Below are 288,358 nucleotides of genomic sequence, written 5' to 3' on the forward strand. Positions count from 1 at the left end.
TTGTTTCTCATTAACTGTTTAGAAAGGGATTATCCCAAGTTCTGCCTATTTAGTTGTTTTTGTTTTGTGGCTTAAAGTACCACACGTTACCTAATAAAAATCACACCACATTAAACAGGCTGTGTTGAGTATGCTGCCGTTAGTGTGACTTTACTGGTGTTATTTTAAGTGTCTGTTCTCTGAATTCCCTTGGAATTTATGCTGTTAACTCCCACGGATATGAACAGACCTCCCAAGCCTACAGTTACACACGCTGTATATCTATCAGGAGGCAACTTAACTTCTAGACGCGGCACAGACGGCTGCATTTTGTCCCTGAACACTTGAGTTCCTGAATACACTTGTTTGAAAATGTCTCTTAAAATATATGGTTTAGCTGGACAGACTAAAAATTTTGTGTAATCAGAGAGAATGTTTAGAAAACATTGTTTGGGGAGGAAAGTAATGCTTTAAAGCTACTTCCAAGAGAATAAATAATGCAATTCTCCTTCTCCAGGGCCATGGGTCTGCTGGCTTCAGTACTGCTAATAAAACAAAGGAGAGACACAATCCTCAGAAGGGGGTGATACAAAAACATCAAACATTTAACCATTTGGCCTGGATGCATGTACAGGGGCCAAAATCAGGCCATTCCACTAATACAACAAATACAAAATAGACACTTCAAAGGCTTTTGGAGGGGGGGAGATAAGGCTGAAAACAAAGAAAAAAACCTCTTGATGATGTCTGTGGCTATATATCTGAAGAGAAAGTATTCATTTTGTCAAGAAAGGTTTTCACCTAATTGTAAAACATTAGAATTTACTTTATACTTAGGCTGAGGGTATTAAAATCCTTCCCTCTTTATATTTATTTGGTACTGTTCTTATATTAGAACATGATTTTGTTCTGTATGCCACTCCATTTCCAATAAGAGGAAATTCATCCTAACTGTGATAGGTTTTTCATTTGTAAAAATTGATTCAGAGAAGTTCTAAACAGCTGCTGCTGCTGCTGCTAAGTCGCTTCAGTCGTGTCCGATTCTGTGCGACCCCATAGACGGCAGCCCACCAGGCTGCACCGTCCCTGGGATTCTCCAGGCAAGAATACTAAGCAGCTAGCTGAATGTTATAGAAAACGGGAATTTAATTGTGTTAAGTTCCCAACTTACCTTGATTTATATTACCTGATGAAATCTAGTCTTGAAAAATCATGAGTCCTGATAAAAACCATAGATTAGAAAATATGTGAATATTAAGGTTTCCTGAATTTTCTTCTCATCCAAACCCATCTAAAACGAATAGAAAAGGGTGTGGAATCACTGAGGGAGTAGCGCCACCATCTGGACATTTTCAGAATGACTGTCATAAATTCCTTTTCCTTTCAAAGGTGAACTCTCCAACTGCACATTTATCTTGGGAAAGAAATTGTTCAGTTTACCTAAGTGTCCTAAGACCCTTAATGCTTTTCCTGTACTGTTGTCCCTACAGAGAAAATAAAGATTCATTCCACAATGGAGAAGAAATTGTTCAGTTTACCTAAGTGTCCTAAGACCCTTAATGCTTTTCCTGTACTGTTGTCCCTACAGAGAAAATAAAGATTCATTCCACAATGGAGATGATGTTTTGCTAGACATCTGAAGAGTAAATGACCCATTGTAAAGTGCAGAGGGGTACAGCCTGAAGGGGAGCTGAACTGCATTTTCAACTTGCAACAGACATACAGATGGTTAGTGCACCTGTGTGTGTTCCAGAGCATTAAAGTTCCTCACCTGTAAGATGAGGGTGCAAACAGTATCGCTTACAGGGTGTGTTCATGTGCTTAGTCACTCAGCCATGTCTGACTCCTTGCGACCCCATAGACTGTAGCCCACCAGGCTCTTCTGTCCATGGGGATTCTTCAGACAAGAATACTAGTGTGGGTTGCCATGCTGTCTTCCAGAGGATCTTCCCAACCCAGGGATTGAACCCAGGTCTCAAGCATTGCAGTCAGATTTTTTACCATCTGAGTCACCAGGGTAGACACAGGATAACTGAGTAAAATGCCTGTTAGGTGCTTAGTATCTGGAACATAGTAGCAATCAATAATGGGAGGCAGTATTAAAAGTGATAGTTCTTAACATCTTTTCAAACATCTGAATGAACATCCATGGGGTTGGCAAGGACCCCAAGACATTGCCAGGTCCAGCTTCTGTCCCAGAAAGAAAGCTACTACACTTTTCAAAGAAAAGAAGGACCTTCTCACCGGTTTCACCTCTGACCATCTGGACTCAGTCTCCCCCTCCAACCTCAATGACCTTCATCTCCACCATCCACCCAAACGACGGAGTCTCCTTCCAGCCCCCCAAAAAGGCCCCCTGCCTCCCATCTCCAGGTATTTCCTCATCTCATTCCCTTCATCCACCCGTGCAGCCCACCTTTGCTTTTTCATGCCCACTTTACTTGGAAGCTCAGGTTCCAGCTTCTCTGAAAGTTTCTCTCCCTTTCTCTTCCCTACCACACTGGAAGGTATCAGTGTCGGTGGCTCTTCCCTTTCCCTTCGCTTACAACTTGGCTTTGCATAGCCATAAACTCCTGATGGGCAGGGGCAAGGTGCCAAATGTTGTTGTGCCCAGAAACTTGGCTGTGTGTTTGCTTTTATGACCCTGGAGAAGGGAATGGCTACCCACTCCAGTATTCTCACCCAAAGAATTCCATGGACAGAGGAGCCCGGCCAGCTACAGTCCATGCGGCAGCAAAGAGTTGGACATGACTGAGTGACTAACACTTTCATTCACTTGCTTTTATGACATTAATCATAAAACCTGAAAATATGGAAAATACATTTCCATACCCACAAGTTTGTAATTGCCAAACTTTTGAAGACTCAAATTGATCATGAAAATGAAAGCAAAATCCATGACCTAAATTAGGAGAACGGTCATTCACAAATTAGCAAACCTGGGGGCTAAGCTCCCACCACACTCAAAGGAAGAGAAGAGAAGACTTGCCATTTTCTTATGGAGACAGTAATGTCTCACTTCTACGTAGAAACTCTTTTCTACAAGCAGCCCAATGTAAGGACCTATTTGGGCATCCTTATTCACCATCCTACCATCTCTCTGGGGTAGCAAAGGAGCCTCCTGAAGTCAAACGGGGAAACCCCAGCACAGGGGAAGCCTAGACTATAGACCAGGTGACCCTGAGTTGGAATCTTACTTCTACTACTGACTTTAAGTTGTTTAACCTCCCTCACAGTCCCTTTCCAACTCTGTAAGATGTTCATGGGCAGGAGGAGAAGGGGGCAACAGAGGATGAGATGGTTGGATGGCATCACTGACTCAGTGGACATAGTTTGAGCAAACTCCGGGAGGCAGTGATGGATAGGGAAGCCTGGCGTGCTTCAGTCCATGGGGTCACAAAGAGTCAGACATGACTTAGCTACTGAACAACAAGATGTTCATAATAATTCTGCAGAGAGTTTAGTGAGGAGTAAATGATTTGCATGGTGCCTTAGTGTACACACTGAGGGCCAAATGAGTTTGCCTGGAGAGAATACAGGTGTTTGAGGATTCCTCCCACTGTGTCTTTGGCCATCATTTCAGAATTTCCTAGTTTCTTTCTTTAATCCAGCGTTTAAACATAATTTTATCCTGGAATCACCAGCAGAGGTCACTCAAGGACAAAATGAATTCTTACCAACCCCAAAGCTTACTTCTAAGTTGAAAACTGCATCATGATAGTTAAAACAGCATAATATTTTATAACACTTCATTTTAACATTGTTATTTGAAATTGCCTATTAAGAGCTACATCACAGCAATATGATCAATGTTCTGCTCACAGCATTTTCTTCACTGAAAGTCTGTGTAAGAGAGCCAGCTACACACCTTCTGGTAGAGAAGTAGAGGATACAGTGTGTAGAAGAGGGGTGGGAGAAGACCATCACATTCCAGTGACACAGAAGGAGTCTGAAATGATATCAGATCAGGCAGAAAGGACCCAGGCCTGCACCCGCATAAGCAGTGAAGGAGTGGCTAGTGGAAGAGATGTGACTGTCTCAGAGACTCGGATATGAGTTTAAATGCTCTGGATGGTCTGGTGATGATATTGGGAAAAGACCTGCTTGCAGTATATGTTATATAATAAATATGTGTGAGTAGACTTAAGGTCACTTAAAACGAAACAGAGACATTATGAATGTCACACTTCAAGATTTGGGGGGTTTTTTTAGTTACAAATACACAGTACTTCACAGTTTAAAAAATGCTTTCATATCTATTATGTTGTCTCACCTTCAAAATAATCTCAGGAGTGTGCGAGGTCACAAATGCTTCTTCTGGGCAGCTGCCATATCTTGTGGTGTTTTGAATCTATCTAATATCAGAGAAGGCAATGGCACCCCACTCCAGTACTCTTGCCTGGAAAATCCCATGGATGGTGGAGCCTGGTAGGCTACAGTCCATGGGGTCGCTGAGAGTCGGACACGGCTGAGCGACTTCACTTTCACTTTTCACTTTCACGCATTGGAGAAGGAAATGGCAACCCACTCCAGTGTTCTTGCCTGGAGAATCCCAGGGACGGAGGAGCCTGGTGGGCTGCCGTCTATGGGGTCGCATAGAGTCGGACACGACTGAAGCGACTTAGCAGCAGTAGCAGCAATGTCTATTAAGTCATTAGACATAAGAGACACTCAATAAATATTTGTTGAATGAATGATTAAAACCGATAAAACTAGAGCATGAATTACTTCTTTTCACACAATTGTATTATTTGCATAGTAAATTTAGTATACAGATTATCTGCTTTTTTGGCCAACATGCTAAATGGCAACAATATCTAAACAGGCTATACTTTCAGACACTCATCAAAACTGGTAAAATCCAGCACAGGGCCTCAGTGTTGCTACCTTCCTCTATGAAGTTTATGGAAGTTAAAAATCTTGCAATGGACTTGATGGCTAGAAGGCTGAAGATTCTATATCAGTACATGTCAGGGTTTTTGCAGAATTTACCCCAGGCCACTCTCATGGTCACATTTCATGAAGGCCCTCTCTGTTTAGTAGTGGGGTGGGGGGATGGGCTAGGCAGGAGATGTCACATTCATCATAGCACTCAACAGAATAAATAGAGCCAACCAGTAAAAACAATGATGTGGCAACTGGGTACATACAACGCTAAAGTGACTGGGTATGGAGGAGGCTCACGCATCCCTGGTGACGAGTAGAGGAATAAACAAACACAGAGAGCTGAGATAATCAAACTGCCTACATGGTATCCCAGCAAGTTTGTTTGAGGAGTAACGATGAAGGTGACTTGTTAAATAGGTGGTTAAGTTAAATATAACTATTGGGAGACTTCGATTTAGGGAAAGAAAATCATAGAATTATGAATCAGAGATCACCAAGGTTTTATTCGTCTATGTTTGGTTCATATTTGTTCCAACTGAATTGGACAATCAGGCAATTCTAATTGTTAGAAATTTTTTTTCAAATTTTGGCTCCTTTCAGCTTTTGTCAATCGAAGATTATGCAGAACAACTCTGATCTTTCTAAGTGGCAACCCTTCAAATGCTTAAAAACCGGTCCTTCCAGTTTTCTACAGAACAAGCACCCTCAGTTTTTTTAGTATTTCCATGTGTTATGCTGTCAACACTTAACCCTTCAGCTCTTGTCTTTTGGCCAATGGACTTCTTTAAAGAACTGTTCAACAAGAAAATTCAAAACTGTGGGCCTTAATGAAGCAAAACCTCACCTCATGAGCATCCATAACCAACACTAAGTTTATCACCTCTCAGCAGAGTTTACCTATCTCTCTGGTCTCCCTGTGATGAGATCTGAATTTGTAGTCCATTTCCTTCACAAAACTCGAAGTGAACCAGCCACATAATCTATCCTCATCGGGTTCTCATAAGAAAGTGTTTGCTGCCAGCATTTTTCAAGGGTGAGCAAAGGTGGACTAGAGTAGAAATCGGAGAAAATTTGAAATATAAAGGTGGAAAATAATTTACCTGGCTGACACTGTTAGCCAATGCCCAAGGAATGAATAACATCCCAACATCTCGCTCAGGAGGATTTAATTTTTTCCTTAGACGAGACCACACCACTTGTAGAGATGGTTTGGCAACTGGAGATCAGAGGGACAGCCTGCTCGTTTCCTGATCCTCTCGGGAGGACTTGGCCTTCCCTCTGTGCAGGGATCTCTCCACTTACCCAGCAACAATCAAGTGCCTGCCTCCCAGCTGGGTTAGAGAGCAAATACTCATCATGTCAAAGGGGGTCTGGCCACCAGGTGTTTGCCTTACTTGCCAACTCCCTTTCAACAGCAGCCAGGATGTGAGATATGCCCTTGATGGGCATAAATGGATACAGTACATGCTATCATTCATTACAGAAGGAGGAGGCAGCTTGTGCCTTGGAAAGCATGGGGTTTTGGCCAACAATGGGTAAGGATCAGAACTGTAAGCAATGAGAGGGGTCCTGAGACACAGGCCAGATGGAGGCCAAACACTTGGCAGGGTTAGTTCATCGCCAATAATTTGATTCCAGTATAGGTTATGCATTTTGTATCAAATGTAGGTGGTTGAGAAATGACTATGTTAAAAACTGCAGTAACCCACACCACAACTCGCTCTCTCCCCCCATCTCTCTCTCACTCTCCCTCTCTTTCCATCTCACACACACATACACACACACACCACAATGTACACAATGAAACCTTCCTTCTCAGAGGAAAATTGCAGTGATCCATCTCATAGTAGTCTCCCATCCCAGAGGAGCAGCATCACCCAGGAAGGGCAGATTTCTGCTGCCTCCATGGCAACTGACCACTGTCCTCACTGGCCTGAACCCTGGGTCCATCAGCTGCCCTTCATGGATGATAGAGTATGGGCTGGCAAAGCGGTGATTTTCCACTGGAGAAGCTAAGAAAGGAGCTCGGCTCTCAGGGTCACCCCACCCCACCCCCACTTCCCTAGTTACTCTGGCTCTCTCAGGACAGCTTGCATCTTAGCCGAACGTGACGAAAGAAAGTTGGCCCCAGAGGTGTCTCTGAGTGTCTCTGCCCAGAACTAGAGAGAAGTTTTTGGCAGGACTTCCAAGCTACAAGCAAATTCCTAACAGGGTTTGGCAGATCACAATTAGGTGACTGCACTCTATAATCAGCCCATGGGGACGGCGAGGCTGTGCGACAGCCAGATTTCTGGTAAAATGTTGCTTTGGTTGGAACCAGAGAGCTTTTCCTTCAGCGTCCCCAGGCCTCAAGGAGGCTGGAAGGAACACCAGAACTGCTTATTTGGGGCAACTCTGAATTGTCAACGATCACAGAGGGGCTTCAAAATGGCAACCACACTAAGTCTTCCAGGTCTCCTAAATCCACAGGGATTGTCTTGTTGGGAGAGAGGTACACTGCGTCCTTGAAGGCAAAGAGCCCCCTTTCCGTCTTGTTCCAAATCTATGGAAGCTGTGAGGCCTGGTGGCTAATCAGCTTTCCTAGCAGGGGGGAGATGTGAGCTGAATGCTCTGTGGGCCTGGTGCCTGCCTCCAAGTCACAGGTAATCAAGTCCAAAATGGAGAGACTTCTTCTGACTTGCAGCCACAGGGATGATCCACACCTTCCGAGAGGGTTCCTTCCCAGGTCAGGGGGTGGGAGGGAGGCTGTGAACCATCTGTGAGTAGTGGGCGTGCCTCAGCTGGGCTTCTCCGAGAGCAGCCCCACAGAGGGCCTCAGAGCCTGAGTACAGAGGCCCACCTGGGTACCCTGGCACGGGGCCTGTCCGCAGCCTTCGGAGCGCTGTGCACGCACCCAGGTCTGCTCCCCAGATGTGAAGGCAACTTGACCTGCCCAGCCATTGCTCGCCGCACTTCCCCAGAAGGGAGAGACCAGGGGCTCCAGCACGTCTTTGTCCACGGTCCCTTCAGGTCCAATCGCAGCTGGGCTGCCCCCTAGTGGAGCACAGGCTCTGACGAAGGTGGAAGTGATGATTCTGGCCCTTCCTAAATGGGCCGCAAGTCAGTTCACAAAAATGGAGACTGAAAAAAAGAAACCTATTAGGTTGCAATCTCTTTGGGGGAACTCCGTTCCTAAGGGGGGTTTACATGCCATGGAAACAAATCCCAGAAGCCCAGTTTCAGCTTATTAGCGCTAAATTGGCCACAGCAAATGAGCACTGCAATTGTCAGTGACCTGAGGTTTTATAAGCACACTGGGACTGTTTGCAGAGATTTTACATGCTCCCTGCAGAGCAGCTGTGGGGAGGCAATGAGACCCGCTATTCCATTTCCAAAGCCCAGAATAGCAATGAAGCCACTCCATGGTGCCCCTCCATGCAAGGGTCTCCTGGGGCCAGAGGCTTCCTTGCAATCTTTGCCCTACAGCTTAGCTTTATTGATAAGGCAAGAACCGGAAGTAAAAGGAGCCTTCATATCTGTTTAAAATGGATTTGGAAGAGCCCTAGTTTGGCAGGGTAATGGTGAGAGTGGCCCATGAAATTCAATGCTAAGGGGCAAGAGAGAGTGTCTAGTCTAGTTCCCAGCACTACGACAGGGTAGGGGATGGAAGTGAGCAGAAAATTATCCTCTTGCCAATAGTACACAGCTCTGGCAGGGAACAAGGTCCAAAGATGCCTTATTTTGTTATTATTTTCTGTCTTCTCTCATTAAGTGTTATCTTTTGTGGAGTTCACATCCTAAGGACAGATGAAAAATACATGCATGCATGTTTTCAGTAATTAAAAATCTGATCGGTTCTGGGAAGGAAATAAGCAAGAGGTTGAGGAGGAGAGTAAACATGAGCTCGTGGAGACTGGTGAGGAGGGTGTCTGGAGCGGGCATGACAATGAGGGTGGAGGTGAGGTCTCTGAGAGAAGCAGGAGTAGAGAGCGTTCCAGGCAGGGGGACAGTGAGTGGCGAGTTTGTGAGAGAGGAGAGAGCTCCAATGCTTCTGTAAGTGAAATAAAGCCTTAAGTGAGGAAGAGAGGCACAAGATTAAGTTACGGAGCTGGGCAGATGCTCAAACAGGCAGTGTGCTGTTGCAAGAGTTTTTTAATGTTCTTTCTTGAAATTGTTTCTTCACGGCTATAAAATAACAGTATTGTGGTTCATCGCCAAGCACTCTTTGTCAACTCATCTTTCTACACACACACATACACACACTATTGAGGGTTGTTGTGGTTGGATTCTTGACCATTTGTTCTCTCTCTCCTCCCTTGCTCTGAGCCACTCTGTGGCATAATAGTTCTATGTTAGTGACTTTCAATTCTTTCTTCTCTCCCAACTCCAGTATTTAATAAAATGAGCAATTAATTAATTCAGGAAATACAACATCTACTGTATGCCAAATATTCTGTTAACTTCTGGGACTATAAAAAATTTAATAAAGCCCTTGCTTTGCTCTCTTTGACCTCCACCTGGGGATTGGATAGTAAGGATGACTGTACGAGTACAAAGTGAAGAGGAACATGCCATCCATCATAGGGGTTTAATGAAACAACGTTTGAGTTGGATCCCTAAGGAAGAGGAGAAGATTTCCGTTGAGAAGAAAGGGCTGTAGACAAAACACCAAGACAAAGAACCAGCACACACAAGGCACAGAAGAGGAACTGGTCATTAATTGAACAGGAGTGGTTCTTTGCATCCTCCTTACTGGGTCCCAAGGCTGTTAGATGGATGTGTCACAATCTAAAGAGGAATCATGAAATACCATTCCCATAATGGTGAGCACCCTGTTTGTGAAGAACAGATTCAGACATCTGAAAAGCACCATCCACACATGAGAAGGATGTAGGTTTGACCCTGGGAGAGTATCAAGAAGATGTGGCCATGATCCTGTGATAGTTTATCAGCAAAGGTAAAGCACAAACGAACAAAATTGATAAACTGAAGTCACAAATCAGATAGTCTGCTCTCGGTAGTTACTAGCACTTTACTAGAATCTCTGGGTGTAGGTAAGAGACCCTCAATATGGGGAGTGAAATATGGGGACAGTCTACTAGTGGGAGTGATTAACAAGTGATTAGACACTTGGAAAATAGCACCTGTGGGAAACTATGAACAAAACTGGGATTGTAAAGCATGGGGAAGATGGAAGAGTGATTACATGACCACCATATATAAAAGGCTTTACTGGGGGGGAAAAGAGAAGGTTTTATCTTCTTTAGAATTTATTTTCTCTGGGGACAGAAGAGAAATGGTGTACATGTAACCAGAAAGGCTTTGAATGGATATAAGAGTTTTCCAGACAAAGAAGTGTTTTTAAACTATGGCCAATGCTTGCATCTCTGACATAATTTATGAGTGAATCTACCTAAAGCGTGTTGAAGTAGACGGTGACCCCTCTCAGAGTAGAGGCTTTATTCCTGGGCTGAAGAGGTCAAATTGTCTGTTAACAATCTAGAATGGGCCATTTCAGCCCACAATAAATACCTCAGGTTCTTCACAAATATTTTTATTTAAATCCTGTTTACTCTATATCTGTGTACATGCTCTCTCTTAATATGAATAGTTCATATTTTCATTTTTTGCCTCTGCTTGCATTATCAAAGGCTTTTTTCTGGTAGTGCCTAAGAAAAGCTCCATTTATTAATATTTATGCCTTGATCACCAAACCTTATTACCATGAGAGACAGAATTCTTATGCAAACTTCATTCTATAAACTTGTACAATAAATGAAATTCAAACTTCACCACACCTTTCTGATGGAGGTTTGAGGAGGTCCAAAGAAGACAGAGAAGATAGAGAGTGAGAAATGAACTGTTTGCCCCTAGGGTCGTTAAGAGTCCATTGCAGGATGGAAGACAGAACAAATCTATCCTTAGAACAAGAGATGCCTTGCAGCTCAAATTGGAAGCCCTATCAGAAGCAGCCCAAACAATAATGAGTGTCTGCAAACCATGAGGGATTCTTTGCACATCTTTTACTTCATATACCAACACCTCCTTTCTCCCCACCTCTCTCTAATCCCTAGGTGATGCCCCCCAACAGCTTGTGTATTGGTGGGCTGCTTGCCTCATTCACCCAGAGGGCAGCCCTGACCATGATCGTACCACATGTCTGGTGAGTCTGAACTGGGACTCTTGCCTGAGGGTTGCCAGACTGCCAAGCACTGCAGGAAACACCAGATTCTAAGCACCATCCTGTAGGACCTGCTAAATAGACCTGCCACCTCTACTATCAATCAAGCTGCAAAGCTGTCCGATGCTCTGTCGCTCTTTGTGGGAAATCTACGGTGTCTCAGAAGCTTCCTTGTTGCCAGCCTGAATAAAGCTACTAATTTGGACCTAACTTATTTTTCAAAACTCCTCCCAGCTCTCCAACTTTGATGTCAAACTATGTTAACAATGGCTGGCTTGGAAAGTCCCTGTAGAATTTGTAAGAAATTAATGTTAGCTTCCTCTCAACAGAAAGCTAGGGCTTTGCAAAACACACCATATGTTTGTCACTTTGCCAATGAATCAAGATGTTTTTGCAGTCTTCTGAGTCTAAATAATTAATGGTAATGTCTAAAGATTACCCCAAGGTTCAGAGAGTAAGGATCAGGCCTTTCCAGTGTCCGAAGTTACCCAACCTCAGCCCAGTCCAATATTTCATGTGATAAATGGTCAGGCTTCAGGACCACACACTCCCATCCATACCCCACACATTGCCATTGTTTATTCCCTTTTCCTTGTCCCTTCTCTTCTTTTTGCTGTAATTAGATTCTTTGAGTGGCTTCAAGTAAGTGCTGTCTCTTCCCAACCCTCAAATAATGTACTCCTACCCAGGTTTCTCCAGCTTCCCTTAATGGATAAGAGTGTGTATGTAATCGTTTATCCATTAACATTAGCACTGTTCTTATCAAGAGATTAATTTCCTTTCAATACACTCTCACCAACCAATTAATCCAAACCAAGAAATCAAGCTAAATAAATCAATGTGCTCAGTCGCTCAGTCGTATCTGACTCCTTTGTGACCCCATGAACTATAGCCCACCAAGCTCCTCTGTCCATGGAATTTTCTAGGCAGGAATACTGAAGTTGGTTGCCATTCTCTTCTCCAGAGGATCTTTCCCACCCAGGGATCGAAACTGCGTATCCTGCATTGGCAGGCAGATTCTTTACCACTCAGCCACCTGGGAAGCCCCCTAAATAAATCAATAGCCCCACTAATTTTGATGATTGTAGGGATGATAGCTTTTGCTAATTTTTTTTAAATAGTAGATACTGAATTTTTTCCTTATAAAATAAAAAGACATCTCCACGATCATTTTAAATATTTTCTCTTAATCAGCAGATCTCTTTTTCTATTTTATGATCCTATGGGAAAAAATGAACTTACATTGCTTAGTACTTATTTTTGATGCATCTCATCTCTCATCTTACCTTGTCAAAATGAAGTGCTGTTCAGCCCTCCCCTAATGGGCCATTTTGATACTGTCATTGAATAAGAAGAACCGACTCGTGCATTGTAGAAGATGATAAGAAGCAGAGTTCATGGAGTAATGGAGTGTTTCCTGTATGCCAGTGTACTGAAAGCTTTACAATCATTATTTCATTTGATTCTCTAAAAATTCATTTCTGGATTAGGAAATTAGGACTTGACAAAGTTTCAAAACTTTTGTCCCAAGTCATACAATCAGTGAAGAAACTAGACTTTGATCAGGAAGGCTCTCTAGTACCTCAGACACTCCTTAGATTTATTCCCCCACAGAAGGCTGAACCCAAACACAGCTCTTCCAGGACACAGGGTCTTAGATAGTATGGTAACGAAACTCCTACTACTACTAATAGCAGCCTTGATACAGCCTTCAGACTAGGACTCAGCTGAAGCTGCATTCCAAAGGACTTCTTTGTTAATTTACTTCACCTAATGAGCAAGAAGGGGTTTCCCTAGTGGATCAGTAGTAAAGAACCTGCCTGCCAATGCAGGAGATGTGAGTTCCATCTCTGGATCTGGAAGATCCCCTAGAGAAGGAAACAGCAACCCATTCCAGTATTCATGCCTGGGAAATCCCATGGACAGAGGAGCCTGGCAGGCTACAGTCCATGGGGTCACAGAAGAGTTGGACACAACTGAATGACTAAACAACAATTAGCAAGAAGTCTAATGTTTACTGACAAAGATTTTAATTTATAATCTTTTCCTATAAAAATGGGAAACACCCTTACTCTAAGTTCAGCTTACTATTAAATGATATTTATGTTAAATGATATTTATGTTACTTATATATAATGATATAAATGATATTTATATCATTAAATGATATTTATGTTACTTATATATATTTCCTGGTAGTTCATACTCCTTTCTCTCTCAGTTGGGTGAATCTTCAGAAATATTAACTGCTAAGGATGGAAGTGAGCATGTAGAATAACTGAGTTCATGGACAGTATTTTGAAATAATGATGAAAAGAGCGATGTATTGACCATAGCAAGAATCAGTCTTCCAATAATTCAGCAAACTTTCAGATACATTTTAGTATTAGTTCAGTATATCTGTGAATTGAACTCACAAGCCATGCTTAACATCTTAAGAATGAAATCAAAACTACAATGAGATATCACCTTACATGGTTCAGAATGGCCATCATCAAAACATCCACAAATAACAAATGCTGGAGAGGATGTGGAGAAAAGGGACCCCTCCTACACTGTTGATGAGGATGCAAATTGGTACAGCCACTATAGAGAAAAATATGGTAGTTTCTTAAAAAACTAAAAATAGCATTACCATATGATCCAGCAATCCACTCCTGGGACTATATCCAGAAAAGATGAAAACTCTAATTAGAAAAGATACATGCACTGCAAGGTTCTAGCAGCACTATTTACAATAGGTAAGACATGGAAGCAGTCTAAATGTCCATCAGTAGATAAATGGATAAATACATACATACAATGGAATATTACTCTGCCATAAAAAGAATGAAATAATGCCATCTGCAGCAACATGGATGGAGCTATAGATTATCATACTAAATGAAGTAATTCAAACAAATATTCAATATCACTTATTTGTGGAATCTAAAAAAAAAATGATACAAATGAATTTATAGAAAGGTCTTGGGCAAAATAAAGACAGAGTCATCCTGACCTCAGAAGCATTGACAGCCTTGGTCAAGTAAGGCTGCAACCAATGGATGAGTAGAGTAGAGTGGCCACTAGAATGGTCACAGGGTAATCAGAATGGGTAAGCAGGAGTCTAGGATTCTGGGCCCAATGCCGTTAGGCTGCTGAGTGATGCTAATGTGCAGTCATTGGCATCTCTGAGCCCACATTTATTCATCTGTAAAGCCTATGTGTTGGAATCCATCATAAGTCTAGGTTTACTGGATTCTGATGACAGTTACAAAACTCATTGCATAGTTGGTGAAAATAATGTTCGTTCTCCACTTGAAATGTAAGCAGAAAAATGATTAAAATTTTTATAAATGTAAAGCTATCAAGGTTGAGTTAAAATTCCCATTATTTCCTAGTAATGGGAAAATACACATTTCATTGTTGACTTATTCTTGTATTAAGTAGCACTACTAATCCCCAGAGGAATAAGGTGTATAGAATCTTTATTAATGGAAAAAAAAATGCCCTTTGACAATACTTGAGAGAAGTTTTCTCTTGTACTTTCATTTCATTTTTAAGGACAATGGCTAGATTTGGATATCTACATAACAAAAGTTGGCTTAAAGCTCAACATTCAGAAAACTAAGGTCATGGCATCTGGTCTCATCACTTCATGGCAAATAGATGGAGAAACAGTGGAAACAGTGGCAGACTTTATTTTGGAGGGGCTCCAAAATCACTGCAGATGGTGACTGCAGCCATGAAATAAAAAGACGCTTACTCCTTGGAAGAAAAGTTATGACCAACCTAGACAGCATATTAAAAAGCAGAGATATTACTTTGCCAACAAAGGTCCATCTAGTCAAGGTTTTTCCAGTAGTCATGTATGGATGTGAGAGTTGGATTATAAAGAAAGCTGAGCACCGAAGAATTGGTGCTTTTGAACTGTGGTGTTGGAGAAGACTCTTGAGAGTCCCTTGGACTGCAAGGAGATCCAACTAGTCTATCCTAAAGGAAATCAGTCCTGGGTGTTCATTGGAAGGACTGATGTTGAAGCTGAAACTCCAATACTTTGGCCACCTGATGCAAAGAGCTGACTCATTGGAAAAGACCCTGATGCTGGGAAAGATTGAGGGCAGGAGGAGAAGGGGACGACAGAGGATGAGATGGTTGGATGGCGTCACCGACTCGAAGGACATGAGTTTGAGTGGACTCCAGGAGTTGGTGATGGACAGGGAGGCCTGGTGTGCTGCAGTCCATGGGGTTGCAAAGAGTCAGACACGACTGAGCAATTGAACAGAACAAATGACTGTGTTTCTTGAACAAATATTGGCATTTACAAGAGGATAGGGGTTAACATAGATTAAAAGAAACCTGAGGCATATCAATTGCAGTATATAGATCTACACAGTACGGGAAACTTTGTAAGACAATCAAGTGTTATATTGCTATTCATTCTTGCTAATTATGTTTGGTGTTCTAATGGCTCTGAAGTTTTTTCTAAATACTGTACTCACTTATTGGATTAGAGATCCAATGGATCATACTAAAATACTTATGGGCAGGACTTCCCTGGTGGTCCAGTGGCTAAGACTCCTCACTGACCCAGGTTTGATCCCTGGTTGGGGAACTAGATCCCACATGCCACAACTAAGACCCAGTGCAGCCAAGTGAATTTTAAAATAATAATAAATAAATATTTACCATCACTGTCATATATTTTTCTAGGTAGTAGCTCCATTAGTGTTAGTGTGACTATGGTCATTCATAGATTATCTGAATGTGAACTATCCACTTGTGGATGATCTGGGACAAAACTTTCATCCAAAATGGCTTTCTTTTCTTTCACCAAGCAATTATGACCAAGTAATACAAGTATATTTTTTAAATCAGCCTAAGAAAAACAAAACTTACTGCATCTCAAAAATCAAACTTTAGAACCCCCCCAGTTTTGTTATTTCCCCACTGCTCTCAAATTTCGTATCATTGTTTATGTTCCTCAGAACATAGAGCATGTATGAGAGAATATTTGATTAATATAATCCTCAGTATTTATGCACATAAATATTGGGGGGGGGGGCGAGAGGGAGGGAGGGAGGAAGGAAGGAATGCCAATACAAGGACATATAATAGAAGCAACTAGTAACTTGAATCCCCAGGACCAAATAGCCAACGGCTGAGTTTCAGATGGAATTTATGCCTTGGCTTCCACCCCCGTAATGGTCAGAGGTTGTCCTATGGGGCACTAACTACTCTGCATTTGTAGGTTGCACATGTGTAGGCACTGAGCAGTTCCATGGCTTCTCCCAGATGTGCTGGGTAGGAGGAAAGGCAGGGACGGTCAAGATGCACCTGAATGAAATCAGTCGAAGCCCATGCAAGTGAGTTCTGGGAGGCTCTGAAGGAATGTGTACAGCAAGCTGATGTGCCTAAATATTGAGGATTGACTATTATACGCCCTACTATGATCTCTTGGGTGTGTCAATGCAGAAAAATGGAAATTGAGCCCTAAAAGAATAAAATAAAGGACAACTTTCACCTAAGATCTCTATATTTGGAGTTAAAGTTTTGGAAGCATAAATTATCTAATTGCCCAGTTTCCCAGTTATCTAATGTCTCAGTTCCCAGTTTCACCTTAGGTGTATAGTATCATTAATATACAATATTATTCTAATTACTATATTATTAAAAGTGGAGAAAGTGGGTTCTAGGGGCATTATAAAAATTGAGAAGTGATTCATTACTATTAATATCATTGTTTTTAAAATGAAAGATTAGATATTATCCAGTTAAATTTCTGGAAGTAGTTATTCTAAAATTCATTTTAATTTTGAAACTACATTCTTGGAAAAAAATTTCCATTTTTCATAATTTTTGACTATTAACTAGAAAAGTATTAATTTTAAAATATTATAAAATATTTCAAATACTATGAATTACATTTTCTGTATACTGAATGACTGGGGAAAGTATATAATTTAACAGAGTCAATAGTGATAGATCACCTCAATCATCACCCATCAAGTTGATATAAAGATTAAAAATATATTTTCCTACTCCTATGAGGTCTGTAATCTGGTTAGAGAGACAAACACATATATAAAGCTCAAAATAAGTGCTTTCACTGAACCACCTTGGATTTTTCCAAGGGAGAACGAAGTTTCGGGGGGACTCTGGGAGTTAGTAGCAGTACTGATGGCTTTGTGAAAACAATGGGTCTTGGAGTTTTACGATTTTGACAGGAGAGAATTGAGCCCTCTGTTGAAACCAAATAAGTATTTTTCTGAAACTGAATAAGTATTATTCAGATGCTTAGACAAAAAGCAAGATTATTTCTCCTGGAAATCCTACTTGTAATTCTGCTTCATCGCTTTTATGTCACTAAATTATCTATACACTAATGGCATATTGTTGAAGCATCCCCTTAGAATACAAAATAGTCCTCAGAAGACATGTGAGATGGCTTTCTTCCATACAAGCTCAATCCCAAACTAGAACCACTCCACATTGTCTTTAAAGAAATGCCAGCTCATTCACTGAAAGCAGATTCCACGTCTCTGGGGTTAATGGCAGGGGAGTATGCTTAAGGGATTCCATCATTAGTGGATCTTCTGGATCTTCTGGTGACTTCCCTGGTGGCTCAGATGGTAAAGCATCTGCCTACAATGTAGGAGACCTGGGTTCGATCCCTGGGTCAGGAAGATACTCTGGAGAAGGAAATGGCAACCCACTCCAGTATTCTGGCCTGGAGAATCCCCTGGACGGAGGAGGCTGTTTGGCTACAGTCCATGGGGTCTCAAAGAGTTGGACATAACTGAGTGACTTCACTTTCTGGATCCTGAGAGCTCAGTCTCTCCAGTAGGCTTTCTTTGACGTGGGTTTGTAATTCAACCACCTATATGTTAAAAAGTCAGACAACTGGGTTTTAACACAGACCCAGTGAATCAGACTTTTTACTGTTGAAGTCAGGAAATATATATATATATATATATATACATATATATGCGTATTTCAATTAAAATATATACGTATATATGTATATATTTCAATTTCCCCAGATCATTTTTGTGCATGCAGAAGGTTGCAAATCTTTACTTCACAAAGGATTTGATCCAAAAGGGTAGAGAGGCAGCTGTTTTACATTTACCTACTCTGGCTCTTCTGCTGATGTCATTCTCCCCAGATTTCCCTGGAAAGATAACCACAAAGGATACTTGGCTCCTCTCAGGGAGTAGGGTTGCCAAGGGAGCCAGGAGTCAGGACAGGCTCTAAGAACTTTGGGGACCAAAGAAGGAGCCTCCTGACACATGACTGGATTTGTATTTAAATTTGGTTTTTCCTGCTTTGTTCCATATCAGTGATTCAAGAACTAAAAGAGGAAAAATTATGACTAGTGACTCCAACAGTGAAACATGTTTAAATGGATGTAAAACCAACAACTCCAAATCCATGATCTTGTTTTCCTTTTCACCCCTGTGAACTTCTGTTTGGGATATGAAAATTTCTATCATCCTGGGGATTTCCCTTCACTGTCATCCTGGTAATTATCTTCGCCTCTCCTTTTTCTTAGATTGTGTATCTTCCTCTTTCTTGGTTTACTCTCTCAGTATGGTGGAGCATCATTCAGTAGTTTCCTCAGAAAGGGTGTATGTGGAGAAAATTATTTGAGAGGAAAAGTATAACTTGTTCAAGACCAATATCCTACAAACTGACCTACCAGCAAGTGTTGACTTCCTTCAAAGCTCAGCTTAAACAAGATGTGCCTGGCACTTCTGGCAACTAATTCCAACCATCAACATTTGGATCCCTGTTCCCCAGTCATTTCAGGAGAAGGGCTGGTGCTTTACTAACCATGAAAGTTGAAGATATAAGGTCCACCACCACTTGACTCTTCATACAGCTGCAACCTCAGGGCTTGGATTTCAGCACTCAGAATCCTCTAGGGGTGGGATTGGTCGCTATCTCCAATTAAAAATAGTGTCTTGGCAGAAGAAGACTGGAGATAAGTTTCAGCCAAGTACCATTACCCTTGTATCCTGGCCTCTGATTACACAGAGAATGTATTGATGCTTCCCTAAGTATGCAGTTAAAAAACCCTGAAGTCCAAACATCTGAGTACTTTCTCCAGAGTCTGACATTTAGGTCTGTCAGACTATGCTCTTCCCCAGAGTGTTGTAAGCAGTGGGAAAACTTCATACCTGCTACTGATGCTGTTACCATGAATATTCCTGGTGAACAGTGCTCCAGAAGTTCTGGTATATATGCTGTTTAGACATTTTCCATTGTACAGTATCTTGAATGTGTGAAAAAGCTGCTGTTCTCCTGTTCTTGTCCCATCCTCACTGTCCCCCCAACACCCATATCATTTCTACCATCTTTGGGTGGGTATAAGATTCTGAGTTGAAACAATTTTCCCTTTATAATAAGTAAACAAATTAATCCATTGTTTACTCAATTTTACTGTTCAAGAGCTCAATTCCACTCTAATTTATAGTCTGTTGTATCTAAACTATTTGTCTCATTTTTGTTTATGTTTTGTTTATGTCTCATTTTGTTTATGACCTGTTTGGATTTTGCATTTTGTTTTGTTTTTCTCTTTTTCTTTCTTTTTGGAAACTTAGAATCTTCTCCCTGAAACAGTATTCTGAAATGTTATACTTATATACCTTGGCATAGGTATTTGTTTAACCTGTTAAAAACAGGTTAAAGGACATAGTTGTTAGGCCCTTTCTACCTAGAAACTCATGCACTTTGGGGATGGAAATTTTCCCCTGAGTTATTTATTTGATGACATTCTCTATTTTTTCAAAGTCTTCCTTTTATTCAAATGTTGGATGTCCTGGACTAATTCTCATTTTTTTCTCCTGTTTTCCATTTCTTTATCCTCTCATCTTTTCTCAAAATGTTCTCAATTTTGTCTTTGAATTCTTGTGAATTTTTCATGTCTGCCATCATAATTTTAATTTCAAAGAGCTCCTTTTTGCTTCTATGTTCCTTTTATATAGTCCATAGCTCACTGTTTCATAAGGTATCTTCTTTGTTCTCTGGGTATAAACATGAGTTATTTTGTTGTTGTTGTTACTTTTTTCTCTTCTCCCTGCATTATTGTTACTATTTTCTTTGTTTATTTTGATTTCCATCTTTCATATTAGAAATTATCCTCAAATGTCTCTTGAACTTTATCATAACAATCACGTTTAAGGTGGAGACTTAAAAACTTATTTGGAATCTTTACATAGAGAGGTTAACTCTTTACAGGGAGAGCTAATTGATTGGTTTATCATATAAAAGAGGTTGTGATTAAAAAAACCAAACAAAGAAAAACATCTCCTCCAAAAATGTGCACCTAAAAATAATCCTACATTCATATATAGGGGTTCACGTATTAAGAACACCTTAATTAATGAAGTAAAAATGCTCATTGCTGTTTTTATACCTTAGAGGTAGTTAATGATCAAATATTTTTATAGCCTTTTCTTGAACACCTTGACTAATGGAAGCCCACTATAAACCCAGACAGTCCATTTTTGGGGAACAGGTCTATTATCAAAAAGATATTCTTTGTTTGATCCAAACACATCTCTCTGTTATGTTTATCCTTTTGTCTTATTTATGCTTACTGGATATATTAAAATCCAATCAAAGGACTTCTTTTCTACTTGGAGCTTTTAACATAGTTTATATTAATCCTATATCAGTAATTTAACTTTTCTGGGTTAGCACTATAAAACCAATACCTCTGTTTCCCTGAAAATAATGGTAAAATAAAACTTAATATATCCCCCACCCAGTCTCTCAAAGATAATCCTGGACTATTGGGTGCTTAGACTTGTATTCTGTTGAGATATAAAGATGCCAACTGACGTATTTAGAGAGCATAGATTCTGTTACTTTGGGAAGAGTTTATTGCTGTGAGTGGGTGGCAGGTGAAAGCTAGATTTGGTTAGGCTGGGAGCCAGAAAAGACCCTGTATTAGCTACACTTTGGGAGTCTTGAGACAGAGTTATCCAGATAGGTCATAACTTCAATGACACCAGGAAGCTCCTTAGTTTTTGACATTTTACAAGAGCACAGTACATGGCTTTATTCCATACCTACCCTACACTAACAGGGTTAAAGAGAGCAAGCCTGTTCTTTCACAGCCACTCCACACAAATCCTGGAGCATAGACATTATGCAACAGGGCGGCCAAGGAGCTTGGTAAATCTTTTGCAGACAACAAAAGCCATTTGTTCCTCCTGCTACTGCTAAGTCACTTCAGTCGTGTCCGACTCTGTGCGACCCCACAGACGGCAGCCCACCAGGATCCCCCGTCCCTGGGATTCTCCAGGCAAGAACACTGGAGTGGGTTGCCATTTCCTTTTCCAATGCATGGAAGTGAAAAGTGAAAGTGAAGTCGCTCAGTCGTGTCCGACCCTTAGCGAACCCATGGACTGCAGCCTACTACATACAGCCAAAAAGTCCTCAACTTAAAAACAACAAAAATTCTTAAGCTACCATCTGATTCCTCTAAAAGCCTTCACAGATCATCCTCAGAGAGGAATCAAGAGTGCTGTATAACACAGGGAGCCCAGCCTGGTGCTCTGTGATGACCTAGAGGAATGGAATGGGATGGGGGAGGGAGGCTCTAGAGGGAGGAGCTATATATAGAATTATGATTATAATTCACCTTGTTATATGGCAGAAACCAACACAACACTGTAAAGCAATTACCCTCCAATTAAAAAAATAAATTAAAAAAAAAAGTCCTGTAAGCTTTCTATCTCACATTTCCTCCCTTACCTTTAACATCACAAAGGTGAATGAACTTCCAGGCTCTAACTTGGCTCCACCCCAGCACCTGGCTCTCTTGCCTTTGAGGACCAGCCAAGAATGAGCTCAGCTGGAGAGAATGTGCAGGGAGTTTGGGAGCCAGGAAATCAGGAGCAGAACAAACCCTTCCTCCCGAGGTGATGGGCTCCACAGCTGTCCCAGCCTCAGAACCCTGCAGTGCCAGTCAGGAGCCTGGCTCTGCCCCACCTCCTCCTCTACACGCCTGGCAAGGGGTCTTTTTGTTGTTATTCTTTCTCCTCCTCCTCTCCTGATTCCAGGCCCAGTGTTTGCTTGTCTTGCAGCCAAAGATAAACTCCAGGCATTCAGAAGGCTACTCTAAATATCTGAATAGAGCACTGCCTGGGAAAAGGAACAATTTGTCTTAGGATGCTTTCCTGTTTGCTTTTTCCTTCTTAGCTCATTCTGAGTAGGCAACACAGGGCAAAGGGATTCAAAAAGTCTCAGCATTTCAAAGTATCATGAAATGTATCAAGGCTAACCCCATTTCATCCTTGAACCCCACATTCCCACCATTCTATATCCATCTTCCATCTTTCTTCTATTGACATCAAATGTACTGTTTCCCTAAGAAGTGCCCATATTTGCAGACAGTGCTATTAGAATTCTCTTCTATTCATTTGCTGAAGACATTCAAAAAAAAAAAAGTCAAATTTGTGAGTGTGTATGCTGTGGACAGGAACTTTCTCCATTCCTGATTTGCGTGCTTAGTCAGGTCTGACTCTTTGGGACTCCATGGACTGTAGCCCACCAGGATTCTGTCCATGGAATTCTCCAGGCAAGAATACCAGAGTGGGTTGCCATTTCCTCGTCTAGGAGATCTTCCTGACTCAGGGATCAAACCCGTGTCTCCCGTGGCTTCTGCATTGGCAAGTGGATTCTTTATCACTGAGCCACCTGGTGTTTGTGTTCAAACCCAGAAATTATACAGCTTGGGAAGTCTTTCTTCAACATATGGTATACTTAAAAATTAGAAAGACATAGGGATTTACCCCTTTAGAGGAGCAAGACTGAAAACAAAATTCTAAAGGACATTGTTGCGTTTAGAGTTGTGCTCATTTGAAAGAATCCAGCAGACACAGTGGGAGACAAGATTACTTATTGCCTTCTGGAGAGGATAGTTGATCTAGCAAATGCCATATTCCACTCCAGCTCAGTAAGAAGCCTTGTGTGTTCAGTGACTTATTAAATGCAAAACTTGTACAGTCTTCACTGAATAATAAATAGATGCAAACAACCCCTAAATATGACTAGGAAAAGAGAGTAGAGACAGTAAACATGAGACACACGGTAAAGACAAATGGTTCAAAGTCAGAAGGGGCTGCTGGTCGTCCAAAAATGGGGCTCCACACAAAGGTGACCTCTAGACAAGTCAAGCGAAAGGGCTCAGAGGGGCACACTGGGGGTGTACTTGGAAGTCAGATCACACTTGCAAGATAAGGATGAACATGACTTGTTATAGTCTGCAAATACTTGGATCTCTACTACACGAGAATGAAAATAGAATGGGGACAGTCTCTGCTGCCCAGGAATTCAGCATGCCAATTAGAAAGCCATGGGCAGGGGTAGCATCAGAAGGTGCCACACAGCATTATGAATGTTCCCCTGTCTCTGGGCAGACACTTGTGGGCCCTGGCGAGGACATAATGGATGGTGACTGAGTTTTGTGCCCTCCTCAGCACAGGAGGTGATGTCCACAAAGCCAAGGGCCAGAAGCACATGGGGGTTGGAGAAGAGACATTTTCCTTCTGTTCTTAAACCATTCAGTGAACAGCTGGGTACCGGGAAAATGAGCAGGTGATTTCAGATTTACGAAGCTGCATCCTGACCCCCTAGGCAGAGCCTTTGAGAACAGAAGGTAGGAGGCTGACAGAGATAGGTAGATGTGGGCATCTGAACCTAAAACGCTAACTCTGATTACATATGGACCCTTGAGCCAGTTGCTAGATAGGACTGCCATGGTGCCAGGAAGCTATCCCTCTCTCAGCATGGAGAAGCCAGATAAGGACCACTATTTGGTGAAGATTTCTGTTGAATAAGTTAATTCTTGAATTGAGAATGTAATTTAAAATTCCTGCTGGTGATAATTCTATGTTTTGGATTTACTTCTGTAAGCTTCTAGAATTTTCCTGTGCCTACTGTTGCCATTTACTGATAACAAATTCATTTCCACTGGTGGAAGGGTCTCCAACCCATCCCCCACCTTTCCTTCCTGTGTCAATGAGAACAAAGATGGGAGGAAACAAAGGTGGGAGATATGCAAAAACTGTCACATGGAGAAAGCAATATCACATTAATTTAATAACAATTCCAGTACTTGCAAGAGAGTGTGGAACATTAAACAAGCTAAGTGGCCTGAGCATTATTGTTCACAGATATTTGCTCCTCCTTCCTGAGAGGGTTTTATTTTCTTACCCACTTGGGCACATGATGTGCTTTCCAAAATGAAATGAAAGCAGAAATGATACGTGTTATGTGTCACTTTATGCACAGGCTTAAAGACCACTATAAGATATTCCTCTTTTTTCTCTGCCAGGAGATTGTTCCAAACAGGGGCTTCTCCTTCACTGTGGGTCCCTAGAATGGAGGTGATGTGGAGCACGGATGGATCTGATCTGGAACAGACATGTAGCATGAATGAGAAGTAAACTTTTAATATTATATGCCACTGAAATTTGAGGATCTTTTGCTCTAGCAGCATAATCTGGCCTATACCAATTAATACAAACATGGAACAACAGACTGGTTCCAAATAGGAAAAGGAGTACGTCAAGGCTGTATATTGTCACCCTGCTTATTTAACTTATATGCAGAGTACCATCATGAGAAATGCTGGGCTGGAGGAAGCACAAGCTGGAATCAAGATTGCTAGGAGAAATATCAATAACCTCAGATATGCAGATGACACCACCCTTATGGCAGAAAGTGAAGAAGAACTAAAGAGCCTCTTGATGAAAGTGAAAGAGGACAGTGAAAAAGTTGGCTTAAAGCTCAACATTCAGACTAAGATCATGGCATCCAGTCCCATCACTTCATGGCAGATAGATGGGTAAACAGTGGAAACAATGGCTGACTTTATTTTTCTGGGCTCCAAAATCACTGCTGATGGTGATTGCAGCCATGAAATTAAAAGACACTTACTCCTTGGAAGGAAAGTTATGACCAACTTAGACAGCATATTAAAAAGCAGAGACATTACTTTGCCAACAAAGGTCTGTCTAGTCAAGGCTATGGTTTTTCCAGTGGTCATGTATGGATGTGAGAGTTGGATTATAAAGACAGCTGAGTGCTGCAGAATTGATGCTTTTGAGCTGTGGTGTTGGAGAAGACTCTTGAGAGTCCCTTGGACTACAAGGAGATGCAACCAGCCCATCCTAAAGGAGATCAGTCCTGGGTGTTCATTGGAAGGACTGATGTTGAAGCTGAAACTCCCAATACTTTGGCCACCTGATGCGAAGAGCTGACTCATTGGAAAAGACCCTGATGCTGGGAAAAATTGAAGGCAGGAGGAGAAGGGGACGACAGAGGATGAGATGGTTGGATGGCATCATCAACTTAACGGACATGGGTTTGAGTGGACTCCATGAGTTGGTGATGGACAGGGAGGCCTGGCGTGCTGTAGTTCATGGGTTCACAAAGAGTCGGACATGACTGAACAACTGAACTGAACTGAACTGAACCTTTAAAGTATAAGTCAACTTTTGTTTTGAAATATATGTATATTAATTTAAAAGATTAATAAGTGCTACAGCAAAACAATAGTGATTATTTCCTGGGTTGGGAATTATGAATTTTTTCTACTTTATGCTTTTCTATAATTCCTAAATGTTCTTCAGTTAACAAATATTGCAATTACTATTAAGAAAAACATACATATTATGTTCTTTAATAGGCAAGGTAATCAATCTGTGCTTAGACTGAAAGTTCTATTGTGAGTCTCACCACTCATCCTAAAGTATGGGACTTGGGGTGACAAGTGTAGCATCTTTAAAAGTACCCCTAAGATCTGCACCATTAACCCCAGCTGACCTCCTGTACCCCTTCATCCTTGACTCCCCTCAGCCCACAATCCTCCAAGCCATACTTGACTGCAATGTGCTGAGGCCCCCGTCTGCAGTGTGGTGGTACAAAAGCTAACACTCACTTAGCACAGAAGAGCCTCCATCCTTCTTGGGAGCTGTGTGAACATGGCCTTCTCTCGTTTCTCATTTGTGATCATCAGAATCAAAGGACTTCTTTTTAAGGCCTATTCCTTCACTATCAAAGGCAAAAATGTCTATCTCTGGGTATGGGAATAGAGGAAATACCTCTTTCCTGCAGATTTATTGGGAAATTAATAATGTGTCCCAGAATTAAAACACCTTGGTACCCCTACTTGAAAAGACCAAGTAGGGATTTAAAAATCATATCAGGATGAATCAGAAAACCCACCGTAATTAGAAGGTCATGGCCTCACTCTTGGTCTTTTCAGGTAAGGGTACCAAGGTGTTTTATGCTAATTACATTATTAAATTCCTTTATGACTCAGTCAGGATAAGAAACACTACATGCTATAACAAACAACTAAAAACCTTGGTAACATCATTATCACAACAACCTTGGTAATTTTCTCACTTCTAGGCTAATGTGAGTCAAGAGGCTCTCCTGAGTGGATTTTCTAAAGCAGTGACCCCCAAACAAGATTCCTTTTATGTTGAAACTCTTTCAACAATTGCACTACGGTTGACATAAGAGGGGAAAGAGAAAGTGATCATACAGGGACTTTTATGCAATACCTGAAAGTGATAGACATCATTTTAGACCACATTCTGCCATTTAGAAAATCACTAGATGCACAAACCAAACAGAGAAGGAAACTGGGAAATGGAATCTTCTCTGTGCTCAAGAAAAAATAAATAAGATGGGTAAGTATACAGCAGGTTGCTAACTCATTTTTATGTTCTAGTAATGAAATATCCATTTTATTCTTTCTCCAGCACATGGAACTCACCCATTTCTTCCAAGAGGAGCAATTCAAAGTTCTATCCAATGGTCGAATCCAAAGCTTGAGTCTCGGATCTCTGGGAGAAGTGCAGACTTCCCCATCAGATCCAAATGAGACTCCTTTTGATCTGATAACCTGTGAACTAAAACAAAAAGCTTCCCACCCCATTACCCCACCACATAAACCCCAAAGATGGGAAATACATCAAGGACAGCATCAACAAACCCCTCCATTTGGAAGATGAAGAAGGGAAGTCCCATGTCAGTCACTGAACCAAAAGAATTCTGAAGTCCCGCTGAGCAAATGCTCCAAAGGACCTCAACCCTGGAGAGGGGACAGTACCTCACTAGGCCAGGTTCTGTTCTCTGGGTAGAACTCCTCTGCCCAGTTTTCTCTGGGGCCTCTGGCTCTGCCCACAGAGGCTCCTCTTTGTTGTTCTCCTTGCTTTGAGGGCAGCCTCATAGGAATTAACCAACATTTGAAGCTGTCTCCTTCCAGCTTCATGTATCAATATGCCTGCTACCCACCTATATCCCAGCTATGTCCTTCCCATGAAGAAATCAAACTTTGGAACTACCAGGTTTCAATCCAGAAAACAGAAAGTGCTCTTGATATTCTGAGCAAGAAGAAGTTGAACCCAGGGAGTTAGAGGGCATGCAGCAATTGGAAGGTCATGAGAGCATAGCTCAGGAAGAAATCCAAGAAACACAGAGTGGGAAGCCACCACCACCAGTTACAGCTTCTGCAGCACAAACATAGTTGATTCTTGGAAAGATTTTCAATGCAGTTGGAAGTCACTGCCAATGATCTCAGTTGCCTGTAGCACAGAGGTACATTATTCTTAGGAAAATATTGTAACGTAAGCCCCAGCAAATCCTACATCAGCTGTCTGCTCATGCTTCTACAAGGATAATAGCTCCTCCTTTCCTCCTGCCTTCCAGATTTCCAGAGGGTACCCTCTTTGGTTGAATCTGACAGAGACTCTCCTGACAAGGGGGTCTGGGAAATGTAGTTTCCCATGTTTTATCTCTCTGTGGTTCAGAGAAGATTTCTTAGAAGTGTGGCAGTGATATTGAAATTCAATAATAATATTCTGCACACTGAAGTTCACAGCAATTATTAAAAGTCATGACCATTTTGACTATTATTCTTTTCCTGCCTCATATTTGCATCTGTATCTTCCTTGTATGTTGACGGTGAATGTGAGCACAAAACACATCATTCTGTATCATGAAAAAAGTAAAGATTCCTTCAGGATCTAAATATTTGTCTCTGAACCAGGAACCTCAAATAAATCTGATCATTGGCAAACATTATTGCCAAGTGGGAAAACTATACAATGGGAAGTGAGCCTGGTAAGTCCAGCCAAGAGTTTGATACTAGCATCCTACCTGAAGGAAAGTTATATGCCTGCTCCAGATTTTGTTCTCATCTGGAATAAAAGGACTAGACTAGATATGTGGTTTCCAGACTTTCATATCACTTTGGAGCCCTTCTTCAAATGAAGTCTAATGAGGAGTTCCAATAACTGAAATAGATAATGAAGGGGCTCATGTGTGCATACTCAAGTTGCTTCAGTTGTATTAGACGCTTTGCGACCCTATGGGCTTAGCCCACCAGGCTCCTCTGTCCATGGGATTCTCCAGGCAAGAATACTGGAATGGGATGGTGTGCCCTCCTCCCAGGAGATTTTCCCAATCCAGGGATAGAACCCGCATCTCCTGCATTGCAGGCAGATTCTTTACTGCTGAGCCACCAGGGAAGCCCAGTGAAGGAGCTACTTGTTTGTAATAGAATAGACATCTGGAGCCCAATATTTCCTGTGGCAGCTCTAGATAATCCTTTAAGCTCCAGGGGGCACAGTTTTAAAACTCCTAGATGAGACAATCTGTAAAATATCATATCTACTTCTAAAGTAATATGACACAATCACTTTCCAAGTCTTGATTGTTGGAGATAATGCCAAATGCTTATTTAAAAAAATATATATATTCGGCAAGCTCTAAGGCTACTTTGTGTTCATATATATAGGGCATACTCAATATAAAATGGGTGGTTTTCTTATAGTCTTCTACCTGTTAAAGTGAGCAGGTTCAATACTTTGAAAGCATTCTGTTTGTGACCCAAAACTCAGATTCCAAATGCTATATGACTTACTTCGAGATTTAATGTGTCATTATTCAAACAATACTCTGATAGCTGGAATAATGCCACAGAAGAATGCCCATAAGCATTGTAAAATAAAAATGAACAGGTGCTGCTTAGGGGACAGCAATTAGACTTAACCAGAAACTGCTGACATTGTCATAAACCAAGATTATTTCCAAGAGAGGAGAAAGAATTCCACAGCATTCACCAGAACTTCTCAGCTATATTAAGTGGAAGACCAGTCATTGTTAGGGTCCACTTGGAGTAATTTAAAATATAGTAAATGCAAGAAAGCAGGAAATAGAAATGTAAGATCACAAGAGCTTTTTTTGACAGTTCTGTCTTTTTGCCCATTTTCCAATTGAGATTCCATGTCTTTCTTTTCACTATACAATATTTAATGGAGCCACTGCAAAGGCCAGATCATGAAGTCTGCCAAAGAGCTAAAGTAGAAGAAGCCCATCGCAGTAACATCAGGAGCCCAGGAATGTCTATAGTTTTATCATTATCTCAGTCTGTTTGGGATACTATTACAAAAATGCCACAAGCTGGATGGCTTATAAGCAACAGAAATATATTTCTCAGAGTTATAGAAGCTGGGAAGTCTAAGATCAAGTGCTAGAAGATTTGCTGTCTTGAGAACCTGCTTCCTAGATAGTCATCTTTTTGTTGTGTCCTCACATGGCAGAAGTGACAAGGAAGTTCTCTGGGGTCTCTTTTGTAAGGACACTAATTCCATTCATGAGAGCTCTACCATCTTGGAAGAAGGCAATGGCAACCCACTCCAGGACTCTTGCCTGGAAAATCCCATGGACAGAGGAGCCTAGTGGGCAGCAGTCCATGGGGTCGCTAAGAGTCAGACACGACTGAGAGACTTCACTTTCACTTTTCACTTTCATGTGTTGGAGAAGGAAATGGCAGCCCACTCCAGTGTTCTTGCCTGGAGAATCCCAGGGATGGCAGAGCCTGGTGGGCTGCCGTCTATGAGGTCGCACAGAGTCGGACACGACTGAAGCGACTTAGCAGCAGCAGCAGCTACCATCTTGACCTAAGCACTTTCCAAAAATTCCAGCTTCAAATACCAACATATTAGGGATTATGTTTCAACACAGGAATTGGGACAGAGCACAAACTTTCAATCTACAGCAGCCATACCCTAAGGATCATGAGTGCCTGCCAGCTATGACATAACCCCTTGAAACTTTGGAGCCTGGGACAACCCTGAACTTGGCCCTCAAGCCCTCTCATTTCTTTCTGATACCAGCATGTGGTCACAGATCTGCAAAGCATCAGAAGCAGTGTGGTTCTTTTGTTTAAGCATGATTCTAAATGTGCCTCTAGATCCCCTACTTCCTCAAACATCAACTCACACCCCGCATCTTGTTTGGTTCTGTCTCTGACCCCCAAAATCGTAATGCCTTCTCCTCTTACCTTACAGCCTCTGTGACTTAGTTAGAGCTGCTAGTTAAGGGCTGCTAGTGTTGACTCGTTCTAGGTCTGGATCCTCTCCTCTCTGCAGAATAAAATGTCATAACATACTAGGATTTTAATCTAGGCTATGCCCCTTTCTAGCTGATGATCCTCAAGTCACCACGAACCTCAGTTTTCTCATATGTAAAGGGGAAATGATGACACCCACACCTCCTAAGAAGCATTACCATAATGCATAGCAGGTAGTTGTTGTTGCTGTTCAGTCGCTAAGTCATGTCTGACTCTTTGCAACCTCATGGACTGTAACCCGCCAATGGCTCCTCTGTCCTCCACCATCTCTTTGAGTTTGGTCAGATTGATCCCCGTTGTGTAGTAGCTACTCAATAAATACAAGTTATCCCTTTCCCTGACAAATTCCATGTACTGTATCCAGAGCACTTTTTAACCCCGTAGGTGATTGTTAATTTTTTGTTGTTGATAATGAAGCTGGTAACATTACATCTGAAGCAGAGCTGAGGAAGGCTTGTGGTAAAAGAAGATAAATATACTACTCTTCCTTTTTTTGATCCTCCTTTGAGATCTTTAGGGAAGGTCCCATGGGCTCCCTCTGGTTGGATACCTGATTGACGAATCACAGAAGATGTTGTGGAAGTCATGTATTTTTCAAGACCTCTATCTGAGTCAGCACATATCAAGGGGAATTGGTGGCCTGACCATTATCAGTGAATTTAAGTGTAGTCAAACCACAAATGAGTACAGGTTTTTTACTTTTGGTTATCTATAATACTACCTCAAATTTCAAAATCTATGTTCTTTTTCTGTTATAGTGGTGAAATATACCAATGGGTGTTTTTTTTTAACACCTTGATAAAATAAGAGCATGATTCAGAATTACAATCACCTTGAACTTGTTTTCCTCTGGGGAAAAAAAACAAAAAACAAACTACTAATCCAGGTCACCAGTGCCCCATGAATGTCTAGAGATGTCTCTGAGCAAAGTGGTTCAGTTATCAAATAAGACTGTAAAAAAGCAATTTTTGCCCATAGGCTTCCTCTGACAGGATTCCTGATTGAAGAATCATGGAAACCATATATTTGTAAGACCTTTAAGATTCTGGCATTAAACTCCTGGCATTCTCAGTATTCATGTTTAATTTAGTTTTACACAGAATTGATTGTTCAGTTGATTTGGGGTTATTTCAGAAGAGCTATTAACACTTGCGGGCCTTGGTGTCCACTGAAACCAATTGAACATGATTTGAGAGAAGCTGATCTGATCCAGCCCCTCATGTTAGAGATTAAGTCATTGAGACCCAAAGATGTCATCTGTCAACTGCCAGAAAATCTGAGTTCCAGATCTTCAGTGCGCTGCCTCATCTACTGCAGTCTCCTTGTGGCAACACATGGCTCTCAGCAGAATCTCCTCCTTTCCTGTGTTACTTTTCAGTTGTATTATTCTCTTCGTGCATATCCATGCATACACATACCACAAATCAGAACAACATCCTCTTGTGGCCCTCTTCTCCTTCAGTGGGCAGTGCATTAATCCCACAGAACTAGAAACAGGCAGTAACATGTGGGGGTGTTGTAAAGGCTTATGTTTGATTTCATTCAAGAGCCAGGTTGTGATAATTCACTCCTTCATCATTCACTCCTTTATTCCACAGAGCTGTCCTGAATGCCTGCTGCAGCTGAAACTGTGCTAGGTGCTATGGATACAACGATCAGTAAGACACAGCCCTTGCCTTCAAGCTGCTTCCATTCTAGTGTGAGAAACAGGCCTGCAATAGATGAATGTAATGAAGCTATGAAGCTACTATGAGAGAAGCTAATTTCTACACAAGCCACAGAAAATCAGGGAAAAGTGATTCAGACAATAATATTTTAAGCACCTCCAAAGAGTCACATACTATTTCCCAAAGCACTTGGAGATCTTGCCTTAAATTAAGAGCTGGAAGTGTCTCATTTCAATTGCTCAAGTTAATCAGAGCAGTAGCACAGATAATACTAAACAGGAGTTAAGAAAAAGCCAGTTCTCTGCTTTAGCAAATATCATGTATCATGAATAACCATCCCCTCCTCCCAACCCACAACCCAGACGGCACCCGCATCCCCTGCCTCCCACCCTGCAATAGCAGCTTGCCTTGTTAATTGTGTTTTCTCAAAGCAAATGCTAACACTGGTTTATATCCCTTGAGCACACACCAGCTGGATAGTAGGAGGAAGCCTGTTCAGCATTAAAAATTGACCACAGATAATTTATAGGGCAGACAAGCCACAGGCAGATAGGAATATATCGTTATTTACAACCAGTAAAAAACTGTCCCGACCCACCCTGCAGCGCCATCTCCCGTCTCTGATGGGGTTGTAGTCTTGTTAAAAGTCTTAATAGACTCTTTTTATGAATGCATCAGTAGGAGCATAAACAAGGTCACATGAAATTTAGAGGACATTAATGAGACCTATGTAAATTTAGACAGCCTGGAATGCAGTTATTAGATCATTTTCAAGTGAATAAAACCTGAAATTTGCTTTTCAGTTTGCAAATCATCTCACCAGCAACTGCCCACCATAAGCGCTCTCCAAAACCCATAAAGCAACGGGTCTATAAAGGATGCTTCACGGAAGAGCTGAATCAAATTAAACTACCGTTTACTTTGGCCGTAGAAGCTCTGACAAATAAAATGAAAGATGCTGTTGCCATTTTCATCAACTAAAACAAATCTTTGCTGGGGAGAAAAAGAGGAGAAAGAAACTAAAATGTCAGTGGCCAACACTGTCATTCCCTGCCATTCAGTAAATAAACATAATGGTCTGTTGGTTGTCATGGAAACGTTCCGCCTGATTCCAAGCATCAAAGCTTAACAATAAAGACACCCTGATATTTGCGACTGGGCGCAAACAACTCTTCTGGCATTTCTCATGATCTCACCAACACAAGAGCCATTTTCCCTGTTTGTTTTCTTTCTTAGGCATGAATGCATTTGCTTTGGAAAAAGAGACATGTATCTTAGAAACCTATCAAAAATATTTGAATACAGTTACCTCACCAATCTCAGCTTCCCCTCCCCGCCTTTTAACATTTGCCTGAGAAGAATTTAAATGGCATATTTAGTCACTACATATTGTGCTTCCTGTACCTGATGGTGCGCAAAAGGGATTGATTTAAATCATTTACAGTAACCATGTGGGGGAAGTGGGTTCGGTTTTCAGCACCAAATGCTCCTGGATCCATAATAAGCAACCACAAATATAAACAACAAATGACTGTGCTTATCATTGTCTTTTTTGGGTAAAGAATTGTTCTTTAGTAAACACTTATTATACACTTGCAGCATTCAACAGGAAAGTGGCTCAGATATGTGAGCAGAGATAAAGGATACTTAACCCTCCATCTCCCAGGTAACCAGTCTCGGAACTGTTGGCTACAAAAATCCAAGAATGTTCCTAATTTTTTTTAAATCATGGAATTTATAACCCCTCACAAAGCAGGAATGTACCAAGTGTAAAGGTTACAGCTGAGAGCTACTAAAGCTTTAGGGGCAACCATTGTTAATAATGATCAGCTGAAAGAGGAATATAGCTCAACCTTCAGAGCATCACTCAAACATTTAGCATTTCTAAAGCCCTAGAGCCTCTGACAAGCTAGGCATAAATCAGGGAGGATTTAAATTCCTGATTTTTTGGCATTTTTCAAGCTATAAATCTCACACATTCTTAAAACCACATTGTCCCATAACCAGAGCTGAGGACCAGAGTGGGTTCCAACTGCACCTCAAATAGAACTGGAATGAGGATGCCTGCTTTTTTTTAAAGCATTCTAAAGTGAAGCCAAAGGGGGCTTTCATTTATCCCAACACTCTACCAGGCTTTTCTCATCTCTGGATGTAGTCATCTCTGGATTTTTCTATAAAGATCCTATTAATCCATGTCTGCATATGTGAAATGGTTTGGATAGTCAGAGATAAGGAAGCACTGAAAAGGGGAAACCAAATGGTCTATAAATGAATCAAGTCGATTCAGAGTTTCTCAAAGTGGGCTCCAGGACCACTTGTATCAGGAATTCAGACTCATCTGCCATGTTGAGATTCAGCTTCTCCAGCCTGATTGTTTTGTGTTAGTTTCTGCCGTACAGCAAAGTGAATCAGCTATTGTTGTTCAGTCGCTCAGCCATGTGCGACTCTCTGAGACCCCATGGGCCACAGCATGCCAGGTTTCCCTGTCCTTCACCATCTCCCGGACCTTGTTCAAACTCATGTCCATTGAGTCGATGATGCCATCCAACCGTCTTGTGCTCTATTGAATCAGCTATATGTATACATATAAGGAGCCTGAATTTTAAACTATGGGCCAGGTACAAGCGGTAACCCATAAGTGTTTGCTATGATAAACTGAAGGTAGCTATATGGGCTTCCCAGGTGGCTCAGCAGTAAAGAATCCACCTGTAATGCAGGAGATGCGGTTCAGTTCCTGGGTTGGGAAGATCCCCTGGAGAAGGAAATGTATTCTTGCTTGGGAAATCCCATGGACAGAGGAGCCTGGAGGGCTACAGTCCACGGGGTCACAGAGAGTCAGACATGACTTAGCGACTAAACAACAATAATCATTTGTTATATTTGTTTCTTCCAAGAAAAAGTCATTGTGCACTCTCATTCTTCTATTTATTGTTCATTGTTTTTCAAATAGGCTCTTCCCCCACGTTCTCTCCCTCCTGAAGGGCTGTTGGAAGAGGCTTTATCCCTTCACAGGTTTACCAAAGAGGCTTATGCTCATCCTGAAGGGAGTGATGTCCCAGGGACCCGGAAGACCTCTGTGAATTTGACTAAGCCCTACTTCTCTGAATACCAGTTTCCTCATAATTTGAGTTTTTCAAACTCCAAGTAGACTGCCATGTGGTAAACTCAAGATTCTCTAACCCTGGCTAGTAAAGAAGTAGGAAAAAGGGGAAATGGAAAAGAGAAAAGCCTGTAAAATATTTTTGGCCTCTTAATCTTTTCCAGCAGTTGGGAAAAGTGTAATTAAAAGACCTTCTTACTGTAGTACTTCGTATTTCATTGCATCTTCTTTCCCTAAAGCTGGAAAGAAACTTTACCAAAAATACCCCCAGTGGGCTTGCTGTGGGCAGTGTGATTCCCAGGGAACCTGTAATGTGAGAAAGGTCAGGAGAAGAGTCAATCCCAAGGGTAGTAAGGGTCACTGAACTGTTGAGGGACTTTTAGCCACTTCTTTTCTTTTGAATGTACTAGCCTAAACATATTTGTGTAGGTTCTTGCCTTTTTGTCCATTTTATGGACACCGTAAAAAGGAGGGAATTGAAAAGCTTACCATCCCATTCGTTTTCACTTTACAGTTCTAAATTCCATAAAGAATAGAAATAGGAGAAGAAATGGGGACCTGAGAGGAAGTTTGCACCACTGGAGCAAAGGAGAGGAATGTAACAGTTGGCACACATAGCAGATAGTAGGGGTGTGTCAACAAGTGAGGCCGGCTCAAGCAGGATCTATCACATGGCACTTTCCCCAACACTCCCTATTCGTTGCCTCTACCATGTAGGCTTCTGGGGATTCTCAGAGACTCCTTTCTAGGCCTGCCCAAGTATGGGGACACTCTTGTTTCCTCTCAGTCCTGGGAAAGCAGTGTTTGATTTTTCCCAAAGGAGTTTTTCTAGCAAACAGAAGAAAAACAAAACCAATTTTCCATAAACACATAGCAGCACAAGAGATCCTTGAGTCCAGACCTGCTCAGCTGACTTTAACTCACTTCCAACCAAGTCCAGTTCTTCTGGCACAGATCCTGGAGAACCACTCCCAGAATCTTCTCCTCACCCTTTCCTGCCTGGACTGGGTGCTAAACAAACATGCTCTATCTCTTAACCAGAAGTTGAATTGAGTTTGTCCCCACTTCTAGGCCTGGTAGGGGTCCTGATGTTTTTCTGAGCATCATTTCCCAAGCCTTCCTGGGAGGAGACATGGGTGGAAGAGGGCTTTGGAGACAAGAGGTCAGGGTTCAAGTTGACAGTTATTGCTGACAGTCCATATGACCTTACGCAAGTTGCTTATCTCTTACTTAATCATCAATTTCTTCCTAGTAAAATGAGGTAGATAGATTGTATGTTGCTTGGTTTAAAATTTGACCAAGAACTGTTGCTGTGTGTGCTGTGCTTAGTCACTCAGTCATGTCCAACTCTTTGCAACCCTCTGGACTGCAGCCTGCCAGGCTCCTCTGTCCATGGGATTCTCTAGGCAAGAATACTGGAGTGGGTTGCTATGTCCTCCTCCAGGGGATCTTCTCAACCCAGGGAAAGAACCCAGATCTCCTGCATCGCAGGCAGATTCTTTACCACCTGAGCCACCAGGGAAGCCCAAGAACTGTTGACCATTTCACAAAGTCATACAACCAGTGGCAACTCTAGGCATCGTATTAGTTATCAATATAGTATACCTGCATTTCCTGGCTTTTCAGTTGTGTTGTCCCGGAGATGTTTTGGTAAGATGTTAACATCTGACACTTCACTTTTCTGGTGTAGTTGTGCCCAAGGATTTACATACTGAGATACACACTGTGTTGTTATTCTTTTTGTAAATTATGTATATAGGTAATTTATATTGTTTATGAATTTCATTACAATAAAAAGGACATTATGAAATAGGGGCATTGGGCCTCATATGGTTAAGAATCACTTCCCTAGGAGGTAAAGGCTGAATTGAGAGATTTGTGATTTATCTCCATGAAGGTGATACCTAGCACCTAGCACCACAGGGAGGAGTCAGCTTATGAGATGTCTGGTTCAGAGTGCCATGTCTTTTTAAAAGTGATGGAGAAATAACCACTGGGTAGAGGACATCACACAAGAACACAGCTCATCAAAGTTTCTCCAAAGTCCCCAGTAAAGTGCTACCCCCTTGTCTGTCTGAGACTCTAACCTTCCATTTTCCCACCAACTTCAGTGCATGTGATTTTCCTCCTTGGACTTGTCAGCTTGCTTGAATCAATAGATATTGCAACTGACCTCCAAAACCCATTCTACCAGCAACATTTTCTTGGACACCTGACCTCAGCCCAGTCTTGTATGGTGCTCTACTCCTGCTGGGCTTTAACTCCAGAAAGCCATCTTGGCATCTGACCACAAAAAGGAACCAGATCAAAGAGGAAAAGTGTAAGAAGAGGAACTGTAAAAAATGACCTTCTTTGATCAGACAAGAGATTAAGCTCCTCCTACCTAGAGCCTCTCAGTCTCAGCTTAAGCCTTTGTTCTTTCCCTCCCATGAATTCTGAAATTCATTCAATTTTATGTTTTTATAAAATATCAAAATGTCTCACTTTCTCAGCCCATGATTAAAATCTAGTTGTTTATTTATAGGGCCATTTGTTGCTGAAACCTCTCCTTTAAAAAAAAAAATAATATTGCTTCTTCAGATGGCTTTCTTCTATCTGCCAGAAGATGTCATTTTGGGATAAGGCCATTCAAACTTGTTCAAATCTGAGCAATAACTCAACCAAATGAGGTCAATGTAAATGACTACTCACAACGGGGGGGAAAACCTGTTAAATTAAATCCAGAGTAAGTACCAACATATCATGTAGTGAGAGTTACATGTGTCAAATGAAGGAGTGTTATGAGGATTAATGAGTCCGTTATTAAAAAAAAACACTTTGGGATTCTTGGATGAATGGCATTGTTGAAAGTGGGGGTAGGGCTGGCATTTACAGATTGTAGTTATATCAAAGACTTGTAACAGACTCTGGGGAAATATAGAGAAGGCAATGGAAGAACTTAAAATGTATAGTTTTATTGATTGTTGTATTTTATACTACATTTAGCAGTCCAAATACTGAATTCAGCAAAATGTGTAGGCAGATGCCAGTGTCTACTTTGCAAAGTTCTACAGAGAGTAATGTAAGCTTATCTGAGAATCTCAGAATGGTGTTGTAGTCTAAGAATCATTAGGGCAACAGCAAGAACCAATTTAGGACAAATTCATTCTTACTCCCCACAATGCTTTGTATAATTGGCAGATGTCAAAGATGGAGAATATCAAAGAATTCTCTGTTGGGTAAAGTACAGATCTAGCCAGAGGCAGTGGCATGATTCTAGCCTGTTTGCCTATAATGCTTGATGTTGTCATAGATGGTGGGAAGTGTAGTCAGTTGTCCCTAAATGCCTACAGGTCTCAGCTGGGCTTCCAGAAGACTGAGTTTTTCTTTCATTTTCACCTGCTGGTTTACAAATTGTAAAATGGCAACTGAGATCATCTTATTCTTTGATATCTGTATAAAATGGTCCCAAGTCTCCTATCACCTCTCTTGTGCAGTCTGACACCCTCCATAGCTCTCTCTGACATCCCGCGGACTGCCTTCATGGCCCCCTTTGACCTTGAGCGCCTGCTGCAGCCAGATCCTCTCTCACAATCTCTTCCTGCTATGTGATCAAAAATCCAGCCACGGAGTCCAGGTCTTCACCTGGACTCCCGTAAAGCCTGCTAACAAAAAGCCTTTGGTGTGTAGGAGCACGTTTTACGGAACACTTACACTTGGAGCAAATGGCACTTGATTCACAGAAACAAAAACAATTTAAATGACAGTAACATATGCCTGTTCTCAAGAGTCCCCCAACCACCTGAGGGCCAAGAGCTGCTTATAGGCCAGTTTCCTCTTTCAGTTTCAGCCTCCAGCAAAGCCACAATCCCAGGATGCCTGTATCTCCTCCCATGCCCCCTTCTCCTGTACTCTTTCTGACTTCCAAATTCCTATTTATTTTCAATGCAGAGATGTGTAGCTATTTCTTTGTGATCCCCTTCTACTTCATGTCCTCAGAGCATTGCCTTCCATTCTGGGGGCAGGTTATCAAGATATTTTCCTGACAAAAATGGCTTATTCAGGAAAGAAATGAAAATGATTCTTTTCCCCAGGAGGATTCTGCTGCCTTCCATGTGCAAGCCTAGGTCAGGCTACAACTACTCAGAACCTTTGGAGGGAACTGCCTTGGGCTGTGCTGCCCTCAGGCCACTTTCTGGTGAGGACCCTCTCCTTCCACCAACCACTGCCCATGTGACACCCTTGTGCCCAGCAGAAGTGACAGCATCCATGCTGAACTCCATCCAGATAACACTGCATGAAACCCTCCTTCATATTAACACATGTGCGTGAGTGCTAAGTTGCTTCAGTTGTGTCCGACTTTTTGTGACCCCATGGACTGTAGCCCACCAGGCTCCTCTGTCTATGGGATTCTCCAGGCAAGAATACTGGAGTGGGTTGCCATGCCCTGCTCCAGGATATTAACACATATGCAATGTTAAATGCTTCCACAGTGCAAGAGGAATCTTATGACAGGAAATTACAGATTCAGATACAAAACACCACTCCGCCTGCTCTGAGAGGAATAAAAGATTCCTAGACTGAAGAAGTCAAAAGAATTGTTTACTTGAGTTTGTTTTGTTTTGTTTTTGGTCCCACCATGTGGCTTGCAAGATCTTTGTTCCCCAACTAGAGACTGAACCTGAACCCTCAGGAGTGAAAATATGGAATCCTAACCACTGGACCATCAGGGAATTCCTCCTATTTGGGTTTTTTTTTTGAGTCATAACTTTTTACAATTAAATTGGACATTATTTTGAATAGATGATATATGCATGCATATGGCACTGACTCTAAAAACGTACAAAAGGGTGTGGAGTGAAACGTTAACTCTTCTTTCCTCCCTCGCCCACAATAGCCCAGCCCCCCTTGCCAGAGGCAGCCACAGGGAACAGTTTCTTCTGGATCCTCCCAGAGAGTTTCTGTGTACTAACAATCATAAATATGAGCTTATTTTTCCTTAAACATCTTGTGCCCACTCTATATAGTCTTCTGCCCTTTGTTTTTGTTTTAACAATATATCTTAGAGGTCATTCTTCATCAGGAAATACAGAGACTCTTCATTATTTCTTTGGCTCCATCATTTCACATTGTCTGTAAACACCACAATATAGTCAACAACTGATGGACATTTACATTGCTTTCAATATTTTCCCAGTATGAACACTCCTGCGATGAATTCTCTTATGACTATGGTATTTTAACCATGTGCACTATATCTCTAGAGTAAATATTTTGGAATGAAACTCTTAGGCTAAATGGTATTACATTTTAATTTTATTAGATGTTGCTCAGTTGCTCTCCATATAGATTCACTCATTTACCTTCCCAGCAATGTGTTAAAGAGACAAGGATTTATCTACACTTTGAGAGGTGGGTAAAAGTTGGAATGACGTATATAAAGGTGAGCAGAATTCGGCTAAAGAGAAATGGCTTTCTCCTAGTCTGTAAGCACTTTAAGGGCAACTGCACTGTTCATCACCATATCATCCAGCCAGGTGCACAATGCCTGGCGCATGTAAATAGGCAGACACCTGTTGATAGAGTGAGTGGCATAGTAACAGTTTAGGAGGGGGACCAAACCTAGGCTGTCTGAGGGAGAAAGAGTAGAACAAATGATCTAGGGTATTATGTATGATGGGGAAGAAGTGGCCAAGCTAAAATGTAATTGCTTCTTTTTGTCTCACCTAAGAAATAATTTGTACTCTTGTCACTGTTGGAATCAGGATGAAGAGAGAAAGTGTGATGAACTCTATCATGGAAATTACAGCCTTCTATGGAAAATTATTGATCATATCATCCTAGAAAGATCATTAACTTGCACTATTTTTCCAAGCACTGGTTCGTCAACATGTAGCCACTGGATAAGGAAGTTGTACATCCAGACTGATGGTCTTAGCTGCCCTTTTGGTCAGGCCAGTTGCTGGAGTTGCCTCACAGGCCAGCAATTCATCCTGATCATCCATCCCATGGGAAGAAATGATCAAATAAGCTTGTGGTCAGTCCATTTTGAATGTGAAAAGCCAACTGAGGCCTATCAAGGGAATGGAATTTATGTATTCAGTCATTGGTTTAACAATCCAAGAAAATCAGTAACTATTACGAGATAGGTAAATTCATGATTGTAAACACACACACAGAGGGACAGATATGCTTCTTAAATGCTAGTACCTGCCAAGCACTGTCTTTGTATTATTGCTAAACTTCACAACTCTAGGTTTTAGTATTATTCTCCCATTTTACAGACAAGGAAACTGAAGTCTTATATAGGTGAATTTGGCTCTCCAATGATAACTTTAATTTTAAAATGTGAGGAAACAGGAATTCTAGTCTAAGTGTACATGGTTCTAAACCCATATTTCCACTCTGCTGTTAGACTCAAATTGCAAGTATGAACTAATGGCATGGGTCATTCACCATTCATTGCCATTATCACACATCTCTTTCTTCAGGCTGTCTCACTAAGTCAGTGAGATGGCAGCATTTTATGACATGCAATTAAATCTCAGTCTCACTCATATGCAGGCCAACTTCTCTAAGTAACCAGTATTATATCCTTTCCACAAAAAATGGGTTAGGTTTCAGATCTTGTAACGGCACATTTGTAGTACATGAGTTTGTTTCCAGAACACATCTGATCACCCTGGGCATTAGGGATACTTCAGCATTTAGGCTCCACATTTATCACAGTGTGTTGCCTGCAATGCTCTTTTTTTGGTACCTGGCTCATTAGAGAGACCACTAGTCATTTTAAAACCAAATTGAGTTTAAATACATTTCCTTGACGCATCTGTTTTGTTAAATGTATCCCTCGAAACCAATATTAAAAGCCAATGCCATTAAGAGGGCATAAGGTAAGCTCATTTAGTTGACCAAATTGTATAACACAATGAATTAATATGGTAATATGCCTTTGGAGACCAGCAGCAGATAATAGAGGTGAACAGAGGAACTGGAGCCTGGTTTTGGAAAAGCAAAAGCAATTCATCATGATGCTATAACAATACAGGAGAACATTTCTCATTTCCCACGTGCCTTCCCCTATTCTAAAAACCTTTGGGTTGTACTTTTTCAACACCAACTCCGACCACTACGACTTTGCTCACTTAGACTGCTGTATTTTAGCTATGCAAAGAATCCTCTTATTTGTTTACTGAAGCAGTGGTAAATAAGTGGAGATTCTATTTATAAGTGAGAGGTGGTGGGGCATGAAGCTGTGAAAACCAGGCCCTTGCCACCCTGCAGAACAACAGCAAAATACTCTTAAATAGACAGAAGGCAAAGATAGAAGCACAGGTAGAAGAGAAATATGGTCAAAGATTCCAGCTCTCCTCCCCTCGGAGTTTAACATTAGAAATGACACACTATGTAAATTGTCAGTCATTTCTTGGACTCAGTCCGTCTCTCAGTGGCTTGAATTTCTGTTTCTCTCCTACCTGAAAGAATCTAATTAAAGCTTATTGTAGTTGCTCAGCAAGAATCTATCCCCTATTGCTTAAAAAAAAAATGCTCATTATAGAAAACTTTAGAAAACACAGAAAAGCATAAAGGAGAAAATACAAAGTCATTTATAACCTCAATTTTTAGAGATACTACTATTAATACTTTAGTGTATTAATATCTATTTCACATACCATTACATAATCTTCAAAAACAGGATTTTAGTTGTACAGAAAATGATTTTTAAACATTTTTGAGATTGAACATTTAAGTTTTCTTTTTTTATTACAAACAAATTAATAAGCACTTCTGCATAAACCTTTTACCTCAGCTTTAGTTTCTTTGGGGAGTACACACTCAGCCTAACAGCAAAAGCAGAGAGGAACTAAAGAGCCTCTTGATGAAGGTGAAAGAGGAGAATGAAAAAGCTGGCTTAAAGCTCAACATTCAAAAAACTAAGATCATGGCATCTGGTCCCACCACTTCATGGCAAATAGATGGGGAAACAATGGAAACAGTAACAGATTTTACTTTCTTGGTCTCCAAAATCACTGCAGATGGTGACTGCAACTATGAAATTAAAAGACACTTGCTCCTTGGAAGAAAAGCTATGACAAACCTAGACAGCATATTAAAAAGTAGAGACATCACTTTGCCGCCAACAGTCAGTCTAGTCAAAGCTATGGTTTTTCAGTAGTCATGTATGGATGTGAGAGTTGGACTATAAAGAAGGCTGAGCACAGAAGAATTCATGATTTTGAGCTGTGGTGTTAGAGAAGACTCTCAAGAGTCCCTTGGACTGTAAGCAGATCAAACCAGTCAATCCTAAAGAAATCAACCCTGAATATTCATTGGAAAGACTGATGCTGAAGCTGAAGCTCCAACACTTTGGCCACCTGATGCAAAGAGTCGACTAACTGGAAAAGACCCTGATGATGGGAAAGATTGAAAGCAGGAGCAGAAGGGGATGACAGAAGAAGAGATGGTTGGATGGCATCACTGACTCAATGGACATGAGTTTGAGTAAGCTTTGGGAGATGGTGAAGGACAGGGAAGCCTGGCATGCTACAGTCCATGGGGTGGCAAAGAGTTGGGCATGGATGAGTGACTGTACAACAATAACAAATGTGACTAAGGACTCACCAACAGAATGTGAATGGAAGTGATGTGTGCAACTTATGCCTTACTTGCTCAGAAGACAATTTCTTTTCTTGGATTTTTTTCTATTTTTTCTCCTTCCCATTAGCTGGAATATGACAGTGTTAGTCCTTCAGTCATGTTCAACTCTTTGTGACCCCATGGACTATAGCCTGCCAGGCTCCTCTGTCCATGGGATTCTCCAGGCAAATAGTAGTCATTCCCTTCTCCAGGGGTTCTTCCCGACCTAGAGATTGAACCCAGGTCTCATGCATTGCAGGCAGATTCTTTACTGTCTGAGCCACCAGGGAAGCCCACATCAATATGGAATATGACCACATATATATATGTATATATATGACATATATGTCCATATATATGACACAAATGAAATATGACTACATCTATAAGCCTGCTTTGATTTAGTAGATGAAGTTAATGACCCCCATGTGATGATGGAACAAAAATAGGGCAGGCACTGAAGTCTTTAAGTGGCTGCATAGAGCATAACTGCCCATCAGACCAGGCCATCAAAACTTTGGTCCACATCACTTTACTCTGGGGACTCTTGCTAACAGTCATTCTGCCTTTACTACAATTTATACTGTGAGGAAACTTTTTTTTTTTTTTTTTTTTTTTTGCCCTTTGGGGGCATTAAGAAAGAAAACTAAGGTCATCAGCTTGCCACAACTAGCCAAGATATATTTAATTCTAGATTAGTCTGTACTTGTCTGACTGAGGGGGAAAAATGCCAACTTTGTGTTTTGGGATCAAAAATGTGGGCCTAGTTCATGTTAAAAACTAAGTCATAGATGTCTGACCCATTTTCTAGGGATCTCTATCACCTAACAAATTAAAAAAAAAAAACAAAAAAACAACTTCTGTTTTCATAGTTCCTAGTGAAAGAATTATATGAGCAGGCAGAGAAATAAACATGCAAACTATGCTCTGCATTTCATTGAAAAAATATTTATACATCTGAAATCGTGATAGTAGAGCATTAATTTAAATCATATTTGACAATCCTAAAATATTTTCATGTTGATCTTTTTCACCAATCTCCCATTTTCACCCTTCCACTAAGGGAGCTTTGTAGTAGGCCTTCTGGCAAAGAAGGGAGAATGGAAATTCTAAGTCCTTTTCCTCTGTTGCCACATCCTTTGACTCCCAACTTGACACTTTACCTGAACTCATATCCAGATGCAGGAGGAGAGCCTGTAAGTTTAGTGTCTGGGTCTTCCTGAGAAAGAGAGTATTCTCTGGGAACATTCTTTTTTAGGGACACAAGAGTCTGAAAACAATGCTATCAACGCTCCTGAGCCTGTAAGTTTAGTGTCTGGGTCTTCCTGAGAAAGAGAGTATTCTCTGGGAACATTCTTTTTTAGGGACACAAGAGTCTGAAAACAATGCTATCAATGCTCCTGCCAGCCACCTAATTGATGCAGGCATGAAGCCCACACACAGAGAAGGGATAGTCACTTCCTCTTCCTCTCATTCCCCATCCTGCTAAGCAAGACCCAGGCACTCTTGTTCCAGAAAGTATCAGCTTCACCCTCCTGGGCATTTCCAGGGAACATGAATTCAACGAAGCCTCCTATTCCTTTCAAGTTTAAAAATCTCATAATTCCATTACTTCTAATTGGAAATTTTTTTCTCTCCAATGGGAAAGCCAAGTGCTTTACCCCAGTCTGTTCTGTCTACCTGAATCTCTCTCAGCCTATTTATAACCTCCCATCATTCCCCAAAAGATTTGATGGTAGCTAACTACTTTCTTTAACATGAACTAATATTTTTTTTATCATTGTTCAACCATTCAAGTCAGGTAATGTCCAGTTTTTAAATTAGTGATTGGGCAATCTGAAATCCAATCTGTCTGTAATGTTAAAAAAAAGTTACATAATTGTAACCCCAACCACCCCCTCCCAACATGTGAAAAAGAAAATGAATCAGATTGGGTCCAGTAAGTCTAGTCAAGTCCAGAAATATGTAACAAAGTACCCTCCCAAACCACAGGGAAAGGATTTCTTAGCTCTTTCTCTTTTTTTTTCTACTCAGATTCATGGATGTTCAGAATTTCCAATCACTGTCTAAAGAAACTGAAAGTTCTTCACAGAATATAACCTTCTCCTGCTGCTATTTCTAATTTAAGTACCCATCAATAATCCTCATTTCAACGTTTTGAAGATTAGATGATATTGAAAATATTTTATAAAGGCTATGGCATGATAGATAATTAATATGTAATAATTTGAAATATACTTGTTAACAATCTGATTGTATTAATGTAAAGGTTGAATTGACCTAGCATATCTTCAAAGAAACAGCAAACAAGGATACCATTATTTTATTGCTTTGTAACAGTGAACAGGATCGAGAAAAACTTTTTCTTCATTCAGCTCTATATTAAAATCATTCCTTATCTAGAGACACCATCTTTGACTTTAATCAGAACAATCATCCTCCAAAAATTTATTATTGGCTTTTGCATAATACAAGGATCTGATACAACTTAAATCTTATACCATATTATCAACTGTCACAGTAGGTCTTGGGTAGACCAGTAGTATTAGAACTTTTAGCAGTACATTGGGTTGATGGTGTCAAAAGTCATGTAAATACAGCATTTCAGTTAATTTATTTTAAGTTCATCCTCTCTGTCTGTTCCAGACTCAAACTTAGATCACAGAATCTCTTCCTTCCTTTTCTGGCAGAAGAAAAAGTCAACACAGCTTCCCTCCCAGCTATAAAATAGACAGAGAGACCAATATATTTTCGAAGACCATATTCAGTGATAGTCAAGCTTAGAGATAATGCTTTATTGCAACCATTGATTATAAATAGTGCAATAATTCAAACAGTCACCTTCCTTCCATTGTTTGACCCCGAAATGTTAAGTATAAATATGCAATGCTCCTTTCAGACAAATGAGATTTCAGGAAGCAGAATTGCTTTATGATCAAACTCAAACCTATTTAATAAAAAGCCTTTAATAGAGCTGTGGTTTAAAGCCAGTCAAAAGCAATGACATGTGATAAATGTTCTACCTTATATGTGCATGTTATAATGAAATCATAAGGATAAGTCAACCCAATGCTTGCATTGTTCCTGTGTTTATCATTTATATGTTGAAACACCATATTGTGATTTGGAGCTGAGAAAGAATCAACACATTAAACAGGAAAAAAGAGAAAGACAGACAGAAGTATCACTTTCCTTCAGATGGAGAGAAGGCAATATGAACCCTTATTCACACTGTGCATACACACACGCCACTCACAGCTAAATATATACACTCCTCTAGTGTCTCTGGGATCTCATTTAAATTTTACAAATATGTATTAAAGAATTGCTCCATCAGAGAAAACTCTGAACCTTTCATTTTTAATGGTTAAAAAAATCTTTATTTCCCAATCAACTGTGAGTACTTATGCAGACTTCCAGTTAGTCCTGAAGAGAAACATTCACTGAGTCACTGTCATTGCATAAATGAAGCTGGGATCCATCTTGATGATTTGAGATCACTTAAATGATTACTCAGACCTAAACCCCAGATATTAGACTAGGTTATGTTTCCAAACTCTTCACAAATGTTAATCAGAATTCAAAATACAGCATTGGAATTCCTGGAAATTCTCTGGAATTTCCCAAATCATAAACTATTCTTAAAATACTTTTCAATTCTTCATACTCTTTACTCATCTTCATAGATATCTTAAAAACTGTTTAATTAATAAGCATTAACTTGATCAATATTTACAGAGAACTACAGCATATGGAAAATATTGAAACATTGGAAAACACCAGAAAGCATTTGGTAATATTCAAATAACATTCAGATATCCTAGCAAAGTTAATAGCACTACAAAGAATCAAAGGCTAAACTCCCCATTTAAGATCTTATTTTGCTTCCAAATTCATTATTTATTGGACCACCACTCATAGGACTTGTATACTATGTATATAAATTCATTAATATTTATTTTATCTGCATGAATGAGTCACCAACGGCAGCAGACTGGCCCATGAACAGATACATAACAATGGCCTCAGGTATAAGCAAGGCTGGCTGATAGATTAAAACAGCGTTTCCCTCTGTGCTTCTAACCAGTTTCCTGGAAATGTCAATCTTAACCTCAGAACTCTCATATAAATGAGAGTAAATGTTCCTTGCTCATGCTTTCAAATTGGTGTCTGTGGATTCCTTCTGATCAGTACTTGCTCTAAGTTGATCATTAATCTTTAGTTCTCACAGGAGAATTATACTTTTTTCCTCTTTCCCAATTTCTTGATAGGTTTTCCTGGAGATTCAGAAAAAACACGGAGGTGGTGGTTCAATTACTAAGTTGTATCTGACTCTTGCGACCCCACGGACTGTAGCCCGCCAGGCTCCTCTGTCCATGGGATTTCCCAGGCAAGAATACTAGGGTGGGTTGTCATTTCCTTCTCCAGGGTTAGAAAAACATAAGTTTTCTGAAAAATGTTGGGATGGAATTCCCATGTGGACACACTAGCTTTGACAGGAGAAACAGAGCAGTGAAATAATGCAGAATCTCATAACAGCATTTTGCCATATTTTCCATAGCTCCCAGAAAAAAATGTGAGGAACATGAAAAATGGTTCTTCAGCCATTCTTTTCTCTTAAACTTCATCACCAGCTCTCTGCCCCTCAGCTCCCTCAGCTCTGTATAGATACCAGCTCCCTTCCCTAATAACAGATCCCCTGGGAACTTAATTCTTAGTTCCATTTCATCTCTGGTCACAAAACTGATTCTGGTAAGACTGGACCTAGAACAGGATGTTCAAATCATGTTGCATGGAACACTCCATGATCAGAGAACACCTGAGGGATATCTGGGGGTGGGGTTTATGCAGCCCCTCATCTCTGCTTTCAAACACAGTAACTCCACATCTGTCAGTTTAACAGAGCTTGTTTTTACCACAAATTGTTTTGTGTGTTTAAAGGAACAGTTCTACTATTAAAAAGAAACAGAAAAGAGATGACAATTGCTGACTCAGACTGCTATGGAAAGTCTTGATAATCTCTAGTGGTGCATATCTTGAGGAGACTGAAGTTAGTTTCAGGCCAGGGCCTGAAAATTTAGTGCAGGATGGGCCCATAGGAAAGGGATGTCTGGAGCACAAGAGGTTGGCTAGAGCCATCTCCGCTCTGCTCAAACCTGGGTGGTAAACATGGAATGACCCAACCTTTAAAGTCCAACCCTGGACTGACTGAACCGGACCTTCTTGGTCTTTCTGGCCATGCATAACCCAACTGAACCACTCCAGAAAACCAAGGACAAAGCCAGAAATCGAAAGGCCTGTAAACCCAATTTCTTTGTATTTCTAAGTCTTATCCCTCCTCCCCCAAATGAGTTTCCTATGATATTGCAAATGTTTCCATGGAGACTGCAAAGTGGGTAGGACTTCCCCTTTCCCCTTCACCTCCTCCTCTTTCTTCACCTGCAACCAACTCCATTTTTCTCTCTTCTTCCTTCAGCTAGCTGTTGTTGCAACTTATTCTCTATCTGCTTTTTTTCCCAAAAGAACAGAATCATTCCATCTTCTGTTCACAACTTTTGATTTCTTCCCACTGTGTTATAGAACAAACTTGTCTTCCAAAATGCAGTCTACTTTGCCAATGAATCAGCTTCTACTCTCTCCCTTCCTCCTAGGCCCCACACCTGCAAAGCTCCAGACTGGCTACACTTGTCACTGAACACAACTGTACATTTTCTCTGCTATGCCTTTGTTCACACTGAGCCTTCAGAATGGGTGTCCATCCACGCGTGTCTACCTGTTGAGATCCAACTTGCTCTCAAGGCTCTGTTGACACACCCTTGAGCTGCCACTGTTCCTCAAGTTGCTGTCAGTTCCCATGGAAGATGAATGATCTGTCACAGCACATAACACTCTGCCTTATACGTAATACATTTTCAATAAATACAAGGAAGGAATTAAGCTAAATCCCCCACTCCCAAAACACACATAATGCTCTTTATGTAGTAAGCTTGAAAAATAGGTTATTGACTAGCTCACCAAATGGGAGAAGATGAAGGAAACATCCCAGAATATTTATGTTGCCTCAGCCTCAACTTCATGGCATGCATTTTCTCATACTAAACATAAAGAAACAAAAAGATCCTGGATTTTATACAGGTAGAAAATGCCTCCAGATTTTTTTCATAATTTCATGTATGCTCATTTTATACAGTTTTCAAATCTTATGTTTAGTGTTGTCAGAAAAATCTTAGTTACCAGAAAAATCTTAGCAAAAAGTCAATAGCTCCCCTGCCTAGGGTAGCAAATTCACAGGGTATGTTAACAACAAGAATGCAGGGTAGGGAATACTAAGTGTATTATTCTGGACTGTATATCCCAGTTATTTGTCTTACCATCTTGCCTCAGTGACTTAGAATGTTGGACTTCCAGGGCAGCAAGTGAATGGAAGACTGACACATAGAAATAGCTCAGAATGATGAAACACATGCACAGAATAACTCAAAACAAAAACTTTCTTGTTGGGTAAACTGCAACTCTGATGATAAAGAGGGATACAGTGGATCAGTGTCCATTGTTGCCTCAGTTTCCTCTTCTGTAAAATGGGAATAATAACTACTTGTAGGGCTGTCATGAAGGTTAAATGACATTTATAAGCTCTGTGAAAACAGGGATTATGTCTTATTTACAATCTTCACTGCAGTGCCTTGACATGATTGGCACTCAATATACTTTCCGGGATTCAAAAAAAATCTAAATGTCTTGAGAAATGTCAGGAAGGAATTTCCACATGGAAACACTAGATTTAAAAGGAGAATAGATCAGTGAAATATTTCAGAATTTCATAATAGCACTTTGCTGTATTTTCAAATCAAAAGTCCTACAAACATTGGAAATAGGTGAATGTGTATGTGTGTGTCCATGTGTAGTCGTGTCCAACTCTGCAATTCCATGGGCTGTAACCTGCCAGGCTCCTCTGTTCATGGGAGCTCCCAGCCACAAATACTAGAGTGGGTTACCATTTCCTTCTCCAGGGGATTTTTCCATCCCAGGGATCAAACCCGTGTCTCTTGCGTCTCCTGCATTGGAGGGCAAGTTCTTTACCACTAGCACCACCTGGGAAACCTGATTAATTACTAAAACCCTCAGCACAGTTTGGTATCTATTGAAAATTTAATAAATGGGAGCTTTAAAAGCAGACTTTATAAATAAAATGACTCAATCAGTGGACCACATGTGGCAAAGTGCCCACCACACTTTCAGACCAGGTCAGGCTGACGCTGGTATTTATCAGTATTTATCATGTGTGAGGGAGGGGAAAGGCTTTGACTTTTATGGCTATGCAGTCATGTATGCAGCAGGAGCTTTTATCAAACTTAGCTGCTGTATTTGAAGAGCTCCAAGGAGTCTTCCTTGATGCTGTAGAGACCTGAAACATTCTGTAGATTTGGGAGCAAGTTACACTTAACTCTAAGTCCCAGAAGCCCATTGTCCAGCTCCTCATCACTCTCCTATGAGCTCCTCTGGGCCTGCTTGGTGTTCCTTGTAGCACCTGCCTCCTCCTGAGTTAATAAGAAGGTGAGTAGGGAGTCAAGGAACACCCCCGTCTTCTGGACAATCATGGGTGATTTACTTTGTTCTTTTACCAAATATTTACTGAGCACCTACTAAGTGATGGCCCTGAAAATACAATGGTGCACACAACACAAATGTGGCCTCAGGCAAAGAGGTGATAATAGTGGTGCTGAGGTAGGATGTGGGACAGCTATAGCAGGAGCAAGCAGTGAGATGGAAGAAGGCAGGTCTACAGAGAGCTCTAAATGATGCTCTCAAACTGGTCTGGGGATGAACTCTGGAGTCAGTCTCTGGCATTGACTGAGGAGTATGGGGCATCATCTCCTCTCAAATGCTTCTTCGTGTGTCTGACATCTGGCCTATCATCATTTCATTAAAAAAGTGGGTCAAGCAACTCTGAGGTGCATGAGGCTGACCTTCCCTCCTTTAACAGATGTGGTACTGAAGTCCACAGGGACTAAGTGACTTATTCAACACTGTGAAGCTAATTCAGGGCAACACCAAATCCATCAGGGCAAGTCCTAAATCCAGTTCAATATCTGTGGCTCCCACACAGAGTTATCTAAACCATGCATCAGTCTCCACTTTGAATCAAAACAGCCTCCAGAAGAGAAGGGACTTGAGAGGAATGATAGCTCTTCATTCCAGCACTTCAAGCACTCCAACTCCAGTGATTTCATGCAATCAGCCCATTATCAAGAGCATCTTTCTGTTCTCATGTGCCTCAGCCCCTGCCAGCAGCCCCCAGCTTCATCCTGCTGCAGCTCTGTGACCAAGCTAATCTCACTGGGAGATGGCTCTAGAAACATAGCTGCTCACACACATAGAGTGCTTGCTAGGGGCCAGGCACTGATCTAAGTGCCCCCCCACCTGCAATGCAGGAGACCTTGGTTCCATTCCCGGGTCTAGAAGATCTGCTGGAGAAGGGATAGACTACCCACTCCAGTATTCTTGGGCTTCCCTGTTGGTTCAGCTGGTAAAGAATCCTCCTGCAATGCAGGAGACCTGGGTTTGATCCCTGGGTTGGGAAGATCCCCAGGAGAAGGGAAAGGCTACCCACTCCAGTATTCTTGCCTGGAGAATCCCATGGATGGAGGAGCCTGGTAGGCTGCAGTCCATGGGGTCACTAAGAGTAGACACAACTGAGTGACTTCACTTTCACTTTTCACTTTCATGCATTGGAGAAGGAAATGGCAACCCACTCCAGTATTCTTGCCTGGAGAATCCCAGGGACAGAGGAGCCTGGTGGACTGCCATCTATGGTGTCACACAGAGTCAGACACGACTGAAGCGACTTAGCAGCAGCAGCAGCAGCCAGTATTCTGGCTGAGAATTCCATGGACTGTATAGTCCGTGGGGTTGCAAAGAGTCAGACACAACTGAGCAACTTTCACACAGACCTGTATGAAACCATTTAATGCTCAAAGCAACTTATAACATAATTAGGCACTAGTATTATTCCCATCTTACCACCAAGAAAACTGAGGTGCAAAGGAAGTAAATGACCTTGCTCAAGGTCACAGAGCAAGTTTGTAAGGATTCAGACTCAGACAGTGAGGCTCCAGAGAGCATGCCCTGAACTACCACTCTATACTTCATTGTTGTTGTTTAGTCACTAAGTCGTGTCTGGCTCTTTGCAATCCCCTGGACTATAGCCCACCAGGCTCCTCTGTCCATGGAATTCTCCAGAAAAGAATACTGGAGAGGGTTTCCATTTCCCTCTCTGGTTCTTCCCAGCCCAGGGATCGAACCTGCATCTCCTGCATCTCCTTCATTCTTTACTACTTTCCCACCTGGGAAGCCCACACTATATTTACTCCCGTCTATTATCCACAGCTGAATCAAAACCACTCCAAACTTAATGGCCTAAAACAACACAAATAGATTTACTCACCCTTCTGTGGGTGAGAAATTCAAGCAGGAAAAGTAAAAACAGCTTGTCTCTGTTCCATGGCATGTGGGGCTTCAGCTGGGATGGCTCAAATGACTTCACAGAGGTTACATGTTTGAGGTCTCAGTTTTCCTTCACCTGGTGTCTCCATGAGGCTAATATGGGCTTCCCCACAGCATGGTGGCATCATGGTGTCAAAAGGGAGCATTCCTATATGCAAATGCTTACTAAGTTTCTATTTGCATCAGACTTGCTAATAATTGGCCAAATTAAGTCACATGAGCCAAACCCAGAGTCCCAGAGTAGTATGTAAGGGGTGAACTCCAGGAGGACAGATTCATCTGGAACTGGCAGTGGAGCATCTTGCTACACCAGACAAGTGGGACACAAAAGCAGGGTGAGACCAGCAGCCCTTGGGGCAGGTTTCTGCTTCCTTGTTTCCCTGTACTGCCTTTTACAATGAATATACTCCTTATAGGAAGAAGGAGCTTAAAGCCAGTGCATATTACATTACAAGGTGTGGGGACAAGACTCTCTAGTGTCATAGATGTGATCATTTCTGAATACAAAGGACAGCATCAATTGATCACAATCTGAATTTTTACCTCAGTTGAAGAGACATGAGATAACTATTCAGGATGCTGAATATATTAATGGAAAATTTTCCTGAAAATAAGAGACTTCCAAAGGACTTCAAGATGTCCTACATCAGATGGAAACTGTTAATGTTAATAAAATAAAATAGAATCAACCCCCCAGCCCCTACCCCTGTGTCTTTAGCAAACTTGTTGCCCAATAAAGCTTGACTGGAGAAATAGATAAGTAATACTAGATTGTTGAGACATCATTTTAAAAAAGAGCAGGTCAATAATTTCTGAGATAGTAGGTTGAGAGCTTGAAAAATTACCTAGATATTCTTCTTTTGCTCAGAAAACAATAGAACCACCTGGAAATTTCAGTCCAGTGAGTATAATCCTACTTCTTTTCCCAAATGATACTAGATGAGTCATTTGTTTCTCTACTGCTTTAATTCCTCAGCTATAAGTTTCAATTATTAAGAAATTTTTTTAATTCTAAGCTCTAATTGTACAAGTAGTCTTGGCCCAGTTCTTCACCTAAAACCAATCAAAGTTAACCATATGTAGAGACAATTATAATTATATAACTATAATTCAGTTGAGTTCTTGTCACACAGGTACATTTTTACACTGTTAGAAGCATCATCTTAGCAATGAACTACTAATACGGACATCCATCTATATTGTGTATCTGAATATGAACTTGCATTTATTCTGAAGTATAACTCAAGTTGTATGAGGTACTGTGAAGAAAAGCTGTGAACCAGCACACAGAATGATGTGTTTAGAACTCACTTGCCCCCAGTAAAATCATGCAGAGATAAAAGTACACACTCTTCAAAATATGGAGCAGTTGAATTTAATTACGTTACCCTCAGTCAGTTAATTAGAAAGAATTCATTGGTGATGTCATTATGTCATGCTTGGGACAAATACATTAGAGTGATTAGACAAAATGTGGCAGCCAGAACTTCCAGGGCTAAGCAGGGATGGTATTTTTCAGAAAGAATTCCCAGATTAGAGTGGAGAAACTTGTGAGTCATTTTCTACCACTAACTCTTCTGTCTTCTAATGAGTGAATCCATTGCCAGCAAGTTCATAGTAGATCATAATTCACCATGAGTTTCCCTTAAGAAACTGAATTATCTGTGGTAATTTAAGCGTCTCAAAATACAAAAGAAATGTGTAATTCTGTAAGAGTCTTAGATTCTGTACTTCCAGAAATAGAGACATGTCTACATTCATACTGCCAATTTTCTAGAATTCAAGGAAGAGAGGCAAAATCTACATGCAAAATGAAGGAAATTGTAAGGGTTCTGTAGTGTTCACACATGTACATAGGCACAGTATTTTGGAAAGATAAATCTGCTGGAGAGATTTCATTCATACCTGCTAGAAAATGTGATGATCCCCTATTTCACCAGAGCAATCTACACTTTACAAAATGCTTCCAGGCACATGATCTCATCTGATCAACACATCTTTGCTTGAAAGTGGGTATTAGAACCCCCACTTTGAGATGAAGAACACAGGAAGGGGAAATTTTAATCTACTTACCCAAGGTCACATTCCTACTGAGTGGCAGTACTACAACTGGATCCCAAGTCTTCCAGACAGACTTGACCCAAAGAGACTTGATACCAGACAGTTCTCTTTACACTAGGCACAGCCTCTCCTAGCCACTTCCTCTGTTTCTCTTTGGTTCTTAAAAGTGTTCTCAAAAGATCATCCCCACTGCTGAAAAACTCTTGACTCTCATGTTTAGTCAACTCTCCATATCCATGGAGTAGGAAAAAGTCTTTTTGAAAAGACAAAATCTCTTAAAGTGAGAATTTGATAAGGCAGTACTTTCCTGGAGATGTTCTACAGAAATTTTTAGTTAAGTTGAAATAAAGTGACTACTCCAGTCTTTTAGAGCTTTAAGATTCAGAGTCGCCGACCTCTGTGGGTCAAGGTTTTCTCAATGATACAGAAGGTCTCAACTGGAAGATCTGCAAGCCCTTTCTGAGCCTATGATTATACGATAATAACTATAACCCCTAAATCTTCTTTGAGATAGTTAGAACCCAGCTGTTCTACCTCAGCCACAAATAACTGCTCTTAAGATATTAACATGTTTTCCTTCTTAGGAAAAGCTATCAAGAAGAAGGCTTCACAGCTTTTTGGAGGAGGCAGTACCTGACACAGCATTTTCCCAGATCAGAATCACCCTGTTGCACTGTGCCTGCAGGCCAGTCTTTAGGGTCTGGAAAGTGCCCTTCAGCTCATGGACGTCACTCTGGCTACCCTGTACAGCTGTTGGACCAGCCACTTCCTGGGCCATAGCAGCCAACTGTGAGACCAAACCAAGAGCAGAGACATTGACATTGGGACCCTTTGGAAAAGGAACTTTTGAGAAGTTTGGGCATCTTTCTTTTACCTGCTCTTTAAACCAAGCAGTCAAGTCTGGATGCTTCTTCTCTGTTATAAACTCATATTACTGCCTCACATCCTCCAGGACCTTAATCAGATCTTCTCCTGGGGCTGCATCCAACTTCATGTTGACCTTGAAGTCATCTGGGACATGATGTTCCCCCATCTCCTGTCTAATAACAGAGAGAGAAAATGAATTGGCTGTGACAATCAGAAGGCCAGAAGTGTGTTGATGGGCAGCAGTTCACAGATCTATTAAAAAAAAAATCAGCTTATGTGGTTGTCACTCTTTTACTGGTTTGATTTGGATTCTCATTATTTGTTGATGACAAAGCAATGCTTTCTTTCCTCTTATAATTTTATAAAGCAGACAATAGCACTAGACAGGTTAAATAAATAAATAAAACTTTTAAAAAAGAAGAGGAATAAAAAGAGAGTTAACATTTATAACTTCCCACCCTGATAGTTGCCTTATACATGATATTTCACTCACCCTAACCCTTACAACCATCCTATTACTCTTACATTAGAGAGGAGGAAAAGTAAGTGCAGAGAAATTAGTTTGCACAAGGTCACAAAAGCTATTATTGGCACTTAGGAGTCAAACTATTTGGTTTTGAAGCCTCTGTTCTCTTTCCACGGAGAAGGCAATGGCACCCCACTCCAGTACTCTTGCTTGGAAAATCCCATGGACGGAGGAGCCTGGTAGGCTACGGTCCATGGGGTCGCTAAGAGTCGGACACGACTGAGTGACTTCATTTTCACTTTTCCCTTTTATGCACTGGAGAAGGAAATGGCAACCCACTCCAGTATTCTTGCCTGGAGAATCCCAGGGATGGCGGAGCCTGGTGGGCTGCTGTCTATGGGGCCGCACAGAGTCGGACACGACTGAAGCGACTTAGCAGCAGCAGTAGCAGCAGTTCTCTTTCCATGGACCTATTTTGGCAACAGGAAAGCTAAAGATCATAAACAATAGGGGCTGTTATTTACATTAGCCCCTATATAATACAAAAAATTCTGGATATAGGTGAATTCCTCAGGTAATTAACAGTCATAGGATAGAAAGAATGTAGATTTTATGGTGCCATGTTCCCAAAGTGTCCAATGGAAATGCTATGACAGGGGGAAAAGGGTTGGTCTGGGAGTCAAGAGATCAGGGTTCTGGTACTAATTATTTTGATCTTCAAGGAAATACATTTTTAAATGCCATGCTTTAAGTAAGCAGTAATTCTGACCACAAGCTAGGAAATAATCACAATAATAGCAGCTAACATTCATGAGGTGCTTATATCATGCAAGTCACTGTATCTGGCATTGCTTCATTTTCATCTTTATGATAACCCTAAAAGGTGAACATATGATTAGCCCCATTTTACAGCTGAGAAAACCAAAGCACCTAAAAGTGATGTAGCCTCCTCAAGGCTGTACAGTAAGTGTGATGCTGGGATGCAAAACCAAGGAACCTGATTGTAGTGCCCACACGATAAGCCACCATGCTTTGAGTACAAGGACCATAGGTATGTGGTTAAAAAGCACTTAGAAATGCAAATCCAAAATGCAGATTACAGGAGAAAGACTTCATTGAAATGCCAGATGCCCCACCAAGAGAAAGCATCATAGGTACATAGGGTCATTATTATGTCATTCAACTTGCTTCAAGAGCTGGTTCTGCCAGAGGTTACACTTGAGTATCTGAACATTTTGGTCAGAGCACCTGGTATGATCACATAAAACTGCATCTAACAGAAACCCAGCATCAGTGATTTAATTGAATTAGGATCTGTTTATCTCACATAACAAGCAGTTCTGGGCTGCACAGCTGCCATGCTGACTTGGGGACCTGTGCAAGGGCTCCTTTTCCCTTTCCAGGCTGCCACCCTTATGAGGGTCGCTGTCATCCTTGCTTGAAAAATTGATGCTACACTTTCCTGCCCCACTATATGAAGCAGCTAGTCACATGTGGTTATTTCCATTTAAATTAAATTGAAAATTCAGTTCCTCAGTTACACTAGCTACATTTCACATGTTTAATTGTCATAAGGGGTGAATGGTTACTATACTGGCCAGTGCAGATATAGCACGTTTCCATCATCAGAGGATGTTTTGTTACACAGCATTGCCCTACAAAACACATCTGCAAATTTAGCAGGAAGAAGGGAAAGGGGAAAAAAAACAAGTGAGTGCCAACTGAGACTATGCCCTTTTAACAAGAAAACAATAGCTTTCACTGAGTCCTCACGCTGTAAGATTTTGCTTTCATTTCACCGGTCAGAATTACACCACTTCTAGATCCAAAGGATCATTCCTAGATCCAAAGCAGTTTTAAGTGGGCCTATTGCTGCCCTGAACTAAAATGGGAGCTGTGGGTAAGGAAGAGGAAAGAATATATAATTAGCTAAGTAAGTAGCTATCTTTGCTAGCCTCATCAGCACATGTGAGTTGTGCTTTAAATTACGGCAGGTTTCCCAAAACAGAATGACAAAACCAGGCAGTAAACGTCTGTCCTTTTACAGATGTGGGGCCCTGGGCAGGCAAAGGCAAGTCAGTGACGATTGCCAGCCACCTGGTAGTTCCTCTCAGGCATGAGTGAACATTGAAGCAGGAAAAACAATGTGCCTAGACTTGTTCAGAAAGTGCCCTGGTCTTAAGCCCATAGGCCTTCACCAGTTGGTATTTCAGGTTGACAGACTGCGCTGGACAAAGGGTATGGTCATGCTGAGGAGACAGGTGACCTGCAGTCTGCCCCACAGAAGTAGCTAATGTGGGCAGTGGCCAGCTTCTCTGAGGTGGCCACCTGGCCTGATACAGCCTCTTGAGTGCACTTCTTCATGGGCTTTCTTAAGAGGATGAGTATTTTTGCTGGGCTCAGCCTGCCTACAACGAGGGAGGGTTTGCATAATGTGTTCAAATGGCAGGAAGGAAGGCTATAGATGGCTTTCAGGCCTCCAGCTGGCAAAGCACTAAACTCCTGCAGTAATGAATTCAAATTGTGATGGCCCAAATATTGGTGATAATGATACCTGACTGCCTGCACAGGCATAAATGCAGTGTCTCGATATGGTAGTAAGAGGTGAGCCCTGGGGTTAGGAGAACGAAAATAAAGTTTGCTTCAACATTTTGTCCCTGGCCAGTCTACAGGAAAACAAAAAATAACTGTATATAAATACAAAAGGTTGAAAGGCGATGAGCTTACATGTTTCCCTTATTGTCACCAGCATTTTGCCTAACTCCAGTTTTTGACAAATGCTTGGTTTTTGCTGTTGATAGAATAAAAGGATGACTTTGTTTGAAATGCATCAGGAGACAAGGAAAATGATTTGTTTGCCCCTAAGTAATTTTTCAAGAGGAAAATCAATGATGACAATTATTTCATATCTAACAGATGCAAGTTCAGTTCACTTCAGTCACTCAGTTGTGTCCAACTCTTTGCAACCCCATGGACTGTAGATGCAAACCCATCCCCAAACAGACATCTGGAGGGTGGGACACTGAACTAATACATTGCATCAATGATTATATTGATAGCTATTCTGAAATAAGGAGATAGCAAAGAGAAGTTTGAAAAAGCATTTGGAAAATAAAATCTATGGCTATCTAGGATTTTTAGTAAATAAATATCCAGCTCTGAAACTATGATTCAGTATGGGATGAAGGGTGGGAAAAGTAAAGACGAAGGAATTCTGTTCGATATGTGCTGCAAACCTCTGAAACTTGGAGAACATGAAACCCTTCAGTTCAGTTCAGTCGTTCAGTCACATCTGACTCTTTGTGACCCCATGGACTGCAGCACAACAGGCTTTGCTGTCCATCGCCAACTCCCAGAGCTTACTCAAACTCATGTCCATCGAGCCAGTGGTGCCATCCAAACATCTCATCCTCTGTCATCCCCTTCTCCTCCCGCCTTCAATCTTTCCCAGCATCAGTGTCTTTTCAAATGAGTCAGTTTTTCGCATCAGGTGGCCAAAGTATTGGAGTTTCAGCTTCAGCATCAGTCCTTCCAATGAATATTCAGGACTGATTTCCTTTAGGATGGACTGGTTGGATCTCCTTGCAGTCCAAGGGACTCTCAAGAGTCTTCTCCAACACCACAGTTCAAAAGCATTAATTCCTCGGCACTCAGCTTTCTTTATGGTCCAACTCTCACATCCATATGTGACTACTGGAAAAACCATAGCTTTGACTAGACGGGCTTTTGTTGGCAAAGTAATGTCTCTGCTTTTTAATATGCTATCTAGGTTTGTCATAGCTTTTCTTCCAAGGAGCAAGCATCTTTTAATTTCATGGCTGAAGTCACCATCTGCAGTGATTTTAGAGCCCTCCAGAATAAAGTCTCTCACTGTTTCCATTATTTCCCCATCTATTTACCATGAAGTGATGGAACCGGATGCCATGATCTTAATTTTCTGAATGTTCATATCCATTGTCAGGGTTCTATTTGCTGAAGAAGGTCAAGATTGATTCAATGACCCAGATGTGTTGATTTCCTGTGTCTGTCATAACAAATGCCACATACCAGTTGGTTTCAACAACAGAAATGTATTGTCTCACAATCTTGGAGGCTAGAAGTCCAAAACCAAGGTGTCAGCAGAGCTGGTTTTTTCTGAAAGCTATGAGGGAGAACTGGTTCCATGCATCTCCCCTGGCTTCTGGTGCTTTGCCTGAAATCTTTGGTGTGCCTTGGTTTGTGTCAGGGTAAGTCCAGGTTTCACATGACACTTCCCCTGTGCGTCTGTTTCTGTGTCCAAGTTTCCCCTTTTTATAAAGACATAGTCATATGGGATTAGGGGTCGCCCTCATGGCCTCATTTTAACTTGATCCAGTACAAAGACCCTAACTCCAAACAAGATCACATTCATAGGGACTAGGGATTAGGATTTCAGCATATTTTGAAGGGATGCAATTCAATCCATAACACCAGGATGCCATGGTCAAAGAATTACTTCACTTTTCCGCTTCATTATTGCAGACTGAGTTACATAAAAATTAACTTGACAGTATCACTTCTGTGGGCTTCCCTAGTGGCTCAGATGGTAAAGAATCCTCCTGCAATGCAGGAGACCCAGGTTTGATCCCTGAGTCAGAAAGATCCCAAGAGAAGGGAATGGTACCCTACTCCGATATTCTAGCCTGGAGAATCCCATAGACAGAGGAGCCTGAGGCTACATACAGTCCATGGGGTCAAAAGAGTCAGACACAACTGAGCCACTAACTTTATCACTTTTATTCCTTGGGAATTACTCACATAGAAAAACAGCCCCTCTCATCTTCTGGATGTTTGCAATCTACAGTCCTTTTCTTTATAAAGCTCAAAACCTACTGTTCCAATCTAGGACTCAGAATTACATATTTCCAATAGTTTTCAGTCACCTTACTTTCAACCCACTTAAGAGAATCAAAACCTTGAATTTGGAAACCATTCCTGTTTTAACGTTTAGTGACTCCCTTAAAAATTGAAAAGTTTAATATTTAATTCAATTCAACCAGCCTTTGCAGTAAAATTCTCTGGGAATTTGAGGACAAACTCCATGATTTTTTAACCTGGGTGCTGCTGAAAGGAAGAGGCCAAAATGGCTGGCCCCTCCTGACCTAACCATCTCACCGTCACAGGTGGAAAAAGTAGAGGACTGGGTGGGGAATGCCGCTTTTAAGCAAGCAGCTGCATTTTTAGGGAAGCAGTAACAAAATTTAAGTGAATTTATTTAGAGGGCCCAGAAATCCCCATAAGCCAAACCCCAACTCCACATGAATGTTCTTTTTCTTGTCTTGCTACTTAAGGTCTGTTTCCAATTTTTCAAGAGTCCAGAATGGAACTGCCTTCCCTTAATCTCCTCCTCTTTATTTCCCACCCTTCCAACCTCCCAAATAAATGAAGAAATAATAGAATCACTCCAGAATCACTCCCCGTAAGAAAAAAAACCTAGGAGATCATGGATCAAGTGAGTGTATGAGGGTTTTGACTTTTTAAAAAATAACCTCCAAGAATACAGCACTTACAGACTCGTTTGAACACTATTAAGTCACCCATCATTATTCTCTTTCCAAAGCTAAATAATCTCAGTTTGTTTAACCTTTTCTCCCTGGTCCTATTTTATAACCTTCTGATAGTATCTGTGTTGCTCCCCTGGACTCTGTCTGAATTTCTTTTCAATTTTAGAGTCAAAAACTGGATGCTGTCATCAAATCAGTGCTGAACCCATGTGAAAGATGCTATAAAGAGTAAAAACACTGTTGTAGCCTGAGACATGTGGGCAGGGGCAGGGAGGGAGGGCACACGGATGGGGGACAAGGAGAGTATAGGATTGTAAATTCTTAAAAATAAAATGCATGCTATAAAATGCCAAAGAGCACTAGTGCTAATTAAACAGGCTCCCCCCCCCCCCGAAACATAAGCGTGTGGTATAAGAACAGGAAATGTGGAGGCTGACAACATCCTTGTTAGGAACGGCCTTGTGTCAGCAGGGTTTGGGCAGCTTACCAGGAGGATGTCAGCAGCACAACAAGTTAGCTCACAGGCCTCTACTTACAACATAATCATGTCTACTTCATGACAACTATTGGACTATTCACTGCATGAGGAGATTTGTCCCTCTTGTTGAGGGCTTTCCAACAAGCCATTTAGAAACAACTGACAGTGTGGACGTGGCAGCACCAATGCTGTCCTGCCACAGACTCCTTTGGCCTCAGCCTCCAACACAACCCTAAATTGCATTTAACTGAGCCAAAGCTCTGTACAGCCTTCTATTGCTGCTCCAGGGAGCTCACAGCTTCCCAGGCTCACCTTTCTTTGAGGACCTGAGCCTCATGAAGACCTTTTCCCTGTATAGCCAATAGGATAAACCAAGTATGCTCCTTACTACTCACTCTCTTCACTGTTCCCAGTGTATCTCCTTCCTTATCTGATTCCCAAAGTTGCTAGTCATCTTCTAATTTCCTCCATCCTCAACACAAAATGTGAGAGTTGGACCATAAAAAAGGCTGAATGCCAAAGAATTGATGCTTTCCAAGTGTGGTGCTGGAGAAGACTCTTGAGAGTCTGCAAGGGTATCCAACTCCTTGGACTGCAAGGAGATCCAACTAGTCCATCCTAAAGGAAATCAACTCTGAATATCCATCAGAAGGACTGATGCTGAAGCTGAAGCTCCAATACTTTGGCCACCTGATGCAAAGAGCTGACTCATTGGAAAAGACCCTGATGCTGGATGCTGGGTAAGACTGAGGTTAGGAGGAGAAGGGAGTGACAGAGGATGAGATGGTTGGATGACATCAGTGACTCAATGGACATGAGTTTGAGCAAACTCAGGGAGACAGTGAAGGACAGGGAAGCCTGGCATGCTGCAGTTCATAGGGTCGCAAAGAGGTGGATGTGACTTAGGGATTGAAAAAAAAAAACAACACAAAAGACATATACATGGAATCTAGAAAAATGGTACAGATGACCCTATTTGCAAGGCAGGAATAGAGACACAGACTTAGAGAACAGAGTTATGTACATGAGGTGGGGAGGTGGGAAGGAGAGGGCTGGATGAATTGAGAGAATAGGATTGATAAATATATACACTTGCTATTTAATTGCTAAGTCGTGTTTGCAACCCCATGGACTGTAGCCCACAAGCCTCCTCTGTCCATGGGATTTCCCAGGCAAGTATACTGGAGTGGGTCACCATTTCTTTTTCCGGGGGATTTCCCAACCCAGGGATTGAAAACGCATCTCTTGCATTGGCAGGCAGATTCTTTATTGCTGAGTCACTGGGGAATGTGTAAAACAGATAGCTAGTGGGAAGCTACTGTATAGCACGGGGAACCCAGCTCGGTGCTCTGTGACCACCTAGAAGTGGGGGATGTGGTGGAGTGGTGGAGGGGGGAGGTGGTGGAAGGGAGGCTCAAGAGGGAGGAGACATATGTATACATATAGCTGATTCTCTTTGTGGTATAGCAGAAACACAACATTGTAAAGCAATTATACTCCAATAAAAAAAAATCATGCAGCCAAAAAAAAAGACTTCATGGTGAGAATGTCATCCTCCAGTCTATACTTATACTGCCTCTAATTTATTCTTCATATTTCTCCCTCCCCCCTCACCCTCCATGCCCACACTCTCCACCCATTTTACACACACACACCCATACACATCTCTTCATAATTTCCTGATTTGGGTCTCAGATAAACAAATTGATCTTTTTTATTTTACAATTCATTCACATCTCTTCCCTTGAGTGTCCAAGATGTAATTGTAATTGTAATCTAGAACGAGGTATCGATTATCCAAGCACCTGCACACTCCTCCCTCCCGGCTCTCAAATTCACAGGCCTCAGTGAATTGAAGGGGCATATGTAATCTTGGGTAATAACAGAAAATTTCATGGGAATCCCCAAGTGTTACAGGGAGTGTAAACTAAAAATTATCAAGTAGAGCAACAAACACAGGATTTACTGGGAGAATAAAGGTTATGGGAGAACCTCCACTTATTTTTCATGATACAAACAATTCTATTGACTTTAACTTTTCAAGCTGAGACCTTCCTGCATCATTCGGCATTTGATGAAGATGAAATGTAACAGGGTCACATGTCATGTCATTTGTAATAACTTAATATTATGGTTGGTTGGGAAATAAGACCAGGCATATGAGGCTCACAAATTTGCTTGCTGTAAATTTCCAGCACCTGTTTATGATACCGATTTACTGAGAAAACAGCTCCAACAACATTATAGAGGGTGGCTCATGAATGTTATTAACCATTTATAGTGCATGTTACAAATTTTAAAAGGTTTTCAATTTTACAGACAATCCATAGGTTTATGAATTGAAAGCCACTGAAATAAATCATCCTTGGTAATGAAAGGGGAAAAGGGACATGATATAATTTCTATTTGTCAAGATATAATGATGTCACTATCCATTTATACTCTGCATTTAAAAGTTGAAGCTACTCAACAAATCTCTCCTCAGCCAAATACATCTGTTGCCTTAATGGAGACCATGGCACAGGTTTCACATATCACTCACCAATTAGAACAGAAGGTAAAACTTGTTTTTTCCTAGCTGAGCAATTCATTTGAACAATAACTTTTAATGTAGTGAATAATAGCAACACCTAAAAAATGTAATCACTTTTAAATGATCTCTCTGAGTAGTTTGTAGATTAAACACATTTGCTTCTGGAGGTGCTATTTGTATCCCAAACACTGCTTTGATTTATTGATTCTTTTAATCAATAACTCAGTTAATCATTAAAAAGACAGAATATGGGGCTGTTGGTCAAGTTTTACCTTAACAACATGTACCTATATACACGGCTGCCAGGAACAGTTGAAGGAGTTGTTCACTGCTCAAAGAGGCCAACCTGAGGGCCAGTATGGGTTGAAATATAGTCTTCAATCCAGAGAACAATCTTCATGCCCTGACATTGGCTACAACAAGAGGCTCTTTAGTTCCTCTTTGCTTTCTGCCATTAAGGTGGTGTCATCTGCATATCTGAGGTTATTGATATTTCTCCCAGCAATCTTGATTTCAGTATGTGCTTCATCCAGCAAAGCATTTCACATGATGTACTCTGCATATAAGTTAAATAAGCAGGGTGACAATATACAGCCTTGATGTACTCCTTCCCCAACTTGGAATCAGTCTGTTGTTCCATGTCCAGTTCTAACTGTTGCTTCTTGACCTGTATACAGATTTCTTAGGAGGCATGTAAGGTGGTCTGGTATTCCCATCTCTTTAAGAATTTTCCATAGTTTGTTGTGATCCATTTAGTGTATTCATAATGTTGTGCAACCAATATCACTATCTAGAGAACATTTTCATCAACCCCCCCCCAAAACAAATCCTCTATGCTTGAGCAGCCACCTCCACTCTCCTCCCCCCACCCCTCCCTCCAACCACTCAGAAACCATTAATCTGCTTTCTGTCTCTCTGGCTTTGCAGAGGCTCTATTCTTATCTGCTATATTGTACCTAGCACCCTGGTAAAATATGGAGGAGGCTTTAGGGTGCTCACAACAGCTCCCAACCAAGTCACGAAGATTAAGAGCCAGAGCTGGACAACAGAGCATTGGTATATATTGAGAGGGTGAGAGGTTGCCCTGGTAATTTTACTTGTAAAACTACATTTTCAGTGTCTGGGTCTTTGAGTTAAGATACAGATTAATTTAAAGATGTGAGGGGAGTTGAAAGTTCCAAGCTTAAGTTATAGAAAAGGATGAAAAGATTCAGAGCATCCAGCTTGGTAAATCATGGAGGTGAAGAAAGGGGAGTCATCATTAAGTGAACAGAAACACACATGGAAAGGCTTTTGAGGAGAGAGATAGTCCCTCCTCGTTATTCAGAAAGTGAGTGCTTTTAATAGTCACAATATTTTTTTTTTAATTTTCAAAATATTATTTTGTTCTCCATACTGTACTTCTGTCTTAACAACCAGGAATCCTGGCTGCAGGAGGTACAGACTATGCGATGTTACCAGGGGAGCAGGAGGAAGGGCACCAGGCACTTGGTGATCAAGCAGCTAAACAGAAGACAAGAAGGAGCTAGTGCCAGGGCTTTGGATGCTTCATAATGCACAAACCTCCTGGAATTTTTTAAGTAATAAGTAAGTCTCTATTCCCCAGGTTCATGGATGGTCTTTGGGGTGGTCAACCCCACTTAGACCACTATTTTGGGTATTCTGAGAAAGGAATTACTCTATGTAAGCGTGTGTGAAGTTGAAATATAAAATAGCTGCCTGATCCCTGGCCCAGGTGAAAGGTCTCCTAAGGTTTTTTGATTCGCCAAGAATCTGTCCCCTTGTTACTTTGCCAGGTTCTACTCTCCATTTAACACAAGCTTCAATCTTACAACACAGGCTTTCAATTTTTCTGGAAGAATACAACTCTCTTATTCCCCCATCACAGACAAATCTCTGGGTCCCACTTTTCTTTGATCCCTTCATCTGTAGCTACCTGCACCCAAAGTGAAAGTGAAAATGTCAGTCACTCAGTCATGTCCCACTCTTTGGACTGTAGCCTGTCAGGCTCATCTGTCCACGGAATTCTCTAGGAAAGAATCCTAGAGTGGGTTGCCATTCCCTTCTCCAGGGGATTTTCCCAAGGGATTGAATCCAGGTTTCCTGCATTGCAAGCAGATTCTTTACCATCTGAGCTACCAGGGAAACCTCACTTTCCTCCCTGCACCTACCTGCTGCAAATTAGCGTAAGCAAGCAGTTTTCACCTAGGAGTCAGGGAAAGGAATACTGTGCTCAATAGGATGTTTGAAGTTCAGGGGAAGAAAAAAAAAGGTAGTGTCTTCTCTGTCATGATTTGGGACTCATCTTTGCCTCCACATAGGCAGGCAAGTGGCCTAGGTGCCCTTCCTCCTGTCCACTCCTGGCACTTAGGCAATGCCTAGGAGGGAAGACCTGAATGCCCAACCACCTTCATCCTGTGAGTGACCTGAGCCTTCCACAGAGTGACTGTGGTTTGGATTTCCCTTTGCTCCACCAGCTCTCTGCCATACTTGCTTCAAGGTGCAGCTCTCAACCACTTGCAGCTTAATCTGGGCCCCGGGAATTTTTCTCCTTCCTGTATTTCTATAGCACATTTATAATCTATGCCACAAAATCTAGCGTGCACGCATGCTAAGTCACTTCAGTCATGTCCAACTCTTTGCAACTATATGGACTACAGCCCGCCAGACTCCTCTGTCCATAGGATTCCCCCGGCAAGAATACTGGAGTGGGTTACCATGCCCTCCTCCAGGTGATCTTCCCAACCCAGGGATTGAACTCACATCTCTTATGTCTCCTGCATTGGCAGGCAGGTTCTTTACCACTAATGCCAACTGGGAAGCCCTACAAAAAACTAGCATCTGAATCTAATTTCAAGCATGGTTCCCAATCCTTAATTTTAGCTCATATTTCTGCGGTAACAGTGGCTCCTCATAGGAACTGCTTTTGAGGTGAGAAGGTATAGGCTGAACTCCTGCTTCTGTTCATTATTGTGTGACCTTGGAGAAATCCTATAACTTCTCTTTGAAGAATAGGGATAACAACACTTGCTCCCTCATTTATAGTTATAAGCATCTAATGAGATCATATGTGTGAAATTGTATTGTAAAGCACACATGAACAATATATTGTCTAAATTTCAAGAGTCCAGGTCTTGTGTCTTCCAATTAGGTTGTGATTTCCTTACCAATCATCATCAATCAATTTTAAAAAATAAGATAATATCTTTTTATAAATTAATTTTTAAGACAAAATACGTATTTCCATTCTCCTCTTACTATAAATAAACATTTAAATGCTAACATGAGCATGTCAAACAATTTGGTGCAGGCAATTCTCTTTAGCTTTCTGTGTCTTATTATCCTTATGCTAAGAACAAAATCCTGTCTTCTGTACAATACTATAGGCATAAGAAAATACACCCAATATGGAATTTGTGAATTGAGATAGGCATTGAGATGAGTGTATCCATTATGGGGTTAAAGCAGGTTCAAAGCTACAAAACAACTAGGAGTGAAAAGAATATTACAAAAAAAGTAGTTTGTATTTGCTAAAGAGAACAAACTTTTGGAGCCTTCTGGAAGTGCCTTTTTATATACAATTTATATGCTAATTGTAAATCATTTGAATATATTAGATAAAGCAGGTTCCCTAAGGACCTACTGTTGGTACAATTTGTCCTTGAAAAAAACAGAGAGAGTTCAAGATTTAAAAAGCCCAAATCTCTGAAATGGTCTCAACAGCCTACCTAGTCTGCCCCCAGGGCTCTACAATTTCCTTCCTTGTTCTGTCAGCTTCGGCCACACTGGCTTCCTTGCTGTGCCTCACAAGAGCCATCTGGGGGTCTTGACACTAGCTGTTCTCTCCAGGTAGAGTGCTCTATTCAGGACTCCCATGACTAACTGCTTCCCTCCTTTCAAGTCTTTGCTCAGACTTTCCATCCTCAGACAGGCTACTCTGACCACACTACAGAGGTTGAATCTGCAGTCCTCCTTTTTGTATGCTGTTATTCTGCTCTATTTTTTCCATAGCATTGATCACCTCTGAAGACGATAGATAACACACTTCCTTCTTGAAGATATCACCTCTCTCTCCAGGGCAGAATGTAAGCTTCACAGGCAGGAATTTTTGTACCGTTTATTACTGTATCCCAAGCAGTATGGGGATATAGTAATGGGGCTTCCCAGGTGGCACATTAATAAAGAATCCACCTGCCAACGCAAGAGATATGGGTTTGATCCCTGAGTTGGGAAGATCCCCTGAAGAAGGAAATGGCTACCTGTTTCAGTATTCTTGCCTGGAGAATTCCATGGAGAGAGGAGCCTGGCAGGTTACAGTCCAGGGGGTCACAAAGAGTCAGAACGACAGAGCACAGGTACCTAGAACAGTGCCTGGGATGTAGACACTCAGTACACTGTTTCGAATGAAAGAATACTAAAGGTGCTTGGTGTTTGTAACGAGGGATTTGACATCAGAGATTTACCTGGAAAGAGAGATTTCCAAGGAGACTTCAGAGATCTTCTGGTGAAAAAATGAAAAACAGTAGAGCAGAAAAACAATGGAATAGAGAACACGAAAAACAGTAATGAGAAAGAGGAAATAGAGGTGGAATGAGGAAGGAAGGGAAGACCATGGGTACCCTTTCCCTCATGGAACCAAACTTTCCACACAATATATACAGTTTGGTTTTAATTTTTTGTTTGCTCATTTTGCTCTCCTTTAGGCTGCTCAGCAAGGAACTGAGAGTAGAGCTGAAACAATCTAAAGGTTTCGCGGTGGCCTGTGGATTCCTGGAGGTCAGGGCAATTTGGCTGCTGCTGCTGCTAAGTCGCTTCAGTCGTGTCCGACTCTGTGCGACCCCACAGACGGCAGCCCACCAGGCTCCGCCGTCCCTGGGATTCTCCAGGCAAGAACACTGGAGTGGGTTGCCATTTCCTTCTCCAATGCATGAAAGTAAAAGTGAAAGGAAAGTCGCTCAGTCTTAGCGACCCCATGGACTGCAGCCTACCAGGCTCCTCAGCAGCCCAAAAAGATCTCAGCAATAAGATAGTTGGGGAGGATAAATTGCTTCACTTTCCCCATTCCAGAGGAGGTCACCCTCATCCCAAAACAGAGAAGAATGGGAGGAAGGAAGAACTGACCAGGTCTCTAAATGAGTCATAGCATTCATGGTAAACATCTTTCCTTTGAAAGTGAAAGTGAAAGTCTCTCAGTCATGTACGAATCTTTGCGAGTCCCTAGACTAGTCCATGGAATTCTCCAGGCCAGAATACTGGAGTGGGTAGCCTTTCCCTTCTCCAGGGTATTTTCCCAACCAGGGATCGAACCCAGATCTCCCACATTGCAGGCAGATTCTTTACCAGCTGAGCCACAAGGCTTCGCAATATGCAGTGGAAGTACAGAGTCTCAACCACTGGACCACCAGGGAAGTCCTCAGGCTTCTCAATATGAACTGGATCTCATAGAGCTTCCAGAGAGAGCATGTGTGTGATAGAAGGAGGGAAGGTAGGGAGATGGGCATTGGGCTTAATCTGCCATTCCCTTTTATAATTCATTCTAAACAGATTTGGGTATTCATCCAAGTCTTTATTTGGACACTCATGGTCCTTCTTGAGTAAACCAGCAAGTGATGTTTTCTATTAATAACAATCCATAGTTCAGAATGCCCATGCCAACATTTAGCCTTTAACTTGATACTTTGGTCTAAAATTTAAGCATGACCTTGGAGAAAAATGAAGGACTTAGGTTCCCTTACTCCCAATTGTATAGGATTCCTTCGTGGTTGCAAGGGCATTTATTAACTTCTTATTTTTCTTTAGAACCATAACCTATTTCCTAAAGTGTCCTAATACATTTCCCAGATTCAGAAAGGAAGAGAGGAAGGAGGGAAGAAAGAGGAGAAGAATATCACTTATTTTCTTCGCCTGAAATATCATCCTCCCTTTGTCAGTTTCCTTTGTGGATACGAAGCCACCTCTGCAGTGCCCTGACCTTGGCCACATCTGAAAGCAGAAGCTTCATAAAGGAATAACACACTTGATGGAATCAGGTAGGAAGAATATATCAGTCGTATTTCTCAAATGACAACTTAGCAAGATTCAGACTCAGCCTCCACTTAGCTACGCGTAGGTCAAGAACAATCCCAAATGGTTGGGATGTGAGACTGATATTTTCTTTAATAAAACACAGTAATGGTTAAATCATGATGATGTATGACAGAAATCAAACCAATATTGTAAACCAATCATCAAACAATTAAAAATAAAAAAATTAAAAAACACAGCAAGAGACATGTTGGTTCCCCATTTCTTGCTGTTCCCCAATCTCATGCATTCCTCATAAAACAAGCTTAATCCTGTTACACAATATGGAAGCAGGTTTTCAAAAAGAAATTGGATTTCTATTGATTGCCAGCCGATGAAATGCTTACTGCACACATGGGTCTGTAAGATGCTTCTTATGCTACTGCTGTGGGCAATATGCTGGGCACCTATGTTTTTTCAAGAGACAGCCACACATTGTAATATAATGCTTGAGGTTTTTATCTTTTCCTATTGGGCAGGAGTCATTTCAACAAGCTCTCCTTCAAAAGAGAACATGACAAGCTATATGACTATGTGTCCTGTACTGTTATGAGCCCCGGTCACAGTGACTAGAGTTTCGTTAAGCACAGACCTCCCTATAGATTAGAACATATATCTTAAACACCAATGTTAAAGTTAATGCAAAAGTTCAGAGGTGCAAAATAATTTAAATGTGCCCAAGTAGTAGCAATAACATCTCTAAAATCTCACCAGTGAATTATGGATATGTGGAATATTAAAAATGCAAAGCTAACTCAATTTGCATTCGTAATGCCCCCTAGCTGTTACGGGGAGGAGGAAATTGCTTTCTGCTGATTTCAAGGGCACACTACTTAGTGCTGTATTTAAGTCAAGGAGGAAAATCATTCATTTTTATTCTACCACTTAACTTGTGCTTATGTAATCTGTCTGGCACTGGAGTCAGTTGTCTGATATTATTTTCAATCACAGAAAGAGAATATATAATTCAATCATTACACCTTTATTTTCACTTGCTTGGTGATCTTCTGGAGTCTTATTACCACCAGTAAACGCCAGTGTGTCATCAATCAGTGCTCAACCCCAGGTCCATTTCTGACAGACAGCACCAGCCACGAGCATTATTATTTTTATTTTTGAGGAGGGGAATAAAGTAAGGATAAGGTTACATTTCCCCAATCAGCTGGCCAGATACTGAATTTCTTCATTTCCTCATTTCTTCAGTGATGCTCCCCACCCATAACCCATCACTTGTCATCCATAAGCCACCTCTCCCCAGCAGGGAAATCCTCAAAGGTAGGGTAGACATGCAAATTAGTAGCTAATACATTGCAAAGCAGGAGGCTGCTTTCAACTTTGTGTCTTCTCCCACCTTGTCCTTCCTGCTTTCCAACCAGTCTTTCCTTCAGCTGCTCCTTTTCATTTTCCCTGCACAGTAGCATTGCCTGCTGCTGTTCTTTCAACATAGGGATGGACTAAGAGCAACTCTCCAGGCAGAAGAGGCAACAGTGACATTTCTTAAGATGGAAGCTCAATTAAAAAAAAAAAAAAACTATGTGAAGGGCCAGGGTCTGTTAAAGGGGAATCAGATTCCCCTGATTCACAAATACTGTGGGGGTTCCCTGATTACAGTGAAAACGAGAGACAACACAGTTTGGTGGCTGAGGTTGCACCATAAATCCCAGTTAAGAGAACACTTGGTGTTGGTCCATTACCCATTGATCTTTGTGATTGTGTTTGATGATCATATTGGTCATTAAGTTGCTTTGTTTCTCTTTCCTCCACATTTTTTTGTATCTATTGCCTCATCAGGAGTCATTGCTTTTTTAAAAAAACTTATTTTAGATAGATATAATATGACCGGTAATAATGGATTTTAAGAGCTTCCCTGGTAGCTCACATGGTAAGGAATCTGCATGCAAGGCAGGAGACCGGGGTTCAATCCCTGGGTTGGGAAGATACCCCGGAGATGGAAACAGCAACCCACTCTGGTATTCTTGCCTGGAGAATTCCATGGACAGAGGAGCCTGGTGAGGTACAATCCACGGGATCACAAAGAGTCAGACACAACTGAGCGACTAACACTTTCGCTTTCTATAAAAACTGTATAAGCCACACACCCAGGAATTTTGACTCATTACATCTGAGTAGAAGGTTTAAGGATCTGCATTTTCAAAAAGAACCCCTCTCCAGACTGTGTGCTGTGCTAAGTCTCTTCAATCGTGTCCAACTCTGTGCAACCCTATGGACTATAGCCTACCAGGTTCCTCTGTCCATGGAATTCTCCAGGCAAGAATACTGGAGTGGGTTGCCATGCCCTCCTCCAAGGGATCTTCTCGACTCAGGGATTGAACCCGTGTCTCTTGCATTGGCCAGTGAGTTCTTTACCAGTAGCGCCCCCTGGGAAGCCCAGACTCCTCTTTATGAAACCGCCTTTTGAAAAGCCACAGAGGAAGATACTGTGTGTGGTGTAGTCTAAATCATCTCTCCACTCCTATCCCTTTCCTTCTCCTCCCCCTCTCCTTCCTTGTCCCCTTCCTTTCTCCTCCTTCTTTTTCTCTCTCTCTCACTCACAAACACACCTGCTTTAGTCCATGTGATGAATAGGTCAAGTTCGTCTCTTTGTTACTGCCTAATGAAATCAACAATCTTTCTGGAAGATTGACATAATAGGCTAAAAACAAAGAGGCAGAAATTACTCCCAAACATCAAAAAGGCCCAGGGAATCTCCAGAGGGTGGCATAAGAGAAACTGAATTGGAAATTGAGTCTGGCTTCCTAAAGACAATTCCCCTATTTTTTTCTAACAAAGGAAGCATCCCTGGATTTCATACTTGGTAGTTCTAAACAGAGCACTCAGAAGGATGAATAATTGTAATGGGCATAGGAAGAAAGGGGTTATTCAAAAGACATGGAATGTCCTTACATATTTATAATGCATGTGAGCTGAAAACCAGGTGAGACGGGCTAATTAGGAGTATCTTAGACAACAAAAAGCCCATTCAGTCCTTGGAATTTTAACCTCAGTCTCTAGTCAGATAATATTTTAAAAATCAAAATTCAGGTTATTGTTTTGAAAAAATACATCAGATAGAAATGAGAGCGACAAATGAGAGATTTATAATACCCATGGTACACAGCTCATAAATTGACTGCCCTTTTTATCTCTGCAGCAGGAGAAATGGGGAAATTCTGAAAACCCCAGAAGAAATAGGCAGGATGTCTAAGTTAAGAATGCAAGAGGGAGAGGACTCCCTATTAAAACAAAAAGCTGCCCCCTTTGCCCTGCACATATCATAACTTACCTGCTTTATTCATTCTAGCTGGGCTTCTCTAGGTGATTTATTAGTTGGTCTGAATTTAGCACAGAAGGAAACTAGAAAGTGGTTCCCCACAGTATATTTCATGAATCTTACTTTCCTCTTAAAATTCACATATTGTGATTCCCTGTGTTATCACTGTCTTGTCCCAGACATAAGCAGCTTCCATTATAATTATGAGAGCCAAGTCTGGATGAAAGCTCCGTATCATTGATTTTAGCACAATTAAAACCAAATGAAATCTGTCCCTTCTCACCACAAATTTATGAAATAACAAGGGGCTTCATTAATTCAAAACTACAGAACCCTTTGAGCTTACCTACTGCTTTCCTTTTTCCAGGTCTAGTGTGCCTTTTGCAAAGCTGGAGGCTGGGGGCAACAAACTATCTTAACTCTTCAGGTGAGAAAATATTCTCTCCTCACAGGAAAGACTCTGTCCCCATGGGTCTAACAATATACCAAAACCATAACAATACAACATCATGGTGTCCATACAATGGGAATTATATACATACAGTAATGGGACAGTCCTGCCATCTCAAAGGAAAAGAAATGGTTCAGATCCATGATACATGCTGGGATGATAAATCAGAATGCTGCTAAAGATAGGGCAGCATAATATGGAAGCTAGCCCAAGGGGAAACCCTTAAAACATAGATAACAATGGGTTAAAGCTACAGAAAAATGAAAAGGGAAAAACCAAACTGTTTAAACATTAAACATTTGTTTAAATATTAAAGTAAAGTTAGGATGACAGCAAAATCGATATTAAATCAGGCCTGGAAACTTTTATGACCTCAAACCCTGGGCTTCCTAACTGCGAGTGTCATAAATGATGTCACTTTTCAGCATAGTCGTGGCTGCCAGCAAGCAGGTCAGAAATGCCAGCTTTCATTTAAATTCTCCGTTTGTGATGTAATTTAGCATTTACTCTCAGGGACAAATGTCACCGCTTTCTGGGCACCAGCCCCTGAAAGTGCTGCTGTAAGCAAAATACTTCCCCTCCTGATTCCATTCCACCCCCAATAGCATGGTTTCCAGAGGGGCCTGTGAGTTCTCCTGGGTTTGAACAAAGATTTGAGGACCATATAAATGAGTTAAGACTCTTTCCCAGTTGGTGAAGACAGAGATTTTGAGGAAACTCTTCTAGGGTGAAAGGAAAGGGAGCTGTGGAAAGCTGTACCTGCTATAGAACATTTCATGAGCAGGCTGGGATTGGAGGCCTGTGATGTGGACACATGGGGTTTCAGCCAGGGGCAGCCTCGAGGGACCAGCTGCACAAGGGAATTTGCTGGAAAGATAGAGGGAGACTTCTTTTGTTCCCAACCTCAGCCCCTTGATTCTTAGTCCCCTCTTCCTCCTCTCTCCAAGTACCTCCCCAGGCCCTGTTATGTTGATTTCTGCAGGCTAAGTTGCTTCTGTCGTGTCCAACTCTTTGCAACTTTACAGTAAGGTAGCCTGCCAGGCTCCTCTGCCCAGGGAAATCTCCAAGCAAGAATACTGGATTGGGTTGCCATTTCCTTCTCCAGGGAATCTTCCCAACCCAGGGATCAAACCATGTTTCCTGTGTCTCCTGCATTGTAGGCAGATTCTTTACTGCTAATGCCACTTGGGAAGCCCCTTGAAACACAGAAGTGAAGTGAAGTCGCTCGGTCGTGTCCGACTCTTTGCGACCTTGTGGACTACCAGGCTCCTCCGTCCACGGGATTCTCCAGGCAAGAATACTGAAGTGAGTTGCCATTGAAACACAGAAGGACCTGCTAAAATGCAAACATGTTCTGGGAAGAGCAACATCAGCCTTTCCCAGGTCTGTCTTGTACAAGTGCTGGAGTCCCTTGAGGCAGGACTGTCTACAGCGGGGGTAGCTGCCTCCAGTAAGTGAAGGTGGACCTGCTTTACATTCTTCAGATAGTTTCAACAGAACGTAACATAAGATTCTTCAGTTATGGTGGTCCAGTCACACCCTGGAGATGTGTCATTCAACTAAGTAAGCGCTCATTAAGGTCCTACTAGGGTGGAACAAAGGAAAGATAAAATTTGGAGCAAGTGAGTGAGTGAGTGTGCTGTGTGCGTGTATGAATGTTTGGAGAAATGGTGAAAATGAGAGATCAGTTTGCTAGGGTTCCATAACAAAATATCAAGCACTGAGTGGCTTAAACAACAAAAATTCATTGTCTCATAGTTTTGGAAGTTGGAAGGCAGAGATCAAGGGGGGTGGCAGGGCCATGCTCCCCTTGAAGGCCCTGGAAGAATCTGTTCCAGGTCTCTCTCATAATTTCTGAGAGTTCCTTGGCTGGTGATAGCATAATTTCATTTTCATATGGCATTCTCCCGGTATGTCTGTGTCCAAATTTCCCCTTTGGACAAGAAAACTAGCCACACTGAATTAGAGGCCCACCCTACCCCAGTATGACCTCATTGGAACTAATTACATGTGCAAAAACATCTCCAAAAAAAGTCACATTATGAGGTTCTGAGGGTTATGACTTAACATATGAATTTGAAGGGGATACAATTCAACTTGTAACAGAGATAAACAAGGGTAGAAATCAGGAAGGAATCAGATAATGAAAACCACAGAGAATGACCTTGAGCCCTACGGGAGCAACTTGTGGTCAGTAAGCAGGGAAATCAAAGACTAGAACTTGTTCAGGAAGGAGCATTACTTGGAGTTGAATTCAACCCACTCATTCTTGGCTGTTCCTAAGACACCAGTGAATACTTGTTCTTCTCAAACAACGTACTCATTTATTTTGTAATTGCATTTCTACTGAAAATGGAATGACGTTCATCTTTCCCTTCTTAAAATTATAGGACCATGAGAAAGAGATCAGTGGTAAGAACGATTCCAAAAAGAAATCAGTGGTCAATTTATATTCTCTTACAGGAACAAAAGAAAGTGCAATCAAAAAGTATACATGGAACCAAGAGCCACACAAAATATGGCACTATGGTACTGCCTATCAGTATCACCTCATCCACTGCCTGCTCAGGATGGGAATCGAGTCATTGGGGGAATCTGGAACTTCAGAACAAGCACAAAGAAGAACACAAACTAAAGCAGTCCTAATCCACTACAGTTGTAATTATGGAAGTTCAAAGTTACACTCAGAGATGATCCAGATTTCTACAAATGGCATAGAGTTGTTACACTATAAATTTGTTTTAATCATAAAAGTCACTTCAACCCAAAATTCTAGAAATTTAATTTCATTTTGCAATTTTCATCTGCTTGGTTTAGAATAGGACTCTCCTTCCCCAAAGCAGATATCCCTACACCTTTGGTCCACTATAAACATATGGACATGATCCTTCCTGTAAAAGAGATGTGTTCCAATAAATGTTGATTGTAATAAACGCCTCTGTTTTCTGTCTGCTCCAGTTCTGTCAAATTTGTGTTCACAAAAAGAGGTAGACAAGGAAATTATCCAAGAGAGACACAACTGTAATTAGAATAGCATAAACAAAACACAGTGTTGATTTTTATAGGTGGAAAACAATGTCTTCAATCCACGTCCTATGTAGCATTTCCCTGGAGAGAATGTGCCATTTTTATTTTCTCATCCAGAATATGAAGGCCTGATGTTTTGCTGTGGGGGCAAGGGTGGGAGGATTGCTGCACAGGGGTTATGAGAAGGGCCTCCAAAGGCTTGCAAAAAGATCAAAGTTTGAGGGTGTTTTTTTTTTAAGTATATATTCCCTGACAGCTTCTAATACAACAAGGAAAGGCTCTTAGGTAAGCAAAAGATGATTTGCATTTAGGTTCACAAAAGCAAGAGTGTTCATAGCCAGTTCTAGGAGCAGGTTGTGATGGTGACCTTTTATGTCACAACACAGGCAAACTCTAGCAGGTGACTCCTATGAAAGATTTAATGTCTGCTCTGTGGAAATGTTTCTTTTATGCAGGCACAGGGTTTAATCACTTTTGTCAACATTTAATAGATCCTATTTTTACTTACATAGAGGTTAGAGCAAATAAGAAAATCTATTTAATCTAGAGTTCTAATATATCAGGCTCTGCCTTTGAGGAGACTCAGTGTCCTTTTCTATCCAAGTGTATAAATTTAACTTATTACATTACTTGACTTTAGTGTAATAACACCAAATTTCTATTTATTAGCTGAGTTATTTTCAGTTATAAGTAACTGAAAACCCAATCAAATTCATTCAAAGAACAAAAAAGCTGGGTTGGCCTGGGTAACTGCTAAGTCCAGAAAGGCAGAGTGGCTTCAGGCATGGTTTCCTTCAGGTGTGGATTTTTACTAAATTAAAGCCTCCCAGGTGAGCCTGAAGCACCCAGGACAGAAGCATCACCCCGGAGTGTGTGATCCTGGGGACAGTTTGAAAATGGAAACTGTTGCCTAAACGCTGGCCAAAGGTCTTTCTCTTTTTAGCTGGAGCAGCAGAGGAGTTGTTTTTTTTTTTAAGTAGTAGCTGATTTCAATGAACCAACACAGAGCAACTGCAGCAAGTTTGTTGCCTTATCAAACCCCTGTTGAATCACTGAATCATTCAAAAACATGTATTTTCAGCAATGTAAATTTCCTGTTTTCAAAGAACTTTAAAGATAGCATTTGATATAAAGAAGTAACACCCATCATGATAATACTGAACTTGCATAAATTGTTTTGGACTTAAAAGTTGCCCTTGTGTGTGTGTGTGTGTGTGTTAGTTGCTCAATCGTGTCCAACTCTTTGCCACCCCATGGCCTGTACCTGCCAGGCTCCTCTGTCCATGGAATTCTCCAGGCAAGAATACTGGAGTGGGAAGCCATTACCTTCTCCAGGGGATCTTCCTGACCCAGGGATTGAACCCAGATCTCCCATATTGCAGGCAGATTCTTTACCATCTGAATCACCTGAAGGGAAGCCCTAAAGTTGCCCTTGCATTCCTTAAAAAAAAATTCACCTAACCTCCTTTCATTCAGAAGAACCTTGAGCCCTTCAGAAGGCTCCAGGTCACAGCTGTGCTCTATCTTCACTGCCCCGCAGACCGAACACATCCCTGCTGACAACGGTGAATACTCAGATTCATCTCAGCTGTGGCATGGATGCTCCGATGGCCCACCCCCAAAGCCATGATGGCCTCTTCTGTTATCCTGTCAGTGAGGATGCTGGTTTCCCATTTCACACATCAAAGTTCTCATGTGGTTCAGGCTGGAGGCTGGTTTCCAGGAAAGAAAAGGAACATGCAGCAGATGACTCTGCTATGCAAGGCCATGAAGGAAAAGGATCAATGTCCCCAGAAGTCTGGTGGTCTCTTCGTCTCCTTGATTCCCTAACTAAGGAGGAGAGATGACAAGGAACCCTGTTCTCTCTTTGGCTGAAGGATGGGGCCTGGAGACTTTGCTGAACCGAAGGTATATTCCCTCCGTCCCTCAACCTCAGCCACCTTATAGCCCTGATTGCCCACCTGAGCCCAAAGAATTCCTCGTGGCTATGAAGTTCCTCAGAGCCCAGAAGCACTGGGTTTGCAGTGAACCCTCATTAAAGTGTGCTCCTGCAGCCAGACTGTCAGTTTCAAAAGAAAACTCCTTTTAATTTTAACTAGAGCACTGGGCATCAGAAACAGCAGAGAAAGGGATTCATTTATGAGTTTCTATGGCAGATTATGGGTTTTATTTGCTCCTTTACACCACTTTTCAGTCTGTCACTTTGGTAGGGTTAACCCCAGTGTAAAATGTTCCCGTAATTACGCTCGGAAACACTCCCAGCCTGCCGCATGCCAATAAATGCCTGGAATAACTGTCAGGCTAAATGAATCCCATTTGGACAAAATGATTATTGAAAGTTATTTTAGTTCCCTATTAAGCAGTTGCGGAACAGAGCTGTAATCAAAATGTTTATTTCAATTAGAATTATTATGGTCAATAAAAAGCTCAAGTAGAAAGTAAACTACACTTTATCAAATAAAGTAAAGGCCACAGCTAGTTAAACTTCTTGTTTCACATGGCCTCTATCCTGGAGTCTGACAAGAGGCACATTATTAGCCTTTTCCATAGTATATTAACAGCTATTATAGCCCAACTTCTATCTAGCAGATCCAGAGCCACTTGCTCTGGGTGGACAAAAACCCCAATTCTTTCTTGATGGTTACCATGGCTAGCAAGTGGGCATGAGCCCCTCTGACTCTGTAGCAACACAGTGGGGGAGCACCCCCCACAATGAATGGCTGAGAAAAGGCCATGGGGGTTATAACGCCAATAGCAGTATTATTCATTACCCTGTCCCCAGGACTGGCTGTACACAAGCATTCTCCTTACTATAGTACTGATTTCTTTTCCTGTGGATCGCAGGAAAATGCTTTTGCTTATTTGGTCAATGCAGTCATCCTCATCAGAAAGCAGCTTTTGGGGGGGTTCTCTTTGTTTGGGGAGAAATACAATAAAATACAATATAAAATACAAAATACAATAAAAGATTGTATTTCTATCCTATGACAATCTGCCCTTGAAGTGAAAGTGTGGGTTGTTGCTGTTTAGTCCCTAGGTTGTGTCCAACTCTTTTGCAACCCCATGGACTGTAGCCCTCGAGTCTCCTCTATCCATGGGATTTCCCAGGCAAGACTACTGGAGTGGATTGCCATTTTCTTCTCCAGGGGACTCTTCCTGACCCAGGGATTGAACCTGCATCTCCTGCATTGGCAGGAGATTCTTTACTACTGGGCCACCAGGGAAGTCCCGAAATCTTGGGTACACACAAGCAAATTACTTTTTCCCTCTAAATCACAACAGTTTCAGTCATAATCCTCTATGGCTAGAAGTACTGTGTTGTTCTTACAAATTCCAGTGCCTAGGCCATACCCAAAGTTAAGTCAGAATCTCTGGAGTGGGACCCAGGCATCAAGGGTTTTTAAAGTTCTCCAGGACATTCCAATATGCAATTAATGGTGGGAATTCTACTCTAGGACAGTGGTTCTCAAAGTGTGGTCCCTGAACCAGCAGCATCAGCATCACTTTGAAAGTTGTTAGAAGTGCAAATTCTCAGCTTCCATCTGTTAGTTACTTTATCAGAAACTGGTATGGGGCCAAACAACATGCATTTTAACAAGCCTCCTGGTGAGTCTTGTTATCTCCTGATGCATGCTGAAGTCTGAGAACCATTTCTATAGGGGATCTTCTTTGAAGAGGAAAATAGAGCCAAAGATGTTTTATCAGTAAGTCACATATTAAGAGAAGCCAGCATTTACCCCTAATAGAACAGGAGCAAGATTAATAAACCAACAGTGTCCACTGATTGTCTGCCTGAATGTTAAGACAAAGGATATAAGAAGAGATGCTAAAAGTATCTTTTAATTCCCACCTAGACAAGGAAGAGAGTCTCTAAGAACCATCATCAGAAAAGCCAGGGTTGGTTGAATAATGAGGAGCCAATGAATTCACAATCTACAATCACAGTGTGAAAGGAAGCTCAAATGGACAGAATAATAGGTAAGCTGGCTCAAAAGCAAAGCCTTGAGTCAGGTAAGCATTTGCTTCACCACTTCGCTTATGTAGAGCAGTTCTTCTGACTTCTCATTTCTAGCTTCCCGAGGTCCCAAGGATCCTCAGAGTACCTCAGAACAGACAAGGGAATTAATCCATGCTGAGATCTAAATGACCAACAATGACTTTGTGTTCTTACATTTCCTTGCTTTATTTGGATATTAAACAATGTTCCTATAATATTGATACTTGGGCACTCCTTGCATGCCAACTGCTGATCTAAGCCTCTATAAATATATTAACTCATTGAACATGCATAACAGTACTATAAAATAAGTACTAGTTTATACCATTTCACAGGTGAGGAAACTGAGGCAGAGATGTTAAGTAGTTATCCCAAGGTCATGGCCTAGCACCAGGCAGTCTGGCTTTAAAGCTGAACCATTAGGCTAAACATCTTCTCAGAACACTTAAGTGGGCTTTCAGACATGGAACTCTTGGGCTGGAAGATTTGGGAGAGGGGCTCTTTAAGAGATAGTCTCTCCCCATCTGGTAGCTAATTGCCAATTCTATCTAAATATCAAGTCAGATTGGCCATACATTTCCCACGTTTGTGGGTTGTTCTCGCCTTAGAAAATGTGTAGTGCCAGTCTTGTCTTCATAAATTTATCCTGTTCCAGCTATTTCCCTAAGTATTAGACTAATCCAGATAAAAATTCAGAACTAATTACTTTAGAAAGATTTGCTTTTCTTATAAAATTATGATCCAAGTCTAGGGCTTCCAAGACATAGTTCTTCAAACTCAGAAACATCACAGAAGGGGCAGGTTGTGAAGCCCAACATCATCTCCTCTGAACAAAGCTGTCTTGGCCTGAGTGGAGAAACAGAATAAAGTTTGAATTTTTTACTCCTACTTTTCTCCCCTTAAGTCTTTGTTAGTCTTTTTTCATGAAACAGTGTTGAATTTAACAGAGGCATCACATTCTGGCTTATGGAAAGTCTGTCAAAAAGAGACTACACAGTTCAATTTCACCCCATGTCTAAAGAGCACGGAATCCAGTGGTTCGTTGTTAACCCATAGAGTGCTTACTTAAGTATTGCACATCAGCATCTTCTTGGCAAAAGACTTCTTGAACTGGCTGGGGATGAGCTGGGGAAGGGCTGGGGTGGCAGCTCCAAGTAATCTTCAATTTTTATCCCTTGATAATTTAATTAAGATAATTTAACAGCCTGTTAAGCACAATATGCAGAATTTCCCACTAGAGGCCAATGAGGGAAGAGTCTTGGGGAACAGAGAGATAACGTGTAAGGATGAGATCCAGGCAGCACAGAGTTGGAAGGAGTCAGGGTTATTATTCAATCAAATGACTGTGACTTTTTGTGACTGTGACAAAGTCACACAGTTAATTGTGGACTCCCTGGATCCCACACTGTATGACATGCTGTGGGATGTTAAATGGGACTATTCAGGCATAACAAATTGTGAGCACTTTTCTAGAAAATCTCAGCGTCTGACCTCAGAAATTCAGTTTAAGCAAAGCCTTGCAATGGGAGAAAGGCTGAAGGAAATATCAGTGACATGACTCAACACCTTGTGATCTTATTTCAGAGTGGGAAGGGGTTGCCGGCTATAGTCAGAGAACTGCTGTCTCATCTTGTCTCCTGGTTTTACTGTGTGACCCGCACAGCAGCTGCCTGCATCATCGGTATTCTACGGACACATTAGGGCTCCCCAAGCCTCTATCTATGAGGCAGTTTAGAAAAGTACCTCATACTCAGGCTTGTGCAATCAGAAGTAATACCTATGCCCAGAAACATTTTCATCAAAAAACACTGTCAGCTCTGACATTCAGAAGTTCAATTCTTTGGCTAAAGTCAGAGAAGAAGAAATATTATATTATATCTCTTATATAGAATCTAAAAAGAAATGATACAAATGAACTTACAAAACAGAAAGAGACTCACAGACTTAGGGAGCAAACTTGTGGTTGCAGAGGGGTGGTAGGTGTGGGAGGATGGAGGGAAGGGATAGCTGGGGATTTGGGGATGGACATGAACACACTGCTATATTTAACATGGATAACCAACAAGGACCTACTGTATAGCTCACGGAACTCTGCTCAATGTTATGTGGCAGACTGGATGGGAGGGGAGTTTGGGGGAGAATGGATACACGTATATATGTATGACTGAATCCCTTTGCTGTTGACTTGAAACTGTCAACAACATTGTTAGTCAGCTATACCCCAATACAAAATCAAAAATCAAAAAAAAAAAAACAAAACAAAACAGAACAAGAAGACCCTAAAAAGCTTATTTTTAAATTCTACCTTTTGAAAATAAGAGTTTTCAGTCTGATAGATAATATGCATTTGCCCTAAAAGTAGATGGCATTTACCCTATTCTCCAGAAATTATGCCATTTGTACTTTGATACGTGCACAGCACTTATTAGTATTCATTCTGATTATTTATTTCCAGCTTAATTGGCTGGATGCATACATATATAAAATATAAAAATATACATGATAGATTTCAAATCCACTTGTAATAGACTGAGAACTTCACAATTCAGGCTCTTAGATTCTGGGTACCACTAGCCCCTTTTTTCACATTTAGGAGTCAAGAAAAAAGAGAGTGGGCAGTTTTAGGGTAAGAGACTAAGTCAGGGAAAGTCAAGGATTGAGGTGAGCCAGGGCAGGCTAGCAGGGGAGGCAAGGGTCATAAATTCTGGCTTAGTTTAAAAGGAAATGACCCACTGTTCAAAAAAACTTCATGATAACTGGGCAAAAGTAAAATAGAGGGAAGGGAGAAATGCATGTGTGTGCAAAAGCATGGAATTGCAGAAGTGCCTAGGGATCACTGAGAAGCTCAATTAGATGGGGTCAATGGTTGGGGGTGGATGGTGGAAAGAGACAATAAGGATATGATGGGCAAATGGGCAAAGTTAGTTGAGACTAGATGGTGAGAGTCTTCCTCATCTTCCCTGAAGCCTTCCCTGACTACACAGGCACTGAATCACATCTTCCTATGAAACTTCTAACCTGTATTACCCGAACCTTAAAGTCACTGGTACTTAATCAACAGATTTTATACTGTTACTTAACTCTGTATTTTATGTTTCCTCATGTCTTTGACTATTTGAGTACATTATCAACAATTTCCAGGGGAGGACTTTCCTTCGATAGTTGTGACTATAATAGGGAGATAAATGACACCTTAAGCAATAATGATAACAGCTGCTAAGGAATTTCTACATGCAAAAGTTTCTTGTGCATTGTAGCTAATCCTCAAAACAATTCTATGAGGCACATACCATTTCCATTTTTTAAATGGGTAAACTAAGGCAGGAGAGGTTAAGTAGCTTGCCCACAGTCAAAGAGTTCTAAATGGAGAAACCAGGATTTGAAACTGTCTGATTCTTTTGTGACCCCATGACTGTAGCCCTCAAGGTTTCTCTTATCTGGGATTTCCCAGGCAAGAATACTGGAGTAGGTTGCCATTTCCTCCTCCAGATGATCTTCCCAACCCAGGGATTGAACCTGCATCTCCTCTGTTGGCAAGCGGATTCTTTACCAATGAACCACCACTCAGCCTGCCAATGCAGGAGATGCAGGTTCGATCCTTGGGTTGGAAAGATCCCCTGGAGAAGGAAATGGCAACCCACTCCAGTATTCTTGCCTGGGAAATCTCATGGACAGAGGAGCCTGGTGGACTACAGTCCATGGGGTCACAAAAGAGTCAGACATGACTTAGGGACTAGAAAACAACAGTCTGATTCCAGTGTTTGTGTTTTTTAAACCACGACACTCTACCCATTTCCCAGCAGGTGCTTAAGAAATCTCTGCTGAATGAATGGGATGAGTGGGTATCAGATAAATTATTTTTAAAAAATTTAGTCCATTATTTGAAATGCTATGAATACATTATTTAATACTTCAGCAACTAAGAGATTTTCTTTACCAAGTCACCAGTGGGCTGCATATTCAAATGAAAATAAAAATCCTACAAGTATTTTTCAGTAGAGATCTATGAAGAAGAAACCTTGTTTCATGAGCTTGATAATTATCAACTTTGTCCAGGGCTCTGGGCTTTTTTCTCTAATATATACGAAAGCTCTCTGAATGTTTGTCTTCCTCTTCCAGGGACTTAGACAATCTGATATTACTCCTCATCTCAGAAACATCTCAATAATAAAAACAAGAAATTAATCCCTGCAAGATCAATAGGGAAGGGCTTGGAAATGCTACATAGCTGGCAGTTGATGGTAAAAGATCAATCAATTCTCCAATTCAGAGAACAGCCTGGGTGGAGCTGTCATCTCTGGCCATCCACCCAGACACCATGAGGAGCCAGGAAACTTTGAGAGAAGGACTCAGAGAAGATTTCCATTAGAATCCTACAGTGATGGGTGGTGGGAGCCTCTGGAGCTGCAGAATTGCACAGTGCTATTTCACAGCCAAATGCAGGCACTTGGAAATTTGAACCTATTACAAGTTATCCTTGGCTGGGAAACAGGATGAACAAAAAATGAAGGTGCTGACAGTTTTGACAAGTGCCAGAACAAAATGGAAGTCAGGAAAACAATCAAAAGAATGCAAGCAATGTGACATTCCTGCATCCTTTACGCTTGTGAGAGAGGAGGCGGCTTCTCTCTTAAGGAAAAGCCCTTGCTCCTAACAACATTCTGCCAAGATGAGAAGTCTTCCCATGCAATCCCCTTTCTGCAGAACAGCTGTGCAGGAAAAGCACCATTCTTTCCCATGATTCTTGTATGTTTTGACTGATGCCTGTGAAAGAGTTTAAACTCAGTCAGGCTTTCGAGAGTTGGACAAACAAATCTTGCCCAGAAACGTCAGGCTTCAATAAACTATCATGTCAGTGTCTCAATTTCAGCTCCGTGTTTAGACTGGAAGGAAAGCAGATGAATAAAGCAAACCCTTAACTCGTACTAACATATATTCACGTTCGATCACCATGCAAATGACCAACTGCTGCCAGATCACTAATCATATAGGTTACAACAGAAGCAACTACAGAGCAATGAGACTATAAAAGATGATAGACATGATATAGTTTAGCATATGAATGAAAAATGTTCTTAAAGATGGCTGTGGGAAATGGTCACTTATTCTAATAATATGGCTGTTCATTAATACATAAGAATGTTTGTGAAGTACACAAGCCAGAGTTAAATGCAATGCTGAAAACTCAAACCCTGTAGCTAACTAGCTATGTTATCTTGGAAACATAAGATAAGTAAACTTACGGTTTACTTAACCTCCCTGACCTTCCGTATCTTCACCAGTAAAATATGTACATTAATTTCTTTGATGTCTGAGGGAAATATGTTTGTATGCCAAAAATTTAATGTCCTTGACATCTAGAAAGTACTCAATAAATGGTGGCTATAGAAATTATCATCATTAATGATAATAATGAAACAAGATCAGTTATTAAATAGCTATAGAATCTCGAGCAGTTACTTAACCTCTCTGACTCTGGGTTCACTCATTTAAAATTGAGGTATGTTATACTTCATAGAAACTTCCCATGTGGCTCAGTGGTAAAGAATCCCTCTGCCAATGCAGGAGCCTTGGGTTCAATCCTTGGGTCAGGAAGATCCCCTGGAGAAGAAAATGGCCACCCATTCTAGTATTCTTGTCTGGAAAATCCCATGGATAGAGGAGCCTGGCAGGCTACAGTCCATGGCGTCACGAGGAGTTGAGCATGACTTAGTGACTAAACAACAACAACAACACTTCACAGGGTTGTCAAGGAGATAAATGTGAAAATATGAAAAGCGTCCAGTGTAGTACTAGGTACACAATAGGTGCTCAATAGATGCAACTTCTTTTCAGTGACACTTATATAGCAATATGAGCTTATTTAATCCACAAATGGGAGAAAAGTCAGAATAAAGTATCAAATCCACTTTTACCAAGAAACTACTTGTCTCTCTGTTTAAAACCCTATTATAATCTGTTTAAAATATAAAATAAAGATTAAATCCTGATGTAGATTAAATTTGTAGTTAGAAACATCAGACATAAAAATGCATTCTTATGCATTATATTTACAATGGAAGATAAATAAAATGCATCCAAGTAGTAAGAAATTAGAACATAGAAGCTGTTGAAATAAAAGTTATAGTGATGAGAGTCCATTCACATAATTTCACAAATTTCTTCCTCTTTTATTTCTGTGATGAGTCTATAAAAGATGCAACTCCTTCCCCAAAAAATGCAAAATCCAGGCTTTCAGCTAGAAAGCAAGTGATCAGGAATCCTAGAAGGAATAAATAAATCTGTCTTCATTAATTAAGACTCTAAGTAAAATACAGTCCCTTATGATTGTGACAAAGATCAAAACATACTTGATGTCATCTTCAAAAGCTTTTGACTCTTGAGAATCTTCAGAGTCCTTCATACTCTGGCATGTTTTAATTCTAAATTTAGTCTGTTGACACTTTCAAGAAAGTTAAGAGGTAGCTATAGCAGTTACGCGGAGAAGGCAATGGCACCCCACTCCAGTACTCTTGCCTGGAAAATCCCATGGACGGAGGAGCCTAGTAGGCTACAGTCCATGGGGTTGCTAAGAGTCTGACACGACTGAGTGACTTCACTTTCACTTTACCCTTTTATGCACTGGAGAAGGAAATGGCAACCCACTCCAGTATTCTTGCCTGGAGAATCCCAGGGATGGCAGAGCCTGGTGGGCTGCCGTCTATGGGGTCACACAGAGTCGGACACGACTGAAGCGACTTAGCAGTAGCAGTAGCAGTATAGCAGTTATGGGAATGTAAAGATTGGGAATAAAGTATCCAATTGAACCAATAAATCAGGGATAATTTAAATGATATTTCTTATAAGTTCTATTTGGATATCTAGATATGCATAAATACTATAAGATATTTTAATAAAGGATAAATGTTTTTTATTTTATCATTTTAGGAAATCTTTGAGAATGCTAGTTTCTCAGTTAAATAAGTTAACTCTTAGTCACTAAGTCTGCCTGTTTGCATAACTTGGCAGCTAACCCAAATTATAGAGAGCACAGGGGAGGAAATAGCCACTTGATTATTGAGCTCGTAAATCTAAATACAAAAATTGATCATCTTCCACATAGGGGATTAAGTATCAGCATCACATGCAGGGCTCTTTCAAACTACACACAAAAATGCACACACACACACACACACACACACACACACACACACACACACATCAAAGATGCTGGCCACCCATCTAGATATTATACATATTTCTCTTGGAAGGAAAGTGTGTAGGTTGGAAGAGAATCATACACACACACACACACACACACACACACACACACACACATGCATGATTCTGATACATTCCCTCTTCCAACCACTGAGCTGTTGCTGTTCAGTCATGTCCGACTCTCTGTGACCCCACAGACTGCATCACACCAGGCTTCCCTGTCCTTCACTATCTCCCAGAATTCGCTCAAACTCATGTCCATTGACTCAGTGATGCCATCCAACAATCTCATCCTCTGTCATTCCCTCCTCCTCCTGCCTTCAATCTTTCCCAGCATCAAGGTCTTTTCCAATTAGTAGGCTCTTCACATCAGGTGGTCAAAGTATTGGAACTTAAGCTTCAGCATCAGTACTTCCAATGAATATTCAGGGTTGATTTCCTTTAGGATTGACTGGTTTGATCTTCTTTCAGTCCAAAGAGACTCTCAAGAGTCTTCTCCAACACCACAGTTCAAAAGCATCAATTCTTAGGCGCTCAGTCTACTTTATGGTCCAACTCTCACATCCATACATGACTACTGGAAAAACCATAGCTTGACTATACAAACCTTTGTCAGCAAAGTGAGGTCTCTGCTTTTTAACAGATTCATCATAGCTTTTCTTTCAAGGAGCAAGTGTCTTTTAATTTCATAGCTGCAGTCACCATTTGCAGTGATTTTGGAGCCTCCCAAAATATAAAATCTCTTACTGTTTCCACTGTTTCCCCCATCTATTTGCCATGAAGTGATGGGACCAGATGCCATGATCTTAGTTTTTTGAATGTTTAGTTTTAAGCCAGCTTTTTCACTCTCCTCTTTCACCTTCAACAAGAGGCTTTAGTTCCTCTTTGCTTTCTGCCATTAAGATGGTGCCATCTGCATATTTGAGGTTATTGATATTTCTCCCGGCAATCTTGATTCCAGTGTGTGCTTCCTCCAGCAAAGCATTTCACATGATGTACTCTGCATATAAGTTAAATAAGCAGGGTGACAATATACAGCTTTGACGTACTCCTTCCCCAATTTGGAACCAGTCTGTTGTTCCATGTCCAGTTCTAACTGTTGCTTCTTGACCTGAACACAGATTTCTCATGAGGCAGATAAGGTCGTCTGGTATTCCCATCTCTTTAAGAATTTTCCACAGTTTATTGTGATCCACACAGTCAAAGACTTTAGCGTAGTCAATGAAGCAGTAGATGTTTTTCTGGAATTCCCTTGCTTTTTCCATGATCCAACAGATGTTGGCAATTTGGTCTCTGGTTCCTTTGCCTTTTCTAAATCCAGCTTGTACATCTGGAAGTTCTTGGTTCATGTATTGTTGAAGCCTAGCTTGAAGGATTTTGAGCATTACCTTGCTAGCATGTGAAATAAGCGCAATTGTGTGGTAGTTTGTACTTTCTTTGGCATTGACCTTCCTTGGGATTGAAGTGAATACCACTGAGACCTACACTAAAAATTGATGGCACGTGTTGCAATCATTTTCTTTTTTTTTTTAATAAATTTATTTATTTTAGTTGGGGGCTAATTACTTTACAATATTGTAATAGTTTTTGCCATACATTGACATGAATCAGCCATGGGTTTACATGTGTTCCCCTTCCTGGACCCCCCACCCACCTCCCTCCCCATCCCATCCCTCTGGGTCATCCCATTGCCCCGGCCCTGAGCCCTTGTCTCATGCATCGAACATGGAATGGTGTTCTGTTTCACATATGATAATATACATGTTTCAATGCTATTCTCCCAGAACGTCCCACCCTCACCTTCTCCCTCAGAGTCCATAAAATTGTTCTATGCATCTGTGTCTCTTATGCTGTCTCGCATATAGGGTTATCGTTGCCATCTTTCAAATTCCATATATATGCATTAGTATACTGTATTGTTGTTTTTCTTTCTGGCTTACTTCACTCTGTATAATGGGCTCCAGTTTCATCCATCTCAGTAGAACCGATTCAAATGTATTTTTTTTAATGGCTGAGTAATATTCCATTGTGTATATGTACCACAGCTTCCTTATCCATTCGTCTGCTGATGGACATCTAGGTTGCTTCCATGTCCTGGCTATTGTAAACAGTGCTGCGATGAACATTGGGTTACATGCGTCTCTTTCAATTCTGGTTTCCTCGGTGTATATGCCCAGCAGTGGGATTGCTGGGTCATATGGCAGTTCTATTCCCAGTTTTTTAAGGAATCTCCACACTGTTCTCCATAGTGGCTGTACTAGTTTGCATTCCCACCAACAGTGTAAGAGGGTTCCCTTTTCTCCACACCCTCTCCAGCATTTATTGCTTGTAGACTTTTGGATAGCAGCCATTCTGACTGGTGTGAAATGATACCTCATTGTGGTTTTGATTTGCATTTCTCTAATAATGAGTGATGTTGAGCATCTTTTCATGTGTTTGTTAGCCATCTGTATGTCTTCTTTGGAGAAATGTCTGTTTAGTTCTTTGGCCCATTTTTTGATTGGGTCGTTTATTTTTCTGGAATTCAGCTGCAGAAGTTGCTTGTATATTTTTGAGATTGTTTGTCTGTTGCTTCGTTTGCTATTATTTTCTCCCATTCTGAAGGCTGTCTTTTCACCTTGCTTATAGTTTCCTTTGTTGTGCAAAAGCTTTTAATTTTAATTAGGTCCCATTTGTTTATTTTTGCTTTTATTTCCAATATTCTGGGAGGTGGGTCATGGAGGATCCTGCTGTGATTTATGTCGGAGAGTGTTTTGCCTATGTTTTCCTCTAGGAGTTTTATAGTTTCTGGTCTTACGTTTAGATCTTTAATCCATTTTGAGTTTATTTTTGTGTATGGTGTTAGGAAGTGTTCTAGTTTCATTCTTTTACAAGTGGTTGACCAGTTTTCCCAGCACCACTTGTTAAAGAGATTGTCTTTTCTCCATTGTATATTCTTGCCTCCTTTGTCGAAGATAAGGTGTCCATATGTGCGTGGGTTTATCTCTGGGCTTTCTATTTTGTTCCATTGATCTATATTTCTATCTTTGTGCCAGTACCATACTGTCTTGATGACTGTGGCTTTGTAGTAGAGCCTGAAGTCAGGCAGGTTGATTCCTCCAGTTCCATTCTTCTTCCTCAAGATTGCTTTGGCTATTCGAGGTTTCTTATATTTCCATACAAATTGTGAGATGATTTGTTCTAGTTCTGTGAAAAATACCATTGGTAGCTTGATAGGGATTGCATTGAATCTATAGATTGCTTTGGGTAGTATACTCATTTTCACTATATTAATTCTTCCGATCCATGAACACGGTATATTTCTCCATCTGTTTGTGTCCTCTTTGATTTCTTTCATCAGTGTTTTATAGTTTTCTATATATAAGTCTTTTGTTTCTTTAGGTAGATATATTCCTAAGTATTTTATTCTTTTTGTTGCAATGGTGAATGGTATTGCTTCCTTAATTTCTCTTTCTGTTTTCTCATTATTGGAGTATAGGAATACAAGGGATTTCTGTGTGTTAATTTTATATCCTGCAACTTTACTATATTCATTGATTAACTCTAGTAATTTTCTAGTAGAGTCTTTAGGGTTTTCTATGTAGAGGATCATGTCATCTGCAAACAGTGAGAGTTTTACTTCTTCTTTTCCTATCTGTATTCCTTTTATTTCTTTTTCAGCTCTGATTGCTGTGGCCAAAACTTCCAAAACTATGTTGAATAGTAGTGGTAAAAGTGGGCATCCTTGCCTTGTTCCTGACTTTAGGGGAAATGCTTTCAATTTTTCACCATTGAGGATAATGTTTGCTGTGGGTTTGTCATATATAGCTTTTATTATGTTGAGATATGTTCCTTCTATTCCTGCTTTCTGGAGGGTTTTTATCATAAATGGATGCTGAATTTTGTTAAAGGCTTTTTCTGCATCTATTGAGATAACCATATGGTTTTTTTCTTTCAATTTGTTAGTGTGGTGTATTACATTGATTGATTTGCGGATGTTAAAAAAACCTTGCATTCCTGGGATAAAGCCCACTTGGTCATGATGTATGATCTTTTTAATATGATGTTGGATTCTGTTTGCTAGAATTTTATTAAGGATTTTTGCATCTATGTTCATCTGCAATCATTTTCATATTTTCCCAAAGACTCAACATATTTGCTGTTAACTGAGTGACTTTACTTTCAATTTTCATTTTCATGCATTGGAGAAGGAAATGGTGCCCCACTCCAGTATTCTTGCCTGGAGAATCCCAGGGACGGGGGGAGCCTGGTGGGCTGCCATCTATGGGGTCGCACAGAGTTGGACATGACTGAAGTGACTTAGCAGCAGCAGCAACAGACTTTTATTCCAGGAAAGGCTGTAGAGATATATTTGAAATAATGATATTTGACTTAGTCAAGCAAGCACTCTGTCACTTTCTTAGCAAAACAAGCTCAAAACAACAATTTTATGTTTTTAGCCAGAAGCATCTGCAAAGTATGTCTTTGACCAAAAGTTGATCATTTGAAGAAATATATGAGAAAGAAGTATAATTTAGAGCATGATTCTCACTACACATGAATCTGCCTCATGGTTTTCCCATCCTATACCCAAGTGTATTGTCTCTAGGACACAGCTACAGTTTTAAGAGGATGTAAATCCAAAAGCAAAAAGAAGGTTTTGAATTTCTTTTATGTCAACCATTTCAATATACAGTTTTTTAAAAGTATGAGGATCTATTAGTGATTTTCATGCATAATCCTTTTTGTTCAGTCCTGATGTACAATCTGCCAGCAAACTCTTTGATGTGTTTTATTATATCCCTTCTTGCTATCACTTGATTGTCTCACAGCTGTCTGCTCATTTCTATCTTGATTAATTTCTTCTTGGGTGCCTATATGTCAGTTTGGGAAATGATGTTGTTCTATTTGAGCCGTTGGCTTTTTGTAATAATTAATTAAATGAAATGTAATAAGAAACCACATAGCCTGAGAAATAAATGAGCTGAGAGCTAGGAAAGCTAACAAAAGACACTGGGAGTGTGTAAATCTTACTGGAAAGCAGTTTTATTTCTATTTTTTAAAAATTCATTTATCTAAAGAATACATGTGGTCCACTCCAGGTGGGTCCATGGCTCACACCGACGCAAAGTCAATCCATTAAGTCCCCCACATGCTCTCCCTCTGGTTCACCTTCTTGTGCACCCTCTTTTGAGTTCATGTTTTCTCTTTAGTTTTTAGTAAGAGTGAAGACTTATAAGGAGAAAACTGGATCCACTCTGGAAGATTATTGCACTGAGGACTATTCTGCTTTTATTAACATGGTGTCCTGATGAAAAGCTATTACTCAACATTTTAATATGAGTTTTCATCACTAGCTTAAGAAGACTTAAAATGGCAGAATCTACAGAACGTAAAATATGAAAACAGCTGTTTGAAGGGATACATGTCTAGCCATGGGAAACTCCTAGCCAGTCACTCCTTTAAGCTCTTAATTTACATGAATTTTCAGTGTGCTAAATGGCAACCCACTCCAGTATTCATGCCTGGAAAATCCCATGGACCGAGGAGCCTGGTGGGCTACAGTCCATGGGGTTGCAAACAGTCAGACCTGACTGAGCAACTTCACTTTCACTTTCAGTGTGCTGTCCTACCTATACTTATAAAAAATATTTTAACAAGGTTTGTCAAAATAATGTTCAGTTATTGGTTAAGTGTCAATTGCCCCCTGGCTAAAAAGCAGTCAACTAAATTTTCAACCTTGTAGGAGGCAAAAGCTGTAATTTCATATTCTGACATAGAGAGTCAGATAGATAACAAAAACAACCAGTAAGTCAGAATGTCATACTTCAAAGACCTTACAAGCAATCAAAACAACATCTTCATGCCCATGAATTTTGAAAACATTTGAGTTTCTCAAAAATTCAACAGGAGTTTGCTGCTGCTAAGTCGCTTCAGTCATGTCCGACTCTGTGCGACCCCATAGACAGAAGCCCACCAGGCTCCCCCGTCCCTAGGATTCTCCAGGCAAGAACACTGGAGTGGGTTGCCATTTCCTTCTCCAATGCATGAAAGTGAAAAGTGAAAGTGAAGTCGCTCAGTCGTGTCAGACTCCTAGCGACCCCATGGACTGCAACCTACCAGGTTCCTCCGTCCATGGGATTTTCCAGGCAAGAGTACTGGAGTGGGGTGCCATTGCCTTTTCTGCAACAGGAGTTTACATGGAGTATAAAATTTACTTCACATAGACACTTTGAATTTTTAAATGAACCATTTGTTGTTAGTAGCAAAGTTGCTCAAGTTTTGTTGGAACTTTAGACAAGAAAAATGGATCAGACTGGAGTTATGAATATAAACATTCTCAGAGCTCAGATAGTCCCATCACCAAAATCTCACCACTGGAATAGGACTACATCTAATAACCAGTTTAGGGGCATATAATGAATTGACTTTTAGGATTTTTTTCTAAAATGTGTTACATTTGCAAAACTTGTTGCATTTTTCCCTATTTAGAACATTAACTCATCTGTATAATAAACCTTTTTGCATGGACAGATACTCAGGGTATGATTCAAATATATGAAGCATTAGACTCAGTTCTGCCCTTCCTGACCACACAACATGGCAGTACCCTCTGCAGAATCCTGGATGATAGAAAACCCCTCCTCCAGTTCTCTCCTGATTTTTCAAGGTAGTTGTACCAGTGATGCCAGTCCTTCCTGGGGGTACAATGGATATGTGAAAAGAATAAAAAGTCTTTTCACTCACAAAGGGTAGCAAAAGAAGGTATTGTACACAATGTTTTTATTTTTTAATGTTGTTGATTATATTATTTGGAGTCTCTCCTGATTCTCCAATGGTTCAGTGGGTAAAGAATCTGCCTGTAACGCAGGAGACAAAGGAGACCCGGGTTCAATCCCTAGGTTGGGAAGATCCCCTGGAGGGGGAAATGGCAACCCACTCCAGTTTTCTTATCTGAAAAATCCTTGGTCAGAGTAGCCTCGTGGGCTATAGTCCAAAAAAAGTGTTGCAAAGAATTGGACATGACTGAGAAACTAAGCACAACAAACAACAACTACTGCTTATAAAATAATCATAGACTCTGTAGAAAATGTCAGACAACTATTTATTTAACCTCACACACTTATAAAAGAAAAAAAAAAACAAACCTGTAGGTGCATTGCAAAGGTCTGGGAACTTGCCAAAAATGAAGTCCCTGGGAGATGTCCATGCAAGATGTTGATTGACATAAATATGAAACTTCTTTTGGCCTCACCCTTACACTCTCTGAGCTGAAAATGATAGCAGAAATAGGTACTTAAAATTCCTCAAGTAGGATGCCCAATAAATGTTAGGTAAGAAAGAAAAGAAAATAATTAGACTCCATGTGCTCTAGCAATAGCTGCCAGGACCATTGCTCATGGAAAGTTCTAACGGCTTATGGTTATCAGGGATGACTAGAAATTGGTGCCATTGAGTCTTACGGGAAGATGGACTTGTGCAATCCCTTTGTCCCTCTCCTGCTTTAGCAAATATCAGCATGAGGGAACCAGGGAGCAGGAGAGGGAAGAAATACTACACGGTTATATTATCTGATATCCTAAATGTCAAAGGATACTCTTTCATCTTAAAACAAAATCTAAAATCTCTGTGACAATTTAAGCACAAAATGAAGACTCCCCTCATAAACCAACTTCACGTCTTTGACATTTCTATTATAACTAATTTTCAATAATGTACAGTAGATTTTGCTTTGTGATAATAAAACTACCCATGGTACAAGTTTGGTTTTATATAATACTCCATATGGTGGATTCATAATAAATTTCTACTGGGAATACAATCATAAACCACTATTTTCTGCTATAAAAAACCATTAAAGCACAGACATGCACAAACAAGGTAATCTGCAATAAATTTGGAAATGTTAAAATACTACAAATGTAAATGTATTCAGCTCCACTGCAATGCATGTAATTTCCATAGCTTTATTAGAAATCTTGCCTTTGCAGTGGTTCAGCGATAGGTTATAAATATAGCAGCTATGAGTCAGCATGCAAATCCCTTCTCTGTGAAAAAACAATTTGAAAGGTTTTATAGCCCAAAGCTGTTTATTATTTTGTAAGAATGGTAATGCAAGTTTGTATTTGGAACCTGCTGAGAGGAGAATTCTCAAAACATCCTGTTTATAAAACAGCAAGAGGGAAAAAATTTCAGCAAATTAAAAAAAGAAAAAAACATTTGATTTATGTAAGGTCATGGAAATAGCATTTCCCAAATCCAGCATTTAGCTGATGGACCTCTCTCTGCAGACATTAGGGTCACACAAGAGATGATCAGTATATTCCACTAAGGAAAGCAGAGCAGTGTTAGCTTGGCAAATTTGAATCCTGGACACAGATAAGTAAATGTCTCTGGAGATGAGATGGGGTTACAAAGACAAAGAGGACCAAGGAGAGAACTGTCAGGCACAGCTACAGTAGGGCATGTCATGAGGAAGAGGGAGACCACGAGGTGCAAGAACCTGAGCTCAGCATGTAGACTGTGGAGGAGAGAGAGTTGCAAGGAGGAGGGTCTCAGATATGGAGGAAAACCCAGAAAGAATGAGGATCAAGAACAGGTGACTGGACTTGGAAGTCAAGAGCTCCCTATAACCTTCAGAAGTCTAGCTTCAGGACCTGGTGGGAAGCAGAAGCCAGCCTGCAAGAACACAAGGAGCGAGTAAATGGGTGATGGTGCAGATATTACAGACCTGGACCACTTACCAAAAAGAAGGGAGGGACTTGTTAGCTTGAGTACAAAATGGATCAAGGAAGGGTCTCTCGAGACAGAAAAGAACTGGGGAGGTTTAAAGCCAGTGCAGAGGGGGAAACCAAAGATGCGGGAGACAATAGTTATTCCTAATAGGATGAAGTTCAGGTGGAATGCCAACAAAGTGGTCTCAAGGACATGGGTGAAGAGATTCTCTTAGGTAGGAGGTGGAGCATTTACTTAGAAAGAATGGGACTAGTAAAGATAAAGAAAAAATCTGCAGGGAGTATAAGGAAGGAAATTGGTGGAACTGAGGTCCAAAGACCTCATTCAAAAAACCAAGAAGCAAGCTCTTGAATGTATAAACTCATTTTAAAAAATATTATCATTTCTTTGTGAGCACACAGATAGGGTCTGTGTGTATGATGTGAGGGAACCAAAGACTATAAAAGATTCCAAGATATCCAAACACATGTGCATGCACTCTGTCATGTATACACACACACGTATGCACATACTGAGAAAGAATACAAGCCCATTCCAAAACTAGATATTCTCATTTACTACATTGCTCATAGTACCGACTGATGACTTTTTCTCAATTTCTCCTTTTCCCTAGAGAGGCTCTTTCTAAACATGAATCTTGAGCCCATTTCAAGCGGAATGGAGCTGAGCATCCTCCACATTGTTCAAAACACATGTAACTGCATAAAGGGAAGTAATCTGGGCACATAAGCACAGAGCTGGTTAGATGAAATGTGGAAGGCCAGAAATAGAATTTGAAAAGACAATGTTAAAAAAGGAAGCAAAGAACAAGTTTATTTCCCAACATGAAAGAATTGGTGCACCTTCTTATCTCTGATCACATGAAGAGAGGAGACTGTGTGAACAGGCCAGAAGTATATATGGGGATACTATTTCAGGATTTTGACCCCAAAATTGAGGAATTCATTCTTTTACATTAAGAGGGAATTGGAGCAGATTTAAGGGAATACATGAGTAGCAAAAATTCTTTAAAAGGAAGAAAAGGTTTAATAAGGAGGAAATAAAACGGTGACATGGATAAGCCTAGAAAATTATTAAGAGAAAAGCAAAACTATGAGCAAAAAGGGTAACCAGAACTCACAGAGCTATTTTAAGAGTGAAAACCAAGTGAAAAATGTCAAGTATAAGATTATTCTTATTTGACATTTTTATACAGCAGCAACTTATAAAAACATCAAACACTGACATAATCCTTCCTCTAGCATTTTAACACATCATTATATTGTTAACAACGACAAATGGCTGTAGCCATTCATGACTTTTTAATAGATTTCTTTTATCATAAAAATGTCATTTTTAGGATAATCTGCATTCTCACATTTTTATGTTCAGCTATGGCTTTAAAATGTCAAGTATAGGAGATATCTATGTCTCCAGTGCTTAAGAGTTTTACTATAGATCTTGAGAATATCAGTATAAAATAAACCTTAATCTGATATGGCTGCTGTGCTCAATTCATGCTTTTTACAATCTTTCTCCTTTTAAAAATAATTACAAAGTACATGAATTAGGTAAGGAAGAAATTGTGGGTTAAAGTCATAATAGACAGGGAATTTGTAGCGGAGGCTGCCTTGACCTACATGCAAGTTATCTTACATGTTCAATCCCATAGGCACTATTATATAAGAGATATTTGGCCTGCCTGCTCAATTAGCAATGATGGTAACAATGTGTCATTTCACTTTTAGGAGCTAACATGTATCAAACGTCCAAACAGATTTCTTTGATCATTCTTCTTAAATGTGGAGAAAACAAAGTGATTAAATATTGTTCAAAGATCAGGCAAGTCAGCCATAGAAGCAGAATCAGAATGCCAGTGAATCGATAGGCTAGGGCAGAGACAGAAATTTTTTCTATAAAAGGGCCAAATAGTCAACATTTTAGGCTAGCAGGACACATGATCTGTGTTATAACTACTCAAGTCTGATACTATAGCACAAAAGCCAGTGGAGACAGCACATAAATATTGATAAATGAGCATGGCCCAATAAAAGTGAACCAATAAAATTTTATTTACAAAACCAGGAATTGGGCCAATCCTTGATCTAGTGGATCAACTCACACAATCTGTCAAAGACTGCAGCTCAAACCTTAGCAAACACTAATTTTGTCTAGATTGAATAATTATAATAACATTAATGAGATTTTCCAGACACCAAGCAACATGCTAGGCACTTAATATAAATTATTTCATTTTCATCCTATTCGGTAAGTCCTGTTATTGCCTTCATTTTGCATATGAGAAAACTCAAGTACAGAGAGGTCTATGAATTACAGAAAGTCACTTAGCTTAAAGTAAAGGAGAAAGAATTTGAAAGCAATCATCTGGATCAAAGATTATGGTCTTAACCACTGACTGATGCTCAATGCATTTAACTTGTGGATGCTAACAAAACATGAAGCCAATGGACATTTACCTGCAAAGGGATTGTAGGGTGATATAGACTCTTTAAACTTAACAAATGGAGAAAGGGAATGCTCCTGGTGGCTAGGTATCTTGAACTGGCCCATTCTGACCTAATTGGGAGTGTGCTACTGCAAACCCACCATCATCATACTGAGAATGAGACCTAGAAACCAAATCCTCCAGCAAATTGATACGCAGACCATTAAATGCTCTCAGCTCTCACTGGAAAAAGAACCTGGACTAGGGCAGCAAGAAGAAACGTGATAGATGAGTTTAAATCATAGGCGAAACCAGGAAAGAATCTACCTGCTTACAGCCACCTACAGAAAGGCTTGTGCCCTGAATTTCTCAGATCATCCTCCACCACTCTCCAGCCCAAATGAGAATGAATGAAAAACAAATTTTCAACATAAATGGAAACCAAGATGTGGTGCTTCTAGCATCTTTTGTTTGTGTGGCACATTCCCAAAGTAGACAAGCATCACTTTATCCTCATCTCACAAATGAAATAAGAGGGGTCATTAAGACCCAGGCCACATAATAAGGAAAAACTCAATATCAACTCTTCTGAGTCAGCTTTGGGGCCTCTTTCCACTTAACCAGGCTGTCTTCTAAACTTTCAAAGTGACCTATAGAGTGACAATTTGAAAAAGCAAGCCATATCACACACTGAATGGCATTATACATAGACTTTTTGTTCAACTGAGGACACTGAAAAAGACAATCATCATAACCCAAATCTTAAATGATGTCCTTCATTCTGGTCAATTTTGGACAGACTCTAAAACTAAATAAGGGAGGGAGAAACTCTGGCGAAAAATTTCCCCATAGGCCCAGAACTTAGAAGATCTGCTCTCAATACTTTCCACCCAGAAGCATCTCTTCAGGGTAGCTTGGCTGACAAGGTCATGTCACATCCAAGCCAATTCTTGATTTGGTGGTCACAGGAGGAGGAGGGGGAGCTCTGTACTTAGTCTCTCCTGCATCCTTTCCCATCATTGCATAATGGTTGCTCTTTGCTTATCTGCCCCAGCAACTCTCCTCCCTCCCAAACACAAGGCAAAGAATGCAAAACATCAAGGGAAGGTCGAAATTTTGTCGACTATATTTGATTATTCTTCCCAACTAGACACAGAACTCTAGTCTAAACAAAGTTGTTGGGAGCTGGGTCTGAATAACTGAGGACAAAGATTGTCCTCATTTTTAAGGACAAGTTTTTACAGTCAAAACTTTATCATTTCTCCCTGAAGCAGATATAAGTGTTGTTTACCAATGCATACACATTACTCTTTCCAGTTTCCTTGTTAAAGAAGAAAATGTCTAATTTACATGTAAAATCCACAAATTATAGCCACACCAGACAAGGAAGCAGATGACGACTGTGATTGATATTCCAAAATTTCTGTCCTGATTTTCCCATCCTTAGAATTAGCCGCTCCATAAATCAAACCAACATATGAACATCTGATGTCAAAACAAATAGGTCACATCTGTGAAAAGCATCAGAAACATAAAGAACCGGATCCTTCTGTTTTCTCTGAAAAAAAAGCCACCCCTTCCACCATTTTCTCCATGATACCTTAAAATATCCTGTCTCTTCTAAGAAAATATAATTTTCCATATGTGTATTGGTATAAACAATGGCCATTTTTTCTTCCCACTTGGTTGTGTAGAAAAATAGGAATTAATCCTATTTTCTACTGTAAGTCTAAATGAAACCTTGGCTGTTACTACGTAAATAGCTATTATTGAAACATATTTATATATTATCTACCAATAACCTAGTAGAGATGAAAATCCCTCATTACTTTATAACGTTTCAGTTTCTAGTGATCATACCTCAGAGTTGAAGGCACAGATTACACAGTTAGGAGATGTAAGAGTTGCTTCCTATTCTCACCCACATCACCTTAGGAAAATCACTTGTGACTCTAGACCTTGAGTCTTCTCTCTCCAAGAAGCTCCAAGCACAAATACTCACAAGGGCAACACTGGTGACCCACCACCCCCAAAATATGTGTTGTGAGGTCTTTTCTAGTCATAGTCTTGAACTCACAATTGTTAAATGTTTAGAACTGAAAGAACCTCATAGACCACTCCAACAAAATTTTTTATTTACAGAAAAAGAATCTGAGTGATGAAGAGCGTAAATTACCTCTTTAAGGTTATAAACCCATGCACAAGACACCTTGGTCTCCTGAGGCTCAGCCTCATTCTTCCCCTCCTCCTTGTTCCATTTTCAGCTGCATCATCTGTATAGTTGCGAGGTGACTTTGGTGGCCCCAGCACCCTTGCTGGGTGGCTGGTGAGGATGAGAGCAGCCCCTGGCTACTGAAACAAACTTTAGTCTTCCTGAAGCTACCATTCCCTACAAGGATGATCCATGGCTCATCTCAAACTGCTTGAATAGAATGACTGTAACATGTTACACATGGTATGAAGTCAATTAAATATTTTTCCAACAAATAAAATAAGCAAATCAGTCCATAGAACCACATGGTTCATTTTGTGGTTTGTTGTTGTTCAGTGGCTAAGTCATATCCAATTCTTTGTGACCCCATTGACTATAGCCCACCAGGCTCCTCTGTCAAGAGTTTTCCAGGCAAGAATACTGGAGTGGGTGGCCATTTCCTTCTCCAGAGGATCTTCCCAGACAAGGGACCGAACCCATATCTCCTGCATTGGCAGACAGATTCTTTACCATTGACCCACCAGGAAAGGTCAATTTTGTGGTTATAAAGAGGCAAATGTATTTCATTGTAGAACTTTGTAGAAATGCATATAGCTTCCCAGATCAGGAGACTGAGTCATAACCAACCTAGGGCCATGGTGACCCTTACTCTATGTATTGACATAACTAAAGGTTCACGTGTTATAGAAAAAGTTAATAAGGTGCCTGATGAATGAAATTGAGATTTGGAAGAAAAAATTAGAGAACCTTTAAGATCATGCTCTTATTTTATCTATTTGGGGGTCACAGACTCAGAGAACCAGTAGACTTTGCTAAGCTGCCTCTTGACCTCAAGTGCAGCTGTTTCCACCACTAGAGGTTGCCTCCTACCCACTGGAGGGTGTTTGTCCATGAAACTAGATCTCTACAACATGGAGACAGTTTCTACATATGTTCAATGTTCTACTCATAGCCCTTCAAATATCTACTGGCTAATTTAATTAAGATTGGAAATTTAGTCAGCTTAGTTGGTCCTATACTACTGGTAGTTTATTAACCTTGAGACTTCAGTCTGTATGCTGTGTCAATCAGCTAAATCAAACTGCAGATTCCTTCCACTTAACTTGGATAGGTGATCTGACTTAATACCCACTCAGAAACTAGCTTCGGTTTCTTTGCCCAGGTAGGCTGAATTTTGCCTTCCTCCTTCTCTCTGTCCTTACACTTACTGAAGGCTCTGCAAATGGCAGCTACTCTGTGGGCAGTGAAAACACCCCGTCCCCAGTCACCAGGCTTGTCATCCTAGGTGTGTCAATTAGACTGACTGTTTCTTCCACAACCTCCACACCCTACCCGACTCTTCACAAATGTCTGTAGAATAGATTGAGCCTTCTGCTCAATAGCCCAGGAGTATGGGAATTCTTGTCCTCTTGGTTAAAAGCTGAGAAAGCAAAAACTATTGGTACGGGAGCACTAGAAGACATATAAGGGAATATATCCTCCATGCCAGCTTCTCAAAAGTCAAAGAATCTGTGCTCACACTCAAGTGAAAATCTAAGGGACTGTAGACCTCTCATCCTCTCCAACATAACCAACAACCAGGGCTGGTATAGGTAAATGTTACCTCCTCTGAAGGGATAGAGACTTACCTGTGTGCCTACCGTACATCCAGGGAAGTCTTTTCACTGCAAGCTCCTCAAATGTTCCATGTTGTTTGGGAGTCTAACCACCTTTCCAGAGGACTTTCACTGTTGACTCTACTTGACTTCAGTCCTCCATATGAAAGAACCATTCTTTTTGACCTCTATGTAAGTACTGCCCAGCCAGACAGCCCCCATCAACATGGTGACCTAGGGGATGACATGTTGTAATCAGACACCAGATTGTTCTTATAACCCATTGGCTCTACTTGTTGGCTAGGTCTCTGAACTTAAAAAAGTAAAAGAAAAAAAAAAAACTAAGGAAATATGTTTAAGTAGGAAATGGCATGCTCCTGTTTCAGAAAATGTTGGCAGTTGTGGGGCAGCAACCTGGACTGAAGTGCCAATTCTATTGTTTGTAATTAACAAACAATAAATATAATAAGCAGGATGAGAGTGACAATAGGTGGCTTTGTTTAACTGGTGCTTATTGTACACCAGTCTACATTCTTAGTGCCTTACACATATAATCTCATTTAATAATACTTCCAGTGTAAGCAAAGTGGTCAGATTACTTTCTCTTCCCAAGGCTTTGATTTTCAGAACTGTTACACTGAGATAATAGTTACATCACAGGGATGTTGTGAAAATTAAATTTAAAAATGGAGACAAGTGCAACTGTCAAACTCTAAAGTGATTCACAAATATTCCATATCATATTATTATTATAGAGGTTCCATTCCTTCTGAGAACATTCAAGTAAAAAGACTCCAACCCATAGCTGAGTCCTGATCAAGTAAAGGGGAACCCCAGCAGTGATCCTAGCAGTGAACCCCATATCCTCAAACACAATGCCAAGGTACCCAAGCATCATCTTTCACAGAATTAAACAAAAAGTTCTAAACTAAATGAGCGCCAGTGTGGGCTTCCCTGGTGGTCCAGTGGTTAAGAATCCACCTGCCAATGCAGGGAACATAGGTTTGATCCCTGGTTGGGAATGATCCCACATGCCACAGGGCAACTAAGCCCATGTGCCACAACTACTGACCCTAAGTGCCACAACTACTGAAGCCCACGTGCCTAGAGCCCGTGCTCTGCAACAACAGAAGCCACTACAATGATTGCACAACACAACTAGAGAGTAGCCCCCACTGGCCACAACTAGAAAAAGCCTGTGCACAGCAATGAACACCTAGCACAACCAGAAATAAATAAATATTTTTTTTTAATAAATGAGTGTCAGGGTAAAGGTTGGAAAGTTGATCTCTCCTCCCTTCCAATAAGGCAGTGACCTAAAGTAACCTGCATACATTCTGACACCACCTCCCCACCTAGATGTTGCCATGAAAGCAGAAGGCACTGCCAGCATTCAAGAAAGCCCTGTTCTCTGGAAACTTTCCCAGACTGAAGAGGGCCCTGGAAACCTGCTCCCTCCCACAGCCCCCTGGGCAAGGAAGGGCAGGCATCTTAAAGGGGCTTCAGGCCCCCTGGGCCTCTCTCTGGCTGCCTGCTCCAGAACTGAATAGCCTGGTAAGAATATACAGTGTTTTTTGAAGTGTTTTTAATGGTTATCCTTCCTCTTATTTAGAGTTTTGTCTCCCCAGTATTTATTTTTAAAACTAATCCCCTGTCCTTTCAAGAACTGAATTATATTTTCACATTTTCCACTTTCTTCTCCCAGCACTAACTTCCTGGAAAAGTGCCAAACTGAATGGGCCAAGTTCTACCCTTAGTGCTGCATTGTGTTCTCCAAGGCAGGAATGCTTTCTGTACATCCTACACCTCTGCAGCTTAGGAGAATGAAGCGCTCTGACTTAAATTGCCGTTAAGCAAAATTACTCACTTCAAGACAGTAAGTTCTATGTTCTACTCTGTTGGATTTTCAAGAGGCCCCATCACCACCACCTCACAGCATCATCAGCTGTGATGGGAATACCAAGTGCTGGTCCCACCAGTCAGTGAAGAGAACACCACGGGTTCTATAACCACCACGTTATGGACAAATAGGAAACAGACCTTAGAGATAAAGGAAAATGGGCTCCGGGTTTGAATTCCAACTGCATTACTTATTAGCTGTGTGAATTTGGGCCAATGACATAACCTCTCTGTGCCTGAGTTGCCTAACTTCCAGAATGTCAATAATGATAGTACCAACTTTACAAAATGATCATGAGGAATAAATTTATATAAATAATGAATGTAATTACTTACTTAGAACATTCAGTATTTATTGGTGCTGCTACACCCTCTCTATTAGTTTTTACGTGGCTGCTATGAACAATTACCACAGGCTAGCTGGCTTAAAGCAACAGAAACTTATTCTCTCTCCGTTTTGGAGGCCAGAAGTCTGAAATCAAGATGTCAGTGCGGTTGGTTCCTTCCTAAGACTCTGAGGAAAAATCTGTTCTATGCTGCTCTTCTGGTTTCTGATAGCTGCTGCTAGGTCTCTGCGTTCTTGGACGCTCTCTTCTAAATGTCTTCTGCTCTTTTTCTCTTATAAGGACAGTTGTCAATGGATCGATGAACTAAACCAACATGATTTCATTTCTAGATCCTTAATTTAACTGTATCTGCAAGTGTAATTTGGTCATCCACATAAGGTCAATTCCACAGGTTCCAGGTGGATATATATGCCTTATTGGCAGGCCACCTTTTAAACCCTGACATCCTCTCTCCGAAAAAAAAAAAATGTAATTTAGGTCCCATGAAGCCTCACACTTATTCTCCCTGTGTGAGCCAGGACATGGGTCAGTTTTTTCCCACGAATTTATTTACTCACTGTTCCTATTCAGAGGCCCTTTTGATTATACTCTTCACTGATATGACAACACCTGTTGTCTATCACTTGGCTCATGGGTTTGCAGATGGAACATGGGCATAAGTGATGGCAAGTGTGGAGTAGGGTTTTAGATGAAGAAACAGAAGATGGCCCAGCTCAACCCCTCATGTCCTTGAGAAGGTAACAGAGAACTGAGAAAGGATGTGTGTTGTCCAGGTATCTCAGGTAATATGATGACAGAGCCATCGTAGAGTCAGGCACTGGCCCAGGGGCTGCCTCTCTTTCCAGTCACCTCCCACAGTGTCACCCTCTTACCACACCTCACAGTTTTAAGGTCACACCCAGCGTTCTACCAGTCCACATGGGGGAAACCAACTTGTATCACACCTTACTCTACACCCCTGATTAATTCTAAAGGCCACACCAGTTTTGGTCCATAAAATTAAGATGTAAAGAGCAAAAGTTAGCCATGTCAGGGTGCCAATCAACCTTTGAATTGCTTTTTATACGTTTGGGGGTACAAGGAGAAAGTTTGGGAAATGCTTCCCATCCTACACAAGAGCAACAGAATTTGTAACTTCTTGGGAATCTTTGATGATACAAATAATCTCATATTCTAAAGATTTGCCTGATATACCAATTATTTGGAACTCAAGTACTCCACCCTGTAATACCAATATTAACCATAATGAATAAGTTCTCAGGCTAAAGCATACAAAATAATACAATTATAACAAAAAAGAAGTCAATATTAACAATATAAGTAATTTTTTTAATTTAAATTGAATTATAGGAAGTTAATTCTTTTATTAATTTGCCCAGAATTTCAGCTTGAGGAAAAATAGGTTTAATAAAAAGGAAATCAGGAGGCAGAAGAATTGGGGCTTCTGGGTATTTTCAAGGACGTTAAAGGTCAATTAAATTTAATTCCATTTTGAATTTATGGATTCTTTTTCCCAAAAGGAGAAATATTTTATGGCTCTTTACAATTTTCAAACTGCTTTCAATGCAAAATTTCATCTACGAGACCAGACCAATGAGTGGCAATTTTATTCGGCAGCCAGAACAAATGAATTCCAGCAACTGGTAAAACAGCAATTGGGAAGAAGTCATTACTAGTCTCTCTCAAATCCTCACTCTCCAGAGTGTGGTCAGGAGCCTCAGCATCATCTGGGAGCTTGGTAGAAATGCAGAGTCTCATCTGGACCATAGGCCTACAGGGATCAGAATCTGCATTTCAACAAGATCCCCAGGGGGATTCCTCTGCACATCAGCATCTGGGCAGCAATGCTTCTACTAGTGAACAGGGGTGCCTTTATGAAATAAAATAAAGCAGTTAACCAAGGGAAAATGCTCATGAAAAATACCCATTTAATTTTTAGTTTCAGCAATGTTGCAAACTGAACTCAAATCCTCTTTCCCTTCACAAAACAGAGATGCTGGATAAACTATAATGTTTTTTTAAGTCAAACTCAAAAGACAGACAGGAGTTTTCTGGCTTCCAAAACACTACAAAGGAACTCATACTACTTTCGAGAGTGCAGCAGAACCCTGGAAGATAGCAGACTTGGTTACAGGCCCTAAAAAAGAGGGACCAGAATCATAAAATTCCAATGATCATCGGAGATGGTAATGGAGATAATAATCGGTCCATATGAAGTGTGATGCTAAAACTTCTACATAAGCCCTCCCTGCTTTGCGGAAAGGGAATGAAAGAGCTTCCCAAGGGGGCTGGGTAAGAAGCTAAGAAGCATTAAGTCTGGGGGGCCCACAGGTCCTAGTTTGTGCACATATAGATATGGAGTCCAAATGAATACTATCCACATGGGGCTGGAATCTCAAACTGACAAATAACTGTGAAAACTCACCCTGGACAACCGAAACCCTGGGAACACCCATCCAAATATAAAACGTCTCTGTAAATATACTCCCACAAGCCAGGCACATCTGACTCATACATTATGATAATAATCCCAGCTGGGGCTAAGCCTACAAGCACAGATTAAAACAACACAAGAAAAGAACTCACTACAAGAGGGCATATCAGGTAACATGAGCAGTGGATTAGCATGCCCCAGAACATAGTATAATAGAACCATTCCAAAGAGATGATTGTTTTATTTAAACCTCCAAGCAATTTACTAGTAAAGAAAAAACTGAAACTAACAGGTAATTTCAAGAAGGCAAAGGAGAAAAGGAAAGATATGCCCATTTGAATGCAGAGTTCCAAAAAATAGCAAGGAGAGATAAGAAAGCCTTTCCCAGGGATCAATGCAAAGAAAAAAGGAAAACAATAGAATGGGGAAGACTAGAGATCTCTTCAAGAAAATTAGAGAACCAAGGGAACATTTCGTGCAAAGATGGGCTTGATAAAGGACAGAAATGGTATGGACCTAACAGAAGCAGAAGACATTAAGAAGAGGTGGCAAGAATACACTTAAGAACTATACAAAAAAGATCCTCATGATCCAGATAACCACAATGGTGTGATCACTCACCTAGAGCCAGACATCCTGGAATGTGAGGTCAAGTGGGCCTTAGGAAGCATCACTACAAACAAAGCTAGTGGAGGAGATGGAATTCCAGTTGAGCTATTTCAAATCCTCAAAGGTGATGCTTTTAAAGTGCTGCACTCAATATGACAGCAAATTTGGAAAACTCAGCAGTGGCCATAGGACTGGAAAAGGTCAGTTTTCATCCCAATCCCAAAGAAAGGCAATGCTAAAGAATGCTCAAACTACTGCACAATTGCACTCATCTCACACACTAGCAAAGTAATGCTCAAAATTCTCCAAGCCAGGCTTAACAGTATGTGAACCATGAACTTCCAGATGTTCAAGCTGGTTTTAGAACAGGCAGAGGAACCAGAATAAATTGCCAACATCCATTGGATCATTGAAAAAGCAAGAGTTCCATAAAAACATCTACTTCTGCTTTATTGACTACACCAAAGCCTTTGACTGTGTGGAACACAACAAACTGTGGAAAATTCTTTAAGAGATGGGAACACCAGACCACCTAACCTGTCTCCTGTGAAATCTGTATGCAGGTCAAGAAGAAACAGTTAGAATTGGACATGGAGTAACAGACTGGCTCCAAATTGGGAAAGGAGTACATCAAGGCTGTATATTGTCACCCTGTTTATTTAATTTCTATGCAGAGTACATCATGAGAAACACTGGGCTGGAAGAAGCACAAGCTGGAATCAAGATTGCTGGGAGAAATATCAATAACCTCAGATATGCAGATGATACCACCCTTATTGCAGAAAGGAAAGAAGAACTGAAGAGCCTCTTGATGAAAGTGAAAGAGGACAGTGAATAAGTTGGCTTAAAACTCAACATTCAGAAAATGAAGATCATGGCACCTGGTCCCATCACTTCATGGCAAATAGATGGGGAAACAATGGAAACAGTGACAGACTTTTTTTTGGGGAGAGGGGGACTCCAAAATCACTGCAGATGGTGACTGCAGCCATGAAATTAAAAGACCCTTGCTCCTTGGAAGAAAAGATATGATGAATCTAGAAAGTGTATTAAAAGCAGAGATATTATTTTCCCCGACAAAGGTCCATCTAGTCAAAGCTATGGTGTTTGCAATAGTCATGTATGGATGTGAGAGTTGGACTATAAAGAAAGCTGAGCGCCGAAGAATTGATGCTTTTGAACTGTGGTGTTGGAGAAGACTCTTGAGAGTCCCTTGGACTGCAAGGAGATCCAACCAGTCCATCCTAAAGGAAATCAGTCCTGAATATTCATTGGAAGGACTGATGCTGAAGCTGAAACTCCAATACTTTGGCCACCTGATGCAAAAAACTGACTCATTTGAAAAGACCATGATGCTGGGAAAGATTAAAGGTGGGAGGAGAAGGGGACAACAGAGGATGAGATGGTTGGATGGCATCACCAACTCTATGGACATGAGTTTGAGTAAGCTCTGGGGGTTGGTGATGGATCAGGAAGCCTGTTGTGCTTCAATCCATAGGGTCACAAAGAGTCAGACACAACTGAAAACTGAACCGAACAGGTAATTTACAGATGAGGAAGCTGCAGTTCAGAAAGTCTAAGTTCTAATAAGGACTGTAGGCTTAAGTCCAGTACCAGTACTTTTTCTACCACATCACATTATCTCTGTTCTTAATAAATGTAGGACTAACTCCTATCTATTAGTTGGATCAATCCTTTCATTCATTTAAAACAGATGAGAAAGAAAAGATTTTCTTAGATTGGGAAGAGAGAAGCAGCCCTTTTTTTATATGACAAAGGAAGGAAATGGGTAGGTACCTTTGTATACTCAGGAACTTTTACTGGGGAAAAAGGAAGTGACAATGTAAGAAGTTTGAGGCAATTGGACAAAATGAGAGATACTAGGTAAATATCCATCTGGATTTCCAGAATGTTCAGAAGATGAGGATTTATACCATGGCAATTGTCTTTGTTTTTCTAAGGCAGGATGTCAGTTAACCACTGGAACTCGAGCTGAGTTTTTGCTTTTACTCAGAGTATCATCACTGCATCCCTGAGAGGTTTCCTGTAGTTGCAGCTTATAACCCACAAACCACCATGCAGGATACTAAAGAACTGGTGTATAGCTCAGGCATTACAGCAAAGTCATAATTTCTTATCTCTTACCCCTTACTAAATTACAATTAAATTCCATCATTCAGAACTGCCTGATCTTGAGCCAGCTACATATATCACAAGAAGGCATTAAAATCTGACCTTTTATATCCCCAATAAGAAATGTCATGAGTCCATCACAGAAGCATAACTCCCTTTCAAATTAGAGCTAAGAAAGATTTGAACTTCAAAGGAGAACTCTTCAATTACAGGTGAATTGGAGGACTTTTCTAGTAACTCTTAAAATTATGAATTCTAAAGGAAAAAATAAGAAGACTTTTGTGTTTCAGAACAAAAGTAAAAAATGAATGAATAAATAGTAGGATGGGAAAAAAATGCTACATACAAAAAAAAGTGAAAAGGGACCACACTGATCCATCTCTTTGAAGTCTGTTCTAAGATTACTGGAAACTTGAAAATCAGTTACATTTCAGCAGAGGCCCTAAAACCCAAAACAATTATCCACTGTCTCTTTTACTGGCTAAGATTTACATCTAGTGGCTTCATCAGTATAGATACCACAGAGACTCTGCAAAGAGTACTGTGGGGCTTGGTGACTTTAGAGCTTGCTCTTGGAATATTTATCATTTTAGCTCAGTAAATAGCTAGTCCTTTGCCAGCAGGGAGACAAGCAGGAAGCCCTATCAGTCTTGGTACTTTCAAAAGGTTTTCATTCCACAGCACACTGTGGAATATTCACCTTCCCTCTGATGACCATCCCTGCCTACAAAGAAAGTATTTAGACCTTTGTAAAGAAGGGTCATTTAAATAAGAAACAAAAAACTTAACTGAAGAGTAACAAGAGGAAAGATGGGGAGAGGGAGCAACCAAAGACAGAGATCCAAGAGCAAAGGCAGCTTGGGTCTGCCATGGCTGGGAGCTGGGGGTGGGGTGGCAGGAGGGGTGGGGGTGGCTATGGGGCAATTCTAATTGAGGAGTGTAGACTGAGGCCATATGTAGGCACCTCCACCTCCATCAATACAAAAGCAAACTTGGTGTTCACTGGAAGCAGGATGACTTTCTCAAAATCCATTTATGTCTTAATTTAATAAATGTTTATTGAGTTCCTACTGTGTATACATATATATATATATGTCAGAGACACACCATGAGTATAAGGAGAAGCAAAAGCGATAATAAAGCATACAGTAGGTAGAAAACACAGTTCAAATTAAAATAACACCAATTCAAAAGAAAAAGAAATGATGTCAATTGTGGGACTTTGTAGTCTCAGGTAGAAAATAGTATTTGAGCTGGGTCTTAAAGAAAATGTAAGAATTGGACATACAGATACACTACTGGGAAATGCAGTACACTTCTCTCTACCACAAATAAGAAGCCAAATGAATAATCAGGCTAGACGTCCTTACCCTTCCCTGCATCTATGAATCACTACAGAAGAACTTTTAAAATAGCATGCTGGTGTCCCTCCCCTCAATATTTTGATTTGATTAACCCAGGGTAAGACCAGCCATGAGTAGTTTTACTTTTTCAAACACTTCCCAGGTGACTGTTATGTGCAGCCAAGGCTGAGAATCCTGAGCTAGAATGGAGACATGGAGACTGGTATTTGCCCTTGGAAGTTTGTACCAAAACTTTGAAAGAATCCCAGTTCCCAGGGTGTCATGACTTATGAATTGACACCATGTTCCACAGATAAAATACAGGAAGGGAGGCCAAAATAGAATATTGACTTCAACACAATCATAATCCTTTGGGAGTTTCCATGTATCAAATGAAAGGCAATAACACAGGACATTTATGGACACTATTTGGTGCTCTGGTGGACTCCCTGCCAGAAGAGCTCCCACTTGAAGGAACTAAATGAAGAACAGGCCACATGGAATCATAAGTGGACAGGCTCACAGAGTGTGCATAATGCTGCTTTAGGATCTGTGTTTGAGAACAGAACCAGGTACACCCGACGGTCTCACCATTGTGGTGGTCTCTGACAATTCAATAAAACAAGCGTGAGTTTTTCCTCAATGAGAAGTCACCTTTCTAAGTTTGAGCTTTAGAAGGTATGATATTGCAAGCTTAAGTGGGCCAAATGTTTGCAATGAGCCTCAGGAAGTCTTCCAAATGTAAGGCTTGGGATCATGTCTTAAAGAGTAAAAATGCAATAACATAGCTTTAGAGTGGCCTCCTACTAGAAATAAATACAGTAACTTGTATTCTACTTATCTATTGCTGCATAACAAACCACTCAAAAATGAAGTGACTTGAAGCAATTTATCATTCTTTCTCATAGTTCCATGGGCTATCTGGCTCAGCTGGCTGATTCTCTCTAGGTTCTCTCACATAGTTGTGGTCAGACAGTGGCCGGAGTCATCTGAAGGCTCAATTGGACTGGACATTCAGGAAGGAATACTCACATGGTCACTAGCTGAGAGCTCAGCTAGACCACTGACTGGAATGTCTACATGTAGCCTCTCTCTGTTATTGGGGTTTCTCACAATATGATGACCAGATTCCAAAGACAGGAAGTAGAAACTGCCAGTTCCTCAAAGTCTGGGTCCAGAAACTGGCAAATAGCATTTCCACTATATTCTGTTGTGCTTTTTAAACTGTAACAATGATCAATGTATTGCCTCTCAGCTATGTAGTTTCTTCTTTATCAGTTGAACTAACGTTAAGTTTTGTCAGTGGAGTGCTTTGCCAGTAGAGATGCTGGAGAAGGAAGGGGCTTTCTCTTCCTGGCTCTGATGCACTCCTGTCACCTGGTAGCTTCTGTAGCTCTTGGCTCTGCAGTTCAAGGCAGCCAGCAGCACTTAGCAGCAAGTAGCTCCCCTGGCACCCCTTTGGGTTGGTTCACAGCAAATTCTGAAAAGTGCCACCCCCCTGTTTGAGGCTTCTCCAGGCACCCCAGAGGGCATGTTTCCAGCAAGTTCCAGAGTGAGGACACCAGAGCAAGTCATTTAATGAGTCGTGGCTAGGCCTTGACTATATTCTGTTGATTACAGCAGATACAGAGCCCGCCCAGATTTAACGAAAGGGGACACAGACTCTGTATCCCAAATGAGGATTGTCAAAAATATGGCCGTCTTTAATTTTCCACAATTTGTGAAAAGATTAGCTCTTATTCTCAACACTATATATTTGAGCTTTAAACGGATATTTTTCATAGTTCTTTAATAGCAACTCCCACAGAAAATAAAAAAGCAGTATTATATATAATACAAATATAAAAGAGTAATATTATGCTATATTTCACTGCAAGCTCATCACCTCTAAGTCTGAGCTGTTGTTTTTTTCCCAGTAGTCTGGATGAGTTTGCACCAAGTATCTCTTCTCTGCTTAGTTCCCTTGATGGCCAAAAAATTATGTCAGCAAAGACAAGGTAAGAAGGACAATTGGTGGACCAGGACACAGATCAGAGCCACACAAAAGTGCAAATCCACAGCGTGGGCTGTGTGGCCAATCTAGAATTTTTCCACAAATTGTGACTGTTGGAATTCTGCCAGCATCAGCCACACAGTCCACAATGACTCAATACTCGAGAGCTTTTGCATTGCTAAATGTTTCTGGGGCTCAGAAATCAATATCTAATCACACTTAACTGGAGCCCGATATTCTGTACACTCAGCAGTGTAGGTTTCTGGTTGCTGGATATACAAAAGTTAACATGGGAAGCAGGACATTTGTGGGAATGAGCAGCATTAACAATATTGCCATTCTGGTGCAAATCATGCAAATCACTGCTAATGATGTTTATTGAGTGCTCATTTTTGCCAGGGTCCCACTCTACCAAGGGTTTTAAGATCATACAAAGGAAATAAAGACACTTTGCGTGTGTGTGTGTGTTAGTCACTCAGTCATGTCCGATTCTTTGTAACCCCATGGACTATAGCCCACCAGACTCCTCTGTCCATTGAACTTTCCAGGCAAGGATACTGGAGTGGGTTGCCATTTCCTTCTCCAGAGGATCTTCTCGACCCTGGGTTTGATCCCTGGGTTGGGAAGATCCCCTTGAGGAGGGAATGGCTACCCACTTAGGTATTCTGGCCTGGAAAATTCCATGGACTGTATAGTCCATAGAGTCACAAAGAGTTGGACACGACTGAGTGACTTACACTTTTTTTTACCTCAGAAGTTAATGTTACTTTTGTGTCTCAGCCCTTCATTAGGAACATAATAACTAAACTACTTCTCAAAATCTGTCAGCTTTCAAGTCCTGAGTAATGGGATTATCAGGCTTCCCAGGTGGCTCAGTAGTAAAGAATCCACCTGCCAATGCAGGAGACATGGGTTTGATCCCTGGGTCAGGAAGATCCCCTGGAGAAGGAAATGGCAACCCACTCCAGTATTCTTGCCTGGAAAATCCCATGGTCAGAAGAGCCACGTGGACTACACCCCATGGGATTACAAAGAGTCAGACACCACTTATCGACTAAACAACAACAATGGGAATATCGAGTAATGGGAACATAAGCTACACCTGGCTCCCTGCTAAGGACTCGCTAGTCTCTATTCAGTGAGGAGTTTACTGAGAAACCAACTTGGGCTTTTAGTGAGACATTACAGGGTCAGAAGTGTAGTCAAGTCCCTACTGTCCCTTTTCTATTCCTAAGCTGCATAATTCACACTGAATTCACAACTAAAACCCTCAGAAAATGTCTAACAGCAGCAGTGCTGTCCCTTTCCTTTCTCATTGGCTGGCTCCCCATCACCTAACAAATGGGTTTGTATTATAACACTTCCTAGATGAGTGCTTTTCAAACATTATGTCCACAAGAATCTCACCTGAGGATCCTGCTACAATGCAAGTTTCAATTCAGTGGGTCTCAGATGGAGTACTGAGATGCTGCTTTTCTAACAAGCTCCTAGATAATGTTGATACTGCTGGTCCTCAGACCACACTTTGAGGGTCAAGGATGGAGGTTACTATGGAGAAAGCTTTAGCTGCTTCCAGCAGTGTTCAAAAGAAGAAAGACAAAACACAGGTCTCCAGTTTCCTATCTTTTCCTCTCTCTCACTCAAGCACTAGAGACTAGATGACAATCAAACCTCAAGAACAGCCTTGGAAACCTTGAAATTCTCTAAGCTGGATATGCAAATTAAACTCCAACTGTGACCCCAGGTTTAAAACACCAGCCCAGTTTGCAGAAGCTGAGAACCAGAAAACACTGAAAACTGAATTTAAAAGCTTGAATCTACCCTCACAGTCATGAATATCAGAGAATCACTTCAAATTTGTTTGAAAAAGCTGAGACCCAGCTTTTCCTTTTTTTTGACACCAAGAAAGAAAAGGTACATGTTTGCTTGCCTTACAGGTCCTGCAGATTTGTTTCTTGACAGAGTTTAAGACAGAAAGTTAGAAACTAAACTTTTTTTCTAAAGCAGCTACATATTAGAAGCATAGAAGCTTGGATTTTTCAATTTATTTTGAATTATCTAGATATTTGTCCTGACTCCTCAGAGCATGCTAAGAACTTATATTGTTGTTGCTTTGCTGTCTCCCCAAGTCTTTTATGTTCCTTATCTGCATATCATCTTAGGTCACTCTGTCCCTTAAGGTCCATAAAACTGGTCCAGCCTTCTATTCTGTACTCTCTGGAATGCCTACCCAAGACCTCTTTATGTTCTGGGGGGAAACTTATGTTTTATGTTCATTTCTATTTCAAATTATACTGAATTTTGTTCTCTGCTTTTTGTACTTTTTAACTTTTTTTTTCCCTCCTAGACTGTCCCCATCCCAGCCCCTTCGAACCTTCATTTCAAGCTCTTGTGTTTTGAAAAACTTTCACTGAAGGTCATAAGTGGAGAATTATACTGCTGCACTGCAGACCAGCAACTTTGTAGTGTGTATCGCATAGTACTATTCTTGAAAATTCTATCAGGTGCCCACTTTAAGTACATCTCTGGACCTTTTGCCTTCTGGCTAATTATCCCTTTTCCCTTTCCTTCCCATTTCTCTCTCTATACCACCTCTCCCCGATTGCCTCTAAACAGTCCAATTGTGTGTTCATACCCAGTTATGCAGTGCAGTTTCACTCTTTACATCCTGTGTTCCCAAACTGTGCCAAACTCACTTTTGCATTTCTGAAGTCCATCAGTGTGCTTTCCTGTATGAAAGAATCATTAGCAGATTGTCATCCCTCCTTTAAGGGGCTCCATTTCTTTGGAAGTTCATGGAATTTAAAACATCTTTTTTCATTAAAAAACATGATCTCACTTGGCCTCATTACTCTGAGGTAGGAAAAACAAGCATTCATGTGGCCATGTTTGACAAGGAAACTAAAACCCAGAAAAACCACATAACTTATGCAGAGTCCCCAGGTTAGGGACAGAACCAGGACTGAGACCCAGCTTTCCTGATATCTGGTGTATTCTTTCTACTGAGTCATTGTTTTGCTGGATGAGACTAAATATGCCACCATTTTGCAACCATATGAAAACTTGACTAGTAACATTGATGCAATCTACATGAGTCTATGTACAGCAAATAGCAGCTGTGCAACTGGAATCTACTTCAACGTTCTCTCCAGTCCAAATTGGATTTCTTCATATAATTTCCATACCTTGCACGTTGTGATGTATCTTTACACTCAAAGACTTCTTCATTTTTCATTCTGAATGCAAAATAACATCCAGACTTTCATTTGAAGATGCCTAACAGACAAGAGCACCACCTGTTCTTGATTTATTTTCAACCAATTAAGCATTTAAATTGTTTCTCATGTAAATTGAATTTACTTTTACTACTTTTTCCTCACCCTTTTTCTTTTCCACAACCATCAACAATGTCTAGTAAACAATTGCTTAATGTGCTAAGCAAACAAAAGTGTGGTTATTGGGAAGTGGAAATGAGAGAGAGAGGTGAAGCCGGACAACTACAAACTGTTACCAGACCTGACTGCCCTTGCGCAAGGTGAGCTTAGACAGGTCACTGCACCTCTCTGGACTTCTGTTTCCTCCACCATAAAATGAGGCTTAGATGAGGTCTCTAAACTTTGACAAGGTAAAACTGTCACCATCTTCCTTGCTGACCTTCACTTCCTCCTGACTCAGAAGAAGCGGAGCACCTTCATTCTAAGACTCCCCCTTACATTTGAGATTCCGAGTTTACTCTTCTTGACTTTGATTAAGAAGTTCTTTCTCTTAAAGTTTTGATCCCCCCCTTTTTTCCCATTAACGTCTTCCCTTTTTCTACCACCAATTCACTGTCAAGAACTAACCAATTGCTAGGACCCAGGTTCGATCTCTGATCAGGGAACTAAGATTCCTCATGCCATGAGGCAAGGCCAAAAAGAAAAAAAAAAAAAAGGAATCAATGATTTCTATGGTTTCTTTCTCCACAATTCAATTAGGTTTCCTGCTGACTCCACACTCCTTCCTTTGCAGCTAATCATTTTCAACCATCTCAATTTTCAAGTGATTTAGAAAACAGGTATGAACTCAACCCAGACTCAAGGAAACATGTGCTGCATGTGCTGCAAATGAATTGCTAACACAACAGTGTTACCATTACAGCAATCAATATATATTTAATAACTTGTTTGAAACAGGCCATATTTCTATTTTCAGTGAAATTAATCAGAAGCTTTCATGGAAATCTTTATGGAACACATGATTGCATGAATGTAATTTTAATTTAATCTGCATTTAAGCAAATAGGTTAAATTTTTTTCAACCAAATTTATTTTTCTTGGCTTATGGTTTTATTAATTTATGATTGATTTGGTTAAACTAGAAAAATATATGAGAAGTCAGTTCTCCACTTAAAAGGGCTAAACTGAACTTAAAGCCTTGTGTCAGTGAAAGATAACAGAAAACCAGCTTTTGCAACTGTCTTTGAAGTAGGAAATACAGAGTTTTTGACAATTTTTGCCCCAAAATGGTAAGTAGAGAAACTCAAGGTTTGTCTCCTCTGTTACCATGTTCAGGAAACCCTGAACCCACTCCCACAACAGCCTTAGGACTGAGGAATAGGCCTTGACAGGACATGCCCAAGGTATAGCAGCTTTCGGAGTGCCTTCAGTAAATGATCTCATTTTATCCTCATCACTCTAGGAAAGCAAAAGGGGAAGATAAGCCATCTCCTTCTAGTATCATATAAAAGATAATGTTCCTCACCTTCAATCATGAATTTATGCATTTTATTATCATGCACTTATCATTTGCCAGCAACTGCTCTCCATCACTGGTTCTCGAAATGTGACCTGCCCCCCGCCCCTCCAAGGCCAGCAGCATCAGCAACACCTGGGAACTTACAAGAACTACAAATCTTCAGCCCTAAGCCACACCTCCTGAACCAGAAACTCTAGGATGGGCCAGGAATGTGTGGATAAACAAGTCCTCCAGGTGATTCTGATGCCTCCTAAAGTCTAAGAACCACTGTTCTAAATATGAACGTGAGCAGTACACATGCCTCAGCTTCAAAAGGTTCTCTAGGTCAGTGGAATAAATGGCCAAGTAAACAAAGCATTAAAATATAATGAACGACATGCGAACTAGTAAAAATATAGAAAAAAAGCAAAACTGATCAACAGCACTCAGAGAAAGCCCACTGACTAAAGGGCGCTGCACTGTGAGGAATTATTTGAAAAATAGAGTAAAACAAAAAGCTCTTTAATGAGGTGTGGGATCTCAGGCCCCTGTGCTCATCAAGGGAACAACATCAAAAGTGCTGAAACCAATCTAGTCCAAATACAGGATCTCTGATTCTCCTTCCGAATTCTGTGACTCTGCTCCCACTCTGCAAGGAGATCACAAAAGTCAAATACTAAGTATTTCAAAAATGTTGGATTCAGAGGCTGCTATAGTTCATTTTCTTTGGGGCAAGGTAGTAATCAGTCCTCAGATTGGGAGGGAGGTAAGTGCTAGTCATGTCTCTTACTTTGTTACCAGCTCCCTTATAGGATCAACAATTCCCAACAGGGAGAAAATGTAATGACTACCCCCCGTCTTTCTAGCTGTGATGAGAGGATGAAGGGCTTGAGGAGTTTTCTTTAGTGTTTCTCCACACTGATCCTTCGATGGGAGCCTATAGAGCCTATAAGCAAACATATCAGCATTATCCCTTAGTAATAGCTACCATCTGGAGAGCACTTTTCCATTCACAAAGTGATTCATCTGTGGTATTGTATTTACCTGACTTTGGTCACAATCCTATGACCAAACAGTCTCTTTCAATTCTTAAGAAGAAAAAAACTCAGAAAACCTTGAAGGATCGTGTTATGGGCCAAACTGTATCCTTCATGGTCAAGTCTTAACGTTCAGTGTCTCAGAATTTAGAAACCAGGTCTTGTAAATGTAATTCATAAAGGAAACCAACCCTGAATATTCACTGAAGGACTGATGCTGAAGCTGAAGCTCCAATACTTTGACTGCCTGATGCGAAGAGCTGACTTACTGGAAAAGACCCTGATGCTGGGAAAGATTGAAGGCAGGAGGAGAAGGGGGACAACAGAGGATGAGATGGCTGGATGGCATCATCAACTCAGTGGACATGAGTTTGAACAAACTCTGGGAGAGAGTGAAGGACAGGGGAGCCTGGTGTGCTGGAATCCATGGAGTCGCGAAGATTCTTAGCAACTGAAAAAAATGGAGTTAAGATGCAGTCATGCTGGAGTAGGGTGGGCTCTAATCTAATATAAACAGTGTCCTTATGAAAAGGGGGAATACAGACACAGACACAGACACACACACACACACACACACACAGAACACCATGTGAACACGAAGACAGGACTGAGGATGACACTTCATAAGCCAAGGAGCATCCCAAATTGCCAGCAAAGTACCAGAAGCTAGGAGAGAGGCATAGAACAGATCCTCCCTCGTAGTCCTCAGAACAAACAATCCTGTCAACACCTTGATTTCAGAACAGTGAGACAGTAAGTTTCTGTTGTTAAAGCTGCCCAGGTTGTAGAATTTGTTACATCAGCCCTAGCAAACTAATACAATCAGCTTCGCCAAAATCTCTGAGGGGTATTGGACACAAGTGGCTTTGGTGCCACTTCAATAGAGAGGGCACAGAGAGGAGTCAGTGTCACCCCACTGTGCCCCTGAGCCTGGCATCTCACAGACTTCCTTTCATCAACAGTGGCACTCAGGGTCATAACCAAAGAAGCCAGCAGAACTGGCTGGTACAGTGGGATGTTTGGGGGACCCAGTAGAATCCCAGAATAAGGGCAGCAGGGTAGAAGGAAAGAAAAACTGAGGCTGCCATTTGTCTGGGAAGGCATGTGTGAACTCCTCACCCATGGGACCCCCATAAGCACATTGTCGGGGGGGGGGGGTCATTACCCAGCAGGAGGCACAATTCCCCATCAACAAGAAGAGCAAAAGTCACTGAAACAACCAGTTTAATCTGATCAGCATTTTAGTTAAGAAAATGACCCATAACTTTGAGTTCTCTTTTGGGATTGCTCTGTTCATCGTGGGAAAAGCAGCAAACTCTCATTTCCCATATCATTAAGGTAGAGACATTAACCAGAATCATTGTGTGTCTGGAGAACTTAGTTTGGCAAGATTGCAGAGAGGATGGAAGGAAATGGGTTGAGAAAACATTAACAACTTCAGTCAGCTATGCTGACCACCAGTCAAGTACAGCTTATACAACCATTTCAAGATGAAAAATGGAAAGTAAAATGAGGAAAGGAAGAGAAAAAAATATAAAACAAAATTATGATGCAAAAATGTTGAACTTTCCTGGTGGTCCAGTGGTTAAGACTGTGCTTCCACAGCAGGGGGCCTGGGTTTAATCCCTGGTCAGGGAACTAAGATCCCACATGCTACACGGCATAATCAAAAAAAGAAAAAAAAAAATCTGTTGAAGTGGTCATTTCCAATTTTCTAGGCACCCTAAATAAAATGTATAACTACAAGAGAAGGCCTTGTTTAATAATATAAGATCTTGTTCTTTTTACTTTTTATTAGAACAGGGCTATGCAAAGAGTACCAGGAACAAGCAAAAGAAAGCAATGGGTTGGATGATTAACTTGTCAATGAAAATAAACAATATGTACATATTTTAGACCCTCCAAAATCAGTTTGTGACCAGAGAGCCTCATGGAGAACCTAAGAATATTAGTTACAATAGGTAGAAGGAAAATGGAGATCCTAGTAGTTGAAAAGATTATGTCCTCAAATATTATTAAAATTATAAAATTTCATGATATATATTAATTGTATCATTTTTAAAGGTATTTAAAATGATAAAGCTATAATTGTATAATTAATATAACTAGCTTAGAGATAATTATCACAGATGTTTTCACAACCCGGAACTGACAGCTATTAATAATTGTAAGTTCTAGTTGGCAGAAATATCTATTTCTCTTTTTCCTTTTCTGTTTTCAAAAATATCTCCAAAAAAGCTGAACTCACTCCAGTATTCTCGCCTGGAAAATCCCATGGACGGAGGAGCCTGGCGTGCTACAGTCCATGGGGTTGCAAAGAGTCGGACACAGCTGAGCGACTTCACTTCACTTCACTTCAAGGAATACACTGACCAACCTACCTGACTATAGTTCTGACATTTACCAGCATTTTGAGTTTGAGCAAATCTTTTACTCTCTAAATTGTTTCCTCATCCACCAAGTGAGGTTCATAATAATACAAGGTTATTTATGAGGATTAGAGGTGATATATATAAAGAAATGATAATAGACAGTAAAACATCCCCCAACCAGTGACTACTCCTATTCCCGAATCTCCTCGTGGATGTCCCCAGTGTGTCATCATCCAGCTCAGGCATGAGTGCTTTAAACTCTGACAAGGAAGCCTTACCTCTCAGGCTGGTGTGTTACATTTTTAAATTCTTCATCATTAGAAAGTCCGCTAAACAGTCTGCCTGGAAGTCACTATGGTTCTACTCAGGGCACAACATCCTTCCATTCAGCATTCTTTAAGCACTTCAATTCAGCTAAGAATCTTCCACTCTCCTTCAGCTCCCTTCCCCATCTTTAATGCTTCTCTTTTCCAAGTTGAAACGTATCAAGCTGGGACTTCCCTGGTGGTCCAGTGGCTAAGAATCCACCTTGCAATGCAGGGGATGCAGGTTCGTTCCCTGATCTTGGACCAGTAACCCACATGCTTCCTAGCAACTCAGTCCCCTCACAGCAACAAAAGGTACCACATGACACAGGGAAGGTCCCATGCACCACAACTACATACCTGATGCAGCCAAAATAAATAAATTTTTTTTAAAAGTCTCAATCTATCATATCAAATGAGATTTAATGTTGAGTTCCTACCCCATGATGGTGAATTTCCTCCATGCATGCTTCCACTGACTTTACCTCTTTAAAAATTGCAATGCCTGGAGTTAAAATGGGAGTTGGATTCTTCTCCCTTTTCCATACCCTTGTTGTCAATCATGGATGGGCAAACATTTTCCATGAAGGGTAAGATAGTATGTATCTTCAGCTTTACTAACCCTACAGTCTCTGTGCAGTCACTCAATTCCAGTACCAGAGCACAAATGCAGCTATAGACAGTATGTCAAAGAATGTGCATGGCTATGTGCCAACAAGAGTTCTCTTACAAAAACAGGGGGCAGGCAATGTTGGGCCAGTAGGTCACAATTTGCCAACCTCTGTGTCAGATAATATTCTCCTGCTAAAGACTCCCACTGGCATTTTCCAATGGCTTCACCATACTAGTGCGTCTTTAGTCATACTTGCCATTGAGCTTAAACAATATGACATGAATGTAAGTGCCTTTCTGGGTGCAAAGAAGGATAAATACATAAGAACAGAATGTAGCCAACCTCACTCTTGGTACATGCAGCAGCATGAAGCATGTTGAAACACTGCAGAATGGATGCTTATTGTCAGTGCCTGCACAGATACAGAAGCTACCAGCTACCACAAAGCCGTCAAGGCATTGCCATGACTGAGCTTAGCATGGAGACAAGTTGATGTTCCTCATGATGCAAGTGTTCCACAGACACACAGGAGATTGGGAGAGCCCAAGTGGTGAACTTTGCCTTCATCTGTGTTACATACCATCTTGAGAGCTTCAGTTCACCTCTCTAACCTGCTATGTACTTTTTGGATAATCGTTTTATTATCTAATGTTCAGAGTCACATTCATCCTTTCCTTTTTTTATACATCATTTTCTTCTTTATTCATAAAATATTTACAGAATTAAGGTATTCACATGGTAGTAATTAATTAGCAACTAATGAGGCACCAAAAAACCCACAAAATTTCTTTCACCAGCGACATAATTTCATGGCTATATAATTCAATTCAACATTTTTTTGTTTACTCAGACTCAGGAATGTCCTTAATTAAGATTTGTTATCATTTCCTGCCTTGATGATTCAGTATCTAGAGTGTCACCAGCCTAAATCGGCGCAGGAGTGAAAAGAACACTAGATTTCAAGTCAAAATGCAAATATTAGTTCCATTTGTTACTTTTTAGTTTGAGCAGTTAAGGAGGTTAATTAAATTCTCTCCCTTTCCATCTCTTCATGCATAAAATAGAGTAAATAACTTACCCTGACTATTTAATAAAGTTAATTTGTTAAATATGGACATGGATTAGAAAGTTTTCTCCATATTCGTAATGTGTTGACTGTACAGAAAAAGAGTCAAAATGTACTGTTAGCAGAAAAGGGTACAAACCAGTAGTAATTTTTCTGGAAGAAACCACACAAAGTTTAATAATACTAAAGTGCTAACAATGATCATCCCTGTATGGTAAAATGATGAGTGACACTTATTTTGCTCTTTTTTGCTTATATGTAGTTTCTATGTTTTCTATAATAAGAAATGCTAATGGTATAATAAATAAAGGGCCAAAATTTTAAATAATTACTTATTGAATTATAAAATAATACATGTTAATTCTAGAACATTTGGAAAATACAAAAGAGCATAAAAAGATTACATATATTAACATGCACTTACCAGCGTGTTGCTAGAATTCATAAGAGGAACTGCAGGAAACCATCTTTAAGCTTGAGTCCCCACATTCCTTGGTTCCTGGTACTCACAGAGTTAGACGAAAAAGCAGCTGAATACCTACATATATCAGGCAACATTTTTAGTATGTAACTCTCCATAAGGAACTCAAATTGCTTTGGCCCATGTAATGAGAAGTGAATCATGAAGAGGCATTTCAGCTGGCACTGCTAAAACATGCGATGCTGTTAAAAAAGAGCTATATATAAAGCTTGTTTGGGGAACCTTGATTTTAAATAACTGGAAATAAATATATTTTCTCTAAAAAAATAAATCGAAACAACAGAGTAAACAAGACTTTTAATTCCTTTAAAGGGAAGTACGTTAAGGGTGAACTTTGGAAAGGGCTTACATTCAATACTAGAATTCTTTCAAATGCCTCTCGAATCTAAAACACGAAGTCTAGCTGTTCCATCAGAGTGGCCCTTAATCAGCTCCAAAACTTGGGGAAATACACTAAGACTAATGTAGAATATTAGGAGCAATACATGGTGCAAACAAATCTCATCCCCTCCTCGTATCACCACCAAATGGGAAACAGAAGGAAATTCATGACTGACTTCCTATGCAGCAAGCACATTTTACATTCTTCCTAAACCTAAAGCCACGTATAAGAATTGCATAGTGATCATAGATGGAGCTAGTATCCCAGCGATTCTCTTTCATTCTTTTCAAAAGGTTTTCTGCAGTGGCTAAAACTGTTTCCTAAAAATAAACCCAGAGGGAGAAAACAGTTACAAATTATACATCTGATAACAAACTTCTACCTCTTGATAGGTTGTATACAGAACACCTATAACTAAATAATAAAAAGACAAATAACCCAGTTTTTAAACAAGCAAAGGATCTGACTAGACATTTCTCCAAAGAAGATACACAAAAGGCCAGCAAACACGTGAAAAATGCTCATTACTATTGGTCATCAGCGAAATACAAATTAAAGTCACAGTGAGATACAATTTCACACCCACTAGGGTGACTATAATCAAACACATGGAAAATAATATTTTGCCAAGGATATGTAGAAATTAGAACCTTCACTTATTGGTAGTTAGAATGTAAAATGGTGCAGCTAGTAGGAAAATAGCCTGGCAGTTCCTAAAAAACTAAACACAGAATTACCATATGATCCAGCAATTTCACTCCTACACATACACCAAAAGAGATGAAAACATAACTCCACACAAAAATTTGTACACTGTTCATAGCAGCATTACTTGTAACACCCCCAAAGCATAAGCAACTCAAATATCCATCAAGTGATGAATGGAAATATATGGTCATACAATGGAAAATTGTAAAAAAAGGAATGAATACTGACAAGCGCTACAACGTGGATGAATCTTGGAAACATTAAATGAAAAAAGCCAGTCACGAAAGACCACATATTGTATGACTTCATTTTTATATAAAATGTCCAGGGATAAGCTAATCTACAGAGAAAGTAGATTAGTGGTTGCCTAGGGCTGGAGGAGAAGGTGACTGAGGGAAAAATAGAAGTGACTGCTGAAGGCACATGTTTCTTCTTGGAGTGAAAATGAAGTTTTAAAATGAATTGCGGTGACTGTTGTAGAAGTCTGTGATACACTAAAAATCGCTGACACTTTAAATTCTCTTTTCTTGATATACAGCCTTTCTGTGTGACTTCTTATTCGGTCCCGCTTCCTCTGATTCTTAAAAGCAAAGTCCAGCAATATCTCTGCCTCCTAGATATGCATCCTGCTGCAATGAGGGTTTGAGAGATTGCACGTCAAGGAATGCCCACTTTACCTGTGCTGGCTCTTTTGAAACTTACAGTGTCTACATTTTTATAAATTCTCCTCCTTTCTGTTACCATTGCCCAGGGAATTTATAGTACCTTGAAAGTGAAAGTGTTAGTTGCTCAGTCATATCTGACTCTTCTGTGATCCCATGGACTATAGCCCACAGGCTCCTCTGTCCATGGGATTTCCCAGGCAAGAATACTGGAGTGGGTTGCCATTTCCCTTCTCCAGGAGATCTTCCTGACCCAAGAATCGAACCCGCATTTCCTGCATTGGTACCTTAGTTTCATCAAAATTGTTGCTTGGGAGTTTGTGGGAGGTTTTTTCTTTTCTTTTTTTTTTCTTGTGTTCATTTTGGTTGGGGATGATTTCCAAAAAGCAAGAGGAAATGCCCAATTTATATTGTAATATTCATGGCAGAAGTCTGTCTCTTCATACTTCCTCTGAAACCTTGCTTCATGTGTATTTTTCAAGCTCTTGTCTATTTTTCCTCAAGTTTAGTAAAGAAAGTAAAAGGTTTCCATCGTCCTTTATGCCCCTAATCTACCACTGTGCTCTTTCTTCTCATTTACCAAATATTTATTAAGTAACTGCTATTAAGCACTGAGCTCAGTACTACAGTTATAATGTTGACCAGTATCACTGATGTCCCTGCACCCCTGGAGCTTACAATCTGGAAGCAAGAACTCAGATTTAAATAAGCAACATAAATAATCTAATTTCAATATCCCTACTTTCCCACCTTCCATTCACTTTTCAGTCCTCAGTCCTTCTGATATTATTCAGGCAACAACACTGGAGAAATTTTCATGGACAAATCCAGTGACCATCTGCTGGTCTTCATCTCACCTTCCTTCTCCATGGCACAGTTCACCATTCCTTTCTGTTTAAAATGCACGCTACCTGTATTTCTGTGACCGCACATGCTCCTCATTTGCCCTTGCTTTCTCTGTCCTCTGACAGTCCCTGCCGATTCTCATTGAGAGTGGCAGTTCTCCAGGGCTCTGTCCTTAGCCCTCTTCTCTGGTCACTCTGCATGTCTTCCCTAAGCAACTTCACACACACACACACACAGTTTAGTCACTCTTTCTATGACAAACAACTCTCAAATGTGTATCTTTAGCTCAGACTTCTCCCTTGAGCTCAAAGTCCATATATCAGCCATATATATATCAGTCCATATATCAGCCATATCAGTCCATATATCAGCCTAGATATCAGATATCTAGGAAGATATCTGCACCTGGATGTCCCTCTTTCAATACCAAGTGGATGGATGGAAAACTGAATTGATACCTTAATCCCCAAACCTATTAATAAAGCTATATTCCCCAGACTGTTCAATGGCTTTACCATATACTCCATCACTCAACATTAAAACCAGGCATTTATCCTGCCATGTCTCTGCCACTTCCTGATATCTTTTAATGTATTGTGTTTTAAATCGTCTCCTTCCCTCCAAGCCCATCTTTACTTCCCTTGTTCAAGCCTTTACCATCCCAGACCCAAACTACTGCCATAGCGTCTTAGCTGGTCTTACCACCTCGTTGTCCTCTCTCTCATACTACCACTAGCACCAGAGTGATCTTCCTAAAATGCAAACCTAATCATGATATATTCCTTTTAAAAACCTTTTAGTTTTTCCCCCTACCACTGGAAAAAATATAAACCCCTTACTATAATTGAAAAACCTTCCATGATTTGGCCTCTGCCTGCCACCCCTATGTTTTGCTACTTTCCTCTTTTCCCTGTCCTATACCCTACAGTCTGTTGTATCTCTTGAAAAAGTGAAAGTCGGTCACTAAGTTGTGTCCAACTCTTTCCTGACTCTGTGGACTGTAGCCTGCCAGGCTTCTCTGTCCATGGGGATTCTCCAGGCAAGAGTACTGGAGTGGGTTGCCATGTCCTTCTCCAGGGAATCTTCCTGACCAGAGATCAAACCTGCATCTCCTGCTTGGCAGGCAGATTCTTTACCACTGAGCCACCTGGGAAGCCCACTGTATCTCTTTCTCAAACTTGTCATGCTAGTTGAAACCCTGTATCATCCAACATAATCCTTCCTGGATCACACACCCTCCATGTTTCCAGCTGATGAATTCTTGCTTATTCTACAAGATTCAACCTAAGGGTCGCCTCCCCTCTGAAGCCTTGCCTGCCCCCGAGCCCACCCCACAATATCATCTCCTCTGAGCCTCTGTTTGATGCCCTTTAAGGCACCTAAGAACATCTATTCCATCATGTTCAAATTCTGTTTATTCATCAGGACCTTGACTAGGCTGAGAGCCCCTTGAGGGCAAGGATGGGGTCTTATTTATTTTTGCACCCCAAGTGTCTCTCCACGGAGAAGGCAATGGCACCCCACTCCAGTATCCTTGCCTGGAAAATCCCATGGACGGAGGAGCCTGGTAGGCTACAGTCCAGGGGGTGGCTAAGAGTAGGACACAACTGAGCGACTTCACTTTCACTTTTCCCTTTCATGCACTGGAGAAGGAAATGGCAACCCACTCCAGTATTCTTGCCTGGAGAATCCCAGGGATGGCGGAGCCTGGTGGGCTGCTGTCTATGGGGTTGCACAGAGTCGGACACGACTGAAGCGACTTAGCAGGAGCAGTGTCTTTCCAAGGCCTGACACTCCAATGTTTGTGAATGAATGAAGGAGGGTGTGAATGAACGAAGTGTGGGAAGATCACAGTGTATGGAAAAACACATATACTCCAGTCAGTGGGGAAATGCATTTTACAGCTATAGTGGTGTTGAAAGACAGGAAATACAGTCCTTCCCCCTGGCTATTAAGTGTTTTACATCAGATCCTTTCTGAGGTGTTAAGAGTTAAATCAATTTCCAGGAAACCATGATTGCTGATATAAAATATGTCCTGAGAGGAATATTTCCGTCTGAATACTTTTTACACACACGAAAGGGAAGAGTGCACCTTTAGCTCATGTTTGATGCTGTCATCTATAAGTTCATGCCCTCTCCATTCTCCAGGCCCTTGTTTGAGGGCTAGTAGATAAGTATGTTAGCCAAGCAGCAGTCTGTGCACAGGTTCTTTGCAGAGCTGCAAAGCTGGCAGATTCTTTGCAGTGTAATAGCCGTCTTCCAATCAGTACCTGGTCAGTACCTGAGACAGAGGGTGCCAGGTGGAGCCAAGAGGGACCGGACCAATCTGACCAACATGAAGAACAGGGCTTCAGACATGCAAGGGGTCATCACCAGAGCAAGGACAGAGAACCATGTCCACTCTGGAAGACAGGTGCTGGATTCTGGGGGTCCCCATGATGAAGCCAAAGCAGGTACTGGGCCACCATTTAAGAAATCCACAAGTGTTAAGAAGTATAAGAGGAGCCTGTGTGTTATGTGGTAGCCTGGATGGGAGGAGAGTTTGGGGAAGAATGGATACAACTATATGTATGGTTAAGTCCCTCCGCTGTTGACCTAAAACTATCATAACATCATTAACCGGCTATACCCCAATACAAAATAAAAAGTTTAAAAAAAAAAAGAGAGAGGAGCATTGTGTCCTGTGATGGAAGCTCCATGTGAGGGCAGGGGCAGAGGCCAAATGTACAGGTTCAGACTAGACCCAAGGGAACAAAGAAGAGAAAGCAGCATTACAGTTTCCTGTAAACCCATATTAGCAATGGCAAGACAGTATTGCTCCCTGAAGCATTGGCATTCCTGATATGTATAGATAGAGACATGTAATGGACATTTTTTAGTGTTGGGTGCCCAGAACCATGTCCCTGTATGTTTTTTATTAGTGGACACTATCTTTCCTGCAGAAAGCCCATTCCTTGCAGTTTGGGTGGTGCTAACCTCATGCACCCCTGGCTCCAGGGCAGGCACGTGACCCTGACCTGACTTCACATCCCCTCCCCAGTCTGCTGGGGTCCCTAAAGTGGTTGATTCGAAGTCTCAGGTATCTGGCAGCCACGTTGCCTATCTGACTGAAGAATGAACAAATACGAATGAGAGATTCAGAGCAAGTCCGTAACATCATTTGATCCCTAAAGCAAGAGTTATCCCTGGGGTTCCTTTCAAGAGAAGTCTGAATTGGGTGTCTGTCACCTGCTGAAAGAGTCCTCCCTCTTAGAGGTCAACACGCATTGCTGCCGAGAGCAAGGAGGACTTGGCAGAATCTTGGGGCCGGGTTTGCAATCTGGGCAGAACACCTAGTCTTCAGAGAACTTCTCATACTTCTTTATGTGACTCTCAGATTTTATGCTGAGATTTTTTTCAAATGAAAAGAGAAGTCTATATTTTCGGTGATTACTATTTTTTTTTTCTGTCTCTTTTTGTTGCTCATCTTCTTACATCCACACTCAACCTTCTGGCAGAGGTGAAGGGAGGGGTTGATTGTGAAATAACACTAGACCACATGAAACCACCTATCTATGAGATACTAGAAGCCATCTTCTGGATACCTAGGGTCCTCCTGGTTAGGGGGAGGGAAGGACACCTAGATGAGAATTACCTGCCAACAGAGAAGCCGGCATAGGCCTGACCTCCACTCAAGTTTAGTTTCCCCCTAAAACTAAAGCGGAGATGGAGCTTTGCTTCATCCTGGTCCCTGCAGGATCCCATAATGGTCCCGTATAATTAGCCTAAAGACATCCCCTGCTGTTTGTTTGCCAAGAAAACAAGTGGAATGTGCTAGAAAAAAAGAGGAGCTGTTCAGTGGTAAATAGCAAGGAAAAGGTGGAAATGTTTGATCTCATATATAGATATGGCCTTTGTGTTCTCCAAATAATTACTTTTGGTTTACTTTTTCTAAAAGACTTGATGGTTGGTTAAGAATGAACAATAAAATTAGATACTAAAAACAAACAAAGCTCTCAGGAGATGGAGCCAATATAAGAGAAACCCAAAGCCTTGGTGCTCACACTTAGCTGAAAAAAACAGACCTGAGTTTTGTCAGCCCTTCTGCATCTATCAGACCTTCTCTCTTAACACCAATTAACTAAGAGAGGGGATCTCAAAGTCTGAGGTAAAGCCTTTGATTTTCAGATAAAAGATCACATCAACTTTCAGAGGAAATTTCAGATGCCATTATAGGTCTTATTGAAACTTCTTCCCAGTCTGTATCCCAGAAAAGCTTGAATCACATTTCTGCAAGATACAAATCAAGAGCCCTGAAGAAGACCGTCAGAGATGTCATTTAAAAACACTCATATTAGACCAAGAAGGTGGTGGCCAAATTAGAGACAATGTTTGATCCTCTCCCAATTTTCTACTGCTGCAAAGACAGAAACTAATAGCAAATCCTTCTTTATCATTAGTTCTCCTGTTTTTTAAGAGCAACAACTTATTTTGGCAGGTATTTCTTTCTCTTTTTTTTTTCTTGCCAGGGTTTCATAACATTGGCATGCAGCTGGTAACACAGAAGGAGAAAACAGAAACCACATCCGGAAGTAATCATCTCCCAGTCACTTTAATGGATTATAAATGTTAAAGAGCCCATCAATTAAATTAGCATGGTGGTGTTTCATAAAAAGTTACATAAATCTTTAAATGGAGGTAATGCTCTTCTCATTATACTTAGGGATGAGAAGATAGTAAGACCCAAGACCTTACTACACAACAGTAGCCTTGCTTCATTTCTTCTTGTGCTACCAAATTTAACAGACAATTTGAATAAAGCTATCGCCTCGCATACTCACATAAATTGAGTTTTATTGCTAACTGGGGCATATTGAAAAGCGAGAGACTAATGGAGCCAAACTTCCCACAATGATTCAATAAATTTGGTATCCTTTTATTTTTTTTATTTTTTTATTTTTTTTAGGAGAACAAGTTGCATTTTCCTCAATTCTTATTCAACCAGTTGATAGTGGAAAGTTCTTATTTTTCCTCTTAAACTTGCAAATGGGATTCTTTATCTCAGAGGCCCAATCACCATTCCAAAGAGGAGATTTTTATTTTTAAGAGATTCTGTTTTTAATTGGCTACTTAGAAAGTCTATTTTGTAAAACGTAGTTTCTCACTGGAGTTAATTTGATCTGTATGGCTCAAAAAAGGGCAAATTCTACCAGAAGGAAAAGAGTATGGACCCTGGAATGCAGTTACCTGGGGTAATAATACTTAGTAACTTGCAGAAGCAGAGGAAGTAGTTCCTCTTTAATATCTCAGCTCAGGCTTCCTTTTGTTATCGCTATGCCAGTCTCATTATGTTCAGAAGCAATCACGTGCATTGGACAATTGCTTTTTAAGCACTAAGGAACTAGCTGCAGTAATTTGGTTGTTTCCAATCCTTCTCCAAATAAAGACATTCCTCTAACTTGATGAATTTGTTTTTTAACTTACAAACACATTTCCATGGACTCGATCACCTTGTACTGAAAATGTAAGAGAAGCAAAGACTGCAAAGGAGTTGGAAGAAATAAAGAGCCCTTTCCAACCTTTTGAAACACCTGCAACAATCATGAATACATAATGCATAGGCAATAACTCTTCAGTCAAAAAGGAAGACAAACAGAAAAGAGAGCCTTGCATAAAAACTTGGGTGATTCTACACTTTAAATAATAAGGTGAGATGTCACAAAGTATTTTGTTATAGGTGGTATCTGTTTATCTATAATTCTGTATACTACATTATGTGAGAATCTGAGTTTGAGCAAAGTTGGCTCTCTCTCTTTTTTTATTTTTGCTTAAATCCACCCAGGCATTGTGTTCAGAGATAGGGCTCTAAGTTGTTGGGGGACATGAAGGGCTGCAGGGAGTGAATGATGAGGTCAACACTGAATCCTCTGTAGCAGAGGATCGCATTTACTCTGCTTCCTTCCCACCTTGTTGTTCTTTCCTGTAAGTCGAGCCTGCCCCCTCGTGGTGAAAGTAAGAGGCTGCGCTCACTTCCCAGGACGCCTTCTTCCCGTCTAGGTCAGTGAGAGGGTATTGGGAGCAACTGGTCCCTTCACCACCATCCTGTCCTTGAGCTGCTTTTCATTGCTTCTCTCCCCTCTGTTCTCTGTTCCCCTTTTCTTCTCTTACTCCTTCCTTTTGTCTTCTTCTCTCCCCTTGCATTCCAGAGCCATCCACAATATTATTTACCAGCCCAGGCATGAAAGCTAAAATCGGGGCAGACCCTCTGCCTAGGGAGAGGATCTGAACTCTGATTTAAGGAATTCAGACAATGTCAATAAACCATTAAATAACCATCACCCCAAAGAGTAATACCATGTCATCAAGAGCTTAACAGACACTGAACAGGAAATTGGGAGACATGGATTTCCCTGGCCTTAGCCTTATCCCTGGAATATGATATGGATGTAACATGTTTGTATGAAAACCAAGAAACCTGGACATAAGCACAACTTAATAGAGAAGCAGGAGGCAGGAAGATAAAGGGGGTTTCTCTGCCCTCGCCACAGAAAAGCAAAAGGGCACGTACCTTCAAGTCCACCCGCTCCTCAGCAAGCCACCCCAAACACACAATCTAAGTGAACAAAAGCAATGTTCATTATGTAAAGGCAGCCTCAAGATAAAGGTCCTTGTTCCCCTCATGGACCTGTTCCAATCAGCCTGCCATCCATGGGGCCATCCCAAGCAACCAATCCACCTGGAGTATCATTTCTATCCTATTTCTATCCATTTCCTACAAAGAAATTTTTAAAAATTACATGTCTTCAAATATACCTTCAAAGGTATGAACCTTCAAAGGTATATTGCCTTCATTGTCTGTACCTTGTACATTCAGAATCTCTCACTCTCTCTCACACACACTCACACACACACACACTCACACACACACACCCTCAAGTTCTCTACTCTAGCCACACTTCTCTACTGGGTTTCCCCCCACACCCCTCTCTTTCTCTCCTTCATGCTTTTTCATTTGCTCTTTTCCAGCTCAGATTGTTCTGACTCAAGGCTCACAGCCTTTTGTGAAGTTTCCATCAGCGCAAGTCCCTTTTTATTTTATAAAACTGAGTTAGCGCACAGAGCAGGACATGTCACCTAGGGAGATGTAAGTTTAGGGCACTTCCATACCCATAGAAAAGTCTCATGTTGAGGTAAAATACATATATTTTAAAACAACTGTAATTTACAGAGCTATTAATCTTCCAAAGCAAGCGGTAGGGCAGGGGTGGGGAGAGTGAAATGTTCATAAGCTAACAAGAAAGAACTCAAGTGGCTTATGCCATTGCCAGAATCCTGAGATGGAATTACGGCCTCATAACTCAAAGTTGCCAGCTCCTTCCATTCCCTAATGGAGGTACTGAAGGACAGGGCTCCTTTTTACTTTCCCTGTTTACTCTCGAGCTCCTGCTCTCTCCAGTCACACCAAGAAGCCCCCTACCTACTTCCTGATCTACCTCAGAGGCAAAAAGTGTGACGGTTATTAAGCTGCATCTTTGTTGAGGTAAATGCAGAAAGAGGTCTCCATAACCCTCCCAATCCAAGGACTTGGTGTAGGATCATGGTGGCAAAACCACTCTTTCATAGCAGATATAAACACAATAAAATGCCCACTTGTTGCCTCCAGATCTAGCCAGCACTGATCATGCCCAGGAGCAATAATATGTGATGCACTAAACACTCACAGATGAGGGAAGACCTAAATACCACTCAAGTGTTACACTAAATGCCGGTTGTTCATCTTCTGGTTATTTCTCTCAGGGTAGTCACCAGCCCCCTGCATCAGAATCACCAGGCACGCTTTGTCCTTCTCACTGCTCAACTTTAGACCTGCTAAACCATGTGGATGTGGCCTACTGAGGGTCATCCAGGGAGTCCCACCCTGATTTTACAAAAGGGAAACCGCTCCACAGAAATGACAAGAGTTCCGAGTGGAGATAAGACTGGATTTTCTGACTCTCCATCCAGCACATCACACTGCCTTAAAGTCAGTTTCCAAATGCCCCCAAAGACGGCTTTGTGACAGTTTCATAGTCCTTCAGGACGTACCTGTCATCAGCAAAGCCCATTAACAGTTTCTGGGAAATAAAAATAGAATCTGGGTAATAAACTAAAATCTAACCTTGTTTTTCTTTCTTTTTTTCCTTTGTGCTTCATCTAATTTCACTTGCTCACTGGGCGCCTGGGGCACAGTCCTCACACCTGGCCCTGCAGACCGGAGCTCCTAGTGAAGAACCGCGGCGCTGACACCTCAGCTTTGGGACCGTGTGTTGAAGCATCACGTAAAGAAGGACGCGATTCAAGATGGCGGCAGTGGCCCTCGTGCAGAGGGGCTGCGACCGGCACTGAGATCTGAAGCCCGAGCAGCCCAGCTGCACCTGCCCCGGGAGAGATCCGCCCCCTCCTTGATGAGCCATGCGGAGACCCTGTAAAGCAGCCCCGCCCACGGCCCGGCCGGAAGGGTGGGTGCTCCAGAGCCCAAGCGGGCCCCTCCCCATTTCTCAAAGCATAAAGCTTCACTTTGCTCCTGAACCAAACTTGGTCTTTCATTCTCCTGGCTCAAAGAACAACAGGCAGGAGAACCCTTGTTGCATGCACGCATGTTCAGTCATGTCTAACTCGTAGCAACTCCATGGACTGTAGCCCACTAGGCGCCTCTGTTCATGGAATCTTCCAGGCAAGATAACTGGAGTGGGTTGCCATTTCCTTCTCCAGGGGATCTTCCTGACCCAGGGATCGAACCTGTGTCTCCTTCATTGCAGGTGGATACTTTACTGCTGAGCCACCAAGGAGGCCTGAATCTTTGTTGAGACCCCACTCGAAAGGGTCAGGAACAAGCCCGTGTTACCTGGCCCAATACCTTGCTTTCACCCATTCTCATCTCTGTGCCTTTGACCAAACTATCCTCTACAGAGTTCTTCCCAGAAGGCATTTCTTTTCATGTTAAAAATATCTTGCAGGAGTGACATCATACATCCAGATGCTGAATGAACAGAACCCAGACCCCGTTTTGCTGACCCTTATCCGAGAAGACTAGGGTTCTCTCTAGAATTTGATGCCATGTTGACATTTGGCTGCCAACTCACTGCTGAAAGCCTTTCATGTGGAGAAATCTATCTCCAAATGGGGGAGATGGATGAACTGTTAAACTGTCATATAGTCTGTTCCATACTAAGCTAGGTTCTCACTAGGACTATGGAAAGAGATGGGAAGGATGGAAAGAGATCTTAAAGTCATGACTGGTTCTTCCAAATATATGGACAAGAATGCCAACAGGGCGTGTTGTAACATGTTCAAGGAACTTTTCTAAATCTATATTTCAAAAAGCTGAGTTCAAGCTGTTGACCTTTCAGCTACATCAGAGCACTGAAATGGGCTCTGTGGATAGCCTTTGTGCGTGAATTGCATACCTCAGCCTCAGAACTCCCTTGAATTCTGAGAAGTGCTAATTGAAATGCAATGCACATGTTCTTTAGCCTGAGCCTGACAGAGAAATGTGAGCGCTGGACAATGCTGTCAAATAAATATGATGCACAGTAGCAACAATGGTCATGTGTAACCAGCCTAGTGAGTTTGAAAACCAAATCTGAGAGCATTTGGTGGCTCGATTAATTTGCTTTGCCCATCCACCATCTGTCGTTGACTCCAGGAGGCCGGTGTGGGCAGCCCTGCTTGGTTCTGCTGACTTAGGCCAGCTGGAAACTGTCCTTCTAGAGGGATTGGAGGGTGAGGTCCACAAAAGAACAGAGATGCCTGGTCCCTGCTCTGATCTCACTCTGTAACTGGGAAATCAGGTTTTATATAAGTACCTCCTTCTGTGTGCTTCAAAACTACTTTTACATCCCTTACCTCTGTTTAAAAATTGTGTAAACTCACAGGTTCACCTGTTTTATATTCTCCCCTTGCTGATGACTGAGGAGAGAAGTGAGGTCACCTGGTCACAATCAGGCAATTGTTTCTTCTGAGTTGAGCTGTAAAACATCACATTTGAGTTTTGCCTTCTTTTTGGACTAAAATAGTTCATTCTTTTCATAGCAAAGTTTTTCATAACTTGCAGTGCAGTGCCCTAGATAAGCCAGCTTTACTTTCTGAATTAGGTAATGAAAGTATTGCTCATCTTCCCCTTGTTCTGCTCCCCCAAACCTATACACTTCACTTGTCTCATTCATTCTTCAATAGAAATAAAACTAGTGCTTCATATAAGAGGGGCAGTGAACTAGATACTGGGGATTCAGAAGTGAAAGCGCAGGCCTTGGTTCTTAAGGAGCTCACAGGCTAGTGCAAGAAGATAAATAAAGCTATGCTACAAATATTATGATAGAGATTTACACAGGGTACTCATGGCAAAGATTTATAGCTGCCCACCAAAATCGATTCCACTCTTCTTCCCCGGTAATAGAGTTTTAGCTGAGTGTAGAGCCAGCTCCCCACCCCCAGAATTCTGTCCTGAGCAACTAGCACAATAACATAACTGAGGCCTCCCCATCAAGAATACAAGTTGGAAGTGATATGTGTCACTTCCACAGCTAGGCCTTACATGCGCTCTACACTTTCTTACCATTTCTCATGAGCTGGGATGTGGATTTATCTGCCAATTAGATTCAGCTATGTAGAACAAAACAGTGCCCTAAGAGGTGGAGAGAAACAAGATAGGAGGAACCCTGAATGACTAGCAAATGGACCCACTCATCCATCCTGGACTGTTTTGTGAATGAGAAAAAAAAAGATCTTGGGACTTGCCTGGCAGTCTAGTGGTTAAGACTTTGCCCTCCAAAGCAGGGAATGTAGATCTGATCTCTAATTGAGGAGTTAAGATCCCACATGCCATAGGGCCAAAAAACGAAAACACGAAACAGAAACAATATTGTAACAAATTCAAAAAGACTTTAAAAATCGCCCACATCAAAAAATCTTTGTTCCATAAGCCACTGTTTAGTAGGGCCCCTTTCTTAACGACGGGCTTCCCTTGTGGCTCAGCTGGTAAAGAATCCACCTGCAATCTGGGAGGCCTGGGTTCAATCCCTGGGTTGGGAAGATCCCCTGGAGAAGAGAATGGCTACCCACTCCAGTATTCTGGCCTAGAGAATCCCATGGACTATATAGTCGGACACAACTGAGCAACTTTCACTTCACTTTCTTAGGACAGCTTAGCTTTCACTCTAAGCAATACAACTCTGTGCTCTGTACTCATAGGACTGAAGTACTGTCTGTAATGGGAGTAAACAATTCATCTGAGATTACATCACACTTTGAGTCAACCCACTTTCCCAGCACCTAGCACAGGCTCATAACTGCTTGTGAAGGCTGACTACAGAAGCACCATTCTAAAAACAACAGATACATTGAGTGTTAAGGGGCCAGAACCAGAAGCAATATTTGAAATGACCTGGAAAGCACTGTGTGGTGGAAAGGGTCTGGGTAGCGGCATCAGAAAAAGTCTGGATTTGAATCCTAGATCTGCTTTTCACTGCCTCTGAACCTTGGGCAAGAATCTTAAGGCCTTTAATTTTTAAAGAAAATTTCTAAATAATAATAAAACAGAGGAGGAGGAAAGGAGTATCTGTCTTGTAGCATGGTTGAGGAATTATAATAGACATAAGCCAAGCCCAGTGTCAGGGAACACAATAGCCTTCTATAGGTGATTATTATTAGCATTTTGCAGGCCCCGTGAGAAAAGAACTAAATACTCTCCCACTGCAAAGATCATCCTTTCCTGCTCTCACTAAGCCTGCTACTAGAATTTGCCTGTGCTAAAGAAATGTAGAATTTGATTTCCTCACCAAGACAGAAGCACATTTTGCTTTGAATCTTCCTGTACCCCTCTTCAAATATAGAATAATGAACCAAACTAACTTATACCAAGAGAGCAAATACACTTAATAAAAGCAGAGGAGAAGAGAGCTGACTCCTAGGTTAAATTTATTTTAGTGCCAGATTTTGCATCACTTTTTCCTGGAAGCTTGTTTCACTGGATTTTAAATGTGGCAAAAGCAGAAACCAAGCTTCATTCATGCCATCATCCTCCAGCTTAAAACATTTCACACCCTGGCATGCATTCTGCAAACATTCAATAAATACTAAATGAGTCATATAACTTTAGAGCCATAAAAGTCTTTAGAGATTATCCAGTCTTGCTCTCATCTTTCAGATCAATTTCTTCATCCACTCATTCAGTCAATATATATTTATCAGGCACTATAATGTGCTGACAAATGGGGCTGCACAAGAGATGTGGAATATGACATCACAATTGGGTAAAACTACTTGCTCAAAGTCAAGCTATTAGAATTAGGAATAGCGTGTAGGTCTCCCAACCACAGCGGTCTTCTTATAGAGTCTTGAGCATACTAAGATCTTGCTCAGCAAGGCCCTTGGCTCTCTTAGTTCCCCGCTACCCCCAGATCTTTGCAGGGCTGTCTCTTTATCCTTTACGGCTTTGGCCAAAGAGACTTTGCTTGATCATTCCAATTAAAATTTTTAACAACCTCCTTTCCACAGCTGATGACAAAATCAGCCTATTCGTAATGAAGACAAACCTATATCTAATATTCTAAAAGTTAAAAACTCAATGAATAAAAATATCCTTAATGTTTTGCCCCTTGAAGTCCTACTCCCCTGAAGGACGACCAGGAAGACTGTGACCTCCCTCCTTTCTTCTTAAACTGTGTCTAAATCTTTTTTCAGTGGATATTTTATCTTGTCTGAAATGATTCATTTCTTTTTAAACCTTTTCCATGAAATGTTAATGTTTTTCAATATGTATTTATTATGCTGTGTGTATGTAAATATATATGTTTCCACCTGAACAATGTGTGGGAAAGTTAATAAATACATATGTATTTCCATCAAAAAACCAAGAACATGCTCTCTTATAACCACAGTATAGTTATTAAAATCTGGAAAAGTAACATTGAGACCAAGATCTCATGCATTCTACAAATATCGTTTAATTTTCATCAATTGTCCTAACATTTTCTTTTATAGCAAAAGGTAAAAAAGAATTTGTACTACTCAAGGATCCAACCCGAGATCATAAATCTCCTTTAATCTCCTTTAGTCTGGAAGAATTCTTCAGTTTATCTTTGTCTTTCCTGACCTTGACATCTTGAAGAATACAGGTCAATGATCTTATGCAGTAAGTCTCTAAATTCAGGTTGGTCTTATATTTTCTCAAGATTAGAATCAAGCTATATCTTTTTGACAGGAATCTCACAGATACTGTGTTCTTCTCCTTGCATCTTTTCAGGTAACACACAATTTCCATTTATCCCATTTCTGATTTTGTTAATTTTGATTACTTGGTTAAAGGGGCTAGATTTTGCCACAGTGGTTACTGTTCTTTTCTCATGTGCTGTTAGAGAAAACAAAGACATATCATACCCAGGAAAGGCCAGGGTGGAATCCCACATTTTCAGAATAGCTCTATATAACTCTCTACTCCTTTTGCCCTGACCACTAACCAGGAGTGACCAAGAGGAATAAATCCTTCTTGAAACAGCCACATTAAGTGACCAAACTGCCTTACTAAAGTATGTGGATCAAGAAAAGGTAAGGGACACAGAATTGATGCTTTTGAACTGTGGTGTTGGAGAAGACTCTTGAGAGTCCCTTGGACTGCAAGGAGATCCAATCAATCCATCCAAAAGGAGATCAGTCCTGGGTGTTCACTGGAAGGACTGATGTTGAAGCTGAAACTCCAATACTCTGGCCACCTCATGCAAAGAGTTGACTCCTTGGAAAAGACCCTAATGCTGGGAAGGATTGGGGGCAGGAGGAGAAGGGGATGACAGAGGATGAGATGGTTGGATGGCATCACTGACTCCATGGACATGGGTTTGGGTAAACTCTGGGAGTTAGTGATGGACAGGGAGGCCTGGTGTGCTGCAATTCATGGGGTCACAAAGAGTAGGACACGACTGAGCGACTGAACTGAACTGAAGGGACAAAGAATCATAAACTTTTCTTAACTGATTTTTAAGATTGCCATTCCAGCACTCAACAATACTGCAGATGACAGAGAATATGAAATGTCCATTAAATTCTCTGACTATTAGCCCATTGTTAGAAGGTCTTTGCAAATGATCCAGAAAGCCTAACAGATGACACAGTTTAGCTGTAAAGGCCACAATGATGTGGCTAGAGTTGGCTATTTGGACTGGAGTAGTAGTACCATACCCTGACAAAATGTCAAAGCAGAGAGGCAATATCAATAGTCCCCAAACGGGGTCAAAGATTCAGTGGAGTCAATCTGCCAGAAACAGATAGAGGTAATGTTCCATGTAATGTGGCCTCCTTCACCACTGAACAAATAGGCCAAATTTTAGCAGGAGTCACACGTCTAGTATGCAGTGAAAGCCTCTACATCCATGAGAAGCATCCTTTACAATGTGCCCAGTCTGTGATGGTGGATGTGTTGCCATGCCCAGTACAATGATGAAAGCAGATGGTAATGGTGGCAGTCTTGATCATAGCCTAATCCTAGTTCTTCTGAGCAGAAAATGGACCTTTACCCTTATGTAACTCAAGAGAAGTCTGATGGGCAGACACGATCTGTTTACCCAGTTCATGACACAAATAGGAATACCTTTAATCTACCAGTCTTAGCCTTCCAAGTGGCAGACCAACTGGCCAGGCCATTGGTAAACAACCCAAGAGTCAGTAGGGGTCCTTAAGAGTGTTGTCCAAGGCAAAGGTGACTTAGTCCACTGTGCAGAAGTTGGTCTTCCAGAACTGTCTTTGGGGTTGGATGACTGCTGCCACCTAGTGAAACTGAAAAGTGAAAGTGAAGTCGCTCAGTTGTGTCCAACTCTTTGTGACCCCGTGGACTGTAGCCTACCAGGCTCCTCTGTCCATGGGATTTTCCAGGCAAGAATACTGGAGTGGGTTGCCATTTCCTTCTCCAGAGGATCTTCCCGAACCAGGGATCAAACCCAGGTCTCCCGCATTGCAGGCAGATGCTTTAACCTCTGAGCCACCAGGGAAGCCACCTTGTGGACACCATCAACTTCCAACTTTGCTGAAGCATCAGTGAACTTGGTAAATCTAGGTGAGACCACAGACTTGATTACTCACAGCACAGCAAGCATGACGAGAATTAGCATGCTTACACTGGTTCCTACTGCCCCCAAGTCCTATGAAAGCAACGTGAAGGCCCCAGATAGGATCCCATATGAAGTCACAATTCATGTATATGAAGCATCATTACCCACGAGGCATCCAGCAGTGGAAACCACAGCAACAATACACTGAATTGACCCAGGAGCCCCACTCACTAGGCCACTTTAGCTTTGCTTCCCCACTTCAAATAGTGTCCAAATAATGAAGAATGTTGCATTATGGGACAGAAATACTTATCTTTAAGAATCAACCAATTTTATAGCAAGTGGCAAGCAAGCTTACTTTTTTGTCCCAGAGGGAGATATTACCTCATCCTTCAAAGTTGTTCACTGCAGATACAACTCTAAGAAATAGCCTGGGTTAAGAGAGGTCAGAACATTACATTCTTGGAATATTCAGCAAGATGTATAGAGAGGCAGGACAGGCCTGTGGAGGCATTTCTCCCTCTGGAGAAATGTAATAATTATAAAGGTCTGCATTGTAGCATTCATTTACCAATTTCCTGGTTTAAATACTCCCACCATGGCTGACTTCTAGAGAAGGAAATGGCAACCCCCTCCAGTATTCTTGCCTGGAGAATCCCATAGACAGAGGAGCCTGGAAGTGTACAGTCCATGCAGTCACAAAGAGTCAGACATGACCTAGCAACAAAATGGTAACACGTCTGACTTCAAGCTTCTATTATGACATTCAAGTCAGAGTTGGGAAGAGATGAACCACCACTTGCTGAACTGCCCACTGGTGATTCTAACTTGAATCAATTATTACTGTGATTGTTGCCCTTGATTTTGAAGTGCCTATTTGAATCTTTTTATTGTTATTATTTGAAACTTTGATTAGTTCTACACATGCTTTCACAGACTATTATTTTCCCTACTTTCAAATGTATTCCTGCATAACTTTTCAAGAGTATATTATTAAGCTTTTATAGTTTGTTTACATGTAGTACAAGAGACTCCCTCCTCTTAGGATCCTGAAATAATTTCTGGAGAAGTCTAGAGGGGGGAATATTAAATCATAGATTTAAAAGAACCCATAAATTTGAAAGGTTGAGAAGTGGGGTGTGAAAGTTCCAACCTCTGGCTGATAGTCAAGCCCTTGCATTTCTTTTCTGCATCTTTAGTAAACCATCAAACCAAATTCATAAATTTCTGAGTAGGTGGTCATTTCTCCAACATTACCTGGTTTGAATTTTATTTCTAGTATTTATTACTCTCTTAAATTTTCTGCTTTTATTCACTTTGTTCATCATCTTACTGCTTTTAGAGGGCAAAAACAAGGATTTTGTGATGCTACTTATCATTTTATCCCCAGCACCTAGAGTAGTGCCTAATATGTAAAAGATACTCAATAAATACATAATATGTAAATTAATTCTGCTTCCTTTTCTAGTACCTATCCCACTTCATAGGCTGCCTCTGCATTCAGTCACTTTTTTGAACAGTGCTCATGCAAATAGTAATCAAGATGGCAAACAGAAGCTCCACATTTTTCCTCTTATAATTAAACCTTGATTGGGTGTCAGGACATCTGATATCTCAAGCTGCCATTCATACACTGTGTGGTTAATTGCTCAGTCATGTCAGACTCTTTGCGACCTCAGAGACTGTAACTCTCCAGGTTCCTCTGTCCATGAGGATTCTCCAGGCAGGAATACTGGAGTGGGTTGCCATGCCCTCCTGCAGGGGATCTTCCCAACCCAGGGATCGAACCCAGGTCTCCCACATTGCAGGCAGATTCTTTACCATCTGAGCCAGAACGGAAGCCCATTCATACACTGTCAAAGCAAACAAGTCATTAAACCTTTCTGTAACTCAGTTTCTCCGTCTAAAATGCTCAAGGATCTCTTGAAAGAATGGTTTCATTTTTCATTGTTGTCTCTGGGGCCATGCAGTGCTGAGTATGTATCAGTGGGTTTTTATCTCATTCTAGTAACATCTTTGTGCCTGGAGGGTGGTGGGAGAATAGAGATGAACAGTTGTAGTCTTGCTTTCTGTCACCAGTAGAGTGATTTAGAAATTCTGAAGATTCTTTGAAGGCAGTTTCTCAGCTTCCCTTTAAGCAGGATTCAAACCATTCTTCTGACATGCTTCCCAAACTCATCCATTATTTCATCTACAAAATGGGGCCAATAACACCTACATCACAAGGTTGTGGTGATAGTTAAATCAGACAACCTAAATTGGTAGTTCTCAAAGTGGGGTTCCTGGACCAGCAGCTCCAGCAGCACCTGCCACTAGCTGCTTCGAAATGCACAGTCTTGGGCCCTACCCCATACTGAAGCAGAAACTCTGAGGCTGCTGAGCTGTGTTGGTTAAAAATCCTTCCGGGTGATTCTGGTTCACATTATAATTGGAGAACCACTTGAAAGAGATGAAATCAGTTGACGCTCTTTTGACCATCAAGTGTCTGCTTTTCACTTATTCATTCATATTTGTTAGCCACCCAAACCCAGCCCAGCTAAGCTGCAGAACTGTCTATCCTCACCCCATTTGGCAGATGTGAGCAGTAGCAAAGTGAAATGAAGTGAAAATCGCTCAGTCGTGTCCAACTCTTTGCAACCCCATGGACTATAGTCCGCCAGACACCTCCATCCATGGAATTCTCCAGGCCAGGATACTGGAGTGGGTTGCTGTTACCTTCTCCAGGGGATCTTCCTGACCCAGGGATTAAACCCAGGTCTCCCACATTGCAGGTGGCTTCTTTACTGTCTGAGCCACCAGGAAAGCCCAAGAATGCTGGAGTAGACTCTCTCTAAAACCCAACTATCAACACTTGCTTGGGCTGCTTTTGCTCTTGCCTACAATTACTGCAACTTGACAAAAATTCACCTCCATGTTTATATTTTTCTTTCTTTTATACAGTACCTTTTTATTTGTTAGGGAGTTGGTTCAGTAGACATTTTGTGCATCCATAGGTAGCTAAGTGACTGTCTGCATGGCAGATTTTAGCACTTGGTGGGACACAGATTGAAGAGCACAGTGTCCTGAATCAAATGGTTCACACCATCTGGGTGACAGTGGACAAGTTAGTCTTGGTGAAGCCTGAGTTTTTCTAATAAAAAATGGGGTTAACAACAAGAAAAGTCTCCATTTATTGAGTATCTCCTAGGTGCCAAACACTAAGCTGGCTATTTCATATATGATGCTTATTACCTAAAATTGGCCTTCCCTGGTGGCTCAGTTGGTAAAGAATCCACCTGCAATGCAGGAGACCTGGGTTCAATCCCTGGGTTGGGAAGATCCCCTGGAGAAGGGAACAGCTACCCACTCCAGTATTCTGGCCTGGAGAATTCCATAGGGTAGTCCATGGGGTAACAAAGAGTTGGACACGACTGAGTGACTTTCACTTTCACCTAATTTAAACAAAAGCCATGAGTTATTTTTTTTTCTTTAAACATATCTTAAATACTTCTAACATTTTTAACATGATTTTGCAACATTCAGGGCCCATCATTTCCTTTTTCAGTGTAATTAAATGATAGTAAAGACACTTTGTGGGAAAACAGCACCTAACTGATAACTAGCTTTTCAGCAAACTCTGCTAGAATGCCTCAATTCCATTAAGTGAGTGATATCAGTTGGAAAAATGAGGCTAATTTTGCTGCAGGTTTAAGGAAAGAGGAAATAACATTTAAATAGTGGTCTATCTGCGCTTTGCAGTAGAAGTTCTTAGTTCATACTTAATTGAAAAGCAAGTTGCTGTTGAATATTGAAAATCCTTGAAGAGTTTTTTAAAGTAATTTAATGTAGCATTTTATGGTTGCTTTGTTAGTTTAGAATTTGCGATGGATATCGAGGGATGTATATGCCTTCTGATCCCTTAGATTTAATCAGACTTCTCGCTTGCTCGCTTGCATAATGGTTTATGGTGCCTTTGATGATTTGCAGCCAACCTAGCACTTTTAATAATTTACTGTAAAAGCATTTAATTTTTAATGGACAAGAATGGGTAAGAGGTAACTTTTGCATTGGTAAGTGCTCTCCTGAAGACTAGGAAAAAGGAACAGTATATTTAAATTCCAAACATTATTGAAAAACATGAGTCTTTTATTACCAAAATCAAATGCATAATTGAAGAACATACCTAACCCAAAATTATTGTTCATGCCTTATTTAACCAGAAGATAGCATTGCTTTCATGATACTATCATGAGGATATTTTTTCAAATTCTCATTTTTTTTCTTATCTTCCATGCTGTTTTCAATATTTTGTTCCACTAGATAAAGCATACCTGCCACAGGGTGAGAATATACGTCATTTTACTACATCTTGCTAATCAAGAAAAGCCCAACAAAAGAATAGTTTGTAATGTCTGCTACATAAAAGAAATATCATTTTATATTCATTTTCTTTCAAAGTTTTTCTAAGATCTCAATGTAATGTGCATACCTAGGAATGATTTCACAACTAGTCTTAAAATATCAAGAGTTTCCATGTGGAGAGAAAAATGGGAAGATGCCAGGATAAATATTTTTTAAGACTTGATGGAGGACAAAACATATCTTGCCTTCGGAGGCACATAAAACAAAAAATGCTGCAATAGCCGAATAATCCCTTTTTCAGATATGCCATATGTAAAAATAAGAATGGCTTCACAGGAGTGCTTTCTGGGGAATCAACTAACAGCCTACAGCCCTGGAAATTTACTCTACTCATCTAACATTCCACAGCTGACTGTCCCCAGGCTTACCCTGAAATGGACTACAGGGAGAACTCTGATGGTCAAGGGTCCAAGTCTGAGCTCTGTTTCTGGACTGCCTTTGGAATTCAGACATCAGAGCAGTTGTGTGAGAATGTGAAACTCATTCTCTTTGTTTGGCCTTCAAACAGTCTTGAGTGTAAACCCTGCTACAGAAGATTGGTTCCCAGGAACCCTTGGTACTTAGCCAAGGAGTCTGTACCCGTCAAAACTACTCCATCTAAAGAGCAGCATTTGAAGATCCAATCGCCATTTCCATGCTTGGTTTCCTGGGATGAAAAAGCAGGTGCCAGCTTTTAACTGGTAAACTAGGACTCTATCTATAGCCCACCATCTTTTGGCTTCCTGGTCGAGGTTATATATAAAACAGCTCCTTTCTTTATTAGCCAGATATTCATCTCCACTCTACCTAATGAACAGAAACTTCTTGGTCTAATCAGTTGTCCCCCCAGATTTGAGACAGCAGGAATTGCTCCTGAGCAAATTCAGGGGCACCTGAGTTGGGTGACTTGAACAATCCCATGAACACATACCTTTTTCTTCTCTCCTGCTCTTAAATTCTTTATCTCATGTCATCAACGTAGACTCACTACCTACTTTTAGAGGTTGAGAGCCCTTAGAGATCATTGGCAATCCACAAACTTTTCACCTCAAGAAGAAACTGTGAAGTAGCTAACTTGCCCAAGGCTACATGGAAACTGGGAAACTGGAGTTTACTAAACTGACTGCTTTGCCCATTACATCATATGGTCTCACTCCTCTCTTTCTCTGTCCCTTTCTCCCTCCTCTCTCCCCTCCCCAACTACTGTCATCCCTTCTCTTTTTGTTTTAGGCTTCCTCATGGTGCCAACAGTACCAATGAATGTCACTTAGCTGCAATGGAGCCTTCGTTGCTCAAAACAGTAGGTTGGGAGGTGGGGAGAGAGCAGGTATGCTTGACCCTGGTCTAACAACCTTTCTGGCTTAACTCTATTTTTTCTCTTCCTCTTCCAATCAGGTATGCTGCCTCTTTTTTACATTCTGACAACACTTCACAATGAGCCGCTTAACCCCAGCTAATTTGCCAGCCTATTCTCTATGACAGAAACATAATTAAGTTTGCTGGCATATTAATTCCTTTTAATGTCCTTAGTAAGGTTAGGGCTTTGTGGAACAGCTTCAAAAGAGAACAGGGTAATGTAGAAAAGACTGTTATAAATGTAGCCTTTTGGGTCCTTACATCCTCCAAAATTTACAGCAACCTAATGCCTAAAGCGGAGAAGGCAATGGCACCCCACTCCAGTACTCTTGCCTGGAAAATCCCATAGGTGGAGGAGCCTGGTAGGCTGCAGACCCATGGGGTCGCTAGGAGTCGGACACGACTGAGCGACCTCACTTTCACTTTTCCCTTTCATGCACTGGAGAAGGAAATGGCAACCCACTCCAGTATTCTTGCCTGGAGAATCCCAGGGACAGCGGAGCCTGGTGGGCTGCCGGCTATGGGGTCGCACAGAGTCGGACACGACTGAAGCGACTTAGCAATGCCTAAAGGGCTTCCCAGGTGGTACTAATGGTAAAGAATCCACCCGCCATGGAAGGAAACATAATGATCCTCCCTGGGTTGGGAGGATCCCCTGGAGGAGGGCATGGCAACCCACTCCAGTAGTGTTGCCTGGAGAATCCCATGGACAGAGGAGCCTGGAGGGCTACAATCCATAGGGTCACAAAGAGTCAGATATGACTGAAGTGACTTAGCATGCAGCACAAATACATTAAGTGATACACCAAAGGATTAACATTGGCATAGAACGAGAGTAGGGTAGAGGGCTTCCCAGGTGGCTCAGCGGCAAAGAATCCAGAGACGAGGGTTCAATCCCTGGATCAGGAAGATCCCCCGGAGAAGGGAATGGCGACCCACTCCAGTATTCTTGCCTGAGAAATCCTATGAACAGAGGAGCCTCGTGGGCTACAGTCCATAGGGTCGTAAAGAGTCAGACACAACTGAGTGACTAAAAAACAACAACAGAGTAGGGTAGAGTCAGCGAGGGAGATTATTAATTCATTTTAGCCCATCTTTTCAAAGATGAAAAAAATAAGGAAGAACAAAGGCAGGAAGGGAAGAAAATATGCCTAAGCCACAAGAAAATTTGTACGCTTTAAACTTAGAAGTATATCAGAAAAATGTTTTAAATATTATAAATAAAAGGGCTAAAAGTATAATACAGCCTAGTTTGCAATTCTTTATAATGCTAGGTTTTGATGAAAAGTAAAAGGGTCTATAAATGTCTTTTTTATTCTTTTAGCAGTTAAAGAAAGGAAAATTCTGATTTATGGACTGTTAGTGAGTATAGATAAGAAAAATATCTCTGCTATGAACGGGTGCTAGAATTTTTCATATACAGTATATGATTCATGTCTATACAAGGGGAAAAAACAGACTAAATACCAGCAATCTTGTATTTTTGGCAGACCAAATGATTAACCATTTCACATCAGAGTCAATCTCAATCTAATCATCTGTCTGGGAATTAGTCACTATAATGGAAAAAAGTACTTAACTCAGAAGGGTTCATTCATTCATCACATATCAACACCCCAGAGAGGTAATTCTTCTGCTTAAGTTCCCAAGCTTTCATTCATTCCTTCAGCAGTTATTTGCTGAACTGTTACAATGAGCCGGGTGCTCTGTAGGACACTGAGAATAAAAATACCCTCCTTAAAATAAAGGAAATTGTAGATTAGAGAGAAATAAAAAATAAATAAACTAGCTCATGATCTAAACACTGATATGGACTTGAGAAAAATGCTATGGGGGTAGGGGGTGCAGAGAAGAACTACATATCTATCCACCCTAGGGCAAGTTGAGAAATCTTCACAGAGGAAGTGACATCTAAGTCAGACTTAAAGGATAAATTGAAGTTCATCTCTAAGTTCCCAGTGAAAACCAAGGCTTAAAAATCAAGGAGCCCCAGTTTATGAACACCTCCATTAGGTCAGTATTTCCCATTATGTTCTTAGATCTTATTCTAGAGGCTACCCATTAAATAATTTTCTTTACAGCGGGACTTCTTAGAACCTTTATACAACAAAATATATACCAACCAAATACATGAAATGACACCCCAAGTGTCAATGCCAGTTACTCTAAGAGCAGAGAAATGGAGTACAGGGAATCAATGCACATACAAAAGAAAAGGACATAGCGCAGTGATTCCAGGCTTAAGGAAAACCCCTCTTCCTTGTAGAACTTGAGGGTCTATTTGTCTGTGTACACATTCTGTCTTATTTGCAGTCTGTTCTCATGGATTTATTTTCATTTGCATTTTGGACTAAGATAAGAAAAGGCGTTTATATGTTCCACTAATGAATATTTGAATCTCTGCTGAAAAAAGCAGCAGATGAATCTTAACACTTATTATTACTGGCATTTATTATACTGTTAGCAACACTGCAATCATTCTCATTCCAAAAAGACCATCATTGTCTTACAGGATTCTGGAGAGGCCCTGCCACCATTTTGTTTGGTGTCAGTGCTCTAAGACTAGGAAAGCCAGAGTAAGATGAATAATACACATGCATACGGTTGATAATTATGTACTAATAACTAAATCAAACAGAAACCCAGAAATCACTTTTCTTCTTTGTATAATGATCCACCAATAGATTAAGAATCAGATCTTCCCTTCCTACTCACTGCATGTACATGAAATGTGTCGAATTATGCTTTTTCTATTTGTGAAAAAAGTACAATGTAAGTATATTTTAAGGAACACTAAATATTAATAAAAAGGAGAGAAATGCAAATGGCCTAGATAACATAGTGAAAGATGGATGACTCAGTAGGTCACTATTCCTGTGAACAGAACTTCAGAAACTACAGATAAAGAAAGACTTCAAGCCTCTTATATGACACTATTTAAAGCATTTGCTACCTGTATAATAGGCTGGAAAGGGACTATTCAATTGATGAAGGGAGATTTAGATCTATGACTTACATTATCATGATGAATCCTATATTAATATTAAAGTTCTATCCATCACATTGGAAACTTCCCCCAGAGGGTTTTTAACATTTCCCTGGTGACTGCCTTAATACGTAAATCAATGCCATCCTGAGAGGCTAGAGAAGGCTCTCTGCATATAACTTTTTCAACATTACATTTTTTCCCATTTTATTCCTGTACACATTGAGTCCATTTTAGTCTTAGAAAAAAGTCACCCTGTCTTCAGATAATCCAAGTTCAAATGCTCTCGTTCAGCCATTCCATACTGTTTCCTATTTCCCTTTTGTCTGCTGATAGTAAAATTAGCAGCAGTAAGAGCTCTGCTCCATAGGCTTAGGAAACTTGGCACAAGCTGTTAGTACAAGCAGTAAATGCTGGCCAGCTTATATTTTGTAGCCTGTAAAATGTTGGATATAGTGGCTCAGATTCTTTGGTTGGTGGCCACAGTCTGCAAATGTCACATTTCATCAAAATCATTTCAGCAACTGCTGTTCACATGTCCGTCCAAAGATAGAGAGAGGGTGATGCAATTGGAACACGTGGGAATGGAGCTGGTCTCTTGATACTTATTTGCAGTGTATTAGGAGAAATGCTGCCCCAGGTTCTCGGGTGTAGCAGTAACCTGGGGATCTCCTTGACCCTAATTACAAGATGCTCCAAACTGAACTGCAGATGAGATTTGGAGTGTGGGTGAAAGAAAAGAATAACAGACCAAAAATCATTCACTGATTCCTTCTTCTGCACCAGAAATAAAACTTAGAAGATACAAGTCCATCTTCTCTCAGCCTTCCATTTCTGCTCGCCTCTCTCCCAACCTGCATCCCACCACCTCTTCCTTGAGCCTACAGTGAACTCTAGAAGAGAGTATAATAAGAATAATAGCAGCAATGATTGCAGCAACTTTTGAGGGGACTTGCAGGACTGATGACCCAGCCAGCCCTGCAGAGCATTTGCTCAACTTGGAGCACTGAACAGAGAGGACACTGAGTGGATACCCTTAACCCCACAGCTTAATTTTTTTTCCAGATGTAGCCAACCAACATCACCCTCCCAAACTCCCTTCTCACAATTTACCTCTCGGAAGGTGTCCCAGAGTAGGGTGTGCATCCTTTGCTCAGGCTCTCCCTTGGGGTCAGCATAACTCAGAGCATCCTGAACTCTGTTTGTAGTCGGATGAAAGGGCTGTGGGACGCAACACTCAGCCTCTTAGATGGAGAGCATCTACTGCCAGAAATGGAGGGGAGAAATTATCTGGTAGATTTTTCATTTGAAAAACTTAATAAATTTTTCAATCTTACTCTTTCACAAGAAGCCATAAATGGGTCAAATGATACAGAATAGTAAAATGGATGTGATATGAATTCTTTATAATTATGGAAATGGCAGCTTCCTTATTGGTTACATGATTCATGTAACATGTAATTCCCCATCTTGGGTTATTAATAATGGATATACAGTTATCATATTGTTTTAATGAACACTTCTGAAATACTTTTTGTCACTAAAAGCAAATATTTTATTGTAGACAGATATGGTTGTAGGATTGAACTAGGATGTCCCATTATTACTACCTCTAGTTTAATGTAAATACTGTCAAAAACAATGACAGAGAGTGATGAAGCTAATTACCAAAAGAATATATATCTATATTTGGAATTATACACAAGAGTCTTATTTTTACTATCTCCAAAATAAACACTCCTTACTCATCTGTACACAGTTCATTATATAAAGAGAGGGAATTTGGGAGTGTTTCCAAGGAAGACTACCCAAGTATCAGGCAAAGAATGGTAAATCTGCCAATTTACTAGAAAAATAAACTTTCTTGCTCAAAAGGCCATGAACCATTCTACTCTGGGTCACAGAACTCACCTGATCTTAGTAAATCCAGTGCGAAGAAATGAGGCAAGCCAGTATCACCACAGCTATATAGACTGTGTGAAACATTGAGGAAAGAGGCTCAAGTTGAAAAGAGCATAGGACCATTAGGGACCAAACCACCTGGTCTTGAAATTCTCAGGACAGACCTTCATATCTGGTGCTAAGCATAATGCTAGAAACGGGAACACCTCCAAATGCCAAAGAGGAACACCTGAGCCAGGGCTCTCACCTGCCAGGGGAAAAAGGGAATCTTACAGGCTCTCAAAGTTGGCATCGCTTTTGATGGATATATGGAGAAATAGCTGGGAACTGTGCCCTTGGCTGCCCCTGGGGAAGGGAGATCTACAATTTATTTTGTTTTGTTTTTATCATCAAAGCCCCACATGAGCCACAAAAAATATCACACAAGAACACCTGCTTGCAAAAACAAAGACCCAGATGGCACCAATGAAAGCACTTGTCTGCTGATATCACCAGGTCAGGATAGAGACCTCCTCAGCACCTTTGGAGAGAAATGGAGAAATATCCACACCAACACAGGATGGTTCAGATACCCTTTGATTGCACATTAGAACTTAGTTTTTCACCAGCTTAGGAAGTAGTTTTCCTCTGCACAGTGAACTGGATTCAAGGAGAGAAGAATTCAGATTCTCTCTAACACTCTTTCTTGCTGTTTTGAACAACTATAGTACTATCTTCCCAGTAGCACCACCCACCCCCAACTCTTCACAGATTTGCAATTGGATCTTCTATGTTACTGCAATGTGACACGCCCTGGCTACAGGTTCAGGATGGGGCACCTTAACTAGACTGAGCAAGTCAGAATCCATCCCTGCATATTGAATCTGGAACTGAGATAAGGCAGTTTCTCACAGGGTGGCTGAAATTGCAAAGAGGTCAAATCAGTAAATCCTAAAGGAAATCAACCCTGAATATTCACTGGAAGGACTGATGCTGAAGCTGAAGCTCTAGTACTTTGGCCATCTGATGCGAAGAGTTGACTCACTGAAAAGACCCTGATGCTGGGAAAGATTGAGGACAGGAGGAGAAGGGGGCAACAGAGGATGAGATGGTTGGATGGCATCACCGACTAAATGAACATGAGTTTGAGCAAACCCCAGGAGACAGTGAAGAATAGGGAAGCCTGGTGTACTGCAATCCACAGGGTCACAAAGAGTCAGACACAATTTAGCAACTCAACAACAACAACAAAACCCAGAAGTTATTGGCAAACAGACAAAGACGCAGAGAGATCAAGACAGCAGTAGGAGGGAATAATGAAGCTGATGAACAGAGAGAAGAAATGAGAATGCAGAAGGTCCCACTGGGTGATTAGAGTCCTAGGCTCTAGATGTTTCATAGGCCCCAGTCTCATCCATAAGACATCCCAGTATCCTTCTATTAAATTCTTCATTTTGTTTAAACACATTAGAAATTTCAGTAATGTACAATCAGGGACTTGAGTAATCTATCAGATAAAGGAAAGCCTAGTTTTACAGCTGTGCCAATAATGAAAGCCTCAAGCACAAAACATTTACACAAACAGGAAACTGCTCAAGAGGCAGGGAGGTCCAAAGTGAGCCCATAAGGAATTTTTCTCTCTTCCATCTCTCACCATACTCTGATTAGCCTGGGTATCAGGAACCGTCTAGGATTCTGGGATTCCTTCTTCCTAGATATTTTAATCCAAATGAGACCAAGTTAAGATATACATGAAGGAAAGTTTTAAAGTGGTAAATTTAAACAAACAAAGCAGCCTAAAGTATATGAAAACATAGGAAGGGCCATTTCTCTGCTCTTGACCTAAAGGTTGGGGAATAGGGTGCAGACAGATGTGGTATTTACTGGAAGATCCACACGGATCTCCTGGTCTGATGCCTCTAGATTGTGGATCATTGGCTACTGCTATCATTAAATCAGAAAGGGCTCCACCAGGGCTCATCAGTCAAATACCAATATTCTTAGACTTCTCGAGATCATTCAAGACTGTGTTTATAACCAGCTATGAATGGATGCTTTTGAACTGTGGTATTGGAGAAGACTCTTGAGAGTCCCTTGGACTGTAAGAAGATCCAACCAGTCCATCCTAAAGGAGATCAGTCCTGGGTGTTCATTGGAAGGACTGATGTTGAAGCTGAAACTCCAATATTTTGGCTACCTCATGCAAAGAGTTGACTCCTTGGAAAAGACCCTAATGCTGGGAAGGATTGGGGGCAGGAGGAGAAGGGGACAACAGAGGATGAGATGGCTGGATGGCATCACCAACTTGATGGACATGGGTTTGGGTAGACTCCGGGAGTTGGTGATGGACAGGGAGGCCTGGCGTGCTGCAATTCATGGGGTTGCAAAGAGTCGGACACGACTGAGCGACTAAACTGAACTGATGGCTTTCCTGGTAGCTCAGATGGTAAAGAATCTGCCTGCAGTGCAGGAGACCCCAGTTCAATTCCTGGATCTGGAAGATCCCCTGGAGAAGGGATAGGCTACTCACTCCGGAATTCTTGGGCTTTCCTGGTGGCTCAGATGGTAGAGAATCCACTTGCAATGAGGGAGACCTGGGTTCGATCTCTGGGTTGGGTAGATCCCCTGGAGGAGGGCATGGCAACCCACCCCAGTATTCTTGGTTGGAGAATCCCCATGGACAGAGGAGCCTGATGGGCTACAGTTCGTGGGGTCACAAAGAACCAGACATGATTGAGCGACTAAGCACAATGAGCACATTGTTCCTAGAGGAGGCCAGCTTATGCACCTAAATATGTTCTGAAATGTTTACTAGCTTTGTCTATTTTCTTTACTGTAGGTACTCAAAGAGGAAATACCTGATTTGTTAAATTCATCTGGCACAAAACCCAGTACAGAATTAAATCCAGTAGATATTTAACAGGATTACATTAACACTTACTCAGTTCATTTAACCTCCATTAGTACAGAATTTTCTGTCTAGATCCTACCTTTTACAATCAGGAGATTACCAGAAAAATCTTCTCCTTTAATTAAATTTATACCCAAAGTCACTGTAGGTTTAAAGGTATGTTTTTAAGTGCCTCTCCAAATACAACTGTTTGGCGGAGGGCTTTTCTGTTGGCTTGCTCAGAACTGGTTGAGCTTTATATGTCATTGACTTGATTGAGTTTAGCCAGATGCCACACTGTCATTCTTGGCTATGTCATGGACACACCCCTTTGGGGATCCAATAAAATCAGTGTTGAAGAGAAGTGTAACCTCCTCATCAGTGATGAAGTCCAGCCAGTGTAAACCAAAGACCCACTGCTATGAGGTACACACATGAGCTCAGACCTAGAGCTGAGAAGCAGGAAGTATGGCCAAAGCCAAAGCACTAGAAACAGCAAAGAATAAAGTCCAAGTGCCCCTGTGTTAATATAAGTGTGGTCAGAGCCAGGCTAGCTTCTGCTCAGAACCAACACAAGTGCATGACTGCTGTAGATCTGTGGGAGCTCTCAACAGCCCTCAGGAGCACAGAAACCAAGTGATCCCCAATCAGAAAGAAAAAAAACAAATGAACAAAACTACCCATTTATATGCATATTTCAATTCATCTCCTTTTGATTTTTTTCCATCAGAGATGAAAGAGCATCTAAGAGGGTCCATTTGAACAATAATGCTAATTTTTATTGGTTACCCTTTTGTCCTTATATTCCTCTGTTTAAGATGAAATATAGTGTTTTAAACACCCTCCAAAACCCACATCAGTGTAGGTTTAAGCAACAGATTTCCTCCCCAGTGAAGGTGTGGCCAGGATAGTGGAAAAAGTTAGCCTAAGGATTAGGCTCATTTCTTCCTAAGCTGTCTCGTGCTTTCTTTTTATTAAAGCAAATGATTATTTGAAGAACACAGTCCACATTTTGGAGTAGAATCCTTCAAAACAAAGATAAAATAAACAAACCCAAGATATTGAAGAAGCACACACCTTGTAAGAAACTAAATTCTTCTGCTCAGGTTGGAAAAACAAGATGGTGGATTACTTATTTTAAAAATATCAAAAGACAAGATTGGCCAAAAACAGAGAAAAAAAAATCCCCATAAAAGTCTTGGATTCCATTACCTATATTTGTATAAAAGCTATGTGTTGTTTTAACCAAACATCTGGTCTTTGTCCCTCATGTAGAGAATTCTGAGTTTTCTTGACATTTTGGCAAGAGGTACCACAAACCCCTGCCAGGCTAGTAAAAATCACACATTTTTCCTGCAAGGGAAAAAAATGTCAATAAAAATGAAACATTAAAAAACATAAAAGCTCCACTTGGAAAGCCTTGCTGTGGAGATTCTGCTTCCTAATCAGCCTTGCACAATTGCCTTAACTTCTTTTTTATGAGACTGACGCGCTGCCCACTGCGCTAAGAAGGCACTTAACTTCTTTTTTAAACAGTACCATACCATATCATTTGAAAGATCTAATACTAATACTTCAAGTTTATTCAATATATTGTTCTAAAAAATGTCCTTCAGATAAAGGGACCTTGCCATTTACTCATTTTCTAGAATAAATCATGTGAATTAATTTTTATAAATATTTAATGTCTATTCTTATATTGTACAAATTGACTCTTTAAGTTATTTCAACCAGAATTGAATTTCAACTGCTTTTTCTACATAAAGGAATATTCTTCATCTCACATTCACATTGGCACCTTCCAAGGCCCTGATGTTGTAATCTGTCATAGTAAAAAGCACAGAAGTAAATACAACCGTGCTACCAAAATATGACAAGCTCATTATAACCAGCCACTCATAAATCTTGAAACAAAGGCACCACCACATATTTAAAAAAATAATAATTTTATGTAATTTGCATAGGGATATTTTTGTTTGGAACCAAGGCAGGTATTTCTTTCTCTTTGCACACATAATACTGAAATAAATTATTCAGAAATACCACTACCTACCTCTAAAGAGGGCCAGAAATTGGTTAACAAATGGTTGCAAAATACTCTGTAAACATAAAATGCAAAATAAGACTATAACGGCCATCAATTCTTCTGCACAGCATAACAACTGGATTATGTTTAGAGAGAAAGGAAGGAATAAACTGGAAAAAGGCAAGTGTCTGGGAAGTAAATGGCTGGGTTGAGGGTAAGGAGTAGGGCTCTGTAATGAGGTTCCTCTGGATATTAAAATTCATCACCTCTGATAGATCTTGCCATGGCCTCAGGGAGACCTTCTGTATAAAGATTTAAATAAAAACTACAGCCCATGGCACAAAAACAGCCTCTTACTTGAAATGTTTTACTTGCGGTTCAGATAAACCAGAGCCTTACAAAGCCCTAAACCCAACTCAAGTTGGCTCAGTTCCTGATTGGCGGAAATGGTTTGTCCTCCACTTAGCTGCCTGCCAGAGGGACTTCCCTGATGGCCCAGTTGTAAAGAATCCGCTCTGAAATGCAGGAGACAGACGCAGTTTCAATCTCTGTGTCTGGAAGATCCCCTGGAGAAGGGAATGGCAACCTACCCCAGCACGCATGCACGAACTACCTACCAGAGGTTAGGATGCAGCTAGTGGGTGTAGACAAATACTGTGCAATCAGAATACTCTTTCCTGTGCTCAGCCAATGGGCCTAAGAAGTCTCCCTAGCGAGAAACCCTGAAGCATGGTCAGGAAGTCCTTCTTGAGGCAGTGCAGTCCCCTTTCCTACTCTTCCTGGTGCTGGTGCCTATCAATGTGGCAGGATCCATCAGGATATATTTAACTTACCAAACTAAATGCTCCACTACAACAGAATAAACCTAAACTCACATTCAACCTACCTATGCCTATCCATGTAAAGGTCTCAGTCTGCAAAAGTCTTTGATGTAAATCCTCAACAAGACAAGGTGAAGATGTTACGATTTCAGAATAAGCACAAATTTAAGGTCTAAAAATGTATAAGTAAAGAGAAAATTCTGGTCAGTGGCCAAAACTGGAAAAAATAATTATCAAGCAACTTCAGTTTTAACTCCTATTTCCAATACTAATGAACCATCTACTCATTTATTTATAAATAAAATTTCCTGAGCATCTGTGAGATAAACAAAAGAAATACCCCTATGATCTGCACAAGCAAGGTCCTGCCCTCACACAATTGACAGAGGGGTGGAAGGGGAAACAAGGGAACAGGATGAGTCGATGAGAAGAGCCATGATGGAAGAACAAAGGCCCATTGATCGGAGTGTGAAGTCAGAAGCGACTTCTCGTGACACAGGATGCCTCAGCTGGAACCCAAACAATGAATCGGTGTAAGAAGAGAGGAAAGTGGGTGCATACCCCATGCACAGGAAGACCATGGGCAGAGGCCTGGAGGCAAGAGAAAGCTCATCTCTTTGGAAGAACAGAAAGAAGTCTGTCATAAGACAGAGTTGCTAGGAACTTAATGAGAGATTTAGCAGCCGTGGATCAGACGGTAAAGTATCTGTCTGCAAAGCAGGAGACCCGGGTTCGATCCCTGGGTTGGGAAGATCCCCTGGAGAAGGAAATGGCAGCCCACTCCAGTACTCTTGCCTGGAAAATCCCATGGACGGAGGAGCCTGGTAGGCTACAGTCCATGGAGTCGCAAAGAGTCGGACACGACTGAGCAATTGTCACTTTAATGAGAGACAGTGCTGGAGAAATAAGCAGGAAACAGATCCTAAAAAGTGGACTTAAGGATTCCGAGGGAATCCCTAGGGATTCCACTGAAAGGTGTTAAGGATAGGGAAACCACTGAAAGGTATTAAGGAAGATATCATAAATATATTGTATTTTATAAAAATTTTTCTGAGTATATGGTGGAGCAAGAACTGGAGAGGATCAAGACAAAGGTCTAGACAAAAGAAAATGAACTGAGTTAAAAGCAATACAGATACAGACAGAGAGAAGTGAACGGATGTAAGAGCTATTTAGAAGTCAGAGGAGAACAGACTTAATTGGGTAGACCAGCATAGGGAGGAAGTGTTCAGACAGCTTGGGTTCAAATCCTGGATATTCCACTTATAGGGAAAGTTACTTACCCTTTCTGCATCTTAGCTTCCCTTTCATAGAGGATGAACAATGATGGTACCTGCTTGCAGAGTTACTATGAAGGATAAACAAACTAATTCACAAAGTGCTGTACTTTAATAGGACAGTTCCTGGCACGTGACTAGTAAGTGGCCAAAGATATCGACCATTATTATTGAGTGCAGTAACTCAAAACTAGAAACAATGTTCATTAACTATAGAATGTGATGCAGAAGAAAAGAGGAGGAAGTAGCCAAGGATCTCACAAAGGATTTTCACTTGGATAAATGGGGAGATGACTGTACCCGTTATCTATTCACTGCCTCTCAGCTCCTGATCCACCCTTTGTTCCTTCACTGATAACGGAGATGGACCCAGTAAACATTTCCCCTTGGCAGCTGGCACAGTGCTCTTCCAGTGGAAGGCACTCAAGAGATACTGCAGGAGAAAGGACTTCTCTTCCTGGTTCCGGTTTGCTTCTTTGAGGTCCTATACATGGACTGTGCCAGAAATCCGTGTAACAGACATCCATTAGCATTCACCCCCCATCAAACTGCAGAAGCAGATTCTGTGTAAGTCTCAGAAATGTCCCAGAAGTTGCCTTCCCAGCACTGGCCCATCTGCACCATAGAAGAGTGTCTCACACCTGAGATGGACAGTCGCTGGCCCGCGATGACCCAGTAGACACTTCTCCACCATCCACACCTTCTCCCAGTACAGCCTGAATTTCAGTTTGTCCTCTCCTTGGATCTTCTCCCTTGGCTCTCATGTATTCCTTACCCCTTTAATCTCCTGGTACAATTAATAATTCCTTATAGGAACCATTTCCTATTCAAATTACTGGGTGCTTTCTGCCTTCTGATCGGACCCTGACCAATACAGTAACTATTCAATGAAACGGAAAACAGGAAGAGAGACAGGTTATTGAACAGATAAATTCCATTTTGGACATACTGGACTTGAGATGCTTGTGGGAATCCCAACAGCACTGTCTGGTAGGAAGCTGAGTATCTGGGGTTTCCAAAGCTTATGAGAAGTGTTCAGGATGAAGAGAGACGCTTAGAAGGGAGTAGCCTTAAGGTCTTTAAAATCTTAGTAAATGAAGCATGTATGTAAATGTCACATGTCGGGGAGACAGATTTTATTTTGTATGCTTGTGTGTCTCATTAAGAATCCCTAACTGTGCTATGTGTATGGAAGCACATTTCATCAAAAGATTTATGGTCATTTTGTACTGCGTATGTTAGGCAATGTTGTTTTATATCTGTTAACATTTTCCAAGCTAACAGAAGATGTAATTGAAAAGAGCCAAGCCCTATATTAATAAGATTAGAACTCTAATTACACTCCAAACTTGGAAGTTTAAAATCTGGTTGAGGCTAGTGGGTAATTAATCACATCAGCTACTCTGGATACTGACTTCAGCCAGAAAAATCAGTGGATGTGCCAAAACCCCAAAAAGCAGCACTGAAAACTGGTGAACTGCTCAAGGCTGAAACAACTACAGACAAGCATGTTTTGAAAGAGACCCAGGCTGATTCATTCTGCCTTTTCCAGGGTCAGAGCTCAGCCGACACAACTTGTTCCTTGCTTCACCCATTTCTCAAAAGTTTGGAGCTACTGACCACAAAAAAACAAAAAAAGGAAGTTCCATCAGCAGTTTACAAAGGAACAATTTGGAAGAGAAATGTATTAAATCCTCAGGGAAATTAAACCCAAATAATCCAATAACAGCATTACAAAATTAACATTAGACTATGAATTGAATTAATTGCCTCCTACTGTGGGTATTCTTGGCTACCCACAGTCTGAAACAAATGAGACCAATGATGTCAACTGCCATAAGAGAGGCCAGAGGAAAGTATGATCTTGGGGGTACCCAAGAGTTTTTTACACAATTGTTTTTCAACTTTCTGATTTATCCTGGTGATCTTTAATATGGAGAAAGGTCTTTACCTCTGCCCATCTCATACCTCAGATTATGGTAGATGAGCGAGAGAAGCTAGAGGTTTTTTTTTTGGTTGCACTGGGTCTTCTCTGAAGAGTGGGGGCTACTCTTCATTATGTTGCACAGGCTTCTCACTGTGATGGCTTCTCTTGTCGAGGAACGTAGGCTCTAGCAGTGCAGGCTCAGTAGTTGCAGCACATGGGCTCAGTAGTTGTGGCACAAAGGCTTATTTGCCCCCTACTTTCCCCGCCTGTCCCCCCACCCCCAACATGTGGAATCCTCCCAGACCAGGGATTGAACCCATGTTCCCTGCATTGGCAGGTGGACTCCCATTCACTGTGCCACCAGGAAAGTCCCAAGATAGTACAGTTCTTGACATAAAAGGTGCAGATTTATGATTTGCTTTTTTGGGAATTCACCTCTAAGTGCCTATATCTAGAAGTAGCTGGAGTGTTAGAAATAGATCACCCTAAGGTCTTTTTCTCCTAAGAGTGCTGAATGGACAGGGGGGAACAGGTAATGATTTCTCTAGAATCTAGGCAGGAATCTAGGCAGTCTGGTGATAAGGCAGGCCTTTAAGAATACCAGTCAGCTGTTCTGAAAGAGATTTGCTTTGGCATTTCCATAAATAAGCGTTTATTCCTGTAAATTCTTTTCTTATGCCATGATGTCAGTAAGCCTGTGGCAGGACAAGATTACCTAAATAATACAGGTCAGGGAACAACAAAATTAGCATGTGTGTGATTTACCGGTCCTCTGCCAGCATTCTTTAAGGGGTTTGAGGTGGAAGGTAGGATGTGGCATCATCATAGAAATAAAATCCTGGTGATTTACACAGTTTTGCCAAATAAGGCCCTCAGGGCAGATGCAAAAAGCCTTGAACTGCCTCCAGCTTCTCCAGAGACAGCCAGTTTGTCAAAATGCCTATTGCTTGGTCTTATGCACACCCTTCAGGTTACAGCTGACATTTACTCCTGAAGCTTTTTAATAACAAAGCAGCATTTTACAAAAAGTTAATTAATGGCATTTTATTTCAGTCTTATGTGATTTGGAATTCTTTTCACACTCTTAATTTTATCTGACATTTTGAAAATACTATGCCTAACTCTTTTGTGTGAATAAAAAATTTTTTTCAAACATAGCTAACACATATTAAACACTTTTCCTTTCTCCCAAGAATTGACGCAAACACCAAAGACAAAACACTTCTTTTTTGAGCTCAGAAAAATGAAGCATTCAGTTTATTTGGAATCTTAATGACGATGGCCCCAAACTTATCTAATTAAATACTCCTTCATGATGAAGAAAATTATTTTCAAAGTTAATGAATTTGCAAGCAGAAATGTTGCTGTCTTCCTAGAATGAATTACACACATTCCTTACATACATATTTCAGTTAAACACTAATTAATGTTGGTGCTTAAAACACATGGGATTGATTTCCCAATGAAAGCAAACTTTGTTTTAGACAGTATAAAAAGACTACAATTTCCTTTTGTATAGACACCAGGCTGCACATATAAACTTAATTCTAGATTTTGGACAAAATGGAAATTATTTCATTAAAACGATTCATTTTATTGATGTTAGCCACTTCAAGCTTGTTAACATCAAACATCTTCTGTACAGATGAATCAAGGATGCCCAATCTTTACAGCAAAAAGAATTATGACAAATATTCCGAGGTAAGTTTTTTAACTCTGTCTAACATGACTAGTATTCACCATTGAATATTTGTTCTGAGTCTAGTGCTTTTGTAAAGAATAAGGAATAAGTTTGTGGTTTGCTTTTTGTCACACTTCAGCCTGTCCAGGGCAGTGTATTGATGTAACTCGTATTTTGTAGCAAAACTGCACACAGCCTGGTCTCACGATCGTTTTAGTGCAGAGTATGATACTTAGCAAGAATAAGGCGCGTTAATAATTGTCAATTGACTCAGAAGTGCACAGTTGAAGTAAAGAATTGCAGAAATAAGTACCGGTTACCTTTCAGCTGAACATTTAAATTATATTTCTATATCTAAGAAAAACGTTTACCCCTAGATGGTGGAATTCCACTTTATTTTCTTTTCTATGCCTTTATGTAAATTCCCACATTTGCTAAAATAAGTAGGTATTATTTTCTACAATAAGAAAAGTCACTTTAAATCTTCATATGGACAAACTTTCATGGCAAAACTAAATCTAATTAAATATTTGCTGTATTTTAAATGGTTCCTTTAAAGTTGGTATGGTCATGGTGTAGTGACCCACAAACCAATCAGTGTTTTACTTATGTAATTTACATACTAATAAAATATAATTAGTTTCTTGAAACATGCTTTTAGGTAAAAAAGAAGTCTCTGCCAATGGTACTCCAGAACTTGTCTAGCAACCACCCACCACTTTGACTTTTAAAGAGGAGGGAAACAAGAGACATGGAGAGGGGGTGGAAAGTGTCTCTAAAAGCAATATAGAAAAACATATGAAATATTTTATAAACAAAATGAACCAAAAACTGAAGGAGGGATAGTTAAGGAGTTTGGGATTGACATGTACACACTGCTATATCTAAAATGGATAACCAACAAAGACCTACTGTACAGAATAGGGAACTTGGCTCAATATTATGTAATGATCTAAATGGGAAAAGAATTTGGAAAAGAATAGATACATGTATATGTATAACTGAATCACTTTGCTGTACACCTGAAACTGTCACATTGTTAATCAACTATACTCCAAATAGAAAATAAAAAGTTAAAAAAAGAATAACCACAGTAAAATAAACTTTTGCTTCATTTCAATACTTCATTATGTTCCTGCTCCTCGAATACATTGCTGTATTTACTATATATATTAATATTTTATAGTTGTCTTACAATAGTCCAGGGATGGAGAAACTAGATTGCTTTAAGAAGCTTAATATAAATTATCTATTTTAAAAATTCTGTACATGAAAGCACAAACTTTGTTCACAGCTTTAACATTTCTACCAATTAAGGTCTGGATTTAACATAATTTAATAATTTAAACTGTTGCTTACAACACTAATAAATTATTTATTGGTTATTTCTAATTATAGCCTAGAGGAGATCTAGGCTGGGAGAAAGAAAGAAGTCTTACTTTTGAAGAAGTAAAAGATTCGGGTCCAAAAAACGTCATTAAGATGAATACACCTGCAGTCAACAAAATGCCACCCTCTGCAGCCAACCTGCCACTGAGATTCGGGAGGAACACGGAAGAAGAAAGGAGCACTAGGGTGATGGCCCACCTGCCGCTGAGACTCGGAAAAAACAGAGAGGACAGCCTCTCCAGATGGGTTCCGAATCTGCCCCAAAGGTTTGGAAGAACAACAACAGCCAAAAGCATCACCAAGACCCTGAGTGATTTGCTCCAGCAGTCCATGCATTCACCATCTACCAATGAGCTACTTTATTCCATGACCTGCCAGCCCCAAGAAATCCAGAATCCTGATCAAAAGAACCTCAGGTAAATACTCGAATGCCAATTAAATGCACATGCAATTAGCAGAGCTAGTCTAGAAACGTTTAAAACGCTTGCATGTTTTCAAAAGAAGTTTCTAAGAAAGTTTTAAGTTTCTTAGGACTTCCTTGGTAGTCCAGTGGTTAAGAATCCGCCTTCCAATGCAGGGGATGAAGGTTCCATCCCTGGCTGGGGAACTAAGATCCCACGTGCCGCAGGACAAGCAAGCCCATGCCCCACAACTACTGAGCCCGCCCACTCCAGATCCCGGGCTCCCCCTGCCTTGAGTTGCAACTAGAGAAAGCCTGCATGCTGCAACAAAGACCCAGAACAGCTAAAAAATTTTTTAAAAGAGAGAGAGAAAAGAAAAAAGCTAAGTTTGTAAGAAGGAAAAGGCACAGGGAAATGAACACCTATAAATTGAGAGGGTCAGCTCCTATAGCTCAGACGGTAAAGAATGCCTGCAATGCAGGAGACTGGGGTTCAACCCCTGGGTCCGGAAGTCCCCCAGGAGAAGGAAATGGCGAGCCACTCCAGTATTCTTGCCTGGAGAATCCCATGGACAGAGGAGCCTGGCAGGCTACAGTCCATGGGGTCACAAAGAGTTGGACATGACAAAGTGACTAACACACACACACACTCATATTAAGTCATGAGTTAGCTTCCCCTAAACCACATATGGTTTTCCCTGATGGCTCAGATGGTAAAGCGTCCGCCTACAATGCGGGAGACCTGGGTTCGATCCCTGGGTCGGGAAGATCCCCTAGAGAAGGAAATGGCAACCCACTCCAGTATTCTTGCCTGGAAAATCCCATGGACAGAGGAGCCTGGTAGGCTACAGTCCACGGGGTCACAAAGAGTCGGACATGACTGAGCAACTTCACTTCACAAACCACATATGGGTATCCCTCACATTACTCTACAGCCACACTCTAAGCAGTAACAGGCAATGATAGAATGAGGAATTCATGCCTATGAGGTATCGTCCAACATTTGACTTCTCTAACATGAAAGCTCCCCATGAGGGAGTTGTCTTCAAGTACAAAGGACACTATTTCAAAAACCCAGGTTTCAAATTCAGATCTTCTTCCTCAACTTTAAATCAAAATTTCTTTTTCCAGAACCTCATGTTATAAATAATTCCTGTTATTATAATCATTCTTTGTATTGATATGTATTTATTGAATATTTACTAGTACAAATCCTAGCACAAGCTACTACAAGAAGTTCAAAAATTTAATAAGCTACCTACATATTATTTTCTAGTAGAGCAAATGTTACAACAATTTTTTACATAAAATAGAACATGACACTACTGGTAGAGTTTGGCAATGAATCAGATGTCGGGAGTAGGATGGCAATGAGGGAGAGAGAAGAGTCCATGGTAAGTTTGTCATTCTAAGTGCCCATTACAAATTCAGGTTCCCATCAATGTCTCACTCATTTCAAGTCCAGCACAATTCAACTCAGGTATAATTAGGCAATTAGGATCATGGCCTGCATTTGTGTGTTTTCACATGCTATTGTTGTGATGGATGAGAACATTTTGCACTGCTTACATTTTAGGAGACTGGGATTCCAGAAAATAGATGATGCAGAATTGAAACAAGAAAAATAAGAAATCTAGAGCCTGTGCCTAAAGACGACTTAAAGCTGTAGCCTGTAATCTGCAAAGAAATCTACGGTGAAGACAAAGAATGAAGTCACTGCTCTCTTGTAATAAATTACCATTCACAGCAAGTTTTCCTTCTTAGTACAGCTAATATCTTGAAAGTTAAAAAATGTAAAAAATGTAAAGATGAAATAATTTTATCTAAATAAAAAGAGCACTGCATACACTTAAGAAGACTTTGGTAATGGGGAGAAGAGAAAGGGAGAGAGAAAGAGAGACTGACTTAAGCCACAACACCATCTTATGAATACAGTTACCCTTTAGTAAAAATTTAAACAGAGGAACAGCTTGGAAAATTTTACAATGAATATTAAATAATTTAACAGAATAACATGTTTGACAATTAAATGAACATGAATAATAAACCATTAACCAATATTTGTATACACCTACTTTTTCATTGTATCAGCTGTTAGTAAATGCATGATAGATTGAAAATCTGTTTAAAAAGCAGATAAAAGAAAAAAGCAATTATTACACACCTCTTTAAGTGTCTCTTCTATCCATAACTGAAAATTCGCCTTCTGGTGCGTTTTTTTCCTCCTCATTTACTATTTCAAGTTTTTGATTTGTAGACAAAACCTAATTACTCTTAAAGCTAACAATTTATGAACACAACACACCCCCACACGGATGCACAGTGATTCAACTTTAGTCATAGAATAAGAAGTCCTTAATCAGATTTATTAAGCAATCTTAATTCCTCAAGGTACAAACCAGGAGTGGTAGTAATTGTCTCCTATCCTGCCCCCAGCTGGGCTGTGTTGAATGCTCTTTTCCTGCTGGGCAGAGATCTCTCAATGATACCCCAGACATACTCTTCAACTTCCTCGTCACTGCTTGATATTAAAAAACTCAGTCAACTCCAGCTGAAGATGGCCGACTCACAGCCAAATCAAAGTTTCCCCTCCCCCATGGCTGGGGGCTGGGGGCTGGGGGCTGGGAGGACATGAAGCTGGAAAGGGGCAAGGCTGCTCCTTCTCCTTTCCTCTTTCCTCCCCTTTCTCACCCCGGAGGTAGGGTGGTGGGAGGGAAAAATGGTAGGCCTCTGGAAAACTGTCCTCTCTTCCGATTTCTCCAAGTTGGGTGGGTGAGGGAGGGAGATGGGTATTTTTGAGTTGGGGTGGAGAATCAAAAGTCCCTGTCTGGTCTTCTCGTTATAATATTACTTTTTCTACTTTTTGAGTACTTTGGGAAGCACTCAGGAATGTCACACTGCCCAGGTCAGTGACCTAAGACACCTGGATGCTTTCTGATCTCTTCCAGTCATCCTCATCTCACCTGTATTGTTATTGCCAGAAAGAAAGACTCAAGGCAGCTACCTTCTCAGTGTCCACTTGATTTACAGAAAGGGCGGAGGTCCTCATCATGCCTAGGCAGGACTTAAGCTGCTTCTGGGATGCCCCACCACTGACTCCATTTGTCTCCAAGCCCCTCTGCCCTACTTAGGAGGGGCAGAGGCAGGCCAGCAAGCCTACACACGCTACCTACCAGAAATGCATGGCCAGTACCCACTTCGTGACTCCCACTCTGTCTGATTTTCTAGGAACCTCTCGTTTGGTTTCAGGGTGAGGGGAGGCTGTAGCAGCCCTCCCAGTCAACCGCTCGCCCACCGCCAGGAGACTGGGGGAGTGGAGACGGGGATGGGGCAAGGCAGGGGCTGATGAGACTCTGCCATCTCTTCGGAAACACTGAAGTGGTGTCTGGCCCCCTGCCACACATGACTTGCATTATAAAAGTATTCAGCACCTCTGGACTTCCAGATTTGGTCCCAACTCCGCATCCTGAGCAAAGTGAAAGTATGAAACATCCTGTTACACTAATAAATAAATAAACAGAAGGCCACTCGGTCCCTCGATACTACATGACACAAGAAAATTTCTTGTCCTAGAACATGAGTTCCTTACCTAAACCCTTGAAATTTATGGAAAATAAATATTAGGTGAATAACTAGCTGTCAGCTGCCTCCTAACCCACAGAGCTTACTCTGTTTCAGCCCCTCGGTACCCACTTCACCAGCTTCTACAAGAAATCCATTCACATAAGCAATTCTGCAACCTCTCTGAGGACTTGTGGGATCTCGAGGAGGAGGTCATACTGCATGTGATTTCACTGAGGAAAGTCTTGACTAGACAAGCCTCTTGTCCCAAGTCTCTCTTTAACTGCACCCCTAGCAGGGTCTCCTCCTCTTCTGACCTCTGACATTCACCAGGGTAGCTTTATGGCCATGTGACCCCTGCAGGTACACAGGGCCCCACATTTGGTTAAGTGCTTTATTGTCCCTGTCCTGAAATTTCCAATACGTTTGAAAAAGGAGTTCTGCATTTTTTATTTTGCAGTGGGCCCTGCAAACTATGTAGCCTGTCCTGCTCCTCCTATTTCAGCTGTTGGCACCTCTGCCTTTTCTCACGATGTCCAATGCCTCCCTGTTTTGTCTGATGTTTGTTTATTTGACTGTGCCAGTCTTAGTTGTGACATGCAGGAACTTTAGTTGTGGTATGTAGGATCTAGTTCCCCCCTGCATTGGGAGTGCAGAGTCTTAGCCACTGGACCATCAGGGAAGTCCCTTCCCCTTTTTATTTATGAGAACAGCTTTTGTTTTCTGGGCTTCCTTGATAGCTCAGGTGGTAAAGAACCTGCCTGCAATGCAGGAGACCCCAGTTCGATTCCTGGGTTGGGGAGATCTGATTGAGAAGGGAGAGGCTACCCACTCCAGTATTCTTCGGCTTCCCTGGTGGCTCAGCTGGTAAAGAATCCACCAGCAATGTGGGAGGCCTAGTTTCAATCCCTGGTTTGGGAAGATCCTCTGGAGAAGGGAAAGGCTACCCACTCCAATATTTTGACCTGGAGAATTCCATGAACTGTATAGTCCATGGTGTCGCAAAGAGTCGGATATGACTGAGTGGCTTTCACTTTCACTTTTGTTTTCTACACGAAACTCAAGGGCCAGCTTATCACACAGGCCTGAGAGGTCTGTTTACACCCCACAGTAGGTAAAAAAATATAACTGCATGACTCATGAAACGTCAAAATGCAAATTTTTTTGTGTGACCCACCACTCCCTTTAAAATGTAAAGGATAGGGAACAGGCTGTGCAGAAATCTTTCACTGGCCCTGGATAGAAACTTGGAAAGATGAACTTCACTGTTGCTCTTAAGTGGTTCTTTGGCCTAAGTCAAAAATGCACAGTCTCAATTCCATTGTAATCAACATTTCAATCTGCATTCATTCATTCATGTTCAACTCTTCCCATGTGAGATCTGAGTTGGGTGACAGGAATGAGATTGACTTCTGCTTTCTTTTCCAGCCTCAATTGCTTCCTCACTCTCTGGCTTTGTTGGACTCTTCTGGGATGGAAGAGAATTTGAGAAGAGAGGCAAGGGATATAGGACAGTTCTTGCCAGGGTGAATGGATTCACTCCCAGGACCCAGAGGATGGCCCCGTCCACCATGGCTGGGCTCAGCCCTTGCTGTGGGACACAGGCACCCACTCCATTCATGCCCATTTCTCTTCCAGAGGTCCTCTTTAGTAGGGCTCAAAGCAACTTCCACATATCTCTCTTTCCTGCAGCTCACATCTGGTTACCCACAGCTCACTCTCCACACTGGCTGTGATCCCAACACACCTCTTCTATCTTGCTGCCCCCAGACTCTTCAGCTGTGGGGCCTAGAGTTGAGCACCAATTTTTCATTTCTCTCAACTACATGGAGCACATTTCCTCATCATATGGAAGCCTCTCCCTGCTAAAGAGTAATGGGCTCAGTAATCCCTAGCACATGGGCATCGGTAGGGGGCATTCACAGCAGGATAACAATGCTCTCCAAAGAAACCTCTTCACAAATTCAGATCTTATCCTTTCATGGTCTCCAAGTGGGTGAGAAAATTGAGGGCTTAGTACAACCACTTAACAACCACTTCCTTCATAAAGTCTGCACCTAGTGATCTGGCTTTGTAATTTTCCAATCTATCAGATTTTGGCATGTTGATTAAAACTTCACTTTTGCAACAAAGATGAAGTTCTACTTGTAAGGTATGCTCATAGCTGTTAAAAATGACATTGTCTCTGCATCATTACATATATATGTGCATTTTTCTGGGGAGAGACTTCAGAGTTCTTGGGTAAATTCTCAGTAGACCTTGTGATGCCATAAAGTTTAAGATTTACTGCCACATAAGATTTTTATTTCTAGAATTATTTTAAATTAATATCTAAGTCAGTTTATTAAGGAATACTATTATCTAATTTGTTACTTAAGTGCTGAGAACATAACACCCAAACAATCCAAATCACTCAAGTGGTTTAGCCTGATCTTCCTCCAAATATTGGCTTTTTAGAATATCAGACAATAGAAGCAAGGTGGTAAATGTGCTCTTCTCCTCAGCTCTTCTCCTGTGCTTTACCAGGCACATCCCCTCAAACATTCCATTCTCCACCCTGCCTCCTCTCTTCCTACACTTCACTGCCTCAAACAAATTCCACTTGGATTCACCCTAACATAAACCTTAGCCAGCCTGTAAAGGCAAGGGGAATGTGGGGTTTCCGGGGAAAGGTGGGGATGACACATGCTATATAGGTCAATGATTTTCACAGAGGGCAACTTCCATGAGATCTCAGGTCCACGTTTCATACACCATACTAGGACAATGACCTTGAGAAATAGAAAAAGGAAATAAAGTACTGACTCTGGGGCCAATTTCTCAGTGAGAAAAACGAAAGGTCAGTGTTCATCTAGGTGTGATCAACAAAATGAAACAGCCAAGAAAGGGGAAAGTGCCAGCCTCTACTTTCTTCATGTGAGTCTTTTCTCTTTCATTTTGTTTTCTCTAAAGACCTTCCTGCAAACATTACTCTACACTCTTCTAATGTAACTTACTATGTTATTTAATAAGCATACCAAACTACACGTTATTCCCTGGAAATACGCATGTTCACAAAAATATGCACATTTCTCTGCCTTCATTTGTGCTAATTCCTTCAGCTCAAAGGCCCCTTTAATACTTATCAAAATCCTTCAAGGCCCAATCCTGGTCAAATTTGGATGCAGCTGTATATAAAAGAAAACCTAAACAACACACTTTTAACCAAGAGAGACTTTTTTTTCCCCACACGTATAACAATGTCTGGAAGGAAGCAGTTCTAGGCTGGTGTGGGAATTCCATGTCATCAAGGACCCATCATTCCAATCACATGACTCCCACCAGGCCATCTCGGCTCCCATGAGGCCATTGCGCAGCTAAAAAAAGGGGCAAAGCATAGGGATGCTCTTTTTCTAAAGGATCCCATCCAACAACTTCCTCTTTCATGTCATTGGTTGGTTTAATCTGCAAGGGAAGCTGGGAAATGTAGTTTATCCTTTGGGCACACTGTGTTAATGACATTAGGACAGAAAAAAAAAGCATGGATATTGGACAGGCAATCAGACAGGTCTGCCCAGCCTCTCCTCAAGCTCACTTCCTTGAAATATACATGAAATATATATTACATAAATATATATTTATATTACATGAAATATATAGCATATTTTAATGTTTTTCCTTTACTCAACCAAGGTCAACACTGTTGACATTGTGGGTTGGATAATTCTTTGCTATGGGGTCTGCCCTGTGTATCATAGGATGTTTATCAACACCAGTAGCCTCTACCCACTAGATGACAGTAGCACCACCCGATAAATAGGACAACTAAAGACGTCTCCAGATATTGCCAAATGTTCCCTCGGAGGCAAAATCATCCTTAATTAGGAACCACTGCACTAGCTTGTTCTTCTTTGTATCCCATCCCCAGCTTAATAATAATTATGACTACTGATTGCTAATGATAACTGTCTGTTTTAAATTTAATACTGTTTTAAGCATTCTTGTTATGTTCATTTTTACACATGAGAACCGAGCTCACAAAGAACATTCTGAAGAAATGAGAGCTAACAGATGGGCTTGACCAAGGTCTGTTTCATTTCAAAGTTTGTGCTTTTCCTTCTTCATCCACTGTCCTGTCCACCATCCCGTCAATCTCCTCCCATCCAGCCCCCAAATGTAGTGAGTAGTCAGGAAACAGTTGTTGAATGAAGCTCTCAAAAGAAAACATGAGCACACTGGAGTCCAGGAAGAAAGCCTCAATGCTTTAAACATTATATACAGATTTTTAGGAAGAAGGAAGGAAGGAGGAAAGGAGGAAGAAAGGGGAAAAAAAAAAAAGACCTAGATGCCTGGACAGCTTTAACCTAGCCATTTGTTAAGGTATTTACCTTCAGAGCAAGTAAGGAAGTGTCTACCTTAGTAATAAATGACCATAAATAGTTAAAACACCACAGAAGAAATGCCCTACCATTTTTAACTTAGACTCTCAAGAAGCAACTAATGATTTTTTTTCTATAGCAAAGAAAGTACTATAGTTGATGATGAAACTCAACTATCATCAATTATCAATTTCATCAACTATCAGTTTCTGCTTCAGTGGGAGAACTGAACTGGTCAAGAGAGGCTTTGAATACGCAGTAATTGGCCAGTGGAGCTGGGAAAGGTATTAGTAAGCACGCCTCTGCCTGGATACGTCTCTCACTCCCTGGGTTATTTGCGGTCTCTTACCAACCCCATTAATGAACTGAGACAAAGCAATAAAGGAATTAAAGTAAATCCGAAGTAAGCCTGTCCCAGTCCACTGACATGAATTGTGGGAGTACTGGACTATTGCAGCCTTTCCCTGCCTTTCACAGATTGATGTTTGTTACTAAATGCCCTGTGGAAAATATCACTCTGCTGCTTGGAGTCAAATTGAATTAGGAAAATATTATCTGGTGAACATAATACCCAATGTTTATTTTAACTTACTACTTATTAAGTGGCCTTGAGTTCCTAAAACATTTATTAGATGTTGTACATTTTATTTGCTGTTAGAAGCATGAAAGCAATCAGGGAGATTTCATTTGCCTTTTTTATGTATTCTATTTTTCTGTGGTAAAATACACATAATATTTACCGTTTTAACTGTTTTTAAGTGTACAATTCAGTGGCATTAAGTCCATTTCACTTGCCTTTTTACAAGGTCTAGTACTATTCTCTAATTATACTCACACAATTAATATTTAAATAACCATACTCAAAGCTTTAACATTATGTTGCCTACCAGAAAAAAATGCCTCTGACAACAATCAGGTTGACGCTTTTTAGAGATGCTCTGATTCTGACAAGCTTATTTAGGAATATTAGATTTTTCACCAGAACATTAAATTTTTCCTATATTCCCTGGAAGGTTATTTTGAAAGGAAGTAATTGTTGCTAATCTTTTTTTCTCCCAAACTATTTTATCATCTCACTAGGTTATATGGCTTTGTATTCACCTGGGGCAGAAGTTAGTGCTTCTTTAGAAATATCTGGGAGAGCAAAAACTTCTGTTATCAGTCAGATATGAGAACACATTTATTTCAGAACGGTAATGAAGATGAAACATTTGATTAGTTTAATTTCCCTGGGAAATGGATAATGGACAACAGTCATACACATACTACGTTATAGCACTTCTCTTTGAACTTCAGGGCACTATCACATTCTTTCTAATGGCCCATTTTTGTTTTTCCTATATCATGAAATTTTCCTCTTAGAACAAAATTCAAAGGCAATATGTACTATCCTATGTGTAGGTTAGGAAATAAGAAGTATTATCCCCTGTTATTCTCTTCATAAATGTAGGAACTAAAGTATGAAAGGAGTTGAACTGTAAAATCACTATTAGAATGAGGAGTGGAGTAATACTTCAATAAGATTAATGTGGAATTAATACTCTTTTTGTTGAGATAGAGAAATATTATTTTAATACTGAAGAAAAATTATCTCAAAATTTATTTTACCTCTTGCCAGATTTCCAGGCATTACTATATTGTGATTAATAAAACATAAAACTATTGTCTCACTTTCTTAAAATATGCAGCAATACTAATTAGCTATGGCAATATACCTACATAATTTTCAACCTGCTTTTAAAATGTCACACAGCTTTTCCCTTGTAATTTAAAGCACTGAATTGTAACTGATATTGCAAAGTTACTTTTAACCACTAGAGGGCAGAAAATATTCCACATTTGTACATAACTGATTTTAAAATCTTAGACAAAAAACAATGATCACCACCCCACCACAACAGAAAGTCTTTAAGATCCTCTTGCTTTATATTGTACAATATACTGCACACTAAAGGCTCAGTTAACAACTAAAATTTTAAACTAATGCAAATCACCTCAATTCAACAGTTTATAGTAGACGAAAGTAAACATTTTTACAGCCTCAGTCTAGCTGTGAGTTAAGGATTATTAGCATTAAGGAATCAGCACATCTTAAGGAAAGTCAGAATACTTAAACAAAACAGACAGTACCCATTAAGAATCAGCAAGATTCTTTCTACATTAAAACATCCACAATGTAATGGAAAGGTTGTTAATCATGAAATTAAAATAGTAACTGAAGGCATAAATTGATCAAACGCTAAAATATTTACATTTGACTCTTTCTTTACATACTTTCTTTTACCACAAGCCAAATGTAGTTCTAATTGTGACAAAGATGCTTTAAGTTTCCTCTTAATATATCTTTTTGACCGCATTAATTTTTGTTAATTATTTCTATTAATTTTTGTCCCTCCCAATTAAGGCATTTGCATTTCAGTAACTAAAGCATTACTTTCTTTGATTAGAAATCACAACCTCTTTACTTTCTCACTCTCATTAATCAAAACATATCATGGTGAATTAAGGCATTTGGATTTCAGTCTGTGTGAGTAACATTTTAACAACTGCCCCCTCTGCCTTCTCTCTCTGTCAATCCTGGTCATGTCCTACATCATAGGACAGAGAGAGGGCAATGGTGGCAGCCTGGCAGAAGAAGAGAACAGGCGTGAAGCCAGGGGTTATATCACTGGAGTCAGTGACTTCTCTGATGCATGAGCCTTTCACTTGCCAATCAAACCTGGCAAGGCTTTTACCTTGTAGGGTTATTGCTGACCTTACCCAAGACACTAAATCATTTCTGCAGTCTTGTTTCTTAGCTTAAGCAAACCTGCTCTCCCCACTTTTCAAGTCTGTGGGCACTGTTTACTCTAATACCAACAAATACAGCACAGCGGTATAGAAAAGCTAAGGAGGGACAGGGAAGAGATGTCACTTCTCTTGGACTAATGAAAGCGATGCACATGTAAAACCAGGGCTAGTCAGAGGGAACGGCTTCTGTGCTATGACTATTATTAAAAAGTTACAAAATGGCAGTTTTTAAAAAAGCTTCTAACAACTGTAACTGCCCAGTAATTGATCTGACTCATATGAGTCATGGAAAGGTGTTTAAGCAGAGACTGGATGGTTATACATCAAATAGGGATATCAAAAAGGAATATCCCAGATGTCACTTCTGCTTGTGTGAAGTTGTACTAATTAACTTCCAAAACCTTATCAATCTTCTTTTAGGATTTATTTTATGTTTAGCAAAGAGATACATGCACAAGTTTAAAAAGTCAAAAGAATTCTGCAAGGCTTTTAGTTAGGGTGCCTGCAAAAACTTCCAGTTTCCCAGGGACAGTTCAGATTTATGCCTGTTACCCCAGCCTAAGTATTAAGAGCCCTCCCTTTTACTCTCCCAACTGTCCCAGTTGGATGAAAAACTAATGTCCCAAGCCCCAACCACATCCACCTCCAATTTCTATTACCCAGAAGCAATTAATTTCAATATGTTTAGAAATTTTTCTACATGGATTCAAATTTCTAAACAAACAAAACGTGAGACTACTACTTGCATCAGTTAAAACTGCCTTAGAGTGCAAAGGCCAGGGGGGGAAATCACTGACTTAAACAGGTAGAAAGAGGTGCCTGGAAGGTATATTGTTTGAAGACTTATTCATCTGAAAATGACTTCCTCCTTCACATGTTGGGATTTTATATCCATTCAAATTCTCACAAAGCATAGGGGTAGGAAATGTAATGTCATTGCTGAGACACACTACCTAGATCTCCCTTCAGAATATGATCTGCCGCTCAAGCTGTCAGCTCTGCCGGGGGCTGTCTCAGCTGCAGAGAGCTAGCTACCTGGCCCCACCATAATACCCTTCCCAAATCAGAAGCAGTCAATGCCTGACTGAGTCAGGGGTGAAAACAATTTTTCCCACCCAACCTAGGACTGCTCTGAGATGCCATCAGTGCTCTAGAGCTCTGCGGAAGGCTAGCCAAGGTTTTGTCAGGCTCATATCACTGATGGACTTGTCCCTCCACCCAATCTTGCTTCCTTTTCTTCCTTCCACAGGTGTTGATTTTTAATAAACAGCTTAGACTCCAAACTCCATCTCAGCATTTGCTTCCAGAAAATGCAATCTGCAACAAATAGGTACTATGGTTCAAATTCAAAAAGTGCAAAAAAGGAATATGGTCAAATACCTCCCTGCTGCCAGTGAGGTCCAGTTATTAGTTCCCCTTCTCAAAGGCAACTAATGTGGCCAGGTTCTTGTGCATATTTCTAGGAATAGTATGCATATATAAGAAATGCTTATATATATGCTGCTGCTAAGTCGCGTCAGTCGTGTCCGACTCTGTGCGACCCCATAGACGGCAGCCCACCAGGCTCCCCCATCCCTGGGATTCTCCAGGCAAGAGTACTGGAGTGGGTTGCCATTTCCTTCTCCAGGGCATGAAAGTGAAAAGTGAAAGTGGAGTCGCTCAGTCATGTCCGACTCAGTGACCCCATGGACTGCAGCCCACCAGGCTCCTCCGTTCATGGGATTTTCCAGGCAAGAGTACTGGAGTGGGGTGCCATTGCCTTCTCCAGCTTATATATATATATATATACACACACACGTATACACATAAGTTATAAGAAAACATATAATTTCATTTGCTACACAAATAGCACATACTCCACAACTCTTCTGTACTTTGAATTTTTTCCATTAAACTATATCTCAGAGGTTGTTACTAGACAATATATAAAACATGCCATCATTCTTTTTAATAGCTGCCTGGTATCCCATTGCATGAAAATAACAATTTATGTGGTGAACAATTAGGTCAAATCTTTTCCTATTATGCACAGTGTTACAGTGAATAATCTCTGTGTGCATTAGAGCCCTGTTATGCATGTTTTCAAACCCTATGTGTGCATGCATGTAGGAAAATTCCTAGAAGAGGGGTTCCTAGGCCAAAATGCTATGCATGCATGCTCAGTGACTTCAGTTGTGTCCATGCTACAGTTATAATTTTAACAGATGCTGGTAAATTGCCTTCCTTTTATATCATACCAATTTGTACTCCCTTGAAAAAAATAGTCTATTTCCTCATACCCTTCCTTTATTGTATCACTGAATTAAGAGTCCAATATAAAATATAACAAAAATAGACATTATAAATATCTGATGAAAATATATTTATTATTTATCCATGAGACAGGGGGAGTTGTATAAAATTTATTTTCCAAAAATTTGAATGGTCAGTTGAACAATTTTAAGTGATTGATGGGTGGCTGGAGTCTGCTTATCAGGCTTGTTCACAAAGGGCAGCAGATTTGCACTTACTAGCCACCATATTGCTTAAGCCAATTTCATATAATAAATATCATTTCATGTATGTTCAGAAAAAAGAATTTGAAAAAGAATAGATACATGTATATGTATAACTGAATCACTTTGCTGTACACCTGAAACTAACACAAACTGTAAATCAACAATACTCCAATATAAAATTAAAAATGTTTTAACGTTAAAATTATTTTTAAATAAAGTATTCAGGGGCAGTGCAGACAGTTACCCAGGAATATATTTTGAACAGGTGGGACAAGCAAAGTAGGCACTTCATGAGGCCTTATTAATGTTTCCTCACCAATATTGATTCATAAACATTATTATTTTATCCACAGACCAATGGTTTAATGCATGTACAGTTATCAGTAATGAAGAGGTTGAACGTTCCCCATAGTGACCACTGGAGTTCTAAACTACTTTTTATTAAGTTGGTCCATTTAGTTGAAAATATGCAAAAGAAGGGACCACAGTTTGAACACAAAGTTAGCCATGGTCCCAGAAGGAGGACTCTCCTGAGAGAATTTAGAGAATTGGGATCCCATACGTCAAAACCAGAGGTTCAGAAAACAAATGAGTGCTCACACAGAGGGCAACGGCATCACGAAAACAAAAACAGATCCCCCTAAAAAGCTGGAGAGCTCAATCAAAAGGAATGAGCTTGAATCTGAGAGGAGACTTACCAGACCAAAAGAGTGGAGAACACAAGGGGATCAAGTGGATCCCAGGCATGATTCCCAGGATCCTTAGTTCTTTAGGGATTCAACTCCTTCGAATACCCCTTTTGACACCATGTAATGTGAACCTTTAAAAGAAAATGGTAACAGTTTAGCCAGCAAAATCCAATTTATTTGGGAATACCACGCAAATTGCCCTTTGGGCCATGGAAACTATGGCAAACCATAGTCTGGAGACCAAAGGTGAAAGGTGAAATTGCTCAGTCGTGTCCAACTCTTTGTGACCCCATGAACTGTAGCCCACCAGGCTCCTCTGTCCATGGGATTTTCCAGGCAAGAATAGTGGAGTGGGTTGCCATTTCCTTCTCCAAGGGATCTTCCTGACCCATTGCAGGCAGACTCTTTACCGTCTGAGCCACCAGTGAATCCCATAGTTTGGAGACCAAAAGGTGGAGTATTCTTTTATAAAAGAATAGTAGGAAAGTGGAAGGTGGGAGGAGCTGTTTGTTTAAAAGTTCACTGGAGGAGATTTCAGGGTTGGAACAGTTTCTCATTGGCTGGATTATTTCCAGGCAAGAAGAAAATCTTCCTTCTTCCTGCTGTCAATTAAGCTTCTTCTGGCTAGAATGTGTAAAATGTGATGAGTGGTGTGTGTATGAAAGCTCCCCCTTAGGTCTTCCCAACTCCATTTTGAATGAGGCTTTCCTTTATTTATCTTCTTTAAGTATTTATCTATTATCTATTATTAATTGAATATTTGGCTGTGCCGGTCTTAGTTGCTGCATGCAAGATCTAGTTCCCAAATCAGGGATCAAACCCAGGTGCCCTGCATTGGAAGCTCGAAGTCTTAGCCTCTGGACCACCAGGGAAGTCCCTCATTTTCATAAAACGCATGTCATGTCATTATGCTGTACACCTTAAATTTATACAGTGGTGGTGGTGGTAGTGGATTAATCGTTAAGTCGTGTCCAACTCTTGTGACCCTATGGACTGTAGCCCACCAGGCTCCTCTCCTGGCAATCCTTTTTGCCAGGATTTCCCAAGCAAAAATAATGGAATAGGTTGCCATTTCCTTCTCCATGGGATCTTCCCAACCCATAATTGAACCCGAGTCTCCTTCATTGGTGGGCAGATTCTTTACCACTGAGCCACCAGGGATTCCCAATTTATACAGTTAGTATTTGTTGCTCAGTTGTGTCCAACTCTTTGCAACCCCATGGACTGTAGCCTACCAGGCTCCTCTGTCCATGGGATTTCCCAGGCAAGAATTTTGAAGTGGGTTGCCGTTCCCTTCTCCAAAGGATCTTCCTGATACAGGGATTGAACCTGCATCTCCTGTATTGCAGACAGATTCTTTACCATGTGAGCCATCAAGGAACCCTCAATTTACAGTGCTGTATGTCAATTATATTAATAAAACTGGAAAAAAGATCAAAATAAAAATATTCATATCTGCCAAGGAGTACTAAGTCTCTTAAAGTTTTATTCATTATCAAATACCACTGGGTTAAAAGTCTCTATAACATCCTTTAAAAAGATTATAGAATATAGTCCATGCTTTACATTATTATATATTTCCTGCATATTCTTTTCTTGACAGTTAAAGGTCTAGTTTTCGTAGTTTGGAATTTTTGTCAACTCAGATGCAATATTCTATGCATACATTTTTTTTTTCATTTCAGATTTCACCTTCCCTGCTGGAAGAATTACGAGTAATACAAAAGGTAAACAAAATACTTTAAGGGAAATGAGGTAGTGAAAGAGAAGTCAATATGGCAGGCCAAAAGGGGATTTGCTTAATCATGCTGCACACATCTAGACAGGAGGCTACTGCTGGCTCAGCAGTAAAGAACCTGCTTCCAATGCAGGGGATGCATGTTGGATCCCTGGGTCAGGAAGATCTCCTAGAGAAGGAAATGGCAACCGACTCCAGTCTATAGGGATTTCCACACAGTCTATAGGGAAAATCCACACAGAATTTGATCCAGGGCTTTTTTTCTTATGGTAATAAATATCTTTGACCCACTCTAGGACAGTAAAGGGGCTTCCCTTGTGGCTCAGATGGTAAAGAATCTGCCTGCAATGCAGGAGATCTGGGTTCGATCTCTGGGTTGGGAAGATCTCCTGGAGAAGGAAATGGCAACCCACTCCAGTATTCTTGGCCCAAGAGATTCCATGGACAGAGGATCCTGGTGGGCTACAGTCCATGCGGTTGCAAAAGAGTTGGTCATGACTTAGCGACTAAACAACTATGACATGTATCATTGGGGGTCACATACATATCACCAGATGGCTGAGATGGTGTGAATTAAATCATAAAAGCCTAGATTAAGGAGTGTTGGTCAAATAATAGACCCAATCCTGACATCCTTTAGAATCTTGCAGATGTAAAAACATTTCCAAAGAAAACAATTGTTTTTTAAAAGATCTGGCAAAAAACTTATTCTTGCCTATAAATTTTACTTGAAAATAACAAAGGCAAAAATAATTAAATTTTCCTACCCTTTACACTCTGGCTTCCCAGGTGGCGCTAGTGGTAAAGACCCTACTTGTCAATGAAGGAGACATTAGGAGACATGAGTTAGGTCCCTGGGTTGGGAAGATCCCCTGGAGGAGGGCATGGTAACCCACTCCAGTATTGTTGCCTGGACAATCCCTGGACAGAGGAGCCTGGCAGGCTACAATCCGTGGGGTCGCAAAGAGTTCAACACAACTGAGCGACTAAACAACAACAGTCATTTGACCAAAATAAAATTTCAAACTTATCAGGAAGCTATTACCATATATCCTGGTCAATCAACTTTCAGTTTCCTCAAATTTCCTGGTATCACAAACACCCATTACATACTAACACGTGGCTAGTGACACAGCTTCATCAGATATCACTGATTAAACCTATGACACTCAGTTATTACCTCCCAGGAAGAATCAAGCCATGAGGAAATTTGGACAAAGGTCAAGCATGGGAAAAGGTGAGGTATGTAAAGTCCTGGGAGGCCAGGCACATAAAATGGGCTGGGCTGACAAGATAATGTCTTGGGTACCCTGCACACACAAAGCAGCAAAAAGGCTGAGGTGAACTTTTATGAGAAATTTTTTGGGTAAAAAAATGTTAACGGGGTCAAAAAAGAAAGTCTAAACTTCATCTAATTCACAACTCTGCTTCCTGAAAAATCTACGCTTCCTGGTTTAGTGGCTGGTAACTACTGGACTCAGAGAGGTGCAGGGACAAAGAAATAGGCCAGGAATACAAAATTACCACCTGGTCTACTCTAACGCAGCTTTCTTTCCCTCATATCAGCTAACACTCACCTGGAAGGCACAGCACAAAATGAATACCCAGTAGTGGGTTGATTAAAAAGTTGGGAAACAGGCGGAGAACAGCTCTGTTACACCTCCCTTCTGAGAAGTGGTCGTTCTTGCCCCCACCTTACCCTGTGTTCCTGCAGGCTCAGTTCCAGCCTCTCTCTCCGCAAAAGTAACCAACCTTCCCACATCAGGGTCCTTCTCAGGGGCCCTGTCCTCAGCCATCACAGAGACTCATGGTCCCGTAGGTGCAGAATCGTGGTTCACATTCGTTTCTTCGGAGAGGATTGGGGGCGGGGAAGGGGGTGGTGGTAACAAAGGTAACAGAAGCGGGGCGAGGTCTTTGCTGATCGGGTAGACCACCGCAGGCACACTGCCTGTTTGCCCTGTCCGCACCCACCTAGCGGGGGAAGACCCTCGGCCTGGCATAGGGGCTGCACGTGCTGAGTCCTGCAGAAGCCACCTTCAATAAGGCCACACTGTTACCCATTGAGGGTAAGGGACACGAATGTGTTGGAGGCTCCCACCTCATCAGAGTCTCCGTGGCACCGCACTCTTCCACTGTCCAGTGCACAGCAGAGAACGCGCGGGCCCCAGGGCCCGGAGCCGCCTGGACCAAGCAGCCCTCGAAGGAGCATGTGATATGGCCTGCAGAGGGAGCCAGGGGGCGCCAGGGGGCGGGGCCAGGGACGAAGCGAGGGGCTAGTAAAGGGGCGGGGCCAAGGGACTGGGGTGCCGGAAGAACTCCTTTCGCGCATGGACTGGGAGTCTAGCCCTCTTTCCCCGCCTTCCTTCCGGTTTCCAGTTCTTACGGGTTCCAGGAGTTCGTGGGCTGGCTTCTTCCGAAACTTCTAAGAGCCCACCGCCGCTCCTGCTCTCCTCCCCGAAGCCCGCCGCCCCGCAAGCATGCATTACCTATTGCCACGGTCACGGTCGCCGTCACAGGCACCCTCAACCCCACCCCTGGCCTGCCTGGCGGCCCTCTCTCTCCTTCACCCGCACCTGCACGCAAGCTCCCCCGGGCCGCAGGTGCGGACAACGGCGGAATTCCACGCCCCGCAGAGGCCCGCCAGCTCTAAGGAGGGGAAAAGGAGGCTCGGCCGCCTAAGACTTCCAGGCTGATGTCCCAAGGTGCGTCGGAACCCCGAGGTACCGATCGGCAGGGCGTTGATGGCCCTGGAGGCTAGGCTTAGGCAGGTCCTGGCCAAGGCGCATCTTTTGCTTCCCTCAAGTCCCAAGGAGGGGTGGAATTCTCACTTTGGGGTCTCGCTTGTGCTGCACCGCTGATTCTCCACTTCTCTGCAAAGAACCTCTCGACTAGAATCCCTGAAGACTTTAGAAGCACAGGTGTTAATTCTGTTGGATGCTGAGTCTCCCTGCTTTAAAAAAAAAAAAAAAAAGACCGGGGCAGGGGGAATCAGCTGAGGCAAGACTCGAATGTCAGTCAATGCCCGCGAGGTAGAGGCCTTAAATGAGTCCACGTGTCATCCACTTATCATTCATACTCTACTTTAGAACCACTTCCCCTTTGTGGATTTGTTTCAGTTGAAATACGTTTCCATAGAACTTAAGTTGCCATCTGTTACTGAAAGGACACCCGAGGGCCCACAGATAGGGCTCACCCCAAGGACAGGAGTCCATGATTTCTAAGCAGACTTGGGTTGAACTACTGAGCAGTACAAAGCGAGTTTCCTGCCTGCCCTGAGGGAGGGTCAGTGTGACAGCAACTAAGTCAGTGACTCTTTAACCACGTGCGCCCTCCTTTTCTTTTTCCAGGTTGTGCCCTTTTAGCCAAGAAGCATGGAGGTAATTCATGGCCAGCCCTACTGCTGTAGGGAGCTTGAAGGAGCTGACATACTGTCAGACACCTTTTACTCTAATGAACTGCACACTCCACTACTAACGGCTACTCGCCCAACTGCCTCAGAGGACAGGTAAAACAAAAGACTGGAGAATGCAAACAATTATAAAAGGTTTTAATATATTATTGTATTTTTGTCTTGTGAGAAAAAGCATGTAAGGTTATGGACCTCTTCTGTGTATCACATCACCGGGAAGGCATAATATGACAATGAACTAAACTTTGAAGTGTCCACATCTGTTAGTAACTTGGCAAGAAGTAAAAAGTTAGTATATATTTTTAAAAGGCAAACATCAAATTCATTTACTGCATTCTAGAATTCTAGAATGATCTTTTCCTTCATTTTTTAATTAATTTTGTTTCTTTGTTTTTGGCTGTGCTGGGGCTTTGTTATGTGTGGGCTTTTCTCTAATTGCGGAGAGTTGGGGCTACTCTCTAGTTGCGGTGCTGAGGCTTCTCATTGCAGTGGCTTCTTTTGTTGCAGAGCACTGGCTCTAAGGCGTGAGGGCTCAGCAGTTGTGGCTCTTGTTCTCTATAGAGTACAGGCTCAGTAATTGTGGCAAACAGGCTTAGTTGCTTCTCAGCATGTGGGATCTTCCTGGACCAGAGATTAAACCTGTGTCTCCTTAATTGGCAGGCAGATGCTTTACCACTGAACCACCAGGGAACCCTGTGAATTAATGTTTTAATCGAACTTTATAAAGAGTAGTATGTGTGTTAGTTGCTCAGTCATGTCCAACTCTTTGCAACCCCATAGACTGTAGCTCGCCAGGCTCCTCTGTCCATGGAATCCTCCAGGCAAGAATACTGGAGTGATTGCTGTTCCCTTCTTCAGGGTATCTTCCTGACCCAGGGCTCAAACCCAGGTCTCCTGCACTGCAGGCAGATTCTTTACCATCTGAGCCACCAGAGAAGCCCAAAGAGTAGCATAGTGGGTCCTTATAATTCTCTAACACCATCTGCTCAAAAATACTCCCAGAATCTGTTATTCAGACTTTATTTATGCTGTGCCAAATTTTCTGTAATGCATTGCAGATTATGTTTAAAATGTCATCTAACATATATGAGTGATTACTATGTTTTGGCACTGTACCAAATGTTTTACTAATGTGATAATTCTTTTAATCCTTACAACAGCCCTATGAGATAAGTACTATTATTATCCCCATTTTATGTATGAAGGAATAGGGTCCAAGCAAGTAATTTTCTGAGATCGTAGTGCCAGATTTACTGTATTGTATCAATATTTATTTGAATCATTTTTAGGAAAGAAAAAAAAAGACTCAAAATCATGGGTGAAAAATAACCTGTGTAATTGTTTTCTTGCTTTTGCTTGTTTGTTTTATAATTTCACTTTGTCAAATCTCTCATCTAAGAAGTCTTTCTCATTTAAGAAAGTAGTCAAAAGATTAGACATGACAGATATGACTGAGCACACACACACATTATCTTTATGATAGCAACCCCTCAAGAGTTTGAAGATTCTTTTGACTGAGTTCTTTTTGCCAGATGAACACTTGTTTTCACCAGACTTTACTCTTCCTTCTTCCTGTGTCAAGACTTTCACTGTCTTGATCAGACTTCCACGGATCTATTCCAATTTGTAAACATACTCTTTATATGAAAAAATAAAAAGAAAGCTTTTTCTCCTAATTAAAAACTAACACACAAGAAAAAAGAAAAAAAAAGATATAAAGAAAAAAATTTTAACTGAAAAAAAACCCTGACATTTCTGTATGAATAACTTGGAAATCATGAAAATCCACAAAGAAAATAAATTTTCCATTTTTCCAATGGAAGAAAAAATGAAATTAAAGCACAGGAAGAAAACCTTCTGTACTTCCTTTATCCAGAAACAGTAACCATTGTTAATATCTCAAGATGTCTCCTCCATTTTTTTAATTTAAAGATTCCATTCAACATATTTTTTTGTAAACTACTATTTTTCACTTAATGCAAAGAAATATGTTCATATTTGTGGGAAAGTGTGTTCAATTCATATTTACAGACTCATTCCTTGCTGCACCTGCTTTGTTATCTGATTCCCAAAAGTGGCTGTGAGCCCTAGATTCCTGCTCAGCTCCAAGGACCATAAGATCAGACAGGGCTTTCCTGGAGCCAGAGGAAACCCTTAGCAGATCGTGTGTGATATGGGGATAAGCAGTGGTCCCTGGATCAAAAGCAGCAATGTGAGGTTTTATATTTGGCCAAAAGGGATCTGAGTAGGAATTTAATGCTGCCGTATCTGATGGAACTCACTGTGCCCTCAAAAGCACTCACAGAGGCATTTAACTGAAATGTTGATACCCTCTACCTAAATGGTCCTATGGTTTGGTTAGTAATTGGCTCCAAAACCCTTAAACAGACTTGAAATCTAAGAGGAATGTCAGAGAAAATATTGCTTTTCATTGCTGTTTTTCAGTCACTCATTCGTGTCCAACTCTAAGACCCCATGGACTATAGCTCACCAGGCTTCCCTGTCCTTCACGATCTCCTGGAGCTTGCTCAGACTCATATCCATTGAGTCAGTGATGCCAACCAACCATTTCATCCTCTGTTGTCCCCTTCTCCTCCTGCCTTCAGTCCTTGCCAGCATCAGGGTTTTTTCTTATGAGTAGGCTCTTTGTATCAGGTGACCAAAGTATTGGAGCTTCAGCTTCAGCATCAGTCCTTCCAATGAACATTCAGGGTTGATTTCCTTTAGGATTGACTGGTTTGATCTTGCAGTCCATGGGACTCTCAAGAGTCTTCTCCAACACCACAGTTCAAAAGCATCAGTTCTTCGATGTTCAGCCTTCTGATGGTCCAACTCTTACATCTACATGTGACTACTGGAAAAACCATAGCTTTGACTATATGGACCTTTGTTGGCAAAGTAATGTCTCTGCTTTTTAATATGCTGTCTAGGTTGGTCATAACTTTTCTTCCAAGGAGGAAGCATCTTTTAATTTCATGGCTGCAGTCACCATCTGCAGTGATTCTGGAGCCCAAGAAAATAAAGTCTGTCACTGTTTCCATTGTTTCCCCATCTGTTTGCCATAAAGTGATGGGGCCAGATGCCATGACCTTAGTTTTCTGAACGTTGAGTATTAAGCCAGCTTTTTCATTCTCCTCTTTCACCTTTATCAAGAGGCTCTTTAGTTCCCCTTCGCTTTCTGCCACAAGGGTGGTGTCATCTGCATATCTGAGGTTATTGATATTTCTCCCGGCAATCTTGATTCCAGCTTGTGCCTCATCCAGCCTGGCATTTCTCATGATGTACTCTGCATATAACAGGGTGAAAATATACAGCCTTGATGTACTCCTTTCCCAGTTTGGAACCAGTCCATTGTTCCATGTCTGATTCTAACTGTTGCTTCTTGACCTGCATACTGGTTTCACAGGAGGCTGGTAAGGTGGTCTTCTTTTCTCATCTTTTTAAGAATTTTCCACAGTTTGTTGCGATTCACACAGTCAAAGGCTTTAGCATAGTCAATAAAGCAGAGGTAGATGCATTTCTGGAATTCTCTTGATTTTTCTATGATCCAGTGGATGTTGGCAATTTGATCTCTGGTTCTTCTGACTTTTCTAAATCCAGCTTGAACATCTGGGAGTTCTCGGTTCATGTACTGTTGAAGCTTAAATTGGAGAATTTTGAGCATTACCTTGCTCGCATGTGAAATACGTGCAATAGTGCGGTAGTCTGAGCATTCTTTGGCATTGCCCTTCTTTGGGATTGGAATGAAAACTGGCCTTTTCCAATCCTGTGGCCATGGCTGAGTTTTCCAAATTTGCTGGCATATTGAGTGCAGCACTTTCACAGCATCATCTTTTAGGATTTGAAATAGCTCAGCTGGAATTTCATCACCTCCACTAGCTTTGTTCTTAGTGATGCTTCCTAAGGCCCACTTGACTTCACACTCCAGGATGTCTGACTTTAGGTGAGCGATCACACCATCGTGGTTATTAGTTTCTCTAACTGACTACAAAATTAAACACAGCATATACTCAATTACCTATAAATATAATAAGGTATTATTTGAAGCAGTATCTAGGTACAACCATGTACCTAGTTCCTAATAAATAAAATTTGCTTTTCACTTTATTCCATGTGAAGTTTTCCCTTTCCTAGTCCCCAAATGGGAAAACCAGGATGATCATGTATTCTCAGAACCTCCCCCTCCCATTTAACTCCCTTTTAAATAGAAGCTGGGCAGCTTACAGAAATAGAAGTTCTCTTTTCTCTCAGTAGTATTCCTCAACTTCTCTAGAACGTGTCATCAGAGCAACATTGGTAACTCTACCCTATCCACACTGAGGCTTACTTCTTCCAAACCAGGTTCAGGGTATATGGCTCCCAACTCAAACCTCAAGGTATCTCAAAAACAGAACAAAACAATGAAGAACACAAATCTGTTGGCTTTTAGGGATTACTCTTCATAATGGTAAGGATGAATACAAGTCATAATATATTAGCTCTCAGCAGCTTAATTTTCTAAGTGTGGCTGTACTTAAAGGGATGGGTTTTTAAATATTATAATGTATTTTGAACTAATTTGGCAATTTAAACAGAGATGAAAAATTGTTTCCTCTCATCCACTTATTTTTTTTCTTTCCAGAATAGGCAGCACAGTCTAACTCAGTTGTTACCCACCACTAGTCTGGTAACTGGGCACATGAAAATAACATGACAAGTGTTCTGAAAATCCAGATTCCCAAGCTCTGTCTTTGGGCTTCCCCAGTGCCTCAGCGGTCAAGAATCCACCTGCAATGCAGGAGATGCAGTAGACAAGGGTTTGATCCCTGAGTCAGGAAGATCCCCTGGAGAAGGAAATGGCAACCCAGCAACCCACTCCAGTAGTCTTGTCCAGAGAATCTCATGGACAGAGGAGCCCAGCAAGCTACAGTCCAAAGGGTCGCAAGGAGTCGGACGCCACTAAAGTATCTTAGCCCGCACTCAAGCTCTATCTTTAGATACTCTGACTCACTGGGTCTGGGTTGGATCTAGGGGATCTGCATTTTTAGTAGTTTTTCAGCTTGTTTTGAGAATCACTGGGCTAGCAGAAGGCACTGAAAACAACATGAAAACCAGGATTTTGGTCCTGGCTTACCCAGTGACCAAGGGCAAGTTAATCTTTGTACATTAGTTACTTTCTTCACTGGTATGTTTTGGGACAATCATATTAGTCACTATTATGTATAATTACTTGATCTCCTTAAAAAGTATTAATAAGTGAGTGGCATTCTTTTGTATTTATTCCATTGAAAATTTAACCGTGGCAGGTACAGATACTCAAAATCACAGATGCCTACCTCCTTTTTCCATTCAGCTGACATCTCCTTCCTAGTCCATTAGGAGGATAAACATCAATTAAGGAAGTGTCTTGAGAATTGCTTAAGATTTAATTACAAGTTCCATTTTATTTCTGTGTTCATCCCATTGCTTTCTGATTCCTGAGGTTTGGGAGTTTGTTTGTTGTTTTGTTTTTAACTGTTAGCTTCCTGTCAAAGAATAAGCATACGTTTGTTCTAGCCTTTCCTTTAATCATGCCTTCCAGTTGTATTGGCTAAATTCAGTCCCCCAAGTCAAAATCCTGTAAAGTGACTCCAAAGAAAGATATTGGTTCATCTACAGGGAACATTTCTTTCTCTTAAACAAGTAAACATTGATTTTATGTGGCTACAGATTTCAGCACTAATAATTTATTGTTATTTGCTTAGGAGACATGTATTATTTAAGCAATAAAATTATTTAATACTGAAACTTTAATATTTCATTTAATTAGTTCCTTCTATAAATTCTGTTAATATTAAAGCTAAGGGGTAGGGATATGAGACCCTACAATGAAAGAGAAATATGACTTCTTTATGCTTTGCCTTTTATTTTAAATGGTTTCCTGCAACTTACTGGTTTTAGATGAATGCCAACCCAAATGATTGATTAACATATTCTACTGGCTCATCTTCCTAGGCTAGTGTAATATATGAGGGTCAGATGCTGAGAAATTGACTCATCTAATTTAAATGTAACTTTTAAAAACTTAGATATTAAAGCTTAGGTTGCCATTAATCAAATGTATTTAAATATTTTTCACTTGTCATGCACCCACACTGTGTCTATTGATTATAGTCATAGATCATACCTCAGAGGTCTGAGAATGGAATACCTGCATCCCTTCTCCAGTACCCCAAATCAGCGGACACCAGACTCTCCTTGATTAGCTGGTGCAGGGGGTGGCAGACTTCTTCCTTAAAGGACCAGATAGTAAACACTTAAGGCTCTATAGTCTCTGTCAAGGGCTTCTCTGGTGGCTCAGATGGTAAGGAATCTGCCTACAATGCGGGAGACCCTGGCTTGCCTAGAGAATTCCATGGACAGAGGAGCCTGGCAGGCTACAGTCCATGGGGTTGCAAAGAGTCAGACACGACTGAGCAACTAACACTTTCACTTTTTTCACTTTCAGTCTCTGTCAAACTACTCAGCTCTGCTATTGTAGCAGGAAAACAGCCATAGACAATAGCCAGTATACAAATGAATGGTCATGGCTGTATTCCAATAAAATTTTACTTACAAAAACAGCAGTAGGTTGGATTTGGCCTGTGGGTCATAGTTTGCCAACCTCTATGTAGTGACTTTGAGACAATACATTCCATGTATGACAGTCCCAAGTGTTAGTTCTTCATTCAGCAGATTTGTGCAGGAGGTTGACACTAAACCAGTGCACGGGTGCAGAGAAGAAAGCAGCTCCACTGTCCATATCTGTATCTCTGAGTTCCCTTCCCGTGTTTCTAACTGGGTCCACATTGCTCAGAAGGTATCATCCAAAGGGCCCATGACATCATGCAGAGTGTTACCCTTGTCTTCCTCTCTTGCTTCCCCTCTCAAGCAGCTCTTCTCCGCTGTGCCTCAAACTTCAATATTCTGTATCAGCTCTTCTGATATAGCCGAAAATTCAGCTGTCTTTTCATCCCTTAAGATTCATCTAAGTTCCACTCAAATCTTTATTCCATACATTCTGGTAACCCAAAGTGAAAGTGAAGTCACTCAGTCATGTCCGACTCTTTGCGACCCCATGGACGTGTAGCCTACCACGCTCCTCCGTCCATGGGATTTTCCAGGCAAGAGTACTGGAGTGGGTTGCCATTTCCTTCTCCAGAGGATCTTCCCAACCCAGGGATCGAACCTGGGTCTCCCGCATTGTAGGCAGATGCTTTACCATCTGAGCCACCAGGGAAAAGCCTTCCTCAAAATGTACGGAAATTCCCAGGATGGGGTGGGGACGACCGTAACTGACTTTGGGTACCCGGCTCCACGCATTCTGCTTCTGTTCAACAACATTTTGACCCAGATGTGAAACAGTCATTTTTTAGTTTCCTCCAAAGACCTCATCCACACACAGCATTTGTGAGCCTGATAAATGTCACTAATCAGGTAAGGGTCTGAAGGAAGAATCATGTCATACCATATAATATATAACTAAAAGTCCCTTATAAGCCATAGCTTCTGTATTTAAAAATTCTTTATCCCAGCTACCATCAGAGTTCCCCTTTTCACTCACTGTGATCCCTTAGCATCCTGCTGGCCTCTTTTCTTCCTCTCCCTCTACTTCCCTTTCCCCTCATCTTCCTCTCTCAAGAGTGAAACACCAAATCCCTTCCACTGCTGAGCAGCTTAATAAATCTTGGGTTGCTAGAGTCCTTATCAACACCTATACTTGCAGAGTCTCTGTCTCTTCTCCAAGTGGCCCAACAAAATACTTGATCAAACAAGCAAGTCTTCCCCAAGAAGGATTCTGGAGCCAACACTGTCAGGAATTTTCAGTTCCTTAACCTTTCAACCCTCTAGGCCTTCTTCCATGATATTGTCCCTGCTTAGAGTCCTCCCTCTCTTGCACCCAGAAAAGTCCTACTCATCCTTTAGAACTCATCCTAGACAGTGATTTACACAAGAATCCTTCCTCCAGAAGGGGATCCTGTTGGTTTTGCATATATATATGAATAGGAGGTGTGCTATCTGTCTCTGACCACTTAAATTCAAGTTCAAGTCATGGGCAAGTGCAAATTTGGGGAGAAAATGAGAGAGCTGGTTTTTTCCTGACTCACCTTTAACACGAGAGGGCAGCCTTTTCGGGTCCCAGTTTACGGTAGGGATGGCTTCCTTTAGATTCCTCACCTGCCTGATTTCTGTGCTTCTCCCCCTGCAATGTCCTTAAAGCAAAAATGAAATCTGCCAGAATTAGCACTGCCTTAAGGGCAAAAGTGGCTTCTGTGTTTGTTTACCTTTCCGGATTCCTATTCCCCCTCTTATGGAACCCTGGTATCTCTTCCTGTCTTGTTAACAATGAGTTGCTTTTTAAGAAGATGCTTTTCTTTTCAACATTTTGTGTTGTTTGCTCAAGGAAAATTGAAAGTCAAATAAAAATAGAATTCAACTTCTCCAAGAAAATTTGACCTGAAGTTCAACGGGTCCCCTTTCTAAAATTATCATGTCATTTTCTGCTCTCAAGGAAAACCACCTAGTCAGTAAGTATTTATTGAGCATATATTTGCAAGGCACAGTGCCATATCCTGGGGATTCCATGGTGAGTGTGCCAGAGTCTTTGTCCGCAATGACCTGTCCTCTTTGTTGTGCTGTGAAAACTGTGATGAATCATTGTTCTTTGTTCTCTAGAACATTGTGCTGTTCATTTCTTGGTGACAAATTACTGCTTTATTATAAGAGGATATAACTTAAGAACAGCCAGGTGGAAGAGATGCATAGGGCAAGGTATGTGGATTGGGGCACTGAACTTCCACGAAGTCTGAGGGCCCCACTCTCTCCCCGCCGCCACCTCCACATGGTCACCAACCCCAAAGCTCTTTTTCCAGCATTTTAATTTATTTTTAGTGGGATGGTTAGTCTAAATAATTGACTGCCATTAGTGGAAACTGGAAGACATGAAATCCTTCCTAATTAGGACACAGGTCTTTAGCCAGATTAAGAGTTTTGTGAGGGCTTCTCCCTAGCTTAAAGTTTTCCTACTGTGTCATAAGTAGCAGTCCAGGAAACAAATCAGTCTCTTTGGCCTTTTTCATTCGCTCAGGCAATCATTTCACAGACACCCACTGAATACTTCCTGTGAAGCCTTTTTACAACAGTGAATATGTGTCCTTGCCCTTCACTCCCTCGTTGAGAAAGAGCAGAGAAAGTCATCTGAACTACCCGTTTTTAAGATGAGACTAGCCCTACCAGCCAATATAGGAAATTTCCATGTCTCCAACCTACTGAATGTTATAGTTGTAAAGGGTGGAACTATTGGAGAATTATTTTCTATGGAAGGTAATTTGTTGAATAGGGTAGTACTTCTAAAGCTTAGCATGCAAAGGAATCGTCTGGAGGGCTTGTTTAAAACAGACTACAGCTTAAAGGGGTGGGATGGGGATCGGAGAGGGAGGCTCAGGAGGGAGGGGATATATATATATATATACACATATACATATATAATTGTGACTGATTCACACTGTTATATGGCAGAAACCAATGCAGCATGGTAAAGCAATTTTCCTCCAATTAAAAAATAAATTAAAGAAGAACAGATTATAGGGCTCAACACCTCACTGCACCCCCCAATTCTGATTCCTGGATCTGGGATGGAACCTGAGAATTTGTATTTCTAACAAGGTCCTTCTCACTCTAGCTCACTTCTGCATTGTAAAAGTGCTAACAAGCTCTCTGGAATCTCTCTTATAGGAGAATTAGTCCCATTCATGATGGCTCCTCCTGACCTAGTCACTTCCTGAAGATCATCACATTGGACATCAGGATTTAAATACATAAATTTGGGGGCAGGAAGGACACAAACATTCAGACCATAGAATTCCACTCTGAAGCCATTAATATTTCAAAAATCTCTCTTTTTATGCAGGTATCAGAAATTAAGACAGTCACTCCAACAATGTAGGCTTCCATGGGGCGCTGAAAACGAATATGGAGGGATGATACCCATTTCGCTCCCTGAGGAACACAGGCCGAAATGTGAACCTCCTAGAGTCATGGGCAAAGGACATCAGCATTATGGATATGGTGGAGAAACCTGGCCAAGGTAAATAAACTTTCAGTCCCTCACATAGAGGTCATTGTTATTCAATTTTCTGTATTTCTATTGTGAGTCCTTTGTTAACTTAAATCTACTTCTAAACTTTTATTATTTATGAAAAGAGACAGATGGGAACACTAATTATATAATTTCTAATTGTGAAGTCAGTAAAAAATATGTTATAAATATCTTTGCTCTCCTTAGAGATATTTAAGTATGTGATCAGAAATTTTGATTAATCTAATTACCTTGCTAATCATATTTTATCTAAAACTAAGTAAGATTCCTGAGAGAGATTAATTTTTTTGGCTTGAGCAAATAGATGGCCTAATTTCTACAAATGTTGTTGACTTTTGAATTCTATTTTTTTTAACCATCTATAGTCATTAGAATCTAATGGGCATTGTTTTCAAGTATTAAAATATTTCAATCATCATTTATGTCTTAAAGTTACCCTTTCAGCAAATTTATTCAAAGCCCAGTTAAAACTGAAGATAAAGCACACACACACAAAATGTGAACAGTAAATTAAATGTCACATTAACTACTAAGTATGAAATTTACTCAAAACAAAATCCATTGAAGCTTCTCCACACAGCCCGCTTACTCCTGCTTTATCTAACAATCCTGGCTACCTAGTTTACTAACAATCTGGCTAACTAGTTTTTTATTCTAAAGCAGTTAAAATAAATAGGCCACAGCTAGAGAGAAAAACAATACCAATAGGGACATGTGGTAGCCTTATGAAAGCCTCAGTAAAGTAATAAAAAGCAGACAAATGAAAAGTCCAATTGGAAAGACACAAATATTGACACATTGAAGATAGGACCTCAAGTTCATTAATTCATTCAACAGATTTGTTTAAGCCCCCACTCTCGTGGAACTTACTTTCTAATATAATCTAGATTTTTAATATCTTTGTAAAGTGGAAACTGTTATCCTGGTTTTACAATAAAGACCCAAGAGGTTCAGTACCTTCCCTTGGGTCAGACAATATGAAGTTTCAGAATGGGGATTTGAATCCAGGTTTATTTAACTCCATAGTCCACATTCTTTTCATCTGTTCATTCATTCACTCATTCCAGCTATTCATTTATTCAGTCATTTGAATATAGCAAGCATTGTTGAGATTAAGGTATAGCTCCTCATGGAGTTTATAGTTCTGGTTCCCAGAATTTGTATATTAAAAAAATGTACAATATTCTTAAAGACTTAGAAGTATATTCAGAATTATAGTGTGTAAAAAGAAAGCAAAAGACTAGCTTCTTATGAGAAAGAAGTCTTAGTGTCTTATGGAATGCAGCCCTAGGATACTTGAGAAAGGAAATATTTGTTCCAATTAGAATGTCAATCACTCCTGACTCAGAAATGCAGGTTAATATAATCAGTTCTTGTCATACCCTTTTGTGTTAAATGTTATCATTTTTATCATTTTTATCATTTAAGTGTTATCATTATCATATTTATCTCTTAAAAATATTTCAAGTACCCTTGCCCTCAGCCCGTAGGAATTTATTACCTGGTATGTGTGTGTGTGTGTATGTTAGTCACTCAACGGCGTCCGACTCTTTGTGATCCCATGGACTTAGCCCACCAGGCTCCTCTGTCCATGGAACTCTCCAGGCCAGAATACTGGAGTGGGTTGCCATTCCCTTTCCAGGGGATCTTCCTGACTCAGCGATCGAACCCAGGTCTCCTGTATTACAGACAGATTCTTTCACTGTCTGAGCCACGAGAGAAGCCTTTACCTGGTGGGTAACCCCAAATTTTGTTTCTGAAAGATCTAAGCTTCCCTTGGGGCTTCCCTGGTAGGCTCAGTGGTAAAGAATCTGCCTGCCAGTGCAGGAGACACGGGTTTGATCCCTGATCAGGGAAGATCTCATATGACAAGGAGGAACCAAGCCCATGGGCCACAACAACTAAGCCTGTGCTCTCGAGCCTGGGAGCCCCAACTTCTGAAGCCCACATGCCCTAGAGTCTGTGCTCTGAGACAAGAAAAGCCACTGCAATGAGAAGCCTGCACACCACAACCAGAGAGTAGCCCTGCACAACAACAAAGACTCAACACTGCGAAATAAATAAATAAACTTAAATCTTAAAAAAAAAAACAAAAACTAAGCTGTTAGCGGTTCTGCCTTGTGCAGCTACTACACCATTCTATGAATTTTATGCCACTGGGAGCAATGTTAGGAGGTGTCCGAAAGATACTCCCGGTTCTAGAAATACTCCTTTTCCCCAGCATGGTATAGCGGCAATCCTCTTGCCCTTCACATTTAGGGTCTATCATCCCAGCCTACTTGGAATAATTCTTTCTTGCCTGTTTTCTCCAGAGTCATAAGGAGCCCCAGATTCCATCATCAGTTCAGCTTCCAGTCCAGTGGGACCATTGTTGTGTCATCTGGTGGCAGCATTTCTTCCTTAACCTCTAAATGAGCAAAGCTCAAGGTGGCTGGGGAGGAAGTAAAAATTTTCTCAAGTGTAATAAAAACAGTGAGGGGCATCACTCCCACATCCCCCTGTAATTTTTAGACCATGCATTCTGGCTACAGGGGAAAGTATTTTTTGGTCACCAGTTCAGAGCATGTGCCACACTCTTTAGGACAACACTTAGCCATAGCTGAATCATCAATAGGTTATTCTAGCATTCTGTAAATATGACAAGGCCAGTGAATCTTTTAAATTCAACCAATGCCTTATTTCTTTTTGTGATAAATTGAGTTCCTTAGTAATACTGTTTAAGATGTCATGCAGTGAATAAGGCATTCAGTTACATTCCACTGATGATGTAACTGGCAGCAATGTAATGAGGAGGAAAGGGAAATCCTTCATTAGAGGTTCCTGTGAGGATAAGTCATCTTTCATGATGCAGGGGTCTAATGTAGTCAGCCACCCACCAGGTGGGTGACTGGTACACCCAGGGAAATTTTTCTCTATGAATTACTTAGGATTGGTAACTTCTGTTGGTAAACTCAAATGTAGCCAGGCCAGTTTTAATGAAGGGGAGTTTCGTGTTGCTGAGTTCATACCTGAGAACTTCTGTTCCTGCCCCTGTAATAATTTAGTTTATGAAGCCACTGAGAAAGCACCGGGTGACTGGAGAAAGCCTGATGGATGCCCACAGAGTATCTACCTAATTGAGAGCATCCTCAGTTGTGAGATTCTGTTGGTGAGCATTCTTGTGGGGTATGAATAACTCTCACACTCTAGGGCCAATCTCAAAGACTGAGAAAGCGAGTATTTTGGAGTCTACATTGGGTAGATGAGATGTAGGATGGGTGTTCAAAAGATACTGAGTTCAGCATTACAGTATATATTAAAATATCACAAGCACCAAGAATGAAGTCTGCGGTAACTGTGGACTTCAGGTGATAATGACGTGTCAGTGGAAGTTCATCAATCCCAGCAAATGTACCACTCTTGTGAGAGATGTTGACAATGGGGGAGGCTAAGCATGTATGACTTAAAGGGTGTTTGATAATCTCTCTACCTTCAAATCTCTCAACCTTGCCATGAACCTAAAACTGCAATCTAAGATTATAAATATGGATATATCTGATTCTTTAAATTTCTTTTAGTGTTCCATAGTATGGATGTATTAAATTATTTAGCCATTCTTGTATTTTCTTTTTCTTCTTTTGTATTAACTAAATGTATTAATATCTTTATACAGGCTTTCTTGAACTCAATACACAAATGTTTCTCCAGGGAAAATTCTAAGTAGAAGTTATGGATCACAATATATGAATTATTTTTAATTTTAGCCCCCAAATGCTTTATTATTCCCATAGTAGTGTCTAAAAGTATCCATTTTGCCATATTCTTAGCCATTTTGGCTTTTTTCTAGTTTTGGCAAATGGGAACTACTTTCTGGTTGTGGTGCATGGGCTTCTCATTGCAGTGGCTTCTCTTGTTGCGAAGAATTCCATGGACAAAGGAGCCTGGTGTGCTACAGTCCATGAGGTCACAAAGAGTTGGACACAACTGAGCAACTAACACACACACACTCTTGTTGTGGAACACAGGCTCTAGGGCACGTGGGCTTCAGTAGTTGCAGCATATGGGCTCAGTAGTTGTGACTCCTGGCCTCTAGAGCACAGGCTCAGTAGTTGGGGCGCATGGGCTTAGTTGCTTCTCAGTATGTGGGATCTTCCCAGATCAGGACTCAAACCCACGTCACCTGCATTGACAGATGGATACTTTACCACTGAGCCACCAGGGAAGCCCTTTTCAAAAATTTTTCATTTGATGTTATCAAATTTCCTTTTGATTTTTGAGTTTTTAAAAATCTTATTTAAAATGTTTTCCCTACCACCAAGAAAAAAACATATTCCTGTATATTTTTTTAAATATTTGTATGCTTTTCACCAATTCCTTAGATTTTTAATCCATTTGAAATTATCTCTGTGAATAGTATGAAGTTGAAATCGTTTTTTCCAAATGGCTAGTGAATTTTTCCTGCATTGTTTTATTAAAAAATAAGTCTTTTCCCACTGGTTTAAAATGCCATCTTTTCCTATACTGAATTACCACGTATACATGGTTGTATTCATCTATTTATCTTTTTACTATCTCACAATTACACTGCTATTAAAAAGATGTTCAAGTTAATCTTTTTTTTTCTTTTCAGAAAGCTTCCTATTGAACAATTTTATTATTTGTCACAGAACAAAAAAAGTAACGTCTACGGAAATGATTCTTTGTAAGTTTGAGGTTTCTTTTCCTTATATGAAATCAAATAACATTTTTAAGTGGAAATGAGTTATATGCAAAATTTAAAAAGTCCCCAAATTTTCTTCAAGTCTAGGGAACTTCTGGAAAAACAAAAGTCTTCCTTTTTTTAATAGAGATCATTGATTATAGAAACCAAGACCAAAAGAACAAGAATAAAATAGATAGACTAAAACCTACTAATAGTTTGTTGCATTTAAACAAAACAAGAAATTGGAAAGATGGAATAGTAATGTTCAAAAAGATTCATACAGGTCCTCTTGACCCATTTCCCTGCCTTTGACTTTGTTATTCAAACTAATAAGAATCTGTTACATTTCTTAAGATGGTCATAGAAAAAGCCCCAGTGCCCTCAATAAAAATTTTAATCAGAATTTTATGAAAGTGGTTTGTTATGACAATCTACAAATAACTCTTAATAAAATTATTCTATAAGTTTCTCTTTTGGATAAAGAATACTTAACTTACTCTTTGCTTAGAGGAATTATTTTATAGTATATTATTTTTTGCTCTTTGAAATAGTTTGTTGTATGTATTAAAAAGGCCTACTTTGTAATCTTCAGATAAAAATAAAACACTGACAGCACTGACGTAAAAATGAAAATACTAATATTGGTTCTGTTTAGATAATAAGTTAATATAGAGTTCAGCCACAAGAGGGAGCCAAAAAGTTATGAAATTTGTGGTTGCTAGGCCTTTTTCCCTTTGGGATTAATAAACTGAAAAAGAGAGAGTGGCAGTAAGATCATGGAGAGGTTCAGGTCAATGAATTGGTGTCTCTGAGCATTTTTTTTATTTTCATTTTATCCTTTCAAACTTTGAATTTTTAAAAAAGCTTTTCTTTTTTAATTTTTGTTATTTTTCCATTTTGTTTTTTTAATTGAAGTATAGTTCATTTACTATGTTGTATTAGTTTCAAGTGTATAGCAAAGTGATTTCAGTTATACACATACACACACACACACAATTTTTTCCATGTTGAATCAAATTAATTTTAGGCAAGTACTTGTCAAAATCAGCTAAATGAGAAAAATCTTAAATGCTGATTTAATGTTTCATATGTAATAGTCAATCTGGTAGCTCTCGATCACATAGATTCTTATATTCATTGCTTTCCATCCCGTACTCAACCAGAAATTTAACTGGAAGGCATGCTTTTTTTTTTTAGTTCCAACAAACTTAAGAGTCCAAATAAAGATATAAACCTTTTAAAGTGCATGTGGATTGTGTGTTTACAATACATTATAGACTGATAAAATTATATGGCTTATGTACCACTTTCTAAATAGAGGAACATATAAAAAAGCAAACAGTATATTCAATTTTACTGCCTTTGCTATTGACTGATAGCATTCTGTTCATTTTTCATAACTGAAATATTTCAGAAATATTTGTATAGGCCGAAACTAATTGCTGAAATCCAATGAAAGTTGATGACAGTCCTTCTCTAGTGTGGACTTTGTCCCTGGGCTGCAGTGTTATTTCTTGGCACGTAGAGCTCAGAGCAATTAGTAAATACACAACCTTCTAATAGTGAAGTGGTTTAGAAAAGGCATGCCTCTGAGAACTTGTTCAGTTTTGTTCTAGCCTCTCTGCAACTGGGCAACATTTACTCTCATGAGAGGTGAGCGATTCTGGGCAAAGGGGCAAAGCACACACTGTACTTATATGTTTTCTCCAACCAGGCCACACTCAGGTCACTTTAGGTCATGTAATTGCACCACATGCATGGTGTCAGGCTACCTCAGAGCACTTTGGTGCTCTGCCTATGAGCGTGAAGTCAGTAAGAACTAAAGCTCTATTATCATTAGAATAAGTTAGAAATGCAAAACGAGTGGTGAGTGGGGCTGAAGTTAGAATAAGTAATGGAAAAAATTGACCAGCAGACAACTAAGATATGATAATATCATAACCAGTATTAACACTGGTTAATACTCAGTGTTCCAGAAAGTCAGTCATTATCATAAAGACTGTAGTTTGCAAATGGGATACTTCTTTATTCTTAAGCAAGTTGCTAATGGAATTGTGAGCTTTTAAAAGTCCTAATATAAACTAGGATTTGTTTCCTGTTTTTATTCTAGGATGCCCAAACCACCTAATTCAACAGTAGGGTAAGTAGACAACTATATTTTCCTTCCCTGTTATAATCAAGAAAAAAATATTGGCCATCTATATGTCTTAGACAGTGTAAGGACAAGTTATACTTTTCATAGTTCTTTTTTTTTTCTTAATCAAGCAAGAGAAAAGGCTGATACAAGTCCAAAATAACAACATTATTGATTTCCCCCAATTATATTCCCTTCTAATTTTTTAAAGTAAACTTTTAAATTTAGTACTATTTTATATTTACAAAATTATTGGGAAAATAGTACAGAGATTTCCTATTTACCTCATACCCAGTTTCCCCTATTATTACAAATCAATCTTAACTTCTTATGGTGTCTGTAAGAGACCAGGAACTTGTTAAGAATCTTAAGCGGCGAGGTATTTCGGAGAGCCCACCAAGATGCCAAGGCTGCTGAATTCAGTACAGGTTTGCATCAGGGTGACGAGAACAGATGGCCAAACTAACCAAAAATGACCGCTACTGAAAAATATTCTATGATGCAAAAGCAATGAGACATTTTTAAATGTTTCTTACAGAAATTATTCTCATTCTTTCATAGTCACACCATCCATAGGAACTTGCAAAAGCTATTATATAAATCCTGCCAATACTTAGATGGAAAATAGTGATAGAAAAATTTCTGTAACAAGACTTTCACATAAACATTTGTGGCATAACCTATACATTTATTTTGGCCTGGTAAATACAGACATCACACAGCTTTCCCATAACTGCTGTGAGTTCTCACTGTGAGCACTAGAAATGTAGCTCAACTTTGAAACCCTTTCCCTAGCTCTTCTCCTGCAAAAGCCCAGAGCACCGGTACTCCTGGAGCGTGTTTTCTGTTCACTGTTTGCATGCCCTCTGTTGGAGAATCTGAATTATCCCTGGTTATATTTGCTGGGGAAAAAAGAAACAAACAAATTTACTGTCTCACAGTTCTAAAGACTAGAAATTCAAGATGAAGATTTCAGCCTTTTTTAAAACTGTATTTTCTACTTATATATAACACTTCTCTGTTCCTTGGACTTCCTAATTTTGATTCTCCTCTATTTTAGATAACTCTCACACAGTTTTTTTTAAACCTCTGCTAGTTCTTTTTAAGAACTCCGCTTGTTCTTCAAATGATAAGAAAATTGTATCCCTGTCGTCTTTTTAAATTGTTGGTTTTTTTCATTCAGTATACTAGCTATTTTTGGCTTTTTGATTTCTAAACAGTACTGTGTACACTGTGTACATAAACAGGCAGTATATTTTGTTGATTGATTGCTTAAAGAAACAGATGGCCTGGTTGAGTCCAAGATGGTAAGGGATCATTTTGCATGTTGAAATTGAATGCCTAAAAGGATTCCATAAAATGAAGTACAGGGATTCTCTAAAAATAAGATGCAGGAATGGAAAGCAACTAGAAATTCTTCCCATAGTTTTCCAAAAACTACAAAATTCATATATCTTCCACTTCATATTTTTATATAAGTAGCAAAATATATGCACTGATAAAGAATTCACTATGATTTATTTTAAAAATAACATTTTTTTATACATCTAGCAAAATTAAGAAAATTTCATATGTTTTGTGATATCTGTTCCACCAGAATGAGGATAGGGACTTTGGCTCACTGTCATACACCAGGGATTAGAACAGTACCTGCCACAAGAAGAGAGTCCCAATAAATATTGGATGATTAAGTGTTTTCCATTGCACTGCTTTCTATTCTGTTTTGTTTTCTCATCTAAATCTCAGAGAAATCTGCTCCCCGTATCCGATTGAACACCCCTATCATACACACATCTCCCGTGGAGCCATGTTCCCAACTTTTACATCACCCAAGGATCTCTACACTGGCATTAAAGCCCGAACCCAACAGCCGTTCCCTCCCACGGTGCCAACGAAGCCTTATGACACAACAGTTTTGAAGACAAGAGGTAACGTGACTTGAAATCAAAACAGTATTCATTCTTTTTATATTTGAAGTTTATTCAATAATAAAATTAAACAAAAGACCCCATTACAGACTAAATCAAATTCTCTGCAGATGCTCTTTGCTTTTCTTTTTATACAGAGCTTCCTATGATAGAACCAGAAACCAAATGTTGTAGAATTAGTTGCTTGTATTCTACTTGTATTTTCAATGTTTATTTCCTTCCCATTCTCTCTGTGGTTTAGCTTTGACAAATTCCATTCTAGCTCAAGTGATCAGCACAAAGGACAACATTTGGCTCAGAGGGTCAGAGTCTAGACATGCGTGTAGCTGTTGTGATAAAATTGAAGAGATCATCATTGAAATAAGACTCAGGAAGTAATAAGATCAATTTGATCAATTCCTTTGAGCACTTTGGAGTGTCTTTTCGCAGATGCAAACCTTGGGGTCTTCTCAGATATGTTTCATTAAAGAGGATAGTAAGCTCATACACTAGCCATCAATTCTATCCCATACTAGACACCTCAAAACAGAGAATAAATCTATGGAGAAAGACAAGATACTAGATGGCTGGTAAATGACAATGACAAAAGAGGTACATGGTAGACAGAGGTAAATATTTGTTGAATGAACTTTGGTAAGACCCAAGAACTACACTATAATGCAGTTCTTCTGTACATGAATATTTGGACCCAATATAAGAAGAGAATACTGCCATCATCAATATCAACCTCAGCATCTTATTAGGAGGCAGTAAAATTTGAAAGATATGGTGGAGTGTTTAAGAGCATGGACTAGGGAGTCCAACTGCATGGGTAGCATTCTAGCTCTGCCACTTACTCACCATGGACTAAGGGAAAGTTCCTTAACTTCTCTGCCTCCACTTCCCAATCTGTAAAATAGGAATATTCATACCTACTTCATAGATAATAGAGATTGTGTTAGCAGCTACTATTTTGATTATGTACTTTGCTATATATAATGATTTTAGTATGTGTGTAGCATGCTGAATCATTCCATAAAAGGTAGTGAAAGCTATATCAAATATATATATCTATATAAATATATATATATACATGTATGTGTATATGTATAGGATATCTAAGCAGTTGAAATTTTTATGATCTCATTAGGTAAATCATCAAAGTAAATTAATTTTTTCAATCCCTAAATTAGTTAATTTCTGAAATTATATGAAGTGCATACAATTAGGAAGAAATCACACAAATATGTGTTGAATTTATAAAAACACTTTTCAGTGCAGTTGTAGACCAGGGATTGAAGAAATAAGTTACCACCTTAATCTTCTGTTTCAAGCATCTACCTGTCCTTGACCAGTTAGTCACCTTCAGGGGATTTTAAAAAGATGAGTATATTCTAACAACCCTAATAAATGACCTTTTCAGGAACTAGTACTACCTTGGATTTTCTACTCTTCCACTTATTTTAACTCTTCTTTTTTAGAAATAAGTAGAATCTAGGTTAAGAGAGAAGCTCTAGAACCAGACTGCCTAAATTTGAATTATTGCACTTATTCATTGTATGACCTTGGGAAAATTGCTTATTTTCCTTGTGCCTCAATTTCCTCATTTGTTAAAGTGGAAATAATAGTACCTTCCTCATAGCACTCAGTACAATACTGGCTCATACTAAATGTTCAATAAATGCCAGCCTTTGTTCTTATTATATATGGTGATGGGTGTTCAGAGCATGCTTTAATGTGGAGTTTATCATAGGACCAGAAGAAGCCAGGCTGTATTTGGTAAAGCTTCTCCAGCTACCACCAATACCTAAAAAGCTGTATTCTTTAAATGTTCTATTTAAATACTTCTTTTGGTAAGCAAGTACTGACTCCATTTCTTGGTATTTAAACAGAGAAAACCTAGAACAGGCTCAGAAATGTATTTGCTGAGCCTTCAGCACCAGAAAGAGTATCTAGGAAGAGATTTATGATTTACCTAAGAATCCCTTTACCTATGATTTACTTAAATCACCTTTTTTTAAAAAACAAGAAAGGAGCAGTACTGCTGCCCCTTCAATCTGCTGAAGGCACCAGGCTGAGAGATTCATTCTTGCTCTGTGTGGCCCACATGCTGTTCATTAAGGGCAAGAGTCAAACAGAGCTATAACTATAAAGCTCAAATGTGCACCCGAATTCCTCTCTACCTCCTAGTGTTTGTATTTATTGCACCCATAAATCCTATTAATTAAAAGACTGCTTTTCTGGAAAATTTCAGGTAACCCTTACAGATATGAACTGCTTGATTTTCCGATGGATTCCAAGAAGAAAGCATTGGTTTGGCCAGGTCAGCATGTATATTTTGACGTAAGTATCTTTTTAAATGTGTGTTTAAAACAAAGTAAAAGATGCTTTTGCTTTCTATGTTTATAAAAATCCAAAAGATAGATTACTTTTATTTTCTGTATGGATGGAAACATTGAGATTATGACCATGATTCACATTTTTTGTTTGTTTTCTTAACTGATTTTTGTAACATTTCCATATTTACAAAAAGTTCCCTGCAAAATGAAGTAAACGAGGACTGTAGATCATTCACTGTCTCTACAACTCTGTTCTTATGATTCATAATATATCAAGTAACTTCAAATATACATAGAGTAAATGGGAGGTTTCCAGAAAGATTTGCAGTTTAATGTGCCAATTACAGTAGTACCATTGAGCAGAATCAAAAATAAAACAGTAGCCACCATTTATTAAGAAATTGCTACACCCTAACTTCTTTATATATAGGGTGTTATTCGGCCCTTACAATCCACTCAAAAGGTTAGTATGATCATTCCCGTTTTATAAATGAGGAAACTGAGGCTCAGGGAGTTGGTAACTATCTCACAATCATAGAACTCAGGCTCATGAGACTCCAGTCTTTGTTCTTAACCTTTGTACCATGACTCCACATAGTAAAAAGAGAACACTTTTAAATCATGAAGGAAAATATATATTTGAAAATAATAATAGCTAACATTCACTGGCCAGTTAGTTTGTGAGAGGCAATACCAAATGTTTTCCATATATTATGTTCTTGCATCTAATAGTCTGTGAAGTAGGCAAGAAATAATGATGGAAACCTAGAAACATTTGAATTTCTTTGGGAAAGACTACTGTGGCAGACCAGAGTGTGGTCATTGCAATGTCACACAGTCATCTATGAAGCAATTTCCTGTTTGTTTTTTGTAAAGTTATATGTCAAGAAAAATCCTTAAAGATTCATCTACCTGACTAGATGACTTTTATTCTTTCAAGCAAAATCTATATCCAAGTAACCTAGAAATATGAGAAGTTCCTCTTCTTTCAATTCCTCTCATTTCTACCTGCTTATTAAAATACTGCTGTAACTCGTGTCACCCCCCTTGGCAATCTTGATTAGCACCCCTTTACGTAAGTGTGAATTCCAGTGCTTTAACTGAGCTACAGTGACCCTTTGGTTCTGGCCTTCCCTCCTCTCTTCCTTCTCACAGCCTGGCTCGGTTTGCTGGTCCCTGAGCAGGTTCATGGCCACTTCCTCTTCCTGAAATGCTCTCTTCTCTGTCATCTCAGACTTGCTCTTTCTTCAAGGCTCAGCTCAACCCTCATTGTTTCTGTTGCATAGCAGAGAGTGAATCAAATTAGGAAAACTGTGTTCTAGTTCCTGCTACATCTGCCATTTGTTCTCTAATGGGCATGCTCTCTATTCACTGTCTTGCCGCCTTTGCTTTTCCTCCATTCTGTCCCAGGCAGCCTTCCTCCTACCATGCATCCTCTTATACTTTCAACTTTCTCTGTTCCAAAGTCCTAACTAAATACCAAAGACACGTATCTCTGCCACTCTCTTATTTACTCTCCCGCCTCTATTCATTTCATATGCAAATGACAAAGTTCCTAATCATGGTTTCTTAATGTAAAAACAGTGCTGACACAATGACATGAAATATGATCCAATAAAGATCCAGTGTGTCCCCAATGTTAATGTCTCTCCAAAGAGCAAAGTGGTCTCCATAATAGACCTCTTCTCTCTATTAAACCTTAGTAAGCCCCACGACTCAAGACTAAAACAACACATTATATTTAGTGCTTTGTTTTAACATGTTATGACTGTATTAATTCCTGTTATTTTATGGCAATTTATGGAGTTTTTGGTGCCTAGCCCAGGGCACTTAACAGCTGACGCATAGTTTTGCTTGTATCAGGTATTCAATAAATGTTTATTAAATAATTTACAAGTTTCATAGATTTTTATCAGCTCTGCTGGGACTATAACAACCATTTATATAGCACTCCTCCTCTGAGAATGTATTCCAAATTCTAAACAACTAACAAGGCTATGGTTTTTCCAGTAGTCATGTACGGATGTGAGAGTTGGACTATAAAGAAAGCTGAGTGCAGAAGAATTGATGCTTTTGAACTGTGGTGTTGGAGAAGACTCTTGAGAGTTCCTTGGACTGCAAGGAGACCCAACCAGTCCATCCTAAAGGAGATCAGTCCTGGGTGTTCATTGGAAGGACTGATGCTGAAGCTGAAACTCCAATACTTTGGCCGCCTGATGCAAAGAGCTGACTCATTGGAAAAGACCCTGATGCTGAGAAAGATTGAAGGCAGGAGGAAAAGGGGACGACAGAGGATGAGATGGCTGGATGGCATCACCGACTCAATGGACATAGGTTTGGGTAGACTCCCGGAGTTGGTGATGGACAGGGAGGCCTGGTGTGCTGCGGTTCATGGGGTCGCAAAGAGTCGGACACGACTGAGCAACTGAACTGAACTGAAACAACTAACTTACTCCGTTATAGACTTAGAGTGTCTGCTGAGATGTTAACATCTCAGGAATTGGAATTCCTTTCTACTCTGTACTTACCTTCCATATTAGATCCTAACTTTCACCTGTGAATAGTATATTCAACCTAAAGTGAAAGTGATAGTCACTCAGTAGCATCCAACTCTGTGACAGCCCGCCAGGCTCCTTTGTCCATGGAATTCTCCAGGCAAGAATACTGGAGTGGGTAGCCATTCCCTTCTCCATGGGATCTTCTTGACCCAGGGATCGAACGTGGGTCTCCTGCATTGCAGGCAGATTCTTTACCATCTAAGCCACCGGGAAGCCCCCATATTCAACCAATGAATACCTATTGAGTGAATGATCCCCAGCAATCCCTCTCTCACTGTCCTGGCAGCATTACATTACCTAACACACTAAAAACTGGCTAACTCTCCACTCTCAAAAGTTTCCTGACTCTTTAAACTCTTCCCAAGATAACTCAGGCTACAGTAAAATTTTACATTCCCTATTTCCTTCCTCTGTGCCTGTAAGATTGCATTTCAGTAGATCCCTGCTGTTAGATAGACCAAATTGTTGTTCTTCAGTCACTAAGTCATGTCCGACTCTTTGCGACCCCACAAACTGTGGCACCTCATGAACTGAAGACTTCCTTGTCCTTCAGTCTCTCCTGGAGTATGCTCAAACTCATGTCCATTGAGTCGATGATGCCATCCAACCATCTCTTCCTCTGTTGTCCCCTTCTCCTGCCCTCAATCTTTCCCAGCATCAGAGTCTTTTCCAAAGAGTTGGCTCTTCACATCAGGTGGCCAAAGTATTGAAGCTTCAGCTTCAGCATCAGTCCTTCCAGTTAGTATTCGGGGTTGATTTCCTTTAGGATTGATTGGTTTGATCTCCTTTCAGTCCAAGGGACTCTCAAGAGCCTTCTCCAGCACCACAATTCAAAAGCATCAACTCTTTGGGCCAGATTAAGACACAGAATTAATCTTTCCCCTCAGGACAATATTTGAAACAAGCTGGCTTTGCAAATCATGATAAAGAAATAAAGAGGGCTTTATTTAGCCCTGGATAAGCAGGCCACATAATTGTGAAAGGTTTATAGAGCTGGTTATTTAATACTTCTTGAGAAGATTTTTACCAAGTGACTTTTATCATGCCTACTTTAAGTATGTGAATGGGGTTCTCTCCAACCGCCCAGGGTTGCGGTGAGCAGCACTGCCCTTCGGCCCAGGAACTTTAGAATGCCTGTGCTTTATAAGGCCCAGCTTTGGCTAACTGTGCCCCTCCTTGTGGGGCAGAAAGTTTATGGGAACAAGAGGATGTGTCCATCTGAACCAGTGCTCCCCAGTCTCTTGACCCAGATTGATGCTGGACGGCACATTCCCTGACAAGTGGCTTTGAACAGTTTCAGGCCCTTTATGGGGTCTCTTCCCCAGGTCCATCCTCCCAGGGGTTGACAGTGCTGCCAAGCTAGTATATCCCTCTAGGCCAAACAGGTGGCCAAGAGGTGGCGGTAACAGGTATATGGAACTTGAACTTAAGGGATAGGTACCCTTGTATAAAAGGCACCTCATAGTTTGGGATGGAAGTGGGGGTAAGAAAGCAGTAAGAAAGCAGTCAGGGGCCAGGGGCTAGCAGTTGGCTCTTTCTGAACCACCATGTCCCAGTACAATACTTCGGATAGTCTAAGAAGTCTAAATTTGAACCTGGTCTTCCAGATTGTTTTGAAAGTATCCTATCAAGATAGGAGAGTGAAACACACTTACTTAATAGTTTATTTGCTTGATTTACAAATTGAACTACTTAGACTAATGGAATGTGGGCTCTCACTGTACTAAAACCCCAGGACCTGCAAATGTTAAGGGTGGGCCTGACTGTAAGGAGAAGTTCACAAGGTTCAAGAAGTATTTATTCCATACTTCCCACCACCACCCCACCTCTGCTCTTGCTGTTCCTTGAGTCTCTCCCTCTGCATGCCACTCAAGGCCTACTTGCTGCGGTGTCACCTAACATGGTCTCTTGTCTCCTCCCACCCTGTGCTTCCAGCACCACTTCCCTACTCAGCTGGAATCAATTTCTCCCTCCTCTGAACTTCCAAATTATTTTGTCTTAACCTCTCCTGTAGCAAAGAGTTACTGTCCATCTTATAGTCATTTATGTTCATGCCGTATGTCCCCTTCTAGCCAATATACTCGATGACAAGATTTGTTTCTGATCCATCCATGTGTCTGCCACTACCTTACACATGTAGGTGCTCTGTAAATATGTATTGAAAATCATCAATCTGAGAAAAGGTGAATTTCTAAGTAAACAAAAAGACTACAGTGAAACCCATTCATTCACTTTTATGTGCATACCTCCTTTTGAAAATATAAAACTCTATTTGTAAAGCAGTTATGTCTACAGAATGAAATTTTTATTTGAATTTGAGTGAGTTAGCCTTCATCAGAAATTCATTAATGATATCATATGATATCATTTTAGGCAGGGAAGGAAAAGTAGGAGGCACACAATTTTGGCTGTATCTCAGAGCCCTTTATTTCTCTAATAAAATTTCATTGCATTTCTCCAAAGTATACTTTCAGACGCCCTGCTAAAGTAAAGGAATTTTCAAAAAGACCTCCTTTGATAAAAATACTGTGTTTATCTCTGCATACAGTTTAGGTTACAGTTGCCGAATCTTAGTAATTAATGAAGGAAAAGTATTATGATCTTTTCTAATAGCAATGATCTTTTATATTCATATTCTAGCTTCCTAAATGTGTTGAGAAAAACAAGCCAGTGTTCTACCCAAAACCACCTAAAACCTTCGCTCCTAACACTTCTTTAAATTCATTGGACCCTATTAACTCTCTAAGAGAAGTCAACATACAAAGAAATCTCGAGAGGTCCCACTGGATCACTTCATATAATCATGATTTTACAGGTATGAGTTCACTTTAATGAGTAAAAAGAACAAACTTAGAATATTTAACAAGTTGCTATTACAGCTTTATCTTCTAATATTTCCCCCTGTTTTCTTAATCTAAGTAGCAATAGGAATAAGGTGGGTGGTAAGTTCCTCTTAGAGGGTAATTGGGAAGTTAAGTTTGTTTTCATTTTTTATCATTTCTAATTATATTACAAAGGGGAACAGGTAAGTGTTTCTATAAAAAGGTCTAAATTTATGTAGCATTCTTCATTTACTTTAACAAAATAATAAGATGTGATGTTTCCATTAAGGTCTGGGGCCCATGAATCCCCTTGAACTGGATGATTACCATGAAAAGGAGGTAGCAGAGTTAACTGGACAGATAGGATTTGACCCAGAGCCTGTAAGTAATTGCAGTCAACTCTCAGTTATTTAGGGGCAAAGTATCTAGATTTTGGGGCTTCCCAGGTGGCTCAGTGGGTAAAGAATCCACCTGCAATGCAGGAGACGCCAGTGCAATTGCTGTGTTAGGAAGATCGCCTGGAGGAGGGCGTGGCAACTCACTCCAGTATTCTTGCCTGGAGAATCCCATTGAAAGAGGAGCCATAGGGTCCCAGAGTCAGACATGACTGACGTGACTGAGCACACATGCACGCACACATCTAGGTTTGGGCTCCTCCTTGCTTTACTCATTTTTTATTTGCTTCCTGAATAGTGGTGACCAAGCCAGCAAAGGGAAAATTTAACTCAGTTCAGAAGTTAATTCTGAATTGATTCGAACTTGTCCACTATTTTGAAGAACAAGAAGGGTTTCTTATCTTCATCACATGGGTGCATGCTAAGTCACTTCAGTTGTGTCCGACTTTTTGCAGCCCTATGGACTGCAGCCCGCCAGGCTCCTCTGTCTACAGGATTTTCCAGGCAGGAATACTGGAGTGGGTTGCCATGCCCTCCTTCAGGAGACTTCCAGACCCAGAGATCAAACCCATGTCTCATTATGTCTCCTGCATTGACAGGCAGGTTCTTTACCACTAGCGCTACCTGGCAAGTCCTTTCTTCATCACAGTACTGGGTTATTTTTGTTTTGTTTTATTTTGTTTTACAGATTTTCTACTATGCTACTGTTGCTAAAATTTACAAAGGAATTGGTTTATGAACATTTACCTAGTAATAAATGTGATTCTTAATAAATTATATGAATCTTTGCATATTTTATATCTTGAACATTTTCACTGCTTTTGAAGAGATAAAGGCTTCCTCTTGATATCCACAATAATTGAGAGTTAGCTGAATTACAAACAAAAGCCAATAAATTCTCTGCCAATATCAAGAGATTTCTTAATTGATTATGTGAAATGTCCTAAAAGAAATGATCAAGCCTTTTTGTGATAGAAGTTATAATCTCTTGGCTTAATTATGCAAGTGAAATAAAATGACCTAATAGGATACATTTATGTTGTTTTATTTGGACCTAAATTTTATCCTCTAAAACTCAGTTTTTTAATCAAGATTAATATTTCCAAAGATGTAGGTTGTGGAAAGTCACCTAAAAAATAATGATAAGGTATTTCAACATGAACTCTTTTTTAGACTGAATGAACACATTTATTTTATATACCTTCAATATTTCTCAGGCTGATATAATAAATCATAACACTAGAAGTAGTTCCACAGACTGTGCCTTATCATTCACTAAAAGGTTTTTAATTTCCTCTATTTTTTACCTGTAACAAGCATTCTCTAAGGCTAGAGAAGACTGTACATATACTCTGACATTGTCAGGTGTGTTCAACAGCTGTCCAGATTTCCACAGATTTAAGCCTGTAGAGTCCAGCCCTCAGGGAGCAGCTTTATCATTTTTACAAGGAAATACATGTACAGTTATACAAAGGATGTTTATCAAGTATATTATGTGCAAAATTATTGTGCAAGTAAATCAACACCTAAATTTTTTATTAATAACAAGATAAAATATGCCTAAAATAGTTGGAAATTTAAAAGAAAGTTTCAGTGAATCTTGCTGGTTTCTAATTAAAACATAAATAATGGAGTCTGAGAAGGCATGTTTTACTGGTGATAAATATGTGTATGAAATATTTTGTTGTAGAATAAAGTAAAGGTACTAATGACTGCTTCTTGCATATAGGGATACCATCAAAGTAAGATATAATATATTATATACTTTCTTGTTTATGATAAATTTAACTGTATTTCAAAGAAATTTTTTTCTTGTTTTCATAGTATCTATTCAAATCTGATTAGCTAAAGGAAATAACAAATATATTGGTAACAGTATGCAAACTCTTCCAACTATGAACAGATTAGCTTTCAAAAAGCTGTTCCCAAGTCCTTATTTTTTCTAATTCCAAACTAGAGTTATATTTTCACCATTCTTATTTTTATTATCTTTGCTATCAATTCCATCATTGTCACACATTCATTCATTTTTAGTTTTCTTTCTTAAACAGATTATAAAACTGTTTAATGTTCAATGTTAACATACAGAAAAGTCTAAATAATTTTACAGTTAAGACCTGTATACCCATGGTCTAGATTTTACCGTTAGCATTTTACTATACTTATTTTATCACACATCTATCTATCTTGCCATCACGCTAAACATCAATAAATTCACTTTTTTTTTCTGCATTTCAGTGTAAATCTGTGATTTACACTGAATCCTAAACACTCAGCGTGTGTGTGTGTGTGTGTGTGTGTGTGTGTGTGTGTGCGCGTGCATGTGTGCTCAGTCGACTTTTGGGGACCCCACGGACTGTAGCCTGCCAGGCTCTTCTGTCCATGGGATTTTTCCAGGCAAGAGCACTGGAGTGGGTCCCCATGCCCTCCTCCAGGGGATCTTCTTGACCTAGGGATCAAACCCGAGTCTCCTCTTGCATTGCAGGCAGATTCTTTACCGCTGAGCCACCTGGGAACCTCAAAAATGCATACCATTAATTGGACTTAAATTAGTTTTTTCTTTTAAGATGATAGCTCAGTTGGTAAAGAATCCTCCTGCAGTGCAGGAGACGCCAGTTCCCTGGATTGGGAAGATCCGATGGAGAAGGGGTAGGCTACGCACTCCAATATTCTTGGGCTTCCCTTGTGGCTCAGCTGGTAAATAATCTGCCTGCAATGCAGGAGGCCTGAGTTCGATCCCTGGGTTGGGAAGATTCCCCTGGAAAAGGAAAAGGCTACCCACTCCAGTGTTCTGGCTTGGAGAATTCCATGGACTGTTTAGTCCATGGGGTCACAAAGAGTCAGACATGACTCAGTGATTTTCACTTCACTTCACATACCTTCATTACAATTACACAAATCTTAAGTGTACATTCAATAAGTTTCGATAAATGCATACACCTTTGTAACCCAAACCCCTATCAATATATTCAACATTACCATCCTCCTAGAAAGTTCCCTCATGCCCCTTCCAAGTCAACTCCTCCCTCTTCCTTTTACCCCTCCCCCCAGTCATGTATCTATTAATAACCCCTTAAACACACTCATTGCTTTTGCAGTTACCAGACATGATTGAGTTCACAATATTTGTCAAACATCTCAAAAAGAAGCACAGCTATGATAAGTCCCTGTCAGACCAGTGTTTCTCCAAGCATAGCATATCACTGGCCTTAGCATCACTCGAGATGCTTATTAAGAGAGCAGATTCCTAAGCCCTACTGCAGACCCTCTGCATCACAATCTCAGAAGACCAAGCTTGGGAATCTTATTTTCTGCTAACTCCAAAGCTGATTCTGAGTCAACCAAGGTTTAAGAAGGTCTAATAAAGAAGGCTTTGGCTGAGATTTAAATAATTGCACATAACTTATAACATCATCTATTGGTGACAGATATCATCATAAAACATGACCTGTTTTATTCCAGTAAGTTCTTTTATATCTTGGAAAGTCTGAAAGCAAAGAGTTCCTACATGGAAAAATTTCTCTATAGCCAAGTAAAAATGTGCCCTTTCCTTATAAAAACATGTGTTTATTAGGACCCAAATTTCAATGTCTTTAAATATCAGTGAACATTGCAGTGTTTACTCCAACCCATCCTGTGTTTGCTCAGATAGTGAAAATAGGTATAAATTTTGACCTGCCATTTGTGGCAATATCCTGACAATGCTAGGTCTATTAATTAGTTGCTTTTCTCTTTTTTATCCTACCACCACAGCAAGAAAAATTCCATCCTGCCTTAAAGCCCACCAGACCCTTGGAAGGACGAATTGCCCGACTGATTCAGAACCGACGTCCTCTGGAGGCTATTCTCGAGCAAAGACCATCTTCCTGTCCAGACTGTACCCCTAGAGTTTTGTGTACTTTTCATACCTTTGTGCCCAGTTCTACGGAAATGATGGCTCTGAGCGATAACATACCTGCAGGTGTGACACATAAAAACCAGGAGATTGAAGAAAAGATTAAGGAAGAACAAAGCTTGCTATCTACCTATGCACTCCCATCCTGTTACCCAACAAAAGATCTGGCTAATACTTACGACGTAAAACCATTTCCAAAAATCACAGATACTAAAAAGACAGAAGATTTGTACTGGAGACAGCTGTCATTAAAACCCCAACTTATACCTTACTGTAACCCAGATCATTACATTCCCTATGAACATTTAAATCAGTATAATATATACAAAAACCCTGTTAGCCTTAGTAAGCCTGGTAGTTTACAAAGTAAACCAGACTTGAAAACTTTTGATTTTGAACACTTTTTAAGTACGCCAGAACAGTTGACCTTGAATATGGAGGATGATGAAGAAACAAAACCTATCCTGGATTGGATTCCTAGAGCTGGAGTGGCCAAACCTCAAACGGACCTACTGGAGCTTAAGAATGCTTTTTCAAAAACTGCTGCACAAAAACGTTTCCATAAATCAGTTCTAGAAGACTATAAAGACCTCAGGGATAAAGAGCACTTGGGAAAGAAACACCAATTCTATGGCCATAATTCCTATTATTTCTATAATTGAGCTATTCGTCCTTCCCTTCAAAACCCAGCTTCTTGCAAGAAAAGGAAAAATATAACAGAATTTCTTCCTCATTGCTGGATTCTGTTTTCTGGAGAAGCCATAATGAGCTTGTTAATGAGGTTTATGTTTCCAGGTATTTAAGTTAGGGTCTGGTCAGAAGAACCCAGAAAAGGTGATATTCTGACTTCTTCAAAAGTTTAACAATTTGGCAATAAAATAGAACCAGAAAAATTTATAGTCTTTAATCTCATTTTCAAATTATATGCCAAGGAATATTTCCAAAATCATGATAAACAATGTGTATGACAAAATTTTACAAAAAATATTTGAAAAAAACTCAAATTCCCAATAATTGACAAATGTCTATACAAACTATAGTAGTACCTTAATAAAATAAATATATGGGCACTGTCCCTATAGGTAAATGTTTGTATAAAATAACACTAGGTACAAAGACAAAATTCAAAAGCCCAGTTAACTGAGGGACCGACAGCTCTACAAACTACATTACCTTAATAAATATGTGGGCCCTGTTCTTTATGTAAACATGTGGACAAAATAAGTTAGTAGGAAAGACAAAACTCAAAATGCCCTGCATGCACACACATTCCAAGTTGGATGTTTCTTTTCCTTTCACCTTCTGATAGAGAAACATAACCATTTCTTTTATGAAGAAAAAATGATTTTATTGCAAAGATCTAGAAATGTTTTAATTAGTAACTGATGAACTCTATGGCAAGAAAGGATGGTGTCTTAGTCTGTTTGGGCTGCTATGACAAAATACCACAAACTAGGTGGCTTATGTAAACAACAAACATTGTTCTCACAGTTCTGGAGGTGGGGAAGTCTAGGTCATGGCACTGGCAGGTTTGGTGTCTGGTAAGGCTCTGCTTCCTCATTGACCGCCATCTTCTCACCACAACCTCACTTGCTAAAAGAAGCAAGGGGTCTCTCTGGGCTTCTTTTAAGGGCACTAATCCCATTCATGAAGTCTCTGCCTTCATGAACTAAAGTGAAAGTCGCTAAGTCATGTCCAACTCTTTGCGACCCCATAGACTATACAGTCTGTGGAATTCTCTAGGCCAGAACTGGAATGGGTAGCCTTTCCCTTCTCCAGAGGATCTTCCCAACCCAAGGATCGAACCCAGGTCTCCTGCACTGCAGGCAGATTCTTTACCACCTGAGCTACCAGGGAAGCCCAAGAATACTGGAGTGGGTAGCTATCCCTTCTCAATTGGATCTTTCCAACCCAGAAGTTGAACTGGGGTCTCCTGTATTGCAGGTAGAAACTAATCACATCCCAAAGACTCCCACCTCCTAATAATCTTGGGAGTTAGGATTTCAATATATAAATTTCCAGGGAGGGGGATACAAACATTCAGACCATAGCAGATGGCTGGATATCTATTATTCTAAAGCCAAATATCATGATTTTTAGAAGGTGTCCACCAAGAGTTTATATGACTGCTAAATGGAATCAACTCATTTATTGATAACATGCCAAGAGGTATGTTTTAGACAGTTTACCATGGAAAGTTCATGAGGAATTTCTGAGTGTTTTTTTGAGACTTAATATTTGTTTTTGTTTCATGACCAATATGTCATTTGGTTACACCCTCTTTAAAAGTATTCTGGGCTAAAATTATGGAATTTTTTCCAAATTTTATTCTGTAGCACTAGTTATATTCGTTACATTAGGTATTGTGGAAAGCAAAAAGTCACATGGTAAAATAACGTTGGGGAAAACTGGGAGCAACAAAGTCAATCACATGACTTACAGGATTCTCCACATCTTCTGACATGTAAACATATTGGGGTATGCCTAAGGTGAGGGGGATGGGCTTCCCTGGTGGCTCAGTGATAAAGAATCCATTTGCCAATGCAGGTTTGATCCCTAATCCAGGAAGATCCCCTGGAGAAGAAAAGGGCACCCCACTCCAGTATTCTTGCCTGGTAAATTTCATAGACTGAGGAGCCTAGTGGGCTATACAGTCCATGGGGTCACGAAGAGTCAGACATGACTTAGTGACTGAACAACACGGCAAAGAAGTCGGGGTGGGGGTGGGGGGATTGGACCTCGATAGGCAAAATGAGGACCAAAATGAGGACAACCACACAGCGACTCGGTAGAGTTTGCTCTTCAGTAACTCTACTGACTTCTGGTTTCCATTGTTGCTATTGAGAGGCGTGATATATATCTACTTGTAATTTTCTTAAGTAGATAATCTCTCTTTTACATCTATTTTAAATACTTCCTTTTGTCTAGAGAGTTCTGATGTTCCATCACCAGGTCTTAATGCTGATTTTGTTTATCCTGTTTGCATTCATGTGCTTCCTGAATCTGAGACTCATGTCTTACATCAGTTTTGGAAAATTCTCAGATTTATATTTTCAAACACAGGCCTCTCCTAATTTTCTCCATTTTAGTCTTCTGAAACTCTAAATAGACCTCCTTATACTATCTTTCTTATGTCTTAACTTCTCTAATTTCTCTTTTGTATATTCTACCATTTGTCCTCTAAATTACATTTAGTAATTTCTTTGTATCTACCTTCCATTTCATCAATTCTTTCATTTGTACCTTTTTTTTAAACCCGTTTTTAAAATGTGCTTTGTGGCCCATCTTTTGAGTTTTTAATGTAGCATGATTGGATATATTTACTTATTGTGTGTGTGTGTGTGTGTGTGTGTGTGTGTGTGTGTGTGTGTGTGTGTGTGTGTGTGCGCGCGCGTGTGTGTGTGTGTGTGTGTGTGCGCGCGCGCGCGCACGCGCTTAGTCGCTTCGGTCATATCTGACTCTTTGTAACCCCACGAACTGTAGCCTGCCAGGCTGTTCATGGAATTTTTTGGGCACAAATACTGGAATGGGTTGCCATGCCCTTCTCCAGGGGATCTTCCAGACCCAAGGATTGAACCCAAGTCTCCTGCATCTCCTGCATTGCAGGCGGATTCTTTACCACTGAGGCACCAGGGAAGCCCATATACTTATTTTATATATATTTTAAAATTAATTAATCTATAATCCAGTCACTAAAATATCAAGAACTCACATGCTATGTTCCTCCTCATTCTATTTCCCAGCCTGTCCTCTCAGAATCACAGTAGGCATTATCCTTTCCTTTAGTTACAGCTATGGCTTAGTCTTTCTTGTCCTTGAATTTTGTATAAAGCTTACCCTATATATGAAGTTTATTTCAGTGACTTTAACTTTCATTTACAGAAATTATTTTTATCTCTTTTTAAAATCTGCCACATTATTTCTGATAGTCCCTTGTTTGTTGCACATGTTTTCATTTCCTTCTTTATCTAAATGTTTTCAAATATCACTTCACGTTATATATTGTAAAGGTAAATAAAATTTATTTTCTCTGTTTATAAAGGAAAAAAGTGGAGAAGGAAATGGCAACCCACTCCCCCTGGAGAATCCCAGGGATGGCGGAGCCTGGTGGGCTGCCATCTATGGGGTTGCACAGAGTCGGACACGACTGAAGCGACTTAGCAGCAGCAGGTAGATAGAGCTTCACCTTGGGAGCTTAATGCAGGTGTAACCATTTATTTCTCAGGAAAATAAAAGTTTTATTTTTCTTTTGGATGAGGACAACTCATTAAACAAATGGCTACCACAGTTCCCAAGTGAACTTACGGTGAAATAATGTGAAAAAATAAAAACTTAACTAAGAAGGATTTGGCCACAAACTGTGATGTCAAGTCCTCCTGTGGAAAACAGGTTACCATTAATCCAAATAATAAGTGACAATAGTGCTGCCAAATGGAAAATAGGGCACTACTGATCCTAAAGCCTCATCTTATATGCTAGCTAAAAACATCATGAGATAAAAGGATTATAATTAGTTTAGCTGTATAAATTGTGTAAGGTCTTATTTTGATTTGGTAGTTTCTTCTAGATTACCTACATACAGCTATTTTATATTGTGCTTATTCAGTAATAAATGCATTTGCTTTCTTTCCATAGTGATGTGAGGTCTCTCTTTTTCAGTAAGGTTTTTACTTCAACAATATCTAATAATTCCAACACCTGTGGCCGTTTGTGACTGTAATTTTGCTCTTTATTGGTTTTCATTATTATCTCATGCACAGCATTTCTTAAACATGGAACCTGGGTTGACTGAGATATTTCTCTGGAGATTTGAGTTTGTTTTTGCCAGACACCAGAACACATCACCTATCTACAACTACTTGTTCAGTTTTCTGCTAAAGGCTCCTCAGACCATGCAGGTGAAATAAATCAAACCTTAAACCACCATGTGGACAGACCTGTGGTTATGAATTATCAGAGGATACTTTTTCCTCCCATCCAGTACCCAAGACCAAGCCAGACAAGACTAATTTGGTTCTTCCCTTTGCCAATGAGCAGACTATTTTATCCTTTAGATTCAAGTTTTTCACCATTATGCAGGGGTCTCAGCCAACTGAGACCCCTCCCTACTCCACTACTCTTCTTTTGTATGAGCTTTACTTCCATTCTGCAGTTGTTGTTTAGTGGATAAGTCATGTCCCAACTCTTTTACAACCCAGACTGTAGCCTGCCAGGGTTCTCTGTACATGGGATTTCCCAGGCAAGAGTACTGGAGTGGGTTGCCATTTCCTTCTCCAGGGGATCTTCCCGACCCAGGGATCGAACACACAGCTCCTCCACTGAAGGAGCCACCAGATGCTGAGCCACCAGAGATGCTCTTAAAGCCTAAGGCTCTTTCACTTCAGCAAATGTCCACAAGGTGTCTCTAGAGTCAACTTATGCTTATCACAGTTTTCAGTTCTTGCTGCCTGCCTCACCCCTGCCTCCAACTACACTTATTTTCCCTCATTTTCTTGCAACCTCATTAGATGTTTTAGTTTAAGGGGGTGGTATTTTACTAGATTTTTTTCTTATCATGAACATTTAAAAAAATATATCACCCATTGTGCTGATGGAAGGAGAAATCTAAGGCATTTGTTTTATAATAGTTATACCCCTTACCAGCCACTACAATAGGAAAAGATGGAGATAGAAAAGATATACAAATATGGAACTGGGCAACTTGTAGAATAGTACTGTTCTCAACTAATTCTCTCTGGTATCTTGAATACATGGTAAGCACTATGAATCTCTTTAGAACCTGAATACACGGATATTAAGCACAAAGGTTGTAGTATCTGCTTTACTACAGGAATGTGCCAAGTGTTCATTTTTGCTCTTGTTCACTTTCTCATTTTCCTACTAGTTTCAATAACAAGTCTTTATCCCCAATTTCCTTAGGTAAAGGTGTTAAGGACTTCTGATTTTCTATTCTCCCCCTCATGGAAATAAATTTGAAATGTCAATCAATTCACTAGGCCACTTGATGTATTGCTAATTCTGCATGGCCTGCAGTACCAGCACAATGTCGCTACTCCCCATCAGTCAACTGAACAAAGGCTAGTAACTTCTGATACCACATACACAGAAGATTTGAAATAGAACAAATACCTATCTATTTAAGGCCCAAGTATTCCTTGAAGAGATATGGGTGGCAACATTAGGACTTGGCTTCAAACATACGGACTGAATTTGCAAGGTGTTAACTGAGCTCGGTTTTTCAAAAACTTGGGTAGCTAGTCAAATGAGCCTACTCCAGTATTACAGTTAAAACACTATCTTGGTCCATTCCAAAAGCCACAGAAGGTCTTGAATATTCAAGTGTTGTGATTTCTTCTCTGTTTTACAGCACTTCTGTGGCAGCAGTGTGTGAGATTAGGGACAGGAAAATGGGAAATCAGGACACAGAAAACAATAAAAATAATCTATTTGTATAAGGAGATAGATGATCTGGAGAACTTATAGGACCAGTGGTTTAAGAGGGGTCTAAGATAATCTAGGTTAACCTACTACTATCTATTGCCTGGGGCTTCCCAGATAGCTCAGTGGTAGAGAATCTGCCTGCCAAGAAGGGGTTCAATGAATGGGGTGGGGAAGATACCCTGGAGGAGGAAATGGCAACCCACTCCAGTATTCTTGCCTGAGAAATCCCATGGACAGAGATGTCTGGCAGGCTATAGTCCATGTGGTCCCAAGAATCCCACGCACCTGAGTAATTAAACAACAATCTATTGCTTAATTGGAGGCAGAAGGAAGGATGCTAGAACATTAGCTCTGCCAGAGAAAAAGTCCTCACTGATTTACTCCACCGTCCTAGACAGTGCCTGGCACATAGTACGTATTCAATAAACACTTGACTGAATGAATATAGCACCGTCTGACAGAATATGGGAAAGGAGGAAAAAGTCAAACTCGGGGGGCTGAATTTGAAGGACAGGAGTCGAGAAATTTCCCAGTGACAAAACTGGGGATGTCTGGAATGAGAGCTAGTGGTGGAGGAAAAGTATGATTACTGGAAGCTGTAGTGATCAAACCTGTTTTTTCGTTTGTTTGGTTTTGGCCTTGCCGTGCAGGCATGTAGGATTCTAGTCCTCCCAACAGGGATCCAACCGCATTCCCGGCGTTGGAAACGAGGAGTCTTAAGTTCTGGACCGCCAGAAGTCCCTTGTATTTCTAACGACTCCAACCACATCAGCTTGCTTGAACATGAGCTTCACCTAGGTTAGATGGAACGCAAATCCTCTACAGAGTTCCAAAGATTCGCTAGTCATGTAAAAATGTTTCTTTCTGGATGCTGGTCGCACACACCCCTTGCTTTTTTTGCACACAAACGCGAGAAGCACGTGTAGAAAAGCAGGTGGTAAAAAAGAAGCCAGCAGGTGAGGGGCCAGAACTATAATCCAGTCTCTGCCTCAACTGTAGCAGCTGCTCTAGTCTTCAGGGCTCCATCAAGGGACGATTTGGAAGAAGATAACTTAAAGTTACAGCGGGTAGGCGAAACAAGAACAAGGTCAGGAGCTCGTGTCTAACTCTTCCTGGTTACGGGCTATTTCTGTTGGGTGCATCTGGCGCCAGCGGCGGAAATACGACCGAGGCTGGGTAAAGGTCTCCAGCTGAAGGGATGACAGCCAAGAGACCTCTGGTGTGTCCAAGTCGATCGTTTCCCTCCGAGCAGACACAACATGCTGCTCAAAGAGCATTACGTCAACCAGCACGAGACTGGTTACCTTACAAGAAGATAACGCTATCGATCCACCGCTCGACTCCCCTCCACCCTCCCCTACGGCAGACGCAAGCACACCAAGGCCAGGACTGAGGTCAGCCCCTTCCGGCACAACCTCGGTGTCGTACCTCTAATGGCCTGTCGTAATTGCCAGAAAGGAAAGGCCGGGAGAGGAAGGGCACTCAACACTGTACCCCCACCCCCAAGCATGCTAGTCGGCATGCGCGCGCCCAGAGTCCGCGCCCGGAGACCCGAACCAATGAGGCGCGGTGACGTCACTGCGTATCCGGTCGCCGGGACGCACGTCAGGGGCCCGGAGGGCGGGGCCGGTTTGGTTACACCAACACCGGTACTTAGGCACGTACCGGCGTGTCCTTGGGCTTAGAAAGCGGGACGTTCGGCTTGTGAGCGGGCGTTTGTCGATCGCGCACAGAGAAAGAACGGTGAGCGCTGGGCGCGGAGGCCGCAGCAGGCAGGAAGCTGAGCCACAAATGCGTGCGTCTGCGTGGGGGCCGCGCGGGTGGACTGAGACCCGCGCGTGGGGGCGAGGGAGCGGGCAGGGAGTGGCGCCCAGCTAGACTGCCCCGGGCCAGAACCCAGTGGGCTACGGCTTGAGACCCCAACTAGGTAGTAGGGTCAGTCAAGGTTCTGAAAGCTCGGAGGCAGCTTGGTCGCGATTCTTACCGAGACGCCGGTTCTCCGTTATAGGGACTGCTGAGCTGGGGCAATGGTAGACAAGACTTCCTCCGAGGTGAGGGCGGGAGTGCGGGGACTGAGCGCAGCGCCTCACGTCCTCCTTCCAAAGGAGCAGAAACGATTGCTTCTCCAATAAGTAATTTCTTGGCCACCTGTCGCTTCCCTCCTTAACGTGCTGAGGCACGCCCGAGGGGTGGTTTTCATCACAGTCTCCTTGAAACAAGCCTGGATGGATGACCTCGTGGTCACTTCCGGGGATCCCAGAGCTGGATGATGGGGCCAGAGCTGGATGATGGGGGTCCCTGGGTGATCGCAAAGCGGCTGCTGAACTCCTACCACAGCAAAGCAATTTAGAGTGACGTGAGCAGACTGAATGAACAAAGATTTCCATTTTTGTAAAAAGGTATTTTGTCTTCTCTTCAGAGAGCAGGGGCTTTAAATTATATGAATAAATAATGAGGCCTTAAAAGTTGGAATTTTGGTGGTTTGGATTTAATATGATCGCAGTTCAACCTAATTGGATTTGTGATTTCCTGATCTTGGTCTCCTCTTTTGAAATGGCTTTGAACTAGGTTCCCACTTTGCTTACCTGACCTCTAACCTTTCATCACTTACGTCAACTGAAAAAAAAAATGCCCAACATGAGAATTGTGAGTTAAGTATTCTTTGGGGCAAAACGATGAGTATATCCTAGAAGATGAGAAACTGCTCTGAAGAGGTAGGGGGGGAATGTCAGTACAGTATATGATTTTCATGAATGGGGGTACCATGCAGTCAAACACACACTTTTACCAGAGGTTTGCTGCTAGTCAGCAGGAACAGGTACCACCATTAAGGATTTTAGTGCTTTTCTAGAGAATGAGGAGATGAAAGAATTGGGGTCATAAAATTTTCACCTGAAAAGATCTATCTGAAGGCCAGTTTTGCCAGTTTACTCAGAGCCCAGGGTGCCTCATTCCTGCTCCACCCTGAAATCCTTTCAGAATGTGTTGAAGGTCAGCGAGTGCAGCCACTTGTGCCTTAATCCTTGTATAGGCTGATGGCAAGTGCCAAGTTTTAGTTGGCACTTATACACACAGAGGGGCTTCCCAGGTGGTTCAGTGGTAAAGAATTCGCCTGCCAGTGCAGGAGACACCAGAGATGTGGGTTCAATCCCTGGGTCGGAAAGGTCCCCTGGAGGAGGAAATGACAGCCTGCTCTAGTATTCTTGCTTGGAAAATCCCATGACCAGAGGAGCCTGGTGGGCTGCAGTCCATGGGGTCATGAAGAATCAGACACAACTTAGTGACTGAGCATGCAGAGGAAACTCACAGAGATGTGTTTTTCAAGGAAATTCTTCCAGATAGTGTTTTTGGTTTTAAAGAATCTGTTGCAAGTGAACTAAGTAAGACAAAATTCAACCTGTTATTTAAGTTTGGTGTCAGTGCTGGGGTTGATGATTGGAATCTACTGTACTTTTTACTTGGAGAAAATATTACTAAGCTGAGTCATTCGTTTTTAGATTTAAAAATGGGTGATGTTGAGAAGGGCAAGAAGATTTTTGTTCAGAAGTGTGCCCAGTGCCATACTGTGGAAAAGGGAGGCAAGCACAAGACTGGGCCAAACCTCCATGGTCTGTTTGGACGAAAGACAGGTCAGGCTCCTGGATTCTCTTACACAGATGCCAACAAGAACAAAGGTAAGAGGGGGGCATTGTTAACTAACCCAAGCACAAACTGTATGAATGTAACCTATGGTAAACACTTTCAGGAGTGTGACATGCTCAACAATATATCTTTCCTTGTTTAGGCATCACCTGGGGAGAGGAGACGCTGATGGAGTACTTGGAGAATCCCAAGAAGTACATCCCTGGAACAAAGATGATCTTTGCTGGCATTAAGAAGAAGGGAGAGAGGGAGGACTTGATAGCTTATCTCAAAAAAGCTACCAATGAGTGATAGTTGGCCACTGCCTTATTTATTATGAAACAGAAGTGTCTCATGACTTTTTATGTGTACCATATTTAAATTGATCTCATACACTAGAATTCAGATCATGAACGGCTGATGGAATAATTCTGTTGGACAGTCCTGATTTAAATAAGATTGGTTTGTGGCTAAACAAATATGGTCAGCTTTTTTAATTTTGATAGTAATTCTAGTTCAATAAGTACTGTCACTTTTCCCGTTCTAAAGAGATGATTGAACTTGAATAAGAAATATTAAACTTTTTAGGGAGATGGTGAATTCCTTCTCAAACCCTATAAGAGATTAGTTTTATATTTAGATTTCTATAACTGGTTATATTAATATATTTAAACACTGAAAAGGTCCCTTCACTGTCTCATAGAACAGAGGAGGATTTGCATGTGTTTCCAGTTGTGTTCACTAGCCTGTTAAGGCAAGGATTGAAGATACACTGACAAAGTCCCCTTTATCTTTTTGGTTTTATAAACTATGCCAATTTAATTAAAATTCTCTATCTAAAATTTAGCCTTTTACTTAATGAAAGGCATTTTAGTGTGGTTTATGTATAGCATCAAATAAAGAGTATTTAGCACCTCACATTTTGTAGATGATCTTTAAGATCAGATGCTTTTAAAATTTACTGACAAAATATGTTAGCAAACTTTGCTTGTTAACTCTTCACAAAGTCAGACTAAGTATAATTCAGGGTTGTCTCTTAAACAGGAATTCAGAAACAGAACTGTGGAACTACTTGTATATGGTGATTGATAATGGTGCTTTTGCCAACTCATTAGAAGGATTAAAGTAGAGGGGCTGTATCATTAGCTCACATTTGTAAACTGGTCATAAGGCTTAAGAGTTAAAAAACAGAGTCACAGATCATGATTTTTCTAACTTGGTTTAATGGCATACCAAAATGGTTGAAAAATACAGTAGCCCAAACAGGCGACATTATTACTAGTCATAGTAGTAGATTGTGTTTACTTGGTCTCCTAGGACAGCCTGCCCTGGAACAACACCTCAGTCATCCACTCAGTTTCTTTGGCCAGAATGAGCACTTCAGCATTTATGCCAAATGTAGAAAGAAGACTTTCTGGTCATAGTGTTATGGTATGTACAGTGTATGGTTATAGTTTATGTGCTAAATTATTCATACAGTTGGTGCCATACATGCTTAGTGTAGTCCCTAGAAATTTTATGGAATGGTGAACTTGAACTAAGCCATAAAGAATACTGAGAGAAATTCTCAGTTGGTAAAATAAGTCTGTGCCAGTGGTGAGAGCCATTTCTGTGTGACAATAAGGGAACTGGGAGAAGGCCTTGTCAAAAGTGATGGGGATGTTTATTTAGGCCTGTAAGGCCTGATAGAGCACCGTGTAACTTGTGAATCTTATTTTCAGTCATTGGAGAAATGTGAAAAAGCAAAGAAGTCAGTCTGGGAACATGGGCAAAAACAATTTGGGGAAGCAGAAGCCTGCTATAATTCAGGTGGTATCCAGGTCAGTACAGCAGTTAGCTTCTAAGAGTTCTGCACCAGTGTGGGAACACATGGAGACCAGGGAGTTGACTGATTTCTGTGCTTCCTAAGTCAACTAAGGCCTGTGTTGTCAGAGAATTGCTGTGTTCTAGGCCAGTTATACTCAATAAGGGCCTCTAGTGATTATAAGTTTCTGTAGTTAATTCTAATTATAGTTCATTCGGGGTTCCCTGGAGGCTCAGATGGTAAAGCGTCTGCCTGCAATGCAGGAGACCCGTATTCAATCCCTGGGTCGGAAAGATCCCCTGGAGAAGGAAATGGTAACCCATTGCAGTGTTCTTGCCTGGAGAATTCCAGGAACAGAGGAGCCTGGCAGTCCATGGGATCTCAAAGTCAGACACAACTAAGCAACTAACACTTTCCAGTGCAGAAGTAACACACTGATCTGCTTCTTTGGCTGCATTTTTTTTTGTTCCCCAGACCACTGTCATGGTGTTCACATTCTCAGAAGTATACAAAAAATTAGATTTCCACTTGTTTAATAACACTTGGATTCCAGGTTATCTTATTTGGAGTTTGAGTTATTTGGAAACTCTGGTCATACCCTCAGGCTTTCTTGGTTCATTCAAAAAGCTAAACAGGTACATTATTTCTCAAAGGGTAAACATGTCCAGGTTTTTAGGAACTTGACTAGTAGTCTTGTTATGTAGCATATCTTTCCACACAAATACATAATGATAGGGCTAATGTGTAGTAAGTGATACATCATTGACAGTTTTTAAAAACAGCAAGAGATTGACTTGCTCGAGCTTTGGTTAAGTTGGCTATTTTAGTCATATTAGAGGTCTCAGTATTGGAACTAGAAGTGATCTCAGAGATTCTTCGATTCCAACTGAACTATTAAACAGATGAGAAGTGAGATTAACCTTAACTAGGCTCAGGGAACTATGGAAACGACTCACTTGGTTGAGCTGGGCCCCTAGCAGGACCTAGTAGTCCAACCTAACAGATCACTGAGAAGAGGGGAACTGAAGCATATGGCAGATACCTGTGTTTGGAGAGGGGTAGGCTTGGCCCAGTTCTTTAACACCACTGCACTGAGCTGTGAAGGTTTTTGAGATATGCCGTGGGCAGGGGGCAAGTATCTGGACTGGGATACAGCCCATACTGTTTCCAGAGTGTTGCTTTCTTTCCACATGTTGAAGGGAGTTGGCCTACCTGGGAGCTTTGAGGGGTGCTGGCTCCAGAGTGGCCATAGTCACATGCTCTTGACCCACTGACCTGATTTACAGAGTCCTCCTACTTAGGGGAGGGGAGAACGCCCTTCCTCCTTTTCCAGCCCCTCTGGATTTACCATTTTTCTTGTACTTAGCATCTGCCAGTAAATATTGTCTACACTGGGAAAAGAAAAAAACTAGATGAGTGACAGCTGAAACCACAACCAAGCTACTCTGACCATAGTTTGGTCTTAGTCTAACTCCATTTTACCAGAAATATTAATGAGCTGCTTCCAGTTTGCTTTTTCTTTATTCATTAGAATTGTGCCTGTGTTCCACACTGATGCCATTAAATATGTGTGTATCGCTTGAGCAGCATCCTCTGAAGAACAACCATTGGACTAGTTAATTTTATTTGTGTTGTAATGAAGAATGCTGGGTTTGGGGAATGGAAAAATTATGTTCAGAGTGGGGGTTAGTAAGCAGTCCCAAAGCTTTTTGTAAAAACTTGGCACGTGGCCACTGTATTCACTTGTCTTATCTAGGGCTGCTTTTGTGCTGCAACATCAGAGTTGAGTAGTTGCAAGAGACCTAATGGCCCACAAAGCCCAAAATACTGACCGGTGCTTCACAGGAAAGTTCTTGGCCTCTGGTTTAGAGCTTTGCACAACTGCATTTTTTTGCCATCTGGAGAATAGGAATAATCTCTACTTCATAAGCCTTGCTATAAGCATTCACTGAGTGGCATCTGTGAAAACTCTTTAACTGGTAAGCACTGAAACACTATCTTCATCCAATTCCCTCAAAGTCACATATTGGAAAATTACTGCTTCCAAGGTTAGTAATTACCTGATTGTCGTTCCTAGCTTTCTGTTCTCAAGTGGCCCTGACAACTCCAGGAATTTGATAACCCCTGACTGCTCTTACTTTTTTTACGTCCCTCATTCAAATATCACATATTCATGGAACAAAATAAATAGGCATCCTAAAATCTTTATGCTCATATAGCTGTAACTGTTAGTAACCCAAGTCAGCATGACATTGCCCAAATTCTCGTCCAACTATCACCAAATTGTTTTATAGTTAAGGTGTATTCACCCTCACTAACTCACTGGAAGAATTGTCCCTATATTATAGCTAAGGAAACAGACTCAGGTTGTTACTCCCAAAGATCAGGACCCAGGTACATTACCTTGGTAGTATCACATGTACTGACACTGCCTTCCAAAGTGTCATATAGTCATCTCAGCCTCTTTATAGAACTCCCACACTTCTTTTGTTATTAAAGACAGCTTTCTCTGGTTCCGTGCTTCTGCAGCCCTCAACAAGTGGAGTCTGCTTGTTCTTCCACACTGTCCCAAGTTTCCACATGCATCTGAGTACTGGTTGAGAAAATCACACACTTCTGTGGATCAATACCTCTGTAACCTTATCTGATTCAACTAAACCATCAGAAACCCTATATCTGTTCTCTCTGCATCTTCCTTGTTAATTTAGAAGGTCCTCATGCTCCTCAGGCTTGTTACCTCACCCAGCTCCCTGCTCTCACAGCAGATGACCTTGCCTCCTATTTCAGATAGAAATTTACTTCTTGAATACAAGGAAGGTTTTGGTCATCCCCCATCCCTGCCTTCAACAATGTTGTTCTTAATTCAGCTATGATTTGGAATGTTCAATTACATCAAACATAACTCCAGATACTACAGATGCCCCAGCATGGTCGATCTAACACCCATTCCCAGCCCCTTTGTCCTCTCCCATAGAAAGTGAAAGAAACGCTGATTTTCACTGAGGTGCAGGAACTTTGCATTGGGAGCCACACTCCCAACAGAAAAAATATTGCCCAAGTTCTGGTAATTATGGCTTTTCTTACTCAGTTTATAAGTTTAATGAAATTGTGGCTATCCCTACCTGAATTAGACAGGGGTCATAAATCTGGGCCAAGAGACAACAAGTCTTTCCGGTTTGGGGATGACGGGAAATTAATAAATTTTCTTTAAATTAATGAATTTTCTTTCTTTCTTTGACTTTAAAGAAACTCTGGTATAAGTTGGGGCATACCATTTTGTCAGTAAGACAAGAATTTCTTACTTTTATTGATGAATGATGGAAGAAGACAGCCCAAGAGTTCTGATCTCTCTGCTAATGCTTTCTTAACAGAATCTTAGACACTAACTCTTCTGTGCCTTTAATTTCTTCATCTGCAAACTGACATTAATTATATTCATCCTTAGGGTTGTTGTGAGGAATAAACAAGAGAACGTTGGTGTATTGCCTTGCATTCAGTAAACCCTTAAAGTTACCTAATTTTGAACTGGCTGGACACGGCACTTTGTCAGATTAGCAGTTGGGCAGATTGCATGGAAGGGATAGAACACTTATTGGAATGACTTTTTTAACTGAAGTGATTTAGTGGGAGAGAAGTACCGGGAATTAGAGATTTATATCTGTGACTCAGGTCCATAATTCCAATAACTCGCTCATTAGGTGATGTCTCATTCTCTATTAGTGACCAGGACCAAGAATCAATGAAGTACAACACCCAAAGTAAATGGAGAGCTATTTACTTTGGGAGCTATTTTGAGGGGGTCTGAGACATTTGGTCAGAAGGTTAAGTGGGCACCTAATTTTCATACATTCATTGTCTAAGTATGTCTAACTTTTCCAGTAACCTAACATAGTTTTTAATACAAGACATAGTTTTTAATACAAGGATGATGCCAGCCCTCGCCAACTTCTCCTGAACCTTTGAGGGTAATCTCAACAAAAAAGGAGACAAATCAATATGGAAATAGTATGCATTAGAGGCAGTTAGAGTAGGAAATGTGTAGGAGGCTGGCCCTAGCCCACCACTGTTCCCTGTCCCAGAAAGATTTATCTGGAGACAATCCAGGTGACAGCAGGGTCCATCTGTAAGGTTCTTGCCTCACAATGGTTGCTAACTTATCTTGAGCAATATTCAGTAGTTACACAGCTAGAGAATGTCGGTTCTGGAAACCAGCAGCTCATATAATTCTTGGATGGGGCATGTGTGATATAAGAAAATATGGACTTCCCTGGTGATCCAGTAGTTGAGAGTCCACCTGCCAATGCAGAGGACACAGGTTCGATCCCTGGTCCATGAGGATCCCACATGCCACGGGGCAGCTGGGCCCATGCATCACAACTGCTGAGCGTGTGCTCTGCAAATACTGAGCCCACACAGCATAACTGCTGAAGCCTGTGCGCCCTAGAGCCCTGCTCTGCAACAAGAGAAGCCACTGCACTAAGCCCACAACTTGAGAGTAGCCCCCACCGCCACAAATAGAGAAAAGCCCATGTGCGGCAAAAAAGACCCAATGTAGCCATAAATAAATGAATAAAGTACATAAATACTTTTTTTTAATATCACCATGCTAGTCAAACACTGTGTGCCATGTACACAGGTTAGAGACTGAGAAGGGATCTATGAGATAGATTTTTTTAACTTTATAAATCGGACTAGGTTAAGAGACTAAATTTTTCGGTATGCACATAATATTAAGGGAGGAAAAATAGTTAAAGAACCAATGCTTACAAATAACCTAAATTTGCACCAAAAGGAACTAGAAAAAGGAGAACAAACAAGACCCAAAATTGGGCTTCTCTGATGGCTCATCGGGTAAAAAATCCGCCTGCAATGCAGGAGACACAGGAGACGAAGGTTCGATCCCTGGGTCCGGAAGATCCCCTGGAGAAGGAAATGGCAACCCACTGCAGTATTGTTGCCTGAAAAATCCCATGGACAGAAGAGCCTCGCAGGCTACAGTCCAAAGGGTCACAAAGAGACATGACTAAGCACACACAAAGTTAGTAGAAGGAAAGAATACTAAGATCAGAGCAGAAATAATGAAATAGAAACTAAAAGAAAGACAAGAGGACTTCCCTGGTGATACAGTGGATAAGAATCCACTTGCCAGTGCAGGGGACACAGGTTTGATTACCTGGTCCAAGAAGATTCCACATGCCACAGAGCAAGCCTGTGTGCCACAATGAGAGAAGTCACTGCAATAAGAAGCCCAAGCACTGCAACAAAGTAGGCCAGCGGGCTGCAACTAGAGAAAGCCCACATGCGACAACCAAGACCCAGCGCGGTGGAAAAATTTTTTAAAAAGAAAAATGAAACTAAGAGTTGGTCCTTTGAAAAGATAAACAAACTTGGTAAACCTTTAGCCAGACTCATTAAGTAAAAGAGAGGGCCCAAATAACATCAAGAATGAAAGAGAAGCCTCTTTCAACTGACACCACAGAAATACAAAGCATCATAAGAGATTACTGTGAACTAGACACCAACAAAATGGACACTGGAGAAGAAATGGATAAACTCCTAGAAACATACAAATTCCGAAGACTGAGTCAAGGGGAAATATTGATAAAAAATATGAACAGACCAATTACCAGTAATGAAATCGAATCAGGACACAGCCACAGGCTCCCTACTTTTGGTTCCTCTCCTATTTCACTGACCATTCTTTCTTAACTTCATTTGTAGGTCTCTTTTTGTCCACTCTGGAAGAAACTACTGTTTGCCTACTTGATACCATTTTCCTCTCCACTTTTAGTAACAGAACCTTATTATTTTTCAGAGTGGTAATGGACCTATAAAAGACTACACTGTCCCACTTCCTAGGTGTGGTCAGTGGGTCAAGTAAAAGTGAGTTAGGTGGGACTTCTGGGAAGAGCTGACTCAGCTAGGAGAACTTTCCTTTTGTCCCTTCTTCCTGCCTGGAACCTGGATGGGATTGCAAAACTGCTGGCAGCCATCTCAGGCTTGCATCATTGAGCCATGCACCTCAGGAGCCTGCACCTGAGGATGGCCGAGCAGAAAGACAGGTGGAATGACTGGAGTACTGGTGACCTGGTGAAGCTGTCATACTAGTCCAGACTTCTTGAACAATTTAATACACTGTTGTTTCAGTTTCTGTTACATGCAGCTGATTCTAATCCTAGCTGATAACATCCATCCCTTATATTACCATACCAGGTTCATTTGCCTGATTCACAACAAGCCAAATCCTGAGATGCCAAGGCTTGCAGCAGAGAATGGGTTTATACACAAGGCAGCCAAGCACGGAGACAAGAGAACAAGTATTAATTCCACTTTCATGAAGGTGAGGGGCTCAAGATATTTGTGGGATAAGGAGGCAGGGTGGTCTGAGGTGTGGGGAAAGATGACTGAAGATAAGAAAAAGGTAAAGTAATTGGGGTTCTGCACAGACGTATCTGAGTTACATGCTTCTTCATGGGATGTATGTTCAGAAAATGGTGTCATTAACATGATCTGAGGGTGAAGTTTTTGGCCCTCTGATGTCAAAAGGTCATCTATTGAACAGTCACCCAGTCCGTGGTCGTGACTAGTTTAATTTGGGTAAGACCAGCTCCGTGTTCCTGAAAAACAATTTGAGCAACCGTTACTATAGGGACACATATATCAGAGGTATCTATAGGAGGTGACTTATTTAGCACAATTATGCCAGTGACTTCATAGCTATAGCTATAGTCCAAATACCTCTTGAGCTCAAAAGTCATATACTCAACTGCTTTTTAGACATCTTTATTTGGATTCTGTCCCTCTGCCCCCAAACAGCATGAATAAGGGTCTCCTCCAAATATGTCCATGAGCCAATCCCTCGTACCTACGATAAAAGCGAGTTTTAAAATATGATGAAGTTAAGGATGTTGAAATGGAGAGTTTATCCTGGGTTATTCAGGTAGACTTGATGAATCAAAGAAGGCAATGTGGCAATAGAAGCAGAGATTGGAGTGATACGGACACAACCAAGACTGCCGGTAGCCTCTGGAAAGTAGAAGAGACAAGGATAGGATTCTCCTTTTGAATCTCTAGAAGGAGCTAGCCTTTCCGACACCTTCATTTTAGCCCACTGAGACCCATTTCAGACTTTTGATGGCCCAGAACAACAAGATAATAAAGTTTGTGGCAATGGCAATGGGAAACCAATACAGGTCCTTCAAACCTAACATGTAAAAGCATACCTCTCAGCAACGCCTGGGGAGTTGACTGGACTCATCCCAAGGTGAATCTTGACTTCTACCCTTGTCTCCTCAGCAGGGCAAGACAGATCCAAGCTTGAGTCTGTTCTTCAGAGTCTTTCTGCTTGGCTTTCCTAGCTTCCTGCCTTGTTCAACTTGAAAGCTTGGCAGATGCCTTAAGGGCTAGGTGTTGGGCACAGACTTTGCCCCTTCCTCCTAACTGAGACCTTCATCTTTCAAGCCTCTACTTTTCACTTCTTCCTCCCTGAGACTTTTCTCTGCCTTTTAGCAGAGGTCCTCTGCCCGAGCCCTTTTGGTTCTTAGGCTTTTGCCCCACACCCAGAGTGGTTAATTGCTCCAAGGGAAAACGCAGCTGCACACTGTTAGCTCACCTCTCCCTGCAGTTCCCTCTTCTCCAAGATTTTATCTTATCAAGTTCTAATTGTTTCTACATTATCTTCCAAGCGCAGTTGCAGGCAACTTCATCTTAGCCCCACACACCAGAGACAGGTGGATATCAGGGCTCCTGAACTGCTCCCCTCACCCTTTTTACCCTGGACCTGCAAGCAAAGCAATTGCGTGGTATCTGCATGCATGCTAAGTTGCTTCAGTCATGTCTGACTCTGTGACCCTGTGGATTGTAGTCCGCCAGGCTCCTCTGGGATTCTGCAGGCAAGAATACTGGAGTGGATAGCCATTTCCTCCTCCAGGTGATCTTCCTGACCCAGGGATTGAATACGTATCTCTTATGTCTCCTGCATGGGCAGGAAGGTTTTTTACCACTAATGCCACCTGGGAAACCCTGCCTGGTATCTGAGCTCCACTTTAATACTAGAGGGATGACCTTCTTTCTTTCCTCACAATCTAAACAGCATCTTGGTCCTGTTCATGTCCCAACCCTCGAACTAGCTTCATTCTACATCCCAGGCCAGAGTGAATAATACTTGGACTTTCTTAATTTTTCTGAAAGTCAGGATTGCCTGCTTTCTAAATCCTGATTTTATTTTGTGGCTAACTCCTTTCTCCTTGTTGATAATTCTGGAGTAAGTGTTATGCCCGCTCCAATTCAGTCGTGAAAGAAGGCTCATTTTGACATTCCCAGGTATATTGCATCCTGTTTTTCAATTTATCCCCCAAATACAAGCCTGGAAAGCACTCTTGTAGGTTGTATTCTCTCCTCTGAATTCTAAATGAGTTATTTTGTGACAATTTTGATAAGCAGGGTCAAAGATCCTTATTAAAAAAACACTAATGGTAGCTTTTTATAGCTCTGAAGCTCACGAAAAATGCATAATCACGCGTTTTCTATGCCTGGTCTTATTTAATTAACACACAATCTTGTGCAAGGGAGGGTGGGTATGGGCAGCTGGAGGGGAGGGTGGTAATTGTTGACTACATTGTGTTTATTAGGAAAGAAATTGAGAGACATTGAACTCCTCATCAGTGAGCAATAGAACTAAGATTCAAAAACAGATCTCTGACTCCAAAGCCCTTGCTCTTTGTCATACAACTCTACCTCCTGACCTGTAACTCTCAGTGTCTGATGCCACAAACAAGTTTCTTTTTTTTTTTTAAAGCAGAAAATACATTTATTAAGGAGTGCAAAATAGCCTACAAAGTCTCTGAGAATCAGGCTTGGAGTTGACCAGTGTCATGCAAAATGGTCAAAAATTATTCAGCAGACCTGGTTCCATGAGGACACCACCCCAAAGTCATTCCGGAGCCTGGGCAGTGTAGAGTGTGCTGCATATACTCCTTGGGCAGTGTTATCGCTACTGATTCTAGAAACTAGACTTGCTACTTTGTCTAGTGCCAGCCTTATCAACATTTAATTCAGAGTGATCCCTCCCTCTGCTGTCACTAGTCCTTGTGCCAAATTCTGGCACGAAAGCATCTAAACGACAGAGCTTGGGTCACAAGCCTGTGCCCCTGCTGCAAGTAATGCTGAAGACATTCTAGCCTCTGATGAAGAAGGATACCCAAACAGAGAGGGAATATTCAGACGCAAGTTAAAAAACGTATTTCCTTTTTCCAACCTTAATAACTCCTCCCCTTTAAAAAGCTCTTGTCTACCACAATGCACAACTCAAATGCACTAGCTGACTTCTCCATTGGTGTCAAAACACTCATCCATCTATAAGACAGAATTCCTGGATGGACCCTATTCCTTCTCTAGAAAGTGAAAATCCTCTCTGGTTGTTCTGTAACCTGTGGACTAATGTGGAAAATGCGTCATCATGAACACACCCAATATGTAACAGAGGGGGAAAGGAAATGAAAGAAGAAAATTAGTCAAATATACAAATAAACACAGGACACATCGAGGAAGAAACTATGTGAAGATACTAAGTCCTCATTTCTGTGACTGGTATTGTGATCACAGTATTTATGACTTTACTCCACCATCTATCTCATGATTTCTTTACTCTCACCCAGCTTCACTGCTTGTTTGATTTTCTCACTCAAACAGTCATTCATCTTTTCCTGTGCCTCTTGGCCATCTGTATGTCTTTTTCCGCAAGCAATTTCTAACCTCAATCCCACCTAATCATTGTAAGCACCTGTGGGCCCCTGGTTAAAGTGTGGACAATTCTGAATAGGCCGTCACCTTGACTGAGCAGTTAAAATGCAATGACACACAAGAGATTTTTAGAGGCTGATAATATAAGAATACTATACCTAAGAACTAGTTAGTGACTGAGAACACCCAATGAAGCTTGGAGGCTCTAACATACCTTGTGGTCTCTGAAAAGAAAACTACAGTTGACCTTTGAATAAAGTAGCAGTTAGGGATGCTGACCCTCCAAGCTTCTCAAAATCTGCATGTAGCTTCTAGTTTGCTCTCTTAGCCATAGTTTTTCTGTATCCACAGTTTTGCAATCCTGGAGTCAACCTACTACAGAATGAGTAGTACTGTAGTATTTACTATTAAAAAAGAATACACATATCAGTGGATCCTGGTAGTTCAAATCCATAATATGCAAGGGTCAACTGTATATGGATTATTTTTTAGCTATTGAGTTGTGTGGGGTTTTTAAATATATTTTGGATATTAACTCCTTACAGATATATGATTTGAAAGTATTTTTCCCATTCAGTTTGCTAGAATGATTTGCTTTAAACATGTTCTAGTCAGGGGTCCTGGCAAAGAAAGGAGACTTTATCAAGATATCTCAGAAAAGGGAAGTTTCAAAGGCTTATCTTCTTATTATAAGGTATACTGTCAAGTGAAGAGTCAGAGATTTTACCCTGCTTGCAAGCTAATAAGTCAGCCTGCTGCTATTTCATGGATGCTGGAAAACAGATATTAGACCTCCAGATTAGAGGCAAAAGATAGTTTATTAATTGCAGTAGCAGAAGCTGGAGTATCAGCATTGCTGTGTCAGTTGCCAAATCCCCAGTTCCCACAGGGCATCCGCAAGAGGGTTGGATAATACCTTCACATGCAGTGGGTTACATTGCATGGAGGAGCCAGGACATAGGGAACCCAAATCTTTTATTATAAGCCAAAGCTGTCTAACCTTTGCCCCCTTGGGAGATACTGTCTTTATTTCACTGGTCAGTAAACAAACCTGCCCTTTGCTTCAGAGGGGCACACTATCTTCCAAGGCTGTCTGACCCCTAGAACATTGCTTCTGTTCACAGAATAAGTAGAAATATGAGAGACCCATGGAGAACTGTCTCCCAAAATCCCCACAGAATTTCAGGAAAGTCTAAGAATGAGGCTGAGATTCACTGTGACTTGAGCTAAAAGATGTTTGAGCTTTGGGATTCTTGATGCTAAAGCACTACCATTATTGGGATTCAGCTCTCCTCTGCATGTCTTTCTGTCCTGCTACCACCTGGATTTTTTTTGTGTGTGTGTGCTTTCAGTACATAATACAATTGGCCCAGATCATTTTTTTCATGTCAGACCTTCAGTCACATTTCTGACCAGTTTTGACCTTGGTCTAGTTCCACCAATGCTCTAAATAACAGTGATTGCAGGAGTTTATGAGGTCCTAAAGACCTCCATGTGAGTATTGTTGCCTCCAGGAGGCTTCAGATAATAATTTCTCTTCCCCACACAGGAACTGAGAAAAATGAAACACAAAAGAACAAGGTGGATGGGAAATCAAATATCACTGTATTTGCTGATAAAATGAAATTGGGAAGCTTAGACTAAGAGCCAAGTGGACCTACTCACTGAACCTCAAAGTTAGGCACTTAAGTACCACTTGTAGGCAGAGTTAGAGTGTCTGTTTTGGGGCTTCTAGATCCCAAAGGGAAGAAGAGAAGATTTAGTCCACACATGCCCATTTTAATTCTTCCTAAGATTAAACTTCCCCAGAAGAAGGGGTAAGGGAATGGAGAGAAGCCATGAGTTATATTAACTGAGCTTCCTCTACATAAACAGAAACATTGTACAATATTCTTTTCTAATAGAAAGCAGTAAGTGGACTTTAGAAACATCTTCAAATCCTACCCCATTCCCTTTGCATGTTGGACATCCCCTTTGAACAGTCCATTTCCCACTGGAGTCTCTGAGCCCCTGGAGGACAGGGTCTATGTTTTATTTATCTTTGTATCCATAGTACCTTACTATACTACTCAGCAGTAAGATAGGAAATGGCAACCCACTCCAGTATTCTTGCCTGGGAAATCCCATGGACAGAGGAACATGGCAGGCTAGAGTCCATGGGCTTGCAAAGACTTGGACACAACTGAGTGACTGAGCTCAGTAGTAAAAAACTAATCAATAGTCTATGTATCAATATGGATGATCTTCCCAACTAGCATCAGGTTCTACAATAGCAGAGATTTTCTCCTTTAACTTACTCCCCACACTGCTGCTAATTTCCTTTTATTGCGTGAACTAGATAGAGATCTCACACCCTATCAGATAATGGGGGTTTATTGGAAAAAAATTCACTGCAAAGAGGGAGGCTGGTATTACTTTCGCTTCTGAGAGTAGCTCCTTTCACAATCTAAAGCAACTTTAGGGACCAGATTAACATCTGCCTTTTCAGCAGAAGCTGATGGATCTTTAACTAATATGCTGCTATTCATATAACTCCTCTTTTGGACTTTGCTTCTCTTTTATGTCTTGTCTACACCTGTTATCAACCAACTGACTCTTTCCCATTCAACTACCTGAGGGAGAAAATCCAACTGTCTCTATAACTTGTCCTTGGTAGACAGAGCTTTGTAAACCAAGCCACTTCAGAGGTTTTCAGGTGTTCACCTCTATCCTAATCAGAGGCCTTCTCTTAGTACAAAAACAACCTAGGGATGGCCCATTTCAGTCAGCTTGGGTATCTCAGGAAGGTACTTTGCCTCAGAAGTAGTTGATTGGCCTGACAGGCCCTGTGACTGGCATGTCTGTAAAGGGCTTTAGCATTCAAAACAAATGCTAATCTTGTTTAGTGTATCCTGGATAACTGTTAGGGTTTTAACATTGAGCTAGGCTATGTATGTCTTATTCTTTGATTTGCAGCTGTATTGCCATTTTGAGATTCTGGAAGCGTTTGAGTCCGCCTCCCTCTTCACAATCAGTTTCATGCCTTTTATTAAAAACCTAACTCATTTCTGAGGGAAAACATTTTTCCCAATGGAGTCAAGAGCTATGACACCTTAAAAGAATGTTTTAATTGGAGTACAGTTGATTTACAATGTTGTGTTAGTTTCAGGTATACAGCAATGTGATCATATATAATATATTCTATAATATATACAATATATTCTTTTTTCAGATTATTTTTCATTAGAGGTTATTACAATATATTGACTTGTGCTATAGTGTATCTATTGTTGTTTGTTGTTTGTCTATTTTTTTGTTTATCTATTACTTGTTGTTTATATATTTTATACATAGTAGTGTATATTCCAAACTCCAAATTTATCCTCTCCCTCTTCCCCTTGGTAACCATAAGATTATTTTCTATGTCTGTAAATCTATTTCTGTTTTGTAAATAAGTTCATTCGTATCCTTTTTTAAGATTCCACTAATAAGTCATATCAGTTCAGTTCAGTTCAGTCGCTCAGTCGTGTCCGACTCTTTGCGACCCCATGAATTGCAGCACGCCAGGCCTCCTTGTCCATCACCAGCTCCCAGAGTTTACCCAAACCCATGTCCATCGAGTCGGTGATGCCATCCAACCATCTCATCTTCTGTCTCCCCCTTCTCCTCCTGCCCCCAATCCTTCCCAGAATTAGGGTCTTTTCCAATGAGTCAACTCTTCGCATGAGGTGGCCAAAGGATTGGAGTTTCAGCTTCAACATCAGTCCTTCCAATGAACACCCAGGACTGATCTCCTTTAGGATGGACTGGTTGGATCTTCTTGCAGTCCAAGGGACTCTCAAGAGTCTTCTCCAACACCACAGTTCAAAAGCATCAATTCTTCGGCGTTCAGCTTTCTTCACCGTCCAACTCTCACATCCATACTTGACCACTGGAAAAACCATAGCCTTGACTAGACGGACCTTTGTTGGCAAAGTAATCTCTCTGCTTTTAAATATGCTATCTAAGTTGGTCATAACCTTCCTTCCAAAGAGTAAGCTTCTTTTAATTTCATGGCTGCAATCACCATCAGCAGTGATTTTGGAGCCCCAAGAAATCAAGTCTGACACTGTTTCCACTGTTTCCCCATCTATTTCCCATGAAGTGATGGGACCAGATGCCACGATCTTAGTTTTCTGAACATTGAACTTTAAGCCAACTTTTTCACTCTCCCCTTTCACTTTCATCAAGAGGCTCTTTAGTTCTTCTTCACTTTCTGCCATAAGGGTGGTGTCATCTGCATAATAAGTCATATAATATTTGTCTTTTCTCTGTCTTCAGTTACTTTAGTTAATATGATAATCTCTAGGTCCATCCATGTTGCTACAAATAGCATTATTTCCTTGTTTTCTTATGGCTGAGTAATATTCCATTGTGTGTATACACACACACACATACACATCTTTTTTATCCATTTATCTGTCAATGGACATTTATTTAGCTTGTTTCCATGTCTTGGCTATTGTCAATAGTGCTGCTATCTTTTCAAATGATAATCTTGTGTGAATACATACACAGGAGTGGGATTGCTGGATCATATGGCAACTCTATTTTTAGTTTTCTGAGAAATCTCCATACTGTTTTCCATAGTGGCTGCACCAATTTACTATTCCCTTTTCTCCATACCCTCTCCAGAATTTACTTTTTTGTAGACTTTTTGTTGATAGCCATTTGGGCTCCTGTGAAGTGATACCTCATTGTGGTTTTGATTTGCATTTCTCTGGTGTAATTGAGTTCTGTTTGGTTCCATCTATCCATCTAAGCAACATATTTTGATGTCTAATGTATTAAAATATTTCTTGGAATCATGAAATTTACACAAATTTAAATTTAGATTATTTAATAGTAAGTTATAGTCTCAGATATGATCAAGGAGCTCTGGAGAGAAAAAAATGGGGAAAAAGAAAGTGTTGGATAGAGCAGGGAATCTAATGAAAGAGAAAATAAAACAGATGAAAAGAAAGAGAAAATAATAAAGAGAAAGTAAGGGATATAAAGAATTTTATGTTTTTTGGTTTTTCCTAGAGCTGGCTCTCTGTAATATGATTCTCAGGATGCCAGATCCTTTTTAAAACTGGGAGCCAAATTCAGACATAAAGATGTATTTGAAATAAACTTGAAAAACCATAGAGCCAGCTATGCTCGGCTTTGTTGTGAACACAAGAGGGCGCTAAGCTCCACAGTGACGCACAGGACACTCAGGCCCACATCTGGCATCACAGCATATACACAAATTGTTCTCAAGTAATATTTCTTAAAGGTCATAGAAAATGTTAAAGCAGAGACATAGCTACTCTCCTGGGTAACTCTAACTCTAGATAGATAGACATACCCATCTCATTTAATTTTGTGACTTTATGTACCTATAAGATTATCTGTCACCAGTTTGAAGATAGCAGTATTTCTAAAGAAATCAAAAGAATGTTGTCAGGCACAGGGACATAGAAAGAAAGGCTGGCAGGGACCACCTAAGCTTCCTCAGGAAAGAGGGAGCCTTAACAAAGACTTCAGGAATTGCAGTCCCATGAGAAGGCCCATACATCACAGCATCTTAGTTGGGGACATTAACTCTTCAAATCATGTTACCCCTGAGCTCTAGTTCTGTGCTCACAGGTAACCTCTGATGATTACTTGGCTCCTCACGGGGCTCTGTGTCCATGGAGGGACACTTACGGGCAAAACCGACTTAAAAAATTTATTATAGCAAGACAAAAGTAAAAATATTACAATTATTTGGTGGCAGTTATATTTCTTATTTTAGGAGGGTCATAGGTCAGGAAAGATTTTTAAATAGCCCCCAGAGTTTGAATCTGAGTACTATTTAATAGAAATAGTCATTATCAGTAAGTTTCTAGACAGTGGGAATAAAAGTTAACAAGCAGTTAGAGATGAGGTCCTGTATTGGTACCAACAGATATAAGGGAGAGAAATACATCTTTAGGAGCCCTGGGCATGGGGGAATTATTGCATGGATAGAATACTGTGGAGGACTGTGGAGAAAGAAGAAATGAGGCCTGAGGACAGCTTTAGGGGGTTAGGAAGGAAGACTCCAGAGGCAAATGGAACAGGACTCTGTAGTGATATCATAGAGAATGCATTTTTGAAGAGAAAGGAGTAAAATGTGCAGAGAAGAGAAAAATGTTAAGTGCTGGATTTTCCTATTTACACTCACAAATTACAGTAAAGAGAATAAGAGAAGTTGAGGTAGAAGCCAAATTCTATGAGTTTACCAGTAGGGGGGCCTGTGACATCTTATCACACCAGAAAGCAAGATAATTCAAGGAGTCGGAAGCCAATTTGCAAAGGATAACACCAGCCATGCTGCTGCTGCTAAGTCGCTTCAGTCGTGTCCGACTCTGTGCGACCCCATAGACGGCAGCCCACCAGGCTCCGCCGTCCCTGGGATTCTCCAGGCAAGAATACTGGAGTGGTCTGCCATTTCCTCCTCCAATGCATGAAAGGGAAAAGTGAAAGTGAAGCCGCTCAGTCGTGTCCGACTCTTAGCGACCCTATGGACTGCAGCCTACCAGGCTCCTCCGTCCATGGGTTTTTCCAGGCAAGAGTACTGGAGTGGGTTGCCATTGCCTTCTTCACCAGCCATAGATGGATCAATATGGGTTTCAATAAGGATAACAACTGCATTAGGTCTCTGTTGTCGCTGTAACAAATTACCACGATTGAGCAGCTTACTACCAACGAAAGATGCAGTTATGTAGGTTGAAAGCCCATACTGGGCTTGCTGAGCCAAAACCGAGATGTCAGCAGGACGACATTCCTTTCTGGAAGCTCTAGGGGAAAATCTGTTTCCTTGCCTTTCCAGCTTCTGGAGACTGCCTGCCTTCCTTGGCTCATGACCTTTCTCCTCTGTCTTCAGATCCAGCAATGGTAGAGTTTTCGCATCTCATTACTCTGACCTCTTCTTTTTGCCTCCCTCTTCTACTTGTAAGGACTCCCGGGAGGACTTGAGGCCACCCAGGTCATCCAGGATATCTTCCTATTTTAAGGTCAATGGGTTAGCGAACGTGATTCCATTTGCTACCTTAATTCCTCTTTGCCATGTATGTAAAATGCTCACTGATTCCTGACATTAGGACGTGAGCAACTTTGGGAAGCATTATTTTGCTTATTACAGTAACTAGAACAGTTGAAACATATCAAATATGGTTTTTTTTGTTTGTTTATTTATTTGGTTGTACTGAGTCTTAGTTGCAACATGCGAGATCTTTAGTTGTACCATGGGGGATCTAGTTCCCTGATCAGGGATCGAACCCCAGCCTCCTGCATCGGGAGAGCGGATTCTCAGCCACTGGACCACCAGGGAATTCCCTGAAACACAATAATTTGCTTAAATCATGAGTTCAAAATGATATTAAGACAAACAATACTCACTGCTAGGAAATATGAAATATGAAAGTTGTGTCCGATTCTTTGTGACCCCATGGATTGTACCCAGCCAGGCTCCTCTGAACGTGGAATTCTCCAGGCAAGAATACTGGTGTGGGTTGCCATGCCCTCCTCCAGGGGATCTTCCCAACCCAGGGATTGAACCCAGGTCTCCCACATAGCAGGCAGATTCTTCACCACCTGAGCCTCCAAGGAAGTCTCACTGTTAGGGAACTGACACAGTATTTTGAAAAATAGTAAATAAAGAGAAATTACCAAATATTCTATCCAGCCCTTCCTGTATACACTGCACCTTGATAACCAAAAAACAATTGAAGGAAAGCTTTTCCTTGTACAAGCATTACAGCTAATACATGAAGAGGGAATGTCATCATTTCCCAATCCTTGCTGAATTAATGGACCTGGGAGATCAGTAATTACCGATGATAGTTAACATCACAGAAAACACCACAGACATCTGGGTATTCTGTGCCTCCTAAGGAGAGGACAGACTGCCACCTTTGACTTCTTACCAAAACAGCAGATCCTGAAACTAGTGAAGTCTCCGGGTTCCACCAGTCTATAGGAAATACACAGGACAAAGAAACATTCCAAAAGAGGCAATGAGCAAAATCTGAACTTTGCAGAAGTCCGCAGAACATATGATACACATCATAAAACAAAACAAAACAAAAATCTCTGAGAACAACAGCTAAAGATGGAGGGGGAGCTTTTTGTTGGAATACTTAGAAATATCGACCACTTGCAGTGTGTAGGTTTTTTATTTGGGTCCTAATTCAAACAAACATTATTTATAAGACAATTGGGGTAATGTGATTAGTAACAGAATACTTGATGATATTAAGAAAACATTAGATTTTTTCTAAGTGTTACCGTGTTTTTTAAAAATTATCCTTTTAGAGCTATGCGGGAGACCTGGGTTCGATCCCTGGGATGAAAAGATCTCGTGGAGAAGGGAAAGGCTACCCACTCTAGTATTCTGACCTGGAGAATTCCATGGACTGTATAGCCCATGGGGTCACAAAGAGTTGAACACAACTGAACTACTCTTCCTTTCCCTTTAGAGCTATATACTGAAGTATTTACAGATTAAATGACATGATATCTAAGATTTGCATCAAAATATCCTATAGATAGGGCAGGGAGGAGGTGGGGGAACAGATGAAATGAGGTTGGCCATAAGCAGATAACTGTTGAAACAGGGTTCAAATGTGAAAGTTCATTATACTGTTCTCTTTAAGAGTATGGGCAAAGGACCTATGTCCTGTAATCAGATTGCCTGGGTTCAAATCCATCTACTATTTGTGTAACTCACCTTACAGAATCAAAGCAGATTTGAATAGGTTCTTGTGGTGAAATACACATAACATAAAATGTACTACTTTAACTTTTTTTAAATGTACAATTGAGTGGCTTTATGTACATTTCCAATATTGTGCAGTCATAACTACCATCAATTTCCTAAAGTTTTAAATCATTCCAAACAGAAAACTTATTAAGCAATAACACCCCATTCTCCCCTTTTCCTGGCCCCTGGCAACAACCTCTCTGTTCTACTTTCTGTTTCTGTGAATTTGCCTGTTCTAGGTACCTCATGTAAGTGGAATTATTCAATATTTGTACTATTGTGTCTGGTTGATTTCACTTAGCATAATGTTTTCAAAGTTCATCTAGTTGTCGCATATGTCAGAATTTCTTACCTTGTTGAGGCTGAATAATATTCCATTGTGTAGTATATACCACATTTTCTTTATTTGTTCATCTATTGAAAGAACATTTTTTACAGCATTTAGAAAAGAGTTTGGCATATGAGCTAGCTAAACGGCACCTAGTAATTATTATGGTTGTTACGGGAGAAATGCTAGAAGAAAATTTTTAACCAATGTTTTAACCATATCTGGTTTTGGATGGAGGGATTCTGTCTTCTTCTCTTTTTACTATATGCTTTACATTTCTTAGTGATGTGGTTTGATAATCGAAAGTCATTTCAAATACATACACACATTTTCGGAGAAGGCAATGGCAACCCACTCCAGCACTCTTGCCTGGAAAATCCCATGGATGGAGGAGCCTGGTAGGCTGCAGTCCATGGGGTCGCTAAGAGTCGGGCACGACTTAGCGACTTCACTTTCACTTTTCACTTTCATGCATTGGAGAAGGAAATGGCAACCCATTACAGTATTCTTGCCTGGAGAATCCCAGGGACGGCGGAGCCTGGTGGGCTGTCGTCTATGGGGTCGCACAGAGTCGGACACGACTGAAGCGACTTAGCAGCAGCAGCACACACACATTTTAGCTACTCCTACTTCTCTCTTTATTATTTTTTTAACCAAACTATTTTTAAAAAGTGTATGGGTGCTGCCTCAACCATCTTTTTTAAGGTCTTTTTTTAGATTAAAAAAAAAAACAGCTTAGGAGACTATTACTCAGCTTGCTCAAGTAAAGAGTTGCATTACATTCTGTGGCCACTTAGTGGCAGTATCGACACTTGATCCAGCCTACTAAATCCTTACAACCAGAGCCCCAGTTAACATGCTGCTGCTGCTGCTGCGTCGCTTCAGTCGTGTCCGACTCTGTGCGACCCCATAGACGGAAGCCCACCAGGCTCCGCCGTCCCTGGGGTTCTCCAGGCAAGAACACTGGAGTGGGTTGCCATTTCCTTCTCCAATGCATGAAAGTGAAAAGTGAAAGTGAAGTCGCTCAGTCGTGTCTGACTCTTCGCGACCCCATGGACTGCAGCCTACCAGGCTCTTCTGTCCATGGGATTTTCCAGGCAAGAGTACTGGAGTGGGGTGCCATTGCCTTCTCCCAGTTAACATACATGCTGATTAACATAGTCTTAAAAGTGTAAGGCAGTAGCTGTCTACATTTATGACATACCGCCACCATCAAACGGAGAAGGCAATGGCACCCCACTCCAGTACTCTTGCCTGGAAAATCCCATGGATGGAGGAGCCTGGTAGGCTGCAGTCCATGGGGTCGCTAAGAGTCGGACACGACTGAGCGACTTCACTTTCACTTTTCCCTTTCATGCACTGGAGAAGGAAATGGCAACCCACTCCAGTGTTCTTGCCTGGAGAATCCCAGGGACGGCGGAGCCTGGTGGGCTGCCGTCTATGGGGTCGCACAGAGTCAGACACGACTGAAGCGACTTAGCAGCAGCAGCAGCAGCCACCATCAAAGATACCAGTTCCAGGTTATATCTGTGCCTGTGAAGCCCCACCTATCCTGGTTCTCATCAGTCGCCTCCCTGACCCCGTACCCTGTGAACTATGAAGTTGCCAGGGCCATCCTGGTGACAGGGAGGGAGGGACAGAAGGTACAGACAATGAAAGAGAAGCTGAGCTGCCCTTCCTTCCTCAGTCTGGGGTAGAGAAAAGACGTTAATATTAAATAAGCTTTAACATTTTGAATAATATATGACATAAAATTTTAATGAGTGACTTGGCACTAGACACGACCATATTTTTCTTTCTTTTTTTTTTTAACCTAAGAACAAGGTTGATCCTGAGCCATTGCAATCATCCAAATACATAGTACTACTTCTGTGCGTAGGTGCATCCTATACATAAGTATTGCTTCTGTGCGTGGGTGCATCCTAAGTTGCTTCAGTCATATCCTACTCTTTGTGACGCCATGGACTGTAGCCCACAAGGCTCCTCTGTCCATGGGATTCTCCAGGCAAGAATGTTGGAGTGGGTTGCCATGCCCTCCTCCAGGGGATCTTCCCAACCCAGGGATCAAACCCTCATCTCTTATGTCTCCTGCATTGGCAGGGGCATTCTTTACCACTAGCGCCACCTACTTCTCTGTACCAGATGATAAATGCCCCAGCCTGAGCCCCACCCCCTCCCTGTCTCTCTCTCTCACACACACACAAACACACACACTCAGCTGCCATGACCCTACTTCTGAGCTCTATGGTCCAAGAAGCAGAAATGGAAGAGGTAACACTTATCCCAGCAGGTCTTCTTCAGGAGCCTGCTTCAGTTATTGGATCAAAATGAGATCTGATAGGTTTTGGGCCCAATCAGAACTGTTGTTAAGGATTTTCAATAAACACCCACCTAAGACTGACCAGAGAAATTATGAGACATACCACAGGATTTTGTTTAGGGGCAAGGAAGTTTTGCAAGTAGTGGGGGGAAAGAATAGAGTTGTTTTCTGATTGTACTTGCTTTTTGGCTAACACACTTGTTACACTATTATTCATATATTCAGGAAAGTCAATAAATAAAATGGCAAATAAAGTAATGAAAAAAAAAGTAATCTGCCAGTTGACTGCAGAATATAAGAGAAATCTACAAAGATCAATTGCATTGCTACACCAAGTTAACTTTATAATGACTAAAAATTACACTCAGAAAAAAAAAAGCTTTAATAACTCAAGACAGGAGATTTTGTCTAGGAAGTGATTTTAAAATCCTGGTAAAGAGAGATAAATAAGGCCAAAACACATCAGTATGCATGGAAAGTTTATGTCAAAAAAAGATTGTATTAAGAAGAAAAACTACAGAAAGATGGTAATAGTCAATAGGTCTCTGGTTCTCAAAGTATGTTCCTCGCATGACCTATTCTATTAAGAACTTGAATATGATATCTCTTTCACTGTTCATAGCTGGTTATCATCACCCCTGCTTACCAATGCAGAATGGGGGTTACAGGAGCAGAGTGTTCATTCAGCTCCCTAGATCCCAGAATTGCTGAGTAGAAGCACGAGAGTTAACATACAGCACTGCTTTACTCCAAAGCTATGTTTTCTCCACCAAACAAGCCTGCCTCCCAATTAATACGATGCTGGTAAAAGTTATTTCACATATGTACTGCCACAGCAAGCAAGCACACACACACACACACACAAATAATGTTGTAAATAGTACAGAGCAATACAATGAAAACCTGATTAGTAAGGATTGCCTGACTTATTCCTCTGCTCCTAAATGCCGAGAAGCCCTAGAAGCTTCCACCTGTCCTGTGTATCTTGCTTTCTTACATGTTCTATTAGCACAACCTTAGATGACAATATTTTTAGAACCGCTAAATGGACTAATTACCCTGCATTTGACCAGTAAATGCAGAATGAGTACCTTGTGGCCAATTGGATGGGTCTCACTGCAAAAGGGGAAACCAAATTGCATCTCTCGGTGCTCTAGAGCTAGAGGAGGAAGACAACTCTAGTCAGAGGAGGTTTCCTTGAGGTTAGGAGCTATTGCCTCTCCATCAAACCCCTTCCATGCATATAACTCCAGTCTCTGCTCTGCTAATACTCTTAGTGGGCTCTCTCTGACCCTGGCAAAGCACAGAGATAGTAGGATTTTCTCCTTGGCAGCAACATCAGGGGACAGTAAGAACTGAATCTCCTGGAGAAAATACTATTGTGGCCAGTTGACTGACAACACTGAATATCTCACCCTTGAATTTCTCTCAGACATTAATCAGCAATGATAAAGACTAGTGACATGTGGTCAATTTCCAGAGAAAAAGGGCATTCCTACAAATATATATATATATTTCCTTTTTAAAAGGACTTTATCCTTATAAAATTTATTTTTAAAATTACCTTAGGTAGAACCGTGTGAGTACAGCAGCATATAGAGAACATATTGTATTTAAACTTTTAAAAATCCTGAGTCTTCCCTTTTGCAAAATGTATCAAGAGTGTACCACTCTTGCCTTTGTTTAGTTTATTCCCCCAAGCTCCTGGTTTCACTAACACTGATTATAAATGGATTTTTTGATGTTTCAACTATTCTCCATGTCATAAAGAGAGAATAGACTTCCAGGGAGAAAGCACATTTTCTCAGATTTTTTGCTTTTTTGTTCTTTTCCTTCTCTCATAAGTGGTTTTGCCTGGCTTCTCAAGAGCTAGAAAGTCACGATCTGTTTTTTTAAAAAAAATAACACCCACCAGCAGATTAACAATTAATTCAGAACTGTCCACTGAATGAATCATAGGATTTCTAGCAGTGCACAAAATTCTCAGTGGGACTTCAGCTCTGGCTTTAGCTGATAGCTGGAAGGAAGTCCAGAAACAGAATTAAGAATGGAAAGAAAGTTTTCCTAGGACTGTCAAGAAGATCAATGCAGCCTTAAAATTGCACATTTTAAATGATTAATGTTTAAAGAGAAAAGAATCCATGATTCTTCCTCCCCTTTACAATTCTGAGGTCTTCAATCTCCTCTCTTTACTTTTCTCCTTTTGGGTCTGTGAAAGAACACATTCATCCAGCGAAGACTGAGATGGGTCAGAGTCTTGTGGCCTGCTTCAGGGATATTAAACATCAGCCCACAGCCAGGTATGTCATCAACAATTGCAGCTTAAGCTGGAGTTAGAGGGGCATCTTCTAAATCAGGACTTGCCTAGGGCACATAAGAAAGGGTAAAAGTGGTCCATTTGTTATAGAATGAATCAACTCACCACTTACAAAATCAATACTCACAGATGTTGACAGAAAGGAAATGCTGGGCTGGGGAGATGGGGGACTCAATGTTCCCCCAAAACCTCCTTCCAAGATTCTGCTCGGTCATGAAAGCTTTAAAGGGAAGAAGGGAAGTAACTCAAGTTAATCATTGAAATGAGGGCTCAGTGTCGCCGCCATCCTCCACTGCATGCAGGCTCATCGACTTTTTGTGACCTTGCTCTAGATTCTATCCTGTTCATAGTTGGGTCACACAGTTTGTTCATGAGATTACTGAAGAGGAAGCGAGAGAAGAGGTCTGGTCATCTGTTAGTTACTTATTCTTCATTTCTACTTCTTTGATCTATGGAAAGAACTAACAAGTTAGGCAAGGTATTGTGTGATTATAAGATCTGAAAAGTGTGCTTGGACCAGAGATGAGTAGAGCCTGGTGGTGCCTTGTTTAGAAGTTAGTTAATTTAGTTGCTAAAGTAACAAGTAAAGGGGTTTCCTACTGAGGGTGGTTTCCTGCAGAGTGCCGCTTCCACACTTTTCAGGGTCTCTTTCTGAAGATATTAGGAATGTTTAAAACAGGGACAAAAATGTTTAAATATGATGCCATTAGATTTAAAGCCCATCTCCAGTCTCAAGAAGATCCTTATAGAGGCCGTTAGTGGAGAGCACTTTTAAGGCTCCAGGGAAAAAGGCACTCAGAGTAAAAGGCGCTCAGATTATGATCTTTAACAGGCACACTTTGCACACTCCAAGAGGTTGAGGGCAAGGCAAGAAGCACTGGGAAGTGCATCAGTTGACATATATTATGCCACATAAAACTTGTCATGATCATCCGGTTTTGTTTGGCAAAGCCTGAATTAGACCCACATGCATTAACCGTTGGAAATGTTTGGAATCTCTTGATAGAAAACAAAGTGCTGCTGTGTTTACAAATGTTGGAAACAGTGATGGGTGAAATCAAATGGGTTGAAGCCTGAGAGTTGTGGGTGGGAGGGTCTTTAAACACAGGGTTAGATACAGCTAGGTTGCAGGTGACGTCCTAGGGAAGGTGCATCATTCCATCCCAGGGAAGGTAAGGGCTGACAGTTGTATGCACAGCATCCATTGATTTCAGGGTCTCTTTTCTTCCTGTCACTGGTCTCTGGAGCTCAACTGCCTGTGTTCAAGTCAAGGTTTCACTACTATAGTTGTTCTGTCTCTGATAATGGAATATTGGCTTTGACAATGTGTTATTTGGACTGGTCCTGGCCTGATCTGGCAAATGAAGCTTGTTCACTATCCTTGAGCAAACACTTAAATTCACCTTAAAACTTTGCCAGAGACTAGATCAAAAAGACACAAAGCTCTGGGACCTCAGCAGGTCTTTGAATCTCAGTTTCCCTATCCAAATCCTATTAATAATATCTACTTTCTCTGGTTGTTGTGAGAATGTGATGGGACTATATATGTATTTTTTTTAAGTTAGAAAAAATTGTCACCTAAAAGTTCCTGGAAGTCTCTGTCTCTAGAAATGAAGGAACCATTGATTCACCCTTGGAGGAGTCTTGCTTTTTTTTTTTTTTTCCAGAAAACCAGTGAATGAACAAATTTAGTTCAAAAAGGTAAGTCTCCAGTATAAGTGCATATACATATCTCACGTACCAAAGTACTTAACCTTCCTAACATTTGGAATGTAAGTTGCCTTTATTTATCTAACAAATATTCCTATAGCATTTACTATGAACCTCATATTGGTCTACAGTGTTCTGCAAATATTAACCCATTCACTCTTCCTAACAACTCATTTGACAGGTGTGGACTAAAATTGCTTGCTCAAGATCACACAGCTAATAGTGATTAGAGCCAGGGTTCATGTTCTAGGAGTCTAGCATCGGAGCTCAGGCAGTTAAACTCTATGTCAGACTCTGAGTGTGTTCTTGTCCTGTTCCCCACCAGACCCTAGCACCTAGGAAAACATCTGGACTGTAGCAAGCACCCAGAAGTACTGAAAGGATAAATATGAGCCTGACTGCCTAGCACCATTCTAGAACTTTATACATATTAACTGACTTAATCCTCTCAATTAACCTTCAAAGATATTAGCACTATTTATCAGGGGGGGCATATAATTTATCACCAAAACCAGAACACTGTTAATAATTATAGCAGAACAACAAACATAAGCTAGGACTGTCCCAGGAAAACCAGGACTTCAATCATTGTTGCTGTTACACAGGTGATGAAACTGAAGCACGAGGAGTTTAGTTAATTTGCCCAAGATCACCTATTAGTCAATGATGGTGGCTGGATTAGAAGCCCAATAGTCAGACTCTAGAGACTTTAGGAGTGATTCTTGGCTACGGGGAAGGGGTAGTGAAATTTACTGAGGTGGAGTGTTTTCCTTAATGTCACACAACTGTTTAGCTTCAAATCCCATGCTGTTTCTATTGTATATATTAATACCTCCTTCCTAAGGCCTTTGAACCAAAGAGATAGTTCATGAATCTCATTTGTCCTCCAGACCACCTCTGAAGAAAGAAGTTGTCTCCAGGAAACACTCTTATACATGGGACTTTGCTTTGCTAAAACCTTTCGGGAAACACTCAGGCAATATCTATTAAATTTGGATTAACAAATATTTGGATTTCAACTTCAGTTCAGTTTAGTCACTTAGTCATGTCTGACTCTTTGCAACCCCATGGACTGCAGCATGCCAGGCTTTCCTGTCCATCACCAGCTCCTGGAGCTTGCACAAACTCATGTCCGTTGAGTTGGCGATGCCATCCAACCATCTCATCCTCTGTCATCCCCTTCTCCTCCTGCCTTCAATTTTTCCCAGCATCAGAGTCTTTCCCAAGGAGTCAGTTCTTCACATCAGGTGGCCAAAGTATTGGAGTGTCAGCTTTATCATCAGTCCTTCTAGTGAATATTCATGACTGATTTCCTTTAGGATGGACTGGTTGGATCTCCTTGCAGTCCAAGGGACTCTCAAGAGTCTTCTCCAACACCACAGTTCAAAAGCATCAATTCTTCGGCGCTCAGCTTTCTTTCTAGTCCAACTCTCACATCCATACATGACTACTAGAAAAACCATAGCTTTGACTAGATGGACCTTTGTTGGCAAAGTAATGTCTCTGCCTTTTAATATGCTGTCTAGGTTGGTCATAACTTTTCTTCCAAGGAGCAAGGGTCTTTTAATTTCATGGCTGCAGTCACCATCTGCAGTGATTTTTGGAGCCCCCCAAAATAAAGTCAGCCTCTCTTTCCACTGTTTGCCCATCTATTTGCCATGAAGTGATGGAACCAGATGCTATGATCTTTGTTTTCTGAATGTTTAGTTTTAAGCCAGCTTTTTAATATGCTGTCTAGGTTGGTCATAACTTTTCTTCCAAGGAGCAAGGGTCTTTTAATTTCATGGCTGCAGTCACCATCTGCAGTGATTTTTGGAGCCCCAAAAAATAAAGTCAGCCTCTCTTTCCACTGTTTCCCCATCTATTTGCCATGAAGTGATGGAACCAGATGCTATGATCTTTGTTTTCTGAATGTTTAGTTTTAAGCCAGCTTTTTCACTCTCCTCTTTCACTTTCAACAAGAGGCTATTTAGTTCTTCACTTTCTGCCATAAGGGTGGTGTCATCTGCATATCTGAGGTTATTGATATTTCTCCTGGCAATCTTGATTCCGGCTTGTGCTTCATCCAGCCCAGGATTTCACATGATGTACTCTGCATATAAGTTAAACAAGCAGGGTGACAATATTACAGCCTTGACATACTCCTTTCCCTATTTGGAACCAGTCTGTTGTTCCATGTCTAGTTCTAACTGTTGCTTCTTGACCTGCATACAGATTTCTCAAGAGGCAGGTCAGGTGGTCTGGTATTCCCACCTCTTGAAGAATTTTCCACAGTTTGTTGTGATCTACACAATCAAAGGCTTTGGCATAGTCAACCTATCAACAGAATGCTAGGATTTCAACCTAGCTTTCTGTTATTGATTTTAGTTTAGTTCCATTATGGTTAGGGTGCATACTTTGTATGACTTCAGTTCTTTTAAATGTGTTAATATTTGTTTGAGGGCCCAGAAAGTGCTTTACCTTGGTGAATGTTTCGTGTGCACTTGGAAAGAACGTGTGTACTGTTAGGGTTGGGAGAGAGTTCTATGAATGAAAATTGTGTTCAGCTGGTTGATAGTGTCCTTCAGGTCTTCTATCTATTTTTTTTTTTATCAGTTTCTGTCTACTTATTCTAACAATTATTGAAAGGAGTTTTGACGTCAATTACAGTTGTGGATTTGTCTCTTTCTCCTTGCAATTCCAGAAATTTTTGCTTCACACAATTTGAAGCTCTGGTATTAGGTACATACACACTTACGATTCTGTTGTCTTGGTAAATTAACCTTTCAGCATTATGTAATTTCATTCCTATCCTTGGCAATATTCTTTGTTCTGAAATCTACAGTGCTTTTCATGGTATATCTTCATCCATCCTTTGCTTTTAACCTGTGTATGTATTCATATTTCAAATGGATTTATAGTTTATTTAGTGTTTTAAAGAATTCAGGAGGGAAAAATATTTCATATTTACATATATTTTATATTAGCAGATAGTTACCACCTGTTGCTTTCTCTTCACTCCGTAGACACAGATTTCCTTCTGGTATATTTCCCCTTCAACCTGAAGGGCTTCCTTTGACATTTCTTTCAGAGCAGGCCTGCAGGAGACAAATTCCATTAGCCATTTTCCTTTGAGAATGTTTTTTATTTCACTTTCATTCTGGACTTTTTTTCAGGATACAAAATTCTAGGTAGTCAGTTTTTTCTTTCATCACTTTAAATATATCGTTTCATTGTCTATGTTTTCTGATGAGAATATCTTTGTAGTTTCTAACAAGAATTCCATGATGATTCCCACAATGTCATGTGCCATTTATCTATAACTGCTTAAAAAATTTCTATCTTTATTTCCCTCCCTTTCTCCTCCTTCTCCTCCTCCTTCTTCCTCTTCTCATTCCCTGCCCCCTCCCTCTTCCTCACTTTCTCTTTTCTCTTTTTGGGAATTTGATTCTGAAGTGTTTAGGCAGCTTTAAAATTTTTATCCTGTTTTGGGTTGGCTAAGCTTATTGAATGAATCTCTAAATGTATGTCTTTCACCAAGTCTAAGAAGTTTTTAGCCATTTATTTTTCAAAAAATTTTTCTGTGCCGTTTTCTCCTCTTCTCTTGGAATTCCAATTGCATGCACATCTAACCTTTTGATGGTGCCTCGCAGATTCCTGAGTCTCTGTTTTGGGGTGTGGGTGTTTTTTTCAGCCTTTTCCCTCTGGTCTAGATAATTCCTATTGCTGTATCTTCAAGTTGACTAGTCCCTGACCATCCTGCCTAGCCGTTGGCCACAGCCCATAAATTGGTGCATGATCACACATCTGGCCATTCTTCCTTGTAAGCAAAGTGAACAACTAGGTGCCCTGTCTGAAATTCTGCACACTGAGAGCACTTTCCTTCATCACTGTCCCTCAGGGATGTCCCAGAAAGGCCATTCACTTTGGGGTGGTACCTGCCTATCATGCAAGGAACTGTAAGCCAGGCCCAAGTTTTCTCCTTCTCTGTCAGTTGATCCTAGAGAACTCCCCATGGGGCTGTAGGTGCAGGCTGGGAGAGGGAAGGCAGTACAGCAGGAGTGGGGACTGTGAGCATTTGGGCTCCAACAGACTGGGTGATGCCCACCCACACTGGGGATGGCCATCTGTTTTACTCAGTTCACCCTTTGGTGGTGCTAATCTTTTCTGGAAATACTCCCAGAGACATATCCCGAAATAATGTTTTACCAGCTATCTGGGTATCCCTTAGTCCAGTCAAGCTGAAACATAAAAATAACCATACCTGATATAGAAACTTACATCTCACTTAAGTTTCAGTATTTTATAAATCTTTGGTATAGCAGCCAAGCTTATATCCTAACAAATATATCCATTGACCTGGAGATATATATTATTATGTGAAAAAAGCAAATTGCTGAAACAGCATGTATGCTATGAGCCTATATTTGTAAACATCAAACCATAAAATAACTTGTACATATTTGCACATATTCATAAGGCTATATATCTACTATTACCTTTGATTACCTCAGGTGTAAAAATGGAGAAAGACTGGAGATTAATATTTGTTTTTATATATTTGGGTTGTTTCACTTAAAATGAGCAAATCTTACCTTTTATAATCAATTTAACTTTAAAATTTTATATTTAACTATAAATTATTAATTAGCAGTTTCCTTTAATTGTAATTACCATTTAGTAATTTTTTAAATATTAAAAAAAAATTTAAGTCTTGATGTGCTGTACAAGCAAGGCCCCCATGAAAAAGGTGATGAATAATAAAGAGATAGTAGGCAGATTCTCTAAGATCCTGATAGCATCAGAAAGGTTATAGCAGTTCTTGGGGTCACAAGTTCAGGGCCTCAAACCTCATACCAAAGAAAATGCTGGTCATTTCTTGGCCTGTATTTTCCATGCCAGAGTCACCCTGGGCACTGAGTCTACTGCAGTGACTCAGCTCAGGCCATTCATTATCAGTGGAACTACTGTTCAACAGTCTGAACATTTGTAAGTCCAACAAACAGAGGGATGGGGGCTAGGACAAGGTGGAGTGGACAGAAGCAGAGGAAGGGTTTCTTTAGGGGTGGGACTGTCACGGACCCACAGTCACAGTTACTCTAGGTTCCCATCATACACTGAACAAAATGTGTTTTCTTCTCATGGGCATGAATTCTTTCAGTGAACATGGGAGCAATGTCATATGCACTGTTCTGCTGAATTCTTAGAGTAGTGAATTCAAGGCAGTGAATCAAGTCTCCACTACAGGGGGATGGGCCTTTTGGGAAGAGGTGGAACTTTAGGCTCCTACCTAGAATTACAAATCAAGCTTTAGTGGTGATAAAAGGGGATTTGTGTCTCTGTCTGGACTCATTTTCCTTCTAATAGCTCAGAGGAGTTCCTGCTCGGTGAAGGACAATGAGCTTCTGCCTGTGTATATGAAGAGAACTAACCTGATCCACAGAGGTCTGGCCTTTGCCCGTAGCTCCTGATTTCTAGGTTCTGGGAATATGCTGCTTGATAAGAAGGTTTGTTTTCCTGACAGTCTTGGATCACATCAGATAGTCTAACACTGTGATTTCTGGTGAGGGCTCTAGGCCATGCAGTGTCTATTACACCTCCAGAGGGGCTGGAGACTAAAGGTCAGCCACTTGGGCAGTCAACTACATTCATGTGACTGAGTCCCAGTAATAACTGTGGACACAAGGCTCCGTGAGCTTCCCTGGTTGGCATATTGTCAACCCTCCATGCATATTGTTGCACATTGTTGCCAGGAAAGTTAGCACTGTCCACAGCTCCACTGAGAGAGAACAATTTTCCTGGACTCTGCCTCCTGTCTCTTTTCTTTGCTGATTTAAATCCCTATCCTTTTTTTTATTTAAAAAACAAACAAACAAACAATCACAGTGACTATCACAGTGTTCAGGTGGGTTCTATAAATCCTGGTGAAACTGATGGTAGTCTTGGGAGCCCCCAAACTTGCAATTGGTGTTAGAGATAACAGTGGTATTGTGTACTCTTTGCTAACTTTATACTTTTATGTCCAATCTTGTTGTATATTTGTTTCTGTGTTTGTTACAACTAGATCTCACTAGGCTTATCAGGAATTAAGGAATAAGTCACATCCATGATTGTGACAGAGCATTAGAGACAGATCAGGGAGGTCCCCTTCCTCAAGGCAGCGTGGGGTGAAGCTGGGAATCTCTGGTAGGGGAAGATGAATCAGGGAGTAGATGGGCAAAATGGGGGCTCTGAAATTCTGACACCTTTTCTCCACATGGAAATCATTCCTTGTTACTCAAACTTGGAGAAGCCACCTTTGAGCTAATAGGTTTCCGTATTAAACTAATTTGGGCCAAGGACCCCATCTTATACTTATGTATTCATCATAGCACCAAGGACAATGTAAAGCATAGAGTGAGTGCATACTCTTTCTTGATTTTTAAGTTCATTCTTTGGTATATAATATCTCACAGGGAAAAGAAGACTTCTAAAGAACTTAGGCTGAAAAGATGTTATGAAGCACTCACTTTCTTGTTGCAAATTTTAATTTTTCTCATTTTTGGGGGGGTTTAACTGGGAAAGAGCATTTTGAAAAGAAAAGCACCCATCCTCTTATTTCACTATCATAAACATTTTCCTATACTATTACACAGTCTTTATAGAACTTGCAATCCCTATTATATATTTGTGGAGTATAGTTCATGAGCAAGAGTAATGATCAAAGTATGACATAAATACAAAAACAAAAGTGAAAATGTGCTAAAGATTTTACTAATGAACAAACTGGTAAGGAGCTGACAGTTTAAGGGAGATGTTGAACATGTATTTCTAGATCAGGAATGTTGAAATGAATGTACAAAACAGAGGCAAAATTGGCCCCTTTCATGGAGGGAGAAGGTGATCAATTAAACCTCTACCAGACAGAATAGAATTCGCATGTCTATAGACAATAATTGGGCTTCCCTGATGGCTCAGATGGTAAAGAATCCACCCGCAGTGCAAGAGACAGTTTCTATCCCTTGGTTGGGAAGATTCCTGGAGACAGGAATGGCTACCCACTCTAGTATTCTTGCCTGGAGAATTCCATAGACAGAGGAGCCTGGCAGGTTACAGTCCGTGGGGTTGCAAACAGTTGAACATGACTGAGCGACTAATGCTTTCACTCTCCTTCAGACAAGAATTATCTTGCATTGCTATCAATAACCTACAATTTACAGAGTTACAAAATGACTCCCATAGAATCAGAATCTGGTAACCCCCAAAGGGGCATCCTCTAGAGTATAAACAATGCACAGTTTCCAACCAAGCATAAAATTTTCCCTACACACTAAACAAAGCCAAGAGTACAGCTAATACAAAAACATGTACCAGCTTAGAATAGGATGGGAAGAATTCTGTTTCCACAAAGAACTTGAAAACCACAGTACTGCAACTTTAGAGGGCTACCAGCACCATGCTTCATGTTTTATTTGTCTCAGAATGCAACTGGGATGTTGATTTGCAAGTCCAACCCATGAATTTTAGTTGTCTTCTAATCCCTGTAATATTTCCACATGTGTGATGACCTTTCATGATATTATTATGGTTAATACTTCAGCGTAGAAACATTTTTTTCATCTGTGTGCCTTTCTTCCTTTATCATTTTGTTTCCTTCTATTTGCACGGTTTATTCTTTTCATTATTTAAAATAAGGACTGAGAATATGATGTATTGTGACACTGATGGGACTGTGTGAGTTGTTCCATCTGGAGAATTGCAGATTCTTGAGGAGCTTTTGTAACATCAGCTATTGGCAGAAAAGATGAAATTTAAAGTTATATTTAAAATTGAGTGTCGTGCTCCATTAGGGGTCTTAGGGAGAAGTTATACATTAACTATTAACCAACATTCATTGGATGTGAACACCTACTATGGCCTTTATTCTATAGTTCAAAGTCATAAGGTACGACCCTCTGTTGGCCAGAGTTCCTTCTGGTCCTCCTCCCAGTTTATATAGCAAGAGAATTGTTTGTAACTGCTCAACCTGCTCTTCAGAAAATTCAGGTCAGGGGAGAACCCAGCTCCCTAAATTACCCAAAGAGGATTTATGCTCAAAGGATGAATAAATATCCTTTTTGCTAAAATTGAATTATGACTCTGAGCCCCCATCCTGCCCAACAAGAAAATGACTTTTTGCCTTCTCTGGGAACTTCCACCCTCAGATGACTCTAAAATCATTTAGGGATGTTTATTCAATAGAAAATGTCAACCTAGCTGCTGTCACCTGAGGAAGAAAAAAATGGAAAACTGGCTCAGTCAGAAATTAAATTCTTTTCAGCTAGTGCTACTTATAGCCACTAGGTGTCGCTATTGAAATCCAAGTTACCCACCAGTTAGAGTTAGTCACTCAGTTGTGTCCCATGGCTTTGTCAGTTTCCTGTTGTTTTAGCAGTGTTTTCGTTTTTTAATAAATGGGTTGAAGAACGTACACAAAATTTAAATGTAAAATACTGTTGCAAAACATCATGATATAATAAGGTAATAATTTACAAGAGAAACTTGGATATGTGAGTACATATATTGCCTGTTTTTGTCATCTACTTGCTGTAAAGCTGGGATCCTTACCAATTTACATTACAGACTTTGGCGAAGCAGGTGGGCAAGAATGGGGAGCACACATTCTGGAATAGATGAGCTTTGAGAAACTGGACTATTTTGGGGGGGATTAGTTTGGACCTCTGTGCGTTTTTCTTTTCTTTTCTACTGAATCATTGCCACTAGCAAATAAACATGATTCAATAGCTCCCATTTAAAAAAAATCCTCCTTAGACCCCACATCACCTCCAAGTTTCTGCCTGATTTCTCTATTTCCATTCACAGAAAAATTCATAAGTTGACTGTACTCACTGTCTGTACTTCTCCTGTTTTCTTTCTAATCAGTCTTTTATTCCCACCCTGTCCCCTGACAAACATTCTTTTTTCCATGTCACCAGTTTTAATGGCCAGTTGATTCATAGTCTTCATCCACCTTGAATGTCATTGCCATGGCTGATTCAACCTAGTTCAGCTGAAACCCTCTCGTCTCTTGTTGCTCTCTTCTGACTTACCTTCCACCTCCCTGCCTTCTCCTTCTTAGTCTCCACTGAATCCTTACCTCCATGGTCTATCACTGGATTATTCTCCAGGTCTAGGTTTGGACGTCTTCCTTGGTCATGCCCACTCCCTTGGTGATCTCATTCCAGCCCTGTGGCTTTGGATACCGTCTCTACACTACGACTCTCAGATTAACGTCTACTCCCTGACCTTTCCCCTCAACTCCAGCCTCCCGTCCAGCTCCTGTTTGACACCTCCTCTTCATCATCTGACAAGTGTCTCAAGCTTAACATACCAACAACCTAACTTCTACTTTCCCTCCAAAACCTGTTTCTCCAGTCTTACCCATTTCATCCATAGTGTCTTTGCTGGCCAGTCACTCAAGCCAAATACTAGAGAATATCCTAGACTCTTCTCTCCCAGATTTCATCATCAAATCCAATCCAACAACTTCTTTTGGCTTTACCTTCAAAATGTATCTTGAACAGATTTTTTTCTCACCATCTTCACTATCACATCTCTACAATTCACATCACTACCATCTCATTGATGATACTGGTCCTCCTACTCTGACCTTGCCCACCACACCGATAGCTTACGGTGAATGGTGTCAGATTCGTGATCTCCAAAGAAGAAGATTTAGCTTCAGGACCAGGGACCATGCTTGATCACTCGAGATTTTTTGTAGCAGAATTTCATTAAAGTATGAAAAGGGACAGAAAGCTTCTGACATAGACATCAGAAGGGGGATGGAGAGTGCCCCCCTTGCTAGTCTAAGCAAGGGGGTTATATACTTTTTAAATTAGTTATTACAATAATCAAAAGAATATCTCAAGGTTGTGAAGATCTTACTAGACCCACTCCCATAAATTACATTTTAAGATAATAGGATTAGCCAGAAGGTTTTCAGAAAGGAGAAACTGTCCTCAAGCAAGAGACATTGCTGTTATATAATCCTTAGTACAGAGTTGTTTGTTGTGTAATCATCAGTTCCAGGCTTAAAGAAAAAAACATTTTATGTGACCAAGACTAAGGAATGTAGAGAAAAAAAAAAGATGTTTGTCCTTTCCTGCTCCTTGAGAATTCCAGACCCCTATCTCTGCTTTGAGAGCCCCAGACCCCTTTTTCCTCCTTGGCGACCCCAGAGTTCTTATCAAGCTGCCTAGGAATTGACTCTCTCAACACCATGTATAATCCATTCTTCACATACAATCTATGGCTGGCAGAGAGAACTTTTAACAAAATTAATCAGATCAGGTTGCTTCCCTGCTCGAAACACTTCAATGGCATCTATTTCACTGAAAATGACATCCAAATGTCTTACCATGGCTAGTCTAGATCCTACTTGCCTGGCTCCTGGATATTTCTCCTACTTTATCCTCCAGGACTCTTTAATCTACTCACTTCACTCTAGTCAAAGTGATTTCCTAACAGTTCCATGAACCATTATGGAGCCTTTCACTGGTCACTCCTTCTGTTTAGAAGTCTCTTCTCCCTTAATGGCCTGGCTCATATATGGCCTCATTAGAGAGACCTTCCCTGATCCTGTTATTTAAGATGGCATTTCTCCCTATCCATCCCCTGCTTTAATTCTCTTTATAGCACCCATCACCCATCTGACAGAACCTCTGGCCACCCAAGTAAGAGGCTTTGATGACCTGGAGTCAGTGGTATACTCTCTATCACTGGTTTGCCATCATGCCTTAGGTCCTGGGTCACTCCAAGAAGGAAATCTCTGTCCCTTGGCTCACTCTGGGGGTCCCAGGCCAGCACTTCAACCCTTTGGTGGCATAGCTCTTTGGGTGTAAGCATGCAGAAAGGAAGTAATCTTCCCCAAGACACCCCTCAGAGCCAAGGTGGCTTTATCCCCAGATGTCTTGAGGAATCATCCCTCCACCCTGATCTATGGGTCTTGGAATTGGCATAGGGGGAATCCTCTTCTTTCAGCTCAGCCTCAAGACTTCGCCCATTTCCTATCAAAAGATTTGACATTCCTTGGGGGTGGAGACAGAACCATTAGTTGTTTTTTTTAAAGCATGATCAAATAAGCTAGACATCAAAGTGACAAAAAGTGCAATCTACTACCACTAACCTGCAAATTTGTAAGGTACGATTAGCTCATAAACAGAAGTCAACAAAATTAACTGCTATACCTAGCTTCTTTCTTTTGGAAAACAAGTCAAAATGTAGGTGCCTTTTTATGTTTTAGATTATGTGCTTATTATCCCTACTGTTGAAAAGGATAGGGAAAAAATCTCTTGGGTAAAGTTTCCTGCCAGGGAGTGAGACGGCATGAGGTCGGCGGGGGCGGGAGGAAGGTCTCCCCAGGAGAAGCATGACTCTGCATATTGACTAAAAGGTCAGGGAAAAAGCCAATGTCATACAATGACTTTGTGAGGGGTTGGTGCAATTAAATGTGATTGCTGTACTCTTTGTTCCTGCCTAAGGAGACTGTTCTAAGCGCTCTCTAGCCACTTGTTTTGAAACCTTGGCTCTGCTCCTTACAGTTTAGCACAGCAACATTTTTAAAAGACAGAACAACAATTTAAAAACAGGACTGATGTTAATAGATTTTATAGTGGCTTATTTATGGAGAAAGCTCTGAAAATCGCCCAAAGCTATTTTCCGTTAGCACACTGCCAGGATGAATGATTGGTATTTAATTATTTACAGAGTTCTTTGCCATCACGTTCATTTGTTTTTCTCCACAGAACCCTAGTATTGATGGCTTCAGATGGGATAATGTATAGGAAAGAGTTTAGAGTACAGAAAGTCAGAGGTTATTATTATATCATTATGACTATCATTATGACTATTATATCATTATGACTATCATTATGACTATTATATCATTATGACTATTATTAAATGATATAATAATATCCTCTGACTTTCTTACTTTAAACTCTTTCCTATACATTATCCCATCTGAAGCCATCAATACTAGGGTTCTATGGAGAAAAACGAATGTGATGGCAAAGAACTCTGTAAATAATTAAATACTTCTAATCTTCCCTGTGGGCTTCCCTTGTATCTCAGTTCGTAAAGTATCTGCCTGCAATGCAGGAGACCTGGCTTCAATTCCCGGGTTGGGAAGATCCCCTGAAGAAGGAATGGCAACTCACTCCAGTATTCCTGCCTGGAGAATCCCATGGACAGAGGAGCCTGGCAGGCTACCATCCACTGGTTGCAAGAGTTGGACATGACTTAACGACAAACAGATTCTTCTCTATAACACTGTTATAGTTGTTAATCTTTCCAGAAAGCAGTGGTTGGAAAGCAATGGGATAGCTGAGACTTGCTCCATTTCAGAGAAAAAGTTAAGAAATAGAGAACACAGGCATCTTCCCTGAAACTGCTCTCTGACAATGATTTACATGACCTAAGACTGAAGAATCTCCTAGGATCCCCACTTCCACTGAGCGTCTGTACGCATGGCCATGTGTGCGCAAGTGCACAAGTCATCTCACAGCCTGGGAAGAAAGGTCAAAGAAGGTCTGGAAGGATTTTCCATTGCAGGAATCCCTTTGCTGATGCTGCGGAGTTCCCGCTTATGGCCAGTTTCTCATTAGTTTTACCACTAATTTCACCATTAACTTCTTTGTCAGTCACTAACTATCTCTTTCCCTACACAGACTGGTCTTTCACAGAAATCATCTCTTTCTCTGGTGTTGCCCCTTCCACTGATCCATAAAGCCACTGATTAATGTAATAGGTGACTGACAGCTTGTTCTCTGTGGTGACACTCTGGCCCTTCCCTCGATGCCCGAGGGTCTGTGACTTCCAGCCATACCATACAGCACATCCCCTGCTTCCTGGGGCAGGGAGGGACTGGTATGTAAATCATCCGAGTGTTCCAGGCTGTGCTCTTGAATATTTCACACTCTCTTCTTGGTGTGACTCATTTTATAAGAACAGGCAGCCTGAGCTTGCTCATGCCTTATCGTTCTAGTTTGAGCACATTCAGGGCCACCAGTGGAAACTTGTATATCACTCATCAAGGACTGTATAGGCACCCCCTTGTTTGCAATGCCTCAAGAAGTCATGGAGCCAGAAAAGGAGAAATATTTACTACCTGGGAAAATGAAACCAACCTGGGACCTTCTGAGGGGTAGTACCTTTAGCAGCTGGGGGAGGGGCAGAAAGGGAGAGTGGGAGTCTTCATCTTTCCTGCATTCCAGGGAGAGAGACTTTCTCCAGGAAAGGTGCCAGGGATCAAAAGGAGGGATGGGATGGTACTACACAAGACCCCATCTCTCCAACCCCACTGGGCAGTTCAACAGGGGCACTTCTCTGTTTTTGCCTGGGTGGGGGTCATACTGAGCATCTCTGTGCTGATCAAGGCTAGCACTTGCTCTCTGGTTCCTTTATGCTGCAGATGGTATCAGAAGTTGAGAGCACAGGGTTGAATCCACCTCACGTGTACCAAGAGAGGGGTACTAAAGTCTCAAGGTCCCACCACGGCAGGGACGCTGCTGCTAGTCTTTTGTTAAAAAAAAAAATATATATATATATATATATATATTTTAGTTGACTGATGATTGCTTTACAATATTGGTTTGATTTCTGCCATACATCAACATGAATTAGCCATAGGTGTACATATGTCCCCTCCCTGTTGAACCTCAGTGCTAGTTTTTATGGCAGCTTTTTGAGAATTACTAAAGGCACCCCTCGGAGAAGGTAATGGCAACCCACTCCAGTACTCTTGCCTGGAAAATCCCATGGATAGAGGAGCCTGGCGGGCTGCAGTCCGTGGGGTCGCTAAGAGTCAGGCGCGACTGAGCGACTTCACTTTCACTTTTCACTTTCATGCATTGGAGGAGGAAATGGCAACCCACTCCAGTGTTCTTGCCTGGAGAACCCCAGGGACGGCGGAGCCTGGTGGGCTGCCCTCTATGGGGTCGCACAGGGTCGGGCACGACTGAAGCGACTTAGCAGCAGCAGCAGCAGCAGCAAGGCACCCCTTCCTCCAGTCTCTAGACTGCCATCTGCTGGAATGCTGTTGCAATAGACGCGCACGTAAACAACAAGGACCAGAACAGTGCCCTTGAGCCGGTCACAGTGTGGTTGGAGAAGGTGGAAGAAGGGACCATAGTGAGGCGTGGTGACTTCAGTAGAAAACAGAACCACATAGTCCTGCAGAACTGGCATGTGGGTGGTGGCAGTAAAAGTGTAACTCCAGTCCTGAGACCCAGAACAGATAGACGTGGAGATCTGGAGTTTAGGTGTGCATGGGCCTGACAGTGGCCCCCCCTCTGGACTTGGCCCTAGTGTCCCAGGCTTCTCTGAGGCTGCCAGCACATCAGCAGAGGGGGAAGGAAGATTCCATGTGCTGGGGAGCACAGGTGGGGTCCACTGCTGGGGAGCAGCAATTAGGAACCCATCTGCAGCAGGGGTACATTGCCCTGGGTCTCGGCTGGAACCAGAAGGTTCTTATGGGGCTGGGGGTGAGTGTTAGGGGTCCTGCAATGCTTCAGGCTGAGCTTAAGCCAGAGAAATGCTGTTTGGTTGCTATTATCATGGTCAGTTCTGCTCCCAGGATCCTAACCTGGGAAAACACTTTGTAAACCATGAATACTTGTCATACCTTTGAACGCTCTTTATCATCCCCAATGTAAACTAGTTTCATCATTTTTCTCCCCCTCCTCTAGACCACTGCTAACCACCCATCTGGACCTTTTTTCTCTGGCCAAGGTTACCTTACTGCTGTAAACAGAGTTGAGAATAGACTGGCAAAAGAATAAGATTCAGAAGACCACTCTTCTCTAAATCCTTCCAAGGAGAAACTGAAAGAGCACAGAAATTGTTGAACTTTAGACCTTGTGTGCTAGACTTGTATTTTTTAAATTTAAAATTATAACTTTTTTCTTATTTTCAAATAATTTTTTAAAAATGGAAGTATAATTTACAATGTTGTATTAGCTTCAGGAGTATAGCAAAGTGATTCAGTTATAAATATATATGTATATTCTTTTTCAGATTCTTTTTCATTATAGATTATTACAAGATATTGAATATTACAAGGTATCTTCATTGGTTATCTATTTTATATATAGTAGTGTGTATATGTAACTCTCAAACACATAATTTATCACCCCACTCCCAGTATGGTTTTTGATAACCAGAAGTTTGTTTTCTATGTCTATTTGTGTTTTGTAAATAAGCTCATTTGTATCATTTTTTAAGACTTCACATGTAAGTAACATCATATGATATTTGTTTTTCTCTGACTTACTTCATTTAATATGATAGTCTCTAGGTTCATCCATGTTGCTGCAAATGGCATTATTTCATTCTTTTTTATGGCTGAGTAATATGCTATAGTATATATGTACCACAGCTTTTTTACCCATTCATCTGTCGACGGACATTTAGGCTGCTTCCATTTCTTGGCTGTTGTAAACAGTGCTGCTGTGAACACTATGCTGTGAATTAGAGTTTTCTCTGAATATATGCTGCTACTATATTAAGAGTTTTCTCTGAATCCCAGGAGTGGGATTGCTGGATCATATGGTAATTCTAGGTTTAGTTTTTTAAGGAGCTTCCATACTGTGGCTACACCAATTTATATTCCTACCAACAGTGTATAAAAGGGATCCCTTTTCTCCACACCCTCTCCAGCATTTATTATTTGTAGACTTAATGATGGCCATTCTGACTGGTGTGAGGTAACACCTCATTGTAGTTTTGATTTGCATTTCTCAAATAATTAGTGATACTGAGCATCTTTTCATGTTTGTATGTCTTTTAACATCAGCTTTCATCACTGAACAGTCTCCATGACCCATATATTTTATATATCTTTACTTTTAATTCCCCCAACAACCTTGCCAAGTAAGTGCAGTTCACAGAATAATAATGGTCCCCCAAAATTGTCTATATCCTAATCCTCAGAAATCATAAATATGTTACCTTACATGATGAAAGGGACTTTGCAGATGTGACTGAGTTAAGGATGTTGAGTGAGAAGATTTCCTGGATTACCCAGGTGGGCCCAATGTCAACACAAGACCCTTATTAGAAAAAATGGGAAATGGGAGAGTCAGGGTCAGAGAAAAACATGTGACCATAGGAGCAGAGTCAGAATGATGTGATGTGAGAAAGGCTCAACCTGCCATTGCTGCTTTGAAGGTGGGAGGGGCCACCAGCCAAGGAATGTGGGCAACATCTAGAAACCTGCGGGAATGTAGCCCTGCTGCTATCTTGATTTTAGCCTAGTGAGACCCACTCTGGACTTTTAACCTCCAGAATTATAAAGTAAATTTGTTTGAAGCCACCATGTTTGTAGCATTTGTTAGGGCACCAATTAAAAAACTAAGACAGTAGATTCATTGAAAGAAAAGAAATTATCAGTTAAATCTTGCCTGGAGATTCATGAAAGAACACCAGAGCATCTGAATTCTCCTGCAGAAGTACTTCATTTTGAGAGAATTAACAAAATCATCACTCTTTAGCTTGTTTATTCACTTGGTTGAATTTATAATGTATCCTAGGTACCCTTGGGCTTCCCTGGTGGTGCAAACAGTAAAGAATCTACCTGCAATGCAGGAGACCCTGGTTCAATCCCTGGGTGGAGAAGATCCCCTCGAGAAGGGAATGGCAGCCCACACTAGTATTCTTGCGTGGAGAATCCCCATGGATAGAGCAGCCCCTGGTGGGCCACAGTCCATGGGGTCACAAAGGGTCAAACACGACTGAATGACTAAGCACAGCACAGGTTCCCTCAGTAATACACTGGTCATAAAAAATGCACAACATCATTAATCATCAGGGAAATATAAATTAAAACCGTAATGAGATAGTACCTCACATCCACTAGAACTGTTAAAATTTGAGACTGAGCATACAAATGTTGGTGAGCATATGGACAAACTGAGACCCTCATAAATTGCTTGTAGGATGTTAAACAGTACAGCTACTCTGAAAACCTGTTTGGCTGTTTCTTATGAAAATAAATACACATTTATCCTATTGCTCATCAGTTCCATTCCTAGATATGTTTTTTAAGGTATATACATTTATCAAAAACTCAAGCTGTTCACTTACAACCTCTGTACATAATTTACATCTCAAATTAAAAAAAAAAAACAAACCAGGAGTTGAAATGAGAGAAAAAAGACTCCTTTCCTCACACACTGGGGTTCTTGGAACACTCGGTGTGCATACAATTAGGATTCTTAAAAGGGAGGTGAGTAGAGTGGGTGGAAAGAGCACCAGGCAGGAACCAGAAGCTTCTTTCTTGTCTAGTCCCTTCCTAGGCTCATCCATATCACCTTGTGAGATTCACTCCACCTTCCTGAGTCTCAAATCATCATCTGCAAAGTAAATGAGCTGCATTAAATGACCTCGCAGTTTCCTTCTAATTCTAAAAGTCCATGTTTTTACCATTTCAAATGGTAAGTCAAATTTCTTTAGAAGCTTCTAGTTGACAGAGCACTGCTTTTCCAACACACTCTATAATCTGTGATTCTTTTCATTCTGGTCCATCAATTAGCATAATTCTGACAGATGACATTTTGCTAAGGGAAACTTGAATCCACTTTATCAGTTTCTAGGAGCATATCTTTGAGAAAAGCAAGTGTGGACCACATACATTTAGATTATGGGCATTTTCCATATTCAGATACAGCATATATGAGTATATTAATAGAGACATGGGGATTACTAAGAGCATGCTCTTGAAAAAGTTTTGAGCAACTAATAATTATCAAAGATGTTGGCCTCTGCCACACACCACAAATGAGCCAGAGGTATACATATGTCCCCTCCCTCCTGAACCCCTTCCCATCTCCTGCCCCCATCCTACCCCTAGGTTGTCACAGAACACTGAGTTGAGCTGCCCGAGTCACACAGCAAATTCTCACTTACTGTTTTACATATGGTAATGCATATGTGCTGTGCTTATCGCTCACTTGTGTCTGACTCTTTGTGACCCCAATGACGGTAGCCCACCAGGCTACATGGGGTAGCCACTGGGATTCTCCAGGCAAGAATACTGGAGTGGGTAGCCATTCCCTTCTCCAGGGGATCTTCCCAACCCAGGGATCGAACCCAGGTCTCCCATATTGCAGGCGGATTCTTTACTGTCTCAGCCACTAGAGAAGCTCAAGAATACTGGAGTGGGTAGCCTTTCCCTTCTCCAGGGAAACTTTCCGACCTAGGAATCAAACTGGTGTCTCCTACATTGCAGGCGGATTCTTTACCAGCTGAGCTACCGGGGAAGCCCAATAATGTATATATTTCCATGCAATTCTCTCAATTTATCCCACTCTCTCCTTTCCCCACTGTGAACAGAATGATATTCAGAAAAAAAAAAAGAAAAGCTTTAGTCATTGGTAATGAAAAATTTTAGATTGATATATAATCCCTTATTGGAAGTTCAAGGAGAGGCAAAGTATAATTTTTTAGCATGTTGTAAAATATTAGAATTTTAAAATTAAAATGTTACATCACTTTAATAAGGTGATTCATAGGATATATTTACTATAGTAATTTGATATGTACCATCATACTGAAAATATATGAATATTAAAAAAAAAACTCTACATTTATATGCACTTGATAACTTGGCATTGAAATACATAAAACAAAAATTGATAGAACCAAAAGAAAAAAAAGCTTTGGACAAAAGGGTAGTATGACACAGTCAAAATACCACCAGCCTGATGGGCTCTGTGGCCTGAGACACGCCATTGACCTGTGCAGATGACACATCAACATCTGTGCTGCCTGTTTCCCCAGTGTTGGTTAAAGGTGAAAGGAGATCTTGCCACATAGGTAAAGCACATTTTAACTTGTAAAATCTTGTGCAAATATAAGTGGTTTGTTCATACTGAGAATGAGGAAAGGAGAGGAACAAGTGTCTAGGAGGGGACAAACAACTGTTGAGGTCTGGTCAGTACCAATCACTGCTCTGATGTGATGCAGGAGATAATGAGAGAGAGAATGGTTTCTTAAGGACTCCAATATAAAGGTATTTTAGAAAGATACCACTGGTTGCAGTAGACTCATGGCGATTCTTGCTGCTTCTGGCAGTCTCTCAGCCCATCCCTAGTTTGTGACTGAAGAAAGCCCAACCCAACCTCATCTGCAGGGAGACTGACCTTTGGTTTGCCAGGTCTGATTGGGAAGACTCAGCAGAGCCCAGTGTCCACAGCTGGAGGTTGGGGCGGGGGTGAATCACAGATAATGCTTGTGTAAGCACTGCCAAGGCTCTGTACCATGTGGAGTGAGGATTGAGGAGGGGGTGGGGGTGGGGGGTATCGAGTGGAAAGGTGGATGGATAGACAAATGACACAAAGGTACCATTACAGCAGAGATGGGAGGTTGGAGAGCCTGAGGTAGAAGAGAGGGGAAGGAGAGAGGAAGCATGCAGAATGACTCCACAGAGCACAGACTTTCCCAGCAGATTTAATATTTGATGCTGTTATTTCCCCACTGCTATAGTTCCAGGACCTAAGACAGTGTTATCTATGCGGAAAGTGCTTAATCAATACTGGTTGAATGAACTGAATGGATGCATAGTAAAAGAGGGTCAAAAGGCAGTGTTGGCAGTGCCCTTCCACCCCTACTGTGCCGGGAGGAGGAAGAGAGTCCAGGTCATCCCTCCAGTCTCAGTTCAGTTCAGTCGCTCAGTCGTGTCCGACTCTTTGCGACCCTATGAATCACAGCATGCCAGGCCTCCCTGTCTATCACCAACTCCCGGAGTCTACCCAGATCCATGTCCATCGAGTCGGTGATGCCATCCAATCATCTCATCCTCTGTCGTCCCCGTCTCTTCCTGCCCCTAATCCTTCCCAGCATTAGGGTCTTTTCCAATAAGTCAACTCTTCGCATGAGGTGGCCAAAATATTGGAGTTTCAGCTTCAACATCAGTCCTTCCAATGAACACCCAGGATTGATCTCCTTTAGGATGCACTGGTTGGATCTTCTTGCAGTCCAAGGGACTCTCAAGAGTCTTCTCCAACACCACAGTTCAAAAGCATCAATTCTTCGGCTCTCAGCTTTCTTCACCGTCCAACTCATACATGACCACTGGAAAAACCATAGCCTTGACTAGACGGACCTTTGTTGGCAAAGTAATGTCTCTGCTTTTAAATATGCTATCTAGGTTGGTCATAACTTTCCTTCCAAGAAGTAAGTGTCTTTTAATTTCATGGCTGCAATCACCATCAGCAGTGATTTTGGAGCCCAAAAAAATAAAGTCTGACACTGTCTCCACTGTTTCCCCATCTATTTCCCATGAAGTGATGGGACCGGATGCCATGATCTTAGTTTTCTGAATGTTGAGCTTTAAGCCAACTTTTTCACTCTCCTCTTTCACTTTCATCAAAAGGCTCTTTAGTTCTTCTTCGCTTTCTGCCATAAGGGTGGTGTCATCTGCATATCTGAGGTTATTGATATTTCTCCCGGCAATCTCCAGTCTAAGAGTCAGAAATAGAGAAGCATTCAGAAGGCAAATTCAACCAGATACCTAAACTATCAAATCATGCATCATTTTTTCTGACTATACACACCCAGGAGGCATCTGTAGTTCTTTCTTTGATTCTACAGTTAAGGATCCCCAAGAGCAGCACCCTCAAAATGTTTTATGAATATTTCCATTTTCACCATGACTTTCACTCTAAGCTCCATCGTCTCCCATCTGGACCAGAGAAGAGCTCCTGATGGAAAAGCCTGCAAAAAGGGAAGGAATGCTGTAGAAGTAGTCAACAGGTCTTTCATCTTGAGCTTTAACATTTGTCACATCTTTCCATTCTACCCCAAATGCCATCAGCATAATAAGACAAGCTCACACTTCTGGAGAATGAAAAGGATAAGCTAATAGCTATTGAGTGCTCTACTACATATCAGGCACTAAGGACTTTATAAATATTATCTCAAATAAAGCAATATCTCTAAAAACCAATAGGAATAAAGAAAATACAAACTGTGTATGAGTTGGACATTTAAGATGAAATAATACAAAGGGTCAGCTTATCAAATCAGATTCACAGGAGTTAGAGATCTTGCCCAGTAAAAAGAGTTACTAATAATTTTAAGAATACAGATAAATCCTAGAGGCCATGGTCTATGAAAGCTGCTCTCTGGGTCTTTTTTTGCCATGTTAAGTTTTCTCTGGCCCAGATTTAACATATGATACCTTTAAGCAATGCATGCTGTCATCACTAAAACAAAAACAACCTGGGTCATGAAACATCTCAGTCTTCTACTCATATAGTTACATAGTTTGCATGTCACTTTCCAAGGAGCCTGCCCCAAAAATCCATAGGCTCCAGGTGTGTTTATCACAAGTCATCCTAGACTGACCAGGTATATCCTTCTAAAAAGTTTTTCATAGATTAAAAACTCTTAGAAGGAAATACCCATTAGTTTCCCTTCCAGGAGGTCTATCATTAGCGTATTTGCAAGGAGCTTTAATCAGCTAACTTTTTTCTCCCTCCCTTTTTCCCTCCCTCCTTCATCTCTTCCTTCCTCTTTTTCTTGTCAGGGGCTTCTCAGGAAAAGAGGGAAAATAGCCCTTCTAACTTCTTTTTTTCCTCCAAGGAATAGGTTCTGATCCTAAGAATTCCACTGAAAACAGGGCAGTAACAGTCTGGAGGTTACTTTCCTATGCCCTCAAAGCCTTTCACCTCAAGTTAACTCTGCTACTATCAGGAGGAGCCAGCACAGACTGGCAGCTTCTCCTTAACCAGCCTCTTACCTCTTTGGCTTTCAGACCTGGTTCTCTGCTGCGTTTACATTTGGTTGTTTTTCCACATAGTTCTTAGGTTTTTGTTGTGTTTTAAGGATTTACCTTTCAAACAGCTCTTAATGGCAATGTTTTATTTCTTTTGTTCCTTTGACCAACATCTACCAACAACAACCAGTGGAGTTAGGCTGATATAAACAGTGTTAGCACACTGAGTCCAAGTTCTATTCAAATGCTATTGAAAGCCCACCACATGCCTACTCAGTACTGAGGGTGAAAAGGGCATGGTCTCTGCCCTCAGGGAACTCACAGTCCATTGGGACAAAAAAGTGTGTCTATCCCCAAATCCTCCAACATCATGGAGCCACCCTGCCTTTAATATCTAGGTAAAAATGGCTTGTGTCCTCAAAGAAGATGTAACGACAATTCTCTCCCTAATGGTATCCTAGAATCAATTTAAAACAAACATTTTGTTCTTCTTAAACACCAATAAATAAATAGTAACAGTGGAATGTGCTTGGTGCTGTAATATAAGCAGAAGGAGGAAGTCATTAGTAAATTCAAACTGGGGATGTGAAAGATGGCTCACAGAGGAGGTGATTGTTCAGCTGGCTCAGATGAATGACTAGGAATTTATTAGGTGGGAGAAGGGCATTTCAAGCAGCAGGCTTAATATATGCACAAGATAGAGCTATGAAAAACAAAGAATATTTAGGGAGCTCCCAGTGGTTAAGTATGACTGAAGTATTTAGTAAAAGAGGAGCATGAAAAGTGGCAAAGGTGGTGTAATAAACAAAACACAGCTTGCAGTCCTCAGCATTTTCTAACCGTAAAAGCAAGTTTGGGATAATTATCCTAAACAATCAACAAGTATCCCAGTCAGGGCCAGGACTAGGGTGAGGGAAATGAGGAACTTGTCTTGGCGACAAAGATAGACAATATTTTAACACCAAATTTCAAGTAAAGATAGGATCAGTGTTACAGGGTTTTCCTTTTGCCTCAAGCTCCAGTATGACTCTGCAAGGTACTTCTTCATTTGAAATTTTGGCATTTGCTCCTAATGGGTTTTTTGGCACTGAACTTGATTTTTTAAAAAAAATATTACATGAAGTTTTATTTGTCCTAATGACTGAGTTTTCTGACCACTCTCTTAAAATTCTTGCATCTGAGTTCTTTGCTCACCTCACCTCAGCCCCAACCCTGGTTCCAGCCAAACTTTGTCCATTAGCATGTGTGAAAGACAGAGCATGTCACTCTGGCATAAAAGCATCACTTTTCTAATAATAATAAGCAATAAAATTCGCAGCACTGGGTGACTGGTGGGAGATGGAAATAAGGGAAAGAGAGGAATCAGAAATTTCATTGGGGAAAATAGCATTGGGATTCCTCAAAAAAATAAAAATGGAACTACCGTATGATCAACAACCCCACTTCTGGGTATATGTCCAAAGAATTTAAAATAGGAGCCGGAGGAGAAATCTGTGCACCCATGTTAATAGTAGCATTATTCACAATAGCCAAGAGGTGGAGGCAACCCCAGCCATTGACAGAAAAGTGGAAAAAGAAAATGTGCCATATGTATATATATATATATACACACACACACATATATATATATACACACACATACAGTAGAATATTGTTCCTTCATATGGGATATTATGCCTTGAAAAGAAAATCTTGTCACACACTACAACACAGATGAGCCTTGAGGACATCATACTATGTGAAATAAGCTGGTCACAAAAAGACAAATATTATATGATTCTACTTATACAAGGTTCTGAAGTATTGAAGTTCATAGAAACAGAAAGTAGAATGGTGATGGTGATTACCAGGGGCAGAGGGGAGGGGGGGTGAACAATTGTCTAATGGGTGCAGAGTTTCAGTTTTGCAAGATGAAAAAGTTCTGGAGATCTGTTTCACAACACTGTGAACATATTTAACACTACCAAACTGAGAACTGTGTTACAGGCTTCCCTGGTTGCTCAGTCAGTAAAGAATCCACCTGCAATGCAAGAGACTGCCAGAAATGCAGGGTTTGATCCCTGGATTGGGAAGATCCCCAAGAGAAGGAAATAACAACCCACTCCAGTATTCTTGCCATGGGAAATCTCATGGACAGAGGAGCCTGGTGGGCCACAGTTCATGCGGTGACAAGAATTAGACATGACTTAGTGACTAAACCATCACCACCTATGTATATACATTTCCTATCTCTGTCTGTTGAGAGGGCCTAGGAGCAATGACACCACAGTGTAAAAGAGGATCAGGAGTCAGTTACTGTCAAGAACAATAGCTTTATTTATTTCAATAATTTTTCTTTTTGTTGGAAAATACTTGATTTAAAATATTGTGTTGGTTTCAGGTACACAGCAAAGTGATTCAGTTATATATGTGTAAGTCATATATATATTTCAGATGATTTTCCATTATAGGTTATTACAAGATTTGGATATTGTTCTCTGTATTACACAGTAAATCCCTGTTGCTTACCTATTTTCTACATAGTGGTGTATATTTGTTAATCACATACTCCTAATTTATTCCTCCCCCTGTCCTTTCCCCCTTTGGTAACCAAGTTTGTTTTCATGTCCTTGAGTCTGTTTCTGTTTTATAAGTAGACTCATTTGCATAATATTTCATTCACTTATTTAAACTTTTTATTTTGTATTGGGGTTAACTGATTAGGAATGTTGCGGCAATTTAAGGTGAACAGCAAAGATACTCAGCCATACACATACATATATCCATTCTCCCCCAAATGTCTCTCCCATCCACGTTGTCACATAACACTGAATAGAGTCCCATGTGCTATACAGTAGGTCCTTGTTGGTTACCCACTTTAAATACAGTAGTGTGTACATGTTCATTCCAAACTCTCTATCTGTCCATTCCCCTCATCCTTCCCCTCAGCAACCATAAGTTCGTTCTTTAAGTCTGTGAGTCTCTTTCTGTTTTGTAAGTAAATTCATTTGTATCATTTTTTTTTAGATTCTGCATATAAAGGATGCCATAAGGTATTTCTCCTTCTCTGACTTTCTTCACTCAGTATGACAATCTCTCAGTCCATCTGTGTTACTGCAAATGGCATTATTTCATTCTTTTTTATGGCTGAGTGATATTTCACTGTACACACCCACACACACCATATCTTTTTTATCCAGTCATCTGTTGATGGACACTTAGGTTACTTCCCTGTCTTGCCTGCTGTAAACAGTGCTTCTATAAACATTGGGGTGCATGTATCTTTTCCAATTAGAGATTTTGTCTTTTCCAGATATATGACCAGGAGTGGGATTACTGCATTATGTGAAAATGAAAGTCGCTCAGTTGTGTCCAACTCTTTGCGACCCCATGGACTATACAGTCTGTGGAATTCTCCAGGCCCGAATACTGGAGTGGGTGGCCTTTCCCTTCTCCAGGAGATCTTCTCTACCCCAGGATCGAACCCAGGTCTCCCGCATTGCAGGTGGATTCTTTACCAGCTGAGCCATAAGGGAAGCCCAAGAATCCTGGAGTGGGTAGCCTATCCCTTCTTCAGCAGATCTTCCTGACCCAGGAATTGAACCAGGGTCTCCTGCGTTGCAGGCAGATACTTTACCAACTGAGCTTTTATGTAGTAGCTCTATTTCTAGTTTTTTAAGGAACGGCCATACTGTTTTCCACAGTAGTTGCACTGAATTACATTCCCACCAACATCAATAATTCTTAAGGTCATCATTTTATCACTTCAGCAATTGATATAATTTTCAACTATATTTTCTGTATGTCTAAAATTGTTTCAAAATAAGAAGTTTAAAAGTTCCTAATGAACATAACTCTATGGTGAATAAAACATATAATACATTTCATATTTTATGATTTAACTCCAAATGTTCTTCTGATATTTTGCTAAAATACATATGTTTCTCAGTATATAGTTATAGCCTGTGTTTATACACTGGTGTTTTCTTCCTTTCCTCCCCCCTTGAGTAAACTGCACTCATAGAATAATTTTTAAAATATTTTTTTAATTTAAGTATAGTTGATTTACAATGTTGCATTAACTCCTGCTGTACAGCAAAATGGTTCAGTTACACACACACACATATATATATATATATATATATATATACATTCTTTTTTAAAATATCCTTTTCCATTATGGTTTATCATAGGATATGGAATTTAGTTCCCTATTCTATACAGTAGGACCTTGTTGTTTTTCCTCTCTATGTGTAATAGCTTACATCTGCTAACCCCCACCTCCCACCCCTGCCCTCCCCCAACACATCCCTTCTTGGCAACCACAAATCTGTTCTCTATGTTCTCATGAAATAATTTGACCTTGTCACTATGGGTGGTACCATGCTGGGCACAGAGAAGAAGATAAATAGTATTTGGTTTTTGCTTTTGAAAAATGTACTGAATAGTGGGGATAATAAATGTAGAAAAGAAATCAGTATAACATGACAAGCTTAATAACAAGTAGATAAGCAAATAACTGTGAGATGCAAAGACGCTTTGTAAAAAGAATTCAGAGTCTAACATATTGACATAATCTGTATAATTTTGTGTAAAAAGCATACAGTCATCCTCAATGTAGTATACTGCAGTTGGCCAGGCTGTTCTCTAATGCAAGCAGAGTGTTGGGTATATAGGAGCTCTTCCCACTTTTGAGGGACAGGGACATGTCCACAAGTTTCCTTGGAGTCAGCAGGCACAAACAGGTAGAGGAGGTTGAAAGACTTCCTCCACAGAAGGAAGAGGGCTCCAGCCTCCCCAGTCTGCAACTGCAGACCATGCCTTTGCTGTTGTGAGCCCATCAGTTGCAATTTAAATCAATTCTCCTAAACAGTGATGTATGGGATGTCCAGAGCTCAGCTTAATGAAGGAAGAGGTCAATCAAATCCTGATCAAAGAGCTCAACTAATCTGTCTCATTTCTGCCTTCCAGCCTCCCCTGAGCCTCCTCTCAGAAGTACGACATATCACACCAATTTTCATAATGGTAGGTAATTGAATAATTGGTACAATTCATTTCCCTGGCAAGATTTCCCTGTCAATTCTGTCCCCTGAAGCCTATAAGGACCCAGGCCCTGCTGAGGTGGCTGCTCTCAGGCTCCCGGCTTGCACACACCACAACAGTCACCTAGACTCCTCTATCCTCCACCTCTTTTCTGGCTTCTTCCTTCCTATTGGCACCATGTAGGGGGATCTCTTTCCTACTTCCAGGCACCCATCCAGGTGTGACTATGCTCTCCCTGAACAAAAGGTAGATGGCTGAGGTCAGTAAGGAAATATTTAACTCTGACCAAATACACAAATAAAGGCAACTAATAAAAGAATAAATATCTTCCTTTGACCCTTTACCCATCTTCAGCCACTTCTCTAGCTATCTCCTTCCTATCTTAGAATCATTGGTGTGTCAAAGTCTTTGGACAGAACACAGAAGACATTGTTTATCTCCAGGCTGGCAAACTAACAACCCCCCAAACCATAGCTTCCTTCTATTCCATGATCTTGTTGGGTGGCTTTCCCAACACTCAAGTCACCCACGCCAGGTCCTGTATATGATCCTAGACATTTACCCATCTTTTTCTTCTGACATCTAGGTGGTCACCAATCTACATCAATTTTATCCCCTTCATATCTTTCAAATTCATTCCTTTTCCCTTCCCCCACCCCCATCCCCACTGCCACTGTGCGGACTCAGGCCTTCTCAGTCTTGCCTGGACCATTGAAATAGCCTCCCCTCTGCTCTCACTTCTATCTGTCCACATAGCTGTCCAGGTGCAGGTTTATCTCTACACACCCTGGATTGAAACATTTCAGTCTTTCCCTTAGTGTGGTTTGCCCAGCTTTTCTTTTTTCAATTGAAGCATACCTTATGTGGGCTTCCCAGGTGGTGCTAGTGGTAAAGAACCCTCCTGCCAATGCAGGAGACGTAAAAGCTGTGGGTTCAATCCCTGGGTTGAGAAGATCCCCTGGAGGAGGGCATGGCAACCTACTCCAGTATTCTTGCCTGGAGAATCCCATGGACAGAGGAGCCTGGCGGGGCTACAGTCCATACAGGTCGCAAAGAATCAGATACGACTGAAGCGGCTTCATAAACAGCTTATGAACAATACTGTATAAGTTACGAGTGTACAACACAGTGACTCACAGCTTTTAAAGGTTATACTTCATTCATAGCCATCACAAAACACTGGCTATATGGCCTGTGCTGCACACTGCATCCCCGAAGCTTGTTTCATGCATAATAGTTTCTACCTCTTAATCCCCTATCACCATATTGCCCTTTCCAGCCTCCCTCTCCCCTCCAGCAACCACCAGTCTGTCCTCTACATGCACAGCTTTTCTTGACCTAGCTCTTGTCAACTTCAAATTCTCATTTTCTATCTCCATGAGAAGTGATATTTATCAAAAGTCCCCCTCATACTAGAAGATGTAGTACTCAGTGTTTTATTAGTAACTTCATTTAATGTTCAGAAAAATTCTTTGGTGGAGGTATTATTATTTTTTTTTTTTTTTGCCCTGACAGCCAGGATGTGTGGCATGCCATTTCTTTTTTTTTTTTTTTTATAAATTTATTTATTTTAGTTGGGGGCTAATTACTTTACAATATTGTAATAGTTTTTGCCATACATTGACATGAATCAGCCATGGGTTTACATGTGTTCCCCTTCCTGGACCCCCCACCCACCTCCCTCCCCATCCCATCCCTCTGGGTCATCCCATTGCCCCGGCCCTGAGCCCTTGTCTCATGCATCGAACATGGAATGGTGTTCTGTTTCACATATGATAATATACATGTTTCAATGCTATTCTCCCAGAACGTCCCACCCTCACCTTCTCCCTCAGAGTCCATAAAATTGTTCTATGCATCTGTGTCTCTTATTCTGTCTCGCATATAGGGTTATCGTTACCGTCTTTCAAATTCCATATATATGCATTAGTATACTGTATTGTTGTTTTTCTTTCTGGCTTACTTCACTCTGTATAATGGGCTCCAGTTTCATCCATCTCAGTAGAACCGATTCAAATGTATTTTTTTAATGGCTGAGTAATATTCCATTGTGTATATGTACCACAGCTTCCTTATCCATTCGTCTGCTGATGGACATCTAGGTTGCTTCCATGTCCTGGCTATTGTAAACAGTGCTGCGATGAACATTGGGGTACACGCGTCTTATTATTTTTTATCCTCCTCTTCACAATAAAAGTAAAGTGAAGACAGGCTAAGAATTTAGCTCCATTTTATACAGATTGTAAGTGGCAGAGCTGGGACTTGAAGCCAGGTATCCTGGGGCCAGAGTCTGCTCTTGGCCACAAGCCCTGATGTCCCCTCTCTCCCCACCCCCCCCCCAGCCCCCCCAGCCACCAACCTGGACATATGCTGCTGCTGCTGCTAAGTCGCTTCAGTCGTGTCTGACTCTGTGCAACCCCATAGACAGCAGCCCACCAGGCTCCCCCATCCCTGGGATTCTCCAGGCAAGAACACTGGAGTGGGTTGCCATTTCCTTCTCCAATGCATGAAAGTGAAAAGTGAAAGTGAAGTCGCTCAGTCGTGTTCGACTCTTAGCGACCCCATGGTCTGCAGCCTACCAGGCTCCTCCGTCCATGGGATTTTCCAGGCAAGAGTACTGGAGTGGGATGCCATTGCCCTCTCCGACCTGGACATATACACACCGACAAACCTGAATGGCCAGCGTTTGCACACACTCAAAATACTGTTTCATGATCTGCATGTGTTGTTTTCTCTCTTGGAAAACATTTCTTCCTCTTATTTGTCTGAACCTTGTTTAACCTTCAAACCCTACTTTATTATCAGTGCCCTGATGAAGATTTGCTGTCCTCCTTCTCCACAGACCACTGCCCATTTTGTTATTACTTGGTTATATGTGATGTGATGCTGAAATTATTTACTTTTCTGTCAAAACCATTTTGTTAGGACATGTTAAAAGTCTTATTGTTACTCCTCAGCAACTGGCATAATTTATGTAGAAAATATAGACATTAATTTCAAATCAAATATGGACTTTGATTTCAAAGTGTTGGTACAAAAGTTTTATGTTTTTTTGGTTAAAACAATGAAGGTCAAAATGCCTAAAATATAATATACTTGAAAGTTTCTTCATCACATAAATACATCAGCTTTTGGTATTCTATTATTTCAAAGGACACTTTAAAATTAGAAAAAAGGAGCCACCGGTTACTCAAAACATGGCTTGTAATAATCTCAAATCTTTTCTGAGATGTGCACATGCCAAGACCTCTTTCTTACTATCTTTCTACTTCCTAACTCAGCCTGGCAACTCTGTCCTAAGAAAATAAGGTAATGGGATTTGAGTAAAAATGAGTAAGCCTGCCAGGCTCCTCTGTCCATGGGGATTCTCCAGACAGGAACACTGGAGTGGGTTACCATGCCCTCCTCCAGGTGATCTTCCCAACCCAGGGATCACACCCAGGTCTCCTGCATTGCAGGCAGATTCTTTACTGTCTGAGCCACCAAGGAAGCCAAAGAATACTGGAATGGGTAGCCTATTCCTTCTCCAGGGGAACTTCCTGACTCAGGAATTGAACCGGGGTGTCCTGCATTGCTGGCAGATTCTTTACCAGCTGAGCTTCCTGGGAAACCCCAAGTATAAGTGAGGAGGAAAAAAAATCAACAAAAGAGAATGTCATTTCCTTCCACCACCACAAGTATGTGATCACAGATGCTCTCCTTATGGATTTGTATCCATTCACCCAGAGGACCTGGAACACTGCATCAGATCACAGGTTCACTCTTGCAATCACTTCCAGAACCAGTCAGGAATGGAGAGCCAGAGACATCCCAAACATGGCCACACAAGACCTTCCAGGGAGAGTCTTCCAAGGAACAGTCAGCTGGTTATTCCGAGGTTTAATCCAGAATGTGAGACTGGGAGAGAATGAGCAGGTTCCTAGTGGAATGGGAGCATAACAAACAAGCTCCCCAGAGTTCTGTGCCTGTGTCTTTTCTGTGTGCTATAGACATGGCAGTGCAGCAAAAATGGTGCTTCTGATTGGAGGGCAGAGTCCTGCCATAGTCAGGTAGAATTTGAGCACACTAGTTAACTTGAATCACCACTGTTTCCAATTAGCTTCGTTGCGGAAATAAATTTCTGTTTTCTTACAGTTATTACCCCAAGTGCTTATATTCATTTTACAGCAGGCTCTAAAGAGAGAGACATAGAGAGGAAGGGAGGGAGTAGAAGGAGGATGGGGGAAGGGGACATAAACAGCGTTCAATCATTAAGCAGCGCACCCATCTATGTGACAGATATTTACAGAACACCTGTTTTTGATGGGCCACCCAAAGAGGACGAGGACACAGCCCCTATCTTTAAGGAGCTACCAGTGTAGTGGGGGATTAAGCCACACAACTACTTGCACAAATTATAATGAGATCATAGAGATGGTAGAGAAAGAAGTGAGTCAACCTACCAGACAGGGCTGGTAAATATTTTCCGGAAGAGAACCAGCTAGATCATGAACGGGGACTGGATCTATGTCAGCAGGGAGAAAGGACGCTCTCAAGAAATGGTGACAAGCATGTGCAGAGACCTGCATGTATGGAGGACCTTGACTGGCCCTGGGAGAGGGGAGCAGTTCTCTGTGACCAGATCACAGTGTGTGTGGCCTTTATGCTGGGAAGGACAGGCTTAGAACTGGGTTCCATCCTAATTGTCTCTGTAACGTGTCTCCATGCCATCTTCTCCATGCCTGCCATCATTCTCCCAGTTCAGCTCCTGCCTGGTTACCACAGAAGCCTGCTAATGGCTCTCTCCCACCTGTTCTTTCTGCCTCCAATCTGTTCGAAGAGATCACAGCCATTCTTAAATCACTTGAGTTCCGGAACAGGTGAAACTAATCCAGAGTAAAAGAGAAAGCAGAGCAGTGTTGGCCAGGGGAGGGGGACTGACTGCAAAGGAGTCCCAGGGAACTTTCTGACAGATGGAAGCCTGCTGTATCTTGATGGTGGTGGCAGTTGGTCATTGAACTGTGCATCTAACATGGGGGCATTTTATTGTTTCAAATTATATTCTAAAATAAACCTTTAATTGTCCTGGGAGGAAGACCAGTACCCTACTGGCCCACCAACCGGCAGCTTTCTCTTGCCTCCTCACCACACTAGCCCAGCCTCACCAGGCCTCTCCTGGTTGCAGGACTTGCTGTGCCCTTCTCCTCACTGAGAACGGTATCCACACGGTCCTTTCTGACCAGGATCCTCGTTATCTCCCTGCTGCCCGGACGTCCGGACCGTCCACTCAGCATAGCTGACTCCTGCTTGTCCTTCAAGTTGTGGCTGAAGTCTCAGATCCTTCAGGGGGCAGTTCCTGGCCCCTCTGGCTCTGGTGCCCCTGCCTGCACACCTCCTGTGAAGCACTGAACAGCTCTGTGAGTAATTGCTCCATGTCTGTCGTCCCCTCTAGACAGTGAGCTTCATGAGGATTCAGTTCAGTTCAGTCGCTCAGTCATGTCCAGCTCTTTGCAGGCCCAAGGACTGCAGCACACCAGGCTTCCCTGTCCATGAGGATTGGGATGGGGCTTATTTACTGCTACCTCCCAGCTACCTGGTGGCTCAGCAGTAAAGAATTTGCCTGCAATGTAGGAGATGCAGGAGACACCAGTTCAATCCCTGGGTCAGGAAGATCCCCTGGAGGAGGGCATGGCAACCTACTCCAGTATCCTTGCCTGGGAAATCCCATGGACAGAGGAGCCTGGCAGGCTATAGTCCATGGGGTTGCAAAAAGTCAAACATGACTTAGAAGCTAAAAAACAACAACCCCACCACCTAGGCCAGTATCTGACATGGGAAGGTATAATAAATAGTTGTTGAATTAGCAAACTCATCTTAGGGTTTTAAGCAGCTTTAAGAGAGACGATCTTTTGTATGTGTGTGGGTTTTGTTTTTTGGCTGTGACTCACAGCATGCAGGATCTTAGTTCCCTCACCAGGGATCGAACCCATGACCCCTGCTGTGGAAGCACGGAGTCTTAACCACTGTACCACCAAGGAAGTCTCTGTATTTTTTTTCTAACAAAAGTTCTAAGCTATGATGTTTGAACATGTGTAGGGTCTTCTGTTTCTCACAGTGACTGAGGGGAGCTGGAGATACCTGGTGACACGAGGCCAAGTCTGCTGTATGTCCCTCAGCGCTCAGGACGTCTCTCTCGGGAAACACTGTTTAGAAAGATCACTCTGCCTGTGCTGGGGAAACATTTGTGAGGTGTAGAGAAAGAGGAAGAGGAAGTGGAGATTGAAATCGGAGTGACTCATAGGGAGACTATGACAATCATCCAAAATCAGGACTGGCTGCATGGCTGGGGAGGAAGCCAGAACTATACTAGAAGGAGGCAGGTTGTGGCTCAGATGGTAAGGAGTCTGCCTGCAATGTGGGAGACCTGGGTACAATCCCTGGGTCAGGAAGTTCCCCTGGAGAAGGAAAGGGCAACCCACTCCAGTATTCTTGCCTGGAAAATCCCATGCACAGAGGAACCTGGCAGGCTACAGTCCATGGGGTCGCAAAGAGTTGGACATAACTTCACTTTCACTTTCTTTACAAAATAGAACTAACAAACCTGGTGATCAATAGGACAGGAAGTCACCTTTTAAGGAAGGAAAGGAATGTGTACACGAAGGTAGGCAGACAGATATAAGTTATGTTAACTTTGAGAAGTTACTTAACTGCTCTAATTTTCTTACCTGTAAAATGGGGGAGAAAACATCCACATCACAGGGCTGTTATCAGAATCATATAACCTGAATTAATTTCTGTAACACACTAGGAGCACTGCCTGACACAGGGTAAGCATGAGATGAGTATTTGACCTTACAGCTATAGATACTTGAATAAATAGATATGTAGAAATATTGACAGATAAGTGGTGGAGGGGATGGATGGATGGACAGATGGATAGATGGTAAAGAGACAGATAAATGGATACAGGATGTGGAGGGTGAAAGAGAGCAGATGATCCCTGGGATATTTTTCCAAGAGCAGTCACAGATTGGAGCAAATCTACCTACGTGCTCTCTTCTTCCTTATTTATGTCCCGTGATCAGCGTACCAGGTGGTCTTTAGTCTATGGGACAGAGCCACAGACCACTGAAACTCATGGGGCCGCTGGAGGCATACAGTAGGCAAAGGGCTGATGTGACAGCAGTATGCCACACAGGCATCTCCTGAGATGGGCTGTGAGGCACACAAAACAGCAAAGTCAGATAGGGCTCTTGTTGCTGTGGCTCAGGGCACTCACAGAGGTACTCACCCTTCTCAACTCTCTTATCTTCCCTGATATCCAGACATTTTTTCACTCACTTTCAAAATTCTGTTGCTTATAAGATTCACAGTCACAGGATAAAAATTTAGGAGTCCAGATATACTACCTGGCAATACACTGGCCTGAGAGTTAGAAGACCCGTGCTCTAGCATGGGTTATGAAGTTAGTGTTTGGTCTCAAAATGATCATTTCATTTCTCTGGCTTCCGTTTTTGCATGTGTAAGATAAATGGTCTACATTAGATCATTCCTAAAGCTTCTCGCAGCTCTAACACCACTGCACCTGAAGCCTGATCGGCTTCTGTTCTCACTGTTCTTGTTCCTAAATTCAACTTTCCACCCCTACTTTCTCATCTTCATACCTTTGCCATTTCCTTGGTGTGGAATGCCCTCCTCTCCTTATACTTCTGCTAGTCTCTCATACATAGTTTTCAAGTTACAGTGCTACCTTTCCTCTGAATCATTTCTTGGCACCCTCAAGTTTAAGCACTCACCTCTTACAGACCCGTTGTACTCTCTATGTACCTGAACGATAGCTTTATCAGTGACTTGTTTATATGCCTAAATCTGCAAAAGGTTGTAATGCCTTTAATGCAGGAATTACATTTGTATCAGTCAAAGACCAGTTTCAGAGAACAGAATCCTCTCTAACCAGTTAAAGCAGGAAAGGATTTATTACAGATCTTGAATGGCATATGAAGTCATTGGGAGGGGAAAAAAACAGACTCAAAGATTAGGCTTTCAGGAACCACTCACAAAGCTACACTGCAGAACTGGGCCACTGAGAGAGCTAGTACTTCTTTTGGTATGAGGAACTCTCCAGCTTCACAACAATAGGACCATCAAAACAATCAGGAACTAAATTCTCTCCATGCAGATATCAAATTCTCAAAAACAGCAAGTCTGTTCAGCCATCACCATCCCTCTTTGCACAATGTTTCTTGCCAGGACACCTCCTAAACCTCTGACCAGTCTGGAGATAGATTGCACTGGGGTCAGGTGCTGAGTGCTCTCAAGAGCTGCCACCAAAGGAACTTAAGTTCTTTTGGCATAAACATGGTGAAGGAGCTGCTATGGATGAGGATGTGGCCAATGTTTCCTCTTTCCTTTTGCTGAGGAGAGCAATTTTTCTCCTACTAATAGGATTCTTTAATGGTGATCAATAGTAAGTCAATCTCCTG

At 40.9% G+C, this 288,358-nt stretch overlaps 3 protein-coding genes, 4 long non-coding RNA genes and 1 other non-coding gene across 13 annotated transcripts; 4 read left to right on the forward strand and 4 right to left on the reverse strand.

Annotated features, from left to right (window-relative positions):
- Positions 1-56,254: 56,254 nt before the first annotated feature.
- LOC145523496 (uncharacterized) lies at positions 56,255-184,060 on the reverse strand. Its single transcript, XR_014066626.1, has 6 exons — positions 183,843-184,060; positions 180,143-180,264; positions 153,059-153,208; positions 125,511-125,624; positions 96,403-96,525; positions 56,255-56,440 (listed from the first exon to the last, which is right to left on the reverse strand). It is a non-coding gene; the product is annotated as an uncharacterized LOC145523496 (long non-coding RNA).
- On the forward strand, positions 62,862-86,939 carry LOC145523497 (uncharacterized). Its single transcript, XR_014066627.1, has 7 exons — positions 62,862-63,473; positions 66,686-66,853; positions 71,108-71,295; positions 74,968-75,027; positions 79,619-79,986; positions 81,933-82,056; positions 86,195-86,939. It is a non-coding gene; the product is annotated as an uncharacterized LOC145523497 (long non-coding RNA).
- Positions 164,331-167,865, forward strand: NPVF (neuropeptide VF precursor). The gene is made up of 3 exons (XM_081533857.1): positions 164,331-164,468; positions 165,847-166,253; positions 167,814-167,865. The coding sequence occupies exons 1-3, from the start codon at positions 164,331-164,333 to the stop codon at positions 167,863-167,865; spliced, it is 597 nt and encodes a 198-aa protein (XP_081389983.1).
- On the forward strand, positions 182,826-217,000 carry SPMIP4 (sperm microtubule inner protein 4). 6 transcript variants are annotated; one of them, XM_081533855.1, is made up of 11 exons: positions 184,437-184,591; positions 185,219-185,376; positions 193,954-194,049; positions 195,188-195,364; positions 199,986-200,057; positions 202,168-202,197; positions 203,938-204,119; positions 206,353-206,441; positions 211,636-211,810; positions 212,107-212,198; positions 215,966-217,000. In XM_081533855.1, the coding sequence occupies exons 3-11, from the start codon at positions 194,036-194,038 to the stop codon at positions 216,767-216,769; spliced, it is 1,635 nt and encodes a 544-aa protein (XP_081389981.1). In that variant the 5' UTR covers positions 184,437-184,591; positions 185,219-185,376; positions 193,954-194,035; the 3' UTR covers positions 216,770-217,000. The 6 variants fall into 6 exon arrangements, with proteins under 6 accessions (XP_081389979.1, XP_081389978.1, XP_081389981.1 ...); XM_081533854.1 differs by having other exon boundaries at positions 184,437-184,573; XM_081533853.1 differs by lacking the exons at positions 184,437-184,591; positions 193,954-194,049 and adding an exon at positions 182,826-183,108.
- Positions 185,658-189,620, reverse strand: LOC145523499 (uncharacterized). The gene is made up of 2 exons (XR_014066629.1): positions 186,611-189,620; positions 185,658-185,919 (listed from the first exon to the last, which is right to left on the reverse strand). It is a non-coding gene; the product is annotated as an uncharacterized LOC145523499 (long non-coding RNA).
- Positions 192,446-192,517, reverse strand: TRNAC-ACA (transfer RNA cysteine (anticodon ACA)). The gene has a single exon. It is a non-coding gene; the product is annotated as a tRNA-Cys (tRNA).
- LOC145523498 (uncharacterized) lies at positions 214,431-224,101 on the reverse strand. Its single transcript, XR_014066628.1, has 3 exons — positions 223,139-224,101; positions 218,084-221,355; positions 214,431-214,873 (listed from the first exon to the last, which is right to left on the reverse strand). It is a non-coding gene; the product is annotated as an uncharacterized LOC145523498 (long non-coding RNA).
- Positions 224,102-224,231: 130 nt separating this feature from the next.
- Positions 224,232-229,715, forward strand: CYCS (cytochrome c, somatic). Its single transcript, XM_081533858.1, has 3 exons — positions 224,232-224,291; positions 226,046-226,222; positions 226,333-229,715. The coding sequence occupies exons 2-3, from the start codon at positions 226,054-226,056 to the stop codon at positions 226,479-226,481; spliced, it is 318 nt and encodes a 105-aa protein (XP_081389984.1). The 5' UTR covers positions 224,232-224,291; positions 226,046-226,053; the 3' UTR covers positions 226,482-229,715.
- The last annotated feature ends 58,643 nt before the right edge of the window (positions 229,716-288,358 follow it).

Source organism: Giraffa tippelskirchi, chromosome 10, assembly GCF_054371585.1.
Source record: "Giraffa tippelskirchi isolate mGirTip1 chromosome 10, T2T-mGirTip1v1.2.pri, whole genome shotgun sequence".
Taxonomy (NCBI): domain Eukaryota; kingdom Metazoa; phylum Chordata; class Mammalia; order Artiodactyla; family Giraffidae; genus Giraffa; species Giraffa tippelskirchi.

What these genes read in the sequence shown, in the direction of transcription:
- NPVF (XM_081533857.1), top strand. Translation starts at nt 164,331, where the DNA reads ATGGAAATTATTTCATTAAAACGATTCATTTTATTGATGTTAGCCACT. An exon ending in ATTATGACAAATATTCCGAG is followed by an intron (nt 164,469 to 165,846) that starts GTAAGTTTTTTA and finishes TTCTAATTATAG; the next exon opens with CCTAGAGGAGATCTAGGCTG. An exon ending in CCTGATCAAAAGAACCTCAG is followed by an intron (nt 166,254 to 167,813) that starts GTAAATACTCGA and finishes CTTACATTTTAG; the next exon opens with GAGACTGGGATTCCAGAAAA.
- SPMIP4 (XM_081533853.1), top strand. Translation starts at nt 185,243, where the DNA reads ATGGAGGTAATTCATGGCCAGCCCTACTGCTGTAGGGAGCTTGAAGGA. An exon ending in CCAACTGCCTCAGAGGACAG is followed by an intron (nt 185,377 to 195,187) that starts GTAAAACAAAAG and finishes CTTTTTATGCAG; the next exon opens with GTATCAGAAATTAAGACAGT. An exon ending in ATATAATCATGATTTTACAG is followed by an intron (nt 211,811 to 212,106) that starts GTATGAGTTCAC and finishes GTTTCCATTAAG; the next exon opens with GTCTGGGGCCCATGAATCCC.
- CYCS (XM_081533858.1), top strand. Translation starts at nt 226,054, where the DNA reads ATGGGTGATGTTGAGAAGGGCAAGAAGATTTTTGTTCAGAAGTGTGCC. An exon ending in AGATGCCAACAAGAACAAAG is followed by an intron (nt 226,223 to 226,332) that starts GTAAGAGGGGGG and finishes TTCCTTGTTTAG; the next exon opens with GCATCACCTGGGGAGAGGAG.